The sequence below is a fragment of the Rhinoderma darwinii genome, chromosome 10 (assembly GCF_050947455.1).
Source record: "Rhinoderma darwinii isolate aRhiDar2 chromosome 10, aRhiDar2.hap1, whole genome shotgun sequence".
Lineage (NCBI taxonomy): Eukaryota > Metazoa > Chordata > Amphibia > Anura > Rhinodermatidae > Rhinoderma > Rhinoderma darwinii.
In genome coordinates this window covers 94,044,896-94,333,253 of record NC_134696.1, presented here as the reverse complement: position 1 = coordinate 94,333,253, position 288,358 = coordinate 94,044,896, and the positions used below count along the sequence as shown (strand labels likewise).

The window sequence follows — 288,358 nt, the reverse complement described above, 5'->3', positions numbered from 1 at the left end:
GATCTGTCCTTCTCCTCTGCCTTCCATCCTGAAACTAATGGCCAAACCGAGAGGACTAATCAATCTCTAGAACAATATTTAAGGTGTTTTATCTCTGACTGTCAATATGATTGGGTCTCATTCATTCCCCTCGCCGAATTTTCCCTTAATAACCGGGTCATTAACTCGTCAGGGGTCTCCCCCTTTTTCTGTAATTTTGGGTTTAATCCACGGTTCTCCTCCGTTTCACCTGGTAGTTCCAACAATCCCGAGGTAGAGGTCGTTCCTCGGGAACTGTGCACAGTCTGGGCCCAGGTTCATAAGAACCTAGAGGCGTTCCAGAGCGTACAAAAAACTCAGGCTGATAGAAGACGTTCTGCTAACCCCTTGTTTATGGTCGGGGATCTGGTGTGGTTATCGTCTAGGAACTTGCGCCTTAAGGTCCCGTCCAAGAAGTTTGCTCCCCGGTTTATAGGGCTGTATAAGGTCATTGAAGTCCTCAATCCTGTCTCCTTCCGACTGGAGTTGCCCCCATCTTTTTGAATACACAACGTGTTTCATGCCTCCCTCCTTAAACGCTGCTCCCCGTCCTTGGCTCCCTCGAGGAAACCTCCTGTTCCCGTTCTCACCCCTGAGGGGGTGGAATTCGAGGTGGCCAAGATTGTGGACAGCAAGATGGTCCAAGGCTCCCTCCAGTACCTGGTCCATTGGAGAGGATACGGGCCTGAGGAGAGGACTTGGGTACCCGCCCGAGATGTTCACGCTGGGGTATTGGTCAGGAAGTTCCACCTTCGTTTCCCCAATAAACCAGGTCCACTTAGAAAGGGTCCGGTGGCCCCTCATAAAAGGGGGGGTACTGTAAAGGATCTGCCAGGCACAACTTCTGTGTATACGCCCATAGGTAATCAGTCTGCACCTGAGTCTATCTATGTCTCTGAGACTGACTCCATCTTCCACCACTCAGGATGGCAGGCTTAGGAGTGGGAGAGCCTATCGCAGCCTGGCTAGACGGAGCTAGCTCCCGCCCTCTGTCTATTTATACCTGCCTTTCCTGTTCCTCCTTTGCTTGTGATTCTTCTCGTGTGGTTTCCTGGCCCTGCTACAGCTCCTAACTATTTGACCCTGCTCCATACTGACCCTGGCTTACTGACTACTCTCCTGCTCTGCGTTTGGTACCTCGTACACTCCTGGTTTGACCACTCTTGTTGCTCACGGTTTTGCCGTGGGCAACTGCCCCATTTCCCTTAGCTTTGTGTACCCTTGTCTGTTTGTCTCGTGCACTTACTGAGCGTAGGGACCGTCGCCCAGTTGTACCCCGTCGCCTAGGGCGGGTCGTTGCAAGTAGCTAGGGACAGAGTGGCGGGTAGATTAGGGCTCACTGGTCTGTTTCCCTACCCCCTTTCATTACATCGGCAGTGTGTAGCCCATGAAGGAAGTGATGTGTGGTGGCCTTGGTGGGTATATAATGTGTGGGATAGTCTGTCTGATGACATATCCCTCGTTGTTGCAATGGTTAAAAGGGTGGCGGTATTTCTCACACAGCGCAGTGTGTGACCTGTTCATGTGCTGCAGTGGTGAAAATGTATCGTAAGTGGACAAATTACACCATTGGCAATAACTGACGTGGAAACTGTGGAGCACGGCGTGCCATTGGTTTGGGAGGTGAACGTCGGCTAAAAAGGTGCGCGAGAGACGAACGACACGCTACAGTGGAGCAGCTCACCATGAAAATCAACCAGGGGCTACCAGACGTGTCTAAAACAACAGTTCAGTGAACCCGACTGTGTATGGGGCTCCGAACCCGACGGATGGTCACTGCTCCTATGTAACAAAGGTGCATTGAAAAAAAATACTTCAATTTGCACGGCAGTATCAGAATTGGGCCACCGATGATTGGCAAAGGGTCGTCTTCTCCGATGAGTCACGTTTTCTGCTACATAGAACGGATGGACGTTGCTGTCAGGCGAGAAACATCAGAGAACAAACACCCGGCAACCATTGCTGGAGGAACACAAGCCGGTGGCGGCAGCATTATGAGGAATGTTTTCATGGCATTCTCTGGGCCACTCATCCATGTGGACGGCTCTGAACAGATTTGAGTATGAATCTATCGCTGCAGATCACAAACACTCATGCATACTGTTTGTCTTCCCTGGGGCAGATGGAATCTTGCAGCAACAAAATGTGACATGTCACACGGCTAGAAATGTCCGACAGTCGTTAGAAGACCACGACCAAGACTTCCGAGCAGTAGCGTAGCTAGCAGGGGGGGTGGTGGCCCTGGGCCCACTGAGAAGGTGGGGCCCGCTGAGTAGGTGGGGCCCGCTGAGAAGGTGGGGCCCACCGAGAAGGTGGGGCGCACTGGGAAGGTGGGGCGCACTGAGAAGGTGGGGCGCACTGAGGTGGGGCCCACTGAGATGGTGGGGCCCACCACTCCCGCTGGTTCCGTCACTCCCCAGCGAGGGCCTGCTGCTGCCGCTGCCGACCAGGAGCAGAGTAAGCACCCCTCCCCGATGGGTCCAGTTATGATAAGGTTTATATACGAAAATAATGGCTGATATATACCGGGATGATGGGGGTTAATACAGGGATGATGGCTGGACTACCCATCATCCCTGTATATAACTCCTATCATCCCTGTATATCAACCATCATCCCTGTATATACCAGACATCATCCCTGTATATAACCCCCATTATCCATGTATATAACCCCCATCATCCATGTAGATAACACTATCATCTACGTATATAACCCCATCATCCCTGTATATATCAGCCATCATTCCTGTATATAACATCCAGGCTAATATACAAGGATGATGGGGGTTATATACAGTGATGATGGCTGGTATATACCGGAAAGGTGTGTGTTATATATGGGGATGATGGGGGTTATATATGGGGATGATGGCTGGACCAGGAATCATCATCCCTATATATATATATATATATATATATATACCAGCCACCATCCCTGTATATACCAGCCATCATCCCTGTATATGCCAACCATCATCACTGTATATAACCCCCATCATCCCTGTATATACCAGTCATCATCCCTGTATATAAACTCCATCATCCCTGTATATACCAGCCATCATCCCCTAATATACAAGGATGATGTCTGGTATATACAGTAACAGGGATGATGGTTGGTATTTACAGGGATGATGGGGTTATATACTCTTTCATTCAGTTTCAGAGAGGTCTGCAGCACGCTCCAATGCAAACTCCTCTGTGAGATGTCAGAGAAAAGATTAAAGTCTATGTACACCTTTTTATATATATATATATATATATATATATATATATATATATATATGCAACTTTATTAAAACTTACTTTAACTTTTTGAGATACAGCTGCTCTGTGTCCTGTATACAAAGCAGCTGTATCTAGCGTTTAGACCTGAATACGTCAAGGTCGGAACTGACTGGTTCAGTGGCAGCGGGTGCTGCGTGTCTCTGACACCTAGGTTATCGATCACATCTAAGTTATGAATTTAGGCTTCACATCTGCATCGGGGTTCAGTTCATGGGTTCCGTCAGATATTTCCGTCAGGGGAACCCATGAACAGAAACCATAGCTTTCCGTTTGCATTACCATTGATTTCAATAGACTACAATAGCCTTACGGAATGCAGACAAACGGAGATCATTAGCAACGGAAGCATTACCATTGAAATTAATGGTAATGCAAACGGAAAACTATGGTTTCCATTCGGGTTCCGTTCATGGGTTCCCCTGATGGAAATATCTGATGGAACCCATGATCGGAACCCTGATGCAAATGTGAATGAAGCCTTAGATGTGATCGGTAACAGCTTGATCCTGCGTGTTACATGCGTTGGGGGGGCCAACTGGTTTGAGGTCCACTCAGATATGTTTTGCCCCCTGTGCTAAACACCTAGCTATGCCTCTGCTTCCGAGTACTTCCCTGGCCCCCTAATTCGCCAGACACGGTGGTCTTTAAGTTGATATTTAATAAAACACAATTTAAGTTTTTTTGTTTTTATTTTATAGATATTAGGATAAGAATAGGGTTAGATAATAACCCTGCCAGAGATATAATGCTGCAGGTAAGTGGTGATATGGTGGTTTCCTCTTTTCTGAACATCTTTTCCAGGTTTCTTTAGGGTGCGCCGCCTATGACCGGTGATAAAGGTCATATCCAGGCCTGAGGGTTCCCACTGTGACTCTGCTGCGTTGGTTCTACTGCAGGTTAGAGGTAAATGGGTGTTTTTCTCCTCTTGTTCCTGAATATTATTTCTGGGTCATTTCGGGGCGCTCCACAATGACCAATGATAAGGGTCTTGTCCAGTCTTTTCGGGTTCCCACTTTGCCTCTTTAACTTTTTTAGGGGGTAAGGTTTGGGATAAGGTGAAGTAATAAGCCTGCACAGATATTATGCTGCAGGTTTCGGCACTTGGGTGTTGTTCTTCTCCTCACTTTCCTGAACATTTCTAGGTCCCTTCAGAGTGCGCAGCTTTGACCAGTGATAAAGGTCTTGTCCAGGTTTGAGGGGTTCCCACTGTGCCCCTGCAGCGATGGTTTTGCTGCAGGTTAGATTTGATTAGGTGGTGACCTCCTTATCTTCATCCTGAACATTATTCACAGTCTCTTTTGGGTGCGCTGCTTTGATGATAGGGTTCGTGTCCAGGCTTGAGGAATACCCATGATGTTTCTTGAGAGTCTTGTTGTTGTTGACTCCAGATGTTTTTGACTCCATATGATAATGCCCTGACGGGACGATGGTTCTTGATGTTTTTATATTTATTTTTTTTAGTCCACACTGAGGGCATAACGCCACAGGGCTCCAACCAATAATGTCACTATCAGGCAGCAGACTCCGGCATAGATGGCATAGAGGATGTAGCTCTGGAAGAATGCTTGGATTTTCTCCAGGGTGGATGGTACATTATTACCCCTTAAGGACACAGCCTGTTTTGGCCTTTAGGTCACAGCCAATTTTTTTTAATCTGACATGTGTTCATTTATGTGGTAATAACTTGGAAATGCTTTTACCTATCCAAGCGACTCTGAGATATCGCAACATATTGTACTTTATGTTAGTGAAAAATGTGGTCGATAAATATCAAAGTTTAAGAAAAATTTGCAAAAATTTGCATTTTTCTAAATATAAATGTATCTGCTTGCAAAACAGATAGAAATACCACACAAAATAGTGACTAGTTAACATTTCCCATATGTCTACTTTATGTTTGCATCGTTTTTTGAATGTCCTTTTATTTTTTCTAGGCCGCTACAAGGCTCAGAACTTTATCAGCAATTTCTCACATTTTCAAGAAAATTTCAAAAGCCTATTTTTTTATGGACCAGTTCAGTTCTGAAGTGGCTTTGAGGGGCCTATATATTAGAAAGTCCCCATAAATCACCCCATTTATAAAAACTGCACCCCTCAAAGTATTCAAAACAGCATTTAGAAAGTTTCTTAACCCTTTATGTGTTTCACAGGAATTAAAACAATGTAGAGGTGAAATTTACACATTTTCATTTTTTTTGCTGTAATTCATTTGTAATAAAACAAAATCTGTACCACAGAAGGTTTTACCATTAAAAGGCAACTCAATATTTATTGCCCAGATTCTGCAGTTTTTAGAAATATCTCATATGTGGCCCTAGTCTGTTACATGACTGAACTGCAGGCCTCAGAATCAATGGAGCACCTAGTGGATTTTGGGGCCTCCTTTTTATTACAATATATTTTAGGACCATGTCAGGGTTGAAGAGGTCTTGCAATGCCAAAACAGTGGAAACCCCCCAAAAGTGACCCCATTTTTCAAGGGGTATAGTGAGCATTTTGACCCCACAGGTTTTATGCTGAATTTATTGGAATTAGGCCATGAAAATCAAATTTTTTTCTAAAAAAAACATAGAAGTTTTTAATTTTTACAAGAAATAAAGGAGAAAAAGCACCCCGACATTGGTAAAGCAAATTCTCCCGATTACAGGAATACCCCATATGTGGTGATACATTTCTGTTAGGACCCACGGCAGGGCTCAGAAGGTCAGGAGCGTCATTTGGATTTTGGAGCACAGATTTTGGTGGAATGGTTTTTGGGTGCCATGTCGCTTTTGCAACACCCTGGCGGAACCAAAACAGTGGAAATCCCCCAAAAGTGACCCCATTTTGGAAACTACACCCCGCAAGGAATTTTTCTAGAGGTATAGTGAGCATTACTTTTTATGATAAAACAAAGACGACGCCTGAAACGTCAGCGCACGGTGGGAGAGAACACGCCTTTGCAGACCTAACCTAACCTAAATCTACTGTACTATATAGATATATATCTCAATATATATACATATACGCTGCGTATATATAAACACTACTATTACTAACACTATATAGATTTTTTAGATTTTTTTTTTTTTTCAACAGGACAAACAAGTAACTGACAGCACCTAAACATCTCCCCAAAGGTCAAGGAGCAGTTCAGGGAGATTATAGAGGTCTCTAGGGGGTTTCTTTCTAATTTTCACACTGGGACACGCTAAATTACAGCTGTTCTCTCCGATCTCCTCACAACTGTGGCAGGAATGAGGAGATCGTAGCTGAGGAAGGCGGTTTTTTCACATTTTGACTCTGATTGGTCAGTCTGGATTGACTGACCAATCACAGCTATCTCCAGACGGGGACAGCTGCGATCGGTCCCACCACTAACATATGTGACTATCAGCTGTCTATGACAGCTGAAGTCACTGCTCTGTCACAGCGTGTTTACATGCTGTTACAGTTTAACTGCTGGACGAGAACGCTCGTCCTAATGCGGCAAGCACCCGCCGCTCAGGATGAGTATTCTCGTCCTGTGTCGACAAGAGGTTAATCATTTCCTCCTCCTCCTCTGGTATTTTTGTTGATTCCAGAGCATGACGGAAGTATCGCTCTACTTCGGAGGCTTCCCTTGTATCAGTCGGTGTCACTGAAATACAGAAGATAAATAGAAGTAAATAATGAGAATGTCGTCTTCTGTATAAACAGCGCTGGATCATAGACAGACATAGATATTCAGAAAGAATTCTTTACTGTAAGAGCAGTGCAGAGGCGGGAGGAGTCGCTGATCTAGTATATACATTTATGTGACATGAGAATATTCTAGAAAATAAAATATTTGAGAGACTAAGAACCCGCAGCTGCAGATAGTAAAAAGTAATGAATTGCATGACGTTTCGTCACAAAATCACTTCAGCTTGCGAACCTGAGAAAACAGAGAAATGTGATAAACCCGCTGTATTACTTGTGACTGTCAAGACGCGGTGACTTGCAGGGTGACAATGCGACCACATTCACTTTCATTACTTGCAACGCCGGCCGCAACCTGTGTCTCGGACAAAGTCACTGTGCAGCACTAGCCTTATGCTGCAAAAAAACGTTAAGATGAATACCAAGTAGAAAAATGGAATTAACCCCTTCCCGCATTTCCCTGCAAATGGACGTTATAGAAACGTCCAGGTACTAAACTGTTACCGCTGTGCCAAAAGCTGTTTCAGAGAGATTGCAGCCACAGCTAGCCAATCAGAGCGGTCCCATGTCGGCGATCACCGATATTGGTCAACCAAAAGTTACTGACCGATCACAGCTATCTAAAGCTGCTTACTGACTCTGAGGAGCGCATTTCTGTGTGATAGCTTTTCTGTATTATTTTGAAAATAAATATATAAAAATATATGTGTTAGTTATTGATAGCGATCTGGGAATAGTTACGTCAGGTTATAGCGTTGACGAGAGGACAATTAGGGATAGCGCCAGGGACAATTTATTATAAATAGTTCTAGGGGCGATTAGGCGTAATTTCACATGAATTTCTAGATAAAATAAATGTATTAAATTGTAAAACATTTTATTCAATTAAATATAATTAATTTTATTTATAAGATTAATTTAGATATTTTGACGCTACTACATATCAATATGGCTCAGAAGTTTTACAATACAGAGAAGGCAGACGCCCTGCCATGCTCCAATACGGACGCAGCTAGGGAGGATGACAAGGAATATGTATTTCCATCTTCATCTAGCGAGTCCGGTGAACCCCCCACAGCGCAGAAGACTAGAACAGCCACCAACACCTGACGTCTTTTTACCCTTATTCAAAATGTCAAAACATAATAGAGATTTATCAAAAATGGTGCTGAGGAAAATTGGAGTAGTTGCCTATGGCAACCAATCAGATTTCACCTCTCATTTTTTAGAGGCCTGTTGGAAAAATAAAGCAGTGACCTGATTGGTTGTTATGTCTTATTCTTCCCATTAGTAGTACTACGTCTGGTCATTATGAAGTTGGTAAAACCTTTTGGATATGAAACAGAATTTTGTGCTCCAACTATTAGGGTAGGAACACATACGGCGTAAACACTGCGGGTTTTCCGCAAAGGATTAATGGTGGAAAATCCGCAGCATTTGACAGTAGCAGCGGTAAATTTCGGCCGAAAACACCGCACATAAATTGACCTGCGGTGCGGTTATTCAGCCGAAGCATGTCAATTAATTCTACAGATACGGAACTCATCTTTTGCAGGTTTACCCATTGAATTCAATGGGGTGCTTAAACCCGCAACAGAGGAGTGTTGTCGGCGATATTTGCGGCGTAATCACAGCGATTCTGCCGCAAAAATCGCAAGTAAGAAAAAATAAATAAAGTTATACGTACCCAGAGTTCCCTGCTTCTCCAGTCCGGCCTCCCTGGATTAAGTAGCAGGCCATGTGACCGCTGCAGCCAATCACAGGCTGATGGGCCTGCGTTGTCATCCACGGAGGACGGAGCGGACGTCAGAGGATGGAGGGGGTAAGTATATGCGATAATTTACGCAGCGGAATTTCATACAAAAAAATTACTATTGTCTGTGTGATGAAATAAATTGAAATATATTCTTTGCGCAAAATGGCCAATTTCGCAAAACATATTGATGATGAGTGGTAATATAAATGAGGTTATTCTGTGCTCAACATGGCGATATTACTCCCAAAAATATCTGATGTGTTATAATATGTAGGAAATTATATTCTCTGCGCAAAATGGCAAATTTCGCAAAACATGGCTGATTTGTGATAACGTAAAAGTTATTCTATGCGCAAAATGGCGCAATTTCACACATAAATGTACTTGTTTGATTAATAAAATAAAATTGAGTTTATCTGTGTGCAAAAAGATGTTGTGTGAAAATATGAATTTAGTTATTCTGTGCGCAATATGGCGCAATTTGACACAAAAATTTAAAATAGAAGCAGCAACCTGATTGGTTGCCATGGGCAAACACTTCACTTTGCCTTTGCGCCAGTTTTGATCAATTTTACCCATTTTAAAATGTATTAATAATTACTACGTCTTTTCATTGAATATAAAACAGAATTTTATCAAATATAAATTCACATTTATTCTGTGCGCAAAATGGCGCAATTTCACACCGAAAATTACAAAGCATAATGTAGCGGTTTGGATTCCTGGAAATACACATTGCCCCCTAACGTCTGAGATCTTTTAGGTCTGTCTAATAATCATTGTAGCATCGGAGTCCCGTAAAGGCCCAGTTCACACATTTTTTTCACGCTGATTTTGAAACCACGGCAGAATCGGCGGCAAAAAATTTTACGAAATTGGTATCAATGGGAGGCAGAGGCTTTTTTTCACACTCGCGCTTTTAGCCACTCGCGGGAAAAATAATGAAAGGAATTCCTTCAGGAATTTTGAGACAGATTTTTCTGCCTGCAAAAAAAACTCTGTGTGAACAGGGCCTAAGAGTAGAATAAATGCAGACAAATCTGTTTACAAGGTTTTTTTAGAATTAGGAGAGGTAAGCATTTTATTATAGATCCCGTAACAATTAATATAATGTACAATATAATATCGGAGGTAACTGCAGAACTAAACATGTCTTGTATAGATAGAAATAATATAATCAGCTAATAGCAGTATGTACAGGAATAGTCCATTTTTTTATCTATAGAAATCCAAAATTCTATGCTTATTAACTTCAGAATATATTTTCTATAGAATTTTGAGCTTCTTTTTTTTCTGATACAGAGTGACAAATCCTCTGCTTCTTTTTACACTGCCATGGAGTGAAATGATAAAATTCTGTCTGGCTGAAGCCACCACTAGGGGGAGTTTACCCAAGACAGATTTATACAGTGTGCGTTAAACTCTATACTAAATTTGTCTTCAGTAAGCTCCCCCTAGTGGTGCCACTCGGGAACCAATGTACTGTCAATAAGGTAGGAGGGCCCATTTCTGACTATGGAGTCCATTTCTTTCTATTCACACCATTGCCACACAAGAAAAATTTGTCACTAGATAGAATTTTTTAAAGTGTACCTATCAAATAATGACATTACTTCACGAATACTGTGAGCAAGACCGATCTGTACATGATATAAGAGTATTTAACATGTCAATAGATACAAAGACGAGGTGGAAATCTGTCATTTGTGGTCATTGTACACAATGAGGTTCTCTCCAGAGATATAAACACAACTGTTCTGATGGTTTCTGATGATCCACTATTTGGTTTTTTTTCCCATGTGGTACAGATTCCTCTAATACTGAATTCAGGAGTCAAGGTTTCTCCAACTGAATGGCTGATGCTCGCAAGGTGCCCACATCTTCATATGTGGCCTGTAGACCACGGGAGATGTCTTCATACATTGAACAGTCCTCTAAGTTTAGTCCCTATAAAAAAAAGTCAGAGAAATCCTTATTAATAATGTTTCAGAGAAGAATTTAGCAAGATGCGGCCACTTTTGGCCATAACGAGCACCGATCAACGAGATCGTTGATCGGCGCTTGTTTTCTCCTTTCACAAGGAGCTATGTATGGGGACGAGCGATCATAAGAACGCTCGTTTGCCCGATCATTGGCTCGTGTAAAATAGCCTTGACCCCTGTTTAGAAACTAATCACATCCCCTCAAACATGTCCACAACATGCCCCTTAAATACACCAGGCAGCCAAATAGTGGCATTGACATGGACCACATATATAATTAATGGCTAGGAGGTAGCTTTCTGCAGCAGGAAGCTTCCCACTTTGCTTTGTCTGTAATGGGAGATCATTCTAACCAAACTGCTTCCCTTTAACTAGGTCCCATCCTCCCTGTCCCCCACCAGCTGAAACAGAAGATATTAGGAAGAAATCAACTCCTGTTTGTTGAGGCCGGCTCCTGTTGTATATGGGTCTTCGGGCAACAGTCTAAGTGGGCCTCCTGCCTACCCCACCCTGGAATAGAACATGTTTATCCAGATTCCCATGGGCCCCCCCAAGACCAGTTGGCCCAAAATATACCCTGGAGTTGATGCTGGCCCTGTCTTCTCCCATGCAGAAATTACAATAATGGAACCCTCAGGGCAATGACAGAATACAGTTGACGACTAGGAGAATGCCCCATCTTAAGGAAAAACTTTGACTATGGGGCAATGTACGTTATTAAATTGTCCTTAGTTCTTTATTTATATATGAAGGTTGATGGACTTCTTGTATAAATATCTACTTGGCTTTATACAGTTTTGGTCTTAAAGAGTCTCTGTCACCGGATTATAAGTGCCCTGTCTCCTACATAATGTGATCGGCGCTGTAATGTAGATAACAACAGTGTTTTTTAGTTATGAGCAATTTTAGATTTATGCCAACTGGGCGTTTTTAAATTTTTGACCAAGTGGACGTTGTAAAGAGGAGTGTATGACGCTGACCAATCAGTGACCAATCAGCGTCATACACTTCTCTCCATTCATGTCCATTTGTACAAGATCATGCTGTGCTGTCACATACGCCCACATTAACTTTACTGAAGTGTCTTGACAGTGAATAGACATCACCCCCAGCCAGGACGCGATGTCTATTCACAATCCCGACACTTCGGTAAAGTTTGTGTGGGACTTAATCACTGCACAGTGTGATCTCGCGACAGTGTTGTTATCTACATTACGGCGCTGATCACATTATGTAGGAGATAGGGCACTTATAATGTGGTGACAGAGACTCTTTAAGGTGTTCCTGAAGCCATGAGGCATATTTTCTTGATGACAAATCCTTACCTCGTACAAATTCTCTCCTTCCGCTTCTTTTAAAGACATTGAGTTCAGATTTTCCAAACGTTTCTGTTGGTGGAACGTGCAAGACAATGAGACAATAATGAGAACATTGAGGACCATGAACCAAGGACCATGTGCTGCTTTTTGAAAAACCCTGTTGTCGATGAAGCTACTAGTAAAGCAAGGAAACAGAGGTTACGCAGACTCATTGGTTGGCAATAAGAGCAGGAAAACTGTAATATGATTGATTGAGTACAGGGCCGGGTCAAGGCTTGTGGAGGCCCCTGGACAAAAATATGTACGACTACACCCTTCTATTTTTCTTGTGATGTTACTATAAAGCCGGCCTAAAATAATGGCAAACTGTGCCTAAATATTACCACTTTACAGTGCCAAATATTAGTAGTGCCATACAGTGCCCACATATTACATCCATACAGTGCCCACATATTACATCCATACAGTGCCCATATATTACATCCATACAGTGCCCACATATTACATCCATACAGTGCCCACATATTACATCCATACAGTGCCCACATATTACATCCATATAGTGCCCACATATTACATCCATACAGTGCCCACATATTACATCCATACAGTGCCCATATATTACATCCATACAGTGCCCACATATTACATCCATACAGTGCCCACATATTACATCCATACAGTGCCCACATATTACATCCATATAGTGCCCACATATTACATCCATACAGTGCCCACATATTACATCTGTACAGCTCAACATAATGCATACAGTAAAAACGTAACAGTGCCCAAATAAAAGTCCTATAAAGTGGCTAAACAATTTTACATCTGGTGCCATGACCTACGTTAACATGACCTACAAGGGAAGACTAGAGCAGGCCACATGTTACTGGGGGGGTTGAGGGACATTATTGTTTTAGACCTAGGGGAAATTACCTCTTTTCCTCATGATATAATCTTGTATAATACTATATGAAATATACCTTCTAATGTTCCTTTACAATGTTGATTATTTGGATGAGTAGTCATCATTGTAGATCTCATTCACATATGACTTTTTTATGACAATCTATCTCATGATACAATAATTTCCTATGGTTTCTTAGCTTTGAAAGACGTCTGTCACAGGTATCTGTCATAGCTAGTGGGTGCCCACCAAACACTCATACACACACTATGGGTATGTCCACAAGAAGCGTAAACACTGCAGAATTTCCGCAACGGACTTCATTGCGGAAAATCACAGCGTAATACAGCTGTGTAAAAAAAAAAACATAGAAAAAACCTTCATAAATTGATCTGCGGTGCCTCCTAGAATGACATTTCATCCCATGTGACTGCTGCAGCCAATCACAAGCTGCAATGATCACATGGGATGAAACATCATCCCAGGAGGCCAGGCTGCAGGACGTCAGAGGGATGCGTCGCCATGACTATGGGTAAGTATAGGCTGTTTTTCTTTTTTTTTTCCAATTAAAGTTTTTCTTTTTAGAGAAAAAAAAAACATGAGCGTTTACAACAATCCTCACACCCTTAGGTTTTTGTTGTTTTTTTTTAACCTGCTGTTTTCCGCAGCGGACATTCCGCCTGAAAAACGGCACCACAATTTGGTACCGTTTCTCAGCTGGAATTCGCTGCGGTGTTCAGGGCGGATAGGCTGTGTACTTTTACACATCGTATACGCCCTGTGTGAACATAGCCTATAGGTGAATAGCATGCACCACCTATAACTAAGCCTTCTAGGTCAGAAAGACTGGTTTTCTGCCCGGTAACAAACACTGATCGGTGATAACAGAATGTTGATCGCCGCTCAATTTCTCCATTTACATGCAATGATCGGAAGTTTGGGGACGAACGTTGTCGGCAGCACTTCCCCTGTTTCCACAGAATAATTGATCCGATCAGCCGACAAACTAACGTTCGTATGAGCACACCATCAGCTGATCATCTGGTCTTGTAAAAGTGCCTTAGACGTTTGTGGAAAATTATCCAGTAGGACACTATGTAAAGGTGCCCACGCCCTCTTTTATCCATCAGCTATTTCTCCTGATGCCCCCCTACACATACTCGGTTTGGCTGAGCGTGCATATTTATTTCATTGAAGGGAATAAGCCGCTGCTAAACACCTCTGGCAGCAGCTTATTTCCAACTAGAGGAAAGGATCGGGCACGTTGAAATCCAACATGCCCGATCCTTCTCTTCCTTGACATCAACTGTCAAGGGAGAGTCAGGAGTCCCCCATACACATTAGATCATCAGCCGTTCCTACCGGGTTTGGCCGACTTTCATCTAATGAAGTCCTTGAAACCTTTATTGTTAGCTTTCCTTGTAACAAATAAATTCACACAAAAAAACATTTGCAAAAAACACACAATCTTTAATTCTTTGTCTTTGTTACAAGTATAGAAATCTAAATAAAGAAATGGCACAGGAAGCACTATATACATTGACACAAGTCAGGAACCCCTTAAATAATGTATACAGAGGCAGATGGTACATATGGTCTAAGACATAATGGTAATGATAACAACTGAATGTTAAAGGGGTTGTCCCTTAGAAGGATACCTCAACGATAAACCGATGATACTGTGTCCTTCTGCTGGGACCTCCAGCAATCACATGTAATCTGTTTGGAAATCTGGGAGTAAGGGTATGTGCACACACACTAATTACGTCCGTAATTGACGGACGTATTTCGGCCACAAGTACCGGACCGAACACAGTGCAGGGAGCCGGGCTCCTAGCATCATACTTATGTACGATGCTAGGAGTCCCTGCCTCTCTGCAGGACAACTGTCCCGTACTGAAAACATGATTACAGTACGGGACAGTTGTCCTGCAGCGAGGCAGAGACTCCTAGCATCGTACATAAGTATGATGCTAGGAGCCTGGCTCCCTGCACTGTGTTCGGTCCGGGACTTGTGGCCGAAATACGTCCGTCAATTACGGACGTAATTAGTGTGTGTGCACATACCCTTAGGGTATGTTCACACGGCCTATTTACGGACGTAATTCGGGCGTTTTTGCCCCGAATTACGCCTGAAAATAGCGCCTCAATAGCGTTGACAAACATCTGCCCATTGAAAGCAATGGGCAGACGTTTGTCTGTTCACACGAGGCGTAAATTACGCGCCGCTGTCAAAAGACGGCGCGTAAATAGACGCCCGCGTCAAAGAAGTGACCTGTCACTTCTTTGGCCGTAATTGGAGCCGTTACTCATTGACTCCAATGAATAGCAGCGATAATTACGGTCGTAATGGACGCGGCGTTCAAGCGCCTGCACATGCCGTTACGGCTGAAATTACGGGGATGTTTTCAGGCTGAAACATCCCCGTAATTTCAGCCGTAACGGATGCCCTCGTGTGAACATACCCTAAGTGTTCAGTATCTCTGCAGCGCCACCACAGGGTAAATTAAGCATTACACAGTTCCTATTGAAATCTATGGACTGTCTGTATAATGTGTGAATGTGCCAGGTCCTCCAGAGCAACAGATGCTCTTGGTAGCATGTCTAACTACTAGATGAAGAACTGTTGTTTTGACTGGGGAACCTAGTTAAAGAATTTCTCCTATTTGGAAAACCCCTTTTTGTTAGGAGTATCCTCCAACAATAAGCTGATCACAACGTTATCCTTTGAGAGATCAGCTGCAACCAGTGAAGGAAGATCACAGCACCCCCACTGGATAGATGAAGCGTTACACAGTTACCATTGCAGTTCATGTAATGCACAAACATGAGTCCTCCAGAGTGAAAAATGCTTTTTGAAGTCGCTCTCCACTGCGGATATTAGATGAAGTTTTTGACCCTTCGATTATCTCAGAAAACTGACCCTTCAGTGGTTCCCCACTTTTGACTCAAGTCTTTTCAGCAACATGTTAAGTGATGAAGTCATTTAGAGCAGAGAGAGGAAGCCAACTAAGAAGACTTATAAGACATATCGGGTAGAAAACCAAAACCGCTGTTATGCCGCTCCTGCGCTGTCCTAGATTGTTCTATGTACCCCTTGAATTGCCAACAGCTCTACAGCAGTCAATGACGTGTAATCATTATGGATGGCCTTGCCTGCCGTGGAATAAGCTTCCCAAATACGCTTGTTGACATCAGCTTGTTGATATCGCTATAAGACAGGAATGGGGAGAATTTGAAAGTCTTTCTTAACATTGTGAAAACTAAAGAGGGAATTTATAATTTTTTATAATGTAACTAACCTAAGCAAGAAAATTACTCTGCCAAAAGTATACACGGTCAACACCGCATTTGCTGAATACAACGCCAATAGGAGAATAGTGCAGGACCATTTTATTATGCAAAAAGATATATCAACTTTATTTGATCAGAGTAACGAGCTCGTCCCCATACATAGCTCCTTGTGAAAGGAGCAAAACGAGCACCGATCAACAAGCTGTCTCGTCGATCGTCTTTAGTTTACACGGCCCAGGAGTGGCAGTGTAATAGGACCTAAACTAGTCGGGCATGGGTAGCAGTTTCAAAAGGCACAGAGTGGCAGAATCATGCCCGACAAGTATGTCCTCTAATAAGAATATTGAAGAGAGAATAAAAAATACTTCATGCACACTCATATGGAAAGCCATAAAGAGGATGACCCTAAAATTATAGGCAAATTATTTGTACCCCATGAATGATGCTCACCTGATATATATACCTGCTATATATTGTCTAGAGCAGAGGTCTCAAACTCTGGCATTATCTACAGAGGACACTGTGGCATTATCTACAGAGAGCACTGTGGCATTAACTAGGGGGTGTATGGCATTATCTACAGGGGGCACTGTGGCATTATCTACAGAGGGCACTGTGGCATTATCTACGGGTGGGGGTGTGGCATTATTTACAGAGGGCACAGTGACATCTAGGGAGGGCGCTGTGGCATTATCTACAGGTGGGTGTGTGGCAGTATCTACAGAGGGCACTGTGGCACTATCTACAGAGGGCACTGTGGCACTATCTACAGAGGGCAGTGTGTCACTATCTAAAAAGTGGCTGCCCAATCTTCATATTCTTGTGTCTGCCAAACGCTGCCAACTGAGCAGCCAGACTGCATTTAGCGTCACTTAGACTGGATTGTTAAAATAAGTACGTGGAGTAAACTCGCAAATTTCCATTAAGTTTAAACCTAGCGCTATTATTATAGTAATGTAGTATTGTTATAGTAATGTAGTATTATAGTAATGTAGTAACAGCTGCAGTCCAATGGGACTCTAAGGTAGTCTGAAATTCATCTCCTGTCTCATCATAGGCTCAGGCCCCATTTCTTAAAGGGGTTTTTCCATAATCATTATTTATAACCTATCCACAGTATAGGTGATAAATATCTGATTGTTGGGGGTCCGCGCGCTGAGACTCCCACAGATCATGAGAACAGGCTTACCTTTGCCGTTCCTGGAAGCCCCATAGGAATGGAGTGTTAGTGCGCATGCTCGGCCACCGCTCCATTCATTTCTATGGGGCTGCCGAGCACCATCTTCGACAGCCCCATAGAAATTAAAGGATCAGTGACCAAGCATGTGCACTACCGCTCCATTCCTATAGAGCTCCCAGTAACGGAATGGTAAGTACGTTCTGGTGATCGGTGGGTGTCCCAACGCTTGAACTACCACTGATCAGATATTTATCACCTATCTTGTGGATAGGTGATAAATAATGATTATGGGAGAACCTCTTTAAAGTGGTCTGATCATATTTGATCCAATTTTTGACAGTTGTTATAATTATGCCAAATATTGAGCCACGTATGGGAAGATTTCAAGTTCTTCAGATGACCAAAAATGCTCAATATTAGGAAACAACATATCAGCCTGATGATCTAATGTGTATGGGGGCACCCTGATAGTCCCCCGAGCCTGCCGCCAGGAGGAAGTATTGGGCATCTTGTGCTTAACAAAAGACCAATGCTTTAATACTAATGTGCTATAAATCTTTATCACTGAGAAGCTTAATACCCAAAAAGACCAAATAGTATGCCTACCTTATACAGGAGGAAGGTCCCAGGGATGATAGCACAGAGGAGCAGTATGATTCCTTCCGCAGTAATGAGTCTGTTTTTTGTCGCTTCGGCAACATTAAAGAACAGGAAAGAAGCAGGTTCTGAAACGTAAAAGGCAGGAGGTCAACACCATAAATGAGTCGTTACACTAGAGGTCAATCACGTCTACATTATAGGACGCAGTCAAGCACATTGGCTTAAAGGGATATTCACATCACAGACATTTAAGGCATATCCACAGAATATGTCATAAATGTCTGATAGATGCGAGTCCCACCTCTTGCACCTATGTCGAGAACGGGGGTTTCCCAATCTACCCCACCAAGAAATGTTTTCCAGATTCCCAGTACATTATACGGTACAATAAATGGTGCCGTGAAAAACGAGAGCACGTGCCGCAAAAAAACAAGCTATATTGACGGAAAAATAAAAAAGTTATGGCTTTTGAACGGTGTGGAGAAAAAAAAGCGAAGATGGAAATCCGAAAAATGGCTGCGGAGGGAAAGGATTAAAGGGTTACCTTCTACATATATGCCAACAGTCCCAATTCTACTCCCAATTCCTACTCACCCTTTACTCTCAGGTAGGTTCCACAGGAGTTACGGGTTTCCTGTCCTACAGTCACACTACACCGATAGAGCCCACTGTCGTGTTTCTTTGCATTACGGATGGTCAGGTTTTGCGTGGTGTGTGATACATTTTTCTGTATTGTTTGCAAGAATGACATGTTGTTTGTTGCGTTCACTATTCTGTAGATCAGGACCCAGGAGACTTTTACACTCTCATTGGGCTCCCTGTCGAAGTTGCACGGAATCGTAGTGTCCTCTCCAAGGAATACGGATACTGAGGTGGGTACCCACTGCATCTCCAGACCCCAAGATGGAACTGTAGAAATAGAGTTTATAGATGCTGTTATGGATAGATACATATACACTACATATCCGTATATACATCTGTATTACGGACCAGTAGTCACCCTATGTGCCACTTTATAGTGCCTAATGGAATCCGTGAAAAAAAACTTCCATGTACCTGGGATCTACTATGAACACAGATATGGACGCACGAGGAAACTGAGGGAGCAGTATAGAAACAAGGTCAGCGAAGTCAAAGTTACAGGAGTCCCACCTTGTGCCCCTGCGGCTCACTGTTGGGCCACCCACTACCTTGCAAAATATGGTGCAATCCGCAGAGGGTCAAATGCCCTTTTGCCCTCTAAAAATGACCTTGAGTTTTGCATATCTCGCAGAATCTTGGCCTCACACTATCTATGTTGGTAGATCTTAGGCTGGGTTCACACGTGGCTGGTTGCGGACTCATGGCGGAATTTCTCCATTGACTTCAATGGAGATTCTAAATTCCGCAATGATGTCCGCAGCTGTCATGCACATGTTATGTGTGCTGCGGATGCGTCTTGCTTTTTTGACATGACATTTCTTCATTCTGGCTGGACCTATGTATTTCTAGGTCTACAGCCAGACTGAGGAAGTCAATGGGGCTCCCGTAATGACGGGAGCGTTGCTAGGAGACGTCAGTAAATAGTCACTGTCCAGGGTGCTGAAAGAGTTAAGCGATAGGCAGTAACTGTTTCTGCACCCGGGACAGTGACTACCGATCCCAATATACAGCAACCTGTAAAAAAAATAGAAGTTCATACTTACCGAGAACTCCCTGCTTCTGTCTCCAGTCCGGCTTCCCAGGATGACGTTTCAGTCTAAGTGACGGCTGCAGCCAATCACAGGCTGCAGCGGTCACATGGACTGCCGCGTCATCCAGGGAGGTCGGGCTGGATGCCGAAAGAGGGACGCGTCACCAAGACAACGGCCGGTAAGTATGAAATTTGTTTACTTTCACTAGGGAAAGTGCTGTCCCTTCTCTCTATCCTGCACTGATAATAGAGAGAAGGGAAGCACTTTTCCGCAGTCCGCAGCAGCTAATCCGCATCAATTTACTGCACATTTTGGGCAGATCCGCAGCGTAATCCGCAATGCGGATTCTGTGCGGCATTGATGCGGACACTTGCGGAGAAAATCCGCCACGTGGGGGCATGCCCTTATTATACTACTGCAATCCAGGATCGCAGACAAGTCCATACCTATGACAAGCACCATAAGAACACATTTACTCTATTCTGATATACGGATATCCCACAGACGAGGACAATTTGTACGACATTCAACTCTTTCTGAAAACCATCAATTAACGTTTCCTATATGCCGTTATTAAAGGGGTTTTCCGAGATCTGATAATTATTATAATTTATTTCTGGCCTCCTTAGTTTTCCCCATAGAACCCCCCAAAAGACATTATTTTTTACTTTTTAAGTAATTTCCGTCATAAAAACGTCATTTATTTCATGCCGCACTTTGTTGACATCCCTCTATTACTACTTTGACTGCTTTCGGCTCCGTTCCCAGCATGCACTGTTTTTTTTCCCCAGAATCAAGGCCCGCTGTACTGAGTATCCTTGGTTCAAAGAGAGATTCTATGAACTGCGCATGCGCGGGGATGACGCCTCATTGACTGGGAGATTTCAGGAACGGGCGTCATTGATCGGTATCGTTCAGTGAGCCGGCCGGAAAAGACAGTCGCTTAGAAGAACAGAAGAGCACTGAACGGTCGGGACGTCATCGGAAGTCCAGATTTCCGATGGGGGCGGCGTCACGTGACCGGAGTTGGGATGAGGGGAAATCAAGATCTTTCAAAAATAAATTCTTTGTGAAATTTAGATTTATAGCCATTTAGTATCTGATTCTCAATACTTAGTAGAAAGTGGAAAGTATTCACCCCCCATCTTTTAAGTCAAAAAGAAAAAAAAAGTTCATGCGTGTCACGAGGCCTCGCTCAGTTCTTCTTTTATCTGAAGTTCTGCTCTCTAGGGAGGTTCACATGATAAATACACCGATGGCAGGTGCTTCCTGTTCCTCTTTCCATTATCTTCTTAATACAGAAGATATAAAAGTGTAAAAATATACAAAGATATATAAATCATGCTATTATTGTGATCTCAAAGTCTAGTCTATATTAAAGTGGGGGGGGGGGGCAATAATATAGTTGATCTGCATATTCAGTAGCCAGATTCGATGAGTAGTTATAGAGATGACGCCATGACTTCTGACCACTGCCCATGGGGGAAAGCAGTAGTCTGAGACATCCCCATAGACTGGTGCCTGGTAAGAGATGGCAGCAAAGTCTAATGACTGGTGCAGACGGGCAAGTACATGGGGTGTCATCTAGCCCTCTTCGTAACGTTGTTCGCAGAGTTGTAACTTAAAGGTTCTGGGCCCCAGTGCGAAAACTGTAATAGGGCCCCCACCAATCATGCGTCATTTATAATACTGGTGTCTTCTGATATGGCAGAGGTGACTTTGACCCCCTCCGGCTCCAGGGCCACAAAAACGACCGCTACCTCTGCACCCTGTATAGCTACAACCCTGGTTCCTCGACCACTGTAGACAGGCCCTGGCCCTGCGAGATCATTGCTTGTAATAGGAAAGTTGTTTCTTTTTATGATTTTATATTGACACCATTGTGTTTTGAATATACCAGAGAATTTAATGAACAGCAATCTCAAAATATACAACTACTCCCTTCATTTTCCCACCTATGGACCCATTAGCAGAATGCAGACTAACATTTATTCCCTGTATTCTGCCTTTAAAGCAGCAGGCATACGCTGTTGTGGAGCATCTAGTTAAAATAAAAATTCCTTAGAGACTCTGTCACCAGATTATAAGTGCCCTATCTCCTACACAATGTGATTGGCGCTATAATGTAGATAACAGCAGTGGTTTTTATTTTGAAAAACGATCAATTTTTGAGCAAGTTGTGAGAAATTTTAGATTTATGCTAATTAGTTTCTTAATGCCCAACTGGGCGTGTTTTAACTTTTGACCAAGTGGGCATTGTAAAGAGAAGTGTATGACATTGACCAATCAGTGACCAATCAGCGTCATACACTTCTCTCCATTCATGTCCATTTCCCACATTACCTTTACTGAAGTGTCTTGAGAGTGAATAGACATCACCTCCAGCCAGGACGCGATGTCTATTCACACTCCCGACACTTTGGTTTTGTTTGTGTGGGACTTACTCACACAGCACGCTGTGCTGTCATTCACAGCGTGATCTCGCGTGATCACGCTGTGCTGTAATTATGTCCCACACAAACTGATTAAGTCCCATACAAATCAAAATGATTTATTTTAATCTAAATAGATCCAAAATTCTGTGCGGATTAATTTCATTATGTATCACATATAGAATTAAGTAAAAAATGTTCACTGCCTGCAGTCACAACTCGAGGGAGCTCACTGCATACAAACTTATACAGCTCCCATTGAACACAATGATAAATGCTGCAAGCTTTAAAGCTCCCCCTAGTGGTGGCTATAAACAGCAATCATTTTATCATGTAACTCTTTAGCTTTGTAGCAGGTGATTTAGAGCTCTGTATCAGAAAAATAGAGCTCTGACCACTATAAAGATATATTATTAATCAGTACAGAATTTGGGACTTAAAAAATGAACTATTGTTAAAGGTGGATTTTTTTTCTTTGCTCCTGTCCAACATTGGTTCATAACTATTTCATTTGCAACGTACCTGGAAGAAGAATCAGGAACATCATTGTAGGTGTAGTCCAAATCAGGTGCGGTGCTTTCAGTGGCATCTTCTCCGATCTGATATCTCACCCAATCTGACCTGCAGAAATCAACCCGAGCGCCTGTGCCAGACTGAAATTGGATGTGTTTGTTATTTCTGTGTAGTTGGGTGGCTGATTAGTGGGAGGGAGGATGTAAAGAGGAGATCAGCTCCATTGCTTCAAAGAAAATATGAGTCGAAAAAACAAAAAATCTCTCCCTAGTACTGAAAGTAAATATATGCACAAGCCAATACAACAGAAACCATACGGTTATATACAGATAATATATTCCTTCCTGCCAGTCACAGTTGTAGTAATATAATTGTAGAAAAGGAAAAGTTATAGGTCAGCATCCGACCCTTACACCCCAAATTCCAAGTAGTTTACACCAGTGGCGTAACTACCGCCGTAGGCGCCATCGCGGCAGCTACGGGGCCCGCGGCATGAGGGGACCCGTGCCTCCCGCCGTCACGTGGCTATACTTAGGACCCAGATACTATTGAACGCTATGGCAGAGCAGGGAGGTATCTCCCTGCTCTGCCATTTACTAGGCTACAGGCCATGTTCGGCCTGCAGCCTATCAGGGACGGGATCCCTGCGCAGGTCGGCGTGATGACGTCACTAAATCACGCCGGCCTACCCGTCGGCGTTGATTCGCTCCATTCTTAGCGTGTACTGGGACGAGGTGAGTATGAAGTTTTTTGCTTTATTTGTTTGGGGGTCGCTATATGGTGCTATCTACAGGAGGGGGGGTGGGTCGTTGTATGCCACTATCTACAGGAAGGGGGGGTCGCTGTATGCCGCTGTCTACAGGAGGGGGGGCTGTATGGTGCTATTTACAGGAGGGGGGTCTCTATATGCCGCTATCTACAGGAAGGGGGTTCGCTATATGCCGCTATCTACAGGGGGCTGTATGGCACAATCAGGGAGCACTATTTACAGGGGGCACTATCTACAAGGGGGGCTGTGTGTGGTACAAAGGGGAAGGGGGGCCCAGTGAAAAGTTTACTATAGGGCCCAGTCTTTCCTAGTTACGCCCCTGGTTCACACTAAGGCCTGATTCACACGAGCGCTGCGCATCTCAGACATGAAAAACGGTGCATCCGTGCTCAGCGCTGCGGGACGCGATGTCACGCATCCCCCATAGTTGAGAGTCTATGGAGGGATGCGTGAAAAGATAGGACATGTCCTATTTTCCCACGGACCCTTCACACAGTCCGTTGAAACAACGGCTGTGTGAACGGCCACATTGAATTACATAGGTCCGTGGAACGGCCGTCCCACGGACGTTTAACACGTTCGTGTAAATAAGGCCTAAGTAGTATTAATATAACTTGTGAGTAGGCAGGGGTGTGTGTAAGGGTAAGTGCTCACAGGGCGGATACGCTGCGTAAAAGTACACAGCGTATCTGTCCCGGAAGTTGCAAGGAATTCTGCCCGAAAAACCGCACCAAATTGTTGTGGAGTTTTTCGGATGGAATCTTCACTGTGGAAGAACTGCTAGAAAAAGTTTATACTTACCCTGTTCTCCATTGTCAAAGCCAAGCGTCCCTCTGCTCTGAGTACAGCCCGGCCTCCTGGGATGACGCTGCAGTCCATGTGAACGCTGCAGAGCATCGCGTCGCTATGACAATGCCCAGGGGTAAGTATGAACATTTTTAAACAAAAAAATCACAAACTTTTTTGCGGCGGTATGACAGGTTTTCCGCAGAAAAAAATCGCAATATTTGCCTATTTTTTTTTGTGTTTTACCTTCCTATTGAATTCAATGGGGAAAACCCGCAACAGAAGAGCAGCAATTCCACAGCAAAAATTGTCATGCTGCAGATTAATGAATGAACGGTTTCTCGGCTAATCTTTTCAAGCTCTGTGTGGATTGAATTTGTTCAAATCTCATCCATACTGCTGCTACTGTAACACGTTACGGATTTTATGCAATGAAATCCGTTGCGAAAAATCTGCAGTGTTTACTAAAGGATCGGGGAGGCGAGGAGGAAGCAATAATAAAAAATAGGGCCCCTTCTGGAGTTAGTTGACATCACACACAGCGGTGTAGCTATAGTGCGTTGGTCTGCAACCTATAGTTTTGGTACAACAAATCCCAGCATGACAACACAGTAAATGAAAAGGATTTCCCTTTGTCTGTTCTCGCTGCCTCCCGGCCACTTCTTGGTTATATGGTCTGGAGTTACGAAAACAGCGTCGTTTCCGTAATTACTATTTAGTTCTTTGGGACTTTCTTCATGTTCCGAATTCAGCCGCAACACAGCGGCAGAACGGGCGTTTAGGGGGCCCCATTCTGGAGATAGGTGCGGGTCCCAGATGTGGGACCAGCATCTAACTGACATTTATGACATATCCTGTTGATATGTCATACAGTGAAGGAAATAAGTATTTGATCCCTTGCTGATTTTGTAAGTTTGCCCACTGTCAAAGTCATGAACAGTCTAGAATTTTTAAGCTAGGTTAATTTTACCAGTGAGAGATAGATTATATAAAAAAAAAAAATATCACATTGTCAAAATTATATATATTTATTTGCATTGTGCACAGAGAAATAAGTATTTGATCCCTTTGGCAAACAAGACTTAATACTTGGTGGCAAAACCCTTGTTGGCAAGCACAGCAGTTAGACGTTTTTTGTAGTTGATGATGAGGTTTGCACACATGTTAGATGGAATTTTGGCCCACTCCTCTTTGCAGATCATCTGTAAATTATTACGATTTCGAGACTGTCACTTGGCAACTCGGATCTTCAGCTCCCTCCATAAGTTTTCGATGGGATGAAGGTCTGGAGACTGGCTAGGCCACTCCATGACCTTAATGTGCTTCTTTTTGAGCCACTCCTTTGTTGACTTGGCTGTATGTTTCGGGTAATTGTCGTGCTGGAAGACCCAGCCACGAGCCATTTTTAATGTCCTGGTGGAGGGAAGGAGGTTGTCACTCAGGATTTGACGGTACATGGCTCCATCCATTCTCCCATTGATGCGGTGAAGTAGTCCTGTGCCCTTAGCAGAGAAACACCCCCAAAACATAATGTTTCCACCTCCATGCTTGACAGTGGGGATGGTGTTCTTTGGGTCATAGGCAGCATTTCTCTTCCTCCAAACACGGCGATTTGTGTTAATGCCAAAGAGCTCAATTTTAGTCTCATCTGACCACAGCACCTTCTCCCAATCACTCTCAGAATCATCCAGATGTTCATTTGCAAACTTCAGACAGGCCTGTACATGTGCCTTCTTGAGCAGGGGGACCTTGCGGGCACTGCAGGATTTTAATCCATTACGGCGTAATGTGTTACCAATGGTTTTCTTGGTGTCTGTGGTCCCAGCTGCCTTGAGATCATTAACAAGTTCCCCCCGTGTAGTTTTCGGCTGAGCTCTCACCTTCCTCAGGATCAAGGATACCCCACGAGGTGAGATTTTGCATGGGGCCCCAGATCGATGTCGATTGGCAGTCATTTTGTATGTCTTCCATTTTCTTACTATTGCACCAACAGTTGTCTCCTTCTCACCCAGCGTCTTACTTATGGTTTTGTAGCCCATTCCAGTCTTGTGCAGGTCTATGATCTTGTCTCTGACATCCTTAGAAAGCTCTTTGGTCTTGCCCATGTTGTAGAGGTTAGAGTCAGACTGAGTAATGGAGTCTGTGGACAGGAGTCTTTTATACAGGTGACCATGTAAGAGCTGTCTTTAATGCAGGCACCAAGTTGATTTGGAGCAGTAACTGGTCTGGAGGAGGCTGAACTCTTAATGGTTGGTAGGGGATCAAATACTTATTTCTCTGTGCACAATGCAAATAAATATATATCATTTTGACAATGTGATTTTCTGTTGTTTTTTTTATATAATCTATCTCTCACTGGTAAAATTAACCTAGCCTAAAAATTCTAGACTGTTCATGTCTTTGACAGTGGGCAAACTTACAAAATCAGCAAGGGATCAAATACTTATTTCCTTCACTGTAAATGTCTCTGATGAGAAAACCCCTTTAAGGGGAAAGTGAAATAATTTACACAGGAGCTTCAGGTCGCACATCTATCCTGTTCCACTACACCCACGGCAAATGAGAAATCGAGCCAAGGTGATGTGGGGCTCCATCTCTCCATAGGCACTGTAAGGGTATGTTCACACGTGCACGTCCGTTACGGCTGAAATTACGGAGCTGTTTTCAGGCGAAAACTGCTCCTGAATTTCAGACGTAATAGCATGTGCAGCGTCCATTACGGACGTAATTGAAGCTGTTTTTCTATGGAGTCAATGGAAATCGGCTCCAATTACGTCCCAAGAAGTGACAGGCACTTCTTTGACGCGGGCATCTTTATTACGCGCCGTCTTGACAGCGGCGTGTAAAAAAAATGACCGTCGGCACAGAACATCGTAAAACCCATTCAAATGAATGGGCAGATGTTTGCCGACGCTTTCAAGCAGTTTTTTCGGCCGTAATTCCAGGTGTAAAACGGGTTTTGGTGTGATTTTCCTCTGCACTAGGTAGATAGAAATTGGCAATTGCCAGCAGAAACACAACATAAATTGACATGCTGCGGATTTTAAAACCTATTTACATGCGGAAAAATACTGCAGCGTGTACATGAGATTTCCCGGAATCTCATTGACTGTGCGGATACTGTAGTACGCTGCGGTTTTGCCGCACATAATACGCATCGTGTGCATTGACCCTACGGCCTCCTTCACAAAGAATTTTTCTGGCAATTTAAATTACATCGATAAAAACACTTCTAAAAACGTCAGCGTTATTAGGCTGGATTCACACACAGCGTTTTGCTGCGTTTTTGTGTGTTTTTCGTGGCGTTCTTGATGGCCTTTTTTGCAGCGCATTTCGATGCGTTTTTTAGTGCGGCCGGATGTTACATCAAAGGCTATAGTAAAATATCAAATGCACTACATACAACTGCGTTTTGGTTTGTGGCTTTTTAAAGTTCATTTTATGTCCGTTTTTTTTTTTCCAAGAGCAGCATGCGTTTATTTCAGGCTATTCTCCCATAGACTTCTCTATAGGACAAGAAAACGCCAGAAATACAGCATGTCAAAAATGACACCAAATGGAAAACACAGCTTAACGCCACTAAAAACGCCATAAAAAACGTACATTTTAATAACGCTAGCGCTTTAAGAAGGGTTTGTCAGTGTGTGGATGAGATTTGTTCAAACATCTGCCCATTGATTTCAATGGGAAAAATGGCGTTTCGTTCCGACGGGGCGTTTTTTTTACGCGGGTGTTGGAAAAAATGGCACCCAAATAAACGCCCTGTAAAAAGAAGTGCGTGTCTCTTCTTGAGCCATTTTTGGAGCCGTTTTTCATTGGGTCAATAGAAAATCAGCTCCAAAAACACCTCAAAAAACATTTGATGCATAAAAAACGGCTGAAAATCTGAGGCTGTTTTCCCTTGAAAACTGCTCCGTATTTTACAGCCATTTTTTGTTTAGCGTGTGAACGTAGCCTTTGGGTATGCATAAAAACCGTCTGTAAAATACGGAGCTGTTTTCAAGGGAAAACTTTTTTTGATGCGTTTTTTACGGACGTTTTTGGAGCTGTTTTTCTATTGAGACAATTAAAAACGGCTCCAAAAACAGCTGAAAAAGTGACAGGCACCTCTTTTTACGGGTCGGTTTTTTACGCGCCGTTTTTACAAACGGTCGTATCAAACAACGCCCCGTCGGAACAAAATGTAGTTTTTCCCATTGAAATCAATGGGCAGATGTTTGTAGTCGTTCAGTTTCCGTTTTTTCAGCCGTTTTTCGCGGCATACCCTTACGATAGATTGAGAAATTAATCCGGCGCAGAATGTTGGACCTGAAAATGAATAAGTGATTAAAGGTGGAGATTCACTTTAGTAAAGTCATAGGCTCAATATTCCGCTGAAATGCGTTGCCAGGATGACATGCGCCTAACAATAGATTCAGGTGGAACAATCAAGAAGGAAGTGAAATTTGCTAATTTAAGAAAACAATGTGAATAAATTAAAGAACCAGAACTGCAACTTCTTCATTTATCACAAAAAATGGGACCCAGAAAAAGTAACACCGGAAAATGGAAGTCTTGGGAATGTCTTCTATTGTCCCAGAAGAAAATATCAACTCACCTGATGATGGCGCTGGAGGAACAATTCACAATTGATTCATATATTTTAGAACACATCCACTGAATAATAGTTAAAGAAGACTGCCCCCCCCCCCTCCTGACATGTCTGTTTTACTAAATACTTGTATTCCCTATAAAACTTAGAACTCTGAATTCTGCCGGTCCTCTGTTATTCCTCCTGGAAATGTCTGAATAAATTAGACAAATGGGTGTTACCATTTCCATTGTCAATAGAGCTGTGTTCCTACACACAAGGGGAATAGTAACACCCAGTAGTCAATTTATTCATACATTTCCAGGAGGAATAACAAAGGAACTGCACATTGTGGAGATCTAAGAAAATATGCTCCAGAATTGTTATTTCATGGGGAACGCAAGTATTTAAACAGACATGTCAGGAGAGGCGACAGTTCCTTTTTAAGGTTTAGAGACCGTAGTATTAAAGGAGCTCCTCCAATCGGACAACCCCTTCTTAGAATAAAGCTGGCAACCACCTGATTTTGGCTGCTCAAACCCCCCCTCAGCAATCAGCTGTTAGCACCAAGTGAGGCTGTGGGCAGGAGGGAAGTGGGCAGCGCTCTTTATGGCCTTATTCAGACGAACATTGTATACGTCCGTGTGCTGTCCGTTAAAACAATGGACAGCACACGGACCTAGGCAATTCAATGGGGCCACTCAGACATGCGTGATTTTTCACGCAGCATTTTTCCGCTGCGTGAAACACACTGCATGTCCCATTCTAGTCCGTTTTTGCAGACCACGTCGCCCATTGAAGTCTATGGGTGCGTGAAAATCACGGACGGCACACGGAGAGAAAGGCAGAGAAATAAATAAAAAAATAAATGTGCACCAACACGGACATCAAAAACTGATGCCACATGGAACACACACTGATGGCAAACAACACACAGTACACGGACCCATTGATTTCAATGGGGCTATTCACACATGCGTGAGTTTTCACACAGCGTGCGTCACAAAGGGCACACGGACGCACAAGAGCTTGCAAGTGCGTGAAAAACATATGCCACACTGCTGCATAATACAATGCACACGGACAGATTTACCCGCCGCGCATAAATCTGTCGCGCCCGTGTGAATGTAGCCTAAGATTTTATACTTATATCCTTCTCTTACTCCATTTATTCTTGTGTACTACAAAAACAGGCCAAACTGCAGTTTGCAGCCTGACCAGTAGATGGCAGCATGGATCTTTGAATTCATTTCTTTACATAGAGAGACTTGATGTAAATGTTCCAAATTAAAAAAAATTGGAATTGTCACCCAGCTATGCTCAGTAGTGCTGAACGGTGAATTTTGATAATGTGGCACCCACATTGCCACATCCATGGCTATACCTATTACCAATGGGAATTTTGTACCAGGAGCTTCAGGTTACACCTCCGGCCATAATATAATTCCTAAATGCATGGGCGTACAAAGAAATCAGAGGGTCACATTGCCAAATGCAGAATTGTCTGCATCCACACTAACAGCTCTGCCAAATGAACTATTTTTGATAGTTACTGTTCATCATAATCTCATAACATATCATTATAGGAGTCGGAGCTGTGTTTTATACACATAGAGCTCAAAATCCAGTCATAGAGTTAAATGATAAAATTAGATCTGCCTGCAGCCACCACTAGGGGGAGCTCACTGCATAGGGATTTATACAGCTTGTATTGAACTCAATAGGAGCTGTTTAAATCTGTATGGAGTGAGCTCCCCCTAGTGGCAACTACAGGCAAACACTATGACAGGAAGCAGGGCCGGCCTTAGGTTGGATGGCGCCCGGTGCGAGACTCTCTATTGCTGCCCTGCACAAAATAAAAATGAACCACATATATAGACACGCACATACTGGAACATATATACTGTACATACATAAAGGCAGATATTTAGACAAACAATTCATTACAATGGTTCTTCCACCCACAATGCCAATGCATTCACGAATTGGATCGTGACACATTCTTTATCTCTAGCGCGTCCGTTATTAATTTTCATGCCACATGGGTGGCACAGATTCTTTGTGACGCCTCATTGTACAGTCGGTCTATGGTTCATTGTTTACAGCTGGAAACATTTGGTTACCATTTGAATGCCGGTCTCTAGACAATAGAACAGCGGAAACTTTACTGAAGATATTTATCGCAGCTCATCCTGAAGGTTTCTCTTCTCATAAAGGTTTGGTCACAAAAGTAAAGTTCATGTAACTCAGGGCTTGATGATAGCGAGAGAAAAAAAGGACAATTGCCCCAGGTCTTCACCCATAACCCTTCCTCCCCTCACACATACACCATGTGCATTCAACTCTACACCTCCCACTGTTCACGAATTGCAACCTCATCTATGGCTGGAGTATTATATGAGCACTGTATGGCGGTATTATCTGAGCACTGTATGGTGGTGTTATATGAGCACTGTATAGTGGTATTATCTGAGCACTGTATGGTGGTGTTATATGAGCACTGTATAGTGGTATTATCTGAGCACTGTATGGTGGTATTATCTGAGCACTGTATGGTGGTATTATCTGAGCACTGTATGGTGGTATTATCTGAGCACTGTATGGTGGTATTATCTGAGCACTGTATGGTGGTATTATCTGAGCACTGTATGGTGGTGTTATATGAGCACTGTATAGTGGTATTATCTGAGCACTGTATGGTGGTATTATCTGAGCACTGTATGGTGGTATTATCTGAGCATTGTATGGTGGTATTATATGAGCACTGTATGGTGGTATTATCTGAGCACTGTATGGTGGTATTATCTGAGCACTGTATAGTGGTATTATCTGAGTACTGTATGTTGGTAATATCTGAGCACTGTATGGTGGTATTATCTGAGCATTGTATGGTGGTATTATATGAGCACTGTATGGTGGTATTATCTGAGCACTGTATGGTGGTATTATCTGAGCACTGTATGGTGGTATTATCTGAGCTCTGTATGGTGGTATTATCTGAGCACTGTATGGTGGTATTATCTGAGCTCTGTATGGTGGTATTATCTGAGCACTGTATGGTGGTATTATCTGAGCACTGTATGGTGGTATTATCTGAGCTCTGTATGGTGGTATTATCTGAGCACTGTATGGTGGTATTATCTGAGCACTGTATGGTGGTATTATCTGAGCACTGTATGGTGGTATTATCTGAGCACTGTATAGTGGTATTATCTGAGTACTGTATGTTGGTAATATCTGAGCACTGTATGGTGGTATTATCTGAGCATTGTATGGTGGTATTATATGAGCACTGTATGGTGGTATTATCTGAGCACTGTATGGTGGTATTATCTGAGCACTGTATGGTGGTATTATCTGAGCTCTGTATGGTGGTATTATCTGAGCACTGTATGGTGGTATTATCTGAGCTCTGTATGGTGGTATTATCTGAGCACTGTATGGTGGTATTATCTGAGCACTGTATGGTGGTATTATCTGAGCTCTGTATGGTGGTATTATCTGAGCACTGTATGGTGGTATTATCTGAGCACTGTATGGTGGTATTATTTGAGCGCTGTATGGCGGTAATATCTGAGCACTGTATGGTGGTATTATTTGAGCACTGTATGGTGGTATTATCTGAGCACTATATAGTAATTATTGGTAATTAAATATTGGTAATTATATGGGTATTATTTGAGAACTATATGGTGCCATTATTTGAGCATTATATGGAGATTTTATTAGCGCTATATGTGGTTTTATTCTAGTACTATATGGTGGCTTTATTTGTTCGTTATATGGTTGCATTGTTTGAGCATTATATGGTAGTTTTCTTTGAGCATTATATGTGGAATTATTTGAGCACTTTATGGGGGTTTTATTTGAACACTATATGGTGGTATTATTTGAACAGTTTATGGGGGCATTATTTGAGAACTATATGGCAGTATTATTTGAGAACTGTATGGTGATATTATTTGAGCACTATATGGGGATTTTATTTAAACACTATATGGTGGTATTATTTGAGCAATATATGGGGTTACTATTTGAACATTATATGGTGGTTTTATTTGAGCACTGTATGTGGTTTTATTCTAGCACTATATGGTGGTTTTATTTTAGCGCTAAATTTGGTTTATTTCTAGCACTATATGGTGGTTTTATTTGAGCGCTGTATGGTTGCATTATTTAAACATTACATGGTGGTTTTATTTTAGCATTATATGGTTGTATTATTTGAACACTATATGGGGGTTTTATTTGAGCATTATATTGTGGTGTTATTTGAGCACTATAAATATGGGGGTATTATTTGAACACTATATATATGGGGGTATTATTTGAACACTATATATATGGGGGTATTATTTGAGCACTATATTGCACAGTTAATTGGATAGTGTATGGAGTATGTGTTGATTGTGTGGCACTATTATGTAAGCACTGTATGGTACACTTAATTGACACTCTATACTGGTATTATTTAGGCACAATATGGCTTTATTATTTAAAGGGAGTGTTTGGTTCGACCCCCAATATGCTGCCTGGGCTCCTCACGATCAGTCTGTTAGTTTAGGAAAGCATTACAGAGCACTCATTGAAATCAATGGGCCGCTCCTGCAGAGCACAGACAAACCAGGTCCTTCAGAGGGAGAGATGCTGTTTGTAGCATCTCTCCACTCTGGCTAATGTAGGGGGGTTCCGAGTGTTGTCTCCTATCTTTTATATTGCCTTTCCCTAATAGAAAGGTGTTGTTTAAAGCAGAGACCATTCAAGCAGTATTATGACATTACATTCCTCATATCTGTTAGTCAAAATGTGTCCTTTGCAAGCAGGCTAAACAAGAATGTTCCCATTCACTGACAGCAAAAAGAGATATTGAAAATGGTAAAGAACTGAAAAAGAAAGTTATACAACTTTTCAATATACAATAACTAAGCCTTATTTACATAAGACTGGAAAACCTGAAACAATACTGAGTGACGTGTTTGGCTGGAAAATATACAAACTAAAGAAATGACATCACCTGAGTTCATGGTATGGTATCACCACCAGGAGGCGCTACAAGCACACGGAAATAAATATGCTATTTGCTGCAAAATCAGCAGAGATCTGCGCTTTGCTTATATATGTCAGTGATACCGTTATTATGTAATTCTTCTGCACTGGTAATACTTTACTACAGCATTAACTTTAGTATCTCATCACACTAAAGACTTAAAGCAACTTATCTTAATGCTGAAATTTGCAGTTGGAAATAACATAAAGGAACACAACTTTATCCAAAACAGCTATTCTTGGTTGAAACAAGTTATTAAAGATATTTTCTGCTCAGAACCGCTCTCTCTGGAGGACTGCAGAACTATATACTGCATCCATTCTTATGAATAGACAGCATGTAGTACCACATATCACCTGCAGTGGCCGCTGCAGAAGAAAAGTGCAAGAAAGTCCACTCAATATCTGCAAAGTCCATAGAAATCAAAAGGCCACATAGAAGATCTCAAAATGAGCCCCAGTACCTACTGAGGGCTCTGCCAAATTTACTACATCTTTTATTATTCAGTTTTTAGGTTAAAAATTGATGTGCTGATTAAATTCATATACAGTATACCAGTATAGGGAAGGCCTCTTTTTCTGACTTGGTAAATTATAATTCTGCTGCCTACAATCACTACTAAGGGGGAGCTAACTGCATAGAAATTTATACACCTGGTATCAATGGGAGTTGTATTAATCTGTATGCATATAGCTCCCCCTAGTGGCGTCTGCACAACAGGTAGATGTATTCTCTTTGAAAACCACAGAATGCTGCTTCACGGGGGGCTACCCCTTGAAAAGCACACATCAATTAAAGGTGAACTCTGCGGTTATATATTATCTTATATAAACTGCAATTACTTATTATATGTTTATTATAAGAATCAGAGAGAATTTGAACTCCTGCTGTCTCCTCCCTGAGAGATTGATTCCTTTAGTAGGTGTATATATATATATATATCAAAGAAATGCTCAAAATGCGATTCCCTAATACGGCAATGTAGGTAAACTTAAAAAAAAAAAAAAGTAAAAGAAAAACTTCCTATAGTCTGGGGAACACAATTCGTAATCACAGGAGTCCTGACTGATCCAGCTCATCAGAGTCCTCTCATTTAAGGAGGATCTGCCAAAGTGTCTGTGTAAGAGGGTTGTATTTATATTTTTTTATTGAAAGATGTTCTTGGGTTCCTTAGATTTGGCACCCTGGACCTTTTACTGGTACAGTATACAAATGACTGGCATCTTCTAGCAATCTTGTAAGATGTTGGTCATTGGCTTCCCTGTACCTACACAGGAGCATAGGACAGCTCCACCTTAAATAGTGACCTGGACTGTGTATGAACACAATATGGGAGAGTTAGTTAGACAATCCATGGAGCCTGTGTGAAGCATTGTTCTTAGGCCGAATCAGACGACTGTAGTATACAGCACTTTCAGAGCAGAGCTAGCAGATAATAATACTTACAGGTGACTGGAGCAGATCTAGCAGATAATAATAACACTTACAGGTGACCAGGGCAGATCTAGCAGATAATAGCCACAGTTACAGGAGACCGGGGCAGATCTACCAGATAATAGTAACACTTACAGGTGACCAGGGCAGATCTAGCAGATAATAATAGCATTTACAGGTGACCGGGGCAGATCTAGCACAGTAAAAATTTGACAAAATGACTTGTCACAGAGGTGGCATTCTATGGCTGGGTTCACACGACCATGTTACGTCCGTAATGGACGGAACGTATTTCGGCGAGAAGTCTCGGACCGAACACACTGCAGGGAGCCGGGCTCATAGCATCATAGTTATGTACGATGCTAGGAGTCCCTGCCTCTCCGTGGAACTACTGTCCCGTACCGAAAACATGATTACAGTACGGGACAGTTGTCCTGCAGAGTGGCAGGGACTCCTAGCATCGTACATAACTATGATGCTAGGAGCCCGGCTCCCTGCACTGGGTTCGGTCCGAGACTTCTCGCCGAAATACGTTCCGTCCATTACGGACGTAACATGGTCGTGTGAACCCAGCCTATGACAGTGCCACGTGTAATATCACTGACCTCTTCAGTACGACTCAAACTACTGCCAATGTTTGTCTATAGAAGTCGCATGACTTTGTGCTTGTAGGCAATGGGTTTGGCTTAAACACCTGAACTCAATAATGAGAAAGGGGTCCACATACTTTTGACCATAAAGTTTCTCTATGAGAGATAGATAGATAGATAGATAGATAGATAGATAGATAGATAGATAGATAGATAGATAGATAGATAGATAGATAGATAGATAGATAGATAGATAGATAGATAGATAGATAGATAGATAGATAGATAGATAGATAGATGGATAGATGGATAGATAGATAGATAGATAGATAGATAGATAGATAGATAGATAGATAGATAGATAGATAGATAGATAGATAGATATATTACTGGTACTCCTGCCCCCTCCTTGCTGTATATAATCACACATATTATCTATATGTATAGTGGGGGAGTAGCGTTGGGCCCCCGCTCCATTATGTGTGAACATTTCTATGAGCGGATTCCTTTGTGCAATGACTAAAGTTTTTCTTTTTGGTGTAAGCTAAAAATAGTCATGTGAAATTGTTCTAGGCTCATCCCCCTGCCCTGTAATCCTGTGAGGGGGAGACATATTTGCTGTATCTGGTCTGCCCCCTGTAATCAGCGCTCTGCTATTCTGTCAGTCTAGTGACTGCTCCTTTGGCTCTATTGTTTTTTTCCCTTTAATATCCCAATTCCCATTTCACTTTACTCCAAACTGGGACAAAAGTTTTCCGCAACAGAAAACACAAAATGTAGGACTATTTATCAGGCAGCGTCTATAATGAAGCCCTTCCTCCCTCCAGCGCTCCCCTCTCTGCCTGTCCCTGTGCGCCTTTCCCTCTCAGCATGTTCTGTTACAGCCTTCATTTCCTTTTTCTGTTTTCAGGCTGTGGGGGTCCCTGGAGGATCCATAAATAACCCCTTTTATCAGCGGAGCCTATGACTAAAGCCAGAAACAAAGAAGGCGACATAGGAAACTGGGCCCAATTCCCTTTTAGAGGGCCGTAATACGGGGGGTAATAGAACCCTATGGTGAGCTAAGTTCGATTCAGTACAAACGCAGGAGGTCCGGGTATTGAGTCCGTAATACGGTAGTCTGAATCCGGCTTATAAACCTGACGGAACCCAATCAAGTGTGAACAGAGGCTCAAAGATGTAGTGGTCTTCACTGGTGGTCACACAAAAAATTGACAGAATGGGTTTACTCAAGTGTTGGGGGAGGGGTATATAAAATCCTAGCCCTATATATAATCACTCGTGTATAAATGGTCATGCCCTGTGATGTGTGGCGGAGGACTGATGGACAGGCAGGTTCAGCAGAAAGTCTGTGCCAAGAAAGGGTGACCGTCCAAAAAATAATTTGCCTGGAATCAAACCCTCCCTGTTTCTACGGGTGTTTTCTTTGTGATTTTGTGCCGTGTTGGCAGGATTTCTGGAACAGCCGGATTGCAAGTTCTGAAACATCAATTTTGGACATGTATTGGAAGCCTGATCAGATGCCAAGGGCGTAACTATAGCCATAGCTGCCTTGTGACTGCTCCGGTGCCCAGCCGTAGAAGGGCTTTTGACCCGCAAAGTTTGTTCTTCTTCTAAAATGTTGACTTATTTTAGACATCATTGGATTTAGTGGTTACTGAGGAAAAGTTGAGAATTAGGCTGGATTCACACGACCACATTAGCGTCCGTAATTGACGGACGTATTTCGGCCGCAAGTCCCGGACCGAACACAGTGCAGGGAGCCGGGCTCCTAGCATCATAGTTATGTACGACGCTAGGAGTCCCGGCCTCTCCCTGGAACTGCTGTCCCGTACTGAAAACATGTTTACAGTACGGGACAGTTGTCCCGCAGCGAGGCAGGGACTCCTAGCGTCGTACATAACTATGATGCTAGGAGCCCGGCTCCCTGCACTGAGTTCGATCCGGGACTTGCGGCCGAAATACATTCCGTCCATTACGGACGTAACGTGCTCGTGTGAACCCAGCCTTAGAATATGTCACTTGGTCGATGAGCCATGTGGAATTAAACTTCTTAAAGGGAACCTGTCATCAGGATAGACCCGAAGGGGCAACTTGATGTTTCTGGGCCCCGAAGTAAAATCTGTAAAACAGGCCGCCCAACTATTTATAGTTCTGGTCTCCTCCTATGGGACAGAGGGACCTCTTGGACTTCATCGCCCTCATCTATTAAGGCTACGTTCACACGCTTAACAAAAAACGGCTGTAAAATACGGAGCTGCTTTCAAGGGAAAACAGCCTCTGATTTTCAGACGTTTTTTAAGCAACTTGCCTTTTTTTGCGCCATTTTGTTTACGGTCGTTTTTGGAGCTGTTTTTCTATAGAGTCAATGAAAAACGGGTCCAAAAATGGCTCAAGAAGTGACATGCACTTCCTTTTTACGGCGCGGTTTTTTACGCGCCGTTTTTAAACATGGCCCCGTAAAAAAACATCCCATGGGAATGGAACGCCGTTTTTATAATTAAAATCAATGGGCAGATGTTTGGAGGCGTTCAGCCCCCGTATCTTCAGCCATTTCCTAAATCTCGAGTTATTTTTATACCTCGTGCTTGCGATTAATGCAATTTTACTAGGGGAAAAAAAAGAGAGAAAGAAAGTCTGTCTGGCCTTAAAGGGCCTGTACAGGAAGTGAAAAATATGGCCACCTTCTTCCAAAAACAGCGTTACACCTGCCCACAGGTTGTGTACGGTATTGCAGCTTATTCCAATTACTTCACTGAAGCCTTGCTGCAATACCGAGCACAAACCTTGGACAGGTGTGGCGCTGTTTTTGGAAGAAAGCAGCTATTTTTTTTCTAATCCTGTACGGCCGCTTTTAAAGAGCCGTCACTAGACCTCATCCTCCCCCCAGCCGTGTGAGTCTAACATCACATATGTTATGTCTTGGCACCTCCTGACCATAAAAAATGTGCTCGCGTCTTTTATACAGAGGACGGTTCTTAGTATGAAGGCCGACAGGGAAAGTAAACATCCTAAGAAGCTGTATACATTTTCAGGACAGCACAGGATTCTGGGAAGTAGTGTTAAACAAGAAGCAAGCACATGTTCTGGGTCATTCGGAGCCGGAGGTAAGGCCCCCCCATATAGCGCCTGACAAATAGGCCACTGTTCTGCTGCTGCGGACCTCCGCACACACCGCAAAAGCCAAAAACACCATCTAGAAGAGAACGATACCATGCAGGGCTGTAGGGTTCCTCAAATCCCCCACCACTGTTCTGTATATCTGTCAGCAGACTGAGGACTACTGCATATGCCGCAAACTGTAAATTCCGCATATAACCTTAAGGGGTTTTCCGGTTTTACATCACAGTCCTGCAACTTTTCAATTTATTTTATGTTTCGATTTCTCATCATTTTCAAGATCTCTATTTGCAGTCATTGACTGAAAGACGTTTTGTTTGCCATCGACCCTAATTCTTCTCACTGCTGAGGGTTTGCTACAACTATATCCAGTCTGAACAATCCTCTGCGAGCTAAACACATCAACATCACAAATCTCTCTCCTGTCTTGATAGTTTGCTACAATGTATCAGTGCAGGTAAAATGTATCAGTTAGGCTACATTCAGACGAGCGTCGGTAACCTCGGACGTGAAAACCTGACTTGAGTCTATGGAGGGATACGTAAATTGCAATAAAATAGGACATGTCCTATTTTTTCACGGACCCTTCACACGCTCCGGTAAAACAGCGGTCGTGTGAACGGCCTCATTGAAATACATGAGTCCGTGTGACGGCCGTTTTAATGGCCGTCACACGGATGTGATACACACTCGTCTGAATGAGCCCTTAGGGTATGTTCACACGGCAGCGTCCGTAACGGCTGAAATTACGGGGATGTGTTCAGGAGAAAACATCCCCGTAATTTCAGCCGTAACGGCATCTGCAGGCGCTTAAACGCCGCGTCCATTACGGACGTAATTGGCGCTGCTTTTCATTGGAGTTAATGAATAACGGCTCCAATTACGCCCCAAGAAGTGACAGGTCACTTCTTTGACGCGGGCGTCTATTTACGCGCCGTCATTTGACAGCGGTGCGTAAATATACGCCTCGTGTGGACAGACAAACGTCAGCCCATTGCTTTCAATGGGCAGATGTTTGTCAACGCTATCGAGGCGCATTTTTCGGACGTAATTCGGGGCAAAAACGCCCGAATTACGTCCGTAATTAGTGTGTGTGAACATACCCTTAGGCTTACATAGGATAGTGTAGACTGGATACAAATGTAGTAAACCCTCATCTGTGAGTAGTATTTGATTTTTTAGCTGCTGGATATAAACAAGAATGTTTCCAGTCACTGACTGCAAGCAGAGATCTTAAAAAATGTAGACATTAAAACACAAAATGTATTAAAAAGTTGCAGAACTTTTTAATATATAAACTGAAGAACCCCTTTAACCCCTCACCATTGACAGACTATAGGTGCCATGAAGTTGCTGAGAGGAGAATCTCTAGGGGATATGCTCTTCCCTCTAAACCAAATGTCTCCCAATTGTAAAAGGAACGGGTTGGGTAACAGGTTTATATGAGGCAATTGCTTTAAAGGCAATTCCATAAAATAGTGTCGCCCAACTTGTAAATCTCCCGGCATTCCTTGACAGCTGGCGTCTCTATCTAGCTGACAGCAGTAATAAATCAATTAATACCAGCGTGATGGGCAATTGCTTATAGTGCAATTCCCGATTATCTCCTCCGCTCACTTGCTTCTGCCTATGTGGCTTCACTCATATGAGTATTGTCATAGTAAACATTTTAAGATCAAAATTTCACAAATGTTTCCGAGCAAATAAAATTCTACAAGTGCAATGCATATAAATCAAAGGCTATGGCATGCCAATGTATTCTGGGGGAGGCTAATGAGCCAGAAGTGGTAAATGGGGGAGGAGCGGGGTGCACCCCTCAGCTTCTGACAAATGTAAAAACTGCAACCTTGTGAAATGAATGTTGCATTATAGTTTCCGGTTTGCAGGGGAAGTCGGATTACAAGTGCTAAATGTAGATCTTCTTCAGGTGCAGCAGTGATGATAGCTCAGCTACAGTTCAAGTGAAGATCCCGTGAGGCGCCACTTTAATTGTTATATTAGGGAATTGCATTCTTAGCAATTTCCTAATATAACATTATTAGCCAATAAAAGGAACACAATAATCAACAAAGGGACCCATCAGTAGAATATCAGCAGCCTGTATGGTTGGACACAATAGCATTTCAAATAAAAGACCTCTATTAGGAAATTGCTCAAAATGCAATCCCATAATGTAATATTTTTTATACGGTCTCCAAAATCTTCTATTATAATCTCCGTTGGATGTGACACAGCGGTGGTTGCATCACAGCAGAAGGCAAGTGAGATGTGTCTCTGAGTTCATTACCCTGATATTATGTCATTAAATATGCAGCAATCCAACCATTCCATAGGACTCGGTTGTTTGCTTGCCAACACTTGCTAGCCCTCTACTGCCAGTAGTAGCTGGGTGTTGACTTTCCTTAAACGATTGTGGTTTTAGTGGTTCTGGGTGGAGCATAGCTAAAAATGTATGGAATTTACATTTGGTAATGTTGGCAGTTATATAGAGACATTGTTATAGATAGATAGATAGATAGATAGATAGATAGATAGATAGATAGATAGATAGATAGATAGATAGATAGATAGATAGATAGATAGATAGATATGAGATATATTCATAGATAGATATGACATTGGTTGATAGATAGATAGATAGATAGATAGATAGATAGATAGATAGATAGATAGATAGATAGATAGATAGATAGATAGATAGATAGATATGAGATAGATAGATAGATAGATAGATAGATAGATAGATAGATAGATAGATAGATATGACAGATTCGTAGATGATAGATAGATAGATAGATAGATAGATAGATAGATAGATAGATAGATAGATATGAGATAGATAGATAGATAGATAGATAGATAGATAGATAGATAGATTTGAGATAGATAGATTTGAGATAGATAGATATGACAGATTCGTAGATAGATAGATAGATAGATAGATAGATAGATAGATAGATAGATAGATAGATAGATAGATAGATAGATAGATAGATAGATATGAGATAGATAGATATGAGATAGATAGATAGATAGATAGATAGATAGATAGATAGATAGATATGAGATAGATAGATAGATAGATAGATAGATAGATAGATAGATAGATAGATAGATAGATAGATAGATAGATAGATATGACAGATTCGTAGATGATAGATAGATAGATAGATAGATAGATAGATAGATAGATAGATAGATAGATAGATAGATAGATAGATAGATAGATAGATATGAGAGAGATAGATAGATAGATAGATAGATAGATAGATAGATAGATAGATAGATAGATAGATAGATAGATAGATAGATAGATAGATAGATAGATAGATTTGAGATAGATAGATTTGAGATAGATAGATATGACAGATTCGTAGATAGATAGATAGATAGATAGATAGATAGATAGATAGATAGATAGATAGATAGATAGATAGATATGACAGATTCATAGATAGATAGATAGATAGATAGATAGATAGATAGATAGATAGATAGATAGATAGATAGATAGATAGATAGATATGACAGATTCATAGATAGATATGAGATAGATAGATAGATAGATAGATAGATAGATAGATAGATAGATAGATAGATATGGGATGGATAGATAGACAGACAGAGACAGATAGATAGATAATTTGAGCAGGGGCGTAGCTAGGGGGGGGGCAGACGGGCGCAACTAAGGGAAGTTGGGGGGGGGCACCAGGGCCACACCATCCATGACGGCCCGCTGCCTCTCTGAAGGGGCCGCCGCCACCCCCTCCTGCACTACAGGCGATGAATGGCCTTTCAACGGCTCAAGCGACGCAATTACTTCTTCGTGCCGCTTGCATCGTTGAAAGGTGCCCTGCCAATCAGCACCTTTCATAGACGCAAGCGGCGAGATGACGTCATCGCGCCGTTTGCGTCGTTCAACCCCAGTAGACGGTGCGGGAATGGGATTAAGTTGAGTATGTAGAGTTTTGTTTTATTTATCCTAATAAAAATGTGAGTGACATTATCTACAGGGTGGGCTCTATCTACATGGGGGGGGGCCTAAATGGGGAGCTCTATAGGGGGAGCTATATGAGAGCCACTATATACAGGGGGGCAATGTACAGGGGTGGGCTATAGGGGGAGCTATATGTGAGGCACTATATACAGGGGTGGGCTATATGTGGAGCACTATAGGGGAGCTATATGTGAGGCACTATATACAGGGGTGGGCTATATGTGGAGCACTATTTATAGGGGGAGATATATGTAGGGCACTATCTACAGGAGTGGGCTATATGTTGGACACTATATACAAGGGTGGGCTATAAGTGGAGCACTATCTACAAGGGGGCTATATGTAGGGCACTATTTTCAGAGGGGGCTATATGTGGAGCACTATATAGAGGAGGTGCTATATGTAGGGCACTATCTACATGGGTGGCTATATGTGGGACACTATCTACAGGGGGCTGTATGTGGGGCACTATCTACAAGAGGCACGGTGTGTGTGGGACACCGTGTATGGTGCTATTATAATTAAAGGTGCAGTGTATGGTGCTATTATAATCAGGGACACAGTGTATGGTGCTATTGTAATCAGGGCCAATGTATGGTGCTATTATAATTAGGGACACAGTGTCTGGCACCATGAGAACTTTATCTTTGTTCATAGGTGATGAAATGTTTGAAAAGTGAGAAGCTGAAGACATCTGAGCAGCAAACTGCAGAAATGGTCTATGGCAGTCATCACAGATGTCTGGACCGGATGGAGAAGAAAAGACAAAAGGAACAACTATAATCTGAGATCGTCACCTGTGAGTCACTTAATGTAAATGTTTATTCTGCCGCTAATCAGCACTGTAGTGGTATGATTTTTTTTCTTTAAACAGCATCTCCTTACCATTGTTTGGGCCATGCTGGGAGCTGTATACAATTTAGTGCAAACCTATACGGCAGGGGTTGCACTAACTTGAGCTGTATTTGTTCTGGTGCTGTATATATGTACTGAGCTTTGTTCTGGTGCTGTATATATGTACTGAGCTTTGTTCTGGTGCTGTATATATGTACTGAGCTTGGTTTTGATGCTGTATATATGTACTGAGCTTGGTTCTGGTGTTGTATATATGTACTGAGCTTTGTTCTGGTGTTGTATATATGTACTGAGCTTTGTTCTGGTGCTGTATTTATGTACGGAGCTTGGTTCTGGTGCTGTATTTATGTACGGAGCTTGGTTCTGGTGCAGTATTTATGTACTGAGCTTTGTTCTGGTGCGGTATATATGTAATGAATGAGCTTGGCTCTGGTGTATATAGAACTATATTGCTTGTAAAATGTATTGATTTGATGTAAAATTTATGCTCGAGTTACATAAAAAAAAAATGTGAGGAAAAAAATGGCACCTCATTGATTGGTAGAGAAAACAAACAGGGTGAGGGGGAAGGAGATGTCAGGAAAGAGGTCCTGGGGGGGGGGGGCACCATGCTGAAGCTTTGCCCCAGGTGCTGGAGAACCTAGCTACGCCTCTGATTTGGGTGCTCTCCATCTCTCTGTATGTTGTTGGATTAGGGATATTTGGGTATATTCTCGTTCTGGTTATAGGTGTAGCAGTGAGGGTGATCTGTAGGAAACTTTGATGCTTATTACAGATCAGAAATATTCCGCACTTCTGCCAGCAGCTGAGCTACTTATCACTTTTATTTTCCTTGGGATTCAGATTTCCAGCAGAACACATTACAGCTGTGTATTCGTGACAACTTCTTAGGTAAAGAAGTGGAACAGATACCCTGTGTGTAACGCGTGGGTCCAGCCTGGAGACATCACCATATAGTCTGTGGTTCTACCCTCCTAAGAACATATCAGACTCAGTGATTCCTTGGAGTTTGCCTACTAGAAACCCTGCTGTGACCCGTCACTACATGGAATCATCCGCCTGTGATGCACGTACGGGCCACAGTCTAACAAAAGTTTGATTCCTTGCAGGCAGCTGTTTTACACTGTTCATTCTGGCCCTCCTGGTTTATGAATAGAATGTGAAAATACAGTGAAGACTGACACAGAGGCAGAGTTCTAGGACAGAGAGAGCAAAGGAGATTTAACTTTGCAAAACAATGAAAAAAAATCAGGAACTAGAGGAATAGGAAGAAGAAATCATGGCAAGTCATGGACGACAAAGAGCAGACACTGGAGAAGATGTAATAAAATAATAAGCAATGCATATGACCCTACGTTTACATCTAAAGATACATGGCATGCAGAAGATGTCAGCCAAACTAAACGGACACATAAACATGCCAACATAAACCGCTTAATATCCGGAGAGAGTTTATGGGGCTGTACTGTAAGAAATAGACCCGACCATGCAACAATGTGGTCGTCACTAGTGCAGCTACCACTGTCTCCAGGGTAAGAAAAAGAAATGCTCTATGCGAAAAAAAAATTACCGTCAAGCCCCAGTCTGGAGCCACTTGATCTATTATATTAGGGAATTGCATTGCGAGCGATTGTCTCGTATAAGGTTATCAGAATCGCTGCCTTTACAAGTTGGTGCAATTCAAATAATAACCTGCAGGCTCCGCCAATGAGCATAGGAGCTTTTTTTATGGCAGCCTGTATTCTTTAGTGTCCCGAGAGGGGCTGATAAGCATCGTGAATACCTAGAAGATATCTATACAATACAGGCTGCCCTAAACAGCACCTGTATTCAGGAAAACCGCTTAAAGGGGAACTCCTCTACCCCCAGCCCTCTTCAAAGTTAAATATATACATACTGGGGTATTCTCTCTGTTGACCTGTGTAGTGGGCACAATAGCCAATGGATTATGCAGAAAAATTCACTCCTTCTCAAGGCGCTCCTGTATGAACGTGGTGTATTTCGTGGTTCCCCTTCCGTTGGGTAAGGAACGATCCACTCACTTCCCGTTTTGGGTAAAATTTAGAATTTTATTCCATATATATGATGAAACAATAAAAACAAATAAAACAGTACTGGTGTGCTACGCGTTTCGACCCAGAACCTGGGTCTTCATCAGTGGGCACAATAGAGGCTGGCACAGGAGGAAGGACAATACCTGATCTGTCTAGTAAAATGGGACACCTGTGTAGCTGTGCAAGCTATATGCTCAGTGTTATTTTGCCTGCAGCGTGGCATCATAAGTGGCAGGCCTGCTGTGAAGACCACTATTAGGCGCAGTGCCCATGAATGACTTATTTCCAGGTAATTGAGCAGTTTCAGAAAATTTCTGGTTCACGTTTAAATGTATATAATTCTTCCCAGCACGATTGTAGAACATTTTTGGGGGCATTACAAAGGGTCTACTTGGCTTGGAAGTTGTGTCTATTGCTGGGGGGGGGGGTGATGCGGGGGTCGTAAATCCCGGGCCCTGATCTGTAACAGGCTCCATCCCCAACTGTCCAGTGTTATCTATAGGACTGCTCAGGGTGGCACAATTCATGAGGTGAGTTAAGAAGTTTGACTCATGCAGTACCTGTCCCTGACTTCAGGGGGCAGCATTCTGTGGAGCCTTACATTTCAGACCATTTTTTCATTTCCATTGTCCAATTGGAAGGATGACGCCATTTCACTTTTTAGTCTTAGGCAGAAAAAAACCTAGAAACGCCGTGGGACTGTTATGCCCATTTACATCAGGGGGATCATTGGCGTCAGGTGTGACAGTAATCTGGACTCCCTCTATACTGTAGTGGCCTCTCTGGCGGGATGTGTAATGGATGATGGAAAATAAGGAGGATAAAGGCAATTTTTTGAAAGCCAAAGAGGGACATGTCCCACAGTGCCAGCCATAATGCCCCCAATGCCAGCTATGATGCCCCAAGTGACAGACACAGAACCCCCAGTAATAACCTCAGTGACAATCAGTGGCCACTATAGTGCTCAAGAGCCCACCACAGTCTCCCTAATGCCAGCCACTGAGCCCCAGTAACAGCCGCTATGCCTTGGTGGTTGTTACAGTGCCCGTTACAGGATGTTACACCCATGGCTCTAACCTCTACCGCGGTTCATGTTACAGCATTAGAGTCAGTCACGTGGCCATGTTGGACGTGGCATCACTTTGCACGACACGTCACCCACAGCTGTAAGACCAGGGGCCAGAGGAGACATTTTTAATCAATATTTATTAGTAAGTGACTTATTGTTGCCGCACATTTGTGAATTTTTGGTTATTCCCAGAAAACCCCTAGCTGATATATACGCGGGTGAGTGACGGTGTTCACCCTCACAGTGAAGAAGTGTTTTTCTTGTACAGTAATTCACTGTCAGAATAGAACCATTCACCGCAGTGTACACCATCTGCCTGCAATGTGCCTGAAGACATCAGCAAAGGCCAACGAGATCTGGAAGACGAGAGCGGGTTACCGAGAGTTCATCATATGGCACAAGTTACATAGGGACATTGAAAAGATTCCCTGCCTTAAAGGAGAACTCCCATGTTGCCACTACTGTCAATGTATCAGAGCCGAACTCCGCTCAAAGTCCACATCCTTTACCACTATTAGGCCAGGTTCACATGTAGCGGAAATACTGCGGATTTCCCGCAACGGATTTAGTTGCAGAAAACCGGAAGCATAATACAGTAGCAGCAGAGGGGATGAGATCTGAACAAATCTCCTCCACACGCTGCGTAAAAAGTGGAAAAAACGCACAGAAATTAACCTGCGGTGCTTTAATCCGCGGCACGTCAATTGTATTTGCATAATCGCTGCTTTTCTGTTGCGGGTTTTCCCCTTTGAATTCAATGTAAAACCTCCAAGATGTTGCAATTTTTGCTGCAGAAAAGCTGCGATTGCGCCGCAAAAAATCGCAACTTAGAAGAAAAAAAAAATCATATACTTACCCAAAATTCTGTGCTTCTTCGTCCAGGCCGGCCTACTAGGATAACGTTTCATCCCATGTGACTGTTGCAGCCAATCACACGCTGCAGCGGTAACACAGGATGAAGCGTCATCCCAGGAGGCCGGTCTGCAGGACGTCAGAGGGTAAGTATAGGACTTTTTTCTCTTCTTTTTTCCGCAGCAGACATTCCTGCTGAAAAACCACACCACAATTCGGTGCGTTTTTTCAGAGGGATTTCCTTGCAGCCGCCAGGTTGAATACGCGGTGTTTTTACGCAGCGTATCCGCCGTGTGTGAACTTACCCCTTGGTTCACACACAGCGTAAAAATAACGCAGTGCAACCAGCCTAAAAATGTGAAATTAAATCTGCATGCGTCACATGCATGGTTAAATGCATGGTTAAATGCATGGCTTAAGTCTTGGTGTAGAGGAGAAGGATTTGGGTTCCTAGAGCACTGGGCTGACTTTTCATTGGGGTACAAACTGTATTCTGCAGATGATTTGCACCTAAATGGAAGGGGGTCCGCTGTGCTGGGGGAGAGAATTCTAGCTGGGGTGGCGGAGTATTTAAACTAGGGCTGAGGAGGGAGGTCAATGTAGGAAAAAAAAGGGGTAGCCAGGTTAGAGAGGGGTCAGACTATATTGGTGGGGGGAGAAACAGACTGTGGGGAGAGGACTAGACAACAAGATAAGGAGATCCTTTCGTTACAAAACATCAGTGTAAATAAAAAGGCCCGATTAATGTCAAATCACATTTCTGATAATAAAAGTGAAAAACTGACAGGCAAGTTAAAGTGTATGTTCACAAATGCCAGAAGTCTAGCAAGCAAAATGGGGGAGCTGGAGGCCTTGATACTGGAAGAAAATATAGATATAGTTGGTGTTGCTGAAACATGGCTGGACTCTTCACATGACTGGGCTGTAAATCTACAGGGTTTTACACTTTTTCGGAAAGACAGAACAAATAGGAAAGGTGGTGGTGTATGTCTGTATGTGAGAAATGATATGAAGGCGAGTGTGAAAGAGACAATAGTGGGTGAAGACTGTGAGGAGGTTGAAACCTTGTGGGTGGAACTAGAAAGGGAGGTAAACACTGAAAAAATTACTTTTGGTGTAATCTATAGACCCCCCAATATAACTGAGGAAATGGATGTTCAGCTATATAAACAGATGGAGCGGGCTGCACAGGCGGGTACTGTAGTGATAATGGGAGATTTTAATTACCGGGATATTAATTGGTGTCATGGTTCGGCTTCAACTGCAAAGGGGAAACATTTCCTCAACCTGTTGCAGGAAAATTTTATGGGCCAGTTTGTGGAAGACCCGACTAGAGGTGAAGCTCTGTTGGATCTGGTCATTTCTAATAATGCAGAGCTTGTTGGGAATGTCAATGTTCGTGAAAACCTCGGTAAGGGTATGTTCACACAAGGTCATTACGTCCGTAATTGACGGACGTATTTCGGCCGCAAGTACCGGACCGAACACAGTGCAGGGAGCCGGGCTCCTAGCATCATAGTTATGTACGACGCTAGGAGTCCCTGCCTCCCCGCGTAACTACTGTCCCGTACTGTAATCATGTTTTCAGTACGGGACAGTTGTCCTGCAGCGAGGCAGGGACTCCTAGCGTCGTACATAACTATGATGCTAGGAATCCCGGCTCCCTGCACTGTGTTCGGTCCGGTACTTGCGGCCGAAATACGTCCGTCAATTACGGTCGTACTGACCTCGTGTGAACATACCCTTACAGTGATCACAATATAGTTACATTTTACCTATACTGTAAAAAACAGACACAGGCTGGGAGGGCAAAAACACTTAATTTTAAGAAAGCCAATTTCCCCAGGATGAGGGCTGCAATTCAGGATATAGACTGGGAAGAACTAATGTCAAATAATGGAACAAATGATAAATGGGAGATTTTCAAATCTACTTTGAGTTATTATAGTGCAAAATTTATTCCTACAGGTAATAAGTATAAACGACTCAAATTAAACCCCACATGGCTTACACCTTCTGTGAAAGGGGCAATACATGACAAAAAAAGGGCATTTAAAAAATACAAATCTGAGGGTACAGCTGTAGCCTTTGTAAAATATAAAGAGCTTAATAAAATCTGTAAAAATGTAATAAAATTAGCAAAAATACAAAATGAAAGGCAGATGGCCAAGGATAGTAAAACAAATCCTAAAAAATTCTTCAAGCATATAAATGCAAAAAAGCCAAGGTCTGAACATGTAGGACCCCTAGATAATGGTAATGGGGAGTTGATCACAGGGGATCAAGAGAAGGCAGAGTTACTAAATGGGTTCTTCCGCTCTGTATATACAACAGAAGAAGGAGCAGCTGATGTAGCCGGTGCCAGTGCTGTTAATATATCAGTTGATATACTGAATTGGATGAATGTAGATATGGTCCAAGCTAAATTAAATAAAATATATGTACACAAGGCCCCGGGACCAGATGGGTTACACCCTAGAGTTCTTAAAGAGCTTAGTTCAGTTATTTCTGTCCCCCTTTTCATAATATTCAGAGAATCTCTAGTGACTGGTATAGTGCCAAGGGACTGGCGCAGGGCAAATATGGTGCCTGTTTTCAAAAAGGGCTCTAGGTCTTCCCCAGGTAATTATAGACCAGTAAGCTTAACATCCATCGTGGGGAAAATGTTTGAGGGGCTATTGAGGGACTATATACAGGATTATGTGACAATAAATAGCATTATAAGTGACAGCCAGCACGGTTTTACTAAGGACAGAAGTTGTCAAACTAACCTAATCTGTTTTTATGAAGAGGTGAGCAGAAGCCTAGACAGAGGGGCCGCTGTGGATTTAGTGTTTTTGGACTTTGCAAAGGCATTTGACACTGTCCCCCATAGACGCCTAATGGGTAAATTAAGGACTATAGGTTTAGAAAATATAGTTTGTAATTGGGTTGAGAATTGGCTCAAGGACCGTATCCAGAGAGTTGTGGTCAATGATTCCTTCTCTGAATGGTCCCCAGTTATAAGTGGTGTACCCCAGGGTTCAGTGCTGGGACCACTATTATTCAACTTATTTATTAATGATATAGAGGATGGGATTAATAGCACTATTTCTATTTTTGCAGATGACACCAAGCTATGTAATATAGTTCAGACTATGGAAGATGTTCATGAATTGCAGGCAGATTTAAACAAACTAAGTGTTTGGGCGTCCACTTGGCAGATGAAGTTTAATGTAGATAAATGTAAAGTTATGCATCTGAGTACTAATAATCTGCATGCATCATATGTCCTAGGGGGAGCTACACTGGCGGATTCACTTGTTGAGAAGGATCTGGGTGTACTTGTAAATCATAAACTCAATAACAGCATGCAGTGTCAATCAGCTGCTTCAAAGGCCAGCAGGATATTGTCGTGTATTAAAAGAGGCATGGACTCGCGGGACAGGGATGTAATATTACCACTTTACAAAGCATTAGTGAGGCCTCATCTAGAATATGCAGTTCAGTTCTGGGCTCCAGTTCATAGAAAGGATGCCCTGGAGTTGGAAAAACTACAAAGAAGAGCAACGAAGCTAATTAGGGGCATGGAGAATCTAAGTTATGAGGAAAGATTGAAAGAATTAAACCTATTTAGCCTTGAAAAAAGACGACTAAGGGGGACATGATTAACTTATATAAATATATTAATGGCACATACAAAAAATATGGTGAAATCCTGTTCCTTGTAAAACCCCCTCAAAAAACAAGGGGGCACTCCCTCCGTCTGGAGAAAAAAAGGTTCAAGCTGCAGAGGCGACAAGCCTTCTTTACCGTGAGAACTGTGAATCTATGGAATAGTCTACCGCAGGAGCCGTCACAGCAGGGACAGGAGATGGCTTTAAAAAAGGGTTAGATAATTTCCTAGAACAAAAAAATATTAGCTCCTATGTGTAGAAATTTTTCCTTCCCTTTTCCCTTCCCTTGGTTGAACTTGATGGACATGTGTCTTTTTTCAGCAGTACTAACTATGTAACTATGTAACTATGTATGTAACTATGTAACATGCAGATTTTGTTGCAGATTTTGCTGCGGAAATAGCCGCGTAGTAATGAATGAAATCCGCAGGGAAAATCTGGGTCAATTCTGCGCAAAGACAGGGCATGCTGCAGATTTTAGAATCCACAGCATGCCTAGAATCCGTGAGTGAATTTGGTTAGTTGCGGAATTTCGGTGCAGATTCCGCAATCAAAATACTGCAACAAATATGCCATGTGTGAACACAGGCTTACAATGTGAACACGGATGTGGACAGTCATACGAAAGCAACATACTGCAGTGTATGAATGAGAATTCTGACTTGCCCAGTGGAAGCATTGTCATATATTTTTTACCTAACCCCATCCCCCCATAGTCTACAAGATCAGCTTTTGGGTGGCACATTTTGAAAACTGTAACAATTTTATTGAAATCAATTTACTAAATCTTCTTCAAAATTAATAGAAAATAGAAACACATAGAAAAAAAAAAAAAAAAAGCACATTACCTGGGCCTGTCTATAGTGAGACATGGGAATTAAAGGAACCCTCCAGTTAAAACGGATTCAGTGTTGTGCCTAGTGCAGGGCCTGAGGGGGCGGAGCATGACACAGGGATTCAAAGAGAATCCCTATATTATGCCCCTCAAGCCAGACAGAACCCACTGGGGCAAATTTACTACCATGTCTGGGTCTAGAATGTGTTTACAAATGCCCCAAACTTTAGAGCGGCCGCTACAGGGCAAATGTATGTCTGGTTGGCCGCGGCTTTCCCCGCAAAATCAGATAATCCCTTAAATTACCGATTCATTGCATAAAAAATAATGTAACAATTGCTGAAGAATTGTGAATATAATACAATTGTCTACGTCCTGTTTGACGCACTCACAGCTTTTTGGTCCCAAGAAATCCAGCGTCAGATTTTTTGCAATTGTGAAATCGAGGGCACGTTTTATTCCACACGAGCCATTACTACAGATGAGCGCATTGATTTATTCATTTTAAAATCTCAGCTTCAATGCTTGCGAATCTCTAATAATAGACGGAGATTTGTGAATGGCGCAGCTGGTGCATCGATCCGATCGTCCGTAGTAATGAAGATTTTCAAACAGCAATAACGGCATCGGAAAATCTATTACCAAAAATGTCCGTTTTGTGCCCAGATCACATTTCAGAGACAAAGTCATGTTTGGTTTTTGAAGTTTGGGTATAAGGGGGAGTTCACACTGAGATTTTTTGCAGGCAGAAAAAAAAAACTGCTGTAGAATTCCTTTAGGGGGGGGGGAACCCGCCTCGGCCTCCCATTGAAATAAATTGGGAGCGATTTCAGCCATTTTTTGGCTTTGATTCGGATTCAGTTTCCACGTCAAAATCAGCGTCAAGGAACTCCATGTGAACTGATCCTAAGGTTTTCTCAAACTGTTCATGATTTTACCATGAATCGGTGCGGTTTTACAGATGAAACATGTAATTTACTAGTAAAAAAAAAAAAAAGCCGGACAACTACCGCATCGCAGAACCGCACGGTACACTACCACCTGCGCAAGTACAATGATGACCGAAAAAAGCTGCAATAAAGACCTGAACTACACAGAAACTTCTATCATGTCCAGCGCAGCGGTCACATGATCAATGTCGCCCAATCTCATGTCCTCCCATAGCATTTATATGGCTAACCAGAGGAATAAATAGACGTTCCTTCACCTGAGGCCAATTTAGCTTATTGTATCTAAGGCCGAGTTCACACTGTGCGTTTTTGTTAAGCATTTTTTTGTTCTGGATAATAAACTCCCATTGAGAGGAATTTATCTACCAAAACAAAAAAAACAAACAAGCGCATGTTAAACAGGCAACAAAACAAACAGTGTGAACCCACCCAAAGCAAAATGGTTCGTTGGCGTCCCCAAAGTACAAGCCTCCACAGCACGACCTCTAGATACGCTCCCGCTACTAAAGCCTCATTCAGACAGCGCTATTGCTGCCACATTTTAGCCTCCATATTACAGCCGCTAGTCTTAGCTCGACTATGGGTCTGATGATACATCAACGATCCCTACGATGCGGTTAATTCAGGTTACAGGACCCACGGCAGGGGCCTGGGACTTTTGGCCATAAGGCCTCATTCACACACAGAACATTTCAGGCGTTTTAAACTGCATCAGAAATCGCTAGCGTTTTTCAAATGTTTCATGCGTTTCCAGTGGCGTTTTCGATTTGTTCAATTTTTAACATGGTTTTTTATTCCGTTTTTGAAGAATATGGTAAAAACGGCTGAAAAAAAAAACGCCACACCCAGAGCATGCCGCGTTTAGAATAACACACCGACCACAAAACTGCCTCGGAAACGGCCCAAACCAAAACGCAGTTGTACGCAGCGCATTTGATATTTCCATACAGACTTTAATGTAACCTCTGCCCGCACTTAAACACGCGATTAAAAACCCCACGGACGCAGCAAAACGCCGCGTATGAATCCAGCCTAATACGGACGCTATAATGTGGCCGCATCAACGAGACTTCACATACAATAATTGCATTCTAGAAAAATGTATCACATATAGCGCAAAAGTTTTGAAAACTTTTGGCAGCACCCATGTAACACCTGCACCAACTTGCACAGCTCGTAGGCTGCATTTCTATGACGCGCCGCGGTCTATGGCCCCTGTAAAGTCCTCCCATAAGCCCTGGCATGCGGCACCGCAGCCATCTGAGTGCAGGAAACAATTGATACAATGTATCTAAAGATAAACAATAACATCAAATATTTTGTTTCCTGGTCTATTCTTCCTCACTGTGCAGCAGAGGAAACGCAGCCTGTGAAACCAAGACACACACTCCATTCCTGCATGCGTGCCCCCTCCCAGTCTAGCTGGTTCTCACCCCCCAACCTCACTCACTACTCCCCACCCTGCCTGGATCTGTACATGCAGCCCCTCCCTGGTGTATCTGCCCTCCCCTAGTCTCTTTCCCAGTAGCTCCCCTCCCCCTGTCCTCCTTCCTGCCTCCCCTCCTCTGTGCAGTCTGCTTTGATGACAACTGGAGCTCTGTGCTAGGACTTTCTCACCCAGTCAGACACCCCCAGACTGCGTCCCCCCCATGTGCAAAGATTTGGTGTGATCAGCAGGGAGCCCTGTGCCCAGGGAAGAGGTAAGAAAACAAACTGGCAAGTTGGCAGGAGCAACTACTACCCCCTCCAGACACCTCTTAGTCTATGCAGATCACCTTTTTGTTGTGTGTGTTTGTTTTTTTTAAAGCACTTTTTGTCTGAGGAGGGGGCTGTTCCTGTCCTACTAGGATCTGTGTGTATTGATACTATGGTGTCCTATGCCAGTGAGCAGTCTTTACTGGGATATACTGGAAGTTTTTGCTGCAGATCTGTAGTTGTGTGACAATGACCAACATTATTACACTGTGTCCTGAGCCAGTTCCCGAACTGATACTGTGTGTCTGTGTACTCTGATGGTGGCATATGCCCCTATTACTGGGTGGCAGTAGGTATTTTTATATAAAGTTGATGTAGTTGTGGCCATTCTCGCCTATACTGTCAGTGCTGTAAGATTGTGTCAGTCACTACGCCTCCTCTCGATTCATCATTTCCTCTGATGTATACATTGGTATATCATCGTATATTTCCTATGCCGCCTACTTGTATTACTTAGCGTATTTATATATATATATATATATATATATATATATATATATATATATATATATATTACTTCCTACACCCCCCTCCCCGCATTTGCTTCCTTCCTATGTTTGGTCATAGACCCGAAACGGCGCTAAGGTTTTGTCATAGTTGGTCACTTTTAGAACAATCAGATGTACACAATGTGTCTGCACAGATATTTGGCTTCAATAGGACTTGTACTTAAATATTTGCATGGCCCCACATGGGAAATTTTTGGACACTCACGTGGTAGTGACTCGCATTCGCGGATAATTGACAAGTACGTTTTGATTCGTTTTTTAACCAATTAATTTTTTTATTTTTATTTATTTTTTAATCTATCAAAAATGTTTCGTTTAGGTGAAGGCGCTGATTACTGGAACCAACTATGGCTCAGGATATATGGGTTATCCGTGAGTCTAGGCCCCAGCTAGGTGTCATCTTGTGGTGTAGAATGGTTGAGTACTGTCACACTGGCTTTGCATTGACTTCTTTTGGAGATGGGCACTTATATTCTGACATGGCAAACTTTTCGGCATCTAGAGATTTTGGGCGGCTGTAGCGCCACGTTTATGGGATGTGACATTGCAGGACTTAACCTGTCGAGAATCATTCTGCTCCCTGGTAGACCCTGATGTTATCTACTTCATACTTGACACTTTTCGCTGGTACTTCCTCACCACGTTGTCACTGTTCCCTAAATGCCTTCAGCAATACTTTCACACTACCTGTCTTATAACCCCTGGTGACTGCTGCTTATGGATCTTGTCCTTACCTGATCCATATCCCATCTTCAGTTCTGTTCATTGCAATGCCACGTGTCTTCCAAGTCATCTGCTGTTGGTACCACTGGTGCCAATTTCTCACTTTGCCTACAGCCGCCCTTCTACCATTAGTACTAGCTTTAATGTACCCAACCCGCTACTGTCACATGTTATGATGTGCTCCACATTGAAGATTTTAACCAGGTCTGGTACCAGATTTAAAGCTGGACATAGACATGAGATTTGTTGACAGATCCAATTTTGGTGGGATCTGTCAGCAATCATAATGTCCTTACATATTAAATAAATATTGGTGGATCGTGCAGATTATAGTGGGATCTGTCAATAGTCTAATGTGTCCATGGGAACGACCAGACTGTCACCTATGGCAGATGTTAGGGGAAATAAGAATCAGCATGTTGATTTCAACATGCCCGTATACCCTTGTTGTGCCAGAAGGGAAACCGTAGAGGGGTCTGGCAGTGGCTTGTCTCCTTCCCATTGAAATAAACATGCAAGCTGGGCTCGGCCGAGCATTCATGTTTATGCGGTGGTCGGAGGCAATAGTGTTTGACCAACAGATATATATATATATATATATATATATATATATATATATATATATATATATATATGATATCTCACTAGCTTAAAGGGGTTGTCTGGGCATGGGCCAGTTTTTCATACTGATGACCTATCCACAGAACCTCCGACAACCAGATCCCACACCGATCAGCTGTTCCGGCTGCCTCCGGACATCGGAAGTTATGCAGTGGTCGGTGCCGGAAGCAAAAGGCTCCATACACTGTATATATGCCGTGCTGGGTTACTGCCGCTATACTGTGACCAGAGCCATCTGCTTCTGGCACCGACCACTGCAGAACGTCCAGTGCCGGAGGCAGCTGATCAATCCGGGGTCCGGTTGTCGTACACCCACCAATCATATACTGATGACCTATCCCGCTCCATGCCCAGACAACCCATTTAATCTCTATATCCCACCGTAGATATCGCCTATTCACCAAATCTCACCTGCCAAGAAATATCTCATGTCTATGGCCTCTTCGTTCCTTTCTTACCTGCTTATCTATAATGAACTTTGTAGCATGGATTTCAAAAACTGTCTATCACCTTGTTGCCCCTAGAGAGGTACAGGGTATTCTCACACCCTCATGCAATGCCAACTGACAAGTCGGACTATTAAAGCATGGAGCTTTTGCGCTTTTCCGACCATGCGTCATCTATGGTGCCAAAAATTTATAAAAATCCCAAAAATTGCTATGTAGAAGTTGTGTAGTTGGGTTGGGTATAAATTCTGTACCTTGGGTATGGCTACAGGTGAGTGTTCAGCATGGGCATACAGTACAGGGTGATGCCTGGAGGTGAGGGTAAACATGTCATTACCAATATACCACGTTGTTCCTGCACCCTATGGTGATTCAGTCTCTTGTCTGCCCATGCTATTGATTAACCCTTAATTTTTTTTAACTTTTTAATCCACTCCCAGCGTCTGCAGCTTGCAGTCCGTAGTTAGCGCCCCATTGACCCCCGTTCTCTTCCGGTTTGGAGTGTCACAAAGCTCTGTAGGCCCACTGGAGAGTAGCGCTGACCCAGCTGGTTTACACAACAGTTGGGGAATCCACAATTAACCCCTTCATACAATTATGCGAGAACATGTTCCCTCCAACGATAACATTGTTTCGGTGTTTTTATTGATATTTGTTGGGTAACTTTTTGGATAAATATTTTTGCATTTCTGATGGATTTTTTTTGGAGTTTATTATTAGTATGCCATGACGTAATACTCACTATTCGCAAATGACATCAATGTCTATACGACTATTTTTATAGCCTGCAGGTTTTATACGTCCTCCGTACAGGGAGCTGAGGCGGTCAGTTTTTCCAGTGAGCTGGCCACACTTCTAGTTATGTGTTAAATTGCTATGTATTGTGGGAAAATAATACGATGTAGATTAAATGATGGTCAGAATATTTCCATCTTCCTCTTATTGTATGTATATGTGTGTGTGTATATATATATGTATATGTGTATGTATATGTATATGTGTGTGTATATGTATATGTGTGTGTATATATATATATGTATATGTGTATGTATATGTATATGTGTGTGTATATATATATATGTATATGTGTAGTATATGTATATGTGTGTGTATATATATGTATATGTGTGTGTATGTATGTATATGTTTGTGTATGTATATGTGTGTGTATGTATATGTGTGTGTATGTATATGTGTGTGTATGTATGTATATGTGTGTGTGTATATATATGTATATGTGTGTATATATATATATGTGTGTGTGTGTGTGTGTATATATATGTATATGTGTGTATATATATATGTATATGTGTGTGTATGTATGTATATGTGTGTGTGTATATATATGTATATGTGTGTGTGTGTGTGTGTGTATATATATATATATATATATGTGTGTGTATATATGTATGTATATGTGTGTGTGTGTGTGTGTATATATATTCGAAATTATTGCATTTTCCAGATGTTGTAGTATTGACTAATAATACATTCACATAACATGGTTGAAAAAAAGAGCGTGCCCAACTTTCTGATGGTTTCTCACAGTTTCCTTGTCGTTTTTTTATTATTTTGGCCTCATTTAGCAAAATGTCTCATTTATCACATCGCAGATTCAATTTTTCTAGAGCAATTTAAATAATGTTAGCCGAGTTCTGATTTGTTGCAAAAAACGCCGCGGTTTTTGCACGTTGCAGTTCCGTGTGTCATCAGTGTTTGGTGCGTGGCTGCGTGTTTTTTGCGCGTATGGCATCGTTATGACACGCGGTTTTGATGTTTAGAAACGGAAATGAAGGAGGTGGTTTTATTATTCCCTTCATTTCTTCAACAACTGTAGCGCGAATCACGACTTCAATGGGTGCGTGATACGCAAAAAACGCACAAGTATAGGACATGCAGTGAGTTTCACGCAGCGGACACGCGCCTTACGCCATTGCCTTACATAGGTCCGTGTGACGTATCACGGACGTGAAACACATTCGTGTGAATTTCGCCTAAGGATGAGCCGTCTCCACTGCCGCGGTCACATGTCCGTGAACGAAGCGGCAAATTTAAAAGGAAAGTATATTACATCTTCCTATTTTCAACGCTCCCATTTAACCCCTTTAGATTTACGACCGTAAAAAAAAAGTCTCCTGTCGGACCCCATCTTTTCCTACTTCTAATGGTATGTGCACAAGGGCTATTTTCAGCCGTTTTTCGGGCCGTAAACGTCCCGAAAAACGTCTGAAAGATCGGAAGCAGAACGCCTACAAACATCTGCCCATTGATTTCAATGGGCAATACGGCGTTCTGTTCCGACGGGGCGTTATTTTACTCCTCATTTTCACATAACGGCGCGTAAAAACATGTCCTATTTTCATCTGTTTTCACAGATCCCTCAGTAGACTCAAGTCTATGGGGGATCCGTGAAAACAGGTCCCGCACAGGTGCACTCGTTCGTGTGAATCTGCCCTAAGAGTCCTTTTAAACGGGCTGGTTTCCAATCATCGTGAGTCGGCAAGCTGTATGGGTATGAACGATATGATCGTTCATTCTAATACGGTTTGCAATAATCTTGGCAGCAGATCCCCTGCTTACATGGGGAGATTTGCTGCCGCTGATTTTTAGGACCAGATAAAAGAAGCGATCAATGACAAGGGCTGGGCATGTTTACACTGGGCAGTGATCGGGATCGATCGCTTGCGCGGTTGATCATCAACCGTATAAAAGGCTCCCGCACTGAGCACCAGGGGATCTCCTCCAAGCAGAAGTCCTATACTAATGTCGCATAATCTGTTTGTGCCACCGACATCTCTGCAGACTGGCATCCAGTGGTAGGGCCTGGTTTGAATAGTGCAGTTTCTAATGTATCTTTTTCAGCCGATACCAGGAGTGGATCTTAAACAAAGGAAAGTATTAAACATTTTTCAAGTCCCCCGATCCTCCTCACCCGCACAACCGTAGTGAGGAATAGTTTATATAGAGTGGTGTCCGAACGTGCGTGCTGCCGCTCCATACGAGCTCTGTGACAGCGAAAAAACTTAAAGGACTATCTTATGAATAATTACACTGTGTTATGCCTAGTACAGGGCCTGAGTGGGCGGAGCAAGACACAGGGATTCCTACTGCACCAAAGAGAGTGTCCCTGTGTCATGCTCCGCCCCCTCTCAGGAACTGCACTGGGCATAACACAGTGTCAGTTTTGACCGGAGTGTTCCTTTAAAATTATTTCTTGAACAGGATTTTCCTATTAATGCCGGCCTATGATTGCTACGATTTAATACATTACTATTGACCTATATAGAAATATGCTCGCTCAAGGCTATGCTAGCCCCGACGCATATCTATACCAAAATATGCAGCTCCTGGTAGCTCATGATGCAGTCTGAAAATCACCAGGCTTGACGGGTGTCCTCCTCTTGGCCGAAAGATCTAGAATAGAAGAAATATTTAGCAATTCTGATATTGCCAGATTGATGGGACGACTGTTTTCATGTCATCCCTAGGGGGCAGCACCACTGTGAAGAATCCCCCATGTAGTCTCCATTTAAACTGTGAAATCTGATTGGATAAAACCGGGTGTGGGTTATCAAAGGCGTAATCTCATGAGACAACCCCTGTCCATAATCCATATTAGGGCATATGAACGTCATAGAGGGGGTCCCCTGCTTGGGACGCCCCTTTATAAACCAGAACAGAGTGCCGCTCCATAGGAGCAGTTCCCGTTCTTGCAGAATTGAGTCATTTGAATGGTTGCCATCTAGTCAAAAGATGATTAGACAATCCCTTTAAGTGATGGGACATCTGTTTCCATTTTAGGGGTAACCTTTTTTCCATCTATAAAACGAATTGCAACATCAAAAAAACAAGCCCTGATACCTCATAGTCTTTGATCGCAGTACAATGAGGTGTCTCTTTTATGTTTAGCTGCGTTGAAGATCAGGCGTGACCACCTCCTACACCCACACACTGATTATAAAAATATTCAAAACCTTGTGAAGGAACATGGGACCAAAATGGGGCCCATCCTATGTTTCTCTTTAGGAGACTGTCTGCTTTAGAAAGTCATGCTGAAGTCATAGAGGAGTCCCCTGAATGAGACCCCCTTTATCATCTGAAACTGAGGGCAGAGTCCAGAATAAAGGTCCTATGACATTGCCCGATATGGGCCGATCAACCAGTGCCGATCAACGAGACATCTCGTCAATCAGAGCTCGTTTGCTCCTTTCAAAAGGAACAATGATCGGTAAGGTATAGGGACAAGCGATCCTTACTACGATCGCTCATCCTCATACATTTCCTTCATGTCGGCAGCTCAGCTTCCTGTTTACCCCCGTGAGATGTTCTGCCGACAACGATAATAATTATTGCTGCATAAACTATACGATCAGCACATGATCGAGCATTTGCTCGTCCATCGGCTGATCGCTGCCCTGTTTACACAGGGCAATGATCGGGAGCGAGCCTTCATATGAACGCTCGTATGCCCAATCATTGGCCAGTGCAAAAGGGCCTTAAGAGCCTATTGAAATCATCCATCATGATAAGAGCCAAGTGAGCGTGATCGTCCGGTCAGTGGGAACCGCAGTATAAAATCGGAGTACAGTAAAATTCTTTTAATCCAGCATTAACCATATAATCAAACATTTTAGATTATCGGTCTGTGGTTAGAAAGACCATAAAATTGACAAGACTGCGTCATCCAATGGCTTTAACGCTTTACTTGAACGTCATTAGATTCTTTAGCCACTTCTTTCATGTGACCCATGACCTTGGGACGTGATGTCATACTTGATGACGTCATCCGTCACTATATGGTTTACATACAGCTGTGCGATTTGAGTAGGACATGAATAAAACTGTAAACACATCGCTAGTGATAAGATACACGTCCATGTGCCCTCTTTTATAAGTTCCACCGTTCACTCTACTTTTCCCATACCATTTACTATTATGGAGAGTGACGGCCACTTTCCAACTTGGGAATTAGGACTGGGACCTCTTCCCTTCGCTGGATTGTGGGGGCCCAGAAGCTAGACCCCACCAATATACATGAGATTAAGCCCTGTCCATTCACACGTAACCAGTGACGCCACTAAAGTCGTCCTGGATACAGTTGTGGGGTTTCAGGGCAGGACTTTTAATTTCTTGAGATTGGAGTTCCCCTTTATTATGATAAAAATAACATGTAAATAACTTTTACTTAATACGGCACTTGACTCCAACTTGTAACTCTCAAGCTATTTAGGAAACTACAACTCCTAGCATGCCCTGGCAGCCTGTAGCAGAATACAGGGATCTTCCTCTACACTCCCCATCAGTAAGAAGGTGTCTGTGTGCTTCCTATTCACTGTATGTAGACTCTTGTGTAGAAAATATTCCAGTAGCTTCTTTCTTTCCTTAGTTCCCTTAAGAATTTGTCATATTTTCCATATACAAGGATCAGCCTGTCCCGGAAAATAAATGTTGAACATGAAAAGATTTGCAAGGAGTTCTTGGTAATGTTGCTGTTGACATTGGTGGCCATGTATCTATTATGGTAAACGTTTGATAACATATTAAAGGGGTTGTCCAGAATTATAAAAGGTTACGCAACCTTCTTCCACAAACAGCGCCACACCTTGTCCACAGGTTGTATGTGGTATTGCAGCTCAGCCACATTCCCATTAGGAGAGCTGAGCTGCAATACCAGACACAACTAATGTGTAACTATTTTTGGACATGTTTTTCTAATCCTGGAAAACCCCTTCAGGGATTCGAGTCGGTTGCATTCATGTTTTGTCACTGCTTCACACCTGGGTAGTCATAGTATGCGCAGTTTAAGGACATGTTCACATGCGGCAGATTTGTTGAAAATCCGTTCCATACATGTGAATCGGGCAGTTTCTTTCTGCATACCCCATTCAAATAAATGGGATGGTTGCAGAAATGTATGCTACATGTCTGCCGCGTGTGAACATACCCTAAGGCCCCATGCACATGACCGTATTTTTCATCCGTAATTACGAGCCCATTAATTTCTATAGGCTACGGACACCTTTCCGTATTTTTTCGGATGGGTGTCCGTTCCGTAGAAATGATCCCTAAAATATAGAACATGTTCTATTCTTGTCCGTAATTACGGAACGGACTCCCCATAGAAGTCTATGGGCGCTTACGTAATTACTGACGGCTTCGACAACGGAAGAATTTCTAGGTGACGCCAGGTATGCAGATGTTGCACATCATTTGTGGTTTTCTTTTTGCGGATCTATATATACGGATGCACTACTTTTGCGGATACCGTTCCGTATATGTGGATAAGTTGCGTATGACTACAGATCCGTAATTACGGATGGATGAAAATACGGTTGTGTGCATGGGGCCTAAGTCTATGAGATACGGACTGTATGTCGGTCGCTTTTCCTGGTCTGATATCACAGTTCAGGGAGCTGTACCCCTAGCGTTATAGTTATGTAGGATGTTAGGTGTCCCTGTCTCCCCCGAACTACTGTCCCGTACTTTAATCATGTTTTCCATATGGGACTGTGACTCTCAGCATCATGGATGACTATGATGCTAGGAATCCGGCTCCCTGAACTCTGGGAAATGCGGAGACATATGGTCCGTATCTCACGGACCGAATATGGTGGCGTGAATAAGGCCTATGGTAGACAGCAACTGGGACATGACGATTGCGCTCCATGGATGTCAATGGCAATTGCCACTGCGGAGGAACTGGACATCGCACGGGGATTCCCATGCCAATATCAGCTGATTGCCGGTGGTTAGCGAAGCCGGACCCACATGCTGGGAGTTGTAGTTTTGGAACAGCTGAAGGGCTGCAGGTTGGAGGTCACTGCTCTAGTGTTGTGCATACGTTACAATTACAAAATACTACAGACTTGAGGAGCCAAATTGTCTTTTTTAGTGGTCCAGCGATAAGAACTTTAGAGTGGATCGGTCATATATTTATGCCGTCCTGTCGGAGGGCGTCATAGAGAAGTGATGGCTACGCTGATTTCAGCGGTGTCACGTAATGTGCCGTCGTTTCTGAGTTTAGAACATATAATTGTCGCAAGTCGGTGTCCAAGTATATTCATATATTCACCCTCCACCTGCTGATTGACAGTTTTCTCCCTATTAGGGCTTATTCAGACGAACATACAATACGTCCGTGCAACGCGCGTGATTTTCACGCGCCTCGCACGGACCTATGTTAGTCAATGGGGCCGTTCAGACAGTCCGTGATTTTCACGCAGCGTGAGTCCACTGCGTAAAACTCACGGCATGTCCTATATTTGTGCGTTTTTCGCGCATCACGCACCCATTGAAGTCAATGGGTGCGTGAATATCCCGCGCAGCACACCGTGTGACGCGCGTGATTCGCGCAACAGCAGTAAAAGCTATGAATGAAAACAGAAAAGCACCACGTGCTTTTCTGTTTACAAACATCCAAACGGAGTGTCATAATGATGGCGGCTGCGCGAAAATCACGCAGCCGCGCATCATATGGTGATGACACATGGAGCTGTTATGTACCTTTTGCGAGCGCAAAATGCTGCGTTGTTTGCGCACGCAAAAAGCACACGCTCGTGTGAATCCGGCCTCCGAAACATTAAACAGAAAGCAACGGTTCCGTTAGAATTACCGTTGATTTCACTGGTAAGGGCCTGTTCACATTACCGTTCGCTTTCCGTTCGTTGGGGTTCCGTCTGAGGTTTCCGTCGGGTGAACCATGCCGGCAGGTTTCCGTTTTTCCGACGGAATCCATAGCGCAGTCGACTCCGCTATTGATTCCGTCATTAAAACGGAAACCTGCCGGAATGGTGACAAACGGAAACCATTAGCGATGTTTCCGTCACCATTGATATCACTGGTGACTGAAACGGAAGCTGTGGTTTCAGTTTGACTTTCCGTTGCGGGGTTCACCCAACGGAAACCTCCAACGGAACACTGCAACGGAAAGCGAACGCTGATGTGAACAGGCCCTTAGTCTTTTGTTTCAGTTGCTTTCCGTTTGTCTCCGTTCGCTAGGCTTCCTTTTTTTTTTTTTTCATGGAAAGAAGAGTTCTGCAGACTGCACTTTTGCTTCCGTCAAAAAAACGGAAACCTAGTGAACGGAGACAAACGGAAAGCAACTGAAACAAAAGAATTACCGTTTAATCTTTTGATCCTCTCGTCCTCTGACGGAGGAGAGGTAAACGTATACCAACGCCAGTGTGAACTTAGCCTAATATTTGAACCTTCCGTTTTAATAGATTGCATGTTGCTTAGAGCACTGGCCTCTCGGCTCCAGGGATTTTTATATAATTACGTTTTCAGTACGGGACAATATTCCCGCGGGGAGGCAGTGACTCGCAGCGCCATGGATGAATATGATTCTCGGAGTCCGGCTCCCTGGACTGTGTTTGGTCTGTGAAATACGGCCGACGTATGGTCCATATCTCAGGCCTTAGGCCTCGCGCACACGACCGTATTGGTGTGCACGCCCGTGATTTGCGGCTCGGACGGCCGTGGAGTGTCACCCGCGGATTTGCGGGTGAATTTCGGCCGCAAAAATACATTCATGTGCATGGGGCCTTAGTCTTCATGCCCCCCCACCCTCTTTGTTTCATGAAGGTCACAAAATGATTCCATGAACCTGCCCAACATATTATCTTGCAGTTCTGACATGTGAGGGCGAGAACCCACGGAGCGTCGGCTGCAGGTAAAATGTTTGTCTGGAATGGAGCTTGTTTAGATTGTCTAGACTGGACAAGGACATAGGATGAGAACACACAGCCAAAACCAGGCCCTCATGCGGTGGCGAATGGTCACGCGATTTTTCCGGTAATACCACCGGTTTTCCTGAGAATTTCATGCCCGTTCGCCACCCATTGTGGGCATGCTTTCGGCGGCGTGTGTCTACCGCTCTGTGTGTTCTCATCCTATGGCCTTGTCCAGTCTAGACAATCTAAACAAGCTCCATCCCGAACTGATACATTGTAACAAACTGTCAGGACAGTGGAGAGATTTGCACTGCTGATGCGTTTAGCTCAGAGATGATTGTCTAAACGGCACTACAATTATAGCAAGTCCTCAGCTGTGAGTAGAAAAGAACCCTCTGGATATACATGAGTGCTCCCATTCGCTGCCAGCAAGCAGAGATGTGAATAATTGAAAGACAAGGTATTGTCTAATGATTCACTTTTATCTCTATAAAGCTGGACAGCCCCTTTAACTTACCGTTAATGAATAAATGTCCGGCGGCGGTGGAGTCTGCTGCGCTGGATGTGCAGAGTAAAGTCGTCGTTTGGCCTTGACCACCTCCTGATATTGTTAAAGGTCTTGGCTTCCTGGTATTTTCCTGATAAATCTTCCCGCAGCACATTACTCCCTCTCTAGGCCTCACTGCACGTTGAAGTTTACTTTGCAGACTTGTAAATAAAAAGTCGGAAGAGTAACGTATATGAGGTAGCGACGGCCTATAGCCGTGGGTCCAAGTTTAGGCTTTTTGCTTATATCAGGAAGCTTATAACCCATAGAAGTATGTACATAGCTAACGGGGGTGGGGAACGGGGGGCCGGGGTGTTATAACCAGGTTTAAAATAAAGACATTAGGTGATTGCATAAATAACAATTACGGTACAATATATCCGAATCGCTCGATTTTAGATTTCAAATAATTGCCCGCAAGGATTCTGGGAATTTGGAAACTTCTGTATTTTCCCTGCAGGTCCAATGTCTGGTGGGATTAAAGGGCAATTGCACAACTTGGAATTCGGCCGAGCCAAGTGACTCCGATCATATGTTGTGGAATCGCTATTTATGCAATTCTCTAACGCATTGTCGTGGCTTCAATGTGGATCAGGATGTTCTCTCAGAAGTAACCGTCAGATTCTTCACATTGAATATTAGTCCAGTCCTCCATAGATTTATTCTAATCTAATAAAGGCAATAATTGCTTAAAGAGGTCCTCCACTTTGGACAATCTCTACATGTTAGAAGGAACCCTTGACAATAAGCTGATCACAAAGTGTCCCCCTGCTGGGACCCCCGGCGATCAGCTGTAATCTGTGGGGAAACCTGGCGGTAAGTGTTCAATTTCCCTGCAGCGCCACCATGGATGAAATGAAGTATTACACAGTTCTTATTTAAATGTTTGACAAACTTCTGACATGTCATAGTCACATGTCAGAAGTTTGGATTGGTGGGGGTCCGAGCACTGAGACCCCCACCAATCGCTAAAACGAAGTAGGTGAATCGCTCGTGTGAGCGCTCAGCCGCTTCGTGTCTGTTCGGCTTTTTCCGGAAATAATTGTATCGGTGTACGGACTCAATAGAAAGCCTATGAGCCCATACTCCGATACATCGGCTTTCCGGAAAAAGCCAAACAGAAATGAAGCGGCCGAGCGCCCACATGAACACTTCAGCTGCTCCGTACTAGCGATTGGTGGGGGTCTCAGTGCTCGGACCCCCACCAATCCAAACTTCTAACATGTCACTGACACGTCAGAAGTTTGTCAAACATTTATCTACACTTTAATAAATAAGTTGCATGTGAAGGACAGGACAGGTCCTCCAGAGTGAGAGACGCTTTTTGTAACCACTCTGGTCAACAGATGAAGAACCTGAACAGAGGACCCCCCTCTATTAACAGGGTGTATGAATATAGTTTTTTTTTTGTTTTTTTAAACTGGACAACCCCTTTAAATAACAATTGCAATATTTTCATTGAACCCACCAGGACTCTTCCGGCTCTGCTACATGGCTTCTTATGAGGTACAAAGCTGCTCCACCCACTGACCTAACTATTACGGTAACTACGGGTTATAATCTCAGGATAAAGTGACAACCCCTATGGGCACTCCTGCTGCCAAATTTATAAAGCAGCACCCCTAGAAGTACCAGCATCCATGTGCTGCCCCCCTGTGGTCTTGCGTTATGCCGCTATAAAATACTTGTTCTGGTATATGGGGTCGTTTTGGTTTTGGTTGTTCATATATTTATTCCTTGCATGCAGATACCGTGCTGCCTCAGGGTCCTATGACACGGCCCGACATTGACCGTGTAAACGAGCGCCGATCAATGAGACGGTTCGTTGATCGGCGCTCGTTTGCTCCTTTCATAAGGACCTATGTATGGGGACGAGCGCTTATGACTCCGATCACTCGTCCCCATACATTTCCATCATGTCGGCAGCGCGTCTCCCTGTTTACACCGGAAGATGTGCTGCCGATAGCGGTCATATTTTAGTATATTTCATATACTATACAATCAGCCGATGATCGACCGTTTGCTCATTGATCGGCTGATCGTTGTTCTGTGAACCCTCGTTTGACCGATAATTGGCCCGTGTGAAATGTCCTTTATTACTTTCTTTGAAGAAATGAAGATGACACTGTCTCCGGAAAAGGGGTGAGGGGGGAGTAGGTGGAGGGAAGTGACAGCAGATAAGAACTCTCACTTTCTGCGCTGTCGCCTGTCACTATAGATATGACTCCGTGGCCAGCACATGTTATATTCTGCCTGCTCTATGATGTGAACCTCACTTATAAAGGAAGCAAGTCTGATAAGAGAAGTATATTCGATTACTGCCGTCTAGGGCTGGTAATACACGGCTGCAAACCATATGTGATTGCCAACCTCTGTGGAACTAGAAGTCCCAGCATGCCCTGAATGTGCTTACAGACCTACTGGTTGTATAACTTTATATTTATTCCTTTGTGGCTGCATTACAGAGGATTATATTTAAAGGGATATTCCATTCATAGTAAGTGACAGCATAATGGTAGAATATGGCATCACTGAGACCTCCACTGACGGTGTCACATTGCGCCGGAGCGCCATAGCAACTTCTGGCCGCTGGGGTGTTTTTGTTCTTGTGATCGTTCTGGTCCCTGGGTCAGACTACGATCAGCAAGTAATGAAATATCAGCAGTATGCCGTAAGCTGCCTACTTATCCAGTGGTACTTCCCTCGCTCTCCTCCCTATAACTAGGCAGAATTGCCATTCAGAAGTATAGGAAAGCTGAGTGACCACCCATGCAGGAGATGTAATGGTGGCCACCCAGCTTTTCCAGAAACCGATCTTAACTAGGCAGGAGCTGGATAAAACGGTATGACTCGCATTTGCTAAGGCTCTGTTCACATGTCGCCAGAGGTTCTATTTGGAGCCTCCATCGCAGATTCCGTCACATTTGACGAGAAAGATGGCGCTATTTTTGCTATCCAATATAAAGGAAGCTGACGGACCCCATAATAAGTCAAAAGTGACGGTGGGTTTCCATGAAATGACGGGACCGGCACTGCATCCAACCAGGATGGAGGTGTAAACGGAGCCTGCCGCACCTTAGGGGCTGTTCACATCTGCGTTGTGGTGTTCTGTTTTTCTGCTCCGTCCGTAGATACCGCCGATGGGGCCCATTGACTTTAATGGGTTGCGTTGGCTTTCCGCCAAGGTGTCCGTGATTTTACCAGAAACAATAGCGCAGCATTCTGTGCTATTTTTTCCAGTAATCCCTGCCGGATCTGCGACGGAGGCCCCTATCGGAGCCTCCAACGCAGATGTGAACAGCCCCTAAGGCCCTGTTCACACTACAGGTGGAAAAAATCTCTTTGCCGTGTTTTTCGCCCGCGGCCATTGAGCCCCGTGGGCAACAAACACAGCTAAAACCGCTATCTCTGTCAATGGGAGATCAGAGACGGAAATGTCTGAAGAAAGGGCATTGAAATCAAAGGGAGGCGTTTTCGGAAGTTTTTTGGCTCAGTTTCCGCGTCAAAAACAGCGCCAAAATACTCTGTGTGAACATACCCTAACTATGGAGCAATAGCCGCTCTGTGTGCTCCTCCGTACGGCACTGGTATTCTCACCCAGAAACTATGCCGATGCAGATTTTGGCCCAATAGACTTCTATGGGTGCCGTATTATGGCTCCGTACAATTCAGAGGCCTTACTGGGATTTTTTTTTTTTTTTCTTTCGGGGGAAAGGCTCTTTAATGTTTTACAGATGTATTTGACCTTCTTGTGTACTTTTCGTCTCTGGCTGTAGTAATGCGGGCCTGCGCTGTCCTTGTAGTAGGTCACGTCAGCTGTGTCAGGACAATGGCGTGCTGTACTACATGGGACGTATGCTGCGAGGTAGCGGTGTCTTTGTCTGGATAATAATGCGCTCAGATGTTGGGCTCCTTCCAGATGATGTGATCACAGCCTCCTAACAGTGGCCGTCTGTGGAGTCCAGGGCCGCTCGCCTGTAGAATGGAGGTTTTGTGAGTTGGGTGTTCCTCTTTCCACCAGCCACTGGGTGGAATGGCAAGTTGGGCATCTTAAATTACCTTTTTCCCTTTCCTCTTGAGTCACTGAGAGGTTCTTGTGCTCTTACAGACGGAGTATTCATGGTCAGGGTCAGGCCAGAAGAGGCCGGGACACTGTAATAACAGACAGAGGTGCTGGCAGGACTGTGAGTCACTGTGCCCGTATGTGTGGGTACCTGTGTGCCTGTCATAGTGCCCGTCTGTACTGTGGTTGCCTGCCACATACATCTTTTCTATGCTTACGTTGTCATATAATATACCAGTAGAATATATGTATACGCGGTGAATTTTCTATAACCTAGTTGTAAAAAATTCTATTCAGCAACTTTTTGCTCGTTCGAGTGCCTTTAGAAAGTATTCACGCCCCCTGGATTTTCTCCGTTTTATGCTGTGACGACACCGTTTATGTACATTTGATTGTCACCGCACAAACACGTCTCTACTGAGTGATTTACATTCATTGCAATGACTAAATGCAAAATAACTGAACGCAGAACTAGTCACACCCGGTTAGGCTGCGTTCACACCTGCGTTGGTGTGTTCTGTTGTTCTGCTCCATCAGAGGAGAAGAAAGAGGGAACCCTTGGGGTGTCCGTGATTTTCCTGGAGACAATAGAGCAGCATGCTCTGCTATTGTCTCCGGTAATTTTGGCCAGATCTGCGACGGAGGCCCCTAACGGAGCCTCCAACACAGGTGTGAACGAGGCCTAGCAGAGGATTCATCATTTAATATCCCACGTTAATCGCTTAGTAGCTGATCGCAGCATATCCCCCCCCCCCCCCCTATTCTGTATAATGGGTAAAGCGATTAATCAACAAGCTCCCTGTGGTCAGATGACTACAGGCTGCTGTTTATGGCAGCCTGTAGTTTGTGAATGGACTTTTCGCCACAACCCAATGATAACTTTGCTGTTTAGGGTGTTTTTATTTCGGTGCAGTTGAATCATTCACATTGTGAATATATTGGTAGCCAGACGTCTCTCTTTCGTCCTCTCGCTCTTTCGTCCTCTTGCTCTTTCGTCCTCTCGCTCTTTCGTCCTCTCGCTCGCTCTCTCTTTCTTCAACTCACTCGCTCTCTCTCTCTTCCGCTCGCTCTCTCTCTTTTTTCCGCTCGCTCTCTCTCTTTCGTCCGCTCGCTCTCTCTCTTTCGTCCGCTCGCTCGCTCTCTTTGGTCCTCTCGCTCGCTCTCTCTCTTTCGTCCTCTCGCTCGCTCTCTCTTTCGTCCTCTCGCTCGCTCTCTCTTTCGTCCTCTCGCTCGCTCTCTTTCGTCCTCTCGCTCGCTCTCTCTTTCGTCCTCTCGCTCGCTCTCTCTCTGCTGTTTATGGCAGCCTGTAGTTTGTCAATGGACTTTTCGCCACAACCCAATGATAACTTTGCTGTTTAGGGTGTTTTTATTTCGGTGCAGTTGAATCATTCACATTGTGAATATATTGGTAGCCAGACGTCTGCTTTCAGCAATGATTCAGTTCCAGACTGTCCGGATGGCAGCCAAGACCGTTAATTATTGTCGGTGGGGTTTCCCTGTTTTCCTATTGGCTGTGATAAGTCCTATGATGTCATGGCAGGCGGTAAAACTGAGCTGAGAAGTATTTCATATCACGTGGGCCGCCCTCAGTCCCGGCATTTCTGCAAGCGCAAAAGTTTTCTTCTGTAAGAACTGATGTGACTGTAAAGAAGTATCACCTAGAAATGTGGCGGCTGTTGTGGCCCACAGGTGCCGCTCACTCCTAGTTCCTCTTTTTTGGATTAATATCATTGATTTTCCACAGATGATCAAATTCTCTTTTTTTACCTCCCACAGACGCGTGTATATAATATTCGTGTCAACATAACTTTTATATCTATTCAGCGCTCTCGCATCATCTCACTCTTTCTCGTCCTCTTTCTCTCATCCCCTATCTCTTTTGTACTCTCTCTTCTCTCGTTCTCTCTCTCTCTTCCGTCCTTTCTCTCTCGCTCTCTTTCATACTCTCCCTCTCTTTCCTCCTCTCGCTCTCCCTCTCTTTCCTCCTCTCGCTCTCCCTCTCTTTCCTCCTCTCGCTCTCCCTCTCTTTCCTCCTCTCGCTCTCCCTCTCTTTCCTCCTCTCGTCTCCCTCTCTTTCCTCCTCTCGCTCTCCCTCTCTTTGGTCCTCTCGCTCTCCCTCTCTTTGGTCCTCTCGCTCTCCCTCTCTTTGGTCCTCTCGCTCTCCCTCTCTTTGGTCCTCTCGCTGTCCCTCTCTTTGGTCCTCTCGCTGTCCCTCTCTTTGGTCCTCTCGCTGTCCCTCTCTTTGGTCCTCTCGCTGTCCCTCCCTTTGGTCCTCTCGCTGTCCCTCTCTTTGGTCCTCTCGCTGTCCCTCTCTTTGGTCCTCTCGCTGTCTCGCTCTTTCGTCCCCTCGCTCGCTCTTTCGTCCTCTCGCTCGCTCTTTCGTCCTCTCGCTCGCTCTTTCGTCCTCTCGCTCTCTCTCTTTCGTCCGCTCGCTCTCTCTCTTTCGTCCTCTCGCTCGCTCTTTCGTCCTCTCGCTCTCTCTCTTTCGTCCGCTCGCTCTCTCTCTTTCGTCTGCTCGCTCGCTCTCTTTCGTCCGCTCGCTCTCTTTCGTCCGCTCGCTCTCTTTCGTCCGCTCGCTCTCTTTCGTCCGCTCGCTCGCTTTCGTCCGCTCGCTCTATTTCGTCCGCTCGCTCGCTCTCTATTTCGTCCGCTCGCTCGCTCTCTCTTTCGTCCGCTCGCTCTCTCTCTTTCGTCCGCTCGCTCGCTCTCTCTCTTTCGTCCGCTCGCTCGCTCTCTCTCTTTCGTCCTCTCGCTCGCTCTCTTTCGTCCTCTCGCTCGCTCTCTTTCGTCCTCTCGCTCGCTCTCTTTCGTCCTCTCGCTCGCTCTCTTTCGTCCTCTCGTTCGCTCTCTTTCGTCCTCTCGCTCGCTCTCTTTCGTCCTCTCGCTCGCTCTCTTTCGTCCGCTCGCTCTCTTTCGTCCTCTTGCTCGCTCGCTCTCTTTCGTCCTCTCGCTCGCTTTCGTCCTCTCGCTCGCTCGCTTTCGTCCTCTCGCTCGCTCTCCTTCGTCCTCTCGCTCGCTCTCCTTCGTCCTCTCGCTCGCTCTCTCTCTTTCGTCCTCTCGCTCGCTCTCTCTCTCGTCCTCTCGCTCGCTCTCTTTCGTCCGCTCGCTCGCTCTCTTTCGTCCTCTCGCTCGCTTTCCTTCGTCCTCTCGCTCGCTCTCTTTCGTCCGCTCGCTCGCTCTCTCTCTTTCGTCCGCTCGCTCGCTCTCTTTCGTCCGCTCGCTCGCTCTCTTTCGTCATCTCGCTCGCTCTCCTTCGTCCTCTCTCTCGCTCGCTCTCTTTCGTCCTCTTGCTCGCTCTCTCTCGTCCGCTCGCTCTCTCTCTTTCGTCCGCTCGCTCTCTCTCTTTCGTCCGCTCGCTCTCTCTCTTTCGTCCGCTCGCTCTCTCTCTTTCGTCCGCTCGCTCGCTCTCTCTCTTTCGTCCGCTCGCTCTCTCTCTTTCGTCCGCTCGCTCGCTCTCTCTCTTTCGTCCGCTCGCTCTCTCTCTCTTTCGTCCTTTCTCGCTCGTCCTGTCGCTTTCGTCCTCTCGCTCAGTCTCTCTCTCCAGTGTTAGAAGTAACTGGTTTCAGACAGAACTGTAAAATAATCTGGAATCTCACAAGACCGAGCAGAGATAATCAATTCTGAGACTCTTTTGATCAGAAAAACAAAGTGATATTTTTCCGTTTTAGTTTGTCTGTTTGGGGGTTATATAACGTGGGCGCTGCGGCACACAGGAGAACGCGAGACATCCAGGGCATGCTCTTCTGCATCTCCACTGCTGCCCCCAACAAGGCTTGTAATAAATTTATGTGTAGCAGGATCTGCAAAATGCCCCCTGTCCCAATTGCTGCTTCTTGGGCACCAGTTTATGACCATGTAGAACCCCTTACGCCTCATGCACACAACCGTGTGCGCCGTCTGAGTCCCGTCAGTGATCCGAGGAAAGATAGGACATGTTCTATCATTCCTTGGATCGGAGACACGGACCATTTTTCGCGGACCCGATTCACCCGCTAAAGTAAATGGGTCCGTGAAGACTATCGGGTGCCTCTCGGATGCCGTCAAAAACGGCAGAACGGTCGTGTGCATGAGGCAATAACGTTGTGCAGCGGAGGTTCTCCTCATTGGACAATGATTGTCGCCTATCTGGGGTGTATGAAGTCGCGCTTTGTTCGGGGCATAGTCTGTGTTTACATGTGCTATGTTGTTTGTATATACTGCATCAGTAGTTCTGTGTTTGTCTATGGGTTAGGTGGTGTTACGCTTGTTTTTTTTTTAGGCCTTGTTTCCCTGCGTATCTGGGGCGACCTGTTCACAGCAGACGTGTGACACTGGCGTTGACATATGATGTTGACATATGACGGCTTCCTGCCTAGTATACAGCATGTGTCAAAACAAACATCTGGATACACTCCCCCGAAACAAGAATAAAAATGAATAACCCGCTCTACACATCGTAAATATTTAGGCGCTTGCCCCGTGAGGTCCGTATGCTTCAGCTAATGTTATGGGGATTGGAACAATAGCAGCCAAATATACCTGATGAGTGTGAACTATAAAATAGCCATTTCCACTAGCTGGGTTATAGAGAAGTAAGGATCAGGGGCAACTGGTTGTACAATATACTCGCCCATATGGGTGTGTTAGTCAAAATGTATAAAAGGTCATTTAAAAATGTGAAAACCGTTTTCCGATATTTTTTCTATATGTGGCCCACTTACCCGGCCGAGTTTGAGACCCCTGATGTAGATATTGTTGTATTTGGTGATTTGGATTTACACAAGGTCCCCATGACAACACTGCACATGACAGAAATCAAAAGGGGACATGATGTCATCAAAATACAAAGTACAGTAAAATTGTTTAAACCTGGTATTAATGGAACCAGATAGGCGCCGGATTATAGGACGATCGTTTAAGAATAGGTAAAACTCGCATATGAGTAACAACGTTTTTTTCGCTGGAGGAATTTCCAGATTGTTATTTCTGATTAATATTTCTGATTCTGTGAGATTCCACTTGATATTGCAGTTCTGTGCTAGATTGGTATATTTTTAAGGATTATTGGATGGCGAAATAAAGGGGTATTAGGCCCCATGCACGCGACAGTAGTTTTCATCCGTACGGTTCAGGTAATTACGGATGACATTGCAGACACATTCATTTCTATAGGCCACGGACACCTTTTCTTATATTTACAGATGTGTATCCGAGCCGTAGAAATGATCTGCAAAATATAGAACATGTTCCATTCTTGTCCGCAATTGCGGCACAGACTCGTTCATAGAAGTCTATAGACTCTTTCGCAATTGCGGAAGCCTACAGATGTGCATTTGCGGATCCGTATTTGCGAACAGTGAAACCCCTTACGGTCGTGTGCATGCGACCTTACTGTGTGTATGTTTTGAGTGATTGATTAAAGTACTTTAAGATCGATGGCCTAAGCTTCTGATCAGCCATCAATGGTTGATCGGTGGAGGTTCGACCTCCAGGACTCCCACTGGTCAGCAGAATGAATAGGTTATCGCTACAGCCCTTTTGTTGCAGTACCAGACACAGCCACAGGTGTATTGAGGTCGCAGTGAAGTGGCCAGTGGGCACAGCTTTCCCTTCGTTATGCTGTTTTGGGGTGGGACCTCCACCGATCACACATTGATGCCACACAGTGGATGGGACAAGCTGCAGTATCCAGCACACCCTCTTCATATACATGCAGTATAACTGCTGTGTCTATGTAAACATGCAAGCACCACTGCCCATTCTGTGCTGATCGGTGAGGGTAGCAGAGCCCACCGATCTCCTAGAAAACCCTTTTAAAAATATCACCCTCCTTATATCCTGAATAGATCCCAAATATTATTTTACAATGCCCGCCGGTGTCACCCAGCTTTCCACAGACTGAATGGCTTGTTAAAGTGGAATATTATGCCGATTTTCATCCCCCCGCTCCATCCCTCTTAGTGCACTCCCAGTGTGTCAGTATTTACTGTCGTTCATTCTATTCATGAATCAGGAGGCCCTGGATGAACATTGCCATAGATCACACCCATATAGGAGAAATAAATAAATATTAATTGATATGGAATTTCTATTTCCCTATTTACAAAATTGACCGCACTTTTTGCCTTGACAAGCGTCTCCGGTCTTTCTCGTGCTTCTCGTTGCCCCCAACCCCCTCCCAACATGGCACTTGTCTATGTGTTGTTACCACGTTTGTGCATTTAAAGTGTGTGAATATTTCTGGACGTTTGCCAGCCTAGGGAGGGGGCACCAGAGGAGCAGCAGACAGGGATTGGGATAGAAAGTCTGGTGGGGGCTGGGCACATACCTGGGTATTTCGGCCTTATCTGCAGCTGGCCTGCTGCATAGTTCCCATACTTTTACTCTTAGAAGGAAATTGGTGTGTACAAATGACTGTATGTGGACGGGTGTCAGGGATGTGTCTGCGCATGCATAGGGCGTAGGACCAACTACGTATGGCTTCCATAAGACCTATATACTATGCAGAGCCCTAAGGAGCACAATACATAAAGAATCACTTTGTACTGGTTCATAGTATGTCAATGTACTTCATTCATGAGTGAGATTTTAAAGAGCGCTTCCCCTTTAAATAAAAGATGTCACCCATGAAGACGGCTCAGGACCTTTTATATTTCAAAAAATTCTTCTTAGAATATTCTCTTCAGCCATTTCTCAGTTAATGTCTTTGTGAACGAGACTTGTACGAATGCTCGTTCCCGATTATTTCTCCGTGTAAACGGGGCAGCGATCTGCCGTCAAACGAGCACATGCTCGTTTGTCGGCTGATCGGATCTTTTATGCGACCCGAAAAATGGTCCCTAGTTGGCAACGCATCTCCCCATGTAAGTTCTGCCGACTAGATGCAAATGTATGGGGATGAACGATTGTATGAACGATTCCCATACTCTTGATCGTTGCTCCATTTAAAAGGAGCAAACGATCGCCGATCGACATGTTGATCGGCGCTCGTTTACCAGGCGGGTGACAGATGCTGTGTGACAACCACCATTAAAATACCAGTAGTATCGTTGTCACCCAGCTTTCCACAGACTGAATGGCATGTAAAACTACAGCCTATAAAGGTTTGCATTCTCCTTCCGCATCAATCTCAGGCTTTGTTCACATGATGAAAAATTCACCATGATTCTGACGCGTTTTCAATGACATGTCACTTCTTGACGCGGTTTTTGCTGTGGAAACCGCATCGCATAGCCACACGCAGATGGTCTACATTGCAAGGGGCGAATCTGCGTGCAGATACACGATTGTATGTACGGCAAAACTCGAGGGTCAGCCTCGGATTTCTGCTGCGGAATCTCAACTAAATAAACGTCCGATTTTTTTTCCTCAGGAGAAATGTGTAGTGTGAACATAGTCTAAGAGTACCCACACACATAGCAGATTTGTTGTGGATTTTCTGCTGCGTTTCTGTTAAGAGCGTTGTCTTCTACATTGACAAGGGTGGAATCCGCAGTGAACATGAAAATCCGCAGCATGCCCTCATTCCCATGCGAAAAATATTCAGCAGCATGTGACTACGATTTTTTAAATTAAAAAATCAATCAATATCCTGCTAGGTGTCAGTATTTTCTGTTGTTTTTTTCATTCTATTCACGAACTAGTAGTCGCGGTATGAAAATTGCTATATCCACATAGGGCGTTATTTGAAATTGTGGGATAGGAATACGGAAGACCGTTTTTTTTTTCTCCAAATAAAGTGGATGGTTTTCATTGTGGCTACGTCCAAGCCCACGTATAGATCTGTATTTCTGGTTTAGAAAGCCCATTTTAATATACGGTACTCTATTAAAGAATTCTGAGTTCATAGAGGGGTGTCACCACCAGTTGAGCTAAGAGTTGGCTATAAAGAGCGTCTCTTACCCTGGAGGACCCGGCATATACATGCGTTAAACTTACAGCCCATTGATTTTAAATGGGAAAAGTGTAATGTTCCATTACCCCTGTGGGGGTGCTGCAGGGAAATTAAACTATCTGGAATGGTCCTTCACAGATTACAGCTGATCACTGGGGGTCTCACCAGAAGGACGGCTTGTGATCAGCTTATTATTATCTATCAAGAAGCAATTATCCAAAGCAGACAACCTCTTAAATAAATATATATATATATATATATATATATATATATATATATATATATATATTAATATTAAACCGGTGATATAGTGTATGTGCATATTAATATATTTCGAATAAACCAATTATATTCACATATATACATGTCCCTGGACGTAGCCATAGCATTCAGAATACAAACCGCCATTCTTTACACTGCTGGCTGCATTCAGAAAACGTAGAAACCTGTTCTTATTCAGACAATTATTTCTCCTTTATTGTACAATAATTTAATTGGAGAATTTCTCAGGTAAAATAACATTTTTGGTCGTCAGTCATGTGACTGCGCCCTGCCGCGTGTTTATTTTGGTCTGCCGAGTTTCACAACCTTTTTCCTTCAGTGTATAAATCCGTTTAATTACGTTTTCCGTCAGCCTAGGAGGAGTTGTTATTTTTATGCCCAGACTATAAGATCTTTCGATGAGCTAATGTAGTGCCAGTAAAGCACATAAAGGGTCAGCGCTGGCATGACAGAGGGCATTGAGCTGGCGGTATGTAACAGAGACAGGGATTAAACTGCACATTCCAGCTATACTCCCCTCCAGTGGGCAGCAGCTGGTATTCTGAGGGGGGGGGGGGATGGTCTCGACAATAGTGGCAGCCCCGGTCCATGCCACCGTTTCTAAATGTGACCATGGGAGGTGTATGGGGTGGCGGAGTGTGGAGATTTATCTCCTGCATACCTGGGATTCCTCTCTCCACCTCTTGACAGGCACATTCTGCTCGCTCATCCTTTTTCTGCTTCTCACTCGTCAACTATCACCCCCCACATGCGCCCCGTTCTGTTCTTCTGCATGCGGTACAAGGGGTAGGATTAACACCTCCATCTTTTTTTTTTTTTTTGCTACTCGCCACCGAAAATTATAGAAGTCTCATCCTAATACCGTCCCAGTCACCTATGGGAACGAAACCCACTGGCTAACATTTCTATATCTATATAGTCTTATGTAAAAGTTTGGGCACCCTCTGTCCAATTATTTACCTATTCTGCTGATTATCTAATCGGAAAGGGGCGCTCAAACTTTTACCAAGATTTTAAACCAGAAAATTAGCACTGCTACATCTCTATGTGTATGTTTATGAATAAGTAGTAGGGCCGAGTTTGCCATTTAAGAAGAGGTTTCCTGATCTATTGATGATTTATCTGTGATTATTACGGGACTGCCTGTAAACTGATAACATTTTAATCCATTGGGTTATCACAGTTCAGAAAATTGCCAAAATAACAGATTCCTCTGAGATGTAGCAGAGCTGAATTTGACATATATCTCAAGGCCTGCATTGTTTGTTGATAATTCTGACTATCATAATGAGTTGTGCCAAATGATGGACTCGGCTCTGCTATATCATGTGCACGTTTGTGTTGGGGGGGGGGGGGTTGGATTATGATCGTCCATTGAAAGTGTTGACTGACTCCTTTGATCTTTGCAGGTGACTCGGTCTCTCTGGCTCCCCTGTCCAATAGACCGTTAAGATGGATCAAGAAGACGGGCCTTATGGGGTGAGTGTTCCTAATGTTTATTTGGTCGACCCATCAGCAGATACAATGGGGGAATTTATTAACCTTTTTACGCCAGGCGTAGAGATTTCACAAAAGGCCCAAAAGTTTCAATTTGTAGTCGAAAATTGCGACTTTTGAGCAGTCTATGCTGCTCATGCCACTTTTTTTTTAAGTGGGTGTGACTTAACAGAAAAGGGCGTGGCTACTCGCGGCCTAACAAATTTATTACAATTTACGCCAGAAACTGGCCTAAATTATAGCGGATATCCCTCTATGTGGCGTAGCAAGGTAGATGCCCGGGCCGGGACACAGCAGTGCCCCTAAAATACAACCTGATTATCTCCCCAAATGTTCCTCTGACCGGACCTTACACTTGGTAGTGGTCTGCAAGCTGCATGTGGTTCCTGGCCACCGGTGGCCTAGAGCCCCCATAGTATTGTCAGTCCCACTGAAGAGTCCATGTTTGGTTATCACGTCCTTCCGTGTCTCTGTATTTTGGCAATCATTAAAATTCCAGGCTTTGAGAGTCCTTATCTTAAAAGGTTGAAGTATTTTTGTTTCTCTTCTCTCTCTCCGTTCTTCTGTTGCCAAACGCACAGTATCGTGTTGTGTCTTTGTTTAATGGGCACACTTCTAAATTCCGATAAGTTCTCCTGGAACTCGATATAATGGGGAGTTTCCTGGCTGGTTGATCTGCTTCCTGCAGACTGTCTGATAACATGAGCGTCCTTTTTATACTTAGAATCTACCAAGTATTGGAGAGGATGGGTACAAACTGGGTCAAAATAAGAGACCTAAGCCTAAAAACATTGTCAGAGGTGTCATTAGGACTCCTAAAAAGTATTCCTCTGTTGTGTCTTACCAATGTTTTTTCATCTTTGTTGACTATCTACTCAGGGTTTCCATTCCATGGGGGCCACGTCAATCATTGGAGCAGAGGATGAAGACTTTGAGAATGACATTGAACCTGTAAGTATTGGTGGGCGATCGTTTTGTAACTTCATTTGGTTGGAACTCTGTTCTCTACTCTTAGTCTCTTTTCTTCAGAGCTCGTTCTTCTTGTCCTATTTATTTGTTACTGGTCTTGGTTTGCTTCATTGACTGCACCGTCTCTGCCCATCCCCGCACCATCTTATTCTCCCGTCTGTCTCTGCTCTTCTCCTCACCATATTATTCTCCCGTCTGTCTCTGCTCTTCACCTCACCATATTATTCTACCATCTGTCTCTGCTCTTCACCTCTCCATCTTATTCTCCGGTCTGTCTCTGCTCTTCACCTCACCATATTATTCCCCTGTCTGTCTCTGCTCTTCTCCTCACCATCTTATTCTCCTGTCTCTGCTGTTCATCCCACATCCTGAAGATCTCTGCTCTCCATTTAACAGTCTTATTCTCCTGAAGAACTCTGCTCTTCACCTTACCATCTGTTTCCTCTGATTTCCTCTGTTGTTTAGCTCACCATCTTAGGCTTCATTCACATCTGCGTCAGGGCTCCGTTCCGACGTTCTGACGGAACTTTCCGTTGGAACGGAGCCCTGACTGACAAACGGAAACCGGAGGTTTCCGTTTCCATCACCATTGATTTCAATGTTGACAGATCCGGTGCCAATGGTTTCCGTTTGTCTCAGTTGTGCAGGGGTTCCATTGGGTTCCGTAGTTTTGACGGAATCAATAGCGTAATCTACTATCAAATCGCATTGAAATCAATGGTGAAGGAAACGGAAATCTCTCGTTTGTGTCAGTCGGAGCTCCGTTCCGACAGAAAGCTCCGACGGAATGTCGGAACGGAGCCCTGACGCAGATGTGAACGAAGCCTTATTTAGCTATCTCTGCTATTGACACTATCTCAGACATATTTTACTCCTCTTTACTTTATCTCCTACACCTACCTTTGCCCTCCACCACATCTTCTTATCCACCTACCTTTGCCTTTTATCTTACTATGTAGACTTGCACTTTTTGACACCATGGTCAAGAACTTCTCCTCCCTCTCACTGGTCTCCCGGCTCTCCGTGGTTTTCCTCCTTCCATTGACTCTTTCCACTGTTTGTCTCCCCAGAGTGTGGATGACCAGCAGAGTTATTTCCAGAGTATTGAGCTAGTAAAAGATCATCCTGCTTATATTATGGTCTTTCTGCACCATGTTGTACTTCAGTTTGACCCAAGTCCGCTGGTAAGAAATAGTCGTTTTACCAACTAACCAAAATTCTCGCGCTATCATGGACTATATTTGTATTGTATTTCTTAACCACTAAGATATTCATAAGACGTTTCAAGAATATGGACTCCCCACCATACAGTAGATCTAGTATGAACATGTAAAACACAATTTTTCCTCCAAAATTATTAATATCAAGATCAAATCAAATTACTACATATCAAACTGATTGACGTATGGCTAAACATCATGAGGAACCTACTTCTATCACTGACACCAATCCCATAATTTCCATATCTCATCTTCTTACATCATGTGCCAAGGTGTAGTGATTGATATGTTATGGTGCCAAGGGATAACTTTGGTTTGGCACGGTACAAGTTCCCAACCGGTGGCTTTCCTGCTGTTGAAAACGACAACTCTCATCATCCCCAACCTGTCACTCTCAGGGCAACATTCAGGCACCCGTATGCCAGCCTGCCTAATGAAGGGCATGTAGGTCAATTCTTTTACTAACAAATTACCGCCTGCTGTGACATAAGTTTCCAACCGAATCCAATGCCTCATGACCTGAAAAACTTGGAGACGCTAAACAGTGTTTTTTGTATATTTTCCGTATAAAATATACATAGTGCTTCTGAGACAAATATATATATTTTTTTATTCTTTCTTTTGTCTCTTATTTAAAATTTTTAGTAATAATTATTTCTTTATTTTTTAAAATTTTCTTAAACTTTTTTTTTTTTTTTAAATATTAGATTCAACACAAACAAATAGGGAGGGAGGGTGGGACAAGTAACGGCCAAAAGAGGAAGATGTCTGCCCGCCCCCGAAACCACCCAAAAAACACCCAGTGGGCGGGTGCCCTTTATCCCAATAGGCCCACATATATAACTGGGACAGCCCCACCCCCAGCAAGATATATCCCTCCTTTAACCCCTTCAATGCCTCAGTCATGGGCCCAACGGCTAATAAGCCTGAGGGTCTCCAATGACAGATCCTTTTCTCTTTTTTTTTTTGTGGGCTACATTTATGTCCTATGAATGGACCTACATACAGAGGCAGCTTCTATGACGGATTTTAGGTCCTTTGTGTTTCCATAGTCTGTAATGATTGTGCTTATTTATTCTTTCTCTCTCCTCCATGCTGTTCTCAGATGCTCATCTCGGTTATTACAGGTGTGTCCAATCCCTACTAAATGTGTGCTTTATGCTGAGGAGTTAGTCCCTGTCCGTAGATCAGCCTTATAAATGTCACGTTTTCATTGTCATTTATGTGACACTACAAAATCGATACCGTTTGCCCACATGTGAATGAAGCCATTTATTACAATGCGATTCTGGGGGGGTTGAGATCAGACAACGTGACTGTCACCTGGATTGTACCGCAGGCCATATACAAAATGGGCCTCATTTATAAAAAAAAACCAGTGTTGACAAGTACAGGAAGTGTTTCCCTTGGCAACCAATCAGCTCACTTGTTTGATTTTCAAACCTGCTCTGGAAAAATAGAAGCAGAGTTCTGATTGGTCGCTATGGGCAACACTTCCTGTACTTGTCTACACTAGTTTTCCTAAATGAGGCCTATTGTGTGTATGCGAGACATAGACTTCTATGGAGGCCAGCCGGTGCTATGATGGCCAGATCCCCTTCTATGATTGCCGCACCATTCCACGGTGGCACATGCTGCGTCCTATTACACAGCAGAATTAGCCTCCTAGTTATAACCTATAGGAGGCCCTGTTAGATGCACAGTTGCCATACTTATCAAATCTTGATACATTTTAAGACCCGCCCAATTCTGCTTGTAGCGGGTCTTCTGCTTTGCCCCCAAAGTTGCCTGAAATGCCCCCTTTTACCCATTTGTGGTCTACAAAAATCAGGACTGTTGGCACTTGCTCTTTAGTACGAAACCTTTGTATATCATTGTATAGTATCCACTAAGAACAAAAAACATTGATATTTGTAACTGGGCATGATATTAGAATGGGTCTGGAACAGCGCCAATCTTGCCTGTAGGCTGTGTCAGGGATTGAAGCTCATAAAAGTAAATAAGCTGCAATACCAGACACAGCCTTGAACAAGAGTGGCGCTGTTTCTAGAAACGTTTTGTACTAATAGCATAGACCCCCTTTAAGTACACACACATGGTAGACATATAACGTAAGCACAGACAGTGACGTGTCCGTTGAAGTGCTTGACGTCGCCAGCAGGTGGCAGCATAATCTTGCTTGATGGATGAATTGTGATTTATATCATGTTTATTGCTTTCTAAACATTTTTTTGTCCGGTATCTGCAGCTCTGCTTCTTGCACGTTGAAATTTTAAGAAGCCTATCAGCCAAAGAGGGAAAAAAATCCTTTACGGATTTCTACAACACATTCCTGATGAAGGGAGCAGTGAGTATCCAATATAATAGCTGCCATTTTCAGTTTGCAACCAGTTTGTCCAGTTTCAGCAAATGAATGGTTTTCTTTTGTGTAATTAAAAGTTATACAATTTTCCAGTATACTTTCTGTATTAATTCCCCCTGGTTTTCAAGATCTCTGCTTGCTGTTATTCAGCAGGTACATTCATTGCTTACTTGCAGTGGATACAATTCTGTCCATGGTCATGTGATAGACACAGGTGCTGGGATCGTTAGAAGACACCGCTCTGATACACATACTGTAACGAGCCGTGCACCTGTGTGTCCATCGCATGACCGTGTAACGAGCCGTGCACCTGTGTGTCCATCACAAGACCGTGTAACGAGCCGTGCGCCTATGTGTCCATCACATGACCCTGGACAGAATTTTAGCCACTGGAAATACACAATAAATGTTCCTGCGGAATAACAGCAAGCAGAGATCTTGCAAACTGTGAGGAATTAATACAAAAAGTATATTTGGAAATTGTATAACTTTTTTAACTATACAAAAAAATTACATTAATGTCATTGCAAAAGTCATGCGCCTTTCTAGTATAGTTCCTGGTTGATCTCGCACTGCTGTGTAGGGGTAACAGGAATATTTTAAGTGTGATTTTTGGATCATACCTCTGTCGGCCGCTGGTAATTATTGGACTTCTTGTACAAACATCAACCCGAGGGCAAACCTTTCACTGCATTGTTCACCAGTGACTCAACATTCCTGAGCGTCTGCAGCTCTTCCCTGAGCTGGTATCGCTGTAAACTCTTCCAATGACTGACATGGCTTCTCTTTTTTTCCCCTTTAGGTTTTGCGTGTCCCAATTCCGAGCAATGTGTCCTTTGACCTGGGTGAGTTCTAATACCGTGGACGTGGAACCTTTGCAACTAGTCTGTAAAAATGTAATGTATTGTCATAAGTTTACGCCCCCATGGTAAGCTTCATGGGCGATTTCAATATCGTGATACTTAAATATGCCGTGATTTGCGGTGCCTGCGTTATAGTCTATGGCGGACTATAGTAAAAGAGCAATTTCTCCATAACTAAAAAACGAAAAGCCCTTGTAAGTAGAAGTTTATTATTCGCGGTTGAGCTATATCTGTTTTTTGAATAGTTGGGGACAACCAATATTGGCCGCCACAGCTGGGCTTGTCACCAAACTGTCCTAGAGCCAAATGGAAAGTGCGATACCCCCCTCAAAGTAGCACAACGGCACAGGTCAACCATGGAAAAACAGCAATAGGTGTATGTATTTTGGGTGGAGCTGCCTTTTAAGCATAACATTTTACATTTAAAGGGGTTTTCCAGCCAGTAAAAATTGATCGCCTTTCCTCCCGGGACCCCAGCCGATTAGCTGTTTTGAAGGGGCCGCTGCCCTTGTTCGCCGCTAAATGCGTGTTGAAGATTCACAGTGAGCAAGTAGAAATGAAACGCGTACGAGCGCTGCACCCCCTTCAAAACAACTGATCGGCGGGGGTCCCGGAAGTCGGAACTCGACCCATCAGCTACTGATGGACTATCCTGAGGGTAGGCCATCAATTTTTGCTGGCTGGAAAACCCCTTTTAATAGGGGTTTCTCCGTTTTATATAAATAAAGCGTAATCGTTGGATAATGAAAAGTTCTGCAACTTTATAATATGCTTTGTTTTAATTGGTCGTTATTTTCAAGATCTCTGCTTGCTGTCAGTTGTGGGAATATTCTGGTTTACATCCAGAGGGTGAAAACCTGCGCAGACCTAATACTTCTTACAGCTGAGGGTTTGCTACTACTGTATCCAGTCTAGGCAATCCTCTGCGAGCCAAACACATCAGTAGAACCAAATCTGTTTCCTGTCCTGATAGTTCTCTACAATGTATCAGTGCAGGTAAGGTACTGTTCACATCACGTTTTCGCTTTAGGTCTGGTGTATACGCAAGGGAATCTCCCAACGTATGTGCTGAAACGTAAAGGCCTGATGTCTACCACTGTATGCCATGCAGTTACAATAGCGTTGCCTATAGACACCCATGTTATAAATACTGTATACTGCGCGGTATATGTATTTTTACAGTGGCCAACTGTATGGGAAAGTACAGCAGTCTACACTTTCCCATACAGTAAATAAAATATGATATACCTTCCCGGCAGATGTCAGAAGGACACTCCTAGAATCCACTGGGTCCATAGGGCTCCATGGATATGTTCAGCGCATATGCCGGGAGTATCTCCAGACGCATATATTGAATATACACACGAAACGTGGTGTGAACAGAGCTTAAAATGTATCAGTCTGGAGTCTTGGGGATTTTAGCTTGCCATTACCCGATCCTAAATTTAAGTAAACCATCAACTGTAAGGTCTATACACCCTCCTGTCCAAATGGAGTGGTTAAAACTGTAAGTGGAGACCTACACATTTCTGCTTTTTAGCCTCAAGCGAAATGTAGTGCTCACCCTAGTTGTCTGCTTTGGAAAATTTTGTGAGTATGGTCCTCTATAAAAAGGCTGATAGGTTGTCAGGCTGCTGGGAGCCCCAGCAATCATCTGTAATCTGAAGAAGAACCTGGCAACAAGTATTCAATTCTCCTGCAGCGCCACCACAGGGGAAATTAAGCATTACACAGTACCCTATGAAATCAAAGGACAGTCCATGTAATGCACAGACATGCTGGGTCCTCCAGAGGCAGAACACAGGGACCTCCTCTGTTAATTCAGGATTCCCAAACAGAGTATTTTAAAATGGGTTTTCTAAACTAGACAACCCCTTTAAGAGCGTTGTAAGGATATTACTATGGGCCAGGCTTGATTAGGACGTTCCCTTTACGGTCAGTGCGATACTCTTTGATCATTTGGTAATACTTTGTTCTGCTGTAATGGTTTTTTTCCCCCCTGTTGTTAGTCGGGCAGCAGCAGGAGCCCCAGTGGTTCTGCGGTGAGAACACTCTGTATATAGTTTTGCTTTGGTGCACAAAGGCAAATCGCTTCCTGAGGAGATGTTGTGAAGCTGATAAACTCCGCACATGGTTTTCCTGTCTCCTCCCTTCAGAGTTGGCAATTTTTTCTGTGCAGGAATAGTGCCATCTTATGGCCATAAGTGGTACTGCAACTAGAACAGCGCCACCTACTCTGCAATTTACCCCTGATTCTAGTGGGAACACCAGAGGTTTATTTCATGGAATTTTACCCGTAACTATCTTCCTTTATGCCTCGCCCTTTTATATAAGACATCGCCAACGTATCGCATTTGAATCACAAATAGTGCATATGACTCCCCTTCATCATACCCCAAAATTAATGCACCAGACCCTCTAAACAAATACAAACCCCAGAACTTCTAAAATAATAGAGACCCCAGACCAGACCTGCAGATACCCACCTATCCCTGGTCCAGCGGGCCTCTTAATTCCTGCGCTCTGCCGCCACCACAGACCGTGTCCTGACCCCGGCTCTGGGATAGGAGGGTTAGTATATTTTGACATGGGGCACCAGGAGGTCCTCCCCTCTTAAAACATCCCTACTGGTGATCAACTGATGGGGGAGGATGCGGCTGGCGACACATATAGCATTAAATAACGCCATTCAAATAAATGAGTAGTCGTATGATGGCAATATCCAGGGCCGGCTTTACACGGTGACCCGCATGCTACTTTCTTAAAGAAGTCTTCCAAGTTATTTAAAAAATTGGGCATGTAGAAGGGATGCAAAAAAAATAAAAATGCTCACCTCACAGGTCTTCGTCGTTCCTGCGCCGCCGCTTCCGTTCCTCCCTGCCGCTGTGTATTGATATAGTTGCAGCGATGATGTGCTTGTATACCCGATCGCTGCAGCCAATCACTGGTCTCAGTGGGTATACAACAGAGGATCGCTGAGGTCCGTGCTTGGCTGCAGCGATCACGCCATCGCTGGAGATATGTCAATACACAGCGGCGGGAAGGAATGGAGCGGTGGCGCTGGAACGACGGGGATCTGTAAGGTGAGTAAAAAAAAAATTTGCATCCCTCCTACATTGGCCAATTTTTCAAATAACTCGGAAAACCCCTTTTTAAAGCCTCTTCATATGGTTCATCATACAGTCTGCAAATAACCGTACCATGCAATGCATAACTATAGGTGCCATATAGTATAGTACTCAAATAACAGTGCAATATGGTAGCCAAACCACACTTCCATACAGTTGCCTAAATAACCATGCCATGCTGCCGTCGCCATACGCTGCAAGAATAGCATACCATATAGCGCCTAAGTAACGGCCACGCAATGCCTACAGTAAATACCGCCATACAGTGACCAAAGAATGCATAGCTTATTGGCTCTCTACTTAGTGGCAGATAGACAGGATCCCAAGCTGGGGTCACCTCTCTATGGCGTCCATATAACCTAATAGGGCATATGTAGAGGTGTTCATGAGAGACCCCCCTATTACAGAGGTGTTCATGAGATACCCCCCCCCCATTACAGAGGTGTTCATGAGAGACCCCCCCATTACAGAGGTGTTCATGAGAGACCCCCCATTACAGAGGTGTTCATGAGAGACCCCCCCCATTACAGAGGTGTTCATGAGAGACCCCCCCATTACAGAGGTGTTCATGAGAGACCCCCCCCATTACAGAGGTGTTCATGAGAGACCCCCCATTACAGAGGTGTTCATGAGAGACCCCCCATTACAGAGGTGTTCATGTGTGCCAGGGTATGGAAATGATGTCTGATCTGGATAAACCCCTGTTATCTCCTTAGTAAATCATTGCTCAGCAGATGTGGTTCTGATTGGTGGTAAGCTGAGAACATTGTTATAAATATCTTCTTCTTTTTTCTATCACAGATCGCACAAGGTTAGATCTTATTCAGGATGACATGCTGAAGAAATATATAACGGAGATCCAGAGTCATCAGATCCCAGAGATCTGCAGACAGCTGGAAGATTTTAGGTAAGTGTGAGTTACTACTGTATAACTGTGCCTACGAGATGGATAGCTATATAGATAAATGGGCCGTGAAAATGAGCGCCGATCGACGAGCAAAAGGAGCAATGATCGGTGATTTCTGGGGACGAGCGATCGTTACTATGATCGCTCGCCCCCATACATTTCTACCATCTCCCTGGCGACAATGATAATATTTAATGCGTAAGCGATATGATCCGCCGACGAACAAGACTCATTGGCTGATCGCTGACCTGTTTCCACAGAGCAATGATCAGTAACGAGTGTTCATGCGAGCGCTTGTTTTCCCTATTTATTGGCCCATGGCAAAGGGCCCATACTGAAGATAGATACTGTAGATACATAGATCGGAGATAGACAGATCCTGTAGATAGAGGTGGACCACTGTAATTCTGTAGCTTAAAGGGGTTTTCCACTACCGGACAACTGATGACCTATCCCCTGGATAGGTCATTAGTATATGATTGGTGCGTGTCCGACACCCATACCCCGCACCGATCAGCTGCTCCGGCTGCCTGCGGGCACCGGATGTCATTGCACACTATGCAGTGTAGGGAGCCGGAAGCAGTTGGCTCAGTACAGTGCATAGTGGCCGTGTGCCGAACTGCAGCTCTGCTTCTATTCGCTATTCCGTGACCGGAGCCAATTGCTCCCGGCATGGACGTCCGGTGCTCAGAGGCAGCCAGAGCAGCTGATCGCTGTGGGGTCCGGGTGATGGACCCCCACCGATCATATACTGGTAACCTAACCAGTGGACAGGTCATCAGTTGTCCAGTAGTGGGAAACCCCTTTTAAAGGTGTTTTCCAGCCAGTAAAAATGTATGGCCTATCTTCAGGATAGACCATCAATAGCTGATCGGTCGGGGTCCTTGGTATTGCGCAGTCCACAGGTATTGCAGCATTCTTCTCCCATTGAAGTGAATGAGAGAAAAAGCTGCAATACCTGTGAATGGCCACTACATGTGCGTCGACAATTCACAGTGATAAAGTAGAAATGAAGGGGAAGCAGCGCTCGTATGAGGCATCGGCGGGGGTCCTTGGAGTCAGACCCCCGACCCATCAGCTATTGATGACCCATAGGCCATCAATTTTTACTGTCTGGAAAACCCCTTTAAGCATCCACATTCACCTGGATCCAGCCTTTTACAATATGGTGCTGAATTAATCAGGATAATATGGGTTGGGGGGTTCACGTCATGTCAGAATGATTGCGATGCTTCATCTCTGGTAATGTCTCTTTCCGCTTCTCCGTAGATTCCTTGTTATTTTGTGCGTTGCTGATGACCATATATTCCTGTATACATTGCGCTGACATCTCCTCTGCATTCTTTGTATAGGTCCAAACGGGTACTTGGTATGACGCCCGGAGAGCTGGAGCTGAGTGAACTGGAGTCTTATACCACCAATGACCGATATATATTACAGTCCAAAGAAAAACAGCTGGCGGAACGTCTGCTGGGGAAGTTGGATGATATGCAGTGAGTATCTCCAAAATACACGGGGGAGGGGACTGGAGTGGGGGTGCGGTGAGATGAATCCTAATTTTAGTTATTTAAACATTTCTTCAGAATTTTATGCTAAAGCGCACGACCCACTTCCTGCCATTTGCTGCATTACGGGTTTCTCCTCTTGCTCCAGTTCTGCACACGTAAAACATGCCACTCTAAGATATCCATTGTGCCCTCATGCCACCCTCTGCAGTGTCCGTTGTGCCCTCATTCCACCCTCTGCAGTGTCCGTTGTGCCCTCATGCCACCCTCTGCAGTGTCTGTTGCACCCTCATGCCACCCTCTTCAGTGTCCGTTGCGTCCTCATGCCACCCTCTGCAGTGGCCATTGCACCCTCATACCACCCTCTGCAGTGTCCATTGCACCCTCATGCCACCCTCTGCAGTGTCCATTGCACCCCTATGCTGCTTGCTGCAGTGCTTGTTGTTCAACCATGCCACTAACTGCAATGTCCTTCATGCCCCCATAACTCAAAATACAGGGCTTCTTCTGCCCCCAAACGAATCTCTGCCGTGTTTATCGTGCCTCTCATGCCGCTTAGTGCAGGGGCTGTTGCACCCCCGTGCTGCTTGCTACAGTGCTTGTTGCGTCACCATGCCACTCACTGCAGTGTCTTTCATGCCGCTTGGTACAGTGCCTGTCACGCCCTGCTATGCCACTATCCCGTGCACTCTGCTATCCCATTCTGCGCTGCCTCCTCTATACTGAGCCCCAATATCCCACACTCCAGATTCTATATATAACTCTCAGGCTGGGAACGTCGGGACCCTTTATTAACCCAGACACCTCTGGGAATTAACTCTGCAGAGCAGCTTAACCCATTCACTGCCTGCTTGATCAGCCTGACATTACAGAGCGTACGGACCCTGTAGCTCTGGCGGCCTAAGGGTTAATACCCAGGAAATGGTCTTGGGAAGTATCCAGCGTCTCCTTTCCCTAACACGGAACATCTGCGTCCCAGTCTTTTCTGTGGGTTGCATCATCCTGCTGCGTGGCGGGGTATATAAGCCACGCGCCGTCCCTATTGTCTCCACTCATTGACTCTGGACTTGGAGATACTTGTAGAAGACTATCATACCATGATCAGCAAGACCACCAGTGCCCAACTCACACTCGCTAAACATGATATTCTGTGGGTGAGTTCCTTGGGTGGGAGATGGGCATAAAGAACATATGGAGGCCAAGTCATCCTTTAAATTCTAGATTTACTTCTTATGTATGTTTATTGCACTTCTATAGGAAAGATGGAGGTTTATAATATCCATGGGAGTGTTATACATGCGATTTATAGAGAAGCGATCATTGATCAGGAGGCTGCGGGGAGCCAGGTCCGAACTTGCTATTTAAAGGGGGTTGCATACTTCTGGAGGCTTTTGCCTGTTCTCCCTGCACAGGTTGCTCTTTAAATATGTTTTCCACTGTATAATGAAAAATTCTGCAACTTTTTAATATACTTTGCATTTTGATTCAACACTATTTTCAAGATCTCTGCATGCTGTCAGTGAACTGTATTATTTGTTGTTATGTCTAGAGGCTGAAAACCTGTACAGACCTAATACTGCTCAAAGCTGAGAGTTGTTGGTTTTTTCTATTATAAATGTATCCAGTCTGGACAATGTGCTGAACAGCTTGAGTTCCAGACTCACACATTTTACCTGCACTGATACATTGTAACAAACGATCAGGGCAGGAAAGAGATTTGTGCTGATGTATTCCGCTCACAGAGGATGGTTTAGACTTCATACAATTGTAACAAACTCTCAGCTGTGAGAAGTATTAGATCTGTACAGTCTTTCAGCCTCTAGACATAAATAAGACTGTTTCCATTCACTGACATCAAGCAGAGATCTTGAAAATGGTGAGGAATTGAAACACAAAGTATAGTAGAAAGTGGCGGATGTTTTTTTTTTTATATAATAATGAAGCTTTATTGATAAAAAAAATAATTGGAAACCTCTTTAAATGCATAGGGAACATGGCAACACTTCTGCATCTCTGCGATATTCCCTTGAGATCCTGAGCAGGCCGGGTTTACAGTCTGATTTCATGTGTCATTTGCTGTTTGGACTAAAACCAGGATCTGTTTTTTGTTGGACATTAATATACATTTAGATATAGTGATAGTAAATGATGTGGTCAGGTGTGGACGTAGATTGTGGAGGACCCCTGTGCAAGAACCGTGTATGAGCTGCTCACGTAGAACCCCCCCCCCCCCCCCCTCATAGCTCTCCAGTAATTAGCCCTCTAGCATGCCAGATTCTCTGATAGGAAGCAATGGTATATTCCTTTTAAGGTGGCATCACCCCTCCTCCCTCGCCTGCAGAGTATACTGAACATGCAGCATGTCTGCCCCTGGGTGTGGTTTTACAACTCATTATGCTTTAGGATACTGCAAGTCACTGTGTACATACATTACATTACAGATCCTACATTACATCCTGTATTATACTCCAGAGCTGCACTCACTATTCTGCTGGTGGAGTCACTGTGTACATACATTACATTACTTATCTTGTACTGATCCTGAGTTATATCCTGTATTATACTCCAGAGCTGCACTCACTATTCTGCTGGTGGAGTCACTGTGTACATACATTACATTACTTATCCTGTACTGATCCTGAGTTACATCCTGTATTATACTCCAGAGCTGCACTCCCTATTCTACTGGATGAGTCACTGTGTACATACATTACATTACTTATCCTGTACTGGTCCTGAGTTACATCCTGTATTATACTCCAGAGCTGCACTCACTATTCTGCTGGTGGAGTCACTGTGTACATACATTACATTACTTATCCTGTACTGGTCCTGAGTTACATCCTGTATTATACTCCAGAGCTGCACTCACTATTCTGCTGGTGGAGTCACTGTGTACATACATTACATTACTTATCCTGTACTGATCCTGAGCTACATCCTGTATTATACTCCAGAGCTGCACTCACTATTCTGCTGGTGGAGTCACTGTGTACATACATTACATTACTTATCCTGTACTGGTCCTGAGTTACATCCTGTATTATACTCCAGAGCTGCACTCACTATTCTGCTGGTGGAGTCACTGTGTACATACATTACATTACTTATCATGTACTGATCCTGAGTTACATCCTGTATTATACTCCAGAGCTGCACTCACTATTCTGCTGGTGGAGTCACTGTGTACATACATTACATTACTTATCCTGTACTGATCCTGAGTTATATCCTGTATTATACTCCAGAGCTGCACTCACTATTCTGCTGGTGGAGTCACTGTGTACATACATTACATTACTTATCCTGTACTAATCCCGAGTTACAATTGACTGGTTCATGGACAGCGGGTGCTGCATGTCTCTGACACGCAGGATACGCCTGTAATCTACCACATCTAAATTCATAACTTGGATGTGATAGTTTACAGGTGGATGACACGCAGGACCTGCAGTCACTGAATCCGTCAGGTCCACGGGACTGGCGGATTCAGTGAATAGCGCTAGACACAGCTGCTCTGTATAGAGAATACAGACCAGCTGTATCTTACAAAGTAAAAATAATTTTTAATAAAATGTATTTACAAACACACTAATACACACTTTTATTTAAAACAACAGCAACTAAAAAAAAACTTTCAAACTTTTATATGGCCTTTAATTTGCTGACACAGAACGACGCCTTTAACACGAAGTTTACAAAGAATCCATTCATACATTGTATAATAATATTCCTTTAATCCTACTAATTAATTGGTTATACTTTTGTATGGCAGTCCAATAATCCAGAAAATTTGATAATCTGGCACTGATTAGATCTAAAGACTGATGAACTATCGCCTCCAATTTATGATACCAGGGACTATTTCTGCACTATGCATGCGGTGTAAGAATACAGTCACACACTAGAGGGCAGTACTGAGCCCTGTTTGGCTGCCTTGTGCTTGCCAGCTGTGCCCTTTGTATATACCCACCTTTAAATACATATCCTTCTTTATTTTGCTGTGTCAGTCGGAAAATGTAAATCGTGATTTCTGTGGTTACCAACGCTGAGCTATGATGTTCTTCTTGCTTTTACAGCCCAAACATCTCTACGGACGAGGAGAAAAGGTAATGCCAGGCTCCTGCCCGCCAGTTAAAATGAAGAGTTGGATGGTAGGAAATCCACCCAGCTGCCAAGTGAATCACTCCATGTATAATATGCTCAGATGAGGAACTGTCTTTTTTTTTTTTTTTTAATACTAGAAACAGCGCCACTCTTGACCATGGGCTTTGTCGGGTATTGCAGCACGACCCCGTTCACTTGAATAGGGCTGAGCTGCAACACTAGACAAGAGCCTCACCTTTCCCCTGCAGCAGCACCTACAGGGGAAAAGTAGTATTACATGTGCTCATTAAAATGCCCAGTATCATTCCGCCAGTGGGAGCCACTCTATATTAGTGGCTCTCCACACTGTCTAATCCCAAATTGGGGACACTCCATGACATCTATATGCCCTAATAAGGCCCATGGATAGGGGTTTTCTTCTTAAGGAAACCCCTCCTAAAGGAAAGCAGCTCATTCTTACCTGAAATCATTATGTCTGAAGCCTGTTCTAATTTTCCTTGGTCCGTTGCTTAGCAACAGTGCTTCCATGTAATGGGTGACAACCACAGATCTCCATAAGCGCTTGTGATCAGTTATTGTCCCTGAGTGATACTCCAGGCCACCTCCTGTCCCTTGTAGAGGACATAGTAGTATGGCTGTATAGTCACCATTGTCGTCGTCCCCCCTCAAAGTAGTTCTTTGGGGTGGGTAGGCATTGTATAGAAAATTTATGATGGAGATTGGGGGACGGGGGGGGATATATTTTAAAGTCATTGTAATTTTTTTATTTTTTTTGTCCCTGCAGTTCTGCCATCGTCCACGCCATAGCTGCCTACATGAAGCACATCGGGGTGAAGACCAAGGCGGCGGATAACAAAAAATCCAAAAGCGGCTTTTTCAGGAAAATGGTGAGCAATAGTAAATGCAATTTCACACCATTTTCAAGATCTCTTCTTGCTTTCAGTGAACGGGAATATTCTTGGTTACATCCAGAAACCCATTTCTGGCCGTGTTAAACTAACACAGCTGCACATCTCGTTACAGTGTATCAGAGCTTTATTATGTAACGAGCCGTGCGCCTACGTGTCAGTTTTGACATGATCGCACTTTGTAAAAGCCAAACATTGAGCTGTCATGTGATACTCTGGACACGGGACCGGACCAGTCTGAAAGGCCAAGTTGACACAGCAGAAAAATCTGCCGCAAATCTGTGGTGGATCGGCAGAAAAATCCGCATGTTACACATTCAAGTTCAGGCTACTGAATTTTTTTGCATTGAATGGAGTAAAATCTACAGAGAAAATAACATGCGGAATTTGAAATCCGCAACACAAATTTTTGCCAAAATTTTTTTTGCAGCATGTGGATGCGATTTGTTCAAATCACATTCACTTTACTGCTATTGTAATATGATGGAAAGTCCACAGCATTTCCGCGACGAGTGAAAGGTGCCCGTACACACAGCAGTAGTGTGCCGCGAATTAGCACGGTTTTCCTTTGTAGTTTTTGCCCGTAAAGTACGGGCTTTTAACCCCAAAACCGCTGTAATTCACTGTAAAACTGTGCAGCTCTTATCTGTGCGGCACATTACCTCTACCTGTACCAGGCACCTTAATAACGCTTCATCCCCCTGACATATGTGCAGATGTAGCAGAGCTGAATTGGTCTTTTAAGGCTTTAACAGCTGGTAGAAATTTTACCTGCAGTCTCATGTATATCATAATAGCACAGAGCCAAATGTCAAATTCAACCTTGCTACCCAGTATGTAATGCGGGGTAGCCCAGGGTTTACTAGTCTTAGTCATTGGGTAATATTGTCTTCCTTTTTTCCAGGTATCTGCAAAGAAACCAGATGAGACCTTGAAACCTAAAAAACCCTTCAGTATCTGGAACCGAAATGAAACTCCGCATAGTGAGTACATGGTCATAAGTGAAGTCCCCGTTTTATTTAAGGGACGGGGTCTTTATAGAAAGACGGGATGTGTTAGGCTGTGTTAACATCTGCGCCAGAGACTCCGTCAGGAGCCTTCGTCGCAGATTCTGTCCTATTCGCCGGACAAAATAGCGCAGCATGCGGCGCTATTTTGTCCGGCCAAATGATGGAAACCATGACAGAAACCCAATACCCATTAAAGTCAATGGTTATGTGGATGTCGAGGGAAAGCAGGAACAGTTATGTTGGATTTCAACATTCTCTATCCTTTTTCTCACCGGTGATAAGCTGCCAAAGGCGTCTGGCAGCCCCTTATTCCTTTCTCCTGATTGAGTACACATGCTCGCTCGGCCGAGAGTGCATGTGTATGGGGGTGTCAGGAGGAAGAGGTGTCAACGGACGGCTATCTAGGGTGTATGTAGGTATATTCAATCTACATAAAAGTTGCTACAACCTATTATACTCTGGAGCTGCATTTACTATTCTGCTGGTTGTTATTGAAATATGTCAACAAGCTTGTCCACAGACAGACTACTTAGGCTGTGTTCACACTGAGTTTTTTGCAGGAGGAAAATTCCTCCTGCAAAAACTGCTCCAGACGGTTTTTGCACAGTGGTTTGACAAAAACTCGTCAAAACACTCGTCGAGGCGTTTTTTTCCTCTTTCTGACTGATTTAAAATGGGGTTTTGGAGGCGGAAACCGCCTCAAGATGGGTCATGACGCTTCTTTTTACAGCGACGCGGTTTTTTAACTCGCGGTAAAAAAACTCGTCCAACTCCCATTGAAATCAATGGGAGGCATTTTCAAGCGGTTTTTGACGAGTTTTGCGGCGCGGTTTCCGCGTAAAAAAACTTGTCTAAAAAAACTCTGTGTGAACAGGGCCTTAAAGCTTAGCTGAGTTTCTATAACGGAGGGAAGGGATTTCGTTTTTCCTACATCAAATGTCTGTACGTGGCCTGGTCTAAAGAGGACTCTTCCAAGAATGCAAATCACCAGAGCAGTCTCTATGTAGTCATTGATCGAGCAAGAAATGCTGGGAGACAGTGACTCCACCAGCAGAATAGTGAGTGCAGCTCTGGAGTATAATACAGGATGTAACTCAGGATTAGTACAGGATAAGTAATGTAATGTATGTACACAGTGACTCCACCAGCAGAATAGTGAGTGCAGCTCTGGAGTATAATACAGGATATAACTCAGGATCAGTACAGGATAAGTAATGTAATGTATGTACACAGTGACTCCACCAGCAGAATAGTGAGTGCAGCTCTGGAGCATAATACAGGATGTAACTCAGGATCAGTACAGGATAAGTAATGTAATGTATGTACACAGTGACTCCACCAGCAGAATAGTGAGTACAGCTCTGGAGTATAATACAGGATGTAACTCAGGATCAGTACAGGATAAGTAATGTAATGTATGTACACAGTGACTCCACCAGCAGAATAGTGAGTGCAGCTCTGGAGTATAATACAGGATGTAACTCAGGATCAGTACAGGATAAGTAATGTAATGTATGTACACAGTGACTCCACCAGCAGAATAGTGAGTGCAGCTCTGGAGTGTAATGCAATATGTAATTCAGGATCAGTACAAACTGTAGATCATATTTATATATTAACCGTTAAATGGTGTTTTAAAGGTGTACTTACCTTTTTAATATAGATAGATAATACGTGTGTATATATGGGCTCTTACATATACAGTAGGAGACGGGCAGGGGAGCTCATCTATGGGATAAACAAGCCTTATAAGGGGCATCTGAAAATGGGAGTTGTCCAAACCACTTTATAAAGAAATGTTTCAGCGTTATGTGATTGTGTTATTCTATAGGGTTGGTTGTATCTTCCAGTTTGCATGGTGATCCTGGAATATCCCTTTCCCCTGCTGTTTACTCCCTCTTACTTGCAGCCCATATGGGCAGCGCACCTTTCTTTCTAGCTGATACATTCATGCTGTATTCCATTTCGTGCTAATATGTACTTGTGTTTTCGCTTTGTTTCATTATACGCCTTTTCTGTCTCCCTCCATTCCAATCTCCCCTTACTTGCACTTCTTGTCGTATTCTAGAAGCTCCTATGGCTGTTGCGCTCTAGACCTGCATGGCCGCACTGCATGGTTGCTTCTTGCTTAAAGAGAACCTTTCGCCTGCCCATACATGTGCAGCATGTAATCGGAGGGGAGGGGGGGGGGCGGGTTTGCACAATCCCTGGGCACTTTAAAAAAAAAAATCCTATCCTCCTCCGATATTTAGATATCGGTGCCGTTATATTTGGTATCCAAAATTTAAATAACCCCCTGAACTGTCAATGGGGCGTGTAATTGGCAAGGGAGCGTGTATCATCGCTGTGACACTGTCCAATCAGCTACAGACGGTGTCACAGCAAGAACTGGAGAAAGGAGAGCGTGTGCACGCGGAGTTTGGAGCTGTGCGAGCGTGCGCGTGCATGCTTTCACTCTTCAGCTCTGGGAAGACAAGGACGACAATACTATGTGATCTCTCGCGAGAGATCACACAGTCTTGACGTCCTTGTCTGCCGAGGGCTGAAGAGTGAGTGAGAATGCGCGCGCGCACCCGCCCACAGCTCCGATGCCGCTTCCAAAGATACTCCCGCCGCCATGGAACAGAAGAAGAATTCACCTTCTTCTTCTCCTCTTCCCTTCCGTGGTGGCGGCGGAGCTGCGGGTGCGCGCACGCGCTCACCTCTCTCCAGATCTTGCTGTGGCACTGTCTGTAGCTGATTGGACAGTGTCACAGCGATGTTACACGTCCCCTTGTCAATTACACGCCCCATTGACATTTCAGTGAGTTATTTAAATATCGGTCGCCAAAAATAACTGCATCGATATCTAAATAACGGAGATATCTATATATATATATTTATTTTTTTTATAATGAGACCGGGTTTGTGCAGCCCTGCCCATTACACGCTGCACATGTATGGGCAGGTACAAGGTTCTCTTTAAAGAGCATTGCCCCATCAAATAAAAAAACAAAACACCAGTGAATATGTGTGTTAACTATTCAGCCTTGTCTTAGTAGTATCTATTTCAGGGAAAGCTGGGTGACCCAACCAACATGGCCATCATTACCGTAATCGGGGTGGTCATCTAATTTTAAGAATCCTGTCTGGGGTTGCGATGGGCGGCCATGTTGGTTGCCACCAACCTTTTCTGTAGACAGATGATAATGCACGGCTGAATAGATCTGGAAAGATAGGCTTGCTTATGGATACTTACTGGTGATTTTTGGAGAAATGCTCCTTAGGTGGCGCCGTCTTGTACACAGTGAAGTCAATCAATATGTATTATAATACAACCTCGCCCTAGTTTCTATGGAATAAGGTGAATATTATTTAGATCACGACCTAAACTGTGCGCAATTGACGGCTCCACTTTAGCGCTCTGAAATGCGTAGGGGTATTGGGTGGTTTGTTCTTGTCCCGCCTCATCTTCATCGCTTGTTTTTTTTTTTCCTCCTCTCTGCTCCTCCCCGTGTTTTTCACAGATGTTGAGACCAGACCGACAAAGGTTGAGGCTGAAGGTATCTTCAGAATTTAGACCCACCATTCTTTCTTCTTTTCCCAACCCCCAAACAACTCACCGTGTCACTAGCTCCACTCAACCACCCGCATGATGGAATGTACCAAAAGTTCACCACGTGGGGGGAGTTGGTTTGCAGCATGGGGACCACTTTTGACTAATTCACTTTATGGCAGGGCGTGTAAAGATTGCAGCCCTATTTACAGGTTCAAGCCTCAGTCCTATAAGGCTTCGTTCACATTTGCGTAAGGGCTCCGTTCGTGGGTTCCGTCTGAACTTTCCGTTAAGGGAACCATGATTTCAGTGGTGACGGATCCGGTGCAAATGGTTTCCGTTTGTCACCGCTGTTTAAGGGTTCCGTTGTTTTGATGGAATGAATAGCGCAGTCTAATACGGTATTGATCTTGTCAAAACGACGGAACCCTATGGGCCTGTTCACATCACCGTTTGCTTTCCATTCCGGGGTTCCGTCGGAGGTTTCCGTCAGGTGAACCCCGCAACAGAAAGTGAAAGTGAAACCACAGCTTCCGTTTCAGTCACCATTGATATCAATGGTGACGGAAACATCGCTAATGGTTTCCGTTCGTCACCATTCCGGCAGGTTTCCGGTTTTCTGCCGGAATTCATAGCGCAGTCGACTCCGCTATTGATTCTGTCGTTAAAACGAAAACCTGATGGAATGGTGACGAACGGAAACCATTAGCGATGTTTCCGTCACCATTGATATCAATGGTGACTGAAACGGAAGCTGTGGTTTCACTTTCCGTTGCGGGGTTCACCTGACGGAAACGTCCGGCGGAACCCCGGAACGGAAAGCGAACGGTGATGTGAACAGGCCCTTACACAACGGTGACAAACTGAAACCATTTGCAACGGATCCGCAACCATTGAAATCAATGTTGACGCAAACGGAAACCTATGGTTTTCCCTGACGGAACCCACAAATGGATCCCTGACGCAGATGTGAACGAAGCCTAAACAAACAGTGTTTGGTATAAGTAACACAGGAACAATCCAAATACATTAGTTATACAAAACAACTCTTCCATAGTAGAAACCAAACATGGAGTCCTATGGTTGTAGTCAATGAAACCGAAGTGCACAATAAATCAAAAACACTGCAAAATTACATTTCGGGCCTGAGCAATGGGACCACTTTAGGTTGGCCATAAACATTGGACGAAAGTTGATGACCCTGGACGATTTCGACCATAATGAATAATCCTCGGGTAGAAAATTAAGTAAACGATCTTTACAAACGCCCCATGGCCGACAATAACAGTCTAAAAAAAATGGTTAAACGTTTTGTCTCGGTCTCAATTTTGGTTTGAGTATCAAAAGGAGTTGAGTGCGTCACTCGTGTGACCATGAACGATTGTTCTGCAATTGACAACCTACAAAAGAGGAGAGTAGGAGGGTTGGTCAATTGCGGCCGGCAATTTTCTTGTCCCATTGGACGTGTATGGAAACAAAATCAACTGAAATGTGTATAATGACGTCGGCTTAACGGAAATTCATTGGACAAACAATAATTCGAACATCGCCCTACGTCTGTCTAATGTATATGGCCAGCTTTAGTCTCGCAACTCATATGGGGCACCACAGGTTTGTATTGGGTGGTGTTTTCTTTAGGGCCTCATTTATCTAAAAAAAATGGCCTAATTGCCAATAGCAACCAATCACAGCACAACTTTCATTTTTCCAGAGCAGTTTAAGAAATGAAAGCTGCGCAGTGATTGGTTGATATGCACTGTGATTGGTTGCTATGGGCGACAAGGCCAGTTTTGATAAATGAGGCCCTCTGTCTTTTCCAACGTTGTAAATTGAGCAACCCTACGTTGTTCTTGACCCAAGATAAAGTTGAGCAACTTAATTGGGCAAGGGCATAGGGTAGAAGTTGCCACCTTGCCCAGGCAATCCATGGATAATCTTCCATTAGTCTAAATGTAGCATTTGGCATCCATGTTCTCGTAGTTTTAAGGTTTCGAACTAGATCATAAATACTGTTTTGATAGGACTGTTGGCTTTCGAGGAAAAAAAAAAAATACCCTCACACCCGGAGTGGGCAGAGAGTCCCCCTTTATTATTTCACCTACTAACAATATTTAATTTTTCTTTGCACATGTTGTTTTCATTTTTTTTCTTAGTTTAGTCACAATGATAGGCGATTAGGTGAAGTCTGAATTTCTTTACCGGCTATTTGTGATGATGGAGATATAAGATTGTTTTCGTCTGTTTCATGTTCCTCATTCTGCTTCCTCAGCGGACAAGCCGGCCGTTCCAGAGCGGAAGATCAGTCACGGGCAGAGAAACTTTGACCGGAGTGACAGCAACACGGTGAAGCCTAAGTCCAACACAGATATTCCTGACCCGGGAGTGTCGGTGACTATACATCCACCCCCCAGCGAGCCCAGTGACAGCGACACAGGTTAGTTACATAGGGATCTACCAAGGTTTCGAGAGGGTGGCTATGTCAAATAATTGTAAACAATTGGTGTAACTTTTTTTGCCCCAGTTCAAGGGGGCAGTTACTTTTTCACATGGGTCGTTTTGCTGTTGATAACTGTAATCCTACCTCCTGGCATTCATTTTCTTCTGAATCCCTGGGTGAATCTTGCTATGTATGAAATCCCGGTACGGTCCGTGGGCCGGTTTACCTCCCGTTCCCACATGACCACACGTAGGCTCTTTAGAACTACATATTCCAGGATGAAACAGGATGTTAGTGGTTGTAGCTGTGGGAATCATTTGGTAAAAAGTTTAGCTAAATTTTTGCAAATATCTTCTATCTTTCTTCCCCAATCTAGTCTCTGATGGGACTTGTTCTCTTGACGTCACTGATGTGTCCAAAGGTTCTCCGACCACAGAACTCTTCCCAACAGAACAACAAGAAGACAGTGCCGAAAATGACAGGTAAGCCGTCACAGGTAGCCCATTACCAAAACGACCGAGATGATCCCAGTGCAGCAGCGACCACATGTCTTCCAGTTCCTGCGACCTTGCTATGCAATTCCTGCTTACTGATGGGTTCCTCACCGAAACCCTTTCTCCTGCTTTGAACAGCGGCTTGCAATTATTATCCAAATCCATGGATGTAATGACTCCCAGACCTTGCCATGTGCTTCTGAATCCCACTTTACCTTGTCTGTCTGCTTTGGAAGAACGATCACTACTATTGGCCTTTGTAAACCTTCATTCCGTGACGTTTACTCCACCCCAGCTTTGTGGAAGGCTGCTGCTTCATCCCCAGCTCCATCCGTCAACGAGAGGAGTCTCTGCTTGGAGCTTCTCCTTCTGCAAATACTTGACGTTGCTTACTTGAAGAAAGCCGCAAATACAGCTGTCACCGCAACGCAAACATACACGGTCCTTGGTGGCCATGACCTAGTGCCATTGTACCATTGTCCTGGCAATATGGCCCAGCGTCTGTCCTGTTTGCTCTTCGTCCATGTCTACCATTTATCTGCTCAACTTAGCGCTTTCCCCCATTGTCTCGCTCTACATTTGCCTTGTTCCTCAACCACGTCTTGGTCTAAACTCTCGTCCTATATATTAAACCTCGATTTTAATACATCTGTTGTGTCTGTGTATTAGAAACCAATTGTGGCGCGCTTCAGGGCTTGTGTTGTCTTGGTCTGGCTCAGATGACTTGTCCTAACATGGTCCTTGATACCTGGTGCATATGTTTGCTTTGCAGTACAGTATAGGCTTTGATAGGCGGATATGCTATGTTCTGTGTTACCCTGCCGAGTAACACAATGGTCCTGTTCATGGATGTGGTGCCCCCTGTCTGCTGAGCTTTTGGTTCTAGGGGTATTTGTATCGAATGATTTAACCCTTGCCTGCTCTGTTCACAGACGGAAGAAAAGGTCAGTGCATGTTTGTCATCTGATATCCCGGGAGATTTGCTAGAGGCTTGTTATAGAGCCTGGCTAAGTATTAAACACTGTGCCCAGTTTCCTCCTTTCTCCCCGCTTTGTTGATCTGCAAACCCCAGCTATCCTTACTGCTCCCCCATTGCCCATTTTGTACAAGACTCACAAGTAAATAAAATAGATCCTGCATTATGATACTAGACTAGTCGGGTATTGGAAGTTTGGTGTTTGGGAGTTTTTATAACCCAACTGGTCACAATTTCTCTGACGTGCATTCAGTAGTCAGAGATTTATAACCTTAAAGGGAACCCATGACCATGACCGGTTCCATTTTGGATTAAAGGGGTTGTCCAGGATTAGAGATAAAGGTCTGCTTTCTTTTTTTATTTCCAGAAACCACACCACTCTTTCCATGGGATGTGTCTGGTATTGCATCACTTGAATAGGGATAAGCTAAAATACCAGGCACAAGCCCAAAAAAAAATCAGACCCTTTTTGGACTGGACAACCCCTTTAAAAAAAAAAAAAGCAAAAAAGCCCCACTAATGCAAAACTAGTAGGCACAATTGCGCCCACTTAGGCCGAATTCAGACGACCGTAGTATACGTCCGTGTGACGGACGTTAAAACAACGGCCGTCACACGGGCGCATGTATTTCAATGGGGCCATTCACATGTCCGTTGTTTCAATGAACCGTGTGAAGGATCTGTTGAAAGATAGAACATGTCCTATTTTGTTCTGTTTACACGGATCCCTCAGTAGACTCAAGTCTATGGGGATCCATGAAAACGGAACCCGAACGGGGACAATTTGGACGTGAAAAACGGAAGTTTTTCACATCCGAGTTTCCCCACGTTCGTCTGAATTCGGCCTTACTGCCGCACTTTAATGCCAGTCAACGGAGCTAGGTAAGTTGTGTTCGTTACGACCTAAAGACGGAGTTTATGTCCGCCATTATCTTTACTAAATACTGGCGTTCATAAACGACTTTATACGGAAGGATTTAAGCGCTCCACTGCCCTACGGGTTACGAATAAAGCTAATGTTCATGAACACGAATAAAGCTTTCAATTTTAACCTTCTTTACTCCAGAATGAGGTCAATGACCTCCATAATCTTGGTGATTGATCTAGGGTCAGACTGACCCACCAGAAAATCGACTAGTACTCCCAGATATAGATATGATTATGGGGCCCAAACTTAGTGTAGATCATTCGATCCAACAGTGGACAACCCCATCTGAAGCGGACGGTAGAGTTGGGAACTTTCTGCCTTCGAGCTGAATCATCGCCTTTGGTGGGCCCAGGATATCCCAGTCGGGCATGGCAATGTTCTCAATGTAATTGGTCATTATGTGGTGGGATGGTGTATAACTTTGCAACTAGATTATGCTGAAGAGAAAATGCGTGATTGGTGGCAATGCCGCCCTTTTTTTCTTTACATTGGTTTTTATGCTTCTCCGTGGTTTTCATGAGTGTGTGTACGTAAGGTGCGTCATTCGATGCGCTGTGAATATTTAGATTCATAGTTTATGGATATTTATGGATCCTGCCAAACCCTTGCTACTAAATTCCAACTACACCCCTTACCCTACACTGGTCAATTCTTTGTTCTCTCATCTCATCATACGCTATGTACGTTATTGCATTTCCAACATTATACGTTCACATCCCATATTTTTTTCTCACTTTTCCCTGCCACAGATTGCTTAATTTCCTACCCAGTCCCACCCTTTGTCTTTTCCATTTCTTTACTCTTTTGATGTCCTTGGTTAATATCCCATATCTTCTGACCAAATCTGTCTACTCCTCCATTGCATGGCTACCCTCACCACACCCCATCTCCTCTTCGTTGCTCGATGTTCGGGATACCATCCTATCGATTCTTTGGCTTCAACTGGACAGGCATTCTAGTAAGCTGGGGCGCTCAGAGAGCTTACGAGTTTACGAGCGCAAGCGTTCACAGCGAGGTTCAGCCAAAGGCAAGCAGACGCGCTCTCGGAGTGATGTGGATCTGGAGGCTGCGGCCAGGGCCAACGACCTGCAGGTCTCAACAAGCAAGTCAAAATCAGGCAGTCTCACGTACGTTGGGAGGATAATCTTGTCCCATGGAATTTTTTATTATTATTATCATTATGTTTTGACATAAAATTGTGGCTATTGATAGTCCGGAATGTATTCTCCAACACAAGTTGAGTTCCCATTTACTCTTCTTCAAAAAGTTGCATGACAAATCTTTACATAATAATACATTGCAACTCATTTGTTCAGCCCGGTCTTCAATCAGCTGGCATTGAATTGCCACCAAATTGCCAAGACCCAATCTTTTTTTTGTTTTGCCATGCAACTAAAATGAAACCTGCCTCTTCCATTCCTAGGTCAACCATCTCCAGATGTTCAAAATGCGTTGGATAATCTTGAATGATTTGTTATGTAGTTATTCTTACTTTAATTAAGGTTCTTGAGATGTTCTCTTGTGTGAAGTCTTATAGTATGTTCCTGGTTTCCTAGTTATATCTGGTTTGTTTTTTTAGGATAGCTTGGTTGGCAACCTGTATGGTAGCCATTTTCAGTCTTGTCGAGTCTGTCTAGTAATGCAGAGATTCAAGGGCAAGGGGTGTTCTGTAATACTAGGCCGGTTAACCATTTTGGTATCTGGAAAGACCAGATGACCGAAACAGTGGGATCTGTCATGGCGGCCAGATTGGTTGTTGCCCAGTTTCCTAAGAAACAGATATGACTAAGAAACAGCTGAAAAAGAAGAGGACGTCTAAAGTAATGGAAGAGTTGCTATTTCACCAGATGTCTGTCTAATTTATGGAGAAGAATTTGGAGGTTCACATAATTTCCTAAAATATTGTTGATGATGCCAGCCGTTTAACATGCTATAAACAGCCTTTTATGATAGTCTATAGTCCGACTATATCGCCAGCCTATAGACTGTGGTAATCTGGTGGCCCTGCAGGGACTCTGTGAAGCAAAGTATTTGTAGAGCGCCTTCAGACCACATCTATTCTTCAAATATCCACAGCCACATGGGCTTCCCGTTCCTCTTGTGTTTACTTAAATCTATATCTTTGTAACGTTGGCCTTTTTCGTTGTAGTCCTGAGCCTGGAGGGAGTGGCGAGGGTCAACAGTCCTTTCTGCTTCCCCAGTCTGAGGAGACTGAGCCGCGCGTTTTGGAGGCCGAGAATGACCCCCCAAACTGGAGGGATCTCGTCCACCCTGAAACACTCCTCAGGCTGAAGAAAAGCGAAATCAAGCGGCAAGAGGTCATCAATGGTATGAATAACTGAGTTTTTTCATTTTTCTGCTCAAGTAGTTGACGCATATACAATAATGAATGGGTAGTAACAATATACATGTATGGAGACCATTCAATAAGTATGTAAGGGTTGTCCGGATGGTGACCACGGGGTAGACGAAGCCCAGATTAGTTACCAGTTCAACAGACACTATGGTATGGTCAAGATTTGATTATGTTTTTGGGCCATGAGCGACTAGTTCGTCATTTTATGTGCCCTTTATGTGCCCTTTATGTAAATAGTTGAATACCATTCTGATTTCTGTAAAATTGCGGAACATTTGACATTTTCCTAACAGTCAATGTGGATAGACTATCAATGTCAACCCTGGGACCCACACTGATCAGCAAAAAAAGGGGCATCAGCTTTAGCCCCATGCCGCTGTGTCTGGTACCGCAGCTCAGCCTTGTTCTGTTGAATGGGCAGTACCCAAAACGGCCACGAGTATATTAACGTCAATGTGTTTGGTACTACAGTGAAGGGGCCGAGGTGCTCCAGTGAGTGCCGTTTCCCCCTCATTCTGCTGCTTCAGTGGTGGGACCCCCACCGATCACACATTGATTGCTTATCCTTAGGATAAGCCCACAACGTAGAATACCCTTTTAATAACTTGTTCCCATATGTCTATAAATGGACTATAACTAGACAGGATCGACTTTCTTTGGTTTGCCAATGTAGGGATTGCGATGGAGCAATGAATGGTTGACTGGGGTGGAGAAAGAAGAATATTGGTAACTAATTGTAACGAACCTTCTGTCTTTCCTTTCTTAGAACTGCTGTTCACTGAACATGCACACGTGCGGATGCTACATGTGTTACACGACATCTTCTATATTCCCATGAAAAATGTCTGGATCCCCACAATGGAGCTGGAGAACATTTTTCCAAGTCTTGATGACCTAATTGAAGCGCACGGTGAGTTAGTACGGTGTTCTTCTTACTACACGTTCCTCACTTCTCCTTGGTCTTATACCTTGTCATTCTGACTTTGTAGCTTTGCTCTTGGATAACTTGAAGAAGCTGCGCTTGGAAAATAACTCCATCATCCAGGAGATTGGGAGCACACTGCTGCAACGGGTGAGTGGGTTCTATTAGAAGTGGAACAAGGTTGGGGGTCTGTAAATGCTTAATGGCCCATGAGTCCAAACTTGTTCTTAAAGGGAATGTGTCGATAGAAAAACATATATATATATATATTTTTGTTAAACAGTTAGTATATAAATGATTACACATTGTTCTAATTTTTTTAATTTTTTCACAAGTCAGGAAATATTATAAATTAGATTCTAATTTATAACATTTCCATGCGCTGGTCACTAGAGGGAGCAATTCCCAAAATTGCAGTATTGGCATGTGGTAAAGCAACCTCATTGCTTTATGCTGCAAAATTGGAGAAGACACACTCGCTCTAGCGTCCTCAACCGAGGTGGAAGATAAGTTCTGTAATAAATTTATAACGCTCCTCACCTTTTATATGTATATTATATTGTTATGTAAACTTTATTATGATGTCATATATAGGCCCCCTGATATAATGTCATATATAGGCCCCCTGAAATAAACTCAATGTGGAGGGAGTTGTTTGTGCTTCTGTGATGCCACTTGTCAGTTGCTTTCCCTGTGTATCGATGACACTTCTGCTTTCGTGTAGAATATTCTCAGTAATTTCTCCCCAGAGAGCTGTAACCCTGAGCTTCCATAGACCACAGTCATAAATGTCTTGGGAGGATTTCCAGGCATCGTGTGTTATTACAGCTGCCTCCACACCCACATATCCAGGGATAAACGCATTAGATGAAGAGCACAGGGAAGGGCTTTGTATATTCATGTCTCTCCCTGTCGTCTCGCAGTTTGATGGTACTGAAGGGCTCTGGTTTCAGAAGATCTCCTCAAGGTTTTGTAGTCGCCAACCATTTGCCCTGGAGCAACTCAAGCAGAAACAGAAGAAAGATCCTCGATTTACGCAGTTCATTCAGGTAAATTGTGTTGTACAAATAGCCAGCCGCTTGTTAAATTGAAGAGGTTGTCTCAGGATAGACATTGGTGGCATATTGATAGGATGTGCCATCAGTGGTGTAGGTCAAACCTCTGCAACCCCTAGCTAGGCTCTGCTTTCTTCAGAGGTTGTATGGTTGGCCCATTCCGATCAATGGCCAACCATGCAGCCACCTGGAAACCATTGGAGATGACAGGAGACAAAGTGTTACTGCACTTTCCTAATGTGAAATTGGCCCAAGGGTCATGGAAGGGAAATCAAACACTAGGCCGTTCTGGCGAAAACCTGGCACGATAATGAGGGGCCTTTTGTAAGTTTTGCCACGGGGACCTTCTATCTTCTATGTAAGCCAATGTTCTCATGGGCTACCTCTTCCAGATAATAACAACTATAAGGCCCACATGGGATAGTGTCATGATAATCCCCCATCTCCTGTACTTCTGCCCCTAGATATTATAGGATCCGTTTTTTCCTGAAATCATAGGGATTGTCTTAGACTAGTAACAACGCTGCTTTGTGTGCTGTGTCTGATATTGAAACTCCTTCTCAGTTAAGTGAATGTGGCTGAGCTGCAATAGCAGACACAGCCCACTGACAAGAGTGGCGCTGTTTCAGTGGGGTAAAAAACCCAGAACCTTTTTATCTGATTTTAGACCATCACGTTAAATGGGACTAAACCCTTACTTATGACTAAACGTCTCCATATTTACCCTCTACAGGAAGCAGAAAGTAATCCACAATGCCGGCGTCTACAGTTAAAGGATATTATTCCATTTGAAATGCAGAGACTGACCAAATACCCCCTTCTGCTGCAGAACATTGCTAACCTAACCGGTGAGAAGACATTTTATATATTATATTAAATATTAAATTAATATTATATTATATATTAATATTATATTAAATATTATATATATTAATATATATATATATATATATATATATATATATATATATATTAATATTATATTATATATATTAATATTATATAAAATATATATTTCATTCAAAGACTGATCACAGATATTCATGGCAAGTGCAGAAGTAACTCCTACAACAGCCCTGCAGTGGATTTTTTTTAATCCTTTCATAGCTAATAGAAGTTTAATAATACTATTTTAGGGAGTTGCTATTCAAGCTATCTGCAAAATAGCACTAAAGGAATCGTCACTGGTCTAAGTTCACATAAAGTTGCACACTTTAAAGGTTAATTAAACTTTTCAAAAACTTTTGACATGTCATAGTAACATGTCAGAAGTTTTGATGGGTGGAGATCCGATCACTGAGACCCCCACCGATTGCTAAAACGAAGCGGCAGAAGCGATTGGGTGAGCGCAGTGCCGCTTTGATTCTGCTCTGCTTTTCTTGAAGGTGAGCGAGCGGTGTACGGGCTCAATGGAAAATCTGAGTCCTTATACCGCTCGCTCTGCTTTTTGAGGAAAGCTGAGCAGAAGCAAAGCGTCGCAGCGCTCACTCGTTTTAGCGGTGGGTGGGAGTCTCGGTTCTCGGACCCTCCCTGATCAGAACGTCTGATAGGTCAAAAGTTTAGTTATCCGTGCACTTGGTGAAAGTCATGATGTCCTCCATTGACCTGATATTGTTGAATTTTAACAGAGGAAGAAGAGGAGAAACAGCGGGTAAAGAAAGCAGCTGAATGTTGCCGGCAGATCCTAAACCACGTCAACACCGAAGTACGAGAGATGGAGAACAAAATGGTAAGATACAACTGAGCGCCGTGGAGGTCCTTCATTTTGGACCATCTTGTCTTATTAAGGCTGCTGGAGGTCATTTAAATGGGGTCCCCAGATAGGAACCAGCAAGAGTATTATATGGATACCATTGATTTCAACACTACGCATGGCAAGTGATCATTCCCCAGGGAGATAACAACTCATTGACAGGAGACCCAGCAGCAGGACCCTCTGCTAAAAGCTAATTGTTGGGGGGACCTTCTCACTAAAAGGGGCTTTTTACCTGTCCCCATAAAGATTGCCCCTCTTATCAGACACGTTGATACCTTTAACAGTGGCAGCCACAGTGCTCTCTTAATATGACCGCTATAGTTTCCCCTTTACCTTACTTACCTTCCACCTATTCCAGGTATATGTGATCTACCAATCAGTCGCTAAATCACAGATCACTTTTGCAGATCGATCTGCCCTATAAGCACGGCATTGGTATGGGGTAGGGTTGCTGCTGACTGGTTCTCACTATAGCTGAGGCTTTTGCCAGGGGTGACGGGCAGGGCCTAAACGCCACAATGACGGGAATGTCCAATGTTGCCACATCCATACAGTATATAGTCGCTTCTTCATTGTCTATTATTACTTTTGTTCCTATTTGAATCCTTTGCAGAAACTGATCGATTACCAAAGACGTCTTGATGTGTCTAACTTGAAACAGAGCAATGATCCTCTGTTCATCGAGTTCAAGGTAAGAACTATACTCCATGAATTCCTCTTTGTGATCATCGTATTGCTTTGTCTTCTGTAGCCTGGGGTTCTTGGAGCCCACCAGAAGAAATAATTTTAAGCACCCAACCTCTATCTATACAGAACATGTGCACCTCCACTTTTAATCCCTTATGGACATATCAATAAGATCTAATGGGTTATTTGTGATCATCCCATAAGAAATAGATCCTAGTGGTTATTTATGTCTAAGGAAATTCTATTTTCTGTAATTTAGAACATCGACATTACAAGGAAAAACCTCATATATGAAGGAGCGCTCACATGGAGAGTTAGTAAAGACAAGTCTTTTGGTGAGAGTCGTATATTTTCCATAAAATCCCAATATTGCTGTGGCATTGTCTATGGTCTTCAAATCTAATGGGCCTCTTTTTCTTTCCCTTTGCCTTTCCTTTGCTGCCTCGAAAATCCCATTTTCTACAGATGTTCATGTTCTTCTGTTGGACGACATCTTGATGCTTCTCCAAAAACAGGATGAACGTTTAGTTTTGAAGTGCCAAAGTCGGACGATCACCCCAGCTCCGGATGGAAAACTCATGCTGAGTCCAATCATTAAGCTAGAAAAAGCAATGGCCCGTGAGGTGGCTACTGGTCAGTACCTAAGGATCAGATCTATACATGTAACAGGAGAAGTCCTAGATATATATGGTTCTAGATAGTAGAAGACCTATATTTGTGCTTAAATTCGGCAAGTAGATCTATTTAAACAGCTCATAGCATGGATGGGTCTTCCATCTGGCACTAAGGTTTCTCCCCATTAACTCCTGGGAATGTGTCCAGTCCTGCAGCTGTAGTGGTTCTTTAAAGGGACTGTCTGCTTTTTAAATCCCTTTTTGTTAAAAGATCCCCGGATAGTAAGCTGATCACGGTACTAGGAACCCCATTGATCAAGTGCGATCTGCAGCGGAACCAAGCAGCAAGTGTTAAGTTTCCCTGCAGCGCCACCACAGGGGAAATGGAGCATTACAGGGTGCCTATTGAAATCAATTTGCTGTATGTGTAATGCACACACATGCTGGGTCCTCCAGAGAAACTCTTTGTAGCCACTCTCTGCTCGTTGGAGGTCCGGAATGAGGGACTCCCCTGCGTTAATCCATAACGCTCTAATAGGATTTGAAAACATAACATTTTATCTCTTGCAGATAACAAAGCCTTCTTTGTCATATTCAAGTGGGAGGATAGGGCACAGATCTATGAGCTGGTGGCACCTACCACATCTGAGAAAAAAACGTAAGTACAAAGAAAGCTGGCAGATAATGTATATAAAGACAGATGGGTAATATGGGATGCTGGTGGAAACTGGTCCTGTAGCTAATAAGCTGTATACAGCTATACATACCCTTCAAGAGATAAATGAGGGAGTTGGCTAAGATTTAAAAAAATATATATATTTTCAAGAAACAGCGCCACAGTTGGAAAGTGTCTGGTATTGCACTTCAGCCCCATTCACTTGAAGAAGGCTGTGCTTTGATACCAGACACAGCCAAGGACAAAGGTGGCGCTGTTTCTGGAAGAAAATCAAAGCAGACCCTTTTGATAATGTCAGACAACCCCTTTATTTACTCACAGCCGGGATCTATCCTTGTTTCTATCCGGGGTCTGTTGCCCAGGTCATTGCATATAAGGTCCTACCTTCTTTCCATCTATACCCGGTCACCTGGTTTGAAATTAGAAGAGTAAGTTTCATCACTGCTCCTTTAAACCTAAGGCAGAATTTTTTTTTTGCAAGAGTCTTTCTCTACTTGTCATTTGCAAGTTTTGAGCCAATCGTGGGGCGGATCAGGAACCCAATTTATCCTGTGATTGACAGATATAAAGGGACTCCTCTCTGCCTGGGACTCCTACATTAGCCAATTGCCACATAGATGGCTTACCTAGGAAAGCGGTCAGTTTAGCAGCCTGCAGGTGGCGCTGTTTACTTGCATTTTAGTTCTGATTTAGCACCTTTCTTCGTTATTCCTAAGAAGAAACGATAGAACCATAAAGAACCTACAACATAAGAACGTGTGTAATAAGAAGTATTTGAGGCGTCTTGTGAACCTCTTTTGTCTCCTTACAGTTGGTTTTCCCTAATCAGTCAGAATACTGGCCGCCTGGAATCATCTGCTTCTAGCAAGCACAGACCGTCATACAGTAGTCCAGTCATGCTTCCACAGAGCCCAACCTTGTAAGTAGATGACGCAGCAATGACATCTAGGTCCATATGGCATCAGATGCTTGTACTATATAGAGATGCCTGTGTTCTACATTCTATGTGTTATTTTAGAAAATTGTTAATTTTCTATGGGTCTTTCCAGTGGCTGCGCTTTTATCCATGTCTTATATGTAAAGTGCATCCTGTTTTGTATTATACTTCTTTTTCAGGACTGGCCTTCCTTTGACTGGTGCCATGTGTGGTACCTTCTCTTGTGGCCCCTCTCCTATTTGATGTACTGTCATATATTGTGCAAATAATTATGCCATATAGTGCCTTATTATCTGTGTAATACAGGATGGTGCCAAAAAAACACCACCATACACTGGACAACACATGATAAAAAATAATCTACTCTACAGTGGCTGAGCAGCCAAATAATACCATCATACAGTGCTGAAAAAATACCACCATACAGTGCTGAAATAATACCACCAGACAGTGCTGAAATAATACCACCAGACAGTGCTGAAATAATACCACCAGACAGTGCTGAAATAATACCACCATACAGTGCTGAAATAATACCACCAGACAGTGCTGAAATAATACCACCAGACAGTGCTGAAATAATACCACCATACAGTGCTGAAATAATACCACCAGACAGTGCTGAAATAATACCACCAGACAGTGCTGAAATAATACCACCAGACAGTGCTGAAATAATACCACCAGACAGTGCTGAAATAATACCACCAGACAGAGCTGAAATAATACCACCAGACAGTGCTGAAATAATACCACCAGACAGTGCTGAAATAATACCACCATACAGTGCTGAAATAATACCACCAGACAGTGCTGAAATAATACCACCAGACAGTGCTGAAATAATACCACCAGACAGTGCTGAAATAATACCACCAGACAGTGCTGAAATAATACCACCAGACAGTGCTGAAATAATACCACCAGACAGAGCTGAAATAATACCACCAGACAGTGCTGAAATAATACCACCATACAGTGCTGAAATAATACCACCAGACAGTGCTGAAATAATACCACCAGACAGTGCTGAAATAATACCACCAGACAGTGCTGAAATAATACCACCATACAGTGCTGAAATAATACCACCAGACAGTGCTGAAATAATACCACCAGACAGTGCTGAAATAATACCACCAGACAGTGCTGAAATAATACCACCAGACAGTGCTGAAATAATACCACCAAACAGTGCTGAAATAATACCACCATACAGTGCTGAAATAATACCACCATACAGTGCTCAGATAAAACCACAATTCAGTGTTCATATAATACCACCTTACAGACTTAAATAATGCTAAAGCCCCATGAACACGACCGTAATTTTGATTCGCAATTACGGATTCGTAGTTGTGGATCAAAATACTGATCTATTAATTTCTTTGGCCCATGGACACCTTCCCAGATATTTCCGGGAAGGTGTCCGGGCCATAGAAATTACCCGCAAAAAAATAGGACATGTCTTATTTTTTAAAAAATTTACGGACCGTACTCCTATACTTTATAATAGGAGCACGGCCCGCAAATGCGGGTGACAGTCTGCGGCCGTCCATGCCCATAATCACAGATCGTGATTACAGCTACGGCCGTGTGCACGTGGCCTTACATACATTGCTCAAATAATGCTAGCATAATGTAAGTAATGTTTTCGGTTTTTTTCTTCCCCGGCTGTTTTTTCTTGTGCCCAGACAACCCCTTTAAGGTCTTTGTGCCTATTACCGTTAATCTGAACCCCTTCTCCTGTTTGGTACTAATTTTACCTATTCGTTTTTTTACAGCTATAGTGATCAATTGCTGGGCAGTTCAGAAAATGGAGGTTCCTTGAAAGAGTCTTCAACGAAGGACGGTAAGAACTACAATACAAACCTCAAATACAACTATACCCCAATCACCATGGAACGACATTCCTGCACTTTACTTCGGCCCTTTAAGGCCCTTTAACGCCGGCCAATTATCGGGAAAACGCTCGTTCATCAGCTGATCGTATCTTTTTAAATACTGAAAATATCCGTATCGGCAGCACATTTTCCTGTGTAAACAGGGAGACGCGCTGCCGACATGATAGAAATGTATGAGGACGAGCGATGGGAGTAAGGAGCGCTCGTCCCCATACTAGCATCTTGTGAAAGACACAAACGAGCGCCGATCAACGAGCTGTCCAGCGTCCACTTCTCAATCTACGTTTCTGTTTACAGGAAAGGAGGATTCTCTTGAAGGCGTTGGCTTAGGGATTGTAGAGAATTCTGGAGACCAATCAACGGAACATCTTCTTGACCATGACTTTCAGGCCTACAAGCTGAACCAATACACTAGCACAGGAGGAAATGTTGCCAGTGAAGCACTAGAAGAAGGTGAGGAGGGCAAGGAAACATAACATGATCTTGACCTAGTAGCTTTATTTTGTACTGATCCTGGGTTCCAGGCTGTATTATATTCCAGAGCTGCATTCACAATTCTGCTGGTTGTCATTGGAAACCATCAACAAGCTTGTTGTCAGACATGCCCCTAACAGCTTAGCTCCTATAATGCAGGGGATCAGTTAATTTTTCCTATATCTGAATACTGTACACTTACTGGTGTAAACATGACACTTCCCAGAATGCAAAGACCCTGAGCCAGCAAGCCATGCTGGGAAATTTCAGCTCTGAAGCCTTCAGAATTGTCACTGCAGTTCTGGAGTATAGTACAGGCTGTAACTCAGGATAAGTACAAGATAAGTAATACAATGAATTTACAAAGTGACTCAACTTTCCTATTTAGATAATTTCTACGTATATCAACTAAAAAAAATGTGTTCAAAAGTGGACAAACCCTTTAAATCTAGAGTAAAATGGATTGTGATATTCTTCCTTTACTCTTTTCTCAGTGTTGGTGTTGAAGAGGTTACTTGTACGTAATATCCGTCTAAGCTTGGACGCCGAGTCGCTTATGAACCTTGAAAACTGGTCTCACAACCCCCAGGATGAGGCTGGAGTGCCCCAACCTGCACAAGATGAGAAGGCCACTAATGGGGATCAGGAAGAAGAGGCTGGGGCAGAATCGGACAGGGAGGCCAAAGAGCAGGGTAAGACTAAGAAAGCTACAGCCTGGGTTTGGCGAGGGCAATACCGCAGGGGCTTCATTCTGGGTTTGTTGGACGCCTCTGTCACAGCCGCCATACCTCACTATTGAGCCTTATTCAGACGAACGGTGAAATTGTCAGTTTGACGGACGATTGGTTTTTATGGCCGCAAGTATTTCTATGGGGCTATTCACACGGCCGTTGTTTTAACGGACCGTGTGAACGGCCCATGAAAAATTAGGATGTGTCTCATTTTTTTCAAGTCTTATCACGGATCCGTGAAAACAGGTCCTGCACCGGTGCAAACCGGCCGTGAAAAACTTCAGTTTTTCACAGCCAATTTGACACTCGTTGGTCTGAAGAAAGCCTTAGGGTCAAAGTTCCCTGCAACCAATTTAACCCTATAATGAAAGGTTAGCGCATGCTCAGGCAATGCCAGCCTACCCCGGAGTACTTCATTGCCGTAGTTTAGTATAACAATCTGAGGCCATCACTAACACATTGGGCTGGATTATAAGGCCTTGTTCACACAGTCTTTTGGCGCTGATTTTGACACAGAAACCTCGTCTGAATCGGCGCCAAAAAACAAAAGAAATCGCCCCCATTGTTTTCAATTTAGGGCAGTGGCAATTTTTTTACTGCTCGCGGAGAAAAAAACGGCATGTCCTTTAGGCCATGTTCACACAAAGTATTTTGCAGGCGGAAAAAATCTGCCTTAAAATTCCTGAACTAATTTTGAGGCAGATTTTGACCTGCCTGCTCTGTCTTTCTGCGATTTTTCGCTGCGGTTTTCACCCACGGGCATTAAGGACCACAGGTAAAAAAAAGGCTTCGAAAAACTCTTTTTCTGCCTCCCATTGATTTCAATGGAAGGTCAGAGGCGGAACCGCGGCAAGAAAGAACATGCTGATTTTTTTTTCCCGCAAGTGGCTAGATACCGCCCTGGAAAAAAGATCCTCCGCCTCCCATTGAAATCAATGGGAGGCAGTTTTGGAAGTTTTTTGGCGCTGATTCTGGCGCGGTTTCAGTGTCAAAATCAGCGGGCAAAAACTGTGTGAACAGTGCCTTATTGCTGCGGTTTCCGCCTCTGACCTCCCATGGAAATCAATGGGAGGCAGAAAAATCTTGCGGCGCTTGTTTGCGAGCGTTCTTCGCAGCGTCTTTTGCCCGCGGTACTTGCATTAGCTTTAATGGCCACGGCAAAAAAGCGCAGGCAGGTCAAAATCTGCCTTAAAATTCCTGAAGGAATTCTGAGGCAGGTTTTTTTCTGCCTGCAAAAAACTCTGTGTGAACAGGGACTACGTGATCATGTTACTACTGTATATCTGGTGACCCCCCAGCAGGCATCTGACCCCTGTATGGAGCACTGATAGTCATTAGTAATGCTGCGGTTTGCTGCCTACAGGCCCAAGAGATGTTGGAGAGTCACTATGTGCTCCAATTGTATTGTCCCAAGAACAATCAGAAGAAGTCCAAAGACGCATCCTTCTACTGGAGCAGAGGGTCCAGCAGCTCAAGGTAAGTGAGATGATGGTGGCGACTATTACATTATTCTTTAGTATTTTTGGGTTCTATTTATTTATTTTTTTATCATTATTACTTAATTATTATACCTTTTAGGCTTCGTTCACATCTGCACTGGGACTCCGTTCATGGGTTCCGTCAGAGCTTTCTGTCAGGAACCCATGAAAGGAAACCAAACGGAAACCATAGGTTTCCATTGATGGTGACGGTTCCGGTGCAAATGGTTTCCGTTTGTCTCCGTTGTATAAGAGTTCCGTCGTTTTGACCGAATCAATACCGTAGTCAACTGCGCTATTCATTCCGTCAAAACAACGCAACCCTTACACAACGGAATTTTACTGTGTTCCTATTATTGTTATATATATATATTTTATTAGCTATATCATTTTATAGTGATAATAGGAATATATATCTTTACACAGTCCATTCATACATGTTAGGACTCTTAATCTGGTACCCGAAGGTCCGAACACTGAAGTTAAAGGGCCAGCGCAGACACATGCCGGACTATTTTATTTTTTTGGATTATTGGTGCTAGAGCTTTTTATTTATAATGTTTTACCTTTTGGTCTTGCTCTTAGTTAATAGAGGAGGATTATATCCACCTACAGAGGACTGTTGCCAAATTGACTGTATCCCAAGGAAGCTTCACATGAAACAGGTAAGATAGATAGTTTTTTCCAAATACCCAATAAAGGAATTCTGATTTAAGAGAAGGGACCCCCTGTTCAAGACTCATCTAGTATCCAGAGTAGGCAGCGGGTACAAAGAGTGTCTCTTGCCCTGGAGGACCAGACCGCTCCATTAACTACATAGACGGCCCATTGATTTCAATGGGAACTGTAATGTTTCATATTTCCTGTGGCGGCGCTGCAGGGGAATTTAACATTTGCTGCCAGTTTCCCCCACCGATTACGACTTATCTTTGGGGGGGTCACAGCAGCAGAAAACACTGCAATCAGTTTATCATCAGGAGTCCCTTCTAACAAAAAGAGATTGTGTAAAGCGGTCAACCCCTTTAACAACATATATTTTGCTGGAATAGCAATTCCCAAATATAGTGATACTATTGGAATCGCTCCCTATAGCAGCAGGAGTAGGGGCTTTGAAATTCTTCGCCATTGCCCTTCGAATCCATCGTCGGATTTTGTGTCATTATTGGATATCTCATTTGTGTCGATTGCGATAACGACACTGTTTTAGGACTTGTTCTTTAAAGGGCAGCTCCACCTTTGCAACAATTTTATTTATATTTTTTGCTTCAATGCATCTAAAATAAAATAAAAATTAAAGGGGTTTTCTAGGATTAAAAAAATATGGCTGCTTTCTTCCCACACCACGCACAATTTGTGGACAGGTGTCGCACTGTTTTCAGAAGAGAGCAGCCATGTTTTTCTAATCCTGGACAACCCCTTTAAGCAACTTTGCATTCGTTTTTAATAAAATTTCTAGTATTTTGTTTCTATGCAAATCTGTGTGTCCATGGTAACAGACTACAAGTAAACCTGTGTAGTCTGACACTGCAGTCCTATATTACTGCCTTCCATCTGTCCCCTACTTCTTGCTAACCTACAGACAGCAGTGGAGGGGCAGATGAAAGGGAGTATGTTTGCTGGATCAGACTAGACAGGCTTTGTTTGTAAATCTGGAGACACATAAGTCTGCATGAGAGCTGTGTACATAAAACGGCAGATCTTTAATGAAATCTATTTGCAAAGTTACTTCATTTTTTTATTTCAGATCCGTTGGGTGCAAAGGGGGACAATATGATTCGATCAACTCAATATATTTTTAGGGGTTCTTCAGTAATGTAACTCCTATATACAACAGGGGTCCCTTACATTGGTTTGGTTTCTAATATGGGGTCAGGTATGTAACCTGTTTGTCTTTTATTCTACAGGTCATATTTTCCATTAAAGAACCCTCTCCTGGTTAATTGTGCTGCACACCCTGCCAGGATTAACGGTGACACAACCTCCGTGGTGCTTACGCCAGGAAAAGGACGATTGTCAGGGTGGGAGTTATGGGACTAAATGGACTGCCAGTCATAGGATATGGGCGGGTGGGAGGCCTCCTGTTATTAGATGGGACCAGATTTTATCCCGTTTGGACAACACATAAGTGCCTTATTGCTTTTATAACTTTTTTGTTTTTTCAGGGACTGTCGGAGGGCTGGGAAGGGCTGCTGAAATATATATTTGGTGTTCTTTTTTTTTTAACATATATATATATATATATGTCAGATACAGAAATTCTTATCATAGCTGTACAGTAAAGTTATCTTGTCTGCTTACTAGGACTTTTTTTTGCCACCTTCCCATATTAATAAAGTTTATATAAAAAAAAACAAAAAGCAACCCCAAAAAAAAAAAAAACAACCCCAAAACGTCATCTCTACCTGTAACAGGAGGCGTCTAATCTTCCTAGAACGGATCGGAGTATGAGGTTTCTCTCTAGCGTGGGTGCCTGGATACGATTGAGGTAGAGAAAGTGGATGGATTTAGGATTCGAGGTGATCCGAGATGATTTATGAAGCAGATGCACTGTGATACTATTGGATATAGAGAGAGCGGACTATATACAACCGTAGACTCCAACCGGTCTCTCTCTCTCCAACAGCGGCAGGCTGTCCGGGCATGCTGGTAGTTGTAGTTTTGCGATAGTTGTAGAGAGACTGGTTGGAGAACGGTGATGTACAGGATCTGGAAATCTTATTCGGAGAATCGGCTCCATTAGACCTGGTCTAAACAAGTCGAGAATCCCATTAAGCGTTCTCCATTTACAGCTTGACGGGTTGTATAAGATTAGAAAAGGGGTCTGCTTTTTGTCCAGAAACTGCGCCACTCTTGTCCTTGGGCCTATTCAAGTAAATAAGGCTGAGCTGCAATACCAGGCGCAGCCCATGTACAAGAGTGGCGCTGTTTCTGGTTCTAAAGCAAACGCCTCTTTCTAATCCAGGATCGATTCTTCAGAATCATGGTGGCCATAGTATTAAAGATAAAGGTATGATATGTATGTGTTATAAGCAGTCAGTCTAAATATGTGTTCTATTAATGATCAGAGTATGAACTTTTAGAAAAGTTTTCATTGTAATCCAGGCAACCACTCTATAAAAACAGGATTTGTGTACTAATGACTTGTACGTTCCGCTCTATACATATCCGTGTTTGGGGTGGAAGCATCACTATGGAAGAGGTCACTTAAGGAGGTCCTACAGCCAATCCTACCTGAATAATAAGGCACTTTGAGATGAAGAATGGCATGGTGTGACTGCGGCCAGGCTGCTTTTCTCCTCTTCCACTGTTAGCACTGGGACAATCCAGCTTTGAGCTGAAAAACTCTTATCATTTGGGTCAGACTGGTTACTAGGGATAAACTGCCTAGCAACTACAGTTTGTTCAATGTGGTTGTCAGGCAGCAGGCCCCTAGCAACCACTCTTCAGCTCAGGCAGATTCAGATGGCAGAAAGGAGGCCTGGATGTACTCAAACCACACTTTTCTATATCTTTTAGGCTAGGGCTCCATGGCGACTTTAGGTCCAGCTAAAATTACAGGTTACCGTGACTGTCACGCAACCTCAATGTAACCCAGTTAGGGAAAAAGTTGCATGCCGTGATCAATAGAATTCCTATATGGTCAGAATTTTTGTGATCGTGGCATACAACCGTTTTACCCTTTAGTTAAGATTGAAGATCGCTTGATTTTACCGCAACCAAAAGTCGCCATGGAGGCATAGCCTATAGCAACAATACATTTAGGCATCGAACCTCGTTAACTTTTGGCTGCCCTACAATTGTGGTCATAACATCGATGCCACGGTCTACCCATGGTACCACCACCACCACAGCTGGCAAGCTACGAAATGTCTACCTCTGCTTTAGAGGACCTACTAAAATAAAGATATCACTTGTATACGGATCTGTAAAGGGCGGGTATTTGGGTTTTAGTCCAATGTGGCTTGATCTTCCGTTTGGGTATTTAAACATCATTCCTATATATATTTATATATATATATATATATATATATTTGTGAAGCTTTGGGATTTTTGTTTTATATTTTGGTAGGTTTGTGAATTTATCGTCTTCTGTTTTTCGAGAGGGACAATATCCCCAAAGATATCTTCTTGATATATATGCCAAAGGCAATTTTTATTTTTTTTTTCAAAAAGTTGTCATTTACAAAAATGTCACACAAAAAATAAAGTGTTTTTTTTTTTTGTTTTTTTTTTTACCCATGTTATGATTGTTTTCATTCCAGCGTCCGAATACAATTTAATCCAGTCTTATAATACAACAGTCGATAAACGGATTTGTTTCTGTTTTTCTTTATTGCTTTGCTGTGGGATTACTCCGGCTCATTCATTTTATTCACGGATACAAAAAAAAAAAAAGCATCTGTGATTTTCCATATTTTTTTCTTCTTCCCTCATCTCCCCCTCCGTAACGTCACCACATACATCTTGACAGAACACCGGATGGGGAGTGCAAATACAGGATGTTTAAACATATACACACATCATAAACTGGACATGGTACACAGGTGAAACGGGGGTTACTGGTTTTGGCAGATTTGCTTGCATTGACTTGGCGGATCAAAATTTTTTTTAAGGGGAATGCAAAATTATTATTTATTTTTTACATGTCAACATCTGAGGGGGTCCATGAGCTTGGACCCATGTCGATTATCCACCAGAGGGGCTGAAAGTGCTTTTGGAGACCCTGAACATCTAAAAAAATTAAAGCTGGAATCTGATTGGTTGCTATGGGCAACTTCTCCATTCGTTTTGATACATTTTACCCCAATGTTCTGCGCGGGGCGCCATTGAAATAGTTGATGATCTATCGTGAGTGTAGGTCCCTTTAATGTTATAAAATAGGTGGAGGTCCAAGCTCACGGACCCTTAGTCCTAAGGCACACGACCGTGGTTTTCTGTCCGCGTGCTATCTGCGATTTTGCAGATCGCACACGGACCCATTCATTTATAAGGCCCCATGCACACAAACATGATGATCACGGATCCGTGTCCGGGCTGCGAGTCCGGGCCATAAAAACTCAAGACATATTATTTTACGGTCTGTATTTGCGGATCATGTGACCTACTCGGGGAGTCGGACAAACTGGTGATTCCAACCTTAGATTTTTTGCGGATCCGTCTATACTGATGACACGTGGATGCACTACAAAAGGTTTTTTGTGGACAAGTGGACCGCAAACCGACAACAGATCCGTAATTTTGCAGACCGCAAAATCACTGCGGTCGCGTGCATTAGGCCTTAGTCAATTGTCTATACGACATAGCACAACATTGTTTTAGCTGGAGTTCCTCTTTAATTGAAAAGTGGAGCCCAATCTGGCTGTTCCAACAACCGTGAGGTTGTCCATAGCAACCCATTAAATTACCGCTGTCCTTCTAAATTAGGTTGTAAAATGTGGTGAATTGATTGGTTGCTCTGGACAACGTCTCTGGTCACAGCTGCGTTCTGGTGCATAGTGTCGGCACTAGATTTTTTTATACAGAAGGCCTAAAGAATTTTTTCGATTGCATCGGTTAATCTTAAGCTTTAAAATGGCGTGAACATACTCTGTTGGCATCTTTACATTTTGAAGTGTAATTCTACTTTTTTTCAATAAAAAGTTTTTGGATGTATTGAAGAAATTGAGTCATTTTGCAAATACTCTGAATACAGATTTTGAGTTTCTTTGTGTCTATATACTTTTAAAATTCTGTTAGTTGCCCTTGGAAACAGACAGCAGTTTAGCTCCGCCCCGCTGTCAGGCATGATGAGCTACCACAATGTACTGCTCTCTGGTGATCGGAAAACCAGCAGAATTGTGAATGCAGCTCTGGAATTTGTGACTTAGATATAAGATCATATATAAGATCGAATTCAATATTTCTATGAGAGAACAAAACAAAAAGTATTTACAAAGTTACTAAAAACTGTATGTAGATATTTTAAAGGGGTTCCCTAGAACTTTAGCAATGATGACTTCTCTTTTAGGATTAATGTACAAGACAACCCCCAATGTATTGCAGAAGGGCGCACAAGGGGAAAAGTTTTGAAAATTTACCCTAAGCTAAAGTTTCAACTATTTTGCCCATTAAAATTAGTAATAAAATTATTTACTAACCATTGTCCTATATCCTGTTTTTAGAAATGGTTGGCATTACTCCTCCTATAATGGTGCAGTGCCCATTATTAGCACGTCATGACAGCCCCTGTAGGCACGACATTTACACTATAGTAGCTGATGTATACAGGTTACAGGGCCTGCGTTCTGTTGATGACTCCTACGGAGAAAGAGCTGAGAATTGATTCTTCCCACCAATTAATTAGAATCATCATAGGGAACAATATAGGGACTGGCTCCTAATATAAAACAATATATAGTTAAAGCAGCTACTAAACCAGGCTGTATTTATGTAAATTATGTTTATTGGATACCTGGCACCATTTGAATCCCAAATCACCAGCCATTTTAAGCCCCACCCCCATTGCCTCGAGGAATTACGCAAAACCGCCTGTAAATTTTTACTATTCATGCAAATTTGCATAAGCCACACCCCTTATAAAGACTTGACACTTTGCAAAATGAAAAGTTGTAATACATTTATATTCACAATTTTTCAAGATCTCTGCTTGCTGTAAGTGAATTGAAGGTTCCGAGCTCATTAGAGGATGAGCTGTAAGGCTGGGGCTATATACAGAGTTACGATCCACGGCTGGAAATTATTTGTAAATCTGACTGTATTTTTCTGCTGTTTTTGTTTGAATATACAAAACCTATAATTTTTCATTTAACTTTAACTGCGGGTGATCTGGGGCTCTGGCATTAAAGGTCAATTGGCCCCTTTACCAACCACTTTAGCCATCATACATTAAGAGGCCATGGGCCCGAATGGTATTGCCCCTGATGTTAAGGTAACAGTTCATTTCCCATTAAATTTAATGGTATCACAACCTTTTACCTTGTGGGTTCTTCTGTGTTGTAAAGTTGCAATTTCCGACAAGTTCAACAAAAAAGATCTTGGCAGATATCGAATGGGTAATATGTTTTAGAGGATATTACACCGTTTGTGAATTTCCAACCATAAAACAAAAGAATAATTGCTATTAGAAATCAACTCTCCCCCACTGTCATTGTAGTTTATTGAAGATAATATGGGGTGCCCTGTCTGAGCTCACGGGCAACGGCTGCAGTGGAGATGGGGGCACTGTTTATATACCGGACGTCCATGGATGATCCAATGTCCATCCATTGTCCGTAGGCATGAATTGTGCCAAATAATATATTTTGAATTCCCAACTTTGGCTTGTCATATACCTTGCAGATTTCATTCTATATGGTCTGACAATTACAAACACAGCCACTAGGTGGCGCTACTCGCCTGCCTATAGTTATACTGTGTTTTTAAATAAATCTGGCTTTGAACTAATTTGGGGTAAGCTTTATTTATTTCAATATCATTGCTTAGAGTGCTGTTGCAAACACTTTAGAAAAATTTTGTTTTATTGGAATGTGGGGTTCACCTGTGTCCCAGATAAACAGATTCTGAAGTACTTCAATAGAAAAATAAACACAGCAAGTTCTCATAACCCCCCTTTTTTCTAACAGGGTAAAGCATTTCTCTAGTAACCCTGGCACAAAATAGGGACCCTCTCCTTCCTGAGGTGTTCAAGCCACATTTGACCTCGAGTTGACCTTGTACCTTAATGGTCTATGATTTCACTGGTACATATCACCATACCACCACTTGCATGATCACAGTATAATATGGATGTGTCTATATTCGTATGGATACAGATATGCCTTTTGTGACCTATGAGGCCGGTACATCGATGATGTATTTTATCCAGACAATGCACAGGTCAATGCTGCAGCAAGGCATAATCAATATAAGGTTCCACCATCAAGTAGATATTATGCTGTTATGGCAGCATTATAAGGGTCTAGCTACCAGTATTAGAAGTCCTGTGTAGTCCTAGGCCAAGGGTCTCCAGGCGGTGTCTCTCCAGCTGTTGCAAACAACAACTCCCATCAAGCCCTGACAGTCAAATTAACTCATTGAATACTGGCCTTGCTACCACTGTATCATCAAAGGTACATTTTTACATGTTCTCCTTACAAGTGGCTTTAGGGGGGAAGGGGATTGGCGCACCACACACTTTGCCCCCTATATATCCATATAGTTATATATATTTATATATATATTGTACATTTAGATATAGTGTCTGTATAAACATCAAGTCTAGCTGAGTGGAGCAGCTGTTTTTTCTTTAGAAATTTTAGTGGCTGCTGCTTTGGGTCGTTCCTCTTCTGTTTGGCCTCTTCCAACCGAAGATCCCGGACAAGGCGGGCTATATCCGCACCCCTCTGCTTCCGAACTGCAGTCACTCACATCTGTAATTTCCAGGTCTGAGTCGGATTCTGGATCTGGCTTCCCTTCTGGCTGCTCTACTCGGTCTCTTCTCACCGCCCCAGTGCCACCTATTTCTCCGCTTCCTCTCAAGGGCAGTGGGAGAGAATTAAGGCTTGTGCACAGCCTTTGTGGTATACCTGGTAATAGGTTGGTAGACCTGTCCATTGACTCCCCTGGAAGCAGAGAGACATGAGGAGGAAGCTGGGAGAGTGAACTGGGATAAAACTGTGGTGGATACAAGGAGGTGGGTAACTTGGATCCAGTTAAAGGGAAAGCACTGGAAAGGTATGGGTTAAACCCCCAGGAGTAATCAGGAAATGTGGTGTTGCGGTTGTATGGGGGCAACATAGCTGCAGGCTTGGTGTAACCAGTACCTGGAAGAGAGTTGAGAAAGAAGTCATATAGATGAGTGTGGTAACTAATAGCAACTTAATATTAAGCATATTCCGGCTGCCTTACTCCACCACTAGAGGGAGCAACTGTGTACTGTTTATACATTGATTTCATATAATACTACAGTATGCCGTAAGATCCTTATCTCTCTCTAGTGACAGCTGAAGGCAGACAGAATTTTATTTTTTAAATCTGTATCCGGGCAAGGGATTTGGAGCTCTGTAGCTGAAAAACAGATTTTTGACCCTTCTAAAGATATATTAAGAAATTAATTTAGCACATCATGTTGGACCTAAAAAATTCACTGGTATTAAAAAGTGAAAATTCACTTTTCGCCAATGACCTCTCCTGGCATGCAACTAATGTTTTTTGAAGTTGGACTACCTACTTACATAGCATTATCAGCGTGTATAGAAAAAACTGCAATATAAGATAATGGAGTCTGTGTGAGCATCACCATCTACATGTGACCTTACCTGAGCTCAGGAAAGGAAAAGCGGCTTCAAGACGAAGCTTCTCTGTCTCTGGAGTAGAAAGAGGGCGGTCTAGTAACGGAGGCCGACCGGTTGTAGAAAAGAGAGACTGCAAAGCCTGGAAAAAAAGATGAGTCTTCGCATAATTCACTGCTTTGTGGTATGTACAATGGAACCTGAGATGTACAGAAAGTCCTAAAGACCTTATAGTCATTACATCTCCTGGTGAGCCTTAAAGGGGTTCACCGGTCATATCTAAAAAACATTTACATAATTGAGCACTAGACCTGACCTTGTAGTACTATGCACTTATCTAAGGGAGATGTGGTAGGTGTTATCCGTGGATATAATCCATGACCTGTCCCACAAAAAGTTGTTCATGGAGGTAGGAAGGATCCCATCGAAAAATGTCCCTCTCCTGATACACAACTTTGATTGGCTGTATCTACTTACAACAACCAGGTCTACCTCCAATGAATTGCCCATAACCCCTATCCTCCCCATTAGTTGGGGAGATTGATTCTGCACTGGACACCCCACCATCCAAATCAGATGTAACATGGCACCAGTGGTATAGGTCTTGTCCTACCTCAGGAGTAAAGGGATCATGTGAATGTGCCCCAGGGAAGGGGTTCTGCCCAAGGAGGAGTGAAGAGTTGGCCATGTCCAGTAGAGGGTAGTTGACAAGAACAACTTTACTGAAGTTAAACTTGTAGGTAAAGCGCTTGCCCTTAGTCTTGTGCAGAATTCTTTTGTTGTAGTAATATCTGGAAGAAAAACAAGAGGAGCTTTATGATAACTAACGTCGTCTTCATCATCTTCACATCAATCAATGGCAGGTATCAAGATGAATTACTATAATAGATTCCACTAAAGAAAGACCTCTTAGGTCTCCGTAGACCTCTTACTTGGGGCTCTTACATGTTCTTACATTCTTTTGATTTTAGTCTATACCAATAGATATTATTAGGGGTTCTCTGCTTTTATGGACCTATTCTTCAAGCCACACCTATGCATCATATAAGGAGACGCGACCATAGAGGTAGACTTAATTCCAGACTATGATTCTTCTACAACATTCCAGACAGTGTACATATAAGGGTATGTTCACACGGCAGCGTCCGTAACGGCTGAAATTACGGGGATGTTTCCGCCTGAAAACATCCCCGTAATTTCAGCCGTAAAAGCACGTGCAGGCGCTTGAACGCCGCGTCCAATACGGACGTAATTGGCGCTGCTATTCATTGGAGTCAATGAATAACGGCTCCAATTACGGCCAAAGAAGTGACAGGTCACTTCTTTGACGCGGGTGTCCATTTACGCGCCGTCATTTGACAGCGGCGCGTAAATATACGCCTCGTGTGAACAGACAAACGTCTGCCCATTGCTTTCAATGGGCAGATGTTTGTCAACGCTATTGAGGCGCTATATTCGGACGTAATTCGGGGCAAAAACGCCCGAATTACGTCCGTAATTAGTGTGTGTGAACATACCCTTAGAGGGGGCGCCCATTATGGTGCCAGGTCTTGTCACAGTGTGGCCTTGTGTTTGTTCCCCACTCCATGACACATTGCTTACTCCTTTATTTGCTAATTTAGTTTCTCTGGAAAAGGAAGTCCTATGCAGGTTGCCACCACCCAATAGCAAAGAGGATGGGCCGAACCGGAGCTGGTCCCCCCTCTCTTCAAGGGCTCCATAGCAAATGCATGGGTTGCCTTTATGAAAAGCACGCCTTTGAACAAAAACTAGTTAAAATATGTTTCTTATTGACCTTTGAGGGAAATTATAGAACAACATTTTCACGCCCCTCAAACTGACAGTAATTGGTTCCTGTTACAAAAAATATAATTTAAGGGGTTTCTCCGCTTTGGACAATTACTACTTTTTAGAAGGGTCCTTTGACAATAAGATGATCACAAAGTGTCCCCCTGCTGGGACCTTCAGCGATCAGCTGTAATTTGTGATAAAACCTGGCAGTAAGTGTTCAATTTCCCTGCAGTGCCACCACAGGGGAAATTAAGTATTACACAGTACCCATTAAAATCAAGTAAATGTTGCATTACATAGGACAGGACAGGTCCTCCAGAGTGGGAAATAGTCTTTGTAACCGCTCTCCACTCTGACCAAGAGATGAGGACCCCCCACCCTCTATTAACTGAGTATTCGTTAATAGGGTGTATGGAAATGAGTTTTCTATACTGGACATCCCCTTTAATGATTAGCATATTCTATTAAGTAGATAAACTTATTTAAATTTTGATGAACTTCATTATATTAATAAGTTGAATACTTTGGTGGAGCCCATTGTAGGATATTTCACGCATCTGCAGATGTAACGGGAATCTTCTGTGATATATCAAGCAGGTTTCATTACAATACCACATATTACTTTGTATATTGTGTATTGTATGTATTAAAAAGAAAATCCGATGTATAGACTAGCTGCACGTTCACACATATGCCCCGTCCCCCTCCTCTCCAGAGAGACTCTGCTGCATTCACAGGGCGGACATATCACCCACGTGTTAGGCCAGAGAAGATTTTTTAAATTAAATGTCAAAAGTGATTTTTCGGCAAAGGGATGAGGATCCTCCTCCTCGCTTCACCCGCAGGCCCCACAGGGACAGTCTGGGCTTGAACCATATATGAACCTTCTGGTATCGCAATGAGCAATACGGCTGTACATGGCTGATGTTTTCATAATACATTATTTCTCCTACCTTAGTCCATTCCAATGTTTAGATGTACCTTATCTGAATTTGTTATTTTAAATAAACATCCAGTTATTGCTAGAAAACTACTAAAACATTTTGATTTTGTTGTAAACACATTTTTACTTGGTTTTCTGCATTGAATATAATGTAAAAACGAATGCATGGAAAGAAGACAGCAGGGGATATGCATTTCTTAGAAGCCTGGGTGACTCTGTGACTGAATAGAAGTTCCATAGTTGCTGTAAATGGCTGCTATAACTTAGTTACAAGAAGAAGAGGTCAGGAATGTAACTGAATGACAGAAAAAAAGTACTACACACAGGGATAGAACAAAAATATTTTCCGGCACATCTGTTCTTTAATTCTATGGGGCTACATGGTTTGTGCATCCCATCCCTCTCCGTTAGGGCTGATGCACAGGCCAGAGGCTGAACAGTGGCTGCATTCTATCGGTACTTCATGGGCAGCCGTATGATGACTAGATATGCATTGTATTATGGAGATATTTTACACAATATGGCATCCAATGGAACAATCCGTTGAAAATCAGAGGAACATGAATGTACATTGAGACCCCATAGAAGTCTTTGGATGGCTCAAAGCAACTCAAAGTTGGTGTGGAGCCGTAATACAGTCGTGTTCAAATACCCTGCAGTGCCCCCACAGGTGAAATGAAGCATTACAGAATTCTCAATGAAATCAATGGGCTGTGCATGGACATGATGGGTCCTCCAGAGTAAGAGACGTTCCTCATAGCCGCTATGGCTGATAGATGAGGGTCCTAAAAGGGGGAACCCCTCTTTTAACTCAGGGTATTTAAATATGATTTTCTAAACCAGACAACCCTTTTAACATCTATTATGATATTTAAAACAACAGTAGATTCCCGAATCTTTAATATACTTGGTTGGATGGACTCTTACCTGAGAGCTCGACTCAATTTGTCATAGTTCATGTGAGGTTTGCATTTGCGTATACCCCACAACCGCGCCACCTCATCTGGGTCCTTTATAACAAATTCTCCATAGTCTCCTTGCCAGGCGATGAAGTCATGATATTCCTCTTTCTGAAGAAGCTCTAGAATAAAGTGCCAAAGCTGGATCTGTCTGGAGCCCGGGCTGGACTCTGGCTTATAGGCCCAGTCAGGAAAGGCGAACCCTGAAAAAAAAAAGAAGCGCCATATGTGATTTGTAGAAACCGCTCTAATAAAGCTTATAATAGTCCAGCAATATTATAAGAGGAGCTGCTTATAAATGGAAAATATAATTTGGACTTCTCTTCTAAACTTCACTTGGCTGCCCAATATTACAGCAATAAGGTTTCATAGATGGTGGGTTCATTATTTAGCCAAGGTGATGATTACTCTTAGGTTCTGTTCATGCCACATTAGGGCTCTATATTTGCCATACATGCTTGAACAGGGTCGCCCAAAATATGCCCAGACATATGTATGCCTATATAGTTGCATTGTATGGCCATTGACTCGGAAAAAAATGGAAACATTTTCTATAGTGTCCAGTTGTATTGAAAGTGGAAGGTGACTTTTCTGTGCAGTTAAAGTAAAGATATAACAACATCTACTGGCCAAAAAGGACACGTTTTGTCACAAGTGCAGCTATAGAAGTCTATAGGCAGGTTACACGTATACGTCAGGAGGATTTATGGCAAATGTAGAGATCAAACAACTTGTGGACAGAGTTTCAGGTGTAGTAATATCAGCTATAACCAAATAAATAACTCTAGGGAAAAAAAAATTATGAAAAGTCGAGGTATGATGAAATTAATTAATTAAATTAAATTAATAAAATATAATAGTAAAAATGATGAAAAACTGAAGGGAACAGTAATAATAAATATACTCTAAATTATTGGACTTTTTTTGCATCTACCTATTTTTTTTTAAATTATAACTATTAGCATTATATATATATATATATATATATATATATATATATATATATATAAATTATATTATATATATATCATTTATAATTATTACTATTCTTCTTTTTATTACTATTATTATTATTATTATTATTATTAGTAGTAGTAGTAGTGCTAGTGGACTTTGATGGTAGAATAATAATTTTGTTATTAACATTTCTAAAATAATATTTTTGTTATTTTATTTACATTTTTAAAATTTTCTAGGCTTGCAACAAAATGACAACATATAAATGTTCGCTTCATAGTTCACTTATATTATTTACTTATTATTTATAATATTCATAGTAACTAATGATCAAATAACAGATGAAATAACTATTACTACGACTATTATATTACTATTATATATTTTATTTTACTATTATTTTTTGACAATTATGTTAACTATTATTATTATTATTATTATTATTATTATTAATCTAAATCTACTTGTTCTATTGTTTTATAAATATGATGACATCACTGATGAACCCCTTTGACATCCAGGCTGCTGTCACTTTCCAGTAATCTGTCCCTATCCCTGGTATAATTCAGTCTTCCATCATCCTTTCTTCCTTGTCTGCGGCTACATCCATGTTCTGTGATACCGCTGACCCTTCTCCAATTACTGTTTATTTTCAATTCCCATTTCTATCTTTTCTCTTCTCTTTCATCTTTCTGTTTTTCTCTCCTCTATTTCTGTCTTATTCGATGAGAACTTCTGCGCGTCCAATTCACTCATCACTAACTACAACCCGCACCGGGCACTTCATTCGGGGCTATTTCGTTGCAGGAGAAATTATTGGCATCCTGCAAAACCATATTTTATCCCTAAACATTGAGACATATAAAATGTTGAAGCTTTATTAAACTACAAGACGTTATTATATCTCTAATATGTCCCGATTTATTAAATGAATGGACAAAATCTCAACACTTAGAAGTGGGAAACCAAATAGAAACGTGATTAATATGATGATGATAATATGAAAACATAATAATGCAAAAGCAATATTAAAAACAATAAAAAAAATGTAATATAATCAGATAGATAGATAGATAGATAGATAGATAGATAGATAGATAGATAGATAGATATACATGCGATAACAAGATAGACAGATATCCATAGATAATATATTTCATACAATATAACAGCCGTAGTCTATACATTGTATAACCTTATATTAATTCATTCATATTAAAATAATAATGCACCAGTGATTTCTCATCGCTTGCAGTAGCACAGATGTAGCAGAGTTGAATTGTTCCTTATGTCTATAGAGATTGACACTCATTAAGTTATGATAAGGCAGCAGAGTTACCTGCAGTACTATAAAACTACAGACAAACACATCGTCACATTATGAGTTGTGCCAAATAACAAACTCAGCGCTGCTACATTGACAAATTCTGTTCCATAATCTGCATGAATAGTTCCCGATCACACATACTCTATAATATATTATTTATTCTTATTTCTCCATCATATACATTTCCTACATCTTGTTGTGCAGATAAATAATTCACTTTTATAAGTAATTGAACTGGAAACCTGATTGAATGAAAGATTTGATTGAACTTGCTGTCCTGAGATTTTGGGGAGGGGGTGGGGGGTGAAGATGCCAATACCCTATAAAAGTTTACACTTAGTTTACATCTTAGTTTGATTAAAAGGAGTGAAGGGTATTTTAGTGGATTATACATATTGGAATGATTATTATTATTATTATAGGGTAGTGGTCTGCAATCAGTGGCTCGTCAGCAGTGGGAAAACTACAACTCCCAATATGCCCTGAGTGCTGCAGACTGTTGGGAATCTTAGCTTCACAATCGGAAAGCCACATATTGTAAAGTTTAGTTTACAAGACGTAACATCTGATATTTAGTTCAGATCCCATTCTGTCAACCTTTCCTCATACCTATTGTTGACTTTCATGTATCCATTAGTTCTCTCTCTTTTTTCGCTATTACTACCTCTGCGGCGATGAATCCCGGCAGATTTTCTTACCACAGCTTGTGTTTTACTTGCCTAATCTCTGACAATGTAGTTATTTTGAGCCTTCTCTGCGACATTTCCCTGCACCATTGTTATCTAGCTACTATGCAAAACTTGTGACAGTCACAAAAGAGACTTCAGATCAAAATTTACCGTGATCTCTTTTCAAAGGGACAAAGAGATAACAAATGTTGCAGTAAAAAAAATAAAAAAATAAATGCTTAAGTCGCAATCGCATGCGACACTATAACTTTGAGGCGATTGGTCGGTAAAACTTGCAACAGACTTTGGCAGTATGAAGGTGTAGCTCACTCCCTTTGAAAATAATGAGCAGCTTCTGCCAACCATATCAACATGCGACACCAATATAATCTCCACCTCTTGATGCATCATCCTCAATGGCAATGAGGGTAAATGTTGTAACATGTGGAGGTAGAAGTTTGTCCACTGGATATTGATAGTCTAACAGAAAACTTTTATAATCACACTAGCAGCAATGGAAATCCAATTTTAATCCATCATCGTGTCATTGATATACTTACAGCTTGAAATGAAACATTTCCAGCAAGTTTATGATATATGTTAACTAGATAGATAGATAGATAGATAGATAGATAGATAGATAGATAGATAGATAGATAGATAGATAGATAGATATGTGATAGATAGATAGATAGATAGATAGATAGATATGTGATAGATAGATAGATAGATAGATAGATAGATAGATAGATAGATAGATAGATAGATAGATAGATAGATAGATAGATAGATAGATAGATAGATAGATAGATAGAATTGTTATAGAATTGTTATAGATGTCATAGATATAAGATATATATATATATATATATATATATATATATATATATAATTAGATAGATAGATATGAAATGGATAGATATTAAATAGATATATAGATAGATTGGATTTTCAGATAGATATGTTATAGAAATAAGATAGATAGAAATTTTATAGATATAAGATAAATAGATATGTTATACATAGATGATAGATAAATATGTTTATAGATATTAGATAGATAGATAGATAGATAGATAGATAGATAGATAGATAGATAGATAGATAGATAGATAGATAGGAGAGGAATAGATATGAGAGATAGATAGATAGATAGATAGATAGATAGATAGATAGATAGATAGATAGATAGATAGATAGATAGATTGATAGATAGATATGCTGCAGGACATCACAGGCAGCAAGTTCACACACTAATGTCTCAAGTTACCTGGAGTCCAGAGAGCCGGCATAGAAGGAGTCAGTAGAATATCAGACACGCAGCTGCAATCCATGCTTGAGTCTGCAGACAGGGGTAAGGAGAAAGAGGGAGAAGGAGAAAAGGTGGATGGATGAAGAGAGAAGCAGCCCGAGTTGGAAGATGATGCATAACAGTGTTTTGAGTTGAGGATGAGAAGACAGTAACAGGCAGAAGAACAAGGAAGAAGCAGGTGAGGAAGAGAATGTGTCACAGGCAGAAAAATATCAAAGAAGGAGAAGAAAAAGAGATGAAAATGGCAAAAATATGTAATACACAAGGAAGAGAAGATGAGATTTAGGTTATTCAGGCAGGAGATCCAGGAGGTGGTAAGAATGATACCAGCAGGAGGTGAAGGAGTAAACAGGTGAGGAGCAGGAGATAGGAATATCATAAGCAGATGGACCAGAGAAGATAGGGCATAAAAAGGTGAGGAACAAGAAGTGATAATGGAGCAAGACGGTTAAAGATAATAAGTAGGTAAGGAAGTAGAGATGACATAGGAAGGAGATGAAGAAGGAAGTTAATAGGTGAAGAAGAAGGTGAGAAGAAGGTAACACAGACAGAAGACAACCCAGTCAGGATATGCATGGATATAAAAAAATAATAAGTGAGTGGGACATAAAGTAAGGAGATCAGTAAGATTAAAGACCATGAAATTAGTTGTTGAGAATCACCAGGTCAAAGTTGACAAAGTTCAAGAAGGTTGAGGAGCAGTCATAGGTTCAAGAAGGTTGAGGAGCAGTCATAGGTTCAAGAAGGTTGAGGAGCAGTCATAGGTTCAAGAAGGTTGAGGAGCAGTCAGAGGTTCAAGAAGGTTGAGGAGCAGTCAGGTTCATGAAGGTTGATGAGCAGTCAGAGGTTCATGAAGGTTGAGGAGCAGTCAGAGGTTCATGAAGGTTGAGGAGCAGTCAGGTTCAAGAAGGTTGAGGAGCAGTCAGGTTCAAGAAGGTTGAGGAGCAGTCAGAGGTTCAAGAAGGTTGAGGAGCAGTCAGAGGTTCATGAAGGTTGAGGAGCAGTCAGAGGTTCAAGAAGGTTGAGGAGCATTCAGAGGTTCATGAAGGTTGAGGAGCAGTCAGAGGTTCAAGAAGGTTGAGGAGCAGTTAGACGAGGTAAAGTTATGGTAAAGAGTAACAGAAAATCAGAAAAAAAGTTGACTTATGGAACATGGATTGTAAAGATGACCCAATGATGAAGACGACGAGGAGGTTGGGAGGTTCAAGAATCAGAGTAGGGACGGAAAGTAAGACAAGGGAGGAGAAGACAAGTAGAAAGAAAAGAAACAGATCAGCAAAGCATCCCATGTCCCTGTATGATATACTGTATAAGGCAGAAACTTTGTATAATGAAGTGGTTTCTAACCTGTGGCTCTCCAGCTGTTGCAAAACTACAACTGTCAGCATGCCCTCACAGCTGTCAGCACATATTGGGAGTTGTAGTTATGCAACAGTGGGAGAGTTACAGGTTGGAGACCAGGTTATGGTATTTAGAATAAAACTTTCCCTATAAGTTTGCAGAGACTCAACAAGTGCAATAACAGAGGAGCTGGATAACAGAAAGACCCCAACAAAGTAACAACATGTTCCTTATAAATCCTTCTACATGTAATAGAAGATTCTATGCGTGTTCTTCTCCATACTGCACAGTACTACTGGCAATACCTGCTCCTACTCCATGTGCAAACAACTTGATAATATAATAGGGAAGCGAAGTATCCTGCTCCTTCAAAGCCACAAGCAAAAACCAGACCCCCACCCTCCTCCTCTCACACCCCCCTCCTGTGCTTGATCTTTTCACCAAGACTTCTGCGCTGCTCCCCCTCCCCAGCAGCCCCCCGGCAGTCTAAGACAAGCCAAAGCCAGATAATGATCAACCGAACAGCAGATGGGGTGCAGCGGAAAAGTGGGGCCCTAGGCAGAGTTTGTGTTGTTTTCACGCCTCTTGTGTGACATGGAAGCTGGGGGTGTAGTGGGAGGGGGTGGGTTGATATGTGTAAGACCCCCTTCTTCTTCCTAGAGGAAACTACAGGAAACAACGTGACTTTTCAATGATCTACCAGCATCAGTTTATTTTTCTGTTCAAAACACCTCTAAATAATGCATATCTATCTATCTATCTATCTATCTATCTATCTATCTATCTATCTATCTATCTATCTATCTATTCCTCTCCTATCTATCTATCTATCTATCTATCTATCTATCTATCTATCTATCTATCTATCTATCTATCTATCTATCTATCTATCTATCTATCCTTGCCCTCCCAGGCTCTCTCTTCTTCTGCAGTCCTCCTCATCTCCAGCAGTACATTACAGGGGTGAGCACTGTTTGCCGGGCTTTGAGTTAATTCAGCCAGACTAGAACACAGTCCCATGTGCTTGGCCAGTCGGTTTATCTTCATTAAGCTTCTGTTTGTTTCTTCTCTTTTGTTTCCCCTCCCAGCTTCAATTTTCAGTGCAGAAACTAGAAGAAGGGAAACTGCTGGGACAAAGTGAGTCTAGGCAGGCAGATAAATGGGAAACGGCAGCAAGAAAATAGATAACGCACTGGAGAGAGAGAGAGAGAGAGAGAGAGAGAGACGGAGAGAAAGAGAAAGAGAGAGAGACTGAGAGAGAAAGAGAGAGAGACAGAAAGAGAGAGAGAAAGAGAGAGAGAGAGAGAGAGAGAAAGAGAGAGAGAGAGAGAGAGAGAGAGAGAGAGACTGCCTGAGAAATAGTGACAGAGAACAAGCGCTGTGGATAGATATGTAACAGATCTCCTAGAGAGAAACCAGAAACACACTTCAATTTATGATCAACTTCCCCAGGAGTCACTGCCCTGAAAATGATTGTGCAGATGGATCGTGCCGACCTGCTGCGACTTTGCAAAGTTTTTGTCTTTTTGTTGTCTTGGCAACAATCTTCTTTATGGATGTCCCAAACCGCAGGCAAATTTGTATGAATTAATATAAGGAGTCCTGAACTCAATAAACAACTGATAAAAGAGCTGCTGATACCATGAAGGTTCACTATAGACAGTCTTCTCAGCTTGAAATGGCTGCTAACAGGGAACAATAGATTTTATTATATGCCTCATCAAGTCGGGGGGAGGGGGCTTATGCATTCAAGGATGGGTTCATCTGTCATTATATGGAATTCATGATATGTTTATTTCATATATATATATATACGGATGATAGGAGTTGTACTGTACTAGAACAGCACCATAGACGGAGCTGGGATCGCTGTCCACGGTGCTGAAGACAAGTGCAGGCGGTTACCTGTTGCAAACATAGATAGATAGATAGATAGATAGATAGATAGATAGATAGATAGATAGATAGATAGATAGATAGATAGATAGATAGATAGATAGATAGATAGATAGATAGATATTTGGCTCTTCAGATGTTGTGATACTACAATTCCAAGCATGCCCTGACAGCCATCCATGCTGAGAGTTGTAGTTTCACAACAGCTGGAGAGCCACCGTTTGTAGACTACTTGTCTATCATTTGCATTTACAGAAAAATCATCTTCTCATTTTAGTGAAATAAGTCCCTGCTATTCTAAGATATTAGGAATCTCTTCTATCACCATTTACATGCTATGACTGTAGTGAAAATTGGGATTCTACCATAACGATTAATGGGGGTCTTATCAGGGGCATAAGCTAGGTTAAAGGACTGGTGGGGCATGTGTCACTCTGCCTTGCCCATGGAATTTAGATGTAGGGTTATGGTTTTTTTTTGTTGCAAATAATGGCCGATGTCTGACAGATATTTTTGGTCAGTGGTGGACTGAGACTATGTGTGTATGGCATGATTCATCAACCATGGCCGATTGTTTTGCAACTTTAATCAAGTGCATTTAGTTTTTTACATAATTTTTTTTTAACCATGTCTCTCATCTGATGAACTCAAGGGCACTCCAGGCAAAACTTATACACAGTCTTATGCCTAGTGCCAAGGGGTTAGAGTATGACACAAAGGTTAGATCAATGTCTGTGCCATGCACCGCCCTCTTTAGGCCATGTACTAGGCATTACACAGCCTCGGGTAGAGTGTTCCTTTAAGTATAAGCCCATCAGCCCCTATAATAGACTTTTCATTGTATATGAATTCTTTGCAAACCTTCCCAACAAATACTATTGTCTATAGGAAGCTTTAGATCTGAGATACAAGATCATGTGAAGGTTCTTGATCCAGGTCCTAGTTTATATAGCTGGGGGGCTGGTTTAGAGATCTTTTCCAGCCCTGGATCTAATTATGGGGGTGCAGTTTCACCAGGGCACAGTGGTCCCAAAAGTCGCTCTGCCACATAAGAGTACACATGTACCACACACAGGACATGATAGTTGGGGGGTAAAGGGGTCTGCTACAACTTTTTCACAGAACTTTAACTCATGATCTAATACAGCTGCTGTGCAACTACAACTCCCAGTATGAGAGATGAGGAGTTCACAGGAGCCACAGGTTGCAGAGCGCAAATCTACAAAACAAACAGAAGGCTATGAATTGTATGCACAGACACTTGGAACAGTGCGACCCCTCCAGCTGTACTGCAAACATCTATGGAAGTGGAGACTGTTCCAATATCAATATAGGCGGTGATGCCAAGGGAGCTGAGTCCTCAGTAAAACATTAATTGGGGATTTGGGCTGTGGGTGTAGAGGACATGGTCCCAGATCTGCTCATGGCAAACAGTCTGTGTGTTTCCTTCCAGAACTTCTCCCCTCTCCTCCTCCTAACCCTTCTTGTGCCTTGATAGATGTTCCTCCCTCCCCAGTCCTCAGAATCTCTTTCTTTTCTAAGTAATGTTTCGTTTGATTTCGGAGGTAATGCATTTTTTAGAAATCAAAGCTGATTCTAGAGATCCCCTCTCGGGCCCCAGGACGATCTGCCCAGATGAGAGACACCAATCATTTCCTTGTTAGTTTTGATTTTAGTTACAAGAGCTTTCAACTTGCTTAAATCTCCTGGAGAAATGTTATAACAAGCAGCTCAGGGAATACCCTCCACACCCTCCAATCCCAGAACCTCACCCCCTACCCCCATCTTCCTCCCCCTCCTCCTTCTTTCTGCTCTTCTTTGCATTTATTTAAACAGAATACACACTATGAACAAACACAAAAAACCAACATAAAGCAACAGCAGTCCGCAGCATGATGAGCCCCTTGTCTCCAGAGTGCCCCTTTACCTCTTAAACACACACACTGTACTTTTCCATATAGAGATATACATTCAATGGGAAAGGATATGTGGCAAGTAAAATCGATACTTTAAATTATTCATTGTCATTAATTATCGATTTATATATCCGACGGCAACGTTTGGAAGAGTTGAAAGGAGGGAAGTGTTTTTTTTTCTAGTCATAACCTCATTGTTTTATAACCCCCGGCAAAGCTACAAATCCACAGATACCCTGTCTCTCCAGCAGCCCCCCACCCAACTAGAACGCAGCATGTTATGGTAAACCCGACTTAATCAATGGGGATCAATGATAGATCTTAACTAACAACTACAGAGAAGCTTTCATGTGAAATCCCAGATCAAATGTCATACACACTACCTGCTAAATAGGAGACAGGGATGAGAGGGGACTCTGCTAAATGAGAGGGCAACTGCTCATTACACCGGGCTGTGTGCCTGCTTTGTACTACGCTATGGAATGTGGTGTCTAAGAATAGGATGGTAGATAGATAGATAGATAGATAGATAGATAGATAGATAGATAGATAGATAGATAGATAGATAGATAGATAGATAGATAGATAGATAGATAGATAGATATGAGAGATAGATAGATAGATAGATAGATAGATAGATAGATAGATAGATAGATAGATAGATAGATAGATAGATAGATAGATAGATATTAGATAGATAGATATGAGATAGATAGATAGATAGATAGATAGATAGATAGATAGATATGAGATAGATAGATAGATAGATAGATAGATAGATAGATAGATAGATAGATAGATAGATAGATAGATAGATAGATAGATAGATAGATTACTGTGATAGGGGGTAGATAGATAGATATAAGATAGATAGATGATATAAGACTATAAGAGAAGTATATACCATAGATAGATAGATAGATAGATAGATAGATAGATAGATAGATAGATAGATAGATAGATAGATAGATAGATAGATAGATAGATAGATAGATAGATAGATACATTGATAGATAGATGACTGTAATAAGAAAGATAGATAGATAAATAGATAGTTAGAAGACTAATAAGATAGATGGATAGAAATATAGATGGATAAAAGACTATTAAGAAAAGTAGAGAGATAGATATGCGATAGATGGATAGATAGACAGACAGACAGACAGACAGACAGATAGATAGATAGATAGATAGATAGATAGATAGATAGATAGATAGATAGATAGATAGATAGATAGATAGACTGATAGGAGAGGAATAGATATGCGATAGATGGATAGATAGATAGACAGACAGACAGACAGATAGATAGATAGATAGATAGATAGATAGATAGATAGATAGATAGATAGATAGATAGATAGATAGATAGATAGATAGATAGATCTATAGATAGATAGATAGATGAAAAAAATAAAAAGAAAGAAGTATCTTCACGTTAACTGTTCCACCGATGTCCGCGGTCAGACTTAATAATACATCGCTAATAATATACATCAGGGGTCGCTGGATATTTTTTTTGCGTCATATTGTGATTTCCCCTTGAACATCCCAGATATTTGCCTTCATCATACAGATCTGGTTTGCTGGGGTCCAGATCAGGGTGTGAAGTGATGATCTGTCTGCAACTCTCATCGTTATGACATATAGCTTTCATGAATTTGTGGGGGAGCCTGAGATGCATCCGGCACTAAAGGGGTTAACTAAAAATCCTTCCCACGAAGCGATTTATTTTGGTGTTGATTAAAATGCAGCGGAGAGCAAAGTGTCTGAAAACTCAATATTTTGCCCAAAGTCTTTGAAGACCGACATAAAACGGTTCCACCTCACACCGATCTAATAAGGATCAATACATCCCTGCGTTCGGTAGTTTGAAGATCTGTTGACTTTCTGAAGTGATGAAAATGTTTGGAACATGCAGGGGAAAAAAATATCATTTTTTTTAAAAATTTTATTAAAGAAACAAACTAATCTTCTTGCTTTGTAACTTCACCTGAAGAGTGCACCTTGGAGTTGCCGGAAGAGTAGACATTAAGTTAGCCCTACAATAGACCAAGAGTAGACCTTGACTTACCCCAATAGTATAGACCTTGCCTTACAACAAGATTACAACCTGAGTTACCCCAAGAGTAGACAATGAGTTACCCCAATAGTATAGAACTTGCCTTGCAGCCGGATTACAACATGAGTTACTCCAATAGTTTAGACCTTGCCTTACAGCCAGATTACAACCTAAATTACACCAATAGTTTAGACTTTGCCTTACAGCAAGATTACAACCTGAGTTACCCCAAAAGAAGAACTTGAGTTACCGCAAAAGCCGACCTTGTGTTACCTCAAGAGTAGACCTTAATTTACCCCCTGGAGTAGACCTTAAGTTACCTCTAGAGTAGACCAAGAGTATACCTTGAGTTACCCCAATAGTATAGACCTTTCCTTACAGCCAGATTACAACCTGAGTTACCCCAAGAGTAGACTTTAAGTTACCACACGAGTAGACCAAGAGTAAACCTTGAGTTACCCCAATACTATAGACCTTTCCTTACAGCCACATTGCAACCTTGGTTACCCCAATTGTAGACCTTGAGTTACCGCAAGAGTAGACCTTGAGTTACCCCAAAAGTAGACCAGGAGTAGACCTTGAGTTACCCCCAGAGTAGACCAAGAGCAGATCTTGAGTTACCCCAACAGTAAAGGCCTTTCCTTACAGCAAGATTACAATCTGAGTTACCACAAGTGTAGACCTTGAGGTAATGCAAGAGAAGAACTTGAATTACTGTAACAGAAGACCTCGAGTTACTACTAGAGTAGACCTTATGCTACCCCAATAGCATAGACCTTTCCTTACAGCCAGATTACAACCTGAGTTACCCCAAGAGTAGACTTTAAGTTACCACACGAGTAGACCAAGAGTAGACCTTGAGTTACCCCAATACTATAGACCTTTCCTTACAGCCACATTACAACCTGGGTTACCCCAAGTGTAGACCTTGTGTTATCACAAGAGTAGACCTTGAGTTACCCCAAAAGTAGACCAAGAGTAGACCTTGAGTTAACCCCAGAGTAGACCAAGAGCAGATCTTGAGTTACCCCTACAGTAAAGACCTTTCCTTACAGCAAGATTACAATCTGAGTTACCATAAGAGTAGACCTTGAGGTACTGCAAGAGAAGATCTTGAGTTACTGTAACAGAAGACCTCGAGTTACTACTAGAGTAGACCTAAGTTAGACCAATGGTATAGACCTTTCTTTACAGTCAGATTACAACCTGAGTTACCCCAAGAGTGGACTTTAAGTTACCACACGAGTAGACCAAGAGTAGACCTTGAGTTACCCCAATACTATAGACCTTTCCTTACAGCCACATTACAACCTGGGTTACCCCACGTGTAAACCTTGAGTTACCGCAAGAGTAGACATTGAGTTACCCCAAGAGTAGACCAAGAGCAGATCTTGAGTTACCCCAACAGTAAAGACCTTTCCTTACAGCAAGATTACAATCTGAGTTACCATAAGAGTAGACCTTGAGGTACTGCAAGAGAAGATCTTGAGTTACTGTAACAGAAGACCTCGAGTTACTACTCGAGTAGACCTTAAGTTACCCCAATGGTATAGACCTTGAGTTACAGCAAATAACCGCCTGAGTTACCGCAAGACAGAGTAGACCTTGAGTTACCCGAAGACAGAGTAGACCTTGAGTTAACCCAAGATAGAGTAGACCTTGAGTTACTCGAAGACAGAGTAGACCTTCAGTTACCCCAAGATATAGTAGACCTTGAGTTACCCGAAGACAGAGTAGACCTTGAGTTACCCCAAGATAGAGTAGACCTTGAGTTACTCGAAGACAGAGTAGACCTTCAGTTACCCCAAGATATAGTAGACCTTGAGTTACCCGAAGACAGAGTAGACCTTGAGTTACCCCAAGATAGAGTAGACCTTGAGTTACTCGAAGACAGAGTAGACCTTCAGTTACCCCAAGATATAGTAGACCTTGAGTTACCCGAAGACAGAGTAGACCTTGAGTTACCCCAAGATAGAGTAGATCTTGAATAAATAAACCACGAATTACCGCAATGGTAGACTTTATTTTTGATGCAATCACAATCTTTGCGGTTAATCATGGTTTCCCACACATCTACATTTGAGTTGATGTCAGATTGTACAGGAGTGGAGGAACTACAATTCCAAGAACGCCTGGAGGCTACCAACTAGGTTTCTGTAAAGACTCATATATACACCTTACACGTCTTCATATAAACCGCACAGGACGCCTCCCTGGATATACAGCTCAATAGAATTCTATCCTTGACTTGTAATGTTGTCTACAATAAGGGCAGATAGAAAATGTGAAGATAATTACTGCTACTTGGGCAGGAAGAAGAACTTGAGACAACTCCTTGTATTTTCAATTCCTCTTATTTCTTTTTCATTTAAACCATCTTCAAAACTGGAATTAATATTGATTTTATTTTTTTCATTTAACAGCTGTCCAAAGACTTGAGATTATGAATTGTAAAGTGAACGGCACATGATGAGGTTTCCTTAGACCCCCTCCCCCAGCAGAACCCAAAACAGCCCCCCAACCTACACCTAAGGAAGGGCTCATTGTATAGACATTAATAAGTGCCCCTCACCTTACTGCTCCCACTGACAGGTGAATAATGACTTGTGAAACCGCTTTATAAAGCTGCCACACCTGGACTGGCAGGGACATCAAATCTCTTTTTAATAGGGGATTGGTTTCCCATAAGTCATGTCTGTGTTAACCCTTTCTCAACCAAGTAAGATCAGGCATACCCCTTGTTTTGTAACTCCGTGAAAGCCTTATGGAGAATATAGCGATTCTGCATCTCGGTCTGTGGTCCTATTCATCCCTGCCGTTTTAGCTGCCATTTTCTCGGTCTGTGGTCCTATACATTCCTGCCGTTTTAGCTGTCGTTTTCTAGGTCTGTGGATGTATTCATTCCTGCCGTTTTAGCTGCTGTTTTCTAGGTCTGTGGTCCTATTGATTCCTGCCGTTTTAGCTGTCATTTTCTAGGTCTGTGGTCCTATACATTCCTGCAGTCTTAGCTGCTGTTTTCTAGGTCTGTGGTCCTATACATTCCTGCAGTCTTAGCTGCTGTTTTCTAGGTCTGTGGTCCTATACATTCCTGCCGTTTTAGCTGCCGTTTTCTAGGTCTGTGGTCCTATTCATCCCTGCCGTTTTAGCTGTCATTTTCTAGGTCTGTGGTCCTATACATTCCTGCAGTCTTAGCTGCTGTTTTTTTTTCTAGGTCTGTGGTCCTATACATTCCTGCCGTTTTAGCTGTCGTTTTCTAGGTCTGTGGATGTATTCATTCCTGCCGTTTTAGCTGCTGTTTTCTAGGTCTGTGGTCCTATACATTCCTGCCATTTTAGCTGCCGTTTTCTAGGTCTATGGTCCTATTGATTCCTGTTGGTTTAGCTGTCGTTTTCTAGTTCTGTGGTCCTATTCATCCCTGCCGTTTTAGCTGCCGTTTTCTAGGTCTGTGGTCCTATTCATTCCTGCCATTTTTTCCCTGCCGTTTTTGCCACTCAGTTTACAAAAAAAGCATCAAAATTGTAGTGCAAAACAGAGGCAAAAACAACAGCAAAAACGTGTGAACTCACCCAACAGATGTAGCAGAGTTGAATTGTTTTTTTAGTATGTAGGTCAACTTTAATCCTATGTAAAACCATAACGGATCATCTATAATGACACATTGTGCCAAATGGACAAACTTCAAGTGTCTAACCCCCTACTCCACCTTTTTCAAGTAGCTAAAGACACCTGGAGGGACATATATAGATTTATATAGAAGGATATTTAAATGATTATGGTATAGTATAAGGTTTCCCTTGTCCTAGAAATCTGACAGGTTGAAATGTGAAGGGTGCTAAATGCATAGTTATAAATAATTTGACTTGGGTGCACATGCTAAAGAGTTACACCCCAAATTTTTACTATACATACATATATATGTATGTAGAGGAGCTGGTTATGTCAGATGCAGTCGAGCTGTGTATATAATTTGACCCAACCTTATACATGGGACTACAGGTAAACCTGCTAACATCTTGGAGAGTTTTTCCAAATATTTAGCTTCAAACAGCACAATGACACATTCAGCTCTGCTACATCTGTACAAATGACCTCTCTAGCAGCAATTGTGGGCAGTGTAAGCAGATTTTTAGTGATTTTTAGTGATTTTTGTCCATAATCCTCAACTCTCCGCTATTCTTCATTGGTTTGTACAATGTCTGGAATTCTATATGGACCATTCTGTTTGTTCTTTAATCCCCCCCCCCCCCCCCCCATCTCTTCTCCCTACATCACCCACGCTCCCTCTCTCCCTGTTTTCCAATAGTCAGTAGTTTCTCTTCTCCCAAAGCTTTAGGATGAGTTCCATCGAGCTGGGAATTTTATTAACATCCACAAACACTTTGCAAACACCCGCAAGGCTTGTGGCATCGATTTCTAATTAGGCTCCTGTAATATGCAGCAGATTATAGAGAGGACAGTAAGAGGGGTTCCAGCACTTCAAAGAGAAGAACTGGCCAGGGGGACAGAGCTGCAGGCAAAGAATCACAGACAGGCAGCAAATCAAAGGGGTCTCTGAGCAGAAGGAGGGGGGGCAGGTGGCCCCCTCCCCCCGAAATCACTCCTACACAATCCGGGGTCTTTTATCAATATCCCAAGAGCTACAAAATGCTACAATTTTGTGTTTGTGTAACTAACTTGTTTCAGATTTAAAGCAACAACAATATTAGGACTGTTCTTCTGGAGAAATCCCGTCAGTGTTGTCATAAGGACCCAGCTGGGCAGAGCCAGCGCAACTTTCTGCGTCACAAAAGGGGGGTCTTTAAGGCCTTGTTCACACTGTGCAGATTTTGCATGAATTTTTTTAAGCCAAAACCAAAATTGGATGCAAGAGATCAGACTTTTTTTTTTTTTTTTATCTATTTCTTACGTTCCTGGTTTTGGCTTAAAAAATACATGCAAAATCTGCAGCAAATCTGCACTGTGCGAACAAGGCCTAAGGTGGATTTCACAGCTGAAGTCGCTGCAGACGGACAATGTGTGGAAATAACTTATATTTATTCTATTCACTGGAATATATGTTGCAGTATGAAAATACCGGGGGAGATTTACTAAGCAAAGTGCGACTAATTTCTGGGTCAAATTGCACCAAAAAACTCATGTACATACCGTCCGACAGATTTATTATGTTTTAGATACGGTTTTGAAAAGTATCTAGAAAAGGGGGCGTGGCTAAGAGTGCGGCAGACTTATTAATGGGATGTGACTTTTTTTTTTTGCGCAAAATATTAGTGTAAAGTAAACCAACTAAGAGGTGGTGTAGGAAAGAAAAAAGTTTCTGACATGCCAAGCAAGAAGCGCCAAATTTATCACACAGCGTGCGCCACTGTGAGAGATTCAGCGCAGTTTCTACCTGTCTGGTCTAGTTTTATGCTGTCTATCAAGAAGATAATATTAATAGGGGGAGGAATAGATGGAAGAATGGATAAAGGAATGGAAAGAGAAGGGAGGACTGAATAGATAGATAGATAGATAGATAGATAGATAGATAGATAGATAGATAGATAGATAGATAGATAGATAGATAGATAGATAGATAGATAGATAGATAGATAGATAGATAGATAGATGAGATAGATGAGATAGATAGATAGATAGATAGATAGATAGATAGATAGATAGATAGATAGATAGATAGATAGATAGTTAGATATTAGATAGATAGATAGATAGATAGATAGATAGATAGATAGATAGATAGATAGATAGATAGATAGATAGATAGATATGAGATAGATAGATAGATAGATAGATAGATAGATAGATAGATAGATAGATAGATAGATAGATAGATAGATAGATAGATAGATAGAGATAGATAGATAGATAGATAGATAGATAGATAGATAGATAGATAGATAGATAGATAGATAGATAGATAGATAGATAGATAGATATGAGATAGATAGATAGATAGATAGATAGATAGATAGATAGATAGATAGATAGATAGATAGATAGATAGATAGATAGATATGAGATAGATAGATATATAGATAGATAGATAGATAGATAGATAGATAGATAGATAGATAGATAGATAGATATGGGATAGATAGATATGGGATAGATAGATAGATTAGATAGATTGATAGATAGATAGATAGATAGATAGATAGATAGATAGATAGATAGATAGATAGATAGATAGATAGATAGATAGATAGATAGATAGATATGGGATAGATAGATATGGGATAGATAGATAGATAGATTAGATAGATTGATAGATAGATAGATAGATAGATAGATAGATAGATAGATAGATAGATAGATAGATAGATAGATAGATAGATAGATAGATAGATAGATAGATAGATAGATAGATAGATAGATAGATAGATAGATAGATATGAGATAGATAGATAGATAGATAGATAGATAGATAGATAGATAGATAGATAGATAGATAGATAGATAGATAGATATTAGATAGATAGATATGAGATAGATAGATAGATAGATAGATAGATAGATAGATAGATGCAAGAGATCAGACTTTTTTTTTTTTTTTTATCTATTTCTTACGTTCCTGGTTTTGGCTTAAAAAATACATGCAAAATCTGCAGCAAATCTGCACTGTGCGAACAAGGCCTAAGGTGGATTTCACAGCTGAAGTCGCTGCAGACGGACAATGTGTGGAAATAACTTATATTTATTCTATTCACTGGAATATATGTTGCAGTATGAAAATACCGGGGGAGATTTACTAAGCAAAGTGCGACTAATTTCTGGGTCAAATTGCACCAAAAAACTCATGTACATACCGTCCGACAGATTTATTATGTTTTAGATACGGTTTTGAAAAGTATCTAGAAAAGGGGGCGTGGCTAAGAGTGCGGCAGACTTATTAATGGGATGTGACTTTTTTTTTTTGCGCAAAATATTAGTGTAAAGTAAACCAACTAAGAGGTGGTGTAGGAAAGAAAAAAGTTTCTGACATGCCAAGCAAGAAGCGCCAAATTTATCACACAGCGTGCGCCACTGTGAGAGATTCAGCGCAGTTTCTACCTGTCTGGTCTAGTTTTATGCTGTCTATCAAGAAGATAATATTAATAGGGGGAGGAATAGATGGAAGAATGGATAAAGGAATGGAAAGAGAAGGGAGGACTGAATAGATAGATAGATAGATAGATAGATAGATAGATAGATAGATAGATAGATAGATAGATAGATAGATAGATAGATAGATAGATAGATAGATAGATAGATAGATGAGATAGATGAGATAGATAGATAGATAGATAGATAGATAGATAGATAGATAGATAGATAGATAGATAGATAGATAGATAGATAGATAGATAGATAGTTAGATATTAGATAGATAGATAGATAGATAGATAGATAGATAGATAGATAGATAGATAGATAGATAGATAGATAGATAGATAGATAGATAGATATGAGATAGATAGATAGATAGATAGATAGATAGATAGATAGATAGATAGATAGATAGATAGATAGATAGATAGATAGATAGAGATAGATAGATAGATAGATAGATAGATAGATAGATAGATAGATAGATAGATAGATAGATAGATATGAGATAGATAGATAGATAGATAGATAGATAGATAGATAGATAGATAGATAGATAGATAGATAGATAGATAGATAGATATGAGATAGATAGATATATAGATAGATAGATAGATAGATTAGATAGATAGATATGGGATAGATAGATATGGGATAGATAGATAGATTAGATAGATTGATAGATAGATAGATAGATAGATAGATAGATAGATAGATAGATAGATAGATAGATAGATAGATAGATAGATAGATAGATAGATAGATAGATAGATAGATATGGGATAGATAGATATGGGATAGATAGATAGATAGATTAGATAGATTGATAGATAGATAGATAGATAGATAGATAGATAGATAGATAGATAGATAGATAGATAGATAGATAGATAGATAGATAGATAGATATGAGATAGATAGATAGATAGATAGATAGATAGATAGATAGATAGATAGATAGATATTAGATAGATAGATATGAGATAGATAGATAGATAGATAGATAGATAGATAGATAGATAGATAGATAGATAGATAGATAGATAGATAGATAGATGATTGGTTGGTTATTTCATTGAATAGAGTTTTCCTCAGGATAGCCCATCAATATTTGATCGGTCGTGGTCCGACTGCCGGGACCACCGCTAATCAGCTGTTCTGAAGGGGCCGCAGTGCTCGTATGAGCGCTATTTCCCCTTCATTTCCCTTAGGGTATGTTCACATGAGGGCGTCCGTAACGGCTGAAATTACGGGGATGTTTCAGCCTGAAAACATCCCCGTAATTTCAGCCGTAGCGGCATGTGCAGGCGCTTGAACGCCGCGTCCATTACGGACGTAATTGGCGCTGCTATTCATTGGAGTCAATGAATAACGGCTCCAATTATGGCCAAAGAAGGGACAGGTCACTTCTTTGACGCGGGCGTCTATTTACGCGCCGTCATCTGACAGCGGCGCGTAAATATACGCCTCGTGTGAACAGACAAACGTCTGCCCATTGCTTTCAATGGGCAGATGTTTGTCAGCGCTTTTGAGGCGCTATTTTCTGACGTAATTCGGGGGAAAAAAACGCCCGAATTACGTCTGTAATTAGTGCGTGTGAACATACCCTTACTGCTCACACTGTGAATCACCAACACAGCAGTAGTGGCAGTTCGCAGTATTACAATCTTCTATTCACTTCAATGGGAGAAGGTTGTAATACTGTGAACCGCCACTACTGCTGTGGCCGGAATGAAAGGAAAGCAGCGCACATACGAGCGCTGCAGCCCCTTCAAAACAGCTGATCGGCGGGGGTTTTGGCAGTCAGACCTCGACCGAACAGATATTGATGGCCCATCCTGAGGATGGGCCATCAATTTTTAGGGACTGGACAACCCCTTTAAGCTGAACTTTCTAAAAGGGTGACTTTGAAGCAGAGTCAGAATGGGGTTCCTTGGGCACTCTAGAGGAAATCATTCCCGGGGCTCACACCACATCTATACAGAACATGTGCAAGTCCACTTTTAATTGCATCGTAATCTTTGCTATTATCATTGTACCCACAGGACATATCATGAATAAGGTCTAATAGGTTATTTTTGAATCATCCTATAATAGCCTTGGTGGCAAGTGATTTGCTCCAAAGTCACCTCCAAATGGGGTCATCTTCTACTGGACCTTCGGCGCCCATTATTGTGTCAGAGTCTGGGCCCACCAGAGGATCCTCTGCTACTCCGAAGGTATCTCCACCATGAGGAATGCAGGACTTTACTTACCAAATCCTTTCCAGAATATTCGCTGTATATAAAATATATATATATATATATATAGCAGTAAGAGGCAGGGCAGGTGAATACGATCATGTGAGGATTTCAGCTTCATTTACATTCCAGTGCAGAATGTGAGATCAACTTTGAAAAAATATATAAAGTGTAATCTATGGGGTATTGTGAGCAAAACTAATGAAATTATAAGTAAGAGAGAGTCATAAAAAAATGTTCTGAGGAGTGAAATGTGGGAACGGTTGGAATATTCAGAAGGTCCGATAAAAATATGAGATCAAAAGAAACGTGGAGATAGATGGACAGAATATGGGGAGAATAATTAACTAAAGAGAAACATTGGTGCTGAGTTTCAAGCAGAGAATATAATGAAGGCTATGCTCTACACTACAACTCCCAGCATACCCCAACAGCATTCAGCTGTAGTAGTTTGGCAGCAGCTGGAGAGCGACGAGTTAGACACCACTGCTACACATGATCTTGCCATAAAAATGGGTCAATATAAAAATGCTATGTCTCCTCGGCATAATAAAGTGTATCAGTTTTCTCCAGAGTGTTCCTTTAAATCACAGGACCCCTTTATTGGGGATTCTTTGTCTCACTATATGTCTGTCACCTGATCTTTTTCTCACTGGGGATTTAATAACTTGTAGTTAATAATTATGATCCATATATCTATGCTGCAATGGAAAAAGCTCTCCATGAATTGGCTTCCTTGTAAGTCAGACAGAGCTGCAGTGTAAAGCATGGGGGAGTCACAGATCAGCATGTAAGCTGCTGTAACTGGAGGTCGATTTCAGACTATCTTTTAGTCTGCCATTAGATAATACAGCTGGGCTGAAGCCACTGATTGAAGCTGTGAATGAAAGGAATACAGAATGATGGAAGAGGAGGCACTGATATGATCAAAGACCAAAAGATAGGAAATAGAAGTGACAAGAAAGGAGTGAGTATGACAAAAATGGATGAGGGGGGAAATGAGATAGAACAGAGCAGGGACGGAAAGAGGAGGGATAGGAAGAAGTGGGAAAGGAAAGAAAAGACGAGGAGAGGAAAACAAAGGAGAGGAAAGAAAAGAAAGAGAAAGGAAAGGTGCGGAAATGGAAGGGAAAGATAGGAAAGGAAATGGAAGGAAAAAGGAAAAAAGAGAGTACAAAAAGTAGAGGAAAATAGAAAGGAGGGGTGGAAAGAAAAAGGATAGTAGAGGAAATGGAAGAGAAGGGAAAAGGAGAGGAAAAAAGGAGAGGAGAGGAAAGAGAAAGAAATGCAAGGAGAGGAACTGGAAAGGTAGGATAGGAAAAGGAAGTCACAGGAGAGGAAAATAAAAGTGAGGAGAGCAAACAAAAGAAAAAGAGAGGAGAGAAATGTAAGGGAAGAATAGGAAAGGAGTAGGAGTAGAGAGGAAAAAAAGAAAGGAAAAAAAGGAGAGGAAGTAGAAGAGAAGAAATTAAAAAAAAAAGGAAATGTGAGAAAAGGAGATGAAAGAACAGGGAGTTTAGGGAAATAGACAGAATAAAGAGAAAAGGGAAGAAGTGTGAAAGAAAATAAGAGGACTTGAGAGGAGAGGAAAGAAAAGTGAGTGAAAGAACAGGAAAAGAATAGAAAGAAAGGGAAAGTAGAATGTAGCGGAAAATGAGGAAAAGGTGGAAGCCTAAATGTGTATGTGGAAAAAGAGAGTTGATCCAAAAGAATAGAGGAAGGCAGAAAAGTAACGCTACAGAAAAACACAGACAAGGAAAAGGAAGCAAACGGTAGGATGGGAAGTCGGTCAATGGAAGAAGGAGTACAAGGAAAAGCTCGTCATATCGATACTATTATTTACATATTATTGAGATCTAGAGCAGAAATCCCTCGTCCGGAATATGAGAGAAGGTGCGCGGGGGGGGGGGGGGGGGGTGTTGATGGGGAAGAGGAGAGGAGCTGGACACGAGCCTCTGAGATCAGGACTAGCACATAATTTGTTAATTTATCAAAGTGACGGAACTTTGATTCCCATCTTTCATAATGATAGGATGTTAATTAAACGTGTAAGGTCACTTACACCAACGACTCACTCAGTGTGTTCACTAATTGAACTCCCGGCTTCTCAGACTCAGCATCATTTGTTCCTCCTGTCAGGGCAGTCCCCTTAACCAGTCTGCCTGACTCCACTCATTGAACACCTTGATTCTCATACACTGAGGGTCTCGCATTGATGGGAGCTCCTGGCAGATATTGGGTTTTAACAAGATTGTTTTTAGGATAAGGAAAAATATAAGTAGGACATAAATCAGTGCGGTCCGGAAAAAAATGTCTGCAATTAGAATTATTTTTTTCGGTAACAACGAAACAATTGATGATGTAAATCGTGGGAAAAAACAAAAATCACAACAAAAATATCTTATGGAAATACATCCTTAGGCCTTGTTCACACAGTGCAGATTTGATGCCGATTTTTGATGCATTTTTTTAAGCCGAAACCAGAATTGGACCTGTGAGGACTTCCTTTATATATTTCTTTTGTTTGGGTTCCGGCTTTAAAAATTCATGCAAAATCTGCATCAAATCTGAACGGTGTGAACAAGGTGTAAGGTCTCACACACATGGCAGTCCTTGTGACTTTGTACTGGCACTCTGAGTGACGCCATAGGGTGCCATCTGGTGAAACAAGAAAAATGTGTCAGAATTTGGTCCAAATTTGCGCAAAAAAAGAGTACAAAATGTAATATTTTATGAAGACGGCTATGAGGAGTCATAAAATGCACCAAATTTATTAAAAACTTTTTGGTGCTAAATAGTGGTGTTTGTGTACGCCAGCCATGGGTGGTGTAAGGAAGACAAATGTGTCTAACATGCCCAGCAAATTGTGTCAAATTTATCATGCCGCATGAACAATTTTGATAAAGTGATATCAAGGCATGTTGGGAGTTGTAGTTTTACAACAGTTGGAGTTCGATATCTTGGAGACCACTTGCGTACACAATAATGTGCATGATACCTGGGTAAAGCACGGTCCAGATATATCAAAGTGAAATATTTCAATGGCATAAATCAAATGTAGCAGAGCTGAGTTTGTCAATGATGTATAATTGTGATTTTGTCATGTAGTACATATAGCGGTGATATCATGTCGTATTATCTGTTACAAAGGACTGTAGATAAACCTATCATGATGCCCAAAGGATATAGTTAAATAACAAATTCAGCTCTGCTACATCTGTCAGTACACATTATGACCTAATTCTCATTTACATGAATATGATCTTTACTGACCCTAGGAGGAAAGGATGATGGTCGCCATTTGGGGTCTTAAGTTGGTCAACAACAAACTTACATTTAAATCCCAAAACACGGGACATTTGTAGTCTGGAGGCGCCCTAAAACTGCCCGGAATACCCCTTTTGATATTGGGCCGTGTAATATCACTCTTAGGCCCCCTGCACACGGCCGTAGCCGTAATCACAAATGACTGGCACGGACGGTTGCAGACAGTCACCCGCATTTGGGGCCGTGCTCCCATTATAAAGTATAGGAGCACGGTCCGTAAATTAAAAAAATAGGACATGTCCTATTTTTTGCTGATTCTTTCTACGACCTGGACCCCTTCCTGTAAATATACGGGAAGGTGTCTGTGGGCCATAGAAATGAATGGATCCGTACTATGATCCGAAATTACGGCTCAAAATTACGGTCGTGTGCATGGGGCCTTATTAGGCCAGGTTCACACGAGAAGGTTCGCTCCGTAAAATACGGACTGTATGTTAGCCGCATTTCCCGGACTAAACACACTGCAGGAAGCCGGGCCCTGCCTTGCTGCGGAAAACTGTCCCGTACTGAAAACATGATTACGGTATTGAACAGTTTTCCCGCAGCGAGGCAGGGACTTCTAGCGTCGTACATAACTATGATGCTAGGAGCCCGTCTCCCTGCAGCGTGTTCGTTCCGGGAAATGCGGCCGACATCCGGTCCGTATATCACGAACCAAACACGCTTGTGTGAACCCGGCCTTACTGATACAAGGGCAGATTATACACCAGTTCCCAGCAGGAGGCAGACAAGACGTTACACCTGTGCAATCTCCCTCTATGTAGCATTGTGTCTAGTCTGCCCCCTGCTGGCAACTGTTGTATAATCTGCCCTTGTATCCGTATGTATGGACTTTATTAGTGACGTTCAGTAAATATAATTCTTTTTTAGTGATATCAATTTAGGGACTCGCAAGGCAGTGAGGACCCTTGATGCGGGTTGCGAGCTTTCAAATTTTGGCGAGAATATCTACTAATACCACACGTTATCATGATAGTTTTGCAAGCAGGCCTTTTAATGTTGGTGTCAGCGTTTTGAGTAGCGCACTTAGAAGGTTCTGGGCAGCCAGCCTGATCTTTAGGGTAAGGCCACACGGAGTGGCACTGACCTGGCCACTATGCGGCCAACAATCACACTGGCACCGTCAAATGGCATGTGGATGGCCACGCGTTGTTGCGGGTAAAACGGCACTTGACTTGCAAAATCATGCGGCCATAAAGGGTGTATTAACTAATGGGCGCACGATTTTGCAGGTAAGGAGCCGTTTTACCGCAACAACGCACGGCCATTAACAGGCTATATGGCAGCTGCACCGCACAGAGTGTCGCTCCGTGTGGCCTAAGGGTATGTGCAAACGATAACGACCATTACGTCTGAAATTACGGAGCTGTTTTCAGGAGAAAACAGCTCCTACATTTCAGACGTAATTGCTCGTACTTGCGTTTTGCGAGGTGTCAATTACGGCCGTAATTTGGAGCTGTTTTTCATTGGATTCAATGAAAAACGGCTCAAATTACGCCCCAAGAAGTGTCCTGTATATAAGTGTCCTGCACTTCTTTGCTGAGGCAGTCATTTTACGCGTCGTCTTTTGACAGCGACGCGTAAAATTAAAGGTCGTCGGCAAACCCATTGAAAGCAATGGGCAGATGTTTGCCGACGTATTGGAGCCGTATTTTCAGGTGTAACTCGAGGCGTAAAACGCCTCGTTTACGCCTGAAAATAGGTCGTGTGAACCCAGCCTTAGGCTGGGTTCACATGAGCACATTAACGTCCGTAATGGACGGACGTATTTCGGCCGCAAGTACCGGACCGAACACAGTGCAGGGAGCCGGGCTCCTAGCATCATAGTTATGTACGACGCTAGGAGTCCCTGCCTCGCTGCAGGACAACTGTCCCGTACTGTAATCATGTTTTCAGTACGGGACAGTAGTTCCACGGAGAGGCAGGGACTCCTAGCATCGTACACAAGTATGATGCTAGGAGCCCGGCTCCCTGCACTGTGTTCGGTCCACTACTTGCGGCCGAAATACGTCCGTCAATTACGGACGTAATTAGTGTGTGTGCACATACCCTAATCATGTTTTCAGTATGGGACAGTAGTTCCACGGAGAGGCAGGGACTCCTAGCGTCGAACATAACTATGATGCTAGGAGCCCGGCTCCCTGCACTGAGTTCGGTCCGGGACTTCCGGCCGAAATACGTCCGTCCATTACGGACGTTAATGTGCTCGTGTGAACCCAGCCTTACCCTTCGTCTGTAAGGGTATGTTCACACACACTAATTACGGACGTAATTCGGGCGTTTTTGTCCCGAATTACGTCCGAAAAATGCGCCTCAATAGCGCTGACAAACATTTGCCCATTGAAAGCAATGGGCTGACGTTTGTCTGTTCACACGAGGCGTATATTTACGTGCCGCTGTCAAATGACGGCGCGTAAATAGACGCCCGCGTCAAAGAAGTGACCTGTCACTTCTTGGAGCGTAATTGGAGCCGTTATTCATTGACTCCAATGAAAAGGAGCACCAATTACGTCCGTAATGGACGCGGCGTTCAAGCGCCTGCACATGCCGTTACGGCTGAAATTACGGGGATGTTTCCTCCTGAAAACATCCCCGTAATTTCAGCCGTTACGGACGCTGTCGTGTGAACATACCCTAAGTCAGCATGGTGCGCTGCATGTGTCTGGCTCCCTCAAAGAGAAGACTCATCTATGTGCAATCATAATACTAAACAGCCGCCCCCCCCCATCATGGATGATAGGTGTGGTAGTGGCTGTTTATCAGTATTTTGCACCTGTGCACTCTCCCTCTATGTAGCATTGTGGTTTGTCGGCATCCTGCTGGGTACTGGTGTATCTCCGGCCCTTGTATCAGTAAGTATTGGCCCTTTTTCATTGATTTTTAAGTAAATGTAATTCCTTTTTCGGTAATTTGTTTGACATTGCATCTGTACGAGACATGAGGTGGATGGTATATGGTCATATAGATGTAGAAGGATCCTTCTGTATAAATAGCAGAAACCCCACGAGCTGCTACATGCATGAAATATAAAGTACTGACATAGCAGAGCTGAATTTGTCATGTAACAATTTGAAGGAGTATTTCTATGGTGTACCACTAGGGTATTCTGTTCAGTGGAGGTCTGACCTCTGGGACCTTGCCGATCACTATGATGAAGGCATCCGTTCAAGTGAATGGGGATGTTTTGTCTTTTCTTGCACGACAGAAAAACTTTGAAAGAATCAGCGGTGCTGTTCCTTCGTTCTGAGAATCAGTGGAGGACTCGGCAGTCGATCAGTAAGGGTGTATTCAGACGTTGCGGTAGAGGTGCAAAAAAAAAAAAAACAGCATTAAAAAATGCATCCGAAAGCCGATTAATTTTTTGATGCAGTTGTGGTAAAAACGCATCAAATAGCAGTAAAAACGCGTGTGTTTTGGATGCATTTTTATGCTCTCTTAACTGCACATCAACCAATCTGGTTGATTTGATCCGTTTTGTTTTTTTAACAACCGCATAAAAATGCATCAAACTGCAATACACCCTAGGCCGAATTCAGATGACCGTAGTATACGTCTGTGTGACGGCCATTTAAACAACGGCCTGTATTCCAATGGGGAGACGCTGCGTGCTCTGTGCGGAGAGGCTGAGTGCTCTGTGCGGAGAGGCTGAGTGTTCTGTGCGGAGAGGCTGCGTGTTCTGTGCGGAGAGGCTGCGTGTTCTGTGCGGAGAGGCTGCGTGTTCTGTGCGGAGAGGCTGCGTGTTCTGTGCGGAGAGGCTGCGTGTTCTGTGCGGAGAGGCTGCGTGTTCTGTGCGGAGAGGCTGCGTGTTCTGTGCGGAGAGGCTGAGTGTTCTGTGCGGAGAGGCTGCGTGTTCTGTGCGGAGAGGCCGCGTGTTCTGTGAGGAGAGGCCGCGTGTTCTGTGCGGAGAGGCCGCGTGTTCTGTGCGGAGAGGCTGAGTGTTCTGTGCGGAGAGGCTGCGTGTTCTGTGCGGAGAGGCTGCGTGTTCTGTGAGGAGACGCTGCGCGTTCTGTGCGGAGAGGCTGCGTGTTCTGTGCGGAGAGGCTGAGTGTTCTGTGCGGAGAGGCTGCGTGTTCTGTGCGGAGAGGCTGCGTGTTCTGTGCGGAGAGGCCGCGTGTTCTGTGCGGAGAGGCCGCGTGTTCTGTGCGGAGAGGCCGCGTGTTCTGTGCGGAGAGGCCGCGTGTTCTGTGCGGAGAGGCCGAGTGTTCTGTGCGGAGAGGCCGCGTGTTCTGTGCGGAGAGGCCGCGTGTTCTGTGCGGAGAGGCCGCGTGTTCTGTGCGGAGAGGCCGCGTGTTCTGTGCGGAGAGTCCGCGTGTTCTGTGCGGAGAGGCCGCGTGTTCTGTGCGGAGAGGCCGCGTGTTCTGTGCGGAGACGCTGCGTGATTGGTCCATAGACTTCAACGGAGAGCATAAATTCCGCAACAGATTTGTTTTGTTTCGGTTTTTACAGCTGGATTGCACATATAACTTTGCTATAATCAATGTTTAACACTAAATCCGCAGGTTAAAATGCTGCAGAAAAAACGCAGTGTTTCCGCAGCAATACGCTCAGCAAAAACGCGCTATTTATTGCAGCTTTCGGTGACAGATTTATCTGCTTTTTTTTTGTTTTTAGATTCCGCTGTAGATTTTCTGTTGTAGCAGATCTGCAGCGTATTCTGTGTGTGAGAACATAACCTTTATTTAGTCCAGTCACACGTTGAGCTGCGGTTAGAATCGTAACTAAAATAATGCATCCGAAAACCACATGCATTTTTACCACGATTTTTTTTGTGATGCGGTCGAAAAACACCACTAAATCACGGGAAAATTGTATGCGGTTTTCGGATGTTTTTTTCAATGCGTTTTTAACAGATCCTCAACCGCAACATGTAAATGGACCCTGTGATGTCATAGCCTAGCAATTTACTATAGTGGGAAAGAATCATTACACTGCTTTCAGGTGAGTTCTCTTACCTGCAGTGCTGCGTAAAACCACATGGTGGTGTCGCCTCAACTTGGGCAAATGACAAACTCCGCTCTACTACATCCTTACCTGGACAAAAGACAGAGGTGAGGGGGGGTACATCGCCTGGTATCTAGGAAGATAGGGGTGCTGGGCTTGGGCGCGGGCCCCCCTGCTGTATGTAGGCATTAGGTGGGCTGTATAAATGCTCTCATTGTTCCTTTGACCCCCGCGCACAATAAGAGCGGCTGAGTGGCGACTGGCGAGTGTGTTTTGCTCGGAGGTAATTTCGTGCTGTATAGATCTGTGTTTAGATAAAGCTTTGGAACACATCACGGAGACACTTTTAAAAAGAATTTGTCATTAGAGATATAAACAGCAGCTCGATCCCAATCATACACCTGGATAATTCCAGCCATCTAAATGGCAGACACGCTCCCCCTCCCCCTCCTCACAGCCCGCTCAATTGGCACCCTCATTTCTGAGAGGTTTTAAACAATATGTATATCCATTGCCTTCTGCTGCCTCCTTAACCCCTTTACTGCCGGAGGTTAAATGAAGCGTCTTTTTACTTTTCCCCGTTTTTTTTTAAAGGCGATAAGCCGGCCAGAATGACATCGGCTGGAAAAAAAAATCAATTGAAATCACACAAATGTTGTGGAATATCATTGAAGGGTAAAGGCTGAGCAGAAGCTTACTGACCTGGAGAAATTCCCAGTAAGAACTTCCGCAGACGGGCCTATTTAATTGCCCATTTTACCATCCCCCCCCCCCCACTCCAATACCTGGACCACCCGCTGAACCTAACTTAGATGGGGATCTAAGTCCGGTTCAGTAGTGGGGGGGGTCTGGGTGTTTCATCCGAATATGGAAAGTTAGAGGGTTAGTCAAAAATGAGGAGAAAAGGGTCTATCTACTGTATATATAATATATATGTGTATGTTTTTCCCAAAAACAGCGCCACTCTTCTCCATGGACTGTGTCTGCTATTGCAGCTCAATACCATTAAAGGGGTATTCAGTTTACCTCTATCCGTAACTTGCTGATTGGTGAGTGTCTGACAGCTGGGACCCCCACTATTTACAAGAACGGGGGTCCCGTAACCCCCCCCCCGTTTGAACAGAGTGGCAGGTCGCTCATGCGCAATGCCGCTATATTCGTTCTCTATGGGAGCGTCAGAGATACCCGAGTAAAGTTTCGGCTATTTCCGACGCGACCATAAAGAATGAATGAGGCGGCACTCCACATGAGCGACCTGCGCTCCATCACAAAGAGCGTCTTGTTGTGTTTCTCCATAGAGGTTTTTTTTCTGCGGCCGAGTTTGCATATAAAAATTGGTCATTTTTGGGACCGGCTACCCAGCAACTTACGGGTCACGTGCCAAACAAGCTCAATGATTCGCTATAGCAAAAAAATCAAAACACGATCAACTATGGTCACAAAAAAAAAAATCATACGTGACGCGGTGGTCTGCGTTTTTTAACGCGTCTTAATGTGGCTTTTATGCCAGTGGTGTCGCCATTTGCCCCTGTAAACATAGGCCCAATTCTTCACAAGTGACCATCTGTCTATTCCAGATTTCAGTAGGACCAGGCGACACTACCGCAGCTTCAAACTCCTCTGGGGTTTAGAATATAGAGTGTCACATTGTATTATCCTAAAAGAACCTTAATAGAGGAAATGATAGGAAAACCAAAATTCATTGTCAAGGAGGAGATCATTGAAAATTGGTTATTGATTTAACTTGCCTTTGTAGGTTGTGCTCCGATGAGCTATAGTACTACAGAGTATGAGGCCGGGCCCACACAGCCATGATATGGCCACATTTTACATTGAACCTAGATCAACACAGCACCCTATGGCCTTCATGTGCAATTCCTGATTTTGGCGCAAAAAAAATAAAAAAAAATGCATCAAAACCTGCACTGTGTGAATAAGGCCTAAGAAGAAAAGTATTAAAGAGGGCTTCAGTCAAGATTCACACAGTGCAGTTTTTGCCAAAACAATGAGTGGATACAAGAATACGTTTTACAGTGGTTGTTGCGTCAAAATTTTGAGTAGTACTAGGCTGTAAAAGTATAAATACAACCAAATCCAATAAAGGTGTGAACACTCCACTCCAACTGTAATACTACAACTCCCAGCATACTGCAAAACTGCACTATGACCGTGCAGGGCCTGTGAGGGCGGAACATGACAGGGAATCAAAGAACATTGAAAAAATAATTCCTGTGTCATGCTCCGCCCCCTTAGGCCCTGTACTAGGCATAACATAGTAGGACCTGTTGAGAGTTAGGGTATGTTCACACGCCCTATTTACGGACGTAATTCAGGCGTTTTACGCCTGGAATTATGGCCGAAAAAACGGCTCCAAACCTGTCAAAAGACGGCGCGTAAAAAGACGGCCGCCTCAAAGAAGTGCCTGTCACTTCTTGCGACGTAATTGGAGCCGTTTTTCATTGACTCCAATGAAAACCAGCTCCAATTACGTCCGTAAAAGACGCCGCGAAAAACTCGTGCATTTGTCAAAACGTCTGAAATTCAGGAGCTGTTTTCGCCTGAAAACAGCTCCGGAATTTCAGACGTAATTGGCGTTGCCGTGTGAACATACCCTTAGGGTATGTTCACACAACCTATTTTCATCAGTTTTTCGGGCCGTAAACCCCCAAAAAGCGGCTGACAAATCAGAAGCAGAACGCCTCCAAACATCTGCCCATTGATTTCAATGGGAAATACGACGTTCTGTTCCGACGGGGCGTTTTTTACGCGGCCGTTTTTAAAAACGGCCGTGTAAAAAACGCCTCGTAAAAATAAGTGCATGTCACTTTTTGAGCTGTTTTTGGAGTCGTTTTTCATTAACTCTATACTAAAACAGCTCCAAAAACGGCCGTAAAAAAAGCCACAAAAACCGCTAGTTGCCTAAAACACGTCTGAAAACAGCTCCGCATTTACAGCCGTTTTTTGTAAAGCGTGTGAACATACCCTGAGGGTATGTGCACACAACCTTTTTTCAGACGTAATGGAGGCGTTTTACGCCTCAAATTACACCTGAAAAGACGGCTCCAATACGAAGGCAAACATCTGCCCTTTGCTTGCAATGGGTCTTACGATGTTTTGTGCAGACGAGCTGTCATTTTACGCGTCGCTGTCAAAAGGCGGCGCGTAAAATTACGCCCGCGTCAAAGAAGTGCAGGACACTTCTTGAGGCGTAATTGGAGTCGTTTTTCATTGACTCCATTGAAAAACAGCTCCAATTACGTCCGTAATGGACGCCGCAAAAAACGCGTGCACTTGTAATAACGTCTGAAATTCAGGAGCTGTTATCGCCTGAAAACAGCTCCGTAATTTCAGACATATTTTGCGTTGCCGTGTGAACATACCCTTAGAGTTTCACAACAGCTAGACATTCACAGGTTGAAAAGATCTACTTTACGTGATCTTGCCTTAAAAATGGGTGAACATAAAACACTACATAACTTCTGCTTAAAGGACATTCTGGGTAAGGGTATATTCACATGTTGTGGTCGTAGAGCAGATTTTCCCCTGGCGATATGACCTTGGCATGTTAATATACCCTATTGCTTAGCGCAGGTCCTAAGGGGGTGGAGCATGACACAAAGAATCTTAGAGGGAATCCCTATGTCATGCTCCGCCCCCTCAGGCCCTGCAATAGACATAACATAGTAGGCCTCAGTTATCAAAACTGTAAGGGTATGTGCACACACACTAATTACGTCCGTAATTGACGGACGTATTTCGGCCGCAAGTCCCGGACCGAACACAGTGCAGGGAGCCGGGCTCCTAGCATCATACTTATGTACGATGCTAGGAGTCCCTGCCTCGCTGCAGGACAACTGTCCCGTACTGTAATCATGTTTTCAGTACGGGACAGTAGTTCCACGGAGAGGCAGGGACTCCTAGCATCGTACATAAGTATGATGCTAGGAGCCCGGCTCCCTGCACTGTGTTCGGTCCGGGAATTGCGGCCGAAATACGTCCGTCAATTACGGACGTAATTAGTGTGTGTGCACATACCCTAATAGTAAAGCTGGCCATGTTGTCCATAGCAACCAATCAGAGCTCAGCTTTCATTTCTAAGCTGCACCGTGATTGGTTGCTGTGGACAACAAGGCCAGATTTATACTGTGAGGGCAGATTCAGACGAACGTTGCGTTCTGCGGGCGCAAAAACCACTTGACAGCTGCGTGTGTCATCCGTGTATGATGCGTGGCTGCGTGATTTTCGCGCAGCCGCAATCATAGAGATGAGGCTAGTCGACGCCCGTCACTGTCCAAGGTGCTGAAAGAGCTAACTGATCGGCAGTAATTCTTTCAGCACCCTCGACAGTGAATGCCGACCACAATATCGAGAAACCTGTTAAAAAAAAAGAAAAAGTTTGTACTTACCGAGAACTTCCCTCCCGGCCGTTGCCTTGGTGACGCGTCCTTGGTGACGCGCCTCTCTTGACATCGGGCCCCACCTCCCTGGATGACGCGGCAGTCCATGTGACCGCTGCAGCCTGTGCTTGGCCTGTGATTGGCTGGAGCTGTCACTTGGACTGAATTGTCATCCCGGGAGGTCAGACTGGAGGAAGAAGCCGGGAGTTATCGGTAAGTCAGAACTTCGGTTTTTTTTTACAGGTTCATGTATATTGTGATCGGAAGTCACTGTCCAGGGTGCTGAAACAGTTTAACTCTTTCAGCACCCTGGACAGTGACTATCTCCTGACGTCGCGTATCGGAAATTTTTTTGCCGGGTTCGGCCGAACCCGGTGAAGTTCGGTTCGGTTGTCCGGCTTCGTTCATCTCAAAGACACTCCGTTTGGATGTTTGGAAACAGAAAAGCACGTGGTGCTTTTCTGTTTACATTCATCCTTTTGACAGCTGGTGCGCTGTTTCAGTCGGTTCGCACGGAAGTGCTTCCGTGCGACCTGCGTGGTTTTCACGCACCCATTGACTTCAATGGGTGCGTGATGCGCGAAATACGCGGAGATATTGAACCTGTCGCGTTTTGTACGCAGCGAACAAACGCTGTGCAAAAATCACGCACTGTTTGAACTGCCCCATTGACTTCTATAGGGCTGTGCGTGGCGCGCGAAAAAAACGCGGCCTGCACGCACGAAAATCACGCTCGTGTGAACCCCCCTTAGACAGTTTTGATAAATGGAGTCCATATGTTCTTCCCATGATTGCTATAGATCAATAATTGATATGAACTGAGAGGAATCCATCATCAAGATCATTTCACACATCACACAAACCAATTAAACCAATAAACCAATTAATTGGTCGCTCATATCAATACCTGAGCGCTGATACAGAGGGCCCCTGCTGAGGAGCCTACGGGGGGAGGGTATGGGAAGCGTCAGCTCCGACTATTGACAGGCCATAAGTGGCAGAACTAATCAATGGCCGTTGTCTCTTTGTAGCGATAACGCGGCTAATAATGAGGAACGCAAATCGTACAGAACAGTGAAGAAAATGTCGCGTTCAGTCTCAGCCGAGATTACGCAATCCGTCACTAATGAGAAATTGCATATTAATTTGCCCTTTGCTTATCGTGTGCCTGCCATTAAATATTCAAATAAGCTTTAATTGACTGGTAATATATTCCGCCATCAGCAGCATGCCACCGCAGAGGATAATGGGAGTTGTAGCTAAATAATGCTGGGCCGCAAAGTACGGTGAACACGATCTGTAATATCACTGCGGAGTCCCTAATACTGGGCCGCAAAGTACGGTGAACACGATCTGTAATATCACTGCGGAGTCCCTAATATAAAAAAAAAAATTCCAGCCGTTTTACATTACCTATATCTGTTTCTGGGAAAGCTGGGTTACTACCAATATAGTGGCTGATCACCCAGCTTTCCTAGACTCTTTGACTAGTTGTGAAGTATTAACCCCCCCCATTCCATATTGATGCATAAATAAGCAGGTTTTCCGTTCAGGAAAGATGGGTGGCAGCACCTGTGGGTGCTGTAATGTCGGCCATATTGGTTGCCACCCAGCTTTACCATAAGCAGATATAAAAAATAATTTTACACAACTGACTATTTAACTCCCCCAAAAGTCTAAATAACAATAATGCAGCATGTTTAAGACCACCAAGGTGCCGGATTAACAAAAATTCCGGACCATTGGAAGCTTTAAAAGGGGAAATAAAGACCTGAAGTTCATGGCGCGGAGATAGAGCGGAAAGAACCCAAGTAAAATATTATCGGCAGAGGCGTAAATTGAAGCTCCTGGCCCCAATGTAAAATCTGTAATAGGGCCCCCAACTATTGTGCCATTTATAATACTTTTGTCCTCTTATGTGGCAGTGGGGGCTTTGGACCCCCTTAGAAACGAAGGCCTGGGCGTGACTGCCACCCCTGCGCCCACTAACAGGATATGTTCATCTTACCACTGAAATAAAATTTATATCTATCATCCATGCAGAGAAGTATAACTTCAAACACTGTTCATCCTTATCTTCCAGGTTCATGAATAGAATGCTTGAATGACAGTGAAGACTGACACATCTACAGGCAAAGCAGTAAATTAGAGGGAATAACAAAAGGAGGGAATATGACACTGTACGTGAACAATGCACACTCGTTTGCCATGCAGGGTCTGTGGAAAGATGGGTGATTGACTTCTATGGGCAGCTGAATTTTGTCATTTTTTTTTTCTGTTATAATGACTTTTCTTTCGTCTTAACACCTTATGGATATATTGCTGGTAGCACTAGTTTACTCGCAGTAAATATCGACAAGTCAGCTGATAATTAAAGGTGCGTGCACTCCAAGAACATACGTCTACACCGGCGCAGGCCGCAGGCAAGAAGCGCACGCACCTGCACACTATATACATGTCACAGATACATACATTTACACAGTATGAAGAAACTCTGCTTGAGATTCCTGCTCGCTGCATGTTGCTCAGCAGGACAACCTCTCACGTATCTCTATGCCAGGTCCTGTGCCCTGAGCAACCCTTCAGTGCCACCGCCTATACGCCACTTCTCCCCCACTCTGTGCCTGGTAACACTTAATAGAAAACATATCTCCCCCCAACAAACACTGCATATCTCATGAACATTACCCCCTGTTATTATTTCATGCTGCTTATCTCAGCAGGTGTAACTTTTCTGGGCTGCAGAGCATTTCACCAGTGCTGCAGACTATCACTGGCGTAATATTATATTCGTAGGAAACCATTGACCTACAGGGGCTGCCAGAGCTGAAATCACAGTGCAGTATCGCTTGTAATGTAATCCTGTGGGATAACATGAAATTGCATGTGTACCTGCAATGCCATACCACCAACATATTGTGGGATGATCGCACGCCCCCGCCCGTCACTGCCATAGGGTTCTAGGTTAACCCTCTAGGCTACATCTACACGACAGTTTGTATTCTGTGGCTCGTAAACAACGGATTCGCAAAACACTGACCGCATACGGATGGTCTCCGCCTTAAGGGTCCATTCACAGGTTGTGGTCTAGGTGCGGCTAAAACAGCATAAAAAAACCCATTAGAAAAAGGCGCGTTTTTCGATGAGGTTGCGGTAAAAAACATAACCGCATCAAAAACGCAATAAATCGCGTTAAACCGCATGCGGTTTTTGGATGCCGTTTTTAATGTAGGTTTAGTTGCACCTCAACCCAACATCTGATTGGACCCTAAATGTATTTTGAGATCTCTTCCTCTCCTAATGCCCCCCTCCCATCAAAAGTCCCTGCTATTCCCCATAGGAGGCATTTCAAGCCTGATCAATCCATTGTAGAGATAACCGTGACCAGATCGCAAAACATTATGTAGATGAGATAACGATGTCGTCCAATGAATGTGACTGTTATTGATGATTTATTATTACACGGGTTGCCCATTCAGGGCAACCTCTAACTTTAGGGACATATGAATACCATAGAGGTGGGGGTTTCCCGCTCAGGTCCCACTACTCTGGAGGTCTCATGAGTGGTGGGATACCCACTAAGGTTTTTTGCAAAGGAAAAGTGGAGTAGTTGCCCATGACAACCAATCAGGATCCACCTTTCCTTTTTCACAGGCCCTTTGGAAAATGAAAGCCACAGTCTGATTGGTTGCTATGGGCAACTATCCACTTTTCCTTTGCACAACTTTTCATAAATCTCCCCCATTGACGTCAGTTGGCGGATTGTAATAGTACATTTCTTCTGCAGTAAAATGTGGCCACCCCCGATAATAAGAGCTGACCACCACACCAACCGGACCCCCAATCTGCTCAAGGTCTCAAGAAGGGAGTTGCCCCATGTGGAGAACACATAAGTTTATGTTCCAGTTCGCCGCTTCTTCTATATAACACACTATTGTCATCCATGCCAGGTCAATGATTAGGAAAAAGGGGCAAAGAAGTGCCTCACTTTCCTTTAAAAGTAAAAACAAAAAAGCAGGCCAGGCTCTGTTCACATCTGCGATGTGTTTTTTGTTATCATGTCTTCCACCTGTATCCATTATTTAAGAATATGAGGTTGAGGAGTCTTGAAGAAATTCCACGATAGATGCTTCCATTCTGTCTTGAACACACTGGCAGCTGCCAAGTTCTGTGCCCAACAAAAATACATAAGTTTGCACCTACTCAAGACACTAAGAAGTTTAGCTATAAGGGTGCAGTGACGGGTGGCGTAAAACAACATTGTACGCTACGCGGAACTGCACCCTAAATGAGGCCTAAGGTATGGAGTGCCTCACACCTCGATAGTAGTAGTTTTGTAGAAAAAAATTCACGTTGTTATAAGGTTTATATCTGGGTAACCTCACCAATGTTACCCATCAGGTGGCAGCGCCAGTCACTGAATAACCTCGTATTGGAAAGGCTGTGTTCCATTACACTTATGCGCCGTGCCCCCCGGCTCGCTGGCCTCCTCTATATTAGTCCTTCCTTTTCAGGCCTATTCCTCTCGCTCGCTCCCACCCTAGTGGTGTCGAAATCAATTAAAATTTAGATTGGAAGTGTTGCGCGGAGGTAAATATTAAAGCTGCAGCTCTGCTAATTCAGAGCATCGATCAGACGGGATGAGGGTAATACATTATTTTGACAAGATACATTCCTTCTCAGCTGCTCCTATCCACATATTGATTTTCTCTCCACTTGCTGCAGTTTAAGCTAGAGGCACCTAACCCTGTCTATGCCCAATCACCTATCCCCCTCACCTGCCTCTCCCTCCTCCGCTCCCTCTCCTCAAAGTCTTCCTATCTTTCCCCTCTTTCTTCGCTACCGCCGTTTTCCTGTTTCCCTCCAGCCGTACGTCCTCCATATTAATCCTCATCTTTTTATTGCATCATTTTCCAGACTGTTCCTCCGCAGCCATATTTCCTGTCACCGCTATCTGATGTCTCTGTTTTTCATTTTTTCCCCCCCTCGCGTTTTATTCGGTCGCTTATAAATACACCAATTCCCATATTCGCCCTGTAACGTTTCTGCCTCCTTCTCGCCCACAGCCCATCCGTCTCTATATACGCCTGTCTGTCTGCTGGTATGGATTGCTTTCGCGCCTACGAGTAGAAGCAGCGGTACGGCCTGGGCTCCCATTAATATTATTTCACAAGCAATCCCTGATAATAGGGGTCGCTCTGTAGACCATGTTAGCCATTGAGGCTCATTAAGTCGGAGTCTGGTGAAAGGCATCACTAGCCGCCATAGTAGATTCTCAATAAGGGATAACAAACAAGGGGATATTGGTCGATACGTTCATTTATCACTCAGGTGCCGACTCGATTGGTGGATTTCGTACACGATGGGCCCTATAGTTAGGAGATACAGCTGGTTATGTCTAAATTAACAAGTATTGGTAGTTAATTATGAGGCCTATTCAATGACCGGTCGCTATGTGAGTTTTCGGCTCCTAATATGCCGCTTCTCAGCTAATGGTCATTGTGTTACTACATACATGTAGATTACATTGTCCGCTCTGGTCAGTTGGCTTTCACAAATTTTTTTGGGGTGGGGTTGGCAGTTGTGGGATCGTGGTTGGTTATGGGTGGTGGTAGTTGTGGGATCGTGGTTGGTTATTAGGTTATGGGTGGTGGTTGTGGGTTTATTGGTGGTAGTTGTGGGTTAATAGGTGATGTGGGGTGGTGGTGGTGAATGTGAGATGATGGTAGATTGAGGGCTGCTCGGTTAGGCATGGTAGTGATGGTGGGGTACTGTTGATAGGGTGAATAGTGGTGGGGTGAAGGATGGTGGTTGCGGGGTGATTGGTGGTGGTTGTGAGTTAATAGAGTGATGGTGCTTGTGGGGTGAGCGGTAATGGTGAGATGAGTGGTGGTAAATGTGAGATGATAGAAGGTGCTGGGTAAAAGGCTATAGTGATGGTAGGGTGGGGTGAATGGTAGTGGGTAGTGGGTTAATGGGTGGTGGTAAATGTGAGATGATGGGAGGTGAAGGTACTGGGGTGCTCTGTTACGGATGATAGTGATAGTACGGTCATGTGTGATAATGATGGGGTGAATGGTGGTGGTAGCTGTGGGTTAATAGGCAGTGGTTGTGGGGTGATGCATGGTGTTTTTCGGGTGATAGGTGGTGGTAAATATTTGGTGATGGAAGGTTGGGGGTGCTCAGTTATGAGTTGTAGTGATGGTAGGGTGTCGTGGGGATAGAGTAAATGGTGGCAGGGTGATGAATGAAGGTATTCGGGTGATAGGTGATGGAATGTTGGGGGTGCACAGTTAAAAGAGATCCTGATGGTAGGGGGATATTTGGTGAATGGTAGCGTGGTGATTGGTGGTGGTATTCGGGTGATAGGTGGTGCTAATTATGAGGTGATGGTAGGTTGGGGTGCTCAGTTTTGAGTGATGGTAGGGTGATGGGGTGGATGTTGGTGATGGGGTGATAGGTGTCGGTAAATATGAGGTGATGGGAGGTTAGGGGTGCTCAGTCATGAGTGATGGTGATGGAAGGGTGTTGTGTGGGGATGATAGGATGAGTGGTGTCGGGGGGGGGTGATGGATGATGGTGGTATTGGTGCAATAAGTGTTGATAGATCTGAGGTGATGGGAGGTAGGTTGGTTCTCCGTTATGAGTGATAAAGATGGCAGTGTGATGTGTGGTAGTGATAATAGAGTGAATGGTGGTGGGGTGATGGATGGTGGTGGTGTTGGGGTGATAGGTGTTGGTAAGTATGAGGTGATGGGAGGTTAGGGGTGCTCAGTTATGAATGATAGTGATGGAAGATTGATGTGTGGTGGGGGTGATAGGGTGAATGGTGGCGGGGTGATGGATGATGGGGGTATTTAGGTAATAACGTTGATAAATTTGAGGTGATGGGAGGTGGGTTGGAGCTTAGTTATATGACTGATAGTAATAGTAGGGTATGTGTGGTATTGGGGGGATGATGGGTGGGAGTGAGGCTTGTCAGTTTCCCTTAAAATCTTTCCCACTCCTACAGGAAGGGACAAAAAATACTGTGTAAAGTTATATTCCACTATTTTTCTACTTGCATTATTCATCATACGCTATAATAAATGTAATTTCCATCATTCAAGTGGACTCTGAGAAGACCCATTGACCGTGCTCAATTCAACTGTTCATCCCACCGTTACTAAAATCGTATACTGGGCAACTGGCTGAACATGGGAGCAAATTATAATACCGTAGTAATAATTTTACATATATAAAAAAAGAGAAGCAATAATAGTTATGGGCTTTGTTTCCTAATTGATGGCAGTTTATAAGCGGCTCAATCTCTTGGACCATAGATGTAGCAGAGCTGAATGCGTCATTTACCTATTGAGAGTTGCATCATTTGCGCAATGTGATAACCTGAGTTACGAAAACAGGGTCAATTTAGGTGCAGTCCTATTTAAAACCACAAATGTCACATCATGATATCACAATGAGTTGTGCCAAATTACAAACTCAGCTCTGCTGCATGTATGTATTAGTGGGAGTCTCTGAATAAGTAGATATTGCCCTTTGTTTCAGCCTTGGAAGACAGCAATGTATGAAAAGGCTATCAAGTCTATAATTCTGGTCGAGTTATTGGTCACCAGCTCATCATGTCTTAATCAGTATCTATTTATATCTAATTAACACAGAGGCGGTAACTACTCCATTATTGATTAGCACCAACTAGGCCTCAGAAATGCTCCAATATAAAAATGTAAAAAAATAAAAATGCCCCTTTAATTGCTACTGTAAAAACTTTAATGGAAAAGTTATTGGGAAAATTAAAAAATAAAATAAAAAATATTAAAATAAAATTGTGTTTAATATATTCATTTAGCATTGGCAATTAGCATATTTTTATTTTTTTTTGGCACATACGGAAATTTGTACCATACTTGGATGAATTAATAAAATATATATAAAATGAAACCAACAAAAATATATCAGAAAGGACGATAAGACTGGGAGGCCATTTTTGATATGTGTACCGAATAAATGCATATAGAAAAACGATGTTACAGCTGGAGAACGGAGTTGTGATTCTTGGATGAAAAAATTATACATTTGATTGAAAGAAAACTAATAAAATAAAAAAAACAATTACCCTAAAGGCCTCTTTCACATGTATTTTGAAGCCAAACCTAGGAGTGGAACCTACACAGAGAAAAAGTAGAATTGACGGATTTGCACCTCTTTCTGTATTTTAGACCTACTACTGGTTTAGGCTTCCAAATACGAATGAAAAATATTATATGTTTTTGTAAATTTTAGTAAAGTTTACATGAAGCTGTTTTATAAACACCAAAATCATTCCATTGACTAAATGGCATCTTCGTTTTTTTTAACCAAAATGAAAAATGTAAAAAATAAATAAAAAAATATATATATATATGTATGTATATATATTTAAGAAAAATATAACAAAATTGGGCTGTCTATAACTAGCAAAATTATTTCAAACATTGGCCACTCAACCATATAACCGAGTATGACAAACCTTTTTATTTTTACCAAGCGTCTTGATTGAAAACACCATTAAATATCAGATAAAATGTGATTAATGATGAGACACATAGATCACCATTAGGCCAGGATCACACATGCACTTTTGATGCAAATTTTGGTGCAAATTTTGACAAAATTTTTTGAGCCAAAGCCAGAAGTGGATCCAGGAAAAGAGTAAAAGTGTATATATATATATATCCAAAAACTGCATCAAAATTGTGTGTGATCCTGACCTTATGGGTAATTTAATTTTCTATCAATAGGACATGGAAACTTTATTAGGAGATGGGATTCTATTCAGCCTAATTAGTTTTTTTGTCCACTATAAAATAAAAATGTATTTGAGGGTTTTGGAAAAAATAAATAAAAAAAATTGGAATTAAATGCATTCCACACATTGGTCACTTGGCCGTATAACTGTATATGGTGAAACATTTCTATTGATTGAGCAGATCAAGTCTGAATATTGATGAGCCAGAAAAAAACTTTAAAAAAAGTATGGCTAATTCAATTGGCAATAAGGGAAGGGCATTGGGCTCTTACTTGCCATCATTTTTGGTCCACAAGAAAAAAAAATCTAAAATTTATTATTTTATTTTTTTACTATAATCGGAACAAGAAAAGGGCATTGGGCTCTTACTTGACCTGAATAAAGATTGATTTAAAATAAAAAAATATATAAAAAACTGACTACGATAGCGAATTAAATGGTCTATAATTGGATCAGTGAAAGGGTTTTGGGCTCTTATTTATCCGTATTTTATGGCCACGAGAAAATAAAAATGAATGTCGAATTTTTGTAAAAATTGGAAATAAATAGAATTTGGACCTGAAATAACATGGCTAAGACGACTGTGTTGCTGTCACCTGTTTAAATGAGAAGGCCCGAGAGCCAATCGAGCCCTTTATCCTCTTGGGAGATCTCAAATCCCAAAAACATGTCATTTTCCTTTCGTCAACACTAGACGGTATTAGGAACCTTAATAAAATGTCCCTGACTTGGCTTCTTCTACGACACATTGGCTAAGATTCACACCGTCGTCCACGGTCTCTGGCCCAATTCAGGAGATGGGTCAGGCGCAGACATAGAATTTTTGTAATTTTTTTTTTACGGATCTTGATGATAGTATCTTGTCTCGAATGCCTTTATCATTTTAAGTCGTGTTCAACAGCAGCTTAACGCAAGCGGAATGAAAATCAAATATGCTGGATTCTTATTCGGATCAGGCAACTGCATACGTGATGAGGAGCTGAGTTACTAAGAGACAAATTAAAACGGCAATGAAGGCTGGTGGGGTTTGGAAATGTAGTTAAAAACCAGTGTATTTTTTTTTAAAACAAAAACAAAAATTGTGAAAAATTTTGAAAAATTTTTTTTTAGTTTTTTTTTTTTAGTATTCTTTTTTTTTTCTAATAAATTTATCTCTTGAGCTAATTTGAATTTAGGCTTTCACCTGTTTACACAAGTGGGTCTTAAATACCGATGTAGCAGAGCTGAATTTGTCATTCAAATGTTTCAATGTGTTAAGATATTGCAGTAGGTTTACCTGCAATCCACAGGGGGGAAACCACATAGAACACATTGATATATGAATCGTGCCAAATGACTAGCTTAGTTATGTTAAGCTCGACAAACCGAACTCTGCTTCATCTTGTCCTTTCTAGGCCAAGTGTGTTTATAGTAGGTTAGATGTAGATTATTGATCAATTTAATTTCTGGCATTCCTTAATTGTCCAATTTCCATATGATCTAATTTAGAAAGCCACATATTCTACAGGTCTACCTAAAAATGTAGCAGAGCTGAGTTAGTTAGATGCAGTACAGATAGGTTTGTCCTATGGCACAGCTTGTGGCAACATCAAGATGGGTTTCTGTGGTGTTCTGTAGTACTTTATGTAAATCAACAGTTTAGTGCATGGTGCACAAAATAAACCGTTCAATAGCAAATTCAGCTCTGCTACATTATATGTACAAGTTATGACCAGTTTAATTATCTACATCAAAATGATGTTTGAATCCATGAAGAAAACAGAAATATTACTGAATTATGATGTCATGGTCACCCAGTCAGCCTTTCTGATTTATTCACACTGTCTCCATGTTATTTCCACTTCTCTCTCTGTATATTGAATCTTCAATTGTCTCTTTAATTTTCTTCCCACTATTTTCTTGGTTTAGCTGTAAAGTGTGGACTGAATATACAATTTTTTTTCATCATACATGGTTTTAGTCTTCTTGTGGATTTTTTACTTTTTTTTATTCTATCTATCTATCTCATATCTATCTCATATCTATCCCATATCTATCTATCTATCCCATATCTATCTATCCCATATCTATCTATCCCATATCTATCTATCCCATATCTATCTATCCCATATCTATCTATCCCATATCTATCTATCCCATATCTATCTATCCCATATCTATCTATCCCATATCTATCTATCCCATATCTATCTATCTATCTATCTATCTATCTATCTATCTATCTATCTATCTATCTATCTATCTATCTATCTATCTATCTATCTATCTATCTATCCCATATCTATCTATCTATCTATCCCATATCTATCTATCTATCTATCCCATATCTATCTATCTATCCCATATCTATCTATCTATCCCATATCTATCTATCTATCCCATATCTATCTATCTATCCCATATCTATCTATCCCATATCTATCTATCCCATATCTATCTATCCCATATCTATCTATCCCATATCTATCTATCTATCTCATATCTATCTATCCTCTTCATATTGAACTGCGAGCGTAACCCCTAAACTGCTGGGTGAGTGTAAAGTCTATGATAAAACCGCTACATATACCCCCAGACTAACAGTCCACACATCCCAGTGCTTCTAGGGTATGAAATGACACCTAGTATTACCACAGTTAACCAAGGGCCCTATCTATCAGATCCCTGTTATTAATCTCATGTGAAATTAATTCCTATGTAAATCTGCCGGGTGAATTTATCAATCAGTGAACGATTTTCGACACTGATGAATATGATCCACGGGATAACACACAAATGTGTCTTCTTCATCTTGCAAAAAATAAATGAATTCTGATTAATCGATGCTTTAAAGGGCCAGCGTGTGGGAGACGTGAGGCAATTAGAATGGCAGCATTTTGAACATACGCCGCTTTATTCATCACTCAGATGTAGCAGTGCTGGATTTGTTATTGAACTGTTTCTCTTGTATCTTGATACTTGTCTGAGTTAGGCCTCTTTCAGATGGCAGCATTTTGCTTCAGTATTTGTAAGCCAAAACCAGGATTAGGTCCAAAACCTAGAGAAAAAGTGTAATGAAAACATTTGCCCATTTTCTGAGTACGGTAGGTTCCACTTCTGGTTTGGGCTTTGGCGTCATCCAAAATACTGCCCTAAATACCGCGGTCTGAATGAGGCCATAAGTAGGATTTCCAGTAGTCCTATGCAAGACGACATATAACCTGTTGCAATATCAATGTAAGTAAACAACAAACTCGGCTCTGCTACATCTGTAAAAAGTCTGCGCAACTTACGCCATCAAATCTCAGAATTATTTCTATGTGACCTAGCCATCTATAGCGAGATATTACATTTTGCTAGTGCACGACTTCACCGATTCATACGTCCGTTGGATGAACAGAACTCCAAGCTGCGGCAAATTTAGATTGTAAGCTCTTGGGACTAGGCACTCCACATGAATGCATTTCAGCCTTACATGGATCACACTCTCTTTAGATAAAGAGAACACACTGAATTCAGTTACAGACGTTGCCAGCCTGTACTGCTGCTGTATTCAATTACATTTAATGGAGGGTCAAAGTGTCAGTGAATTCCAGTGTAAATAAAACATGGTGATAGAAGAAACAAATTATCTCGTATTTTCACCAAAGCCCCATCCCAAACCTCGGTCATAGTTGTATCTGATGTTTTATTATTTTTTCATATTGTATAGTCATTCATATATACATTTGAATACATATACAGATGTAGCAGAGTTGAGTTTGCCATTTGCCATCTTCTGTAAATTGTGAACGCTCACTAAGTTTACATAACGCATTAGTCCTATGTTACAGCACAAGTAAGATATAATATTGCGATGAGCCGGGTGGCAAACTTAACTCTGCTACATCTGATAAAAAAAAATTGGGCTTACATTAGTTATTATGTATATTGAAACAATGTACCAGTGATAGAATTGGGATCTATCGAAGAAAAAACAGAACACTGACGCAGCCGTAAACTTTCGTTACTGATTAACACTACAGCCCCAAGCTGTCAGGACATGCTGGGAGTTGTAGTTTTACCATCGCTGGAGAGCTACAGGTTGGAGACCATTGCTATATATGATGTTACTCTTTGGATGGCCATCCTATAAGTAACTACAAGCAGTCGATGAGTAAGGTAGAGGTCAAGGTTACCCATACACATCAAGAAGCAACAGGTTCACCTTCATCTCTGGGGTTATAGGAACTAGAATATATGATCCTAAGCTAAAAAATCTGCGACAAATTGCAATGTGTGACCATAGCCTAATATAGTAACAAAAACTGCAGTCCTATGGAAAAGGTCCCCCATGGTGAGTTGCTATCAATGACAAAAAATGGACAACAGCTCACAAACTCAGCTCTTTGAGACATACAAAACCTTTTAAGTAGTTTACAGATGTAGCAGAGCTGAATTTGTCATTTAACTATGTATTTCTACACCATGATAGCTTAATAACATAGAACGGCTGTTTAACCGAAAACCCTCGGTAACCCATATATAGTTGCTTTAAATGATAAACTCAACTGGACTAACTCTGACAAGCTCAGCACTGCTACATCAGTACTTAGCTGATATGCCAAAGGACATACATACAACATATTGATGGGCATTAAGTGGTGTACAGATGTAGCAGTACTGAATGTTATTCAACAGTTTCTTATAGAGTTCAGGTAAAGCAGTAGGCTTGCCTGCAGTCCTATGTAAAACAACCGGTAACTCACTGTGCATTGCTTTCAATAACAAACTCAACCCAGATTCATATGTACCCTAACCCTATACTTAAAGACATACACGCATACAAAATATTCATGGGCATGAAAGGGTCTATATCGATCCAGTAAATCTTGGCATGATAATAAATGTGATATTGGTACAGGAAGCGCTTCCTTCCGTGCCCAATAAATATTGACGTCAAGGTTGTAAATAGAAAAAAAAAGTGTTAGCGAGACTGTAATAAGGGAATAAATCAGGGCTGACAACATAAGACGCCCCTAAGACGCCCCACTCACCCAACACAAGTCTCCCCAACTCCTAAAGGTCGTGTAAGGTTACAACTAACCCTTAAATGCCATACTAAAGTAAAAAGATATGGCGCCCAATCCCCTCTTACCCACTGAATGGACCAATCTGTAGGGAGATAAAGCGTATGTTCAGACATGTCGGATTTGCCTATAGCAGTATTTACTAGAGAATCGGTGACAAATCCTGAAAGTGTGAACGGGGCCAAAGAAGTAGTAGTAACGAGTTTGCCCCATGTTATCTATGGTTTTCCCAAAAATTGTAGGTCATGTTTTACCATTGTCCTCAGGCAGATCCAAAGATTTAAATGACAAATTCAGCTCTGCTACATCTCTGCATTTGGATTCATTGAGCTCTCTTGGGAACCCTCGACCTCTAGCTGTTATGGGCATATAGAATAGGTGGCCAGTGCACCCGAAAGGTGTTGGCATTAGGCCTTTTGAGGGTCTTGCTAGGGTAAGTGGAGGGTTAAGTGTAGTAGGCGCTTGGCATGCAAGAAGCGTCCGCAGGCAGCCCCACAGAGGGCAGAGAGAGGCAGTTTAGCTCTGATGGATACACACACTTGTCTCTTAATCTCCGGAGCTCCTGATCAATACGCTATTTCCCTTTGTTGCCAGAAAATTCGATCCTTGCCCTGGAATTAGGTTCCCTGGCTTAATCTAAACGGAAACCGGCCCCAGTTAGCTGCAGAGAGGGGAAGAGACGTGAGCGAGGGGGAGAGGATAAAGAGAGAGTGAGGTACGGCCAAAGAAAATGGAAAACCGGCACATGACCATCGGAGACCTAAAATGTGGAAAATAATGAAAACTTAAAATATGGGGGATGATAATGGTGAGAGATACCATTACTAGAGCGGGAGGATAATTATAATGAGCTCATTATCAAAAGACACAAAGTTCAGTAAAACTTGGATGGGAAGACAGTGAAAGTTAAGTACAGATGCAGCAGAGCTGAGTTTGTCATTTCGCACAAGCCTCACGGTGTGATCTGTGGTTTTACATAGGACTGCAGGTAAACCTATGGCATGATCTTAACTCCGAGACTTATCATGATGCACAGAACAATGCTGCCCCAAAACAATTCATTGATAAATTCAGCTCTGAGAGAACTGTGACTTTGTAAACTGGAATTGAAGACACAGCAGGGAATGAAAACTCCAGGGAGCAGAAAGGAAAGACTCCAAGTGTTCAGCTTGTTTAAGTTATTCAGCCAAGAGGAGAGCGATGGGAAGAAACTTTACCAGAGTGTTTGAGTCAGGGCTAGAACTACTTGGTATAAGCCTTAAAAGTTGCAATTGGAGTGCCTATTCCATTTATAAAGGTGGAAATATGCATGTAGATGTAGCAGAGCTGAGGTTGTCCTTTGACACAACTCCTGATGATATCAGGATGTCTTTTCTGTACTTTTACATAGGACTGCTGGTGTACCTCCTGAACAAAAAAAATGCATGCAACAAAGAGTAGCACAGTCAGCTCTACTACATCTTATAGCAGTTAAACATGACTCTGACTACAAGGAACAATTTTAAAATTCCTAGTCTTCGCTGCCTCACATGTTCCTGCACTACAGTAGTTGTCTTACCATTTGCTTCCAGATCCTGACTGACCCTTATCACTGATATGTTCTTACACTACATCATTTGGGTTACTTACTATTTCCAGGCTGAGTAGGACAGGACTGCACCACTTTAGTTGTGTTGTTACTTATCCCATGCACCTGCCCTGAAGTAGCAGAGTTACATTGGCTTCAGTGATTCACTTGTGTGAGTGTTAGAGATGTCACTTTACTGTAACAGTTGCACTTTCCACCTATCCTTGCACTATTCTAGTAGTCACTATAACCTACAAATATCCAAGTTGTATTAACTAGTCAATATAGTCCTTCCCCCTACAATATTCCACATAACCCCCACAACAAGTTCCTCACCCCAACACACAAGACCTCAAAAAGCAGTCCAGTTCCCCTCCAAAACTCTGAGTACTCACGTTTTCCTTGGCATCCAATATCCTTCAGCTCAGTTGGCTTCTTGAAGACTTCAGTAAAATAATGAAACCCGTTTAAAATGAATCAAAAAAAGGGAGAGATCATAATCAGAAGTCTCTTTGTGTCCTTCAAGTAACTCTTCTTCCAAGTCAGGAGCCTCAAGACAGGGGGGAGGAAAGGAACCCAGTGGTATCAGAAGAAACGGATTGTGGTAAGTGACTTAAAATGGGTAGAGAGAAGAAAAGAAGTGAGGAAGAAGAGGGAGGTGATGGAGTGAGAGAGGGGAGATAGAAGAAGTAGAAGTATGCTGAGAAGAAGGAAGGTGCTATAGAAGAGGAATAAGAAAGGTGAAAGAGAAGAGGGCGAAGAAGAAGAAGTAGAAGAACAACAACAAAGGTGCAAAAGGAGAAGATAGGCGAAAGTGAAGAAGTGGAAAGGTGCAAGAGAAGAAAAGCAAGAAGAAAGATGCAAGAGAAGAAGAAAGGTGCAAGAGAAGAAAGGTGCAATAGAAGAAGAAGAAGAAGAAGAAGAAGAAGAAGAACTAAGGTGCAAGATAAGAAGAAGAAGAAGAAGAACTAAGGTGCACGATAAGAAGAAGAAGAAGAAGAAGAAGAACTAAATTGCAAGATAAGAACAAGAACAAGAAGAATAAAGGTGCAAGAGAAGAAGAAGGAGAAGAATAAAGGTGCAAGAGAAGAGAAAGAAGAATAAGAAAGGTGCAAGAGAAGAAGCAGAAGAAAGGTGCTAGAACATAGGAAGAAAGTAATAAAAGCCAGGAAGAAATGTAGAAGAAGAACTTAGAAGATGACAGAAAAGGAAGGAGAGATCCCAGATAATAATGATGAAGGAGAGGAGGGGAGACTGAATGGATAGAAAGAAGAAGAAGAGGAGGAGATAGGAAATGTGTGTGTGCGCTCTGCAGTGTCGGGCTAAACTCCTTTCCTGCGCACTCCTGGCTTGAGCTGCAGCAGAAAATATATGTACAGGCAGCCAGTGTCTGGGATCGATAGAATATAATTTTCCCCAAACTCGGAAAATAAAGTTCATAGATGATCAAATTTGAAAACAGATGTCGAATCGCGATTCTAAATAGGATTCGATCCCTCTCAATGCACTGTAGATAATATTTGGCCTGCCACTTGATGAGAATGAGTGATTTCATTTACACAGGGTTGTTAGGGAGTGGAGATAAAAAAAAAAAACACTAAAAAAAAAACTTGTTTTGCTGAAAATGGCTTTTTTTTTATACACCCCCCCCCCCCCCAACACCATCACCTTTTCCCTTTCCATCCCCCAACCTCCACCTCCTCCTCTTCCTTTTCCCTAGATTTGGTTTGTTGTGTGTATATTTTGAGAGAGACCCCTAAAGTGAGATGGATGAATGTCACCCCCTGGGCTCAGTGGAGGGGAGAGAGAGGGGGGACAGATGCCACCAATAAAAAAAGCGACCAAATAAATGAGAATTGCACTAGCCGGACCCCTCTCTCTGCATTCCCTGCCCGCAATAACAATTACTTATCGACCGCTTCTCACTCTAGAGGTGGGGACTGGAGGCAGCCAAAAAGCACCCAAGGTATTTCTCCTGCAGCCTCTGCTACTGGCTCCTTATTTATTTATTAAAGCTGGGACTGCATGGGATGAAGGCGGAGGAGGAGGATGGGGGAGACCTGAGGGGGGAACACGCGCTGGGAAGAAGCTCGGTCTCTGGGACACAGATTCATCATTACAAAGTGCTTTCAAGTGCGGAGAGTAAATTCTCTGGAGCGAAGTCTGTGCGTGCGGCAAAGTTACTGCAAAGTTTACCAAGTGACAAAGATTCCCTTCTACCCCCAACATCCTCCTGTCCCCTGTCCTGCTCTGTCCATCCTCCTGTCCCCTGTCCTGCTCTGTCCATCCTCCTGTCCCCTGTCCTGCTCTGTCCATCCTCCTGTCCCCTGTCCTGCTCTGTCCATCCTCCTGTCCCCTGTCCTGCTCTGTCCATCCTCCTGTCCCCTGTCCTGCTCTGTCCATCTTCCTGTCCCCTGTCCTGCTCTGTCCATCCTCCTGTCCCCTGTCCTGCTCTGTCCATCCTCCTGTCCCCTGTCCTGCTCTGTCCATCTTCCTGTCTCCTGTCCTGCTCTGTCCATCCTCCTGTCCTGCTCTGTCCATCCTCCTGTCCCCTGTCCTGCTCTGTCCATCCTCCTGTCCCCTGTCCTGCTCTGTCCATCTTCCTGTCTCCTGTCCTGCTCTGTCCATCCTCCTGTCCTGCTCTGTCCATCCTCCTGTCCCCTGTCCTGCTCTGTCCATCCTCCTGTCCCCTGTCCTGCTCTGTCCATCCTCCTGTCCCCTGTCCTGCTCTGTCCATCCTACTGTTCCCTATCCTGCTCTGTCCATCCTCTTTCCTTCACCCCATTCTTCCCTTTTTACCCCTTGTCTCACCCTCCGGGTCTGTAACCCCTTTATTTTCTCTCTATTCTTCCTCCCCATTTTTGTTCCCCACAATGCCATTTACCCATTTTTTTTCTCCAGACCCCTTCCCCTGATTTTCCTTCTCTCTATTTCGCCCCTCTGCCCCACTCTGTCTTTATCCCTCCTTTCCACCGCAACTCTCCATTTTTCTCCCCCTAATCTGCCCCTTTCCTATCCATCCTGTTTCACCCACACTTCTTTCTGTCTCTCTCTTTCTCTCTCTCTTTCTCGCTCTCTCTTTCTCTCTTTCTCGCTCTCTCTCTCTTTCTCGCCTCTCTCTCTTTCTCGCCTCTCTCTCTGTCTCGCGCTCTCTCGCTCTCTTTCTCGCTCTCTCTCTCTTTCTCGCTCTCTCTTTCTCTCTCTCTTTCTCTCGCTCTCTCTCTCTTTCTCGCGCGCTCTCTCTCTCTCTTTCTCTTGCTCTCTCTGTCTTTCTCTCGCTCTCTCTCTCTTTCTCTCGCTCTCTCTCTCTTTCTCTCGCTCTCTCTTTCTCTCGCTCTCTCTTTCTCTCTTTCCCGCTCTCTCTCTTTCCCGCTCTCTCTCTTTCCCGCTCTCTCTCTTTCCCGCTCTCGCTCTTTCCCGCTCTCGCTCTTTCCCGCTCTCGCTCTTTCCCGCTCTCGCTCTTTCCCGCTCTCTCTCTTTCCCGCTCTCTCTCTTTCCCGCTCTCTCTCTTTCCCGCTCTCCCTCGCTCTATTTATTGCTCTTTTTCTGGCTCTCTCGCTCTTTTTCTTGCTCTTTCGCTCTTTTTCTTGCTCTCTCGCTCTTTCGCTCTTTTTCTTGCTCTTTCGCTCTTTTTCTTGCTCTCTCGCTCTTTCGCTCTTTTTCTTGCTCTCTCGCTCTTTCGCTCTTTTTCTTGCTCTCTCGCTCTTTCGCTCTTTTTCTTGCTCTCTCGCTCTTTCGCTCTTTTTCTTGCTCTCTCGCTCTCTTCCACTTTTCCCCTCATTTCGCCTCTTCTACCTTCTTTTCCCCCCTCTCTCCATTTAATCCTTCACATTCCCTCTCTCAACTACCCCCCTTTTCCCTCTTCCTTCCCCTCTCTCCAAAATCTGTCCCCTATACCCCATTCCACCCTCTCTCTCCTCCTTTCTACAACTTCTCTCTTCTCCTCTTTTTCCATCTCTCTTCTCCCCACTTATATAACTTTACACTTGAGGTACACACTACAGTATGTTCGCCCTCTTTTCCCTGTGCCTCCTATGCAGCTGCCTAGTTGATTTCAGCACCGTGGAGAGCTGCAGTCCTGACAGCCGCGTTCACACTATAGCGGTCGGAGCGCCCTGTACACAGAGTTATTGACTGATTATCGCACTATTCATTTCCTCTCTAATTGCTCCTCCACCTCTCGGTTTGAGGTCCTGCCGGAGCCTGGAATATTATCAGCTGCACATGTAGAAATCTGCCTATAGTCACTCAATGTACCATTAGCGGCAATGACATGAGAGACCGTGGAAATAATGCAAGGGTCAAATAATAATAATAATAATAATCCTCATCTAATAATAAATTATAATATAATACTAATAAAAATAATGAATAATAATCCTAAAAAATAAAAATGATAAAATAATAATAATAAACAATATATATTACAGATAGTTTGACCTTGGGGTGCAGGGATACGAATATGTTGCACAGATTTACAGAGTAAATATTTAGGTCTGTTCAGATATAGGTTGTTCTGCTCTGGACTCTTTTTGGGGGTATTCGTTGCAATGAGAATATAAGAGGAACCCAATATTGGTGCCAAGTATAGAAAGGAATATGAATTGAACACTCTTAAGGGTTCTTTGGCTGCATTTTGGGGCTCATTGACATTTATAGCAGCCTTACATCTACATTGGGGATCCAAATCTGATTGTGTAGGGGGAGCACTGTATAGGAGGGGGGGGGGGTCTGTCTGAGTGTCCCCATAATGCAGGAGAAGAGGGCACCTGGGATTGCATTGGTAGTTAGAGACTTATGAAAATGAGGGGGAGATTTGTGTATACGCCGATGATGATGATGATGAAGAAGGTTGAAGGGGTACAATGAGTTGCATAAACAGCTGAGGGTATAATGAAAGAAGGGGGACAGTGTGTGTACCCCTATGATGGATGCAGAGTGAGGGGCACTGGAAGCTCCATTAAAATCTGGGGGACAGGGAAAGCGGGCAATGTGTGCTCCCCCCTATAATGAATGAGGGGGCATCAAGAGCTTCATTGGCAACTGCAGGGACTTTGAATGAAGGTGGCATATGTGCGTACCCCTGTGATAATGCAATGTGAGGACACCAGAAACTTTATTAACGGGGCACAAGGAAAATTAGGAGATGTATATGCACCCCTATGAGGGTGAGGAGGTATCGGGAGCTTCATTGACAAGTGGGGGATGAAATGACGGGAGGGGAGCTGTGTGTTTTCCCCTATAACAATGCAAGGTGAGGGGGCACCAGGAGCAACACGGACAGATCAGATGAGACCCTATAATTGTGTACAGTGAAAGGGCATCAGGAGCTTCATTGACGGCTGAGGGGCACAGGGGAGGGCAGTTTTTCCCCTAATAATGCAGCCAGGCTGAGGGAGCACAGGGGCTGTGGGTTGGGGGGGGGGGGTATGTGTGTGCCCTATAATAATGCAGGATGAGTTGGCACCAGGAGCGATATTGGCAGCTTGGGCACAGAGGAGAGTAAGAATGTGTGTACCCTTATAATAATGCCGGGTGAGGGGGCACCAGGAACAGCATTGGTAGTTTGGGAGCCCAGTGACCGCAGCGGGGCTGTGTGTGTGTAACCCTATATTAATGCAGGGTGAGGGGGCACTAGGAGCATCACTGACAGCTCAGATGAGACCCTATAATAGTGTAGGGTGACAGGGCATCAGGAGCTACATTGACGGCTGAGGGGCACAGGGGAGCGAGGTGTTGTGTTCCCCTATAATAATGCAGGGTGAGGGAGCACCAGAAGCAGCATTAATATTTATGGGGCACGGGGGCTGGTGGGGATGTTTGTGCTCTATAATAATGCAGGGTGAGTTTGCACCTGGAGCGGCGATGGGAGGGATGTGTGTGTGTACCCTTATATTAATAAAGGGTGATAGGGCAGCAGGAGAAGCATTGGCAGCTGTGGGCACAGGGAAGAGAGGAAGGCTGTGTTGTGTACACTTACCTTTGTATTCATGCAGGGTGAGGGGGCACCAGGAGCGACATTGACATTTTGAGGGCACAGGGGCTGGTGGGGGATGTATGTACCCCTATAATAATTCTGGGTGAGGGACACCAGGAGAGTCATTGACAGCTGGGGCACAGTGAAGGGAGAGAGAATGTGTGTGTACCCTTATATTCATACAGGGTGAGGGGGCACCAGGAGCAACATTGACATTTTGGGGGCTAAAGGGGGGATGTGTGTATGTGTGTACCCCTATAATTATGCTGGGTGAGGGGGCACCAGGAAAGGCATTGGCAGCTGGGGGCACAGGGAAGGGAGGGGGATGTGTCTGTTTTTGTGTCTGTCTGCACTCTTGGAATTATGAAAAATACCAGCATCGACATTGGACTTCAGCTTCGATTAAGGGAGATGGGACATGACAAGACGCGATCAATACCCAGGCCGGCCTATAAAGTGTCAAGTAATGAATCAATTTCGACTAAATTTTCCATTTTTCAGAAGCCGTTCGGAGAGAGAAGAATATCCTCTTTTGTAAAGATATTATTATCGATTTCGGCGGCAATTTGACATCAGGGGTAGTTAATTCCACTCAGAATAAAATTGAAAACACTTGAGAGAGGAGAGAGAGGGAGAGGAGCTGGAAGACAAAGGATGGAGGGGGTGGGGGACAGGGATACAGGGAGATAGATAGATAGGGTGAGACAAAGAGATAAAGGGGAGAGAAGAGGCAAAACTGATATCAAGGCAATGGAGAGAAAGTCACAGCAACACAAACACCAAAAATCCAACCAAATATACAAATAATTGTTTCAAATTTTATTTATGTGTGTGTATATGTATATATATTATAATATATATGCGTGTGTGTGTATATGTATGTGTGTGTGTATATATATGATAAGACAACTTCTATGGTGATACGTCTTCTGGTGCTCGGCCAGATGGCAACGTCACCATCATGACCTTCGCCATAGATTGGTTCCAAAACCTTCGTAGAACTTTCTTTGTTTCAACTTTTTCCCACTTGCGTTGTACCCCAATAAAAGTGAATGGCCAAAGTCATGGCCCCTGTTTCCAAGTTACGCCAAAGTCACAGTCAAGTGAGACCCATTGTGGCAAAATGTCTTCCTATGAATGTGATCAAGGGTCATCTGGGCCTCAGGTACTAAAGGTCATGGGTCCCTTACCAACTTCTATGGATATAATACACTTAAACTAACAAAGGGCCCTTAGGACCTCAGGTACTGCCCAAATGGTCAACCTGCCCCTGGGTGGGATAGCTGCACAACACCAGGAGTTTGAAGTCACTTTGGACATGTGGTATGTGGAAGATAAAAAAAAACAATATATATATATATAAATTATTGAGTAGCATATTGTCCCCAAAGGTTCCTGCAGAAGTGTGAGTTGTCTGCAATCTTTATGGGACCTGGCACAGGGTCACACCAGTAGAGGGGAGTGGTTAATGTGCCACCACAAAAATTCTGTGGCATTTACCATTGGGTCCTCAGGTGGTTGGCATTGTTGCCTTGCATAACTGGGGTCCAGGGATCAAGTCTGACCAGGGGCATCATTTGTAAAAATATACTGGCCCTGTTGTGTGTTTTTAGATAGGGAAATTAGAAGGTGAGCTCCATTGTCACAGGGACTGATGTGATGACTATTTCTGTACAGCGCTGTGGAATATATTAGCGCTATATAAGTAATAGAGAAGCAGCTCATGAAGAAAAAGCTACAAAAACTGCTTGTGTCCGTCTCGTCCTTCCCTAGGAAGGTCGTGGAAATGTCATGTGGTGGATAATTTCTGGGGACTTATTCGGATTGCCTTTTTGGGGTCCGGAAGGAAATTTTTTCCCCTTAATATGAAGAGTTGGGAATTGCCCCATAGGGTCAACGTGTAGGATAGAACGTTGAACTTATATGGAATTTTTTAAAAAGTCTGTTACTATATTACTGCATATGTACATCTACTGCAAGGCACAAAAGTTTATAGTTGTGTCTTCTGGGGACTTGGGGGTCCGCAATGCACCAGTCAACACTATAGAATGCAACTTCACATGTCAACATCTTAGGCTGAAATTCAGATGGATGAAATGTAATCGTAAACCAGAGATGATGTGTGTTGTAGTCACTTGTGTTTATCCAAATACATTCGCCCTTCCATAACATCTGCTGATAACTGGTCCCTCAAAAAATTTTTTTTGTTTTTTTTTTTAACCAAAGATAAATAGGTCGCCTGGGCTGACACCCCTGACCTGAAATCCACAAAAGCCTATGTTCCTAATTTTCTGTTTTAGGCATTGACAAACTACATATAAGACCCCAGAGATCACCAATAGCAAGTCCTATGGTCCCAGGGGGGTAGTAGATAATGACTGGCAAATGGTCTTCAGTGACTACTGGACAGTGACAATGCAGAGGGCTGGTGAATAAAGGAGTTGGAAGTTTTTAGTTTTTTTTTGTTTTACTACATATATATATATGTATATATACACACGATGGATATTAGATATTTGAAGATAGATGTGAGATATAGATGCATTGTAAATAAAAATGTGTGTGTATATGGATGTATGTGTGTGTGTATATGTATGTATGTGTGTGTGTGTATGTATGTGTGTGTGTATATGTATGTGTGTGTGTGTATGTATGTGTGTGTGTATATATGTATGTATGTGTGTGTGTGTATATATGTATATAATTTATTGTTCCATATAATCACATTTTTTGTTAAATATATAGAAGTAACTCTCACAGATTTTTTTTGCATGTAAAGGGTCCAAAAACTACTAATATAGCAACCATGGTAAAATGTGGGTGTCTTCAATAATCATTCTAGAGCCCCCTACAAGACCAATGCTAGAGTCTACAGCCTTCCACCCATTAGATTGTGATTGGATCAACCAAAGATCTCAATTATTGGGGGCTGGTGGACTTGCCTTTGGCTTCTGATCTCTGTATAAGATTCAGGTCAACATATTCAATTTGCACCAACCAATTCTATTAATTTCACCTGATACAAGAGACGCCAGAGGTGTCCTGACGAGACTCACTCCCTCTTATGAATGAAGTTTGTATGCTAAACCAAGCAACAAATGCACATTAAAAGGGATCTGAAAAGTTAAAGAAAGCAGCTTTTTTTTTTCCAATCCTGTACAACCCCTTTAATTTTTGGACAAAACAATAGTGTGAACTGATGTTGTCCGACAGGCTACGAGGTGCTATATATGGTGCCGAGTCCTAAGGTAGTTAGGCTTCAACACTAGAGTATCCGCTGAGAAAATCCCAACTGATAAAGGATAGGATGCTTATCACACTACATATTCTTGGTCCCAGATATAGGATGCATGTTATACGTGGTGACCGTTACGGTTGTCAAATTCAGCTCGGTATAACAGATGACACCAGCTTTGAATCAGGACTGTAACCAAGCACCATCCATGTATTTATACTTTAGTTATACAATATAGCTCAGATTCAAGGCGTCAGATATCACTTTGACTATTGGACTTGGTGCCAGATATGACTACGGCGACAGTTATGGTTCTTCTCATGAGTCAATGTAAGTAGTATGATAGCCGACAAATCAGGCAACGTTTTGTTGTTCCTCAACTACTTTGAAGAAGTATTCCTCAGTCCTTTTAAAAATTGGGGTTCTTCGAAGATATTTAAAGGGATATTGCATAAAATATGTGAGGGGTACATCTTCTATGTCTATCCATGGTTGATCCGTTGAAATGCTGCTAGAGCGACTATCTTTGAGCCTTCACATTCTGCTGCAAAACAGCAAAAAATGTTTGTCACCATTTAATTTACTGATAAGTGTTGTCTAAGTCTCATCGAGAGTCCGACCCTTCGACTGAACTGGCAAGTCCTGACTGAAGTGCGGGGATTTCAATCAATAGAGCAGAGAGGAAAATATTTATTTGACGTTTTATGTTACCAAATTGACAAGAGTATTCTCTTTCATAAAGATGCTGCTACGTTTCAGTCCAATTTATGTCCCTGCCATGTTATTGCGTCTACTATACAGCACTGTGCTTAGAGACCCCCCTCTGCTTTTATTTAATTTGTGGACAAAACCGCTATTACGCACAAGTAAGTCATTATTTAGCATCAGGGAAAAAAAATAATCCTAAATTAAGCAAAAAATTACACAAAAGCCTCAACAACCAAATAGACTACTAAATCTCAGTCTTTAATGTTTCCACTCTTTACTTTTGTGCGCCCTACTGCCACTTTAACTGTTCCAGCCTCCCAATATTAGAACCAACTAGTTAAAGATCTGTCCTCCCTATGTCATGGACGTTATGATGCCCCTACATGTTAGGACACTTTTTCTGTGTTCTGAGTGGATTAGATATAGAGTGGACCTTGCGCGGGATATGAAAACTTGGAAGCAATATGTATATACCTACTATTCAAGGAAAATGCTGTCTTCATCCATTGCATGCATGCTTTATATAACGTGGCGGTAGTCTTGCATGGTGCAATATGCCAGTCTAATGTAAAGACTGGTCTGATAGTTGGTCGTTTTGGAGCTCTGAAGATCAGACATACTTAGTATATGCTTGGTATATGGGGAAGTAAGAGATGTATCACTAACCATAGGCAAAGACATATGTACCACATAGTCAACCCATGCTCTATGGGTTTTGGTGAGAGGGGAACCTGCCCTGGGTGGACCTATCCCCTTTGCAGGACTCCCATCAGGAGAACATCATTATGAGCAAACAAGGGGGTGAGAAATTGTCCCAATAAGACATGGAAAGGAGAACAAACACCGGGCTCTTCTATTCTGGGAGGTAAAACCCAGTCATGTAATAGGGGGGCAGTTCAATCTTTGCTGTGGGGCCCCTTTTCTTCTGTATATGCCATTGACCATAGGTAAGGTCATTCTGTATGACCGGCTCAATTGATGTGGTTTACCAGATGCCCCCGTTCTTGGCAAATTCTGCCCCCACTTTGCACAACGGCCAGTAGAGCGATCCCTCATAAACTGTGTGTGTGTGTGTGTGTGTGTGTATATATGTATGTATATATATAAGTTGTACATATAATCTCCCAAAAATGTTGAACATATTTTTTATGTTGACACAACCAATGGTCCAATGGTTTGCAATTTGACATATAGTTCCCTTTTAAAAGGGATTGTCTCATGAAGACATCTCCTGGCCATATGTCCTTTTACGACATATCAACGCCATAGAGCGGGGTCCTGTCTATGAAAGCGGCTCTAGCTCTGGCCTCTTCATACAATGGAAACGTTTGGCTAATCCCAACAATAACCGCTGGGGCAAGAGGACCTGGACCCACTGTGATCAGCCATCTTCCAGTTGTCTACATGAGACCCCTAAATGTTAAAGGGAAATAACCCTGGATAGGCTCAGGGCGAATGGTTCTTGAGTGTTGGGTTTATCTGTTCCTTCGCCCATACATGATTTCCTTAGGTAATATCCGTTTTATCTATATATATCTGAATTTCACCCCAGACCACCACCTGATCCTCTCCTCGGCTTTTCCCTTTCGCACGCTCACTGCACACTCGATACACAAGACCAATGACTTTTAATGGAGCATTAAATGGAATAATTAAACAGGATCTTGGAACAATTGTGGTCTTCCTCTGGAACAATTACACAGCTCTCATCTGCTTTTAATAGATCTGAAGAACTGTCGTGAAGATTATGATCTTAACCGTTCAGTTTTAAGATGTTTTACCTAAAGAAATGGTTGACGTTTGCTGAGTATAGACCATAAAACCAGTGGCATAGCTATCAGGGTATTGCAACCCGGCCTCAATACCTCGGCAGTTCAGACATAGTCCATCCAGCTTACTTACATTTTATTTATTAATCTAAATAGGTCCAAAATTATTAGCTGGTTAATTTTATAATATATTTTTATAGTGGCCGGAGTTCCGTTTTTCTGATACTGAGCTCCAAATCCTCTTCATAGCTATAGTTCATTTGAAAATTTTGGCTGCCTTAAGCCGCCTCTAGGGGGAGCTTGGGATCAGATTTCAGCTCTGAAGCCTGCAAAATTGTGAATGCAGCTCTGGTGTATAATGGTATTCAAAGGTGAACATATGCTTTAGGATTTCTGGTCTTCCTAGTATCTAATGAATTAAAGTACAGGTTATCGATCTATGCAGAATAACACTAGGGGCGTGAGATACTCTTTTAAGGAAGAGTGTGTGTGTGTGTGTGTGTGTGTGTGTGTATATATATATACTGTGTATCATCGCCATTTTCATTCTAAATAGCAGAAAAGTTGGCAATGTACATCAAAAGTCCTTTTTCCAAACATTGGCATCAGCAAAAAATACAGCACTGCTACATAAAGAGCAAAGGGAAAAAAGCAAAAACTACATAAAGTTGATTCCGCAATAGGCTACACAGCGAGCAAAACATACATAAAAAGGAAGTAAGTATTTTAACGCAAGAATATAGTGCAGTGCCGTCATCATGTTGGTTTCCTTTGGTGAACCAAGATCATGTATTCAGAAATTGCATAAATAGCAATTCCCGAATGTTATCATAGTTTTCAGAATCCCTCCTTTTGTAAACTGTTGTGATCCAATAATAAGATGGCAGGACAGAAGGGAATTCATAATCCCTGCGATTATTACCCCATAAACATGTCTATCTGTGGCGCGGCAGGAAGAGTCCGATGGTTAGCTTATGGGGGTAGAAATTCAGACCCAATTATAAGACCCCAAAATTAAATTAGACCCTTTATTAGATACAATAATTTGATTTAGACCCTTTATCAGACCCCAAACTGAATTACAGCCCCCGAATACAGACCCCATAATTAATTTGGACCCCTTTTATTAGACCCATGTATCAATGAGCGTCTCTGGAGAACCTGTCCAGCATTACACAGACATATGAATGGTACTGTGCAATTCTTAGATTCTCCTGTGGTGGCGCTGCAGGGAAATTGAACACTCGCTACCAGGCATTTTCACAAATTACAGCTGATCGCTGAGGCACAGGAATTGTCCAAAGCGGAGAACCCCTTTAAGGCACATAATTCAGAACTATTATAATTTTTTAATTTGGCAATGAGGTCCCTGGGAGATGTCTATTATTTCAGGAGTGCCGGAAGTCTCTCCTATCTCCAGGAGAGTAGACCAGTATGATAAAATAAGACAATCCAATTCGATTGTGAGCCTCACCGGGACAGGGACTAATGTCAGTACAGCGCTATGGAGTTTTCTGACACCATATAGAAAGTCCCTCCTTTTTACTTCCCATAGGGACAGAAGACTTCTAGTTAATTCTATTTCCAGGGAGCGCTGATCTGAGGGTTTGTGTAAATTTCGATAAAGTCTATTGTGTGTGGCGCATGTGGTTTCCATCGCCTTCAGGGGTCCTCACTGTTTTAGTGAAATTTCTGTTAATACATTCATCTAGATAATGAAGAGTAAAAAATCACGTGGATTGAAACATGGCGTCATCACGTGCACCGGGAGCTGCTGCACCAGTCTCTTTATAAATACTGGAGGTGTGAAATACAGTAAAACAGTTATTATTATATCATCAAGAGCTCGCTGAGAAGCCCCATGAGGGAAGACTCCAGGAAATGACCAATCTTTACCTATGTGTCAAAAACTCTAGTAAATATTAAAAGTCCTGAAGATGTCCCATCGCATGAAGTCCTTTCATATTTTATTCAGCAATTTCTTAGTTGTATCAATTTCTGGGAAAGATGAGTGACAACCCATAATGATTGTCCCAAGTAGCATACTGGGGCACTATGTGGCACTATTTATTAGGGTACTGCTTAGAACTATTTAGTCGGGCAATATTTATTGAGGTTCCCTGTTTATCTTTTCATTTGGGGGGCTTTATGGTACTGTTTATCAGGGCACTGTATGGAACTATTAGTTGGGGCTCTGTGTAGCACTTTTTATTAGGGCACTGTATGGCATTATTTATTGGGGCATTATAAGGCACTACTTATTGAGTAACTTTATGGTTCTATTTATTGGGGCACTATATTTATTGATGCACTGTATGGCACTATTTATTAGGTAACTGTCTGGTACTATTTATTGGGGCACTATATCATACTATTTACTGGGGCACTGTATGGCACTATTTATTAGGTAACTGTCTGGTACTATTTATTGGGGCACTATATCATACTATTTACTGGGGCACTGTATGGCACTATTTATTTGGTAACTATGGTACTGTTTATTGGGGCTCTAGATGGCACTATTAGCGCACTGTATGGTACTGTTTATTGGGGCTCTAGATGGCACTATTAGCGCACTGTATGGTACTGTTTATTGGGGCTCTAGATGGCACTATTAGCGCACTGTATGGTACTGTTTATTTGGGCTCTAGATGGCACTATTAGCGCACTGTATGGTACTGTTTATTGGGGCTCTAGATGGCACTATTAGCGCACTGTATGGTACTATTCATTGGGTTACTATATGGTACCATTTGTTGGGGCATTATAAAGCACTACTTCGTGGGTAATTTTATGGTTCTATTTATTGGGGCACTATATCTATTGATGCACTGCATGGCACTATTTATTGGATCACTGTCTGGTACTATTTATTAGTGCGATATAGTGCCCCATTTGCTAGGGCACCATTTGTTGGGACAATATCTGACACTATGTATTGTGGCACTGTTTGGCCCTATTTATTGTGTAACTGGTACCCCTTTATTAGAGCACTGTATGGCACTACTTATCGGGTAACTATATGGTACAGTTTATTGTGGCAATATATAACCCTATTTATTGGGGCTCTGTGTGGTGCTTTTTTTTTGGGCTACTGTATATTTGTAATTTTCTTCATCTGCGGAGTACGGAACCTGTTAAATATTTTAAAAAAACATCACATCCCTGGTGGCAACCACTATGGGCTCTATAATGGCAGCCATAATGTTTGTCATTGTCACCTTTTGTAAAATCCAGCATCTATTAGATGTCACGCTCCGCTCAGGCCACGCACTTCGATAATCCAGTGTATAAGTCTTGCTCAAAGTGTTCCTTTAAATACCCTCTATAGTATTGCAGTAGAGCTTTACCTCTGCACCCCTAATCTAAACGCTATGGCCATGACCAGATCGTCTGCTTTAAAGGGACTGCTTGCTTTTTTTTATTTATTTTTTTTAAATCCGAAATAGCGCCTCTCTTGTCCATGGTTTGTTTCTGGTATTGCAGCTCATTGCCATTTAAGTAAATGGGGCTGAGCTTCAATACTAATGGTTGGGGTCCTTTCTCTGATTATCTTAGTTGTCACCCATGAAAGAGCTCCGCATCAAGAGAAACTGTCACGCGGTTTAGTCCAGTCTGTAGTCCTGCCCGCTGCTGTACATGAGCTCGATTTGTCTCCCCCTATGTGTGTGGAGGGAGACGTGCGAGGCAGAGCGAGGTCACATAATGAAATTGTTGCGGAGGTGAGATCCAGACACCGCATTAGATTGCTATTATCTGCCCTTAATAGTTTATCTGCTGACCTACCCGGGAACTACCGGAGAACCATTTCATTTATTCTGCACATCTTCCTTTCAAGTGTTTTTTGCTTTTAACACAAACCTGTATTTTACTGCAGCTGAACCTGGAACAGGGACATTTCGTTTTTTTTATTGTCACGTGCTCATCCGTATTTTATTTATTTATTTTTTAACCTGTCAATTTTTCCCATCTCCCAAAATAATTTAAATTTTGAAATTCTATTTTATATTACCCGTAGCGCAATAATGAACATACATCACAACAATGGAGCGTTAACCCCTTCATACCCTACACCGTTAATGTACGACGCTGGGAGCCAGCACTTGACTGTCAATGTTGTGGGGACACTGACACAGCTAGGATCAGAAAAAAATGTTTTAACCCTTATTATGCTGCGATCCAAAGGCGTAGCTAGTCTATTCTTCACCTGGGGCAAAAGATTGTTTGCCCTAGCCCTTTATCTTAATACCCTGGTAAAGGCAGAATAATGTCTTGGAGCCCCCCGTGGCACCCAGCACCTGGGGCACATGACCTGTCTGCCGCCTCTAGCTAAGCACATGCACCGATCAATAGCAATCGCAGCATTACAATAGGGGGCGCCATTTACCTCCTGATTATCAGCTCAGTCGATGGCATTGAACGGGCAAAATGACAGACATCATGAAGGGGTTAAAGAGTTTTATCTGATGGCACTCTCCGGTATGAGAGGACTATATGGTTCATCCTGGGCTTCCTGGTTCATGAGCAGAATACCAATACTATTGTGATACTTACACAGGCAGAGTTAGGCCCCATTAACATCGCGTTTGTGCTATCCGTTTTTAAACACTAAAAAAGTATTGAAACGTACAGCTCGGCGTATATATCGACTATAAGGGGTCAAACGAAGACCAAAGGTGCATCCGTTCGGTCTATGTTTGTCATGGTTTACGTTGGGATACGGTCTTTTGAAAGTACTGAAAAGCGTAGTTACGCGACGTGACTTTTTTTAGCATTGATCTCAATGGACGATGTATGCAAACGTAGCGCTATACGTTTGTATCCGTTTACATACAGTAAATCTATCGGTTTGTGTTTTTTTGGTTTTTTTTTCTATCCGTGTTCACTTTAAAAAAAAAAAAAAAAGGATATATTTTTAAAAAAATTTTTAGGTCAAAAATGGACCGAAATGTATACCGAAGTATGAGTATATGCTAAACGTACACGCTATAAAAACAGACCATAAACTTTTACACATTTGTATATGTTTTCAATGGTCCACGTTTTTATACGCCCGGCAGATAGCACAAACACGATGTGAATGGGGCCTTCTAGGCAGAAGAGAGCATGTAATGGGTAACTCAAAAATAATGCGAGCTGACTTGACAACCTTATGGGCAATGTAATGGCGGCCATTACTCGTTGGTCTATGTACCTCATCCCGGATGCATTCCCCATGTTGACACAGTCCCCAAGACTTTTTCTCAGGATCCAAATGACTGAAGATATGTTAGTTATTTGGGAGCATCATGTGCATTCAAAACCCTTTGCCTATCTAATACAATGAAGTGAAATAATTAAAGGGAGTGTCTAGTTTAGTTTAATTCTGAGGTAATCGAGGCAGGGTCCTTCTTTAAGACCCCTTATTTATCAGAGTGACTAAATAAAGTCTCTGTCTCTGGAGGATCCAGCACATCTTCCTATTACACAGATAGCCTATTGATTCCAATGAGATCTGTGCAATGCTTCATTTCTCCTGTGGGGGTGCTGCAGGGAAATTGAACACTTGCTGCCCTTCTTTCCAACAGCTTACAGCTGATCACTAGAATCCCCGGCAGCGAGACACCCTGTGATCGTCTCATTTTTTGATGAGCTTTCTAACAAATAAGAATTGTCCAAAGTGGATAATCTGTTCAATTGTTTTATGAGATATAATTAAAAAGATTGCGTTATTATATTTTATTCTTTTTTAGGATTTTTTTTTTTCTCAATTATGGCCCTCTTTATGTCTAGAGCCAGTTCATAGATCTCTTCACAATCCTTTCCTCTAGCGCCCACTCTCTATCTGCCCTCTCTCTCCTGTGATATATATTTATGCTGAAGGCGTTGTGATAAGTTTGCTCTGATCAAACCACTTATCAGAGAAACTGCTTGTAGAATGTGATTTATATTTGCAGCTAATATTTCTGCATGTAGGGTGGAATAACAGACAAGGAAATGAGCTGAGGAGCAGCAAGCCATCCCGCCAGCTGATAGTCGCTCTGCCGGTGACGGGTGTGTTATATGGAGGGAAGGCCCCATAGCAGAATAAAAATGGGGCCATTCCACTTCTTGGAAAATGGACAGAACAACGTTTCATTTCCTAGAACTACTACTAAAAAAAATAAACCATCAGATGTGTTGTGAAACCGCATAAGTCTCTGACACCCCTTTTGGGGCATATTTTTGGATTTGTGTCTCCTGCAGTCACAATACCTGGACCCACTATGATTTTACTGAACCAAACTTACACACACTATGGTATTGTGTGTGTATATAATTCTACATTACTTATCTTGTACTGATCCTGGGTTACATCCTGTATTATACTCCAGAGCTGCACTCACTATTCTTCTGGTGGAGTCACTGTGTACATACATTACTTATCCAGTACTGATCCTGAGTTACACCCTGTATTATACTCCAGAGCTGCACTCACTATTCTGCTGGTGGTCACTGTGCACATACATTACATTACTTTTCCTGTACTGATCCGGAGTTACATCTGGTATTATACTCCAGAGCTGCACTCACTATTCTGCTGGTGGAGTCACTGTGTACTTACATTACATTACTTATCCTGTACTGATCCGGAGTTACATCCTGTATTATACTCCAGAGCTGCACTCACATTACATTACTTATCCTGAGTTACATCAAGTATTATACTCCAGAGCTGCACTCCCTTATCTGCTGGTGGAGTCACGGTGTACATACATTACATTACTTATCCTGTACTGATCCTGAGTTACATCCTGTATTATACTCCAGAGCTGCACTCACATTACATTACTTATCCTGAGTTACATCAAGTATTATACTCCAGAGCTGCACTCCCTTATCTGCTGGTGGAATCACAGTGTACATACATTACTGATCCAGAGTTACATCCAGTGTTATACTCAAGAGCTGCACTCACTATTCTGCTGGTGGAATCCCTCTGTACATACATTACTTATCTAGTACTGATCCTATTTACATCATGTATTATACTCCAGAGCTGCACTCACTATTCTAGTGGTGGTGTAAAGGATCTGCCAGGCACAGCTTCGGGGTTAACTCCCAGAACTAATCAGTCAGCACCTGAGAATACATCCCTGAGACTGACTCCTGCTTCCACCATTCAGGCTGGCAGGCTTAGGAGTGGGAGAACCTATCGTAACCTGGCCAGACTCAGCTAGCTCCCGCCCTCGGTCTATTTAAGCCTGCACTTCCTGTCCCTCGGTGCTTGTGGTTCTTTCCTTGTGGTTTCCTGGCCCAGCTACAGCTCCTGCTATTTTTGATCCTGCTCCATACAGACCCTGGCTTACCGACTACTCTTCTGCTTTTCGTTTTGTACCTCGCACACTCCTGGGCTTGACTCGGCTCGTTCACCACTCTGGTTGCTCACGGTGTTGCCGTGGGCAACGGCCCCTTTTTCTTGCTTGTGTTCCTTTGTATGTTTGTCGTGCACTTACTGAGCGCAGGGACCGCCGCCCAGTTGTACCCCGTCGCCTAGGGCGGGTCGTTGCAAGTAGGCAGGGACAGAGTGGCGGGTAGATTAGGGCTCACTTGTCCGTCTCCCTACCCCCTGCCATTACATAATCACAAGCCCATACCTAGTCTACCCCTGGTCCCTGACACCACTATGGATCCCCGTGAGACCCTGGCTCAGCAAATGCAGGGTCTCTCCCTACAGGTCCAGGCCCTGGCTCAGAGGGTCAACCAGCCTGATGCTACCCTGGTAGTTCCCCTCACCGCACCTCTTGAACCCCACCTCAAGTTGCCCGACCGGTTCTCAGGGGACCGGAGGGCTTTTCTCTCCTTTCGGGAGAGTTGTAGGCTTTACTTTCGTTTAAAGCCTCATTCCTCAGGTTCTGAGAGCCAGCGGGTGGGTATAATTATGTCCCGGCTCCAGGAAGGGCCCCAAGAGTGGGCCTTCTCCTTGGCTCCTGACGCCCCTGAACTTTCTTCCGTTGATTGTTTCTTTTCTGCTCTCGGACTTATTTATGACGAGACTGACAGGACTGCCTTTGCCGAGAGTCAGCTGGTGACCTTACGTCAGGGCAAGAGACCTGTTGAGGAGTATTGCTCTGACTTTCGGAAGTGGTGCGTAGCTTCTCGGTGGAATGACCCTGCCTTAAGGTGCCAGTTTAGGTTGGGTCTGTCGAATGCCCTGAAAGACCTGCTAGTTAGCTATCCCTCTTCTGACTCCCTAGACCAGGTTATGGCTTTAGCGGTACGACTTGACCGACGTCTCAGGGAACGACAACGTGAACGTTTGTGTTTTCTCCTCCGACTCCCCCATGATGCCTCCCGAAGCTCCGTTGCTTCGTTCCTCCCCGAAAGATTCAGAGATACCTATGCAACTCGGGGCCTCCGTGTCCCCCCAACAACGTAGAGAATTCCGCAGGAAGAATGGTCTCTGCTTCTACTGTGGGGACGACAAGCATCAAGTGAACAACTGTCCTAAGCGTAAGATTGCAGCCAGAGAACTTCCGCGTCTAAGTGATCATCGGGGAGGTCACTTGGGCGCACAGGTATTTCCCGTAAATATGAAACGTACTAAGATCTTGCTTCCCTTTCAGGTCTCTTTTGGTGGTAGGTCTGCTACCGGCAGTGCCTTCGTGGATTCAGGGTCCTCTACTAATATCATGTCTGTTGAATTTGCTATGTCCCTTGCTATGCCTCTGATTGATTTGCCTAAACCTGTCCCGGTAGTGGGTATCGACTCCACTCCTCTTGCTAATGGTTATTTTACACAGCATACCCCTGTTTTTGAACTCCTTGTTGGCTCCATGCATTTGGAGCAATGCTCTGTACTGTTGATGCAGGGATTATCGTACGATTTGGTTCTAGGTCTTCCCTGGTTGCAGTTGCATAATCCCACGTTTGACTGGAATACTGGGGAGCTAACCAAATGGGGTAATGAATGTTGTACGTCATGTTTTTCTGTTAATTCTATTTCTCCCCCTAAGGAGGCGAATACGCTACCCGAGTTTGTTCAGGACTTCGCTGATGTTTTCTCTAAGGAGGCCTCCGAAGTGTTACCTCCTCATAGAGAATACGATTGCGCTATCGAATTGGTACCAGGAGCTAAGCTTCCTAAGGGTAGGATATTTAATCTTTCTTGTCCCGAACGTGAAGCTATGAGAGTGTATATCCAGGAATTCCTGGCCAAGGGTTACATTCGTCCCTCTTCTTCTCCGGTAGGTGCTGGCTTCTTCTTCGTGGGGAAGAAGGATGGTGGTCTTAGGCCATGCATTGACTACCGTAGCCTGAATAAGGTCACGGTAAGGAACCAGTATCCCCTTCCTTTGATTCCTGATCTCTTTAATCAGGTTCAGGGGGCCCAATGGTTTTCTAAATTGGATCTACGGGGGGCGTATAACCTTATTCGCATCAAAGAGGGGGATGAGTGGAAGACTGCGTTTAACACGCCCGAAGGCCATTTCGAATACCTCGTCATGCCCTTTGGGTTGTGTAATGCCCCTGCGGTCTTCCAGAATTTCATAAATGAGATTTTGAGAAATTACCTGGGGGTTTTTCTGGTAGTGTACCTTGATGACATACTGGTGTTTTCCAAGGACTGGTCCTCCCACATTGAGCATGTCAGGAAGGTGCTCCAGGTCCTTCGGGAAAACAAACTGTTTGCCAAAACTGAAAAATTTGTGTTTGGGGTACAGGAGATTCCATTTTTGGGTCAAATCCTCACTCCTCATGAATTCCGCATGGACCCCGCCAAGGTTCAGGCTGTGGCGGAATGGGTCCAACCTGCCTCCCTGAAGGCGTTACAGTGTTTTTTGGGGTTCGCTAATTATTACAGGAGATTTATTGCTAACTTCTCGGTCATCGCTAAGCCCCTTACGGACCTCACTCGCAAAGGTGCTGATCTCCTCCACTGGCCTCCTGAGGCTGTCCAGGCTTTTGAGGTCCTTAAGAAGTGCTTTGTCTCGGCCCCGGTGCTGGTTCAGACCAACCAAATGGAGCCATTTATCGTGGAAGTTGACGCATCTGAGGTGGGAGTGGGGGCTGTCTTGTCCCAGGGTACCAGGTCCCTCACCCATCTCCGCCCCTGTGCCTACTTCTCCAGGAAGTTTTCGCCAACTGAAAGTAACTATGATATTGGCAACCGCGAACTCTTAGCCATTAAATGGGCATTTGAAGAGTGGCGCCACTTCCTGGAGGGGGCTAGGCACCAGGTAACTTACCGACCACAAGAATCTGGTTTTCCTAGAATCTGCCCGGAGGCTAAACCCAAGACAAGCTCGATGGGCGTTATTTTTTACCAGATTCAATTTTTTGGTTACCTATAGGGCTGGGTCTAAAAATATTAAGGCTAGCTTCATGGCCAGCCCTCCTTCGGAGGAAGATCCTGCTTGTATTTTGCCTCCAGGTATAATCATTTCCTCGATCGATTCTGATTTAGTCTCTGATATTGCTGCTGATCAAGGTGCAGCTCCCGGGAACCTTCCTGAGAACAAGCTGTTTGTTCCCCTGCAATTCCGGCTAAGGGTACTTAGGGAAAATCATGACTCCGCACTATCTGGCCATCCAGGCATCCTGGGTACCAAACACCTCATTACCAGAAATTATTGGTGGCCTGGGTTGCCTAAAGACTTTAAGGCCTACGTCGCCGCTTGTGAGGTTTGTGCTAGGTCCAAGACTCCCAGGTCCCGACCAGCGGGCTTACTGCGTTCGTTGCCCATTCCCCAGAGACCTTGGACACATATCTCCATGGATTTTATCACCGATTTGCCTCCATCCCAAGGCAAGTCGGTGGTGTGGGTGGTGGTGGACCGCTTCAGTAAGATGTGCCACTTTGTGCCCCTCAAGAAACTACCCAACGCCAAAACGTTGGCTACCTTGTTTGTCAAACACATCCTGCGTCTCCATGGGGTCCCTGTCAATATTGTTTCGGACAGAGGGGTACAATTTGTTTCATTGTTTTGGAGAGCCTTCTGTATGAAGTTGGGGATTGATCTGTCCTTCTCCTCTGCCTTCCATCCTGAAACCAATGGCCAAACGGAGAGGACTAATCAATCTCTAGAACAATACTTAAGGTGTTTTGTCTCTGACTGTCAATTTGATTGGGTCTCTTTCATTCCCCTCGCCGAATTTTCCCTTAATAACAGGGTCAGTAACTCGTCAGGAGTCTCTCCTTTTTTTTTGTAATTTTGGGTTTAATCCACGGTTCTCCTCCGTTTCACCTGGTAGTTCCAACAATCCCGAGGTAGAGGTCGTTCATCGGGAACTGTGCACAGTCTGGGCCCAGGTTCAGAAAAACCTAGAGGTGTCCCAGAGCGTACAAAAAACTCAGGCTGATAAAAAACGTTCTGCTAACCCCCTGTTTATGGTCGGGGATCTGGTGTGGTTGTCGTCTCGGAACTTGCGTCTCAAGGTTCCGTCCAAGAAGTTTGCTCCCTGGTTTATTGGGCCGTATAAGGTTATTGAGGTCCTCAATCCTGTCTCCTTCCGGCTGGAGTTACCCCCGTCTTTTCGGATACACGACGTGTTTCATGCCTCCCTCCTCAAACGCTGCTCCCCGTCCTTGGCTCCCTCGAGGAGACCTCCTGTTCCCATCCTCACCCCTGAGGGGGTGGAATTCGAGGTGGCCAGGATTGTGGACAGCAAGATGGTCCAAGGCTCCCTCCAGTACCTGGTCCATTGGAGAGGATACGGGCCCGAGGAGAGGACTTGGGTAGCCGCCCGGGATGTTCACGCTGGGGTATTGGTCAGGAGGTTCCACCTGCGTTTCCCCAGTAAGCCAGGTCCACTTAGAAAGGGTCCGGTGGCCCCTCATAAAAGGGGGGGTACTGTAAAGGATCTGCCAGGCACAGCTTCGGGGTTAACTCCCAGAACTAATCAGTCAGCACCTGAGAATACATCCCTGAGACTGACTCCTGCTTCCACCATTCAGGCTGGCAGGCTTAGGAGTGGGAGAACCTATCGTAACCTGGCCAGACTCAGCTAGCTCCCGCCCTCGGTCTATTTAAGCCTGCACTTCCTGTCCCTCGGTGCTTGTGGTTCTTTCCTTGTGGTTTCCTGGCCCAGCTACAGCTCCTGCTATTTTTGATCCTGCTCCATACAGACCCTGGCTTACTGACTACTCTTCTGCTTTTCGTTTTGTACCTCGCACACTCCTGGCTTGACTCGGCTCGTTCACCACTCTGGTTGCTCACGGTGTTGCCGTGGGCAACGGCCCCTTTTTCTTGCTTGTGTTCCTTTGTATGTTTGTCGTGTTTGTCGTGCACTTACTGAGCGCAGGGACCGCCGCCCAGTTGTACCCCGTCGCCTAGGGCGGGTCGTTGCAAGTAGGCAGGGACAGAGTGGCGGGTAGATTAGGGCTCACTTGTCCGTCTCCCTACCCCCTGCCATTACAGGTGGGGTCACTATGTACATACGTTAAATTACTTATCTTGTACTGATCCTGAGTTACATCCTGTATTCTACTCCAGAGCTGAACTCCCTATTCTGCTGGTGGAGTCACTGTGTACATACATTACATTACTTATCCTGTACTGATCCTACGTTACGTCATGTATTCTACTCCAGCAGAATAGTGAGTGCAGCTCTGGAGTATAAAACCGGATGTAACTCCGGATCAGTACAGGATAAGTAATATAATGTATGTACACAGTGACTCCACCAGCAGAATAGTGAGTGCAACTCTGGAGTATAATATAGGATGTAACTCCGGATCAGAACAGGATAAGTAATGTAATGTATGTAGACAGTGACTTCTCCAGCAGAATAGTGAGTGCAGCTCTGGGGTATAAAACCGGATGTAACTCCGGATCAGAACAGGATAAGTAATATAATGTATGTACACAGTGACTTCTCCAGCAGAATAGTGAGTGCAGCTTTGGGGTATAAAACCAGATGTAACTCCGGATCAGAACAGGATAAGTAATGTAATGTATGTACACGGTGACTTCTCCAGCAGAATAGTGAGTACAGCTCTGGAGTATAAAACCGGATGTAACTCCGGATCAGTACAGGATAAGTAATCTAATATATTTTCAAAGTAACTCAACTTTATTGGGGAAATTTATCGACCTTTTGACCTTTTTTCATCAGTTTTGGCATTTTTATGCCGCCCTCATGATTTTTGTGGAGGAGGTGGTGAGGCTTCACAAAAGCGATGGGGCCTACAAATTTCTTATAATTAACGACCGAAAACTGTCAGGCAGCAACAGAACGTCGTATGAGACGCAGCAATGATGTAGTGGAGTGCTGTGTCGCATAGGAGGCCCTCGGCGCATGCTGAGGGAGCCTGAGGGGACACGGGTGTAGAAGAGGCGCGGTGAGGTTGGTATACAAAATTTTTATTTTATATCCGATGGAGGGGGGGGGGTGGATGGTGCACGGCCATGGTTGTTGAGCCACAATTGGAGCGCACACACAGCGGTCATTGCGCTTGCGTAGGAGTTCGCTTTTTCCAACTATGGGGCATATGGGTGTAATTGAAGGGAAAACCTTGTGTATGTAGTGTCAGATACCCATTCGTACCTTTATTAGGCTGTGTTCACACTGAGTTTTTTGCAGGAGGAAAATTCCTCCTGCAAAAACTGCTCGAGACGGTTTTTGCACAGTGGTTTGACAAAAACTCGTCAAAACACTCGTCGAGGCATTTTTTTTTTTACTCTTTTTGACTTATTGAAATGGGGTTTTGGAGGCGGAAACCGCCTCAAGATGGGTCATGACGCTTCTTTTTACCGCGACGTGTTTTTTTTACTCGCGGTAAAAAAACTCATCCAACTCCCATTGAAATCAATGGGAGGCATTTTCAGGCGGATTTTGAGGAGTTTTGCGGCGCGGTTTCCACGTCAAAAAACTCGTCAAAAAACTCAGTGTGAACAGGGCCTTAAGAAAGTGAACGTAGGTTTTTTTTTTTACTAGATCTAACCAATAAAGCAAACGTGGTAGGATGGACATAGCGAGTAAAGACCAGCGTTTCCGGTCGGATTGTTAATGATTACTGTAATGTCTGTGCGTTGAGACGTATTTAGTAGACGTCCGGTTCAATGCCATGAGCTGCCTGGAACGGGCCTGACTGCCTGTCATTGGGTGAATGTCACAGCGCCACCCAGTGTTGTCACCGAGTACCTGTGCCCACAGCTCAGAATCATTGGAAGAAGATTGTTATGGGTCACAGGTCAACAGAGGACATAAGGTCAGGTCCTGTGTCACAAGTGGAGCAGAGACGACTCTATCGACTCTATCGCAGCAGACGCTCCGATCTGCCCCCCAATCCATCTCACTCTGGCCTCTCTCTGTCTGGTTGGTTTAACCTTTAGCACTCCTATTTATCTTTATTACCCCCCTCCCCTCAATGCTTTGTCTCCGACTCTTCTCTATCTCTCGCATCTGTTTTCTAATTTTTCATATTGATTCTCTCGCTCAGGCTTGTGTCTGTCTCACGCTCAGGTAAGACTGTCGCTCTTTGGTAAGATATGCCAGACGCGCCAATATGGGAACATAAAAGTTTTTATAGTTATAACATATATACATCCTTGGCATGACCTCTGCTCTCAAACCAGGGCCACTTTAGGGACGTGGAAAACAACAGGGACCCCATTTCTTAGGGGACCTCCAAGGACTGTTCCCCCAGGAGCAACCTGAGAGTGGAACATGTAAAGTTTCACTGCCCTAGGCCGCCAGGAACTTGCCATTAACTTCTTTAATATAAGCATTGTATGGCAGTATTATTTGGACACTAAAAATGTGTGGATAATATGACAGTGTTACGTTGGCACTATATGGTATATGAATGGCAGTATTGTGTGGAAAATATATGGTGGCGTTAAGTTGCCACTATACGGTAGTATTGGATACTATGTAGAGGTATTACTTGGGCACTGGATAGTAGTCTTGTGCGGAATATATATGGCAGTGTTATGTGGGCACTATGCAGTAGTAGTATTTGGATACTGTATAGAGGTATTACTTGGGTACTGAACGGTAATCCTGTGTGGGAACTGAATGGAAGTATTGTGTGGAAAACATATGGCTGTTTTATGTGGGCACAATATGGTAGTATTATTTGAATACTGTATAGAGGTATTATCTGGGCACTAAATGGCAGTATTCCGGTATAGCTGATGTAGCTGTATAAAGTGCATATTTGTCTGTGTTTATTTGTGCCTGCTGGTATTTGGGCATTGTATGGCGGTATTATTTGAACATTATTATTATTATTTAGCACTGTATGGCGGTATTATTTGAACATTATTATTATTTAGCACTGTATGGCGGTATTATTTAAACATTATTTTTATTTAGCACTGTATGGCGGTATTATTTGAACATTATTATTATTATTTAGCACTGTATGGCGGTATTATTTGAACATTATTATTATTTAGCACTGTATGGCGGTATTATTTGAACATTATTTTTATTATTTAGCACTGTATGGTGGTATTATTTGAACATTATTTTTATTTAGCACTGTATGGCAGTATTATTTGAACATTATTTAGCACTGTATGGCGGTATTATTTGAACATTATTTTTATTATTTAGCACTGTATGGTGGTATTATTTGAACATTATTTTTATTTAGCACTGTATGGCGATATTATTTGAACATTATTTTTATTATTTAGCACTGTGGCAGTATTATATGAACATTATTTAGCACTGTATGGCGGTATTATTTGAACATTATTTTTATTATTTAGCACTGTATGGCGGTATTATTTGAACATCATTTTTATTTAGCACTGTATGGCGATATTATTTGAACATTATTTTTAGTATTTAGCACTGTATGGCGATATTATTTGAACATTATTTTTATTATTTAGCACTGTATGTCGGTATTATTTGAACATTATTTTTAGTATTTAGCACTGTATGGCGATATTATTTGAACATTATTTTTATTATTTAGCACTGTATGGCGATATTATTTGAACATTATTTTTATTATTTAGCACTGTATGGCGATATTATTTGAACATTATTTTTATTATTTAGCACTGTATGGCGGTATTATTTGAACATTATTTTTATTTAGCACTGTATGGCAGTATTATATGAACATTATTTAGCACTGTATGGCGGTATTATTTGAACATAATTTTTATTATTTAGCACTGTATGGCGGTATTATTTGAACATTATTTAGCACTGTATGGCGGTATTATTTGAACATTATTTTTATTATTTAGCACTGTATGGCGGTATTATTTGAACATTATTTTTATTATTTAGCACTGTATGGCGGTATTATTTGAACATTATTTTTATTATTTAGCACTGTATGTTGGTATTATTTGAACATTATTTTTATTTAGCACTGTATGTCGGTATTATTTGAACATTATTTTTATTATTTAGCACTGTATGGCGATATTATTTGAACATTATTTAGCACTGTATGGCGGTATTATTTGAACATTATTTAGCACTGTATGGCGGTATTATTTGAACATTATTATTATTTAGCACTGTATGGCGGTATTATTTAAACATTATTTTTATTTAGCACTGTATGGCGGTATTATTTGAACATTATTTTTATTAGCACTGTATGGTGGTATTATTTGAACATTATTTTTATTTAGCACTATATGGCGATATTATTTGAACATTATTTTTATTATTTAGCACTGTATGGCGGTATTATTTGAACATAATTTTTATTTAGCACTGTATGTCGGTATTATTTGAACATTATTTTTAGTATTTAGCACTGTATGGCGATATTATTTGAACATTATTTTTATTATTTAGCACTGTATGGCGATATTATTTGAACATTATTTTTATTTAGCACTGTATGGCGGTATTATTTGAACATTATTTTTATTATTTAGCACTGTATGGCGGTATTATTTGAACATTATTTTTATTTAGCACTGTATGGCAGTATTATTTGAACATTATTTAGCACTGTATGGCGGTATTATTTGAACATTATTTTTATTATTTAGCACTGTATGGTGGTATTATTTGAACATTATTTTTATTTAGCACTGTATGGCGATATTATTTGAACATTATTTTTATTATTTAGCACTGTGGCAGTATTATATGAACATTATTTAGCACTGTATGGCGGTATTATTTGAACATTATTTTTATTATTTAGCACTGTATGGCGGTATTATTTGAACATCATTTTTATTTAGCACTGTATGGCGATATTATTTGAACATTATTTTTAGTATTTAGCACTGTATGTCGGTATTATTTGAACATTATTTTTAGTATTTAGCACTGTATGGCGATATTATTTGAACATTATTTTTATTATTTAGCACTGTATGGCGATATTATTTGAACATTATTTTTATTATTTAGCACTGTATGGCGGTATTGAACATTATTTTTATTTAGCACTGTATGGCAGTATTATATGAACATTATTTAGCACTGTATGGCGGTATTATTTGAACATAATTTTTATTATTTAACACTGTATGGCGGTATTATTTGAACATTATTTAGCACTGTATGGCGGTATTATTTGAACATTATTTTTATTATTTAGCACTGTATGGCGGTATTATTTGAACATTATTTTTATTATTTAGCACTGTATGGCGGTATTATTTGAACATTATTTTTATTATTTAGCACTGTATGGCGGTATTATTTGAACATTATTTTTATTTAGCACTGTATGTTGGTATTATTTGAACATTATTTTTATTTAGCACTGTATGTCGGTATTATTTGAACATTATTTTTATTATTTAGCACTGTATGGCGATATTATTTGAACATTATTTTTATTATTTAGCACTGTATGGCGATATTATTTGAACATTATTTAGCACTGTATGGCGGTATTATTTGAACATTATTTAGCACTGTATGGCGGTATTATTTGAACATTATTATTATTTAGCACTGTATGGCGGTATTATTTAAACATTATTTTTATTTAGCACTGTATGGTGGTATTATTTGAACATTATTTTTATTATTTAGCACTGTATGGTGGTATTATTTGAACATTATTTTTATTTAGCACTGTATGGCGATATTATTTGAACATTATTTTTATTATTTAGCACTGTATGGCAGTATTATATGAACATTATTTAGCACTGTATGGCGGTATTATTTGAACATTATTTTTATTATTTAGCACTGTATGGCGGTATTATTTGAACATAATTTTTATTTAGCACTGTATGTCGGTATTATTTGAACATTATTTTTAGTATTTAGCACTGTATGGCGATATTATTTGAACATTATTTTTATTATTTAGCACTGTATGGCGATATTATTTGAACATTATTTTTATTTAGCACTGTATGGCAGTATTATATGAACATTATTTAGCACTGTATGGCGGTATTATTTGAACATTATTTTTATTATTTAGCACTGTATGGCGGTATTATTTGAACATTATTTAGCACTGTATGGCGGTATTATTTGAACATTATTTTTATTATTTAGCACTGTATGGCGGTATTATTTGAACATTATTATTATTATTTAGCACTGTATGGCGGTATTATTTGAACATTATTTTTATTTAGCACTGTATGTTGGTATTATTTGAACATTATTTTTATTATTTAGCACTGTATGGCGATATTATTTGAACATTATTTAGCACTGTATGGCGGTATTATTTGAACATTATTTAGCACTGTATGGCGGTATTATTTGAACATTATTATTATTTAGCACTGTATGGCGGTATTATTTAAACATTATTTTTATTTAGCACTGTATGGCGGTATTATTTGAACATTATTATTATTATTTAGCACTGTATGGCGGTATTATTTGAACATTATTTTTATTTAGCACTGTATGGCGGTATTATTTGAACATTATTATTATTTAGCACTGTATGGCGGTATTATTTGAACATTATTATTTTTATTTAGCACTGTATGGCGGTATTTGAACATTATTTTTAGTATTTAGCACTGTATGGCGGTATTATTTGAACATTATTTTTATTATTTAGCACTGTATGGCGATATTATTTGAACATTATTATTATTATTTAGCACTGTGTATGGCGGTATTATTTGAACATTATTATTATTTAGCACTGTATGGCAGTATTATATGAACATTATTTAGCACTGTATGGCGATATTATTTGAACATTATTTTTATTTAGCACTGTATGGCGGTATTATTTGAACATTATTTTTATTATTTAGCACTGTATGGCGGTATTATTTGAACATTATTTTTATTTAGCACTGTATGGCAGTATTATTTGAACATTATTTAGCACTGTATGGCGGTATTATTTGAACATTATTTTTATTATTTAGCACTGTATGGTGGTATTATTTGAACATTATTTTTATTTAGCACTGTATGGCGATATTATTTGAACATTATTTTTATTATTTAGCACTGTGGCAGTATTATATGAACATTATTTAGCACTGTATGGCGGTATTATCTGAACATTATTTTTATTATTTAGCACTGTATGTCGGTATTATTTGAACATTATTTTTAGTATTTAGCACTGTATGGCGATATTATTTGAACATTATTTTTATTATTTAGCACTGTATGGCGATATTATTTGAACATTATTTTTATTATTTAGCACTGTATGGCGGTATTATTTGAACATTATTTTTATTTAGCACTGTATGGCAGTATTATATGAACATTATTTAGCACTGTATGGCGGTATTATTTGAACATAATTTTTATTATTTAACACTGTATGGCGGTATTATTTGAACATTATTTAGCACTGTATGGCGGTATTATTTGAACATTATTTTTATTATTTAGCACTGTATGGCGGTATTATTTGAACATTATTTTTATTATTTAGCACTGTATGGCGGTATTATTTGAACATTATTTTTATTATTTAGCACTGTATGGCGGTATTATTTGAACATTATTTTTATTTAGCACTGTATGTTGGTATTATTTGAACATTATTTTTATTTAGCACTGTATGTCGGTATTATTTGAACATTATTTTTATTATTTAGCACTGTATGGCGATATTATTTGAACATTATTTTTATTATTTAGCACTGTATGGCGATATTATTTGAACATTATTTAGCACTGTATGGCGGTATTATTTGAACATTATTTAGCACTGTATGGCGGTATTATTTGAACATTATTATTATTTAGCACTGTATGGCGGTATTATTTAAACATTATTTTTATTTAGCACTGTATGGTGGTATTATTTGAACATTATTTTTATTATTTAGCACTGTATGGTGGTATTATTTGAACATTATTTTTATTTAGCACTGTATGGCGATATTATTTGAACATTATTTTTATTATTTAGCACTGTATGGCAGTATTATATGAACATTATTTAGCACTGTATGGCGGTATTATTTGAACATTATTTTTATTATTTAGCACTGTATGGCGGTATTATTTGAACATAATTTTTATTTAGCACTGTATGTCGGTATTATTTGAACATTATTTTTAGTATTTAGCACTGTATGGCGATATTATTTGAACATTATTTTTATTATTTAGCACTGTATGGCGATATTATTTGAACATTATTTTTATTTAGCACTGTATGGCAGTATTATATGAACATTATTTAGCACTGTATGGCGGTATTATTTGAACATTATTTTTATTATTTAGCACTGTATGGCGGTATTATTTGAACATTATTTAGCACTGTATGGCGGTATTATTTGAACATTATTTTTATTATTTAGCACTGTATGGCGGTATTATTTGAACATTATTATTATTATTTAGCACTGTATGGCGGTATTATTTGAACATTATTTTTATTTAGCACTGTATGTTGGTATTATTTGAACATTATTTTTATTATTTAGCACTGTATGGCGATATTATTTGAACATTATTTAGCACTGTATGGCGGTATTATTTGAACATTATTTAGCACTGTATGGCGGTATTATTTGAACATTATTATTATTTAGCACTGTATGGCGGTATTATTTAAACATTATTTTTATTTAGCACTGTATGGCGGTATTATTTGAACATTATTATTATTATTTAGCACTGTATGGCGGTATTATTTGAACATTATTTTTATTTAGCACTGTATGGCGGTATTATTTGAACATTATTATTATTTAGCACTGTATGGCGGTATTATTTGAACATTATTATTTTTATTTAGCACTGTATGGCGGTATTATTTGAACATTATTTTTATTATTTAGCACTGTTTGGCGGTATTATTTGAACATTATTTTTATTATTTAGCACTGTATGGCGGTATTATTTGAACATTATTATTATTATTATTATTATTTAGCACTGTATGGCGGTATTATTTGAACATTATTTTTATTATTTAGCACTGTATGGCGGTATTATTTGAACATTATTATTATTATTTAGCACTGTATGGCGGTATTATTTGAACATTATTTTTATTATTTAGCACTGTATGGCGGTATTATTTGAACATTATTTTTATTATTTAGCACTGTATGGCGGTATTATTTGAACATTATTTTTATTATTTAGCACTGTATGGCGATATTATTTGAACATTATTATTATTATTATTTAGCACTGTATGGCGGTATTATTTGAACATTATTTTTATTATTTAGCACTGTATGGCGGTATTATTTGAACATTATTTTTATTAGCACTGTACGGCGGTATTATTTGAACATTATTATTTTTATTATTTAGCACTGTATGGCGGTATTATTTGAACATTATTTTTATTATTTAGCACTGTACGGCGGTATTATTTGAACATTATTATTTTTATTATTTAGCACTGTATGGCGGTATTATTTGGACATTATTATTATTTGAGTATTATATTGTGGTATTTGGGCACTGAATGGTGGTGGCATTATTTGGAAAGTATATAGGACTATTTTATGTTCATGGTATGGTTGAATTATTTGAGCAATGTGATATGAGCAGTGTATGGGATATTATTTAGTCACAATACTGTTTAGCATTTTTAAGTACAGTATGGCGGTTCTATTTGGGTGCTATATGGCAATGTTATTTGAGTTTGACATGATGGTATAATTAGTGCAGGACTATTTTTTAGGCACTATATAGCACTTGTATTTGGGCACTATATATAACTTTTTTATTTAGACACTATATGGAATTTGGGCATAGTTTCATTTTAGGTACCGGATGCTATATATACAGTGCAAAACATTGGCAAAATAATAACATCCGCAACATGTCCTGAAATTCTCACTATATATATATATATATATGTCCTAAGAATTTACCATCAATTTCTATGGTGGGGAAACCCTTTAATGGTCCTTTCATGTTACTGCCTGGCAAATGCCCTTTGCGCTCATTCCCTCTATGGCCGCGGTTGGTCATATATGCCGCAGTTTGGACCGTCTTACATATATAGGACTGTCTTGTAATATATACATTTCTTCCTTGGATCCGGTCTCGTCTGTCTCTTTTTGTGTCAGTCTCTTTTTAGCCTGTCTCTGCTCGCTCTCTTACTCCCACTCTCATTCATTCCTTCTCCTCCTACTCACATTCTCTTTCTTAAACAATCCGATAAATCTCTGTCATGCATTTTATTATTTCTGTTAGGTAACTAATTAACTCTTATCCTTGTTTATAAAATAAAGAATGAATATTGATGGCTGGGAGGGAACCTTCAGTACCCGAAACGAGAGACGATAGATCCAGTTATCGGTTCTTTATTATCGTTATTGGTGGATGTGAACGCCGCAACTGCCGATTGTAACTGGACGGTGTCACATGTAATAACAAAAGCTACAGCTGCCTGTCATGTGTGATACAATCTGGTGACAACCACTGGCTTCTGATGACTTAAAGGGATCTTCCAGTTTTATGTAAATGAAGCTTCATTATTGTAGTATTAAAGTTCTGCAACTTTCTAATATACTTTGTCCCAGATGTTTTACAGTAGTGACCCGCCCCTTTTTCCAAGCCACACCCCTTTTTAAGTCTTTGCCGTGTAAAAATTAAAAAAGTTGCAATTTTTTGTTCACAACAGCCTTTCGCATAAATTTGCTCCTTTTTGCTAAGCAAATGATAACCTTTGCTCTTCAAATCTTCACCATTTTTAAGATCTCTTCTTGATGTCAGTGAACGGAGATATTATTGTTTCAGTCAAAGGCTGAAAACCACGTCCTGCTCACACAGTTGAGGGTTTGTTGCAATGGGGGAATATAAGATAATACTGTACAGTATCGATTCCCATGTCGCTTGCTCCAGATTCATCAAATATACTTTGGGGGGATTTTATGAAAAGGTTTACGTCACTTTAATGGCATTAAAAAATCACAAATGATGGTTCATGTCATAATTCCTAAACAATTTGAGACCTTTTAACCGTTTTCTGCCACTTTATAAAAAAATGAACAGTATCTCTCCTTAATGCAGCTTGCGCCAGTTTCATCAAATACACTGTGTCTCATTTTCTACCCAATTTCAAGATCTATGCTTGCTGTCAGTGACTTGTAAAATTCTTTTTTTCATACATTGGTGTAAAAACCTACTTTTACCATGTTCTGCTCACACAGCTGATAGTTTTTTTTTTACAATGGAGGAGATTAGTTAATGCTGTACAGTATCTCTTACCCATGCAGCTTGGGCCAGATTCATTAAATATACTTTGTGTCTCAATTTATCACCATATTTAAGATCTCTGCCAATGAATGGGAAAATTCTTGTTTATATTCAGAGACTGAAAACCTGCCATGTGCATGTCCTGCTCACACAGCTGAGGGTTTGTTACAATGCAGGAAATTAGTCAATAAAGTACAATATCTCTACCCTTAAAAGGATTTATTAAAAAGCCACAAGTCCTATTGAAGAATCTGGCTTATGGCGTTCAATCTGAAGTAAACTGACATATAAATCCGGTACCAATATATTACAAGCATCCCCCCCCCCCCCTCCCTAACAAATGTCTCTCCTGTAACAAACTCTGGGCTGATGGTTCTTACCTAAGTGGACACGTTGTAATAAATTCTCAATGATAGAATTATCTCAAGAGCGGTTTCTCAACTTTTGAATGTAATCAAGAAGGTTTTCATTCACTGACAGCAAGCAGAAAACCCAATAGCGAGAGATGAAGTCCTGACAATGCCTCTACACACAGTTAGCAGCTATAGTTTTCTCATTGTTAGGCTATCTGGGTGTTTTTTATGAGTTTTCTTGGTGACATAGTTTTGTTTTTGTAGCATTTTTATAGAATTGTAATAATTTTTTTTTACAGATCCCTCTGGAGCAGCCGTCAGCAACAGGCAAGATTCTCTTCTACAGCCACAGGTACAATGTATGGGATAAGAGTTCTTCTCGACGCGGTGGCATGGTAAGACGGCTTATAAGGGGTTAATAAATATGAGGGACCTGAGACCCCGGAAACTGCAATTTCCTGCATTATCTGAGAAAACCGACATTGTAACAATCGCCATAGATTTGTCTTCTATGTAGCTATAATTCTTGGATTTTTCGCATTTATAGGGTTATTAACGTATTTCACATTTAGACACTATTTTTCCATTTACTCATAGGGTTAAAGGGGTTGAGTCATGACAGACATTCACAGGATATGCCATAGATGTCTGATAGATGCGGGTCCCACCTCTGTTACCTGCACCTGTCTCCTGAACGAATGTCCGTCCGTCCCCCCGACCACTTCCTGTCTAGTGAGGCGGTCGCTGGCCGCCTCATCAAGGCAGAGCAACATTACACAGCAGGACCGATTTTTTTTTGTAAAACAGCCAAACTCGCTGAGCTACACTGTTCTCGTACCCTGTGGATATGACATAAATGTCTGTCATGACACACGCCCTTTAATTAACACAAAAAGTTACGTCAATTGTAAATACATTAAATTACTTATCTTGTATTGGTCCTGAGTTATATCCTGTATTATACTCCAGAGCTGCACTCACTATTCTGCTGGTGGAGTCACTGTGTACATACATTACATTACTTATCCTGTACTGATCCTGAGTTACAGTCTGTATTATACTCCAGAGCTGCACTCACTATTCTGCTGGTGGAGTCACTGTGTACATACATTACATTACTTATCCTGTACTGATCCTGAGTTACAGTCTGTATTATACTCCAGAGCTGCACTCACTATTCTGCTGGTGGTGTCACTGTGTACATACATTCCATTACTTATCCTGTACTGATCCTGAGTTACAGTCTGTATTATACTCCAGAGCTGCACTCACTATTCTGCTGGTGGAGTCACTGTGTACATACATTACATTACTTATCCTGTACTGATCCTGAGTAACATCCTGTATTATACTCCAGAGCTGCACTCACTATTCTGCTGGTGGAGTCACTGTGTACATACATTCCATTACTTATCCTGTACTGATCCTGAGTTACATCCTGTATTATACTCCAGAGCTGCACTCACTATTCTGCTGGTGGAGTCACTGTGTACATACATTACTTATCCTGTACTGATCCTGAGTTACATCCTGTATTATACTCCAGAGCTGCACTCACTATTCTGCTGGTGGGGTCACTGTGTACATACATTACATTACTGATCCTGAGTTACAGTCTGTATTATATACCAGAGTTGCATCCACATTTCCACCTCAGAGCTGAAATCTCCCAGAATCACCTACTGGCTCAATGTCTGCATAGTGGTTTCTTTGGTGAGCTAAGGGGGTCAGCTAAGCTGCCAGAGGTGTGCCTGGAAAAAATATTGCTGACTGTTTCCAACTGACTGACTAGAAATCAGGACAATTTTGATTTACGATGGAGAGGTGGCCGGCTGGCCGCTCAATCCTCTTCACCATTATGATAAATGGGAGAAATGGAGACCACTAGGAGGGTTTCTCCATGTACACTGGACTTTCATTCAACTTTTTTTTAAATTGCAGAAAAATCAGGATACGTTGGAATCTGTTTGATAATCGATCTGACATAAGTGTTTACATTCAACGTGGCTGAAAACCATGTCCTGCTCACACAGCTTAGGGTTTGTTACAACGAGGGATATTTTTTATTAATGTACTCGCCAAGATTCGTTGTAATCTGTTTAATAGCGGATCTGTTAATAACAGCAGCCATGACAGTAGTGTGAACAGAGCCTAAATCTCAATTCTTATAGACTGCGGCTGCCATAATAAAAATTTGTGACCCCCCGGTTCAAAAAACATGCAAATCCATGTTACACAAACCTGTGTAATGAGAAATTGAGATTCCGGTGAAGATTAACACCTCGAGTATATGTGTATTGTATTTTTACTAAGTCAGGGAGCCTTGCTCTCAACTTGGATCTATATCACATATGAGACCTAAGGACTTAAACAGCATGGGGTCCGCAGGTGGGAAGAAAGGTGTAAAGATCTTATATACAGATCAATGGCACAACGCATAGTGGAACATATGGAGCAGAAGAAACGAAATCTAGAAAAAAAAGACAACACTGGGGTATAAAATAGATAGAAGTAGATGGGAAGAGGTAGAGGAGGAGGAGAAGCTGGTGCCTAATATAAATAGCGGGTAGATAAAGGAGCTGGTGCCCAATAACCTGGTATCACAATCTGATCAAAGACGCCTCTATTGATCTTATACTGCAGCAAAGATACATATAGAGGTTTGGATAGAGAATTTGGTTATTTTAGATCAAATTGACCATAATTCATGGTCAATTCACATAAAATTTACTCAATTGGTGTCAACATTTATTTCATAATATATTTTTGTAGGGGGTTGTACTTTTTTTTTTTTCTTCTACAGAGCAACAAAAGCTGCTGCATAGCCATTGAATTAAATTCTGACTGCATTCAGCCACCACTAGGGGGAGCTTCCTGTAGACAGATCTATATACAGCTTCCATTGAACTGAATAATACATTTGTCTTCAATAGGCTTCTAGCTTCGCTCTCTGGTTTTATGTAAATAAAGCTACTGTACTTTATGCTACAATACCTTACCATTTGCAAGATCTCAGCTTGCTGTCAGTGAATAGGGTCGTTTTTGTTGAGATCTATAGGCTAAAAATCAGCCCTGACCTAATAGTTTTTGTTTTTTTTACAATTCTATCACTTGATTTGTGTTTTGTTAGGCTGCAATCGTACGTCACAGATTTGCGGATTTGCCGCAAGTGCAATAAAAAGGGTGAAATCCGCAACAAATCCGCAAATTAATTGACAGGCTGTGGATTTAAAAACCCCATCCACATGCATTGTACTCTGGGAAATATCTGCACGGAATAATGAACGAGCTGCGGGTACTAAAATCTGCAACGTGTTCATCATTGCCGCGGAATATCCCGTCAGAATGGAGCTAATCCGCGTGCGAATCTGCTGGCCAGGCCGCAGCAGAAACCTCAGTGCCTGCTGCGGATTTCTGCCGTGGATTTTCTGAAAAATCATGGAGAGGAGATGGGGAGCAAACAAGCACCAAGTCCTCCTGTCCCAGGTGGTTAGGAGTGTGATGGTTTAGCAGCAGAAGGGGGCGCTATTGTAATCTTTGCTATGTGGCCCCCTCATCTCTATGCCCCTAGTCATTGCAATTTTTTATTCACCCTTCAGTGTACACAGGGGAGTACCTATAGGAGGTGCAGTGGTAGCAGTCACCACCGGGGTCCTGGTGCATGAGAGCGCCCGGTGAACCCTCTGCCACATAAGAGTACAGCCTTACGGCACATAATAAAAAAAAACTATAAATTAGAAAAATAAAATGATGATGATAAATTGCCCTTAAGATTCATATTTGCCTACAGATGATGGATATAGTTTGTTCCATTGTCTTGTGTTCATGGTCCATGCATCATTCGCTATGATTACTTGTGTGCATTGTAGATTCATTTGTCATAGGATTTTGTAGGACTCGCTTATTAGAGGAATTTATGCATTATTCACAGCTCTGCTACATAGTTGTACAAGGCCATATTATAGTCAGCGGATCAAAAGGAGGTGTGTATGGAGTCCTGCCGTCGGCTTACCAACCATACAATATTTTGTCCAGAATAAGAAAAAGTCAGTTTTTTTTGTTTTTTTCCCCAGAAACAGCGTCACTCTTGTCTATGGCCTTTGTCTGTTATTGTAGTACCACTCTATAAAAGTGAATGGAGCTGAGCTGCAATACCAAACACAGCCCATAAACAAGAGTGGCGCTGTTTTTGGAAGAAAAAAAAAAGCTGCGTTTATTTTGTAATGCTGGACTACACCATTTATTTTCCAAGCATTTCTTTACCTTCCAGCTTGTAACACACACAGTGCATTTGGGCAAATTTTAGTGCCCTACCTTTCTAGCTGTTGTCAGAAATACCTTAACAATGCCAACTACAGGGGGCAAGTAATGAAAGCCGAGTGGCCCTATACATGGGGATAGCCAGAGGACTTCCAAAGACAGTACCTGCCACGTGCCTCCCACCCATAAGTGATGCTGCCACATGCCGGTAGCAGTAATAATGTTTTCTCTAGAACAGAATAGACATAATTATTGTAGTTACTTAAGAACCTAGAAGTATCCGACTGACAACACTTTTTAACACTCAGCTATACAGGGGTCTCTCAGTAGTGATGGGCTGGGACCAGAATCTCGGCCAATCCGGGACACTTGAGGGATATACATATCCGTAGCATATTCTATAAATGTATAATTGATGGTGTCTGAGAGTGTAAAAAATGTATCCAATCTAAGAAATACTCAAAACTAAACGGTCTGAATGCCAGACTGATACATTGTTACAAACTCCGGACAGGAGGGAGATTTGTAATGCGAATGTATTTAGTTCATAGAGGATTGTCTAGGCTGGATGAAATTGTAACAAATCCCCAGGTGTGAGGTATTAGGGCAGCATATATTTTCAGCATGTGGATTACGTTTATTAGAAAGTAGCGTCATTCTTTATTATACAATTATTATTCTTTATCTTTATATGACTGAAAAAAATTAAGACCAGTTTTTATGCAGTTTATTTTATTCAAGAGGACCGCTAAACAAGAACTATCAGCTCTCCTGTGTGGTGTAGTATAGAGGAGCTGTCAGCTCTCCTGTGTGGTGTAGTATAGAGGAGCTGTCAGCTCTCCTGTGTGGTGCAGTATAGAGGAGCTGTCAGTTCTCCTGTATGGTGTAGTATAGAGGAGCTGTCAGCTCTCCTGTGTGGTGTAGTATAGAGGAGCGGTAAGCTCTCCTGTGTGGTGTAGTATAGAGGAGCTGTCAGCTCTCCTGTGTGGTGTAGTATAGAGGAGCTGTCAGCTCTCCTGTGTGGTGTAGTATAGAGGAGCTGTCAGCTCTCCTGTGTGGTGCAGTATAGAGGAGCTGTCAGCTCTCCTGTGTGGTGTAGTATAGAGGATCTGTCGGCTCTCCTGTGTGGTGTAGTATAGAGGAGCAATCTGCTCTCCTGTGTGGTGTAGTATAGAGGAGCTGTCATTTCTACTGTGTGGTGTAGTATAGAGGAGCTGTCAGCTCTCCTGAGTGGTGTAGTATAGAGGAGCTGTCAGTTCTCCTGTGTGGTGTAGTATAGAGGAGCTGTCAGCTCTCCTGTGTGGTATAGTATAGAGGAGCTGTCAGTTCTCCTGTGTGGTGGAGTGTAGAGGATCTGTCAGCTGTCCTGTGTGGTGTAGTATAGAGGAGCTGTCAGCTCTCCTGTGTGGTGTAGTATAGAGGAGCTGTCAGCTCTCCTGTGTGGTGTAGTATAGAGGAGCTGTCAGATCTCCTGTGTGGTGTAGTATAGAGGAGCTGTCGGTTCTCCTGTGTGGTGTAGTATAGAGGATCTGTCGGCTCTCCTGTGTGGTGTAGTATAGAGGAGCAATCTGCTCTCGTGTGTGGTGTAGTATAGAGGAGCTGTCAGCTCTCCTGTGTGGTGTAGTATAGAGGAGCTGTCAGCTCTCCTGTGTGGTGTAGTATAGAGGATCTGTCAGCTCTCCTGTGTGGTGTAGTATACAGGATCTGTCAGCTCTCCTGTGTGGTGTAGTATAGAGCATCTGTCAGCTCTCCTGTGTGGTGTGGTATAGAGGAGCTGTCAGCTCTCCTGTGTGGTGTAGTATAGAGGAGCTGTCGGCTCTCCTGTGTGGTGTAGTATAGAGGATCGGTCAGTTCTCCTGTGTGGTGTAGTATAGAGGATCTGTCAGTTCTCCTGTGTGGTGTAGTATACAGGATCTGTCAGCTCTCCTGTGTGGTGTAGTATAGAGGATCTGTCAGCTCTCCTGTGTGGTGTAGTATAGAGGATCTGTCAGCCATCCTGTGTGGTGTAGTATAGAGGAGCTGTCAGCCATCCTGTATGGTGTAGTATAGAGGAGCTGTGAGCTCTCCTGTGGGGTGTAGTATAGAGGAGCTGTCGGCTCTCCTGTGTGGTGTAGTATAGAGGATCTGTCAGTTCTCCTGTGTGGTGTAGTATACAGGATCTGTCAGCTCTCCTGTGTGGTGTAGTATAGGGGATCTGTCAGCTCTCCTGTGTGGTGTAGTATAGAGGATCTGTCAGCCATCCTGTGTGGTGTAGTATAGAGGAGCTGTCAGCCATCCTGTGTGGTGTAGTATAGAGGAGCTGTGAGCTCTCCTGTGTGGTGTAGTATAGAGGAGCTGTCAGCTCTCCTGTGTGGTGTAGTATAGAGGAGCTGTCAGCTCTCCTGTGTGGTGTAGTATAGAGGAGCTGTCAGCTCTCCTGTGTGGTGTAGTATAGAGGAGCTGTCAGTTCTCCTGTGTGGTGTAGTATATAGGATCTGTCAGCTCTCCTGTGTGGTGTAGTATAGAGGAGCTGTCAGTTCTCCTGTGTGGTGTAGTATAGAGGATCTGTCAGCTCTCCTGTGTGATGTAGTATAGAGGATCTGTCAGCTCTCCTGTGTGGTGTAGTATAGAGGATTTGTCAGCTCTCCTGTGTGGTGTAGTATAGAGGGTTTGTCTGCTCTCCTGTGTGGTGTAGTGTAGAGGATCTGTCAGCTCTCCTGTGTGGTGTAGTATAGAGGAGCTGTCAGTTCTCCTGTGTGGTGTAGTGTAGAGGAGCTGTCAGCTCTCCTGTGTGGTGTAATATAGAGGATCTGTCAGCTCTCCTGTGTGGTGTAGTATAGAGGAGCTGTCAGCTCTCCTGTGTGGTGTAGTGTAGAGGAGCTGTCAGCTCTCCTGTGTGGTGTAATATAGAGGATCTGTCAGCTCTCCTGTGTGGTGTAGTATAGAGGAGCTGTCGGCTCTCCTGTGTGGTGTAGTATAGAGGAGCTGTCGGCTCTCCTGTGTGGTGTAGTATAGAGGAGCTGTCAGCTCTCCTGTGTGGTGTAGTATAGAGGAGCTGTCGGCTCTCCTGTGAGGTGTAGTATAGAGGATCTGTCAGCCATCCTGTGTGGTGTAGTATAGAGGATCTGTCAGCTCTCCTGTGTGGTGTAGTATAGAGGAGCTGTCAGCTGTCCTGTGTTGTGTAGTATAGAGGAGCTGTCAGCTGTCCTGTGTTGTGTAGTATAGAGGAGCTGTCAGCCATCCTGTGTGGTGTAGTATAGAGGAGCTGTCAGCTCTCCTGTGTGGTGTAGTATAGAGGATCTGTCAGCTCTCCTGTGTGGTGTAGTATAGAGGAGCTGACGGCTCTCCTGTGAGGTGTAGTATAGAGGATCTGTCTGCTCTCCTGATTTATCTGGTTTTGTAAATAATTGCATTTCTCATAAAATAACTGTGGAGCATATTTCTGGAGCCTTGTGCCATTCCTCTGTTGTTTCTCCTTGAAATGTTGGAATAAATTTGAGTATTAACATTCTCGTTTTCATTGGGCTGTGTCCCTGCACACTCTGACATTGTCAACACTGATTGGACAGTGTCCGAGTATAAGGACACGCCCCATTTATAAAAGGAGCTATATTGGCCAGATTTCAAGTGATTCATATGTTTTCAGGAGGAATAATAGAGGAATGGCACAACACAATCACTATTGTTTTTTGTTTTTTTTATTAGTATCACTCCTAAGTTGTTTTTTTTGTACTTTAGACACAGCGGTTGTGAAACCATTTATTATCAGCTGATGGAAACTTAGGCCAAGTGCAGGATATTTGACATTTCTCCAGCTAGGCCGGGTCTTTTTGTGATCCCTCCCTTCGCCAGTTTTCCTTTTATAGGATATTATGGAATTGTTATTCAAGCAATTCCTAATCTGTTCTATTCGCGTTTAAGATCTTAACTTTCCTAAGACTTTTATTGACCTTATATGAGAAAGTACCTGAATGTGCACGTGAGTAGGTTGCAAGCTCTTTGGTCTAGTGGCGATGACTGCCAGAGAACCATCCTGTGACTAGATGACAGATGGCTTTCATGATGCATTTAATCTTCTCTGATTGAACACTTGCTTGTGGCTAAATGAAACTAAGTAACACAGAAGAAGGGGAATACAATACCACGGAGAGCGAGGACTGAGGCCTTGAATATAGATGAGCGCGCCACTTGTGGTCCACGTGATAATAAACCCTTATAACGCTTGACCAATAGTATGGCCTTTCCTACATAAATCACTCAAAGAGTTGTGGGTAAAGGGGCATGACCACTGCTTTGGGGGCTGCAAAGTGGGCCATTGTGCCCTACATGGCTTAGGGTGCAATGCCCTCTCATAAATGATATTCCTATGTGTAATACCATATCACTATAGATATATATACCATCCATATCTATGGGAAGCTGGGTAGGTATACTGCATGTGGCACTGCCATGAGGTTGTCACCCAACATCAATTAGCCACAAAAAGGCTAAGGATATAATAAAATACTAAAGAGTTTGTAGACTTTTGTAGTATTTTTTTGTTGCATATAATATAAAAAAAACTATGCAATGTGGCAAACCGTCTGGATTAACAATCTCCTATCATTTTGGGGATTCTATTCCTATTCAGACCTATGTGTCTCTATGGTTACAGACTACAAGCAAACCTTGTGTAGTCTGATCCTGCAGCCATGAGTTATTTCTCTCTATCTGCCCACTCCTCTACTGGTTATCAAGAAGAGAGGTTTGTTTGCACCCGGGCTGTATACACAAAACGGTAGGAGGTTTCATTTGATGCATCGGGCTGTACGTCTATGACAACCCCTTTTCAGATGGCAGTTACCCCACATGATGACGGTCCTGCTGCTGTGAACCTCCACAATCGGATATTTTTACTATGTTAATGGGTACATCCATTAAGAAGAGAGAAGTAAACAAAGCTATTTCGCCTTCCTCGACCCCTTCTGCTAGCGGCGATCCTTTTAGATCAGCGCTCGGGGACCAAATTGTGAGACACAAAGGGGGAGATTTCTCGAAACTGGAGCAAAGGAAAAGTGGAGCAGTTGCCTATAGCAACCAGATTCCAGATCTGCAGCATTTTTCCATTTCCAAATATTGGCGTTTAAACAACACGACCTCCATGTGTTCATATAACGTTTCTCTCCAGCTATGCTGAGACTAACTACTACAGTTATCTGCTTGCTCCTGGATTCAAAGGGGTTAAAGATGCCCACTGCAGGAGATCCCAGTCTTGTTATCCATTGACAACTTAATCCTTCCGCTGTTCCCCACTGGGGAGTGATACGTTGTTGGCCTGCTTGGTATCGAAGGGGTTAAAGGTCCCCAATGACAGTTCACCCTCCCTTCTCCCTCGCACTCTTATACACTCTCTGGGATCGGCTGACGCGTCTCTAACGCATCCCGTCCAGCCAAGCGCTTGACTGATCAATAACCGATTTAGTTGCTAATCTGCGGCTTTTCTGTAGCTGTCAGTGGGTGATATATGGGCTCTCACCCCACGGGTCACACAGAATACGGCTTCTGAGACACCCAATCAACAGCCCCCCCCTTGCACCTTGGGCTATTTATGGCACCCAATTTTGTGTGAATAAAGCGGAGGGGGGGGGTTAACCCTTGGAGAATCTCAAGATACATATTTTTATCATGTCAATCGGGTATAGACGGGTGAAGTACATGTGGACGCCTGTCGGTAAAAATGGTTGTAAAGTTATTGATTGAACATTTCGGGCAACATTACCCCCTATTCTTATGTACAGTATATTTGTAATGTGGAAAAAGATTCTTAGATATTTGGGATTAAATTGTAGTTGCTTTCAGAAATATCTGTTTGGCTCCAAGATTGTTAATATCGTCCAGTGTATATATACAGTTACAGCCGGAGACAAATGTGATGCCAGATTATTGGATTTTCTAGATTATTGAAAGTTTTTAAAAAAATTATATAAAAATAATTGACTGTAATAAGTATCCTGCAGGAAGATAGGCGGCGCTTACATCCCTGATCAACAGATTTGTCCAATATTGTCATGTTGTACAATGGAAGGTCATAATAAATATGAGCAAGATGGCAAATTTGGTGTATGCCATTGGTCGACAGCTCAGGTCCAGACAAGGGGTGTAGCAACAAAGGGGTGCCAAGGTGGCACCTGGGCCCTGGTGACTGAGGGGGCTCAAAGACCCGTCTGCCCTATAAAAAGTCTCCGTAATTATAAATGGCCAATGGTAGGTGGAGGGGCCGTGTTTGTTACATATTTTGTATTGTGGCCCAGGAGCTATAAGTAACACCTCTGGTCCAGACAGACTCAATGGGCATTTCATCCATGGGCTATACCAACAAAAACCCTACCCTTCTTGTTGCCATGTTTACCCCTTAGCCTGGATCTCACAAGCATTAGTTATCAGTTATTCCCAGGAGGTTGTGGGCTACAAGACCACTGTAGTTAAAAAAAAATTGGGGTCCTCTATATAAAATACAAAGGTTCACAGTGTAGATCACCTTAGCATTTGTGTCCTCAGTGGCCTCCACGGAGAACCTCAGTGCTCCACACATCCACCATATCGGTCTTCTTCATTCCAGTATCTGACCGTTTTACTTCTCCCAGGTAGTCCATACGCCATCCTGTTGGTCCAGTATCCCCCTAATCAGTACCAAGATCAACTTTAATCATGGATTTTCTGATGGGTAAGATTTTCAGGGTCCAAATGTAAAAGTTGGAAGTTTAAGTCAACAGATGGAAGCATCAAGACACTACCGAGAAATGACTGAAAAAAAAACTAAATATCACAGTTCAAATCTACATAAAAAGTTGAGGAAATTTCCAAATACTTTGCTTTACTGTTTTTGTACCTATTTAGAGTTATTTGACATCGTTTTCTCTATTCGAATCGAGAGCTGTTTTCAAATTTCTGTTGGTTGCCCTTGGAAACAGACTATATCTAGGTTCACCCTGTAGTCAGACATGTGACCTAACCGTTTTGCTGTATCTGATTTCTGTTCAGAGACAGAGTTCTCCTTTGAAGTTGTACTTACAGAATGGGGATAAAGGAAGGCTACCTCAAGTCACAATGTTCAAGGGGGTTGTCTCGGGAGATACATTGATGACATCTCGCAAGGACATCAATGTGTGATCGGTGGGGGTCTAACTGCTATGATCGTTTCAACGCAATGGCAGCTAAACTAGGAAAGTACTATGCCACTTCCTTACTGTCAACTGTGCTTGGCTTTCTCCGGGGGGCTGCATGGTCAATCCATTTATTGTCAATGGATGAGGATGCGGTCCAACCAGGGTCAGGAAGTGGCGTGGTGCATTCCTAGCGCAGCTGCCACTTCTTTCTAGCAGTCGGCAGGCATCACAGTGGTTAGACTCCCACCTATGGGACATTGCTGACATATCCTAGCAATATCCTAGACAACCTCTTTAAAAACATCCAACGGTCCAGAAAATCTGTAAGTCCATCACCTCACTATTAACCAGTCCTAGTACTTTTTTGTACTTGTAATAGCCAGTTCGGTCACCTTACATTCCTGGCATCTCAGCCTTGAGCTAAACTCTGCCCCCTACTGGTCATGTTGCTAAACTACAGGCTTCCATAGGATTTCCACTACTTACCATCTCCTCTTCTCTGACACTTCAATGTGCTACTGACGTGCAGGAAACTAGTTTATATAAGGAATATATATATGTATATAATATATAATCATCCATTGCATTTTACTGGCCCTGACAAAGCTTATAAATGAGGCAGATCATTAAAGAGACAGGCCTCAAATTTATTGGTTTTATAGGGTGATCTCCAACATTTTATTTACACTAATGCCAATATTACAAAATATAAAATGACGCATATATACGGCTGGATATCCATATGTAGGAATTGCTACGGTATGTGTTGGCGCTATATAATTACCGGTTTATTGCATCACAATGGAAATAAATACCCACATATAGATTTAGCTGGTATAGGAAATATAATCAGATCATATAAAGCAGCGGGGAAGACGGTCTTTGCCGCTGTCTCAAACCCCCCCCCCCCCCCTCCGCCTCCTCCTACTCCCATCTTTATAATGATAATTTGACTTCAATCAGGGAAGTGTCTAACCAGAACAAGAGATTTTTGCTTATCAACAGCCGGTCTCTGCGGTAATTTGTTTTAATTAGTTTAAAGCCTGCTGTAATAATCCTGTACGGTTATATATCTATTCACTTAACTCTCGACGCCTTCCCGCGGCAGCTCCCATCAATCCCAGGCAAACACTTAACCCCTCATTGACTGGGCCCGACAATTCCCCGATGGGTTAATGAACTACCTCAATCATATACAGAGGGAGGCAGAACACCATTCTGTATATAGGGTGGGCTGACACGTATTGATTATTTTGTGCCAAAAGGCCAAGAATGTCCGTTCTGAATGATTTTCAATGTACGGAAACAACTTAATCAGGAAACCGGAAAAGTTGGGTACAGGGCCTGCCTTACGTATGCCCTTCTGCTGCTCCCTACCCCCATATAGTGTCTGGGTACAAATCACCATTTCTATACAGTGCCACATTTACGCACCATACGGTTATTTTAAAAACCGTTCTACCGCCGTACACTACAAAAATAATATACTGTACAGTGCCTAAGTAGCGGTGCCACGCAATCTGTGGCGCCCCCTACAGCAAGGGCTGCTGATGTGCAGCACATCCCTAAAGTTGGACTTGGCTAGGTGACAACCCCTTTGGGAGCTTTAATAGTGGCCATATTGATTGCCATCCTGCTTTTCCGGGAACAGACGTTACTTAAAGCTGCAGAATAGAATTTGCAGAGCTAATATTTCATACCATAGAAGTCCCTTTTCAGACCGTGTACCCTCCTGTGCCCTCTTAACCCTATGATTCCAGACCGTTTCATTCCATAGGTTGACGTTTCATTTTTGCATAAGGGTGACAAATTGATGCATTCATTTGCCTAATTTCGGAAGGATTGATTCACCCTGCCCAACTCTTCTCACCATAAGGTCCAAACATTGACACCTTCACAGATGGGGTTGTCTTGGCCCACAGGTCTATGCATTGACCCAGAAAAATGGGCCTGGGTCTCCCTGATCATTGCTTTATTACAAAGTCTTTCAATTCCCTTGTTGCTAGCAAAGACTAGTAAAATCCAGTCGATCACCGCAGCCATGGCTCAATTCAATGAAGCTCTGCATTTGCTATGGGGTAGCGGGTCTAAGTGCAGGTGGGCATCACTACTACTACCACCACCACTACCACTACTACTACCACCACTACTACTACTACCACCGCTACTACTACTACCACTACTACTACTACCACTACTACCACCACTACTACTACTGACTACTACTGCTACTGATATCCACCTACTGTATCCTGGGAATATTTTTCTCTGAAATTTCTTCTTTGCTTCATTAAAATACATTATATCCAATCGTAACTGACCAGGTAAAGTCAATGGAAATAATCTTCATGTCGCACCAGTGACTCTCCACCATGTTGTTTTTAGGTCCAACATTCTGTGCTGGATGGTGGGGGTCTCCGCACCCAACCCTCACCAATCAAAACTTCTGATATTTCGCAATGACATATCAAAAAGTTTCCTAAAAGTAGTTACTCTTTAACATATCTTTATAGTGGTCAGAGCTCAGTTTTTCTGATACTGATGATTTATAGTCACACAGTTAAAAAATAAACTTCTGGCTGCCTGCAGTCACCACTAGGGGGAGCTTAAATAACTTTCCAAAAGACTGCACGAATCAATAGTACAAGCGAATATGAGACTTTGTAATATATTTTATTAGTGAAAAATGCCTCTTTCTCCATTTATCAGGCTAATTTCCCCTCCTCCATCCTAACACTTCACTCACTCTGAATTGTATTGATTTGTCCGTCTCCTCAACGCAAGACAGACTATCCACTCACTGAGGGATCAGGAAGCTGCCTATAGAAGTCTGGAAAGGGGAGGGGGAGGGCGCAGAGTGACAGCCAGAGAGAGATACACAAAGAGGCTGCTACAGCTTCTAGTAAGTGTTATATCGAACCCCAGTGCTGGATTCACAGCTACACTGTTCATTACTGCTGTATGATGTCCTCCATGCTGCTGCATCTTCTAGTAAACGTTTTATATCACCCCAGTGCTGGATTCAGAGCTACACTGTTCATTACTGACATATAATCTTCTCCATGCTGTTGCAGCAGCTTTTAGTAAGTGTTTTATATAATCCCAGTGCTGGATTCACTGCTATACTGCTATAGAATCTCCTCCAAGTTGCTGCTTCTATATATGTGATAGAGTTAGGAGAGCAGGATTTCCTCTTCTATCTGTGCAGTGTATGGAAGACATGATAGCCGATAGGCTCCGCCCACTAGCTCAGAAACAACTGAAAATTAGAGACACAGCCTGCACAGGGGGAAACTGATTGCAGAATATAAGTCATATAATGTCCAGAAATATTGTATTTATATACACATATAGGACAGCTTATTCTGAAAAGTCACCTGAAAAGTTAGGTTAGGTTTTAATGCAGACTTTATTATGGAGTTCAATGAATAAGCCGTATACAGTAAGCTCCAGAGCACCCTCTAGTGGTCGCTGGTGGTAGTCAGAATGTTAGCATTTAACTCTATGGCAATGCAGAGCAGTTGCAGCTCTGTATCATAAAAATGGAGCTCTAAACTTGTATATAAATATATATTAAGAAATTTATTAGCACAAAGTTTAGGACTTCTTGAGATCAAAACAAAGTACCATTCAAGGGTGGAACTGCACCTTAAGGTAATTGATCATCGACGAGCCCTATCTTAGAACCACAGATAAATGCATTGCCATCCGGGCCGGTGGTGAAGGCCCCTGGGCAAAAAGTGCGGTGGGGCATCTATCCCACCCACCTGATCTCTTATTTCAGCCACATATAGAAGAGATAGACGCATATGTACAAGTCTGTGGGAGTAATGGAGACAGCCAAGCCAGTACCCTTATAAATAGTGACTACCAAGGGTGTAGCTAAAAAATATTGGGCAAGTTGGATCAGAAGAACTGCCTGGTCAGGGAGGTTGGTGGAGGTCATCAAGGTGGTTTAGGGACCCGGAGGATGTGCCTCTTGTGCCCTCCCTGATGTCCATGGTCCATGTATAAAACTGTGAGCTACAGCCATAGGGATCACATACTGTAGGTGCCCTTCTTCACTCCCCATGTGAGCTAGTTGCGAAGAGTACCTTCTTTATCAGGTGTATAGTTGACGCATTAAAATACCAGAAATTAGTAAAATGTTCTGTGATCACAAGTCATTTCTTGTATTTAGTGTGTATGTGGATGTTATGGTGGCTGCGATTTCAATTTTACATTATCGCACCAGTCACCCTCCATTTTCCTATTCTGTCCCTTTATTATGCTCCTCTCTCCACCCTTTCTCTGCCACTTCATCTCCTTTCCATCAGTGTATTCCTATTCCTCTGCCTCCCCCATCGTCTCCCCCTCCCATCCCCATTTTGAAAGGATGTTATCAATAACTAGTAGATGGATAAGGCGTGACGAGTCTCAGAACAATCCCCTGTCTGCTGAACTTTAATTAACAGTTACTTAATTAGTTCGAGACCATTTAGAGTAAAATGTTTTGATTAGGAATCTGCATGTGCCCCCCCCCCCCCCTCTTTGATGAATGGGTGCGGGTGGCCGCGTCTCCCGCTGTTCCTAATAGATAATAAACCTAAATCCATCAGGCGCTCATAGAGACGCGTCGGGGGACAAATTCGCTGAGATACCCCATCAATCGCTGTTGACGTCCCTAAACAAACAGCCCCCCCCCCCCACCTTAATAAGCAGCAAACAAACACAATACATTGTTCACAAAGACGTGTAAAAAGCAACATGACTGTAACCCTAAATTAGTAGGCTCAGACACTGCTGGCTTCCCTCTTGACGTACTGTGACGTCCTCATTACCGGAGGAGAGGACAGGCGCCAACACTGTAGGGTACCAATTTCGTGTACTGCGGTTTTCATGATGAAATGCCAGCAGTAGATGATATCTAATAAAGACAGAGAATGCGATTGTGTAACTTGTGTAATGGGTGAGCCGAGACTTCCTTGGGTGGTGACGTCACTTAATGTGAAACAAGTTGGGCTTCACCTGGGCTTCAAAACGGTCAATGGAGCCAGAAGCATAACTTAAAGCTCCTGGGCCCGCGAAGCCAAATCTGTTACAGGACCCCTCACCTACCATGTGCCATTTATAATAATGGTGCCTTCATATGGGGCAGAGGGGCCTCTGGGCAGAGGATCAGAGGACCTCTACCCCCTATAGCTACACCCCTGATAGAACATAAATCCACTTTGTTGCCACCTAAACAGATTTCCTGGCCTTTCAAGCTCTGTGATTGGCACTGCCCAGAGTCCTAATTGCTCCACCCACTCCCTGGCATCTAAAATGCTACGTTACCAATCCATAGAGTTTCCTAAAGATGCATTTATTAGCTCTATGCAGGTTTTCATTCATCCATGAACGAGCTTGTGTTTGCTACACAGAAAAAAGTTCAGAAAAATTAAGTGTTGAAATAATAGTACCAGACAAAATACAACTAATCGTGCCATATAGTGATCTATTAACAGTGACATACCGTTATACAGCTGCCAAATGACAGTGCTATACAGTGCCTAAATAATATCATTATATAGTGACCAAATAACCGTGCCATAGAATATCCAAGCACTACCGATCAAATGCTGAAATAATACTGCTATATAGTGCCCAAATAATGTACTATATAATGTTCAAATAAAAGTACCATACAGAGTCCAACTAATAGTGGCATATAGTGCTTAGGGCTCCAGATGGCATCAAAAGTGGTCTCAGATGTGAGCAAAAAAAAAATCATTTGGATCCAAAATCTTTAGACTAATGAACCGAAGGTGCCCATGTGATTTTTTTTTTTTTATATTTTTTTTCAGCCTGAAGTCCAGCTACCAAAATAACAGAACAATGCAGTGGTACGATAGCTCTTCTATACAGCTGCTATATGACTGTGCAATACAGTGCCTAAATAATACCATCATATTGTGCCCAAATAACAGTGCCATAGCATATCCAAGCAATACTGCCATAAAACAATACCATCATATAGTGCCCAAATAAGTGCCCTAGAATATCCAAGCAATAATGCCATAAAATACCATCATATAGTGCCCAAATAAGTGCCATAGAATATCCAAGCAATCCCGCCATAAAATAATACCATTATATAGTGCACAAATAAAAGTGCCATAGCATATCCAACCCTTACCGCCTTAAAATTCTCAAATAATACTGACATACAGTGCCCAAATAACAGTGGTGAGATAGCTCTTTTTATAAAGCTGCCAAAAGGCAGGGCTATAGAGTGCCAAAATAAAAGTGCCATACAATGCCCAGGAAATACTGCCATCTTAAAACAGATCCATCATAGCAGTCATGGAATCCATGTCGCTAATGTGAACAGAGCCTAAACTGTACAATGGTGTTTAACCCTAACCACTAGGATCAAGTTCACCTTTAAAGTATGGCTTAAATCGAAAATAATTTGCGGTCCTTAGACCGCCCCTTTAAATCTGTCCATTCCTCCATCCAGGATGGGGGGGGGCAATTTTCATCAGGGACGGACACAGACAGCAGAGGGCCAAGCAGTTGGTTTACGGGCTCATAGACTTTCTATTGCACCTGTACACCAACTGCTCGGCTTTCCGAAAAAAGCAGATGAGAAACAGTGTCTCGCCATTCAACCGATCGCTTCTGCCGCTTCGTTTTAGCGATCGGTGGTGGTCCTAGGGCTCGGACCCGCACCGATATAAACTTCTGACGTGTCACTATGAGACGTCAGAAGTTTTTTGAAAGTTTAGTTCCCCTTAAAAGGTGTCAGTGGCCCCCCTTCTCTACCGAGCCCCTATGCAGCTGCACAGATTGCCCATATCATATGGCAGCCCCTGATTTCCGTTTGATTTGTGATTTTTTTGCTTTATGTCGTCATGAATAAAGATCGGATCAGACAGGACTGGGCTTTTTATGCCATAGAAAGACTACATGAAAGATTATGCAGCGGTGGAACAGGCGTTGTAATAGTATTATAATGGTCAAGAGGTAAATTCTGACACCGCTAATTGTCAGTATTCAGCTCCAAGTGAAAGCCGGCTGCTTGACACATGATGAATCGCACTTCCACAATGGAGATTTACATTTGCAATTAAAAGGAAGTTTTAGCAGATCGGACAAGCGCTGTGTGTACCCTCCATTACTCCCCGCAGTGTAGGGATTAACTCCTCCACTCAGAACCATGCGCTGTATTGTGCAGGACACTGGAGGCTCAATTAACTCCAACATAATGATCACCGCAATGGGTTTGCATATCGCAACAGGTTACGTTTCTTCTGTTCTGCTTCAAAGTGGTGAAATTGGTGACATGGAAGAAGTTAAAGGGACACTCCGCAAAATAGTTTCCCATTGTAATTATGGGGACTCCTTTAGACCCCCTCATTAACATTTTATTTGCTGTTCTCTAAGCAGCGGCCTGAATATGTTTTTCTACGAAACACATATGGGTCATTTCCAAGGAAATATTCCTTCCGTTGAAGTCTCCGACCAAGGATAAGAACATAATATCTGGTCTTTCAATGGACTATAGGTGCCCATATGTATTGTGTATGTCGGCCGAACCCGCTGAACCAGCCGTTTTATTTAATGTGTATGGTGGTATCCTGACTCTCGGCTGAACCGGGCATGTATGTTGAATGGGGTGGTCGGGAGAAATTGCTGTCGGCTGAAGTGTATACAGTGCTCAAATAATAATGCCAGTCAGTGCCCAAATACAGTAGTGAGACAGTGCCATATAGTGGAGAAATAACACTGCTATACAGCTGCTAAAGCTCGGACTATACCGAGCTTAAATAACAGTGCCATGCAGTGGTGAGAGTGGAGTGCTATTCAGCTGCCAAATGACAGTTCTGTACAGTGCCCAAATAATACCATCCTATAGTGCCCAAATAACAGTGCCAAACAATTCCCAATAAATACCACTATAAAGTTCTCAAATAATACTGCCACATAGGGCTCACATACCAGTGCCATATAGTGGTGAGATTGCACTGCTATAAAGCTGCTAAATGACAGTGCTGTACAGTGCCCAAATAATACAATCATATGGTACCCAAATAAGAGTGCCATGCAAATCCCAACTAACATAGCCACAAAGTTCCCAAATACTACTGCCATATAACCGTGCCATACAGTGCTCAATAAAAACAGTACTTGAAAATGCCCAAATCAACAGCCATGGTAAGTAAGAAATGGTAGATGAGAGGGGCCGAGGAGAAAGTGCCCCATTTGCCTTTTTCTATACTCCACCCCTCCAACCGAGCATCTTCCTACTTGTTGCACTTGTATAATTAGTAGGGAATCAATAAGAATAGAAGAGTAAACAGAATGCATCTGATTATTAGAACATCCTTAAGTAGCGTAATATTATCCAATGACAAGGCCGGGGTCGTGCGCCTTCTTCAGGAGACCCTACTAAGCAGCATAATGAACCTGCACATCCCGCCTTCAGTTTCCTTGTGTATAAATCAGTCAGTTTCAATATCAATCTAACCTTATGTCACAATTATTGTCCTTCCTTGTCCTCTTAAACAAATAATGCTGCTGTCATTAAACATCAGGCTCGGGAAGCGTGAGCGGAAGGATGCTACGTTTCTGGTACATATACATTGGTTTCGCATCTCATCATGTCAGAGTAGGTGACTGCGACTACGATTTTATTACCAAGATATATAGAGATAACAAAATAGATAAATCATCACAATGTTATTCATTCAGCAATTCACAGCCAGTCCTCCAATGTTGAAGCGTCACTTGCAATCCTTCCTGTTCCTTCATGCTTTCCCCTTCATTTGCATGTTTTGTATTTGGACACCGCTGAATTTCTTGCACAATCTTCATCGGTGCCTGCTGCCTGGGTGAGAGGGCCATTTGACAATCATGTGTAGAAACTAGGACTTTCTAAGACCATTCTGTAAATGAAGCTACATGGAGGGAAATAGTAGTCACCCAGACAGGAAGTTAAAGGGGTTGTCCATGATTAGAATTTTTTTTATCTTTTTATTCCAGAAACAGCGCTACTCTGGTTCATGGCTGTGACTGGTATTGCAGCTCAACCCTATTCACTTAAATGGAGTTCAGCTGCCATACCACAAGAGTAGCGCTGCTTCTGGACAACCCTGGGAATGCACTAATCTTGGGGACTAAAAGAAGAGACACATGCATAGATTCTGCTCAGTGGTATAAACGTGTGTGTGTGTGTGTGTGTGTGTGTGTGTGTGTGTGTGTGTGTGTGTGTATATATATATATATATATATATATATATATATATGTATGTATAATAAACACACTTATTGCAGTGGAGTTAAAAGGAAGCCCACTTTGAACAGCCGCTTTTTGTTAGAAAGTTTCCTGGACGATAAGCTGATCACCGAATGTCCCATTGCTGAAACTCCCTGCAATCGGGAATTGCAGCAGCAAGTGTTTAATTTCCCTGCAGCACAACCATAGGGGAAAAAAAGTATTACACCATTGTCATTTAAATCAATGGGTTGTCTGTGTAATGTATGGATGTGGTAAGTCCTCCAGAGCAAGAGAGAAACTCTTTTTAGTTACTCTCCACTCTGCCTAATAGATGAGGGTCCTGAATTTTTAAATAGGTTTTCTAGAGCAACTTCATAAAGTATTGCGTTATTTATAAGATCGTAATCAAAATAGTTTTTTCAGTAACTTCTGTTTTGTTTTTTTTTACCAAGCAAAAGTTGCAATTCCTACTGAATATTCTATTATTTGGCTATTGGATAATGCAAACATGAGTAACAAACCATAGTTGGCAAGAGTCACTTTAATCTTCTTATATTAGGGAGTTTGGTAAATGGAGGGAGCAGAAAGTTTGTTAAGCTGCCCATCAGTACATTGTGGCAGCCATTGTGGCAGCCATTCATGGTACACAGGCGCCATTACAAATTTCTGTCTGCCTGCCGCTACCACTAGAGGGAGCTCACTGCATATGGATTTATACAGCTAGTATTGTACTGAAGAGAGCAGTGAGCTCTCCCTAGTCGTGGCTTCAGGAAACCACTATAAAAGGAGAAGCAGTTCAGTACTGGGCCCCTCACCACAGACCCCATAGCAGTCACTTTGCCCCTTTTAAAGGGTTCACCACTGGTTGGAAGTTAGAAAAGTTTTCAGCCTGACGTGCTTTGTAAATTAAAGGTTGATGAAGCTGAGGCAAGATGGTTTGCAAACTGTTCTGCAGACATTTCTGAATCCTTGGACATGTCATCTAGATCCCATAGATCTGAACTATAGGATGTCCTCATTCCATAGTCTATACTCAATATCGCCCACCTACATGGCCAATATTTACATGATCAGGTCCAGGGACTTATTAGGTCTCACTTCATGTGGGCGACAAACATTTTTGAAACCTTTAAAGCTGAAATACTGGGAGGTTATGGAGTCGGATCAGCGCTTACTTTCCTCCGCTCTCCCCAGTTCTCTGTCATGGTGGTCAGTCTAAGAAATATACACTGAGATGATGGATGACGGCCGCATGAGAGCCTGCCATGACAGTGGAAATAACAGAGGACAGCAATGTCACCGGGATCAACACTGTCTGATTCAGTAGTCTCAAAATAATGGCGTAACGCAACAGTGGGTCAGACATCTCCGAGAAAATAGAAAGATGGAGTCTGTATACGATGACATACAGTATATGGTTTGTAATTATTACAAGGTTGGGTATAGAAGCAACGCCACGGGGATCAAAATAAAAATTAACTTGTGCAGCTTGAAGCTCCGGGGTCCGAGGAAAATCTATAACGTGCCCACACCCCATTTGTTTTATTTTGCCGCAAATTTGGAACCTACCATGCCATCTTCTTTCAAGCTGTATAGTTCATATAAACCACCATCACAACTTAAAATCAATGTCTACCTTTATGATTATGTAATAAATTATTTCTTAATATACCTTTTATAGCAGTATAAAATTTTCTGATACAAAGCTCCAAATCCTCTGCAAAGACATGGAACATAACTTACTGGCTTCCTGCATTCGCCACTAGAGGGAGCATGGGAGATTACTGCACACTGATCATTGAGTTATATATAAAAGTATGCAGTAAGCTCCACAGCTCCCTCTAGTGGTGGCTACAGGCAGCAAGTTATGTTCTATGTCTATGCTGGGAATTTGGACAACGGCATGGAATATGTTGGAACTACATAAATAATATACAAGATATATATATATATATATATATATATATATATATATATATATATATATTTATTTATTACAACATACATGGCTACTCTACCAGAACATCTCCCGGAAGAGCAGGCAAATCTCCTGGGTGCCCCACGCCCTCGCAATATACTCACCGCTCCCCGTTCCTACAGTCCTCTTCACTACTGGCTCTAGTACCCCATCAGGACATTGTTTGCAGCTGCGGCTGGACTCTGTATTTGTTTAGGGGGTCTGGTCTGGGATCTGTATTTATTTAGGGGTGTGGGGATGTTTTTGTTTAGTGGGTCTGTATTTGTTTAGGGGGTCTTGTCTGGGATCTGTATTTAGAGGGTCTGGTTAGGGGATCTGTTTCTATTTAGTGGATCTGTATTTATTTAGGGGGTCTGGGGTCTCCATTTAGGGGGTCAGGTCTAGGGTTTGTATTTTGGGGGTCTGTTTTTGTCTACTGGGTCTGTATTTGTTTAGGGGGTCTTGTCTAGGATCTGTGTTTATTTAGGGGGTCTGGTCCGGGGATCTGTTTTTGTTAGGTCTGTATTTGTTTAAGGGTCTGTACTGTATTTAGGGGGTCTGGGGTCTCTATTTAGAGGGTCTGTATTTAGGGGGTCTGGGGTCTCTAGAGGGTCTGGTCTGGGGTCTGTATTTAGGGGGTCTGGGGTCTCTATTTAGAGGGTCTGTATTTAGGGGGTCTGGGGTCTCTAGAGGGTCTGGTCTGGGGTCTGTATTTAGGGGGTCTGGGGTCTCTATTTAGAGGGTCTGGTCTGGAGTCTGTATTTAGGGGGTCTGGGCTCTCTATTTAGAGGGTCTGGTCTTGGGTCTGTCTGGGGTCTGTATCTAGAGGGTCTGGTCTGGGGTCTGTATTTAGAGGGTCTGGGGTTTGTATTTAGGGGGTCTGGGGATGTTGTTTTTATTTAGTGGGTCTGCTCTGGGGTTTGAATTGATTTGGGATTCGATGAACGGGGTCATGTTCACCGTTTGTGACTTGAATGCTGTAGGTTGGTTGGTTTCCCATATAAATGGGTGCGGCACCCGGGCGCGGGACGTGTCCCTTCTTAAAAGTTGGCAAGTATGAATTACTATGACCCCAGTTTCAGTGATGGGTGCCATAAAATCAGGCAGTAATATCCCAGCTCAATACTTTGCTTTGCAGAAAATCTCGCTACAGCCCCTTGTAAATCAAACCAGTTATTACAGAGTTTTTTCCCCCCTGGCCTGGGAGTTTTTGGTGGATTTACTAATGGCATTGATCTTACAGGCCCATGATGTGACCACACACGCAGGTGTAGGACATTCGAACGCAGCCAATTTCAGCTGACTTGACGATTTCCTTTCACGTTGTGTTGCGGCCATGTTCGGACTGTTAGTTTTGGTGTCCCGTGTGGCCGTCGGCGCTGTCCCTCTCTCTGTCACCCCTCTCCCCCCTCCCTCCCCGCTACGTTATGACTTCATTCCCAGCGCAGGCTGCATGCAGAAGGAAATAAATCTTCATAAAGGCGGTTTGTGATTAATGGCGGGTCCCAGGCTCTGTGCTGGACCTTTCCCATTACCCACTAATAGAAAGATGGAGAGCCCCTGTCTGAGACACTTGCCTCCCGTCATTTGTTCCACTTTGCAGTCCATTTGCTGGGGAGAGTACAAGGCACTCCATCAAAAATATTTTCAGAGTTAATTTCCGTCCCTTAATCTGCTTGATTCTTATTTTGTATCGAATGGCAGGATCGATTTTCATTGCGTCTAAATTAAATAAGGGACTTTCCATGCATGGCTGCCCCCCGGAGAAAGGGGGGGGGGGAGGAGAGAAGGAAGGGACAAGAGTGGAAGAGGAAGAGAATAGGGGAAAAAAAGCAATGAATAGAACACCAAGGAAAAACGATGGACCGGGTGACCAAGCTAGAGAGATACTTAGATATAAGATAGATATATACTAGATAGACTTATAAATGAGAGATAGATATGAGAGATAGATAGATAGATAGATAGATAGATAGATAGATAGATAGATAGATAGATAGATAGATAGATAGATAGATAGATATGAGATAGATAGATATGAGATAGATAGATATGAGATAGATAGATAGATAGATATGAGAGAGATAGATAGATATGAGATAGATAGATAGATAGATATGAGATAGATAGATAGATAGATAGATAGATATGAGATAGATAGATAGATAGATATGAGATAGATAGATAGATAGATAGATAGATATGAGATAGATAGATAGATAGATAGATAGATAGATAGATAGATATGAGATAGATAGATAGATAGATAGATAGATATGAGATAGATAGATGTGAGATAGATAGATAGTGAGATATATAGATGTGAGATAGATAGATAGATGTGAGATAGATAGATAGATGTGAGAGATAGATAGATAGATGTGAGAGATAGATAGATAGATAGATAGATATGAGATAGACATAAAAAGATGAACAGATTTATAAATATGAAAAAGATCATAGGAATATATATGCGGTAGATAGATAATGGATCAATAGATAATCGCATAGATATATAGATATTAGACGGATAGATAGATGACATATAAATCTGGATGAGCGCGAGTCTGTATATGGAACCAGCAGATCACACACAGGGACGGCGGAGCGCTTGTCCCCGACACTCGGAGAATCACATCTTTCCAAACTCATTTCTTTTACCATTTTTTCTCATCATTTGTGAGTGCCCCCCCTCCTCACCCCTCTGCTGGTTTAAGGATTAAATCTGTCACTTTGTATTCCCCAATCCCCTGAGGATCCCCCTCCCTCCCATTCTCTGCCAGAGACATTGGTAACTGCTTTCTATGTGACCCCAGGCGGCCTCTTAACCCCTTCCCTGCCTGATGGGGCAACATCACCAAAAAGAGCGTAAAATTGTGTCTATAAAGCGCCGATTTCTATGTTTTTTATCATCCGGTGATGACAATGGATCATTAATATGAGACATAACGTGAAATGACAGAGGGTCAGATTCTCTTTGATATAGAATATGCCAATTTATTCACAAAATGGCCTCTAATCACTTTAAAAAAGCAATTAAAATGGCTGCACACGATGTCATCAATCCACAATAAACGTCAAAATAAAACACGCCATTTGCTTGTGATTTAAAGAGAATTTCCGGCAAATAAATTCCCATTGTTGTTAATATTTAATCCTTCCTTTAGGCCCAAAAATGTTTTGGCCTTTGCATAGCAACAGTTGCTACAGCCAGAGGGTGACCACCAGATCTCCACGGGAGAAATGATTCCTCCATATTGATGCAGATCTGCCTGTCAGGACCATGGGAAAGCCAAGTGACAAATTCCGTGGCATCTTCAGTGAGGCCACATTGGTGGACAGCTAGAAAAGTAAGATGGCTGCCGTTCCCCAGTCCATTAAGTATAAGCCCTTTTAAAAATTCTATTCCGCTCTTTCTGTTCTTTCACTTTCTGGGAAAGCTGGGTGATCACCATCATGGCCGTTCTTGCAGCTCTCACAGGAACTGTTCTCTGCTTTCCAAGACCCCAGAAAGCCCGGCGGAGGACCCTACGGGGAGTATTAATGTCAGGGGGTCCTGATATGTGCCCCCCCCCCCCCCATATTCTGTATACAGCTTCATTCATATGTCAGAGATCAATTTCTACCAAGTGTTTACGCACCCAATATAAGTTGTATAAGCAATACCACAAGGGCAGTCACCCAGCTTTCCTAAAGTCCTGAAAGGTAAAACTGCGCTACACTTCCCATATAACAGTCCTCGTGTTCAAGGGTCCCAAATTTATAGTGATGCAGCAGGGATTTCTACTTAGCCCCCGCTGTGTATTGTCCTGAGAAGTTGGTAGAGACCATTAGGGCATTTGCCTCTTTTGGCCCTCCTCTATTCTAGTTCTGTATGTGAACAGGATAATACAGTATTTATATTTATTTCTTATTTGCGAAGTATGTTATTCTACTTTTGCTGTAATCTCACAATGGTCTCCTCAAGGGCATTTTCCCCTAAAATTGGAAAAAAATTCGAATCATTTTAAAACCCCCTTCCCGTCGCAGCCATTTTTCAGATTTTCATTTTCGTTTTTTTACTCCCCACCTTCCAAAAGTCATAACTTTTTTGAATTTTTCCGTCGATATAGTCCTATGAGGGATTTTTGCGGGACGAGTTGTAGTTTTTCGTAGCACCATTTACTTTGCCGTATAATGTACTAGGAAACTGGAAAAAAATTATTTGTGAGGTAGAAAATGAAAAAAACAGCGATTCCTCCATTGTTTTCTGCGGAATTCACCATGCAATTGTATTGCAGTATATCGTGATTCTGACAGGCATCTATTAAGCCCTGCCGGAGGCAGCGCTTAATAGGAGCACAAAGATGGCGGACCTGGGGGCTTCCTTTTGGCCCCCAGGCTGCCATAGCAACCATCGCCATCCCGCGATTGCATTGCGGGGGGCGCCATGAGCTGTTAGAGGGGGTCGTCCCCCTCTTTCTAACAATTTAAATGCTGCGGTCACTATTGACCGTGGCATTTAACGAGTTAAATGAGTGGGATTGTTACTCTGAAGTGTCGGCTGTAACATACAGCTGACACCGGCATCGTATGGAGCGGGTTCACGGAGTGAACCCGTTCCATACTTCCCCCTACCTGACTTGGGTGGATGACCATGGGCCTGAGTGAGCATACGAGAGGATGTCCATGAGCATGTGTGAGCACATGGGAGAATCTCTGAGGGTAATTCACATAGGTGCACACGTCCTGCTATTTGGACAAGTCCGTGTGTAAGGTGGGGACCAGGATGGTGTACGGCCTTTGCAGGCTTATCGCGGAAGAGAGAGAATGGACATTGTGGCACTTACTAAGCTGGTCTTATCAGCACACCCGGCCACAGCAGGAAAATAAATACTTATTATGACGAGTGGAGCTCCTCCACTCGTCGAGGTCTCCCCGGGCACAGCACTACTTTAAGCGCTGAGCCCGGGGAAGCCCTTTACTGTCTATATATGGACAGTGACATCAGTGGCTCCTCCTGGAGCAGAATCCCCTGCCAGAGCATGGCTGATGCTCTGGCTGTGCTTCTGTAGCAATAAATGGGCAATATCTACAGGGGAATCTGTGGCGCGATCTATATGGGCATTTTGTGCGGCACTATCTACGTCGGCACTGGCACTTTATATGTGGGCACTGGCACTAGGGGAAGCTATGGGTCATTATGCTGTATGGGGGCAGCTATGGGTCATTAGGCTGTATGGGGGCAGCTATGGGGCATTATACTATATGGGGCATTATATTGTATGGGGCATCTGTGTGCGCATTATACTGTGTGGGCGCATCTATGGGGGCATTATACTGTGTGGGGGCAGTTTTTTGGCATTCTACTGTGTGGAAGGCACTATGTGGGCATTATATTGTGTGTATGGGAGGCAGATATAGGGGCTTTGTATTGTGTGTGGGTTTCTATGGGGGCATTAGACTCTGGGGAGGCACTATAGAAGCATGATACTCTGTGTGTGGGGGGCACTATGGGGAATTATACTGTGAGGGGGCAGATAGAGGGGCTTTATACTGTGGTTGGGGAGTTCCATGGGGGGATTATACTGTGGGGAGGCACTATGGGAGCATGATACTGTGGGCTGAACCGTGTGTGTATGAGCGCGGTTTAAGGTGTGGCTTTACAGGGGAAAAAAATTCTACACGAAGCACAACGCATCTGTTGCCCTCTTTGCAATAATTGGGAGTTATGCCTATAGCCATACCTCCCAACCGTCCCGGATTCAGCGGGACAGTCCTGGATTCCGGGCGGGCGGGGGTATGTCCTGCTGTCAACTGTATCTGCGTCCTCCGTTCCCTGCTTCAGAATGAAGTTCAACTATCAGCTCCCTGCTTCAGAATTCGTTCATAGCAAAGGAGCTGTGCTCGGGAAAGCTGTTGACGTTACTGTCCATATATGGACTGTGACGTCAGTGGCCACTCCTGGAGCGGTATCCCTGGCCAGAGTCGGCAACGAGGATTCCGCTCAAGGAGTAGCCACTGACGTCATTGTCCATATATGCACAGTGACATCTCTGTCTGGGGATTCCGCTCCTAGACGGAGTCCCAATGGCGCTATCTACAGGGGTTGGTTGGGGGTGTGTTACGACTATCTACATGGGCACTGTGTCACTATATACAATTGCACTAGGGGCAGCTACGGGGGGCATTATGCTGTATGGGGGAATTTGTTTGGGCATTATACTGCATGGGGGCATCTGTATGGGCATTAAGCTGCATGGGAGAACCTGTGTGGGTATTATACTGTATGGGTGCATCTATGGAGCATTATACTGTATGGTGGCAGCTAGAGGGCATTATACTGTGTGGGGCACCTATTTTGTATTCTACTGTGTGGGAGGAACTATGGGAGCATGATACTGTGTGGGAGACACTATGGGAGCATGATACTGTGTGGGAGGCACTATGGGAGCATGATACTGTGTGGGAGGCACTATGGGTGCATGATACTGTGTGGGAGGCACTATGGGTGTATGATACTGTGTGGGAGGCACTATGGGAGCATGATACTGTGTGGGCTGAAAATTGTTGCGACGCGCTGCATCGGTTGTTCCCAGGGGCGGATTATAATGAGGGCAATCTTGGCAAGTGCCCGAGGCTGGAAGGGGGCCCAGTTCTCCCTTATTGGCTGTTAAAATTACAGCCGGTTCAGAGAACCGGAGTGAAGCGGGACCGCTCACCCAACCAGTGGCGTAGCTATAGGGGCCGCACTACAGTACTTACCTTCTGTTTCCGGTGCGCAGTGCATGACGTCACCACCATCCTGTAGTTCAGAATCAGGACATCCGCCGCGGCTGAAGAGGAGGGTAAGTTTAATATCCCTGTTTGCTTGGCAGGACCCCCGCCAATCACCTGTTTTGAAGGGGACGCAGCGCTCGTACGAGAGCTGGTGCTTCCCCTTCATTCTGGTCACTTGTTCACATTGTGAATCCGTGTCGGCGATTCACAGTGTGAGCGAGTAAGTGAAATGAAGGGGAAGTAGCTGTCGTAACAGCACTGCGGCCCCTTCAAAACAGGTGAGTGGCGGGTCCCGGGAGACGGACCCTGAGCCATCAGCTATTGATGGCCTATCCTGAGGATAGGCCATCAATGTTTAGGGACTGGACAATCCCTTTAAGCCTACGATGTTGCAGGCTTAGCGGGCCCATGAGACAGGATCACAGATTGTGTGATGCTGTCTGCTGGGCCCTGTATCTAAGCCAATCACATGGTAGGCTTAGATCAGGGGTCTCAAACTCGGCCGGGTAAATGGGGCGCATAGAAAAAATGGGAAGTTGTCGGGCCGCACTTTAAAATTTGATACAATACAAAATGATTGTTAATCAATTAGTTATTTGAACTACTATAAAACTATATACCGCAGTGCCCTCCGCGGATGCTGCCACAGTGATGTCAGGGGCTTGCCCAGAGCTGGAGTCCCGGAGCAGAGCTGCTTCTAGCACTCTGCCTGGGATTCCAGCTCTGCTCCTGACATCACTGTCCATATATGGACAGAGATGTCAGGGGCAACCCCAGAGCTGGAGTCCCGGGCAGAGCGCTAGTAGGCTCTTCCTGGGATTCCAGCTGTGCTCCTGACATCACTGGGACTCCTGCTCTGGGGAAGCCCCTGACATCATTGTCGATGTATGAACAGAGATGTCAGAGGCTTCCCCAGGAGTCCCAGAGCAGAGCCTATACTAGCGCTATATATGGACACCGATGTCAGGGAATTCCACAGAGTCCTGGAGTAGAGCCTATACTAGCACTCTGCCCGGGACTCCGCTCTGGGGAAGACCCTGACACATTGTCCATATATGTACAGCGATGTCAGGGAATTCCACAGAGTCCCAGAGCAGAGACTGTACTAGCACTCTGCACGGGACTCCGGCTCTGGGGAAGCCCCAGACATCGCTGTTCATATGTGGACAGCGATGTCAGGGAATTCCAGAGTCTCGGAGCAGAGCCTATACTAGCGGCTCTGTGTCCCGTGGGCCGCAGATGACAGCCCCAGGGGCCACGTGCTTGAGACCCCTGGCTTCGATACAAGGCCCATGTGTGATTAGAGGACTACTTCGATGATGGCGTTTTTATTATCAATAAAATGGTATGAGGGTTGTCTGGGTGGTTTTTATTTCAATAAAATATTTTTTCTTTGTTTTTTAAACTTTATTACTACCGCCTTAATAATGGCCGCCGGCTGATTGACAGTGTCCATTACTAAGCCGAGTTTTAGTGTTAGCCGGTACAGAGGCTAACACTAACCCCCATTATTACCCGGTACCCATCGCCACCAAGGGTGTCGGGAAAATTCGGGTATGATCCAGTACCTGACCATCTGTAGTGATGGTCGGGCGATGGGGCAGCCGCAAGCTGGTATTATTGGGCTGGGAAAGGCCAAAAACTGTGGCCCTTCCCCCCTGGTAATGTTAACCTGCTGCTGCTTTCTTGTATCTGGCTGGTTATGAAAAATGGGGGGGACCCCGCCAGATACAACAGCAGCAGCCTAGCATTACCAGGGGGGGAAGGGTCACTGGTTCTGGCCTTTCCCAGGCTGATATTACCAGCTTGTGGCTGACCCAGTACCCGACCATCACTACAGATGGTCGGGTACTGGTTCGTACCCGGCTCTTCCCAGTATCACTGGTGGTGATGGGTACCGGGGTAATGTGGGTTCGTGTTAGCCTCTACGAATGCTAATATTAAGCCCCGCCTTAGTAATGGCTGTTGTGAATCATCAGCCAGCAGCTATTAATAAGGCCGTAATAATAAAGTTTAAAAAAAAATATAAGGATATAGAAAAAATATTTTATTGAAATAAAAAAACAAACACAACCCTCGTTAACCATTTTATTAAGAATAAAAAAACCCTGTCATTGAAGTAGTCCTCGAATCCGACGTAGTCCAACAACCGAACCTGTAAAATAACACAAACACACAAAAATAATTAGTAACACACAAAAAAGCAAAACAATTCCTATACTTACCTTTTCTGGGTCCAGCGCTGGAACCGCAATGTCAGCGAGCTGGTCCCTATATCTAATCCTATCATGTGTGATACTGTCTGCTGAACTACTGTATCTAATCCTATCCATAGTTTGTAGGGTCGTAGTGCTATAGATATGCTGTCTCCTATACACACACACACACACACACACACACACACACACACACACAGTGTATAGTACTATTATATTCAGGAGTACAGTGTATAGTACTATTATATTCAGGAGTACAGTGTATAGTACTATTATATTCAGGAGTACAGTGTATAGTACTATTATATTCAGGAGTACAGTGTATAGTACTATTATATTCAGCAGCACAGTGTATAGTACTATTATATTCAGGAGCACAGTGTATAGTACTATTATATTCAGGGGCGCAGTGTATAGTACTATTATATTCAGGAGTACAGTGTATAGTGCTAGTATATTCAGGAGTACAGTGTATAGTACTATTATATTCAAGGGCGCAGTGTATAGTACTATTATATTCAGGAGCACAGTGTATAGTACTATTATATTCAGGAGTACAGTGTATAGTACTATTATATTCAGGAGCGCAGTGTATAGTGCTATTATATTCAGGAGTACAGTGTATAGTACTATTATATTCAAGGGCGCAGTGTATAGTACTATTATATTCAGGAGCGCAGTGTATAGTACTATTATATTCAGGAGTACAGTGTATAGTGCTAGTATATTCAGGAGTACAGTGTATAGTACTATTATATTCAGGGGCGCAATGTATAGTACTATTATATTCAGGAGCACAGTGTATAGTACTATTATATTCAGGAGTACAGTGTATAGTACTATTATATTCATTGTATGATACTATTATATTTAGAAGCATAGAGTGTGGCATCATGAGAATTTTATCTTGGTTTGCAGGTGCGGAAATGTTGGAAAAGCGAGCAGCCGAAGACATCTGAGCTGTGAACTGCATAAATGGGCCGTGCCCGAGAGAAGACATCATAGAGGTCTGGACCGGATGGAGAAGAAAACAGAAAAAGAGCAAAAAAGAATCTGAGACATCACCTGTGAGTCACTCAATGTAAATGTTTATCCTCCCTGTGACTGATCAGTACTGTAGTCACTGTATGATCTGCAGCGAGATGACGGATGGTAGCATTCTTTTTTGTTAAACAGCAACTCCCAGCATATCCTAACCATTGTTCCGGCTATACTGGGAGTTGTCGTTTTATGTCGTACAAATTTATACAGCAGGGGTTAAACTGAATTTGCAAATGATCTCTGTACTGAACTGTATTTGTTCTGGTGCTGTATATATGTACTGAGCCTAGTTCTGGTGTTTGTGTGTGTGTATATATATATATATATATATATATATATACATACACACATACACTGAGCTTGGTTCTGGAGTTATATATATGTACTGAGCTTGGTTCTAGCATTGTATATATGGACTGAGCTTTGTTCTGGTGCTGTATTTATGTACTGAGCTTGGTTCTGGTGCTGTATTTATGTACTGAGCTTGGTTCTGGTGCTGTATTTATGTACTGAGCTTTGTTCTGGTGCTGTATTTATGTACTGAGCTTGGTTCTAGTGCTGTATATATGTGCTGAGCTTGGTTCTGGTGTTGTGTGTCTGTATGTATGTATGTGTGTGTATATATATATATATATATATATATATATATATATATATATATATATATATATACACATATATACACACACACACACATAAACGGAGCTTGGTTGTGGGGCTGTATATATTTACCCTCTCAAGGTAAAAGTATATGTTAAATCTACTTTTACCTTAAGAGAAGGTAAATATATACAGTAAAAACTAAACCCAAAAAACCAATTCACCCATTATATGGTACTTTACATGGTGCCAATAAAAACTATAACTCCTCCCGCAAAAAAATAATCCTTCACACACCCCTCCATTGACGTAAAAATAAAAAAGTTATAAAGTTCCCGACCACTTCAGTGTCTCAAAATATTCTGCTTTTACAGCTAAATTAAAACCGTGCCCGATCTATGGCCGCCTAAACAGAAATCTGCAAATATATACGGTACAGCGTGTTCGGAGTTGGCGGGGACCAGACCTGAAAAAGTGCCCGGGGCCCATGGTACCCTTAACCCGCTGCTGGGTGTCCCTCTTTGTGATACTTGAAAGTTGGGAGGTATGCCTATAGCAACCAATCAGAGCTCAGCTTCCATTTTACCAGAGTAGTTTAAGCTATGAAAGCTGAGCTCTGGTTGCTCGGGGCTGCAGGGCCAGTTTACTATTAGACAGTTTTCATAAATGAGGCCCAATGAACTTTGATTTATTGGTGTTTTTTATCTTAGGGGTTCATTCTTTTTTACAATAGTGTTTTTAATTGCTGGTTTTCGGGCTATAAGGTTTTGCTCGGCTCCCGCTTACACCACGGGCCTGAAATATTGAAGTACAGATACGTTAAAACGACTTTGCAGCTGTAATAAAATTATACTGTTGCAATAATTGTGAGCCGTTGTCCGGGCAGGGTTGCCCTGACAACCTTGCGATATTGCTGCCCCTTTAATGCGAAGAGCTGTGAGGTCATTTAGAAAATTATAGCATGAAATAATGGAGGGAGAAAACATGTACAATGATTTTAAGCAATTCTGAAAAGTATTGGCAGGGTAAAAAGCTTCATTGTGAATATGTTTTTGTGTGCAAACAGTGAAAATGATCAACGATTCAGCAGACAGTAGTGTCGAGTGATGGTCACTGTGTGTGGGTGGGACGGAGTTAAAAAAAAAAATCTGACGGCACATCTGACGGATTATTTGAAGAAAGTTGAATTTTTAACGATGTCTGAGTCAACTAAGAGTTAATTTTATTTTGTGTACGTTATTTTTTTTTAGGACGTTGCTCCTTTGGAGTTTGAAGAATGAGAAAATTGTATAAATATTAGTTCTCTAATATAAGGATCCAAATATAAGGATCCAATAATTACCTGCAGATCGGTCAGCGGTAGTCTAAAGACAGTGGCCTACATACAAGAGAGGGGGCCCCATACCAAAGATCAAAATGAGCCCCACATTATGGTGCCGGGTTATGCCACACCCAGGGGGCATATTAGGAGTGGGCCCACTTCCCCTGCAAATTGGACATCCTCCCCCCCAGGTGCGACACAAAAAAAAAATAATATTCTCACGGCCCACTCCAGATCCCCTGTGGCACATACAAGGTCCTGACGCCGGTCATCAGGACCTTGTATTCGCCACAAACCTTGTGTGCTGTAGCCTGAGGATATCTGGGACGTACCCCTTCCCCCCAGGCCCCGCCACCCCTCCTGCGACCACAATGGTTATGCCACTGACCACACCCTTCTTTGACACTTGGGCCTTCTTTGACTGTGGTATGTGACCATCAACACTTAGAGCAATGGCCCCTTCCCATTAAAATATGGCCCTGCACTCACTCACAGCTACTCATACCCCAAGCAACCATAACACCAGCCTCATGACCGGGATCAGCCAAATCGACTTCACCCCGAGCATGTCCGGTATAAACATCCCCAGTCAAGGGCCGGCACTTGTAGAATAAGAAGTTGGTGTGACCGTTGGGCCCGATCCATCTTTCTGGTGCCTGTGGACTGGGGAGAGGCCTGACAGGATTTACCTTTCTCATGGGGAAGCGGAATGGGGTCAACCTAACCTTGGGTTCCCGAATCTACAGGCCCATGGTACAGACACCCATGTCCTGGCCCAGATTATTGGATGCTGGATGCAACAAATTTTATGATAAATTGCACCGATAATTTTTTAAGGAATATTTCACATTTTTCGCAGGTTCTCGGTTAGAATCCACCGGTTCTTCTACTCATGTGCGCGTTTTTGGTAGACGTCTATTTCCTATTAATAAACGTGCGATCCGTTCCTCATATTACACATTCATTCTGTACATTCTTTTCAGGGTATTCAGGTGTAACGGGAAATACTGACCCATATCCAGCAATTAACCTCTATTTTCCCTTAGCTGCTTAATTGATCAATTACATCTTAATTGGAGAAATAGTAAAATGGTGTCAGAAGCGGGAACGGTCATACAGATGATTGGGCAGCCCCGATCGACAACAAGGGAAACACCAACACTAGGGAAGGGGGTAGTTAACTCCTTTTTAAAGGAACACTACACCTAAAAAACATAGCACCATAAGGCCGGGTTCCCATGCTGCGTAAACGCTGCGGCATTTCCGCAACGGAATTCTGTGCGGAAATTCCGCAGCACTTACGGTAGCAACAAAGTGAATGAGATTTAGCAAATCGCATGCCCACGTACAAAAAAAACGTACAGAACCATACCGGAGATGCTGCGTGTCCGGCTCATAGACTTCAATGGGGAGCGGAAATTCCACAACAGATTTATGTTGCGGTTTTTACAGCATTTACGCAGTGGAAACGCAGTAAAAACCGCTGGAAATCTGCAGGTGCATATAAACATTGGTTACAGCAAAGTATAACACTAAATCTGCAGGTAAAACCGCTGCGGAAAAAAACGCAGCGTTATGAGACGGAAAAACACACCATTTGGTGCGGATTTCTGTGACCGATTTATCAGCGTTTTTCTAGAGATTCTGCTGCAGATTTTCTGTTGCAGAAAATCTGCAGCGTATCCTGTGTGTGGGAACATGCCCTAAGGCTACATGCACGCGTTGCAGAGAATACGCACCAAAACTGCAGCAAATTTGCATTTTTTTTATGCGTTATTTGCCGTGTTTTCATGCTGCGGGTTTTAGTGCGATTTTCCACAGCACTGGGCAGATACAATTCGCAAGCGTAAACGCAAGATAAATTGACATGTTACGGATTTTAAAATCTGCACCAAAGGTCAATTTACGTGCGGAAAAATACTGCAGCGTGTACATGAGATTTCCTGTAATCTCATTGGCTGTGCTGGTACCATATTACGCTGCGGTTTTGCCGCATGCAAATACACCGCACGTAATATGCATTGTGTGCATTGACCCTAAGGCTACCCATACACATAGCGGTAGTGAACTAAGAACGGTGGCCAAAACGCGTGGTTTCCTATGAATTACCATTGCGATGCGGTTCTTAGTTGTACAGGTCAAACACATTAAAACCATGAGCTTCACCTGTACAATCCACACTGCCAAAAACCACATCGTAAGACCGCAGCAGTAAGACCCTCGACTCCCCCATACACTCGGCCGAGTGTGAATGTGTTCTCCATAGGGAGAAGGAATAAAGCCGCTGTGAGACTCCTCGGGGGCGTGGCTTAACTCCTGGCAGACCAAGGGATTGGGCATGATGAAATCCAACACGCATGACCCTGCTCTCCCCCAACATCTGCCATCAAGTGAGAGTCGGGACACTGCCGTACATATTAGATGGTTGGTGAGTTCGGCTGCCATATATCTAATATGTATGGCCACTTTTGGGGTATATTCACACGCTGCAGATTTGATATAGAAATTTCTGTATATGTTCATCTAAAGTGGCCTTTTGAGGAATCCACACACATGCTGCAGAAACATCCCCATTCATTGTATGACATTTCTCAGTCACCAAAATTTCTGAAACCAATCTGCTGCGTGTGAATATACCCTTACAGAGAAAGGAATATACCCTCACAGGCAGGGAAAGGGAACTACAGACTGCCATAATGTTATATAGGGCCCAGATAGTCCGTGCTGCACAGAGCCCAGATAAACAGTCCTCACATTGGAGAGCACATGCAGGAGTTGTCCAGGCAGAATGCACACGTTGCGTATTACGTGCGGATTTGCCGCGCAGATTTTCATGCGGCAAATCCGCAGCGTAATACAGTACCTGCAAAGTAAATGAGATTTTGTGAAATCTCATCTACACGGTGCAGATTTTTTTCTGCTCGTAAATTGACCAGTGGTGCGTATTTTAAAATCCGCAGCGTGTCAATTTATTTTGCTTTTCCGACTGAGAATTGTATCTGACTAGTTTTAAGGAAAAACCCAACAAAATCCGCAGCATAAAATCGCAACTATTTCCATATCAAAATGTAAAAAACGCACGCGATAACGCACCATTAGGTGCGGTTTTAGCTGCGGAATTATGTGCGTATACCTGCGGTTTTGATACGGAAATTACTCAACGCTGAGCTGCTTAGTTTCTGAACGGCTTTTTTCGGAAAGCCGATGTAACGTGTACGGGCTCATAGACTTTCTGTAGAGTCCGTACACCGTTACATCGGCTTTCCGAGAAAAGTCGTTCCGAAACTAAGCAGCTCAGCGCTCACCTGATTGCTTCTGCCACTTTGTTTTAGGGATCGGAGGGGGTCTCCGTGCTCGGACCCCCACCGATCAAAACTTCTGACATGTCAGAAGTTTGTTGAAAGTTTAGTTACCCTTTAACTTCTGTTCTGGACCAACCGCCGTTCTACTGAGCCGATGTTAATTCAGCAGAGTAAAACCGTGGGGGTCCGGGGCTTACGGCTATATTACAGCTTTGTAAAACCAGCTCTCTGAAAAAGAATAGAAAAAAACCCACCAACTCAAATCAGGCTATTAGGTGCCCAGAGTACATAAGAGGGCACATGTCCCACTCCCTCCTGCCGGACTCTTCTTCTTATGGAGTCATGGAGTTGGGTGATCTGACATGGACCCTCTTATCAGCCGCGCCGGTTCTGTTTGCCCTTCCCGACATTTGACGTAACTCTATATCATGGCAGCGAAGGGGGGAGTTACAGCAGACACCTCACTGAAACGGTCGGGATCGGTGATAAGTCTTTTCCCGGCCGTCTAAGCAATTAGATGCCACGATTAAGAGAGACCGCAGCATCTAAGCGCCTACGAAAAAGGTCTTGGTTCTTCTATTAAGTCCTGCCAAAGTAGTAAAACATTAAAAATTATATATAAATTTGGTATCGCATCGAACATGAAAATAAAAAGTTATGACTTTTAGAAGGCAGAGGAAGAACCGAAAACAACAACAACAAAAAATAGAGGTGGTGGCAAAAAGTTTAAAAAGCCACGTACAACCTTCCTCAAGTCCAATATGTTACAGATCAGATGCAAACCTATTGGATATCTTTTAATAGTTCCCCTGTGAGCTCATTAAATTGGGTTTGTTAAGTGATCCTACACATCATGAACTCAGCGATCCTACTCCTGCCACCGATAGCTGTAAACTGGATTATAAACGGCTGGCTCCCTCTAGTGCATATTTGTGGAAACTGCAACTGCACTGGTAAATAGCAGAATAACCTGCACAAAATTTAAGATGTTTTCCTGTTTTATATTTTAAAAAAAGTTAATTACTGAGTTCTGCAACTTTCTAATATACATTGTGCTTCAATTCCTCACTATTTTCAAGATGTTGCTTGCTGTCATTGAATAGAAACGTAATTTTTTATCCTGGGGCTGCAAACCTGTCCTGATCATGTAAAAATAATGTAGAGTTAGGTCTTGTTAAGTTTATCACGGCTCCCCCTAGCTGTCGCGATAGTATGTATGAGTTACACGCCAAGGGAATACATGGGGGAAGGATGCGTCAGTTTTGGTGTGGCCGATCGTGTGTACACTGGATGATAAGACTGTCTCCCTCTAGTGGATTTGTCTAAATTGCAATTGAATTGGTAAATGACAGATTATTTTACTATTTTATAAACCTATTTTTCGTTTATTGTGAATAAGTTTGGGTCTCAGCGATCATCAGTTTATGAGCTCAACATCTACAATTTTCTCACTAGGCAAAGTCTACAGGCAAGACTCTGTGTTATGCTGAGGGGGCGGAGCATGACACGGGGATCTTTTAATCCATGTCATGCTCCGCCCCCTCAAGCCCTGCAGGAGACATGACACAGTGTATCGGGCAGATTGCACACAGCCATCAACCGCATCAGGCAGGTAAAGAATCATATTCATGTGACATGTCATGGACATATCTGAAATTGCGATCGGTGGGGGTAGCCATTAAGGCATAGAAAAATGTGTCCCTCCCCTATGCTTTATACTGCATCTCTGCTTTCGAAAGATGATTAAGATAAAGTTACAAAGTTTTCTTCTCCCTTTATGTGGAAAGTTATGTTCATAATTCTGCTGGTATCCTGATAACAGAGCAGTGGATTGTGGGAGCTTAGATGACCGTTACAGTATATAGTCTGTTTCATGGACAACTAGCCCAATTTGTAAAGCCACCATGTAAACGATGAAGTTGGCCTGTTATTTCCGGTTGTTTGCTCCTTCAATGTGTCTTAAAGGAACACTCCAGCAGACTAAACTGATACTGTGTTATGTCTAGTGCAACGTCAGAGGGGGAGCAACGTCAGAGGGGGCGGAGCACCGGTAGAGGGGCGGAGCAACGGTAGAGGGGCGGAGCACCTGCAGAGGGGGCGGAGCAAGTCCCCAATTTTTTCCCCCTTGTTAGATACAACCAGAGTACATGGACTATGGACACGTTTATTGTACGTTGCTCTGTAACAGTCAATTCTCACTGATATCAATACTTTCCCATGCACAGCTGCCCACGTACAGGCCGTGTTCTCGCAGGACGACACTGCGCTAAGTACATGAACGATGAAATAGTGCAGTTGTGTGCGACCCTTGGCTTATGCTAAATTACAACTCCCGAAAGTACTGCTGCCAATAGTGAGGCCCCATAGAGACAAGAGCTAGAAAGCCGGGGATTGACGCCCGTCTATGTAGTGTTTTTGTTGAAGGCCTCACCCCCAATAAAAAAAAATTAAAAAAAAGTAATTGCACTAAACCATCATAAATATTGTTACATACATACAAAAAAATTAAATTAGCTATAGCCCCCATACTAGTTCTTTGGGGGTTTTGTACCCTTGTCCGTGTTTCCTCCCTCCTCTTTCCAGGCCATTCAAAAAGTCTGCATTCATTCAGTCTTAACCAGTTTTGGGTTAATCCCATTTCCCCTACGGGTTTTTAGCCCATTGTCCCCTTGGGTTAACCCCTTTTGTCCATCAACACTCCATTTAAAGTGACATGCTTGTAAGGTTTTCATGGCTGAGAAGTCCCTTTCTTGAACTGCTGACAACATGGCTGGGCCCGCAGTACTCCTGGAGGTTATGGCGTAAAGTCACGAGTGCAGAACCTAAACAAGCCCGATTGGGGGCTTGGGCACCACCAGGTAGTTGCAAAAGTAGAGTGACTACACCAGCCATGCCATCATCTGTAGGTTCTAGGGTGATAGGACCCACTCGGAAGTTGGAGTACGTGTACCCCAAGAGCTGGGACAAGAAAGGGTCCGAATGCCGTAATGACGGAGGCTGTGGCGTCGATGGGTCATAGGACTTCAACCTGGGTTTGGAGCGGTGGTGATGATGATGATGATGGTGGTGATGCGGAAGTGATGGTAAAACCGGTCCGGGATGACACCCAACCATCTCTACATCGGGGTGGAAATAGACCGTCAGTTTAGCAAATGGCCTACTGGCCATTTTACTCATTTCTTGAAGATGGCGCCTTTGCTCCCTGCGGACATCCAGCCACTGCTTCACTTTCCAGAGCAGGACGCAGGCCGAGAGGAAAAGAAAAAAACAGCTGAAGAAAACGGAAAAAAAGACAAAGAGGTCGATGTGCGCCTGGTCTTGACGGAAGAAGAGCAAGCCTTGGGACTCCCTGAAACCACTGGATGAATTGCCCAAAAGCAGCAGGTAAAAACGGCTGTTTTTAAGGGTGTGCAGTTCGTGAGGGTATGTAATGACCACTCGGTCCCTGACCCCCCGGACAATCAGCACCGTCTGTTGCTTGCTGACCATAATATAGGTGATCAGACCTTTGGGACGTTCCTCGCGAAGCCAAGAGGACTTACTGACGGCAAACCATGAGCTGTTATTAACAGAGGCAGCCGTGAGGGGTTCAGGGCCTCCCAACGATTCGCTATCACCTATTCGGACAGAGTGAACCCCTGTTAAAGGGTCGACGTCAACAGCAAAGCTTTCTGGCGAGGTCGACACAAAGACGTCCACGCAACCGAATGTCACGTCAACGGTGACTCTGATGTCCACGTTGGTGAACTTGGGCTGTACCCCAAAAAAGACGCTGCGCCCATAGGGCAAGTTTTGGATGTTGGGCTCGTGAAAGCAGTTACTCTGTGAAGTTGGGTCGAAGCAGTATTCTTGTTCTACGGTCATGAGTCGATAACACTGTCGGCCGTTCACGGGGTTACCATGGAAGGAGTCTTTACATTTCGCACACTGTAGGATCCATGGGGGACAAAAAAAAAAAAAAAAAAGACATTTGTGAGAAGTGAAAGACGTGACGATGTTCTCAGAACAGAGGGGCCACAGGGTGAATGACTGAAAAATCTCAGGGTGTCCACAATGTCACGCTAATGTTTCCCTATGGAAAAGAAGGTCCGATTTTTTTCCGACCCTTGTTTCTCATAGAAAAATTCAGAGGTGGCATTGCGTTACTTGTCACCATGTAGCCCCAGCCGTAATCTTCAAAATGTTCACAATAACGACTGTCAAACTTTTATTAGCATTTTTTTTTTCCCCATGGGCCCAAATGCCCACAGCCAATATGCCTAATTTTTTTTTCCTTAAAGGGAATGTGTCGCTAGAAATTTGTTGTTTTTTTTTTAGTTAAACAATTATTATTTGAGTGATTACACATTGTTTTATTTTTTCACAAGTCAGGAAATATTATAAATTAGATTCTAACTTATAACATTTCCATGTGCTGGCCACTAGAGGCAGCAGTTCCCAAAATTGCAGCATGGTCAATGTGGTAAAGCAACCTCATTGCTTTATGCTGCAAATTTGGGGTAGACACACTCGCTCTAGTGTCCTCACACAATCCCCCCCCCCCTTATTCTGGCTAGTGCCAGGAGAAAGGAGGGGGTTGAATCTTCAAACCTCCTACACAGTGTGCCGCCATTTTCTGAGCGACTGCGCAGTGTAGGAGGATTAGATACAGCGCTCAGCAGACAGTATAACACGAACATAATACACACATCACATACACAAACATAACTTACCTGCCGCCTCCGCTCCTATGCCTTGCGTCTTCGCTTCCTTGAACATATGGCCGGAAGCCGCGACCGGAAGTAGTCATCTTACTGTCCGGCAGCGGCTTCCGGTCCACAAGAAAATGGCGCCGGATTTCGCTCTGCGAACGAGATTCGTTTTGGTCTCTGTGTGAACGGCGCATAGGCCGTTCCCACACAGACGGCGTACGCTGCAGAGAATGGAACGGCTCCCGTTCGCATTCTCTATGGGGTTGGATGTGCCGTATTCCATCTCTGTATGTGTTGTTAATCGACACATACGGAGATGAAAAAAAATCGAGAAGTAAAAGAACAAAGTAAAAAGTAGAACACAAATAAATAAAATGTATTTTAATATCATACTAAAAGCAATATTATTAAAAAAAAAAAAAAATTCATGACACCTTCCCTTTAAAGGGGTTCTCCATTTTTGAAAAATTCCTATTTGTTAGAAGGGTCCCTTGACAATAAGCAGATCACAAAGTGTTCCCCTACCAGAAACCCCCAGCGATCTGCTGTAATCTATGGTATTTCATTTCCCTGCAGCGCCACCACAGGGTAAATTAAGCATTGCACTGTCAATTCATATCAATGTGGGGTCTGAGTAATGTACAGCAGGATAGGACAGGTCTTTCAGACCGAAAGGCGCTCTATGTAACCACTCTCCACTTTGACCAAGACATGTTGTTCTGAGGTAATAGATGGGGGGTCTTCTGTTCAAGAACATCCCCTGTAAAGGGTATTTTATACATGGCGCTCATTGAAAGTGGCTACATGGCCCCAGTACCTGGTATTTGTAGCAGTCTTTCTTGTCTGCACTGTTCTGACAGTTCTGCGTCTCTGTGTTGTTGCTACAAGGACAGTTTGTTCCATCCAGTTCATTGCACGTGTCTGCGTGGCCATTACACTGACATCTGCGAAAGACAAGACACCAAAGGAAGCCGCAAGGTGAGACAAAGTAGTTGCCAAATCATAATAATCAAATGGGAAAAATGTGCATGGTCAGTAACTAAAATACATGAGAATTGCTGCAAGAGTATTTTTCATGATAAAAGGTAGATCGACTTGCAAATGTAATTTATAAGAATACAATTGTAGCAATAGACAATATAAATGTAATGCTGCCACCTCGTGGTGGAAAGGTGTAATAACAGAATACATTGTAACTATACAGTTAGGTCCAGAATTATTTGGGCAGTGACACAATCTTCATGATTTGGGTTTTGCTGCCACCCCATTGAATTTGAAATGAAACAACGGAGATACAATTGAAGCTTAGACTTTCAGGTTTAATTCAAGGGGTTGTACAAAAATATCCTGTGAAACGTTTAGGAATTGCCGCCATTTTTCTCCACAGCCTCCTCATTTCAGGGGCTTATAAGTAATTGGACAAATTAACATTCCCATAAAGAAAACGTTTTTTTTGTTAATACTTTGTAGCGAATCCTTTGCAGGCAATGACGGCCTGAAGTCTGGAACCCGTGGACATCACCACACGCTGGGTTTCCTCCTTTGTGATGCTTTGCCCGGCCTTTACTGCAGCGTCTTCAGTTGTTGCTTGTTTGTGGCTCTTTCTGCCTTAAGCAAGTGAAATGGAGCTCGATCGGGTTGAGATCTGGTGATTGACTCGGCCAATTCCACTTCTCCTGGGTTGCTTTCGCAGTATGTTTTGGGTCATTGTCCATCTGTACTGTGAAGCGACGTCCAATCATCCTGCTGCATTTGGTTGAATCTGAGCAGAAAGTAAATCCCTGAACACTTCAGAAATCATCCGGCTGCTTCTGTCTTCATTCACATTATCAATAAACACTAGTGACCCAGTGTCTTTGGTAGCCACACATACCCATGCCATCACACCGCCCCACCACACCGCCCCCCCACCGTGCCATCACACCGCCCCCCCACCGTGCCATCACACCGCCCCCCCACCGTGCCATCACACCGCCCCCCCACCGTGCCATCACATTGCCCCCACCGTGCCATCACATTGCCCCCACCGTGCCATCACACCGCCCCCACCGTGCCATCACACCGCCCTCACCGTGCCATCACACCGCCCTCACCGTGCCATCACACCGCCCCCACCGTGCCATCACACTGCCCCCACCGTGCCATCACACTGCCTCCACCGTGCCATCACACCGCCCCCACCGTGCCATCACACCGCCCCCACCGTGCCATCACACCGCCCCCACCGTGCCATCACACTGCCTCCACCATGTTTTACAGAGGATGTGGTGGCTTTGGATCATGAGCCGTTGCAAGCCTTCTCCATACTTTCTTCCTCCCATCATTCTGGCACAGGTTGATCTTAGTTTCATGCTGTTCCAGAACTGGGCGGCTTCTTTACATGTTGTTTGGCAAAGTCTAATCTGGCCTTTCTATATTTGAGGCTGATTAATGGTTTGCACCTTGTGGGGAACCCTCTGTATTTGCGCTCATGAACTCTTCTCTTTAATCTAGACTTAGATACTGATACACCTACTTCCAGGAGAGTGCTCTTCACTTGGGTAGATGTTGTGATGGGGTTTTTCTTCACCATGGAAAGGATTCTGCGATCATCCACCACTCTTGTCTTCTGTGGACGTCCAGGACTTTTGGAGTTCGCGAGATCACCAGTGCACTCTTCTTTTTTTTATTTTTAAGAATGTACCGTTGATCACTGTTGATTTGGCCGCTCCTAACATTTGTGTTATCTCTCTGATGGATTTCTTCATTTTTTTCATCCTATCGATGGTCTGTTTCACTTGCATTGAATGCTCCTTTATCCTCATGTTGTAGGTTCACAGCAACAGCTTCGAAATGCCGCACCTGAAATCCACTCCAGACCTTTTACCTGCTTAACTGATAATGGATTAACGAGCGAATAGCCCATCCAGCCCATTAAATAGCTTGTGAGATAATTGTCCTATTACCTTTGGTCCCTTGAAAAAGAGGCAGCTCCATATTAAAGAGCTGTAATACCTAAACCCTTCCTCAAATTAGGATGTGAATACCCTCAAATTAAAACAGAGAGTCTGCACTTTAAGCCCATATTGATTATCAAAACATATTGAATATACAGTTATATAAACAGCTAAAACTTGTGTCACTGTCCAAATAATTTTGGACCTAACTGTAACACATACCCAGATCCAGTGGGACAGTTCTGGATTCCAGGCGGAGTCTCGGGAGTCTGGTGGTATGTCCCAGTTTCAACTGTTGCATCCAATGGTGGAGCAGGGAGCTGTGAGCTCCCTGCTCCACCATTCACTATGTAACGCCGGCCGTTAGCGGCTCGGCACAGATAGGCATGATGAAGTGATGTCATTGCGCCTGTCAGCGCTCAGCCACTCATAGCCCAGACTGGAGGAGCAGAGGGATCTCCTCCAACTCATCGTTGGAACGGGGTTAGGTGAGTATTTTTTAATTAGGCACTTTGGGGGCATTATACTGGGTAGGGGGGGGCAGCTACTGGGACACTTTACTGTATGGGGCAGCATAATACTGTAAGAGGGGCAGTTAAGGGGACATTATACTGTGGGAGGGTAGCTATAAGGGAAGTCCTTATCCTTTGGGGACACTATACTGTGTGAGCTGAACTGGATGTGTATGGGTGGATATTGGGCGCGGTTAGAGGCGTGGCTTAAAAGGGAAAGAATTTGCTGCGGTTGGCACGCCGTATCGGTTGTCCCTCTTTACAATGCTTGAAGTTTGGGAGGTATGATAGATAACGTACAATGCAAACACGTACAAAAACTTACTTAGTGCAGCGTTTGTCTAGCAAGAAGTATCCGGGCAAACAGCCCTCACACTTGTCCCCCAGGCTGTTATTCTGACAATTCACGCACAGAGCGGTGTCCTCCGTGGGACCCTGACTCACCCACGTTGGGATCTGCAGGCATAAAGACCTATTTATTACATGCACAAAACATACCTAGAATATTAGAGCCTATTAAACCACCAACCCATCCATTTCTATCACGTTTAGACGCCTAAATGCAGAACAATCCCAAGACCAGTATCTCTTAGGACTGCCCCTATCCACACAAACCTTATCCGGATCCAGAGAAAACTTTTCAGGTTCCTTCATAGTTCTCTCGTACTCCTCCATTGTCATACACACTTCACTGTTTCCCCGGCAAAAATCCAGACAGGGACGACAGTTCCCGCCATTTATAGCTGATCCAACATACAGCGGCTTACACTTCTCACAGTGTTCTCCCTAGAGAGAAGACAAAAGGAAGAGCAGAAGAAGATTAGGAGTAACCCGGCAGACACATGCAGACCCCAGACTGCAGGAGGTCAAAACTGCTGACCGATTCCCTTGAACCCCCCAGCCCATCACCCTTTCTAGCACAGCGTCCACCAAAAGTAGCTCCAATTTCTTGTCAGCCAGAATATACCGTGGTCTGACACCAATTGTTGGATATCTTTAAACACCTCACAAAACGTCAAATATAAGGCACTAACCATAGTGTTATTGTGGCACTGCAGACACACGTCCTCGGCCCCGAGTCCAGCACAGTCGCTGTGCTTATTACAACGACAGGCCACGGAGCAGTTCTCCCCCACGTAACCAAAGTCACAGCGGCACCTGTTGGGCTCCACGCAGGTTCCATTAACACAGCCATGTTCACACACAGGGTGGCACAGACCTGTAACACTGGAAAGAGAAGGGAATGATGCCGGCAGAGCAGGGTACAGGAGTAGTATTAAATATGGGATACACGTCTATGACACAACTAGTAATTATTCTATGACACTATATTGGAAATTTTGCCGTTTTCAGCTTGTGCTGTATACACATGGGAGGGATCATCGGAGGCCTGGATTACAATGACAGGGAACACCTCTATAATAAAGCTGGAAGCAGATAACACAGGATTCCACTATTGACAATAGGTGATGGGGACAGCCCCCCTTCTCCCCATCCCTGTACAGTGGAACTCTGCACATGTCACTAAGCATGCTCACTACACTCTCCCATAGGAGAATGTAATGAGCATGCTTAGTGCTCACTACACTCTACCATAAGAGTTAATAGGTCGTTTTCTGTGTTTTAAGCCTAAGTGCCTGCTGGAAAGCAAATGGCCAATCATGCTCCATCCCCTGGATCTGATACTCAGGGCATCATCTGTCACACTTACTTGTGGAGGGTGTATCCTTTCTTGCACGTGCACTTAAATCCATGAAGCAGATCACTACAATTCTGAGTCTCATTGCAGTCGTGATGCTGGTTCAGACATTCGTTCTCAGGGGGACAGGACATAAAGGCCCAGTGAGACTCCAAAGAACTGCACTGCTCCCCCAAACCTGCATGCAACAAACAGATACAATGCACAAGAGCTTTACACAAACAAACCAGCGGTTTACTGTAAGGGACGGCAGGACCACAATAGTCACATGTCTGGTAATATATCCCTTCCATTCTTTTACCAATGGGGATAGATCATTAGAGCTCCTCCGTTTATTTCTTACCTTGAGTGGGTCCGCTGAGCCCTCCTTCCAGACATCTGCCTTCCCCATTGCCTCCTCTGCGGGCGCACCAGCCACAGCGGGGGTGCTGGATGCAGGCAGCACAATGAGTGTGACGAGAGCAGGAGGGCGAGCAATTCTCTGCTCCGCTCAGGACTCTGCCGCAGGCGCCAGCAGCACATCGCATGGGCAGGAAAGTGGGGCTCATGCACTACATGAAGGCCGGAAATTCTAAAGTTATTCATAACATAAATCATATAATGCATATATATGACTTCTCTAGATGAAATAGGACTATTTCACAAACCGTTATTTATTAATGTAACATTCCCAATAATCTTGAATATCTAACAGTGTGGTCTGGTTTAGAAAACCCTATTTCCAATAACCTATTAGGGAATTCTGAGTTAATAGAGGGGATTCTGCCATTCCAGATGCTCATCTATTACTCAGATCGGCTACAAAGGGAATCTCTTAACTCTGGAGGGCCTGACTTCAATAGGAACTGTGTAATATTTCATTTAACCAGTGGCGGCGCTGCAGTGAAACTGAGCCACCCAAGGATTACAGCTGATCAATTGTGGTCCCAGGGACTCCTCTAACAAAAAGAGATTGTTTGTTTAAAGTGGAGAACTCCAAAGAGATGAATTGCAGAAGTCAAAATTCTAATATGTAAAAAGTGTATGTTAGCTTTGAACACTATCATATAATTAAACTGTATAATTAGATAAGGAACCTTGATTTACATTACTTATCTTGTACTGATCCTGAGTTACATCCTGTATTATACGCCAGAGCTGCACTCACTATTCTGCTGGTGGAGTCACTGTGTACATACATTACATTACTTATCCTGTACTGATCCTGAGTTATATCCTGTATTATACGCCAGAGCTGCACTCACTATTCTGCTGGTGGAGTCACTGTGTACATACATTACATTACTTATCCTGTACTGATCCTGAGTTATATCCTGTATTATACTCCAGAGCTGCACTCACTATTCTGCTGGTGGAGTCACTGTGTACATACATTACATTACTTATCCTGTACTGATCCTGAGTTACATCCTGTATTATACTCCAGAGCTGCACTCACTATTCTGTTGGTGGAGTCACTTTGTACATACATTACATTACTTATCCTGTACTGATCCTGAGTTACATCCTGTATTATACTCCAGAGCTGCACTCACTATTCTGCTGGTGGAGTCACTGTGTACATACATTACATTACTTATCCTGTACTGATCCCGAGTTATATCCTGTATTATACTCCAGAGCTGTACTCACTATTCTGCTGGTGGAGTCAGTGTGTACATACATTACATTACTTATCCTGTACTGATCCTGAGTTACATCCTGTATTATACTCCAGAGCTGCACTCACTATTCTACTGGTGGAGTCACTGTGTACATACATTACATTACTTATCCTGTACTGATCCTGAGTTACATCCTGTATTAGACTCCAGAGCTGCACTCATTATTCTGCTGGTGGAGTCACTGTGTACATACATTACATTACTTATCCTGTACTGATCCTGAGTTACATCCTGTATTATACTCCAGAGCTGCCCTCACTATTCTGCTGGTGGAGTCACTGTGTACATACATTACATTACTTATCCTGTACTGATCCTGAGTTATATCCTGTACAATACTACAGAGCTGCACTCACTATTCTGCTGGTGGAGTCACTGTGTACATACATTACATTACTTATCCTGTACTGATCCTGAGTTACATCCTGTATTATACTCCAGAGCTGCACTCACTATTCTGCTGGTGGAGTCACTTTGTACATACATTACATTACTTATCCTGTACTGATCCTGAGTTACATCCTGTATTATACTCCAGAGCTGCACTCACTATTCTGCTGGTGGAGTCACTGTGTACGTACATTACATTACTTATCCTGTACTGATCCTGAGTTATATCCTGTATTATACTCCAGAGCTGTACTCACTATTCTGCTGGTGGAGTCAGTGTGTACATACATTACATTACTTATCCTGTACTGATCCTGAGTTACATCCTGTATTATACTCCAGAGCTGCACTCACTATTCTACTGGTGGAGTCACTATGTACATACATTACATTACTTATCCTGTACTGATCCTGAGTTACATCCTGTATTAGACTCCAGAGCTGCACTCATTATTCTGCTGGTGGAGTCACTGTGTACATACATTACATTACTTATCCTGTACTGATCCTGAGTTACATCCTGTATTAGACTCCAGAGCTGCACTCGTTATTCTGCTGGTGGAGTCACTGTGTACATACATTACATTACTTATCCTGTACTGATGCTGAGTTACATCCTGTATTATACTCCAGAGCTGCACTCACTATTCTGCTGGTGGAGTCACTCTGCATATACATTACATTACTTATCCTGTACTGATCCTGAGTTACATCCTGTATTATACTCCAGAGCTGCACTCACTATTCTGCTGGTGGAGTCACTGTGTACATACATTACTTATCCTGTACTGATCCTGAGTTACATCCTGTATTATACTCCAGAGCTGCACTCACTATTCTGCTGGTGGAGTCACTTTGTACATACATTACTTATCCTGTACTGATCCTGAGTTACATCCTGTATTATACTCCAGAGCTGCACTCACTATTCTGCTGGTGGAGTCACTGTGTACATACATTACATTACTTATCCTGTACTGATCCCGAGTTATATCCTGTATTATACTCCAGAGCTGTACTCACTATTCTGCTGGTGGAGTCAGTGTGTACATACATTACATTACTTATCCTGTACTGATCCTGAGTTACATCCTGTATTATACTCCAGAGCTGCACTCACTATTCTACTGGTGGAGTCACTGTGTACATACATTACATTACTTATCCTGTACTGATCCTGAGTTACATCCTGTATTAGACTCCAGAGCTGCACTCATTATTCTGCTGGTGGAGTCACTGTATACATACATTACATTACTTATCCTGTACTGATCCTGAGTTATATCCTGTATTATACTCCAGAGCTGCACTCACTATTCGCTGGTGGAGTCACTGTGTACATACATTACATTACTTATCCTGTACTGATCCTGAGTTACATCCTGTATTATACTCCAGAGCTGCACTCACTATTCGCTGGTGGAGTCACTGTGTACATACATTGCATTACTTATCCTGTACTGATCCTGAGTTATATCCTGTATTATACTCCAGAGCTGCATTCTCTATTCTGCTGGTGGTCACTGTGTACATACATTACTTATCCTGTACTGATCCTGAGTTATATCCTGTATTATACTCCAGAGCTGCACTCACTATTCTGCTGGTGGAGTTGCTGTGTACATACATTACTTATCCTGTATTATACTCCAGAGCTGCACTCACTATTCTGCTGGTGGAGTCACTGTGTACATATATTACATTACTTATCTTGTATTGATCCTGAGTTACATCCTGTATTATACGCCAGAGCTAAACTCACTATTCTGCTAGTTGGCAGTCAACCCTCCCCAAGAGCCGAGCTCCTATAATGCAGGGGGTGCAGTTAGTTCTTCTTACATCAGATTACAGTACAAAGTCTGATATAAACTCTGTATATTCTTAAGAGGGAACTAGCTCCTTCATAGGATGGATATATCTGTCCTTCGTCGTTAAGGTGTTAATACAGGCTGTAAACTTAGGATACGTCCAGGATATGTAATGTATATACACAGTGACTCCACCAGTAGAAAAGTGATTGCAGCTCTGGAGTATAATACAGGATATAACTCAGGATCAGTACAGGATAAGTAATGTAATGTATGTACACAGTGACTCCACCAGTACAATAGTGAGTGCAGCTCTGGAGTATAATACAGGATGTAACTCAGGATCAGTACAAGATAAGTAATGTAATGTATGTACACAGTGACTCCACCAGCAGAATAGTGAGTGCAGCTCTGGAGTATAATACAGGATGTAACTCAGGATCAGTACAGGATAAGTAATGTATGTACACAGTGACTCCACTAGCAGAATAGTGAGTGCAGCTCTGGAGTATAATACAGGATGTACTCAGGATCTGTAGAAGATAACTAGTGGAATATATTTACAAACCAACCCGACATTTTCCGGTACATGACTATGAATGAATGACCATCACCTCTGATCTTATGGATGGAGGACACCTTTTAAATAAAATGTAAAAGCTAACATTGCCACCAAAAGAACATTTTCGGATTTCCTTTCATAAGGATTGTAGCAGTGCAGTTCAACTAGATTACCTGCTTCAAGGCGACGCTCCACACACACTGCTGCCAACCACCATCCGCTCCCTTCGAGCTCAGACACTCATTGCAGGTGCTGTGGTTATAACATGGAGTTGGACAAGGAAGTGGCGGAGAAGATTCCACAGGCATCGGAGAGACGTTGAGCAATGAGTGGCTGAAGCAGGTCCAGTCATAGGTGGGCTGCACGCTCAGAATCCGGCGGGTCTCTCCTAAGAGCGTGATAAAAAGGTGGGTTAGCTGGAGAGTACAAAGCGGGTGCAGGGAGCTGGTATGCATTTGCTGCTGTCAATGTCACCTGTTCGTTTAAATTGACGGGTCCACATGCACTTCCCAGAAGCAATGCACTTGTGGCAATCGGAAGCCTCGCATGAGATCTCGGAGCAGTTGCTGGCCAGGAATATCTCCCGCTGGTTAATACGACAGTCGTTTTCTGAAGTGCAGCTTCCATCACTGCCGATACAGGCTCCTTCTGGACAGTTTGTACACCACTTGCAGCGCGGGGCACCCTGGACAGAGGGTACAATGTGGTCAGCTTAATGTTCTCAAATACATAATGAAGATTAAAAATATACATATGTCTATGTATTAGAGGAGTCCTACATTATAAGGATAGATAGATAGATAGATATGAGATAGATATGAGATAGATAGATATGAGATAGATAGATAGATAGATATGAGATAGATATGAGATAGATAGATATGAGATAGATAGATAGATAGATAGATATGAGATAGATATGAGATAGATAGATAGATAGATAGATAGATAGATATGAGATAGATATGCGATAGATAGATATGCGATAGATAGATATGAGATAGATAGATATGAGATAGATATGAGATAGATAGATAGACATGAGATAGATAGATATGAGATAGACATGAGATAGATAGACATGAGATAGATAGACATGAGATAGATAGACATGAGATAGATAGATAGATAGATAGATAGATAGATAGATAGATAGATAGATAGATATGAGATAGATATGAGATAGATAGATAGACATGAGATAGATAGACATGAGATAGACATGAGATAGATATGAGATAGACATGAGATAGATAGACATGAGATAGATAGACATGAGATAGATAGACATGAGATAGATAGATAGATAGATAGATAGATAGATAGATAGATAGATAGATAGATATGAGATAGATAGATAGATAGATAGATAGATAGATAGATAGATAGATAGATAGATAGATATGAGATAGATAGATATGAGATAGATAGATATGAGATAGATAGATATGAGATAGATAGATATGAGATAGATATTAGATAGATAGATAGATAGATAGATATGAGATAGATAGATATGAGATAGATATGAGATAGATAGATATTAGATAGATAGATAGATAGATAGATAGATATTAGATAGATAGATATTAGATAGATAGATAGATATGAGATAGATAGATAGATAGATAGACAGATATGAGATAGATAGATAGACATGAGATAGATAGATAGATAGATATGAGATAGATAGATAGATAGATAGATAGATAGATAGATAGATAGATATGAGATAGATAGATATTAGATAGATAGATAGACATGAGATAGATAGATATGAGATAGACATGAGATAGATAGACATGAGATAGATAGACATGAGATAGATAGACATGAGATAGATAGACATGAGATAGATAGATAGATAGATAGATAGATAGATAGATAGATAGATAGATAGATAGATAGATAGATAGGATAGATAGAGCCATTGTAATAATGTGGTGCCTCAGTTACTCTTTTTCATATGCTCCCTCGGCCAGTAGATTAGCAAGAAAAGGTGGCAGAAGGAGTAAAGTAACAGGGCCGCAGGATCAGACTACAAACAGGGTGTGTTTTGTAGTCTGTAACCATGGAGACACATAGGTCAGCATAGCTGCTATGTACACAAAAAAGGTAAGATATTTTCCGCTGCATTTTTTTATAAACATAAAATTTTTAACCTATTCACAGCCTAGGTGAAAAACGTCTGATCGGTGCGGATCCGACCGCTGGGACCCCCACCTATCCAGAGAACAGGGGTCGTGGATTGCCACTACTCCATTCGCTTTCTGTTGGGCTGCCGGAGATAGCGCTCGGCTATTATAAGAAAAGTGTACGTATCCTTTATCGGGTCAAACATAATAGCCGCGGAGTAATGCAGCTTTACTTTTCTTCCAGCAAAAACAATCAGAAGAACATCATCCTCAAAATCACAGCAACAGCTACTCCGATTTCCATAGGAGCGACTAGTCGGGACGCACAGAAAGTATCAGGCCTTTGGCGCAACGATAATAATGGAAAACGGTAGTTCTGGGCATTGACGAGTGATACGGTCAGACAAGTCTATCATGCAATCCTATCTGCGGGCAGTTCTCACCGTGCTCAGCTGGGCACTCATTGAGCGAGGATGTTGTGCCAAACACTCACTGCAAGTCTTCAACCTCCTGCACTCATCTGCCGACCTCGGTAACGGAAAACATGATGAAAGCGACTGGGAGCAACTACGCCTGAGAAATAACAACAAAGATATCATGTAAAATACAAGACAACAAAATCAATCCATAATCTGATAATCCAGAAGTCCACAAAACCGTGGCTCTGGGAAACCTTTTTAACAAGGCCAATAGCTTGGTTATTCCACTAATGGTGGATGTCATCTTTGCACAATTGTACACGTGTATCCATAGGCGCTATATTACCTTTCCGCGATATCGGCTGACATGCAGCTGTACTGGCACCAGACGCAACTACCAGCACTCTGGTTGCAGGAGGAAGGAGTGCTGAACAACATGCAGGGGTCCGAAGGCACGGACAACGTCACCATGCGGCCCAAGGCGACGCCATTAAACCCTCCTGAGATGTAGAGCCGTCCACCCACCACGGCTACGGCGTGACCGATCGACTCGTTCATTGGGACGCCCGATATGAAATCTAGAGAAAAAAGTCAAACGGCAGAAATATAAGTAGATCTGATCAGAACCGTAACGTCGAGCGATCACAGGGCCAACTTACACACAAACCGCACAGGCGCGTCCTGACATTATGTGCGACGCAAGTACTTCATGCGAGGCTTCAAATAAAGGACCAACCCCATTACAGGAAGAATCGCTGCACACAATAGTGACGTTTAAAGGGATTCTCCACTTTGGACAACCCTTTTAATTAAGCAGGTCCATCTGTGATCAAAGGATCTTAAGATCTGCTCCCCCAATCAGCTGTCGATGCCAGGGAAGCTACATGGCGCCAATTAGTCATTACATGGCAATTTTCATGCATTAAACCACTGTGGTTAGCAGAGAGGAGCACGCCAAACCATTAAAGGGATTGTCCTAACTGGACAACCCCTTCTCAGAATGAAGTCACCCTGGGGATCAGCTGATCGACAAGGGGCTGGCATTTCTAAACCCCGCTGATATTGCCAGGGTAAGGCGACCTGCAGAACTTCAAATGTAATACATGGTCACGTCGCATCCATGGAGCGATTACCAGCTTTCCCCGTACAGGTGTTTATATATTGAAAGCTGTCAATCACTCTGTGTGGGCGGGGCAGCAGGATTAATGAGCTCCACCCATCATGGTGAAATGTTAACCCCTTCCCGCCGCAGCCCTTTTTCAGATTTTCATTTTCGTTTTTTCCTCCCCACCTTCCAAAAGCCATAACGTGTTTATTTTTCAGTCTATATAGTCCTATGAGGGCTTGATTTTTGCGGGACGAGTTGTAGTTTTTCGTAGCACCATTTATTGTGCCATACAATGTACTAGGAAACGGGAAAAAAATTAATTGTGGGGTAGAAAATGAAAAAAAACAGCGATTTCTCCATGGTTTTTTGCGCGTCGTTTCTACGGAATTCACTGCGCAATTAAAACAACATGTTAACTTTATTCTGCGGGTCGATACGATTACGGCGATATCAAATATGTATAGTGTTTTTCTATATTTTACTATTTTTACAAGTAAAAACCTAAGTGTAAAAAGGAAAATGTATTTTGTGTCGCCAAATTCCGAGAGCCGTAACTTCTTTATTTTTCCGTTGATTAAGTGTTATGAGGGCTTATTTTTTTGCGGGAGAAGCTGTCGTTTTTAATGCTACCATTTTGGTGTACATGCTACGTTTTGATCATTTTTTATTTAATTTTTTTGTGGGAGATTAAGTGACCAAAAAATAGAGATTCTGGCGTTTACAATTAATTTTTTTTACGGCGTTCACCGTGCGGGTTAAATAATGATATATTGTAATAGTTAGACTTTTACGGACGCGGCGATACCAATTGTTTATTTATTTTATTTTTTTTACTATGATCCAGGGGGAAAATGGGAAAAGTATTTTTTTTTTTACTTTACATTTTTTATACATACAAAAAAAACTTTATTTTACTCATTTTTACTTTTTTTATTAGTCCCTCTAGGGACTTCAACCAGCGATCGTCAGATACTAATGTATTGCAGTATATCGTGATTCTGACAGGCAACTATTAAGCCCGGAGGCAGCGCTTAATAGGTGCACAATGATGGCGGACCTGGGGGCCTTCATTAGGCCCCCAGGCAGCCATAGCAACCATCACCCCCCCCCCTCGCGATTTGGTTGCGGGGGGCGTGATGAGCTGTGGGTCGCCCCCCTCTAACGATTTAAATGCTGCGGTCGCTATTGACTGCGGCATTCAACGAGTGGGATCGCGCTCAAGCGAGACGCCGCTCATTACTCTGAAGTGACGGTTGTAACATACAGCCGGCACCGGCATCGTATGGAGCGGGTTCACTCGGTGAGCGCGCTCCATACTTCCCCTACCCGACTTTGGCGTATGGATATGTCAAATGTCGGGAAGGGGTTAATGTATATATATTATCCTTTTCCTTACCGGTTTTATTGGGCCTAATCCAAGCATTGCAGTGAATCTGGTAGAAGAGCACCTGGTTACTATATTCCTGGTGCTCCGTGCGACCTCCGACTACAACCATGGTGTCCTTTAACACCGCAGCAACGTGGAAGAAATGAGACAGGGGCTAAAAGAAAAAAGGAGAGAAAAATCAGAAGACAAACAAAATACTGAACCCTCCATCTATAAATGTTCCCTTCTGCTTTGTGCAACGTTGATAGTTCTCCCCCATAAGATTTTGCAAAATACAACAAGAATTCGATCATTTAGGTCCGATATTTTATGCTGATTTCTTAATACATCTTTATAGCGGTCGGATCTACGCTTGTCTAAAACAGAGCTACAAATCCCCTGCAGACATTAGATTTAAAAGATAAAATGCTGGCTAACTGCAGCTACCACTAGGGGGAGCTTTCTGCCTAGGGTGTTATTATGGAGTTCACTGTATAACTGTGTGCAGTAAGCTCCCCCTAGTGGTGACTGCAGGCAGCCAGAATTGTATGTTTTAAATCTATGTCTATGCAGAGGATTTGGAGCTTTGTATCAGATAAACGGAACTCCGCTATAAAAATATATTATTAAATTAATCGACAAAGAATTTTGGACCTATTTAGATAAAAAAATGGTATTTAAGGATGTTATGTCACTTTACGATGTGTTGTGGTAATAATAAGGCCATGTTGTTACCTTTCTTCCCTGAGAGGGGGCGAGCAGGCTCCACGTCAAATTAGGGTAATACAGGCTGTAGAGCTCAGGGGAGGGTGTCACGGCCTCTACATGGAATCGATGTCCGCCAAAGACATAAAAGGCATCAGTAGCCTCGTGATACACGGTGGAATGGCCATACAGACCTGCAGTAAACAAAAGTATAATAAATAGGTCAGGGACCAAAAGGTTGTAAAAAAATGTTTAATTCACTCAAAGAGACCGATCATTTACGTGTATTACCAATGAAAAAACAATTCGGGAACATACTTTCTTAGAAATCTGTGTTGTTCCTCTGTTATACCTCCTAGAAATATATGACTAAATTGACAACTCGGTGTTACCAAGTGTGGGTGTGTCCCTACAATGTCTGACACTGCCCAATCAGTGCTGAAAGGGAGAGTGTATATGTAGGGACCCGCCCTTTTGACAAGCGGAATAGTAACTCCCAGTAGTCAATTATTCATAAATCTCTAGGAGGAATAACAGAGGAACAGTACAACGCAGAGTTCTAAAAAAAATGTACTTATGTTAGAAGAGTTGGCAGATCCTCTTTAAAAGATCGTTAGAATTAATTTGCTTGGAACTGGGACTGGCTGTCATCTCAGTGGAGGTCTCCCATCTCCCCGAGGCTAAGGATAAACTGCAGAATCAATGGTCTGTTGTCTATAGAGTGACTGACAGCTCTCACTGTATACAACATAATAGGAAAAAGCTGACAATCAGTCTGAGTGGGAGGGGAGGCAGGACTCACAGGCTCTCTCTGAGTGGGAGGGGAGGCAGGACTCACAGGCTCTGAGTGGGAGGGGAGGCAGCAATCACAGGCTCTCTCTGAGTGGGAGGTGAGGCAGGACTCACAGGCTCTCTCTGAGTGGGAGGGGAGGCAGGACTCACAGGCTCTCTCTGAGTGGGAGGTGAGGCAGGACTCACAGGCTCTCTCTGAGTGGGAGGGGAGGCAGGACTCACAGGCTCTCTCTGAGTGGGAGGTGAGGCAGGACTCACAGGCCCTCTCTGAGTGGGAGGGGAGGCAGGACTCACAGGCTCTCTCTGAGTGGGAGGGGAGGCAGGACTCACAGGCTCTCCCTGTGAGTGGAGGGGAGGCAGGACTCACAGGTTCTCTCTGAGTGGGAGGGGAGGCAGGACTCACAGGCTCTCTCTGAGTGGGAGGGGAGGCAGGACTCACAGGCTCTCTCTGAGTGGGAGGGGAGGCAGGACTCACAGGCTCTCTCTGAGTGGGAGGTGAGGCAGGACTCACAGGTTCTCTCTGAGTGGGAGGGGAGGCAGGACTCACAGGTTCTCTCTGAGTGGGAGGGGAGGAAGGACTCACAGGTTCTCTCTGAGTGGGAGGGGAGGCAGGATTCACAGGCTCTCTCTGAGTGGGAGGGGAGGCAGGACTCACAGGTTCTCTCTGAGTGGGAGGGGAGGCAGGACTCACAGGTTCTCACTGAGTGGGAGGAAGGACTCACAGGCTTTCTCTATGAGTGGAGGCAGGACTCACAGGCTTTCTCTATGAGTGGAGGGGAGGCAGGACTCACAGGCTCTCTGAGTGGGAGGGGGAGGCAGCACTCAATGCTGCCTAGATTAAACAATGGAATTATCACATTTCAAACTAATTTAGCAGAACATTGGTAACAACAAGGAAGGGAAGGGTGGGGAATCCCTGTAGGGATGTGATTGGGTGGGATTATAAATCTGGTCAGATTAGCCGCTTGTTAGTTTCTATTGATGTGGCAACACGATAATATTACACCACAAACTGGACACACAGAGAATACAAACCCCCTTTTTCCCTGGACCTGTGTCCAGTGTCTCAATGCAAATTAACAGGCTGCATCTCTATCACCCCGCCTTAGGTAACAGTTCTCACCGGTCGGTGGAGTGCCCGTGTGATGCCCCACATTCCAGATCTCCAATTCAATGTTATATTCGAGCACACGATTATTGAATCCATTCTCCGGTGAATATCCACCAATCAGAATTAGGGAGGATCCACGACGAGGAGTGAGGGTGTGACCAGCTACCGATGGCAAGATAGGATCCTGGGAAGAAAAAAATTAAATAATAATGACTAGAGAGATTATACATTAAGACCCCCATTTAAGAGGACCCCCTCAGCTCTCCTGACTTATCCGTTTTAGTAAATACTTGAATTCTCAATAAACTAACAATTCTGGAACATCTTTTCATACAATTCACTGTGCTGTTCCCTCTGTTATTCCGCCTGGAAATGTAAGAATAAGTGGCAACTGGGCATGTCCCTACCCACTGACACTGTCTGATCAGTGGAGATAGTGTCAAACTGGGTGGGCACAACTCCTATTGAAAAAGGGAATGGTAACTCAGTTGTCAATTTATTCATACATTTCCAGGCGGAATAACAGAGGAATGGCACAAAGCAGAGTTCTAAGAAAAGATGTACCGATATTGTTATTTCACGAGAACTGACAGGACCTCTTTAATCGTGTGTTTAGTTATTTAGGTGTCAAAGATGAGAAGAAATTAACCCTCCATAGTCTGAAGATCACAAAATAGAGAAGAGAAGCACTCACCAGTTCTTTTCTCCATTGTAGGGTAGTAAGGTTTAACACCCAAAAGTCACTGTAAGCTCCGTAGTTTGTGAGACCACCCATAATATACATGGCATTACGCAGGGCATTGTATGCGGCAGCATGGAAGTATCGAGGACTTGGACCAGGACCTCCACCCTCTGTCCCTGCTAACATCTGGGTCCAGCGTCGCTCAGATATGGAGTACCTACAGAGAAACGGAGGTCCGGGAATATTACGATCATCGAATCTAGTGACAGAACGGGGGCTGCGGGATGGGTGCAGATCAATGTGACACATAATACATGTCAGCCTAAAGATTACCTATAGACACTTCCCAGCACTCCATCCCTTAAAGACAGACCCCCGAACATCCAGAGCGTGTTATCTGGACCTTCAACCATGGTGTGACCCAGCCGGTGTAAGAAGCGGCTTGCGGTATCCTGAAGAAACAAATGATCAAGGCCGGTGTTAAAATGACTGGCGCTTTTCTTCAGTATCAGGGTATGTTCACACGACAGCGTCCGTAACGGCTGAAATTACGGGGATGTTTTCAGGAGGAAACATCCCCGTAATTTCAGCCGTAACGGCATGTGCAGGCGCTTGAACGCCGCGTCCATTACGGACGTAATTGGCGCTGCTTTTCATTGGAGTCAATGAATAACGGCTCCAATTACGCCCCAAGAAGTGACAGGTCACTTCTTTGGCGCGGGCGTCTATTTACGCGCCGTCATTTGACAGCGGCGCGTAAATATACGCCTCGTGTGAACAGACAAACGTCAGCCCATTGCTTTCAATGGGCAGATGTTTGTTAACGCTATTGAGGCGCATTTTTCGGATGTAATTCGGGGCAAAAACGCCCGAATCACGTCCGTAATTAGTGTGTGTGAACATACCCTAAAGGTAAAACTTTGTAAATGACTTACCGCTGTGAGCTGAGGATCCATAAGACTTTCCCACACAATCTTCCCAGAGTCCAATCGGACTGAACAGTCTTCTCCAGCGTAGCCAGGAGAACAAAAACAAACGCCGAGGGTCTACATAAAGAAAGGACATATACAGCATTATATATATATAGTTCCTCCTCCTCCTCCATAGATTCCATGTAATACTACATTGCAGGGGAAATGTCTGGCTGTTGGAAGTAACTGGACCTGCAGCGATCAGCCGGATCACATATCAAAGGGATTGTCAGTGATTAGACACGCCCCTTTAAATTGACGCAGTCCGCGTGGGGTTCCTCACCTGGTTGCAGACACCTTTTTCTTCCTCCACTGAGCAGTTTCGGGGACACACATTGCGTAGACAGTATGGACCAGACAGTGGACTTCTGCAGACACAGCTCTGACCTCGGCACACTTTGTTGGGTCCACACGGCGGGTGACATTCATGTACCGTGTACGTGGCATTAAAACCGGATGGTTCAGTGTTGTTTGCTTCATAATATACAACGAGGACACCTGGTAAAATATGGAACCAAATTGTAAGTCCTTAGTCTACGTTCACATGAGCGGGACAGATTTACGCGCAGACATCTGTCCGTGTGTGCTGCGTTACGCTTTGCGGGCGGCGTGCGCTTTTCACGCACATCTTTTTTTTTGATGCGCAAATCAGATAAAAGGTTTCGGCCTGGGGTCCACACTGTTTTACAGGGGATTACCGGGACCGGGTGCAAGTAAAAACTATTAGGTCTAAACAGGTTGTCACCCTCTGGATGTTCACATACAGCAAGCAGAGTTCTTGAAAATGGCGATAAATTGAAAGACGAATATATTAGAAAGTTGCTGGAATTATTAGGCAATATTTAGGTTTGATTTACATAAAACAGGAAAATCCCTTTAAAAGGAGTCGTCCAAACCATTTATTTTGTCAGGTTTCCTCTGACTAGCTGCAGAACCGGAAGCGGTTATCATCCGGAAATACTTGTTTCCCCCGCAGCAAATCTATAGTAGAAATGAAGCATTAAATTATATCCCATTTGATATTAAATCGATATGCTCGGTCCTCCAAAGTAAGTGCAGTTCTTGGCAATGGCTCTCAGTCCTGGATAATTTATGAGGGGCGTTCTGACAGGGGACCCCCTCTAATTACCTCAATATTCCCTAACAAAACAACTTACAATGAATGGGTGTCTAAACTAAAAGAACCCTCCTTTAACAGGGAGGCAATAGTTACGTCTAGGGGGGCCTATGTCAAAATCACGGACACCACGCCGGTACCCGACGAACCCCATTGTAAGTCAATAGAGTCCGTAGGTCGCTGTAAGACGGATCCGGGATCATATGAACGGTGCCGCGACGCAAATATGAACGTAGCCTTATGCAGCTTTTCACGCAAAAATGGTGGGGAAAAAAAAGTTTATTTACCCGTGGTGGCTTCCACAGTAAGGGGTGTTTGTCCACGACCTTTTCCACAAAATGCCCCCAACAAGCTGCGATCTGACTGCAAGAGTCCCGTGTCTAGGAAAGCTGGAATCCCATCAAAGACGTAAACATAACTGTGCTAAAAATGAGAAGGATGTGACAAAGGACAACGTAACGGAAGGAGCAAAAACGTAGCAGCGTGAAAACAAAGGAGCGAAATCAAGGCTCACCGTGCACGGAATAATAAAGTCAGGCTGCAAGCTGAGACTGAGCCGCGGGCAATTGGCATCCGGGTGACAAGGTTCAGTGTGGGACGAGACGCTCAGCATCCACAGACAGTAGGTGCCGCCAGGGGAGCCGAGAGCCGAGGACGACACGCGGGAAAGCAGCTGCCGACCCTGACACTCCAGGTAACATGTTCCACCATTCCTAGGTAAAAAGATAATGATTCATTTTCTCGGATTACACAACATGAATTGGTGTTAACCCATCATTCCTAAGGTTTATCAATTATTGTGTAGATTCAGACCGAAGCTCCTCCAGCATCACGAGCGCCGATCGAGGAGACCGCTCGTTGATCGGCGCTCGTTTACTCGTTTCAGAAGGAGCTATGTATGGGGACCAGCGCTCCTTACTCCGATCGCTCGTCCCCATACATTACTATCGCTCTGCTGCCAACCACGATAATAGTTTCAGTATTTAAAACGATACGATCAGCGGATATATCGGTCATCTGATCGCTCGTTCATCTGCTGATCGCCGCCCTGTTTACACAGGACAATGATCGGGAAGGAGCGTTTTATGAACCAGTGTAAAAGGGGCCTTCAGAATGACTTACAACCGGAAAACCATTAGATATAATAGGTGCCATAAATTAAGGAGCCCTGCTGCCGGAAGATTTACCTGCTCCAAAATGAAAACGGATTTCCGAATACATCATGTGTAGGACATTAAAGGGGTATTCCCAGAAAATAAATGTATCGCCTATCAACAGGATAGGTAAAAGTGGCTGATCGCTGGGGGGCCCCACTGCTGGGACCCCATGAATTACTAGAGTTTAAATAAAGCAGTGGTCGAGCATACCCGCTGCGGCTCAAATCTATGGGACTGGCGGAAACAGCTCAGCATTGTCTCCATTAGTCCCATAGACTTTGAATGGAGCGGCAGCGGGAATGCTCGACCGCTGCTCCATTCTAAGTTCTACTCTCTGCGGTCTTAACCTGAGCAGGGACAGGCGTCCCGGGACCTCCGTTCTAGTGATCTCGGAGGGTCCCACTGATTGGACACTTATCACGTATCCTTTGGATAGCGGATAAATATCTATTCTGGGAATACCCCTTTGACTAAGTAGTACAGATTATCTTATTTGTAAGCTTTTCCCTCAGATAGTTGGATCTGCACATAAACACAAGACGGCTTCTCGGATAAATCGAACACACATAAAAAAAACCATGCGACCAGGTACCTGGGATCCCCATAATATCCTGGTGAACATTTGTCACAGTGTTCTCCTTGGGTGTTGTCTGTGCAGTGGCATATGCCCGTTTCCCGGTTACAGTAGCCCATTTCAGGCGTACCATGCTTGTTACAGGCACATTCTTGACACCCTGGCTTCTGCGTGGCACTTCCAAAGCTGCCAGCCTTACACTCCTGGCACAGGGCACCTTGGGTCCAATCTGCAAAATAGAAAGAGTGCTCAATCAAGAATAAATGCTTATCCCTAAACATACATATATTAGATGTATGAACATAGGACTAACACAGCACTCTGCCCATTGGCTGCTTTTCTTACCCTGACAGGAGTCACATATGCCAGGCCCGTGGGTGCAGGTGCTATGGAAATTGCAGCCGCAATCCACACTGCACTCCACTCCACTTTCTCTTACATTGGTCTGGTTGGATGTCCACCCGAGGTCACAGAGGCAGGAGTACGAGGGCGGCCCACTGCAGCTTCCATGGGAGCATTCATTAAAACATCTAAAAATAGGTAAAAATTATATTATTTCAAAAAGAATATAAAAATAGAAGCATGATGGCGGATACACACACCTGTACTCACGTCTGGTTGCAGTGAGTGGCTCCATCTCCTGTATATCCACGATCACAATGGCACTCGTAGGAGTCTGGTGTGTTCCTGCAGGTAGCATGTATATGACAAGTAGCCATTCCCAGTCTACACTCATCCACATCTGGACAGGAATCATAGGACCATTCAGCAGGTTCGGCGAGCCCGGCGGAGACCAATGCACGAGAGCAGGAGGTATAGCCACGGACGCCGGAATAATCCCCCGAGAAGCACCTCGAAACAAAGAAGACAGGAAGACCTTTAAATATATCCATTCTGGAGGCTAATAAGTAGACAAACTAAGCCTCACGTCGCAAATGCTGTACAGCAGCAGCGCCAAAGCTCTCCTGGCCTTATTTTCTGCTACAATGTATCAGTGCAGGTAAAATGGAGTCCAAACTATTAAGCTCACAGAAGAATGCCTAGACTGGATATAATTGGAGCAAACACTCAGCTCTGAAAAGTAGGAGGTCTGTACATGTTTTTTAGCTTCAAGCAGAGATCTTGGGATTGGTGTGGGATTGACACACACTATTTAAATTGCTTGCCTGAACAATACGCAGCACAAATAGGTGAATATAATACAGTAATTGCGTCTAATGCTTGTAAGTCAAAAACCCATGAGCACGAAAAAAAACCTCTGTTGTTCCTGTTATGTATAAGTCTATGGTCAAGCAGAGCCGCCCGCGCGCAGAGCTGAATACATTCAGTGAGATTACCGGGAATTGACTCACCTTCCTACTGTTGGGTTGTCAATGTTTCCACACCAGCCGCACTCGAAATTCTGCAAACACTCCCGACAGGTGTTAAACCTGGAGCAGTCCATGCACTGAGGCACCGAGTGAACGCTGAAGAGAGGGAACGAAGGGGGAAGGAGGATGAAAAACGGAGAATGACACAAATAGAGCAAACACAAATTCTTCTTCCACCTCCTGCTGCTTCCTGAAGGGGGCGTCATAATGTCACATTTATAGCGGCAACGGGTCAAGTGACCACAGTGGCCAATCTCTGCCCCAGCACATTACTGTAAAGGGGTTATCCCACCTTAGACATTAATGTATCCACAGAATACGGGAGTTAACCCCCACAGACTTCAAAGGAGAGAGACGTAGGTCTTCAGTCTATGCTTACATGGGGCTAATGCTGGCCGCTTTTGGGGTCAGGGTCCCCGACCCACCCAGTTGGTGGAAGTTCCAGATGTGGACTCCCCACTATTAGACATTTTTGGCATATTCTGCGGATATGGTGGGAAAATCCCTTTAACCTCTTCGCGCACCTGGACGTGCCATTACGTCCGGGTGCGATGTTTGGAGCGTGCTCCATATGCAGCGGGTGTCAGCTGTGTTTTACAGCTGACACCCGGGACTAACGGCCAGGAACAGCGATTGCACTGTTTCTGGCTGTTTAACCCCCCGGTAAATCGCATCTGTGGTAGGGCTTAACAGAAGCCTGTACATTAGTATTGCAGTGTATTGTACCAGCGATCCAACGATCGCTGGTTCAAGGCCCCTAGGCGGGCTAATAAATTGTGTAAAAAAAAAAAGAGAAATTGAGTTGTTAGTAGTGAAAAGAATAAAATATTAAAAGCTAAATTAAAAAACCTTTTCCCATTTTTCCTCTAAAGTAATGTAAAAAATAAACGAAATAGGTATCGCTGCGTCCATTATTATTATCCGTTATTTAACGTGCGCGGTGAACGCCGTAAAAAATGTAAAAAAATAAAAATGCCAAAATGGCTGATTTTTTTGGTCGATTTAGCTCTTTCAAATTTTTTTATAAAAAAAGTGTTTCGAAAAGTTGTATGCACCAAAAAATGGTACCGATAAAACTACAGCTCATCCCGCAAAAAATAAGCCCTCTCGCCGCTCGATCAATGAAAAAATAAAAAAGTTAATTCTCTCGGAAAGCGGCGACACAAAACAATATTATTTTTTTTAACAAGTTTTTTTTCCTTAAAAGTAGTAAAATATAAAAAATAACTATATAAATTTGGTATCACCGTAATCGTATTGAGCCAGAGAATAAAGCTAAGTTGTTGTTTTTACCGCACGGTGAAAGCTGTAAAAACGAAACCCAAAAAACTATTGAGGAATCGCATTTTTTTACAATTCCAGCCCGCAAATAATTTGTTCACAGTTTTCCAGTACATTATACGGTACCTTAAATGCTAGAAATAGAAACTACCACTCCTTTATGGTTATGGCTCTTGGAAGGCGGGGAGTGAAAAAACGAAAAATCAAATAAATGGCTCAGTCCTGAAGGGGTTAATCTGACATGTCATAGTGACAAGTCTGAAGTTTTGATCAGCAGGGGGTCCGAGCGCTGAGACCACCATCGCTCGCTAAAACAAGACCGCAGGAGCACTTGAGTGAGCGCCGTGCCACTTGGTTTCGGATCAGCCGTTCTCATAAAGTCGAATGAGCGGTGTACGGACTCACAAACTTTATATTGAGCCGGTACACCGCTCCGAGGAAAGCTGATCAGAAACGAAGCGGCACAGCGCTCGCCCGAGCGTTTCTGTCGCTTTGTTTTAGCGATCGGTGGGGATCTCAATGCTCAGAATTAAGACGTGTCAAAAGTTTTATAAAAGTTTAGTGACACTTTAAGAGTATCATTTCAGTCATTGACCTCATGTATAGGTGGAACCAAGATTCACTATTATTTTAATTGTAATTAGATCGTATAATGGTGAGCAAGAATCTGTAACACTCACCTGTCATACCAGTCTCTACAATCCCCGTACGGATACTTAGCAAGGTACGCAGCAAAATAGAAGCAGCTCCCAGTGGACTGGCACCACGCGCAGTGACTGGAGTTAGAGAGACACGCCGAGCAGGTAATGCGCCTGGAAGCAGAACATTAAATATATTAAATATGCTCCTCACTAGAAAATATAGTCACCTGCACAGCTTAAAAGGGATTGTTCAAATTCAGCAATTTAATGTGATTTTTTTTTGTATTTTTAAAAGTTATACAATTTTTCAATATACTTTCTGTATTAATTCCTCATAGTTTTCAAGATCTCTGCTTGCTGTTGTTCAATAAGAATATTCATTGTTTACTTCCAGTGGATAAACTTCTGTCCATGGTCACGTGATGAACACACAGGTGCTCGGCTCGTTACAGGGTCATGTGATGCACGCACAGGTGCTCGGCTCGTTACAGGGTCATGTGGTGGACACAGGTGCACAGCTCGTTACAGGGTCATGTGATGCATACACAGGTGCTCGGCTCGTTACAGGGTCATGTGATGCACGCACAGGTGCTCGGCTCGTTACAGGGTCATGTGGTACACACAGGTGCTCGGCTCGTTACAGGGTCATGTGGTAGACACAGGTGCACGGCTCGTTACAGGGTCATGTGATGCATACACAGGTGCTCGCCTCGTTACAGGGTTATGTGGTGAACACAGGTGCTCGGCTCGTTACAGGGTCATGTGGTACACACAGGTGCTCGGCTCGTTACAGGGTCATGTGGTGGACACAGGTGCTCGGCTCGTTACAGGGTCATGTGATGCACACACAGGTGCTCGGCTCGTTACAGGGTCATGTGGTCGACACAGGTGCTCGGCTCGTTACAGGGTCATGTGATGCACACACAGGTGCTCGGCTCGTTACAGGGTCATGTGATGCACACACAGGTGCTCGGCTCGTTACAGGGTCATTTGATGCACACACAGGTGCTGGGATCGTTATATGGTCATGTGATGGACACACAGGTGCTCGGCTCGTTACAGGGTCATGTGATGCACACACAGGTGCTCGGCTCGTTACAGGGTCATGTGATGCACACACAGGTGCTCGGCTCGTTACAGGGTCATTTGATGCACACACAGGTGCTGGGATCGTTATATGGTCATGTGATGGACACACAGGTGCTCGGCTCGTTACAGGGTCATGTGACGGACACACGTGCTCGGCTTGTTACAGGGTCATGTGATGCACACACAGGTGCTCGGCTCGTTACAGGGTCATGTGATGCACACACAGGTGCTCGGCTCGTTACAGGGTCATGTGATGCGCACACACAGGTGCTCGGCTCGTTACAGGGTCATGTGATGCACACACAGGTGCTCGGCTCGTTACAGGGTCATGTGATGCACACAGAGGTGATCGGCTCGTTACAGGGTCATGTGATGCACACACAGGTGCTGGGATCGTTACGCGTTCATGATCATGGACTGAATTGTATCCACTGGCTGTAAACAATGAACGTTCCTACTGAGTAACAAGCAGAGATCTTGAAAACCGTGAGGAATTAATACAGAAAGTATATTGGGAAAATTGTTTAACTTTTAATTCTACAAAAAATTATCATTAATTTGCTGAATCCAGAATACCCCTTAATCTTTGACAAGTAGCAACCAAAGTGGCATGACAAAATAGGGGTACAGTTTGATGTTTGTCATACATTTTCATTACCTAGTGCTGTATTGGGGTTGTATGTCAATTCCTAACATATTGGGGCACTGCTTTATTAAAAGAAAAAGCGCCTTTATAATAGGCATTTGCGGTTCCCAAAGGCCCCCCCCTGAACACTTAATAAATGCCCTATGAGAGTATATGGACATTATAGATCAGCGACCCCCACTCAGGACCTCCCTTTTTTAGGCAGAGCTCCTACAAATGAAAAAAAAAAAAAAAGGTATGATCCAGCGCTTCATGAAAAAATCTCAGGACTTAAAGACAAAGGACCAGCACGCTGACGCGTTTCAAACGCCAACTGCGTTCTTAGTCATAGCCAATGACAAATACCTGCTCCTGCTATGGCGGGTTCAACCTAGCCTTGTAAGGCCAGGCTACACTGCGACTTTGGCCGCGACAAAGGTCTCATGGCCAAAGATCAATGTGTGCCCTTGTGTGCATCGCACGTAACGAAAGTCAGGGTGGCAGCGTTGCAACCCACTGGTTACGGCAACTGCAACCCGACAGTCGTAAGAAATCCAAACCTGCTGGATTTCAACTGTCGGGTCACAAAGCGGCCATATTGTCTTTTATTACATGCGATGAACACAGGTAAACGGTAAAAACAACTCCAACAATCCATATTCCCAATGCAGGTTTTAAAGGGGCTGCCAGGACATCCGAGGGGAATCCGCCACTCAGGACCACCATCAAACGGCTCCCACACAGACGGACTCAAGGCGTCCATGTCTTTCACGCATTATCGCGGTCGGATGTAGATATTTACCAGGAATCGGGACCTGTGCTAGAAATCAAGAACGTGATCTGCCACACATCACTTACTGATGACAGGCACGGGGACAGTCCTTTGATGATCGTATAGATCCGTTCACCCGTCCCCTCCGACTGCACAGGGAGTCCCCCTTCTTATTGCTGTGTATCTGCCACTCGCAATATTGGTCCTGGAAGCACATAATAAAACGGCATAAAGAAACGTCTCAAGTCATATGTCCTGGTACACAGCGCTGCTAGGCTCAGCCATCACTCACTTCACTGCAGGCTTCACAGTCCCTGTATTCCTCGCAGAGCTGACAATTCCCTGGTGATAGGATCAGTGGGGTATCATGGCAAAACTTTGTCCATTCGCTTCCCAATCTTTGGTGACAGGTTCGGGTCTTGGAGCACCAGCCGCAGCTCTGATCTGCCAGGCAGGCTAAACAGGACAGGTAAAAGCAATCTTCAGATCGATGGGGCTCCAAGAAAAGGAAGGAGATCTCCTGCACAGTGGAAGGGGATAAAACACAGTATTAGAGAGAGACAGAGCACAAAATGTGGCATAGTCTAGAACATGATATTACGCAGTGTTCCATAATACCAACCGATGTGACCCCTCCCCATCACTAGAACGAAACGGCAGTGGCATTAGGAAGCACCGTAACACTTTGCTCCTGGCGGGTCCGCCCCTCTGGAGGCCGCATGGTCAGACCGTTATAGTCAATGGCTAACCAGAAAAAAGCAAAGTGGAGCCAACAGGAGACAAAGTCGTATAGAAATTTCCTAGCATCAATGCCACTTCATTCTTTCGATCAGGGGGAGTCCGGTTGGCCGGATACGGATGGTATATTCTAACCACATGTCATTAATATCTCCGCTGGGACAGCACCTTTGATAAACATGAAGAACAAAACTTCGACATTAATACGGCAGACAGAGACAATTAAAGCGACCCTCCGGTCTCAGGACAAATTTATAAAAGTGATGGGGTATATGGAGTAATGATATCTGGTGCCCTCCAGTTGCGCCCCTCTGCCGTGGATCTGCCGTTTTAGGGTCCCCTCTGTGTTGTCTCATAATGGCCACAGCACTTCTCAGACGGAGTCTAAGACAACGCCCTCTGTTCACAGATTGGACAGAACTGCTCACAGGAGCAGCTCTGGCCAATCCGAGAACAGCGGGAGTGTCTCAAGACCCTTAGTCTAAGAATTGCTGCAGCCATTTTCGGACAACACAGATGGGACCCTAAAACGGCAGATCCGCTGCAGAGGGGCGCAACTGGAGGGCACCAGATATTATTACTCCATATACCCCCCTCATATTTAAAATGTCCCGGGACGGGAGGGTCGCTTTAAGAGACAAATATTTAAAGGGGTAATCCGATCACACAAAGCGATGACATACTGCTAGGATATGCTATCACTATGCTATCTGTGGGGGTCTGACTGCCGGGACCCCCGTCGTTCCTGAGATTGAAGGTGCACATTCACAGTTTTTCCCTGCACAGCGGTGTTCCCGGCCACCCGCTCTGCAGGGAACTGCAACAAAGCTCCATGTAAGTGAATGAAGCCATGCCGGGAGCACCAGGGGAAAACGGGGAAGAGAGCCTAGTCTCAGGATTGGAGGGGGCTCTGGCAGTCGTACCCCCGCCGATCGCAAAGTGACGGTATATCCTAGCGAAGTTGCAATTATTTTGCATGACGGGAGTAACCATCTAACTTAAATGGCGCCGACGGCATGACTTACGCTGCCACCATGTACTCCGGTGCGGTCCCACGTCAGGCTCAGCTCACTCG

At 42.9% G+C, this 288,358-nt stretch overlaps 4 protein-coding genes across 13 annotated transcripts in view; 1 reads left to right on the top strand and 3 right to left on the bottom strand.

Annotated features, from left to right (window-relative positions):
- Positions 1–9,813: 9,813 nt before the first annotated feature.
- Positions 9,814–22,764, bottom strand: CD79A (CD79a molecule). 2 transcript variants are annotated; one of them, XM_075838998.1, is made up of 5 exons: positions 22,637–22,764; positions 18,604–18,918; positions 18,016–18,134; positions 12,032–12,094; positions 9,814–10,671 (listed from the first exon to the last, which is right to left on the bottom strand). In XM_075838998.1, exons 1-5 carry the CDS (start codon positions 22,701–22,703, stop codon positions 10,558–10,560), a joined length of 678 nt encoding a protein of 225 aa, XP_075695113.1. In that variant the 5' UTR covers positions 22,704–22,764; the 3' UTR covers positions 9,814–10,557. The 2 variants fall into 2 exon arrangements, with proteins under 2 accessions (XP_075695113.1, XP_075695114.1); XM_075838999.1 differs by lacking the exons at positions 9,814–10,671; positions 12,032–12,094 and adding an exon at positions 15,377–16,146.
- A 31,986-nt stretch (positions 22,765–54,750) lies between these two features.
- ARHGEF1 (Rho guanine nucleotide exchange factor 1) lies at positions 54,751–122,275 on the top strand. Of its 8 annotated transcripts, XM_075840326.1 has the most exons (32): positions 54,751–54,911; positions 80,112–80,181; positions 81,079–81,150; positions 82,239–82,352; positions 84,637–84,735; positions 85,553–85,595; positions 89,543–89,648; positions 91,001–91,141; positions 95,233–95,262; positions 96,045–96,147; positions 97,073–97,151; positions 100,685–100,720; positions 102,983–103,147; positions 103,527–103,632; positions 106,499–106,675; positions 107,698–107,876; positions 108,671–108,814; positions 108,894–108,976; positions 109,750–109,875; positions 110,615–110,729; positions 111,510–111,610; positions 112,251–112,328; positions 112,584–112,659; positions 112,790–112,957; positions 113,509–113,596; positions 114,426–114,533; positions 116,336–116,403; positions 116,753–116,908; positions 117,424–117,621; positions 119,024–119,136; positions 119,724–119,803; positions 121,043–122,275. In XM_075840326.1, the coding sequence occupies exons 2-31, from the start codon at positions 80,155–80,157 to the stop codon at positions 119,796–119,798; spliced, it is 3,174 nt and encodes a 1,057-aa protein (XP_075696441.1). In that variant the 5' UTR covers positions 54,751–54,911; positions 80,112–80,154; the 3' UTR covers positions 119,799–119,803; positions 121,043–122,275. The 8 variants fall into 8 exon arrangements, with proteins under 8 accessions (XP_075696441.1, XP_075696443.1, XP_075696446.1 ...); XM_075840328.1 differs by lacking the exon at positions 100,685–100,720; XM_075840331.1 differs by lacking the exon at positions 106,499–106,675 and having other exon boundaries at positions 54,752–54,911.
- A 1,065-nt stretch (positions 122,276–123,340) lies between these two features.
- Positions 123,341–181,858, bottom strand: ERFL (ETS repressor factor like). Its single transcript, XM_075840335.1, has 6 exons — positions 181,366–181,858; positions 136,323–136,394; positions 132,069–132,303; positions 129,021–129,198; positions 128,435–128,549; positions 123,341–127,939 (listed from the first exon to the last, which is right to left on the bottom strand). Exons 2-6 carry the CDS (start codon positions 136,384–136,386, stop codon positions 127,395–127,397), a joined length of 1,137 nt encoding a protein of 378 aa, XP_075696450.1. The 5' UTR covers positions 136,387–136,394; positions 181,366–181,858; the 3' UTR covers positions 123,341–127,394.
- Positions 181,859–236,624: 54,766 nt separating this feature from the next.
- The window catches only part of MEGF8 (multiple EGF like domains 8), a 69,725-nt gene continuing 17,991 nt past the window's right edge, over positions 236,625–288,358 (bottom strand). Inside the window, exons 16-43 of one of the 2 annotated variants that reach the window (XM_075840325.1) lie at positions 288,309–288,358; positions 286,838–287,065; positions 286,632–286,750; positions 284,099–284,230; positions 282,120–282,233; positions 281,380–281,619; positions 281,113–281,297; positions 280,786–280,996; positions 279,551–279,749; positions 279,324–279,459; positions 278,203–278,417; positions 277,884–277,994; positions 277,282–277,400; positions 276,961–277,165; positions 276,279–276,450; positions 274,394–274,557; positions 273,689–273,833; positions 271,531–271,762; positions 271,209–271,338; positions 269,105–269,315; positions 268,804–269,018; positions 264,550–264,757; positions 264,219–264,384; positions 263,542–263,734; positions 263,123–263,293; positions 262,833–262,963; positions 259,877–260,003; positions 236,625–236,852 (exon numbers count right to left, since the gene is read on the bottom strand). The exon at positions 288,309–288,358 is cut by the window's right edge and continues 151 nt beyond it. In XM_075840325.1, coding sequence (XP_075696440.1) covers positions 236,820–236,852; positions 259,877–260,003; positions 262,833–262,963; positions 263,123–263,293; positions 263,542–263,734; positions 264,219–264,384; positions 264,550–264,757; positions 268,804–269,018; positions 269,105–269,315; positions 271,209–271,338; positions 271,531–271,762; positions 273,689–273,833; positions 274,394–274,557; positions 276,279–276,450; positions 276,961–277,165; positions 277,282–277,400; positions 277,884–277,994; positions 278,203–278,417; positions 279,324–279,459; positions 279,551–279,749; positions 280,786–280,996; positions 281,113–281,297; positions 281,380–281,619; positions 282,120–282,233; positions 284,099–284,230; positions 286,632–286,750; positions 286,838–287,065; positions 288,309–288,358 — 4,562 coding nt within the window. In that variant the 3' untranslated portion in view covers positions 236,625–236,819. Of the gene's footprint in view, positions 236,853–256,518; positions 258,296–259,876; positions 260,004–262,832; positions 262,964–263,122; positions 263,294–263,541; positions 263,735–264,218; positions 264,385–264,549; positions 264,758–268,803; positions 269,019–269,104; positions 269,316–271,208; positions 271,339–271,530; positions 271,763–273,688; positions 273,834–274,393; positions 274,558–276,278; positions 276,451–276,960; positions 277,166–277,281; positions 277,401–277,883; positions 277,995–278,202; positions 278,418–279,323; positions 279,460–279,550; positions 279,750–280,785; positions 280,997–281,112; positions 281,298–281,379; positions 281,620–282,119; positions 282,234–284,098; positions 284,231–286,631; positions 286,751–286,837; positions 287,066–288,308 lie in introns of those variants that run through there. The other variant, XM_075840324.1, reaches the window with a different exon arrangement.

Excerpts from the sequence above, each read along its gene's own strand:
- ARHGEF1 (XM_075840326.1), top strand. The coding sequence starts at position 80,155 with ATGGATCAAGAAGACGGGCCTTATGGG. Across the intron at positions 96,148-97,072 it reads GCGGCTTTTTCAGGAAAATG|GTATCTGCAAAGAAACCAGA; the intron begins GTGAGCAATAGT and ends CCTTTTTTCCAG. Across the intron at positions 103,633-106,498 it reads GACAGTGCCGAAAATGACAG|GCATTCTAGTAAGCTGGGGC; the intron begins GTAAGCCGTCAC and ends TCAACTGGACAG.
- ERFL (XM_075840335.1), bottom strand. The coding sequence starts at position 136,386 with ATGGATTGCAGCTGCGTGTCTGATATTCTACTGACTCCTTCTATGCCG. Across the intron at positions 132,304-136,322 it reads GCCGGCTCTCTGGACTCCAG|GGTTCGCCTTTCCTGACTGG; the intron begins GTAACTTGAGAC and ends TTTTTTTTTCAG. Across the intron at positions 129,199-132,068 it reads AAATTGAGTCGAGCTCTCAG|ATATTACTACAACAAAAGAA; the intron begins GTAAGAGTCCAT and ends TTTTTCTTCCAG.
- CD79A (XM_075838998.1), bottom strand. The coding sequence starts at position 22,703 with ATGCCACTGAAAGCACCGCACCTGATTTGGACTACACCTACAATGATG. Across the intron at positions 12,095-18,015 it reads GGACCTTCCTCCTGTATAAG|AAACGTTTGGAAAATCTGAA; the intron begins GTAGGCATACTA and ends TTCCACCAACAG. Across the intron at positions 10,672-12,031 it reads AAGGAGAGAATTTGTACGAG|GGACTAAACTTAGAGGACTG; the intron begins GTAAGGATTTGT and ends TTTTTTTTATAG.